This window comes from Lepidochelys kempii, chromosome 1 (genome assembly GCF_965140285.1).
Source record: "Lepidochelys kempii isolate rLepKem1 chromosome 1, rLepKem1.hap1, whole genome shotgun sequence".
NCBI lineage: Eukaryota > Metazoa > Chordata > Testudines > Cheloniidae > Lepidochelys > Lepidochelys kempii.
In genome coordinates, this window is record NC_136380.1 from 197452308 (window position 1) to 197740665 (window position 288358).

The window sequence follows — 288358 nt, forward strand, 5'->3', positions numbered from 1 at the left end:
GCTGGTAATAGCTTATCTAAAGTGATCGCTCTCCTTACAATGTGTATGATAATCAAGGTGGGCCTATTGTTGGGTGTTGTAGCTACATTGATCCCAGGATATTACAGAGACAATCTTCATATTACCTCATAGAATCTCAGGGTTGGAAGGGGCCTCAGGAGGTCATCTAGTCCAACCCCCTGCTCAAAGCAGAGCCAATCCCCAATTTTTGCCCCAGATCCCTAAATGGCCCCCTCAAGGATTGAACTCACAACTGTGGGTTTAGCAGGCCAATGCTCATCCACCTTGCCTCTCTATGAATCTGTGACGCTTGGGACAAGCTTCCCTGTCCCCACTCCGTCCAGACCCCACTGCTGGTGGCTGACCCACATATACAGTTTCATGAGCTGGCTGACAACTGAATCTTTTAGCTTAGGCAGAAGGTCCACAATCCTGAGGTCCCAGATTTAATCCCTGATGATGATGTTGTAGGGCCAGGTGAAGCATTTCTGCTTGTATATATTCTATTCCTGTTTTCATTTTTAAATGTAGAGCTAAACTAAAAGGACTATCACTTTCAAATCTAGTCAGTTTTAAGAGCTTTAAAAACTAGTTTGTGGTTCTACACTTAGCCTAATCACTCCACCAATTTTTATGGTTTTAATCTATTTTTTAAAAATGGTTTTCTTTCCTGTTACTGTATAAAAGCAAGGGAATAGATAATAGTAAAGGTGAGGTTGATTGTACATCAAGTGCTCTCCTGCACACAGTAAACTCACTGAAAACAAAATAAAGTTATTGTAAAAGATGAATCAAATAATCTTACATTATTTGTAAAAATACACTTTTAGCTACAAGTGCATTTAAGTTGATGTTTGCAGTATTGTAGCTGTGTTGATCACAGGCTATTAAAGAGACAAGGTAGGTGAGGTATCTTTTATTGGACCCACTTCTTGTTGGTGAAAGAGACAAGCTTTCAAGTTTACACATGGCTCTTCTGGAGAGGGTCGGGGTGTAAATTTGAAAGGATTTAAAAAAGGGTTTCCCATTGCTCTCTGGTCCAGTGATGTTCTCCCACTGCTTTCTGGCCCAATGACTGTTCTGCTGTGGATAAATACTTAGTTCTTGGGCCAGAGAGAAAAAGAGAATAACTGTGTAGTCCAGTGATGAAGGTACCCATGTTGGAAACCCTAGGGCATCCCCCTGCTCTAATCACTCTTTCATTATTTATTCAGAGTGCAATAGGTTCAATAGGAGAGATTGAGGGCACCCCACATCTGAATAGCCCATTGCTCAGTTATTAAGAGTACCCTCCTGTACAAATACTTTCTCCTGCTGGCAGAGGTGGGGAAATGAAGCTAGGTTTCTCACATCCCAGGTGAGTGATTTACCTACTGGGTAGACCTCCGCCAGCCCTTTTATGTGGGGCAAGTCATGTGCCTAACTCATTCCCTCAAGAAGCAGTTTAGGTGCCTCTACCAGATACCTGCAGGATTTGTTTGTGAATTGCTAAACTGACATAGGCACCTCTCTCAGAGAGGGGTGGGGCTTAGCATACATCTAGTCTGCATCTCCCACTGGCTAGATTAGGGGACACCATCACAGGGCCTAATAACATCAGCCACACTATCAGAGGCTCGTTCACCTGCACATCCACCAATGTGATATATGCCATCATGTGCCAGCAATGCCCCTCTGCCATGTACATTGGTCAAACTGGACAGTCTCTACGTAAAAGAATAAATGGACACAAATCAGATGTCAAGAATTATAACATTCATAAACCAGTCGGAGAACACTTCAATCTCTCTGGTCACGCGATCACAGACATGAAGGTCACTATCTTAAAACAAAAAAACTTCAAATCCAGACTCCAGCGAGAAACTGCTGAATTGGAATTCATTTGCAAATTGGATACTATTAATTTAGGCTTAAATAGAGACTTGGAGTGGCTAAGTCATTATGCAAGGTAGCCTGTTTCCTCTTGTTTTTTCCTACCCCCCCCCCCAGATGTTCTGGTTTAACTTGGATTTTAACTTGAAGAGTGGTCAGTTTGGATGAGCTATTACCAGCAGGAGAGTGAGTTTGTGTGTGTATGGGGGTGGGGGGGATGTGAGAACCTGGATTTATGCAGGAAATAGCCCAGCTTGATTGTCATGCACATTGTGTAAAGAGTTGTCACTTTGGATGGGCTATCACCAGCAGGAGAGTGAATTTGTGTGGGGGGGTGGAGGGTGAGAAAACCTGGATTTGTGCTGGAAATCACTTTAGATAAGCTATTACCAGCAGGACAGTGGGGTGGGAATAGGTATTGTTTCATATTCTCTGTGTATATATAAAGCCTGCTGCAGTTTCCACGATATGCATGTGAGGAAGTGAGCTGTAGCTCACGAAAGCTTATGCTCTAATAAATTGGTTAGTCTCTAAGGTGCCACAAGTCCTCCTTTTCTTTTGGCTAGATTAGGTAACACCTCCCTTAGCCTGTTGCTGAGTGCACTTTTAGGCCTCTCTCTCTCTCTCCCGCTTCATTGTATAAGGCCTAGATACTCAATTTAGCTTTGGGGATTACAGCATTATTCTTGTGATTTTCTAGATGGCTAAGATAGGCACCATGATGCTCAGTATTGCAACACTTATAACCCTTCATAGATTCCACCCCCAGTAGCTTCTCATAAGGAAGACAGATTCTCATTTGTATTTTTAAAGATGCAGGAACCAATTAACTGTTAGAGTCTTTTGATCAGCAATATTTTTTTCAGTCACATCTAGGAAGATATCCTGTTTGAAATATGAAGGTAAACAGGCTTGACATTTACTTTTCACCTTGTTCCTCTGTAAAGAGTCTAATCGGGCCTCCCTTAAAGTCATAACATTTCTGTTTAAAATTTTTGTAGGTAAGACAGGGAAATTGTCCCATTTTCACTGCTCTTGGGCAGAGGGTAATTGGAACTGTGACATGTAAAGGCTTTTTCAAAGGTAGGAAAAAACCCTAATCTGCAACTTGAACAGTCATTTTCACCTAAATCAGTGATTTAAACTTCATGCATAACTGAGAAGTGTTGTGTATTTTCAGTACAGAACTGCCACATGAAAAGAGACTCTCTGCCCCTAGGGGTATTACTAGTACCCGTGTTTATTATTTTCAAAAGCTGTAGAGGATTGGAAAACCCTACATGATAAAAGGGACAAAAATGCATATATTTCTTAAAAAGAAGTCGTTCACAGGTCCACATCGCTTTCTTCCACAAGGTGAGCGAATTTTAGAACCGCAGGTCAGATTGTTTTATGTTTACATTCACAAGGCATCACATCAGATACTAAAATACTTTGAATGAATAAATGATGCATCATCATAATGAGATCTTTCTAAAACACCATGGAGCAAACTCCCTACTCGCCTCCCGCCCCCCCAAAAAACACCAAAAACCAAAAAACACCAAAAACCAAAAAACACCCTCAGAAAACAAAACCACAACTTATTCACGGGGGTAAGAGCCAGTGGGCAAATCAGCTACATTCTAAGATCAGTATTCAAGACATTATTAGTGTTGTAAACGAATAGAAAGGCTAAGGTCTGCAAATATTTACTAAGGCATTTGTAGTACATCCACTAGATTAATAGTATCCAGCTAGCCTCTTACAGTGTCTATATTTACCATATTTCAGTCCATGAACTAATCAACCACATTACAGCATTTGGTGTTAAACAAGTAAGGGTTTAAATGAAGTTATATCCACCACAGTTTTATTCAATTTAATTACATTCTTTCTTATGGTGCAATTTGTAGATTTGATCATCACAGCTTTTCCTCATGGATTTTTTTTGGGGGGGGGATGGGGAGGGAACAAGCCTGTTAAGCTTCTGTTTAAATAACTGCAATACAAAGGTTATAAAAAACCCATATCAGACAGCAGTTCTAGTTACTCTTTTACCCTTCAGTTTTTTCCATCAAATTCCCACAGAAGTCAATGGAAATTTAAGCCTATTAACAGTATAGTTTGCCCTTAAGATTCTTCAGCTATCCACCATTTTTTCTGTGTTTGCTTCCTGAAGGAATTCTCTACAAAGGGCTTCTTTACTTTTTCCTTACTATTGCTAAATTCAAACACCTTTGTTCTTCTCCCTGTATCAGTTTTATGCTTTGAATAGAAGGATGTATCTACAAAAGCTTCATATTTTCTTTTTGGAACGAATTTCAGCGCCTCCAGCCAATTTCCAGTATCTTTTAAAGTTAATAAAATACGAATCATTTGGTCCAATGTGAGATTTTTGGCACCAGTTTCCCACTTCAAGTACCTCTCCAGTGGAAGACGTTCAGTTGTTAATTTCAAGCGTTTTGCATGTGCAAGAGAGATTCCAGTCTGTATATTCCTGTCAACCATTGATCCAACTATATAAATTTTATCATGCTCAAACTTCTTCATTACATTGGGAGAGTCAGCAGTTAAGTAGATGAGCTTGTCGCTTGGAAAGACATCTGTGTGAGACTGTTCTGTCACAGTCACAAGTAAATTGTCCCATGCCTCTCCATAGCGCTTGACAAATTCTTTATGATATGGGCCATCTACTTTGACATTACAGAAATGTAAGTGAAAAGGATCCACAGCTCTTCGATTCCAACCTTCGGTCTCCATTAGCTGATTCACTGTGTTCTCCATTTCTCTACGTGACATGTAATTTTCGTAAGCCATGTCAAATACTAGAGGCTGGCCAAAGATCATAGCCTGAGCAGTCCTCCAGTTATACATCTTATCCATAGACTTGGACCAAAACTGTAATAAGAAAGTATTCTTCAGCTCACCAGTATCATTTTTTTTAGCCTTTTCCAGCCTTTCCCTCTTTGCTTCCTTTTGCTTTTCCTGCTTTACTTTATTAGCTTTCTTCACTTTTTCTTTGACAGCTAAGTATTTTAAATACTTCTTTTTGGATGACTTAGTGGAACATTCCATAAGGGTCTTTATCTCTTCTTCACTGATATTTTCTGGAACAGTTTTGCCAGCTAGCCTCCACATCTCCACAAGTTCCCTTGTGGCAGCTAAAGTAGAATCTTCCTCACTCTCAGATGCCTCACCGACTTCCTCTTGCATTCCAGATCTCATGACATTTTTCCACCCATCCAAATCTAGCTTCTCAGTGGGGCTGGATGAAATCTGCTTCTTCAGGGCAGGAGACAAAATCAGTGTTCTACATGGAAATGACCTCTGGGGAGTTGTTAAAAACAAATCTTTTTTTGACCCATTCTGCATAGCAAATGGAAAAATCGAACGTCTCACAATGCTTCTGAGAAGCATATTAAAAAACTTCATATTTAGGAGAGTGTTGTATCCAAGCAGTTATCTGCAAAAATGGTAACAAGACAAAAGAAAAACAAAATTAGTAGTCACAGATGTGAGAAAAACTCAATCTGCTTCTAATTTTAACTCCTCAGATGAACAGGAAGTTACTTCTTAGCACTTGATATCAATATTCTAATTAGACTTTTACTTTTTTACTGTCTCTAAAAGAAAATAAAGTTGATGTTGCTACTAGAGGAAACAGCAGTTAGCATTGTTGCTTAAATCAGCTGTGTATAATTCCAGGTCAAGTCAAACAATACTTAAATATGTTTCAACCCTCCCACTTCAATCACTCTTGTATGTCATTTGTAGATAGGAAGCTTTGTGATGGAAGCATGCCACTGCACACAGATGCCATGAATGCTTTCATAGGTGCAGACCACAGAAGCACAATTCATTCTACTTGTGGTGTGACAATGTAGGTGAGGATTTCTTTTTGAGTAGTTTTTCCAGAAAATGTTCACATCACTAATGCTTATCTCTTTGAAATGTAACAGTAAAGTAGGGAAGTGCCCGTGGCAAACTCCTGCAGGCTTATGGGTTTAACTTTATGCTGCCACTGAAGCTAATGGGACTACTCACAATATGTAAAGTTATGCATGTGAATAAATCTAAGCCTAAAGTACCAATCCTGTAAACACTAAAGCACATATATAGCTTTACTCATATGAGTAGTCCCATTAATTTCAACAGGACTCATCACACAAATAAAGTTAAGCAAACAAGATTAAGTGTTTGCAGAACTGGGCCTAAAACAGAACTAACTAAGCTGTTTTTTCATATCCTTTTCTCTCCATGGCCAACCCTAAGTAGAGCCAATGAACAAATTACAGAGTTCAATTTAAAGGAGTACTTGTGGCACCTTAGAGACTAACCAATTTATTTGAGCATGAGCTTTCGTGAGCTACAGCTCACTTCATCGGATGCATACCGTGGAAACTGCAGCAGACTTTATATACACACAGAGAATATGAAACAATACCTCCTCCCACCCCACTGTCCTGCTGGTAATAGCTTATCTAAAGTGATCACCAGGGTGGGCCTGATGATCACTTTAGATAAGCTATTACCAGCAGGACAGTGGGGTGGGAGGAGGTATTGTTTCATATTCTCTGTGTGTATATAAAGCCTGCTGCAGTTTCCACGGTATGCATCCGATGAAGTGAGCTGTAGCTCACGAAAGCTCATGCTCAAATAAATTGGTTAGTCTCTAAGGTGCCACAAGTACTCCTTTTCTTTTTGCGAATACAGACTAACACGGCTGTTACTCTGAAAAGAGTTCAATTTAAAAATATGAAACAAATTAAAGGCAAAAATAAGTTACACATTAAAAAAAAACTTTGTATGCTATAATCTTAATTTACTATACCACCTGAAACTTAAAAAAAGTGTCCTTATTTGAAAAAGGACAAGTTAAATCTTTTTTTTTTAAATTAAAGAAACTAAAGTATAAACAGAAAACAGATTATTAAAACAAAATATTCTGTAAATATGCCATTGTTTTGAGATGCTATGACTGCAGTGAAAGTTGACTAATATAATGAAAGAGATAGACTGTATAAAGTTGATGGACAACTGCAATAAAATTGTTAATATGAATTATCAACATTGAAACAACAAACAGTACAATTTACAGGATAGTAAAATAAAAATGATTCATTCTGTGGAACAGGACAAAAAAACCCACTGAGACTTTAACAAATTATATACTTCAAATATGACATTAAGGTACTAAAATCAAAAATGCACATGAGAGAATGTACATAAAGGAAAAACATATGAGGCCCAGCCTCAGGTAATCTAATGTGGCATAGCTCCAATGAAGTAAATGGATCTGTGCTTATTTAAAGCAAATAAGGATTTGACCTAAGTTTTCCAATAAAGCCACGTTACCGCTAGACTTGTCCAAGACTGAGTGTATTTGCTACTGGTTCATTTTCGCTGAAAGCTCTAAAAATCCCTTTAGAAGAACCTGGGTATGGAACACAGAAAAACACGTTATTTGATATTTATAAAACACAGGAAACAACCCCTCTTTTAAACACAGTCTTAGTGCTAGGTCTCTCAGAGCTAAACTGTCTTAGTTGAACAAATAATTCTGTTATGTCTTCCATAACAGAGGTACAGAAACTCATGCTGTAAGCAGGTGATCATTTGAGTTAAAGAACTTACTTGTCCCTTCTACAGAAAGCTGCAGGAGGGGATGCTTTTGAAACGATCTTAAAATTAACCTATAATGCTTAGCCATTACAAATACATTTGACATTTCAAAGCACTTTTCACACATTATCGTTCAGTCTTTAGCGAACGATATTATCCCTACTGCACAGATGGGTGGGTGGCGTGCACGCACACGGGGCTCAGTGATCCACACAGGGGCTTCCCCCGCCCCACGCGTGACACCGGGCCCGGTATCAGGAGCAGCGGCCTTACAGGCCGCCCCGCAGCAGACGAGAGGCGTGGTCGGTGTCTGCCCTCTGCGCACTACCATGGCCCGGGGCTTCCACCCCGGCGGCGCCAGCGGACCCCAATGGAACGGGGCCTCCCGCTGCGGGACCCTGGGGAGCCAGGGCCCCCCTCTCCCCGGGGCGGCTCCGGCTGTGCTGGAAACTCGGCGCCCTGTGCCCGCCCCCGGCCACGCACCTGCAAGAGCACCAGTCCCCACGTGCCTCTCGCTCCGACCTATCCAGTCCCACCTCGAGAACCCTCCGATGCGCCACGCTTCCGCTTCCAGCCGGAGGGTTCTCGGGTATGGGACCCACCTCCCCCTCACTCGGAAGGGAAAAAAGCTCCAGCAGCCACGCCGCTGGGTTGGCCTGCTTTCCAGCTGCTCTGATTGGCTTTGGTTTGTAGCCAATCATAGGGTAGGATCTGCGCTTGCGCGCTGAGTGGTTCTGTCCGATAGACGGGCCTGGCGGTGCGATCATTGGGTCCGATGTCTCCATTTTTCTTCAGGTGCGCGGTGTCTGCCCGTCCTGGTCCTCGGGGTTCTGCAGCTGGAACTCTAGGTTCCTACCTTCCCCCAGGGTCCTACTGCGCTTCCTGCCTCCGGGGTTCTGCGGCAGGGCAGGGGGCAGCTGGAGGCCGGGGCAGGTTCCAGGGCTCATACTGGGGCGAGACGGGGGAGCCCAGTGGTAGCGGGGGAGGGGCAGCAGTTTGCAATGGCATAGAGCGGCCAGAAGAAATCAGGGTGATTGAGGGAGGCTGCAGATGAAGGGGCCTCATGTCCCAAGGTGGGGAAGGGTGTGTCAGTATCAGATCCGCTTTCTATGGCTCCCAGGAGCCCCAGGCTCCTCTCCTCAAAAGGCTTCATGCTCCACAGGACACAGTCCTTTTCTCTGCGGTGTGTGCCGCTGGGATATCAGTCCATCTGTTGCTCGGTACCACAACATTGGCAACTTGGAAGGAGTTCAGAGCAGGGTAGCAGAAATTATGTGGAAAGCCTGACATGAGGAAGAGTTTAAAGGAGCAAAATATTAGAGCTTCGACAGATGAAGACTAGGGAGGAGGTTGAAGAAGATGCAATAACAGTAAAGAAATATTGACCGGTGTAAACATCTGTGATGTTGAGGAATTACGTAGTGTGGTATATGAGGATATAATAATGGGATAAATAAAGAAAAAGAAACTTCAAGCTGATTATCTGGGGAAATAACTTCCTGAGAGTGAACTGTACCATGGTGTAGCACAGTCTCCCAAAGGAAGTGATTGCAACTCCTTTGCATAAATTATTTTAGACTAGACAAAGTGTGAGAAAATGTGCTGAAGGAGGCAGTCCTTCTTTGGCAGGGAGATGTACTGAGTGATCTAATAGGTCTCTCTTAAATCTCAAACCCATTTTATTTGGTTGCTGGTACAGCTGAGGGGTCTCAATCTGGTGAAAGTTGACAGCCTCCCATAAAGATTGGGAACCACTGATTTAGGCTATGCATGTAAAGTTCACATAGGGTGACCAGATAGCAAGGGTGAAAAATTGGGATGCTTTTTTGGGGGTGGAGGTGGTAATAGTTGTCTGTATAAGACATAGCCCCTAATATCGGGACATCTGGTCACCCTAAGTGGACATGCTGTGGCATAGAGGATTTCGTTTTGTGAGTGCATCGTATCTTATATCTACTGCCAACAATGTATATTCTTCAACAGGTCTTCTGTTATATCCTTCCAGACCTTTTTGATATAACTGAACTAACTAGATAGAACTGCAGTAGCCAGACAACCTAGTGTTTGTACAAAATGTAAATTGATAGCTCCCCCTTGTCTTTAGGGACCTGCTTTTTCTCCAGCTGCTCACAACACTATCCTTTTTCTCCTCTCACATCTTTATATCCCATATATCACCTTCTTTGCCAATAGTCCCATATTTAAATAATTCACACAGCCTTTTTTAAATGTTGTTTTTAAAACTGATTTTCTTTAAATCTGTGTGCAACTCTCTCTGAAGCCCATGATATAATAGACAGGTATGTAAGTAAGCTGGTCTTTCATTTGAAGAAAGCTGCAGTGTGTAGTAATATTTAATTTTTAGTGTTTGGAGCAGTATTTTCTCTCTTTCCCCTTAAAAAAAGAAATCCTAATAGATTAGACTGCTTTAAGCAAACACTTAAAGCCCATTGTCATTGTCTAATCAACTACTTTTTTGTGTGTGGTAGGGAGGCAGGTTTACCAATTTTGACAGTCTCTCTTTTAATAATTAGATACAGTGTTTGATGTCTGGAGCCATTTTCAATCAAGATGAGTTTCCTGCTGCCCAAACTGACCAATAAAAAGGAAGTGGATCAGGCAATAAAAAGTGTAGCGGAGAAAGTTTTGGTTCTTCGATTTGGGAAAGATGATGATCCTGTTTGTCTTCAATTGGATGATACTGTAAGAGCAATTTTTAAAAACCTTTTATTGATGCTATGCCAATCATTACATACACATTTGGTGCAATAGAATGAAATGACATGATACTATCAAATAATATAGAAGGAGCCAAATTACAATTAAGTTATTAGTGCACTGGGAATGAAATGTAAAGTGGAGTAATTAGAGAATACTTCATTCCCTTCCTAAGAGTGTGGTGAAAATTAATCATAGTTAGGGCTCCATGTCTGTCACAGAGGTCATGGATTCCATGACTTTCCACAACCTCCGTGACTTCTGCAGGGGCCAGTGTAGTTGACCCCGGGGACAGCTACTGGAGTGGCCGCAGGACAGCAACAGCAGCCACTGTTCCGCCCCCCAGGCAGCAGTTCCCAGCCACCTGGAGCAGCCACGGTCCTGGGTAGCAGTCCTTGGCTGGCCAGCTGGAGCAGCTGCAGTCCCCGGCCCTGGGCAGTGGTTCCCAGCCGGCCAGAGCAGCTGCAGTCCTGGGCAGAGGTCCCCAGCCAGCTCGCCGGAGTGTCCACGATCGCGGGCAGCAGTCCCCGGACAGCCGGCTGGAGTAGCTGCAGTCTGGCCCCTGGCAGCTGGGGCCGCTGGCCCCAGGCACCCTCTCCAGCAGCAGCAAACCCCCTCTCCCTGTCCCCCCACCACACAGTGCGCTCCTCCCCCATTTAAACACAGGTATTTTTAGTATAAGTCATGGACAGGTAACACATAGGCTGTGAATTTTTGTTTATTGCCTGTGACCTGTCCATGACTTACTAAAAATACCCGTGACTAAATCATTGCCTTAATCATTGTTTGCAAAGCACTTTGAAACTGAAAAGTGCTATATAAACTTTACTTTATAGCATTTGCATATAGTACAATTAGGGGTGCAAGGCACCTCACAGAGAGAATAAAGACATAGAGTGATATCCTTGCCCTTCTGAAGTCAGTGGGAGTTTTGCCATTGACTTCAGCGGAGCCAGGATTTCATCCGGATTCCTTCACCTAAGCAGTTAGACTACACAGTAATAAAAACAGCTGTACCCTTTCTACAATACAGCTTCCACCATTGCTGCCAATGGTGGAGATGCACTCATGGAAAATTACCGGATTGATTTTTTTCCCCCAGTGTAAATGCACACAAAGGGAAGTTAAATGACTTGCCTGTGGCCATACAGCAAGTGGTAGAAGTGGTCTTACAAATCAGGCATTTGTTTCCAGGTCTCATGATATGAACACTAGTCCATGCTACTTATGTTTGAAACAAGATGGACTAATATTTAAAATTCAGTAATGTTCAAATATCCATGATGTCTTCTCATAAGACAAACATTTCTCCGAGGATGAATTGCCATGACAGAGGTCTTTGCTTCCTTATGCTTGCACAACTGATTCTTTACAGTGACCAAAACATGATATTGGAAAAAAGCATGTGCTCAAAGCAGCAACCGGATCATGAATTAATTAAAAAATATATTTTTAAAGATAAAGATCAGTCTTTCACTAATTCTGACTCTCCCTTATTTAAAAAAACAAGGTTAGCAATTACAGCTGTGCTTTTAAACTTGGCATGTTTTGCCTGCTCATGTTAGAAACTGTTTTTATCATGTCTTTCTCAATTTCTAAAGCTTGCAAAGACATCTCATGACTTAAGTAAAATGGCAGCCATTTACTTGGTGGATGTGAACAAGGTGCCAGTGTACACCCAGTATTTTGACATCAGTTATATTCCATCTACTGTCTTTTTCTTCAATGGACAGCACATGAAAGTGGATTATGGGTATGTCAGTTTGCATGAGGTTCTCTTCTGTTTACCATAATTAGCACAGTCTCTGCCTTTGTTATCTTATGAGGTGGCTTGAGAAAACTGTACTTTCCTTTGTCAGTAGTTGCATGAATATTGAAAGAGAGCAGGCCAAGTAATGAATGGGCAGAGATGCTGAACTATGCCTTTCATTTTGAAATACCCTCTCGTTTAGTACTGTGTGAAAAAAACTCTGATACATTTCACAGATGATGTGCAGTATAATGTCACACTTCACTCTGCTCTCCATGTTAAATTCTTGGTCATACCACAGCATCTTTTTAGGTTTTTGAGGTCTGGTCACAATAATTCCTATATTGCCTTGTCTTTTTACTTCATGTATACCATACCAGAGTGGTTCAAGCCATAAGAGTGACTAAATCAAAATCCTCCTTTCTGTTGAATAAGTTTTCTTGTCTTTAAAAAGTTTGTTTCAGACCCTTTAACAGGCATTTACATTTCTACTGTCTTTATCTGCTACATAGGTCTCCAGATCACACTAAATTTGTGGGAAGCTTTAAAACAAAGCAAGATTTCATAGATTTGATTGAAGTGATTTACCGTGGAGCAATGCGTGGAAAGCTCATTGTACGGAGTCCTATTGATCCAAAAAATGTTCCCAAATATGACCTTCTCTATCAAGGAATTTAAAATATTGATTTGAGATGAGCAAAACTTGTGAATTCATCTTGAAGATCATATTGGTCACCCTTTGAAGACAGACATTCTGTCACTTTCTTATAAATAAAGGTACATGTTTACTTGTATGAGTCACACAAATTATTCTCTGAGATGCACACTATCTAATGGCTATGATATGGTGCTTTGAGAGTGAAATTATCTCGAATGTGGTATTGGTGAGTGAACAAATCACATAAAAGCATGAGCATGTACTGCTTTGTGATCACTTAATACTGTTCTCAATAGGAACAGTATGCAAACAATTGACCGGTTTTTCATTTTTGTTCTAAAATAAGCCTTCCATTTTGCATATTTCACCAATTACTGCCTTCCTATGTAAGTAAATAATTCTGTCCCTTATTGCTAGCAGCGGAGTGGGAATTCCTAGAAGCAGCAGCAGAGCATGGTTAAGTCTACCATTGAGCAAAAGGATAGAGGGAAACTGTTACTCATTCTTCAGGCAGAATCATATCCTCAAAAGATCCTGGCCAAAATGGAAACTGAGGCCACAACTAAACACTAACGTTCTGTCATCTTTTAAGGCTCAATCTTGCAAGGACTTGAGCATCCTTAACTCCCACTGATGCGAATGGGAGCCAAGAATAGCCATTTTATTTACATTTACTATACAAATAACTGAGGGTTATTTTACTTTCCAACATGCTGACATACAATCAGTTTGCACAATCTGACTATGGAGGTGCAGAGAGCTCTTTCTCTTTAAGAAATACCAACCCCAATTTGAAATGAGGCAGCCAAGGAAAGGGGAGAAATAGTAATATAATTTTTCATATATGGTCATTTTTTAATTACAGGTTGCTTTTTTATGCCAAGTTTGTATTTTATTTTTAATTCGTCCAGGTTACTACACTGCAATATTTCCACAGCAATCATTCAGTCTGAAAAGGAGTTAAATGAGGCCAAATTAATTACTAGATTAATCTCACTGGTTTCACTGGAGTAACACTGAGGATAAATTTGGTCCACTGTATATATGTTTAGACTATCTCATTTCTCTGACTGGCGGAAGGTGGTAGTGTATGGTTCAGTGAAGAATCTTTAGATGACAGACTAGTGTCCAAAAGGAAGCAGTAGAAGACTGGAAAAAATATTGGAGAATATTTAAGGAACAGCTGGGCACTGCCAAGTGAGTGGATAGGCTAATGTTAGATTTGTAGGGTCTTTAACATTAATTTCATATGCCAAATTGCCCTTTACAGTGAAATTTACGGATTTTTTGCTGACAAAATCTACTTAGCTCAGATATGCACAAACTTCACAACATAAGCTTCCAGAATCAACATAGGTAAACTCTGGCACACCTTCACACTGTTACTATGTACCATTTTAAAGTGCAGGAATAACAGAAGAGCTCAAGTTTAAAGCTCACATGAATTGTTTTTTTGAAATTGCAAGAATTAGCTTCCAAAAAGAAAAGACCAAACTTTTCTAATGTTTGGTGATAACTTTATTTGTTCTGCCAATTAGTTTTTCAACAACAATAAAAATCAGAAACCCAATACCACCTTTATGGCCATAAATCACTCTGCAATGCAAGGAAGCTAACATGGTAGCTTCAGTTTCAAGCTTCCACGGAGTGGTTTTAAAGAGGGAGAAGATTCCTGAAAAATACTTCAGCATTCTTTTTATGTATTGCCTCTCTCCTTATTTTTGCTGCTCCTTGTTACAATAGGAGAACGAGATAAAGCTACTGTCTTCCTAGCTTTCAGTGTGCTCTTCAGGTACTTGAAAATGGCCTGTAAGGTGGAGGATGGTGCTAACCTGTATTTTTCAGTCCCAGCAGAGACTGTAGGACAATCCACTTTCACAAGGGAACCTGTGGGTCTGTCTAGAGGTTTACTGTTTGTTACCCATTCACGGCAATGTTTCTGTATCCATTCTTGCACTTGTGGATTATTTTTTGCCTGGTGTAACGTGTGGTGCATGGAGTCAATAAGGGCCACAGAATACACTTTATTCATCACTTCCCATGTTCTCTGCATGAGCAGATTGATGAAAACCAAGCCTCCGTAGCCATGGGCAATAAAGGCCACATTCTTGGCTGCGCTCTTTGAAATAAAATTATCCCAAATGTAAATGGTGTGCTCTTCGGGGCTGCTGCTGCACCTCTTTGGGATCCACCAGGAGGAATTTACAGTGGAAGATTCTTCCTTGGTAGATAAACTTAACCACTCATCTTCCATCTTCAGATCAATGAAATTGTCATTGGGATTTAAAACAATCACTCCTCCATAGCATTGAAGGGCTGTTTTAATGAATGGTATTTGAGTTCCATGATCCAGGCCCTCATGGATTATGGTCTTTAGCCCCCATTGACCAGCACGAAAGACTCCATGGTCTTGTAGGAGCACAATTAGGCTTGAGGAACTAGTTAATGCTTTCTCGTTGATGAAAAAGAAACTTCTGGGTTCATCTTCTGTAGCATCTGTTGGGATGTGGACTTTCTGAAGCTTGCAGACTCTTTCCAGGAGCTCATAAACATACTGTGTAATGAGATGCCCCAGAACTTGATATCGTTTATGGTTCCTCTCAAGTGCATTTTTGTAATAATTAAAGACAAAGGGCTCATTGGTATCTAGATGCTTCAGTTCACCATTTTTGTTGAAGTCGTATTTCAGTTGCTCTGGACACTCTGAACTCTCTACTAGTTTCCTGAAGCTTAACTCCTGCTCCATTTGCAACTGCTACAAATAAAACAGATGATGCCCTTACAACTGTGGACTTGGTTTATTTGTTTAAACATCATTTCTCAGGCCACTGATTCTGAAATTGTGGCATATGGACTACACAAGGAACACAGAACACTTGCTAGTCTTCAGCAAACTGACTACTCCCTGCCTTCTAATTGCTAAATCACATTAAAAGAGGCTAAAAACACAGTAAGTACTTTCTTAACTCTATTTTGCCGCAAACAATTGCTATAGTTGCCAAAAGGAGATTATAGGATCAAGAGCGGGAGACAAAGTAATCCACACAATCATGAACGGGAGGGGAGAAGGTCCACAAGAAAATCTGTCTTTTAAGATTCATTTGATTAATCTTTTAAGGTTAAAAAAAAATGAGAAACCTCTGTTTTAGACTGTGTACTTTTATGATTGCCTTCTATTGTAACTGATCAAAACTGCAGCAGCAAGAGTTTGGTATACTTTTAGGCTTTGTGTACAGCTTAATGTTTTTAAGCTCGATATTGTTTCCCATTTTTCTGTCCGTTTCCTCTCCCCAACCCTTTAGCGTAGGTGGGAGAGTGCAAGCTAGCCCTTCATGTAGCTGCAGTACTGATTTGACAGGAGTTCGGTGCTAGCGGCAGGGAGAGCAGCTGGCAGAGAGCTCCCATGATCACTGATAATTTCTTTTAGTGTTGTCTGTCTCTCTGTACACTAATTTGAAATTTGATAAATGGTTTGAATTAAGCCACAGTACTTGAATAAAACTGTGCACGGTGGATTGATTTAAATCAAAGTGAGAGGTTTTTAAGAACCGGTTAGACAAACGCCTGTCAAGATGCTCTAGATCAGTGGTACTCAGACTGAGGATCGCCAGCTGCAAGTGGCTCTTTAATGTATCTCCTGCTGCTCTTTGCAGCACATGATATTAAAACACTATATGATTTAATTATTAACCAATCAGGATGCTTTTACTATGTTATTTACCAATTGTAGTTGATAAAATAATAATACTTGGTAAGTAATTTTTCTGAGAGTGAGTGAGTTTGTGTGTGTGTATGTGTGTGTATATATATATATATGTATATATGTGTATATATATATATATGTGTATATATATATATATATATATGTGTATATATATATATATATATGTGTGTGTATATATATGTATATATGTATATATATATATATATATATATATAAAATAAATAAAACAATGAATTCACACTACTGTGGCTCTTTTGGATAATGTTGACCGTTAATTTGGCTTCTGAACCACTGAAGTCTGAGTATCACTGGTCTCAGTATACTTGGTCCTGCGTCAACATGGAGGGATGGACTAGATGACCTCTTGAGGTCTCTTCCAGCACTTCATTTCTATGATTCTATAAATCACAAATTTTAACTATGATTTAAATCAGCAAACAAAATACCTTAATTTAAATAATTGATTTTAATTTTGTTTGCATTTGTATTTTTAAATTATTTTCCTGAAGAAAGGTTGATTCTCATTGATTGGTGACCAGTAAAACATATTGATTTGCACATAATTATAGCCTTTACACAACATTTGGTACTCCTTATTGCTAGTCAAATAGATTCACTATATCTGTACACATTTATTTAAGCAGTTATATAGCTTAACATACATTTATTAAGAGTCTTAACTTCTCCATTTTTATTATATTTTAAAATGGTAAATTATATTTATTTGCTTGATTATAATTAATTTTTTACTTTTGATTTGTGTCAACCTGCAGTTGGAGGAAACTTGGAATTCAATTACAAATGCACAAAAATAGCATTTTAATTTTTTTGTATTAAATAAAACTATCCTAATATGCTGAATACATAAGGGGGAGAAAAATAAGTTTATCAAAACATGTTTTGCATTTAAAACTAACTGGTTTATTAAACAAATGAAGTATTAGCTACCGATGGTCACCTATGATTCTCCCAATCTGTGGGGAGGTCAGTGGAGAGAAGAGAATTAATGTGTATTTCAGGAAGGGAAGTACACAAGAACCACAGTATGTTGGATGTAGCACTGAAGTGAGGACAATTCATATGGGGGAGAGAATCTTTCATATAAGAAGAGCTGCATATATGGATGTCTCTTCCTCAAAGCAACACAGTGGGAGGTGGTTGAATGCAAATGTCAGAGTAAGAGACTACACAGAGTAACAGGTTTCAGAGTGGTAGCTGTGTTAGCCCGAATCAGCAAAAACAACGAAGAGGCCTTGTGGCACCTTAGACTAACAAATTTTTGTCCTCACCCACAACTATTTCAGATTTGGGGACAATTTATACCTTCAAGTCAGCGGGACTGCTATGGGTACCCGCATGGCCCCACAATATGCCAACATTTTTATGGCTGACTTAGAACAACGCTTCCTCAGCTCTTGTCCCCTTACGCCCCTACTCTACTTGCCCTACATTGATGACATCTTCATCATCTGGACCCATGGGAAGGAGGCCCTTGAGGAATTCCACCATGATTTCTACAATTTCAATCCCACCATCAACCTCAGCCTGGACCAGTCCTCACAAGAGGTCCACTTCCTAGAGACTACAGTGCTAATAAGCGATGGTCACATAAACAACACCCTATAACAGAAACCTACTGACCGCTATACTTACCTACATGCCTCCAGCTTTCATCCAGACCACATTGCACGATCCATTGTCTACAACCAAGCTCTAAGATACAACTGCATATGCTCCAATCCCTCAGACAGAGACAAACATCTACAGGATCTCGATCAAGCATTCTTAAAACTACAACACTCACCTGGTGAAGTGAAGAAACAGATTGACAGAGCCAGAAGGGTATTCAGAAGTCACCTACTACAGGACAGGCCCAACAAAGAAAGTAACAGAACGCCACTAGCCATCACCTACAGCCCCCAACTAAAACCTCTCCAGCACATCATCAAGCATCTACAACCTATCCTGAAGGACAATCCCTCACTCTCACAGACCTTGGGAGACAGGCCAGACCTCGCTTACAAACATCCCCCCCCAACCTGAAGCAAATACTCACCAGCAACTACACACCACACAACAAAAACACCAACCCAGGAACCAAACCCTGCAACAAAACCCGGTGCCAACTCTGTTCACATATCTATTCAAGGGACACCACCAGAGGACCTAACCACATCAGCCACACCATTAGCGGCTCGGTCACTTGCATATCTACCAATGTGATATATGCCATCATGTGCCAGCAGTGCCCCTCTGCCATGTACATTGGCCAAACCGGACAGTCTCTATGCAAAACAATAAATGGACACAAATCTGACATCAGGAATGATAACATTCAAAAACCAGTAGGAGAACACTTCAATTTCCCTGGTCACTCAATAACAGACCTAAAAATTGCAATTCTTCAACAAAAAAAACTTCAAAAACAGACTGCAACGTGAAACTGCAGAACTGGAATTAATTTGCAAACTGGACCCCATCAAATTAGGCCTGAAGAAAGACTGGGAGTGGTTTGGGTCATTACAAAACCTAATTTCCCCCATACTAATTTCCCCCTACTGTTATTCACACCTTCTTGTCAACTGTTTGAAATGGGGCACTCTCATTACCACTACAAAAGTGATTTTTCCTCCCTTGGTATCCGACTGTTAATTGAATTGTCTCGTTAGACTGACCTCCGACTTGGTAAAGCAACTTCCATCTTTTCATGTGCTGTGTATTTATACCTGCTACTGTATTTTCCACTCCATGCATCTGATGAAGTGGGTTCTAGTCCATGAAAGCTTATGCCCTAATAAATTTGTTAGTTTGTAAGGTGCCACAAGGACTCCTCATTGTTTTTACACAGAGTAAGGTGATGACAGTCTGGAAAAAGGAAGAAGCTATTCACAAGCAGACTGCCATCCAACCAAAATATCCCCAAGATCATAGCCTAGTGGTACACAGCACCTCACCTCACCTATTCCAGGCTACATTATTATTCTTTAAATTTCCACAAAAAAAGAGAATATACGATACCAATTTAAATCCTGAAAATGTAACTTAGAACATATACTTACATCCATGTTTACTTTAGGGCACTGGGAAGGGCTTCTGGTGATTTCATTCAGCTCTGTCTTGGGATTCTGTTTTTATGGATGAAACAGTGACATATTAATGTAAATGTAGCAAATTACTCTTTGTTGTTGTGGCTACACATCTCCACAAGCCCTCTACCCAAAAAATAAGTACAGGCAGGTGACAACTCTGAAGTTTTGAAGCAATTTACAATCGTTTATACCTAAGACTTTTTGATTAAAAGCAAATTATAAATTATAACCCTATTAGTTGGGAAGAGGGATTTTATTGCAGCAGTATCATTTCCAGATTTAAAAAAGCAGTGACTTGAGATGGCTATTAGTACAGTCTCACTATATTAACCCCTGGGTGCTAGAATTAAACTTTAAAATGGTGAAGCACTTCAGTCTGTGTTGCATTGTTCCATAGATATAAATAACTAGCAATGCACTATTCAGAGCTGTCAATCTGGTACCTTTTACAAATTCTAAATTCATATCAAAATATATATTCAAATGAAAAATTAACTCTCCCCCTGCTGTACATAACATAAGTCTCAACTGTAAGGCCTGCTGGGCTGAGATTTTGTCGTCTTGTGTTTGTACAGCACCTAGCATGTTTGGAGCACTACTGCAAAAAAAAAAATATTGTATTTCATGAGGTTTAAAATCCAAGTTTACCTCCATCTCAACAAGACCCACTTATCTCACCGCTTCTTCTTGTAAATTTCGTTATCAAAAAAGCAAAATCTTGAATCAGAGGTTGGAGAAAACTTCACTCTTTTAAAGAAAAGAAACCTATGTTATTTCAAGCTTTCAACTTACTAATTTGTTATGTACCTCCTCTGGGGGCTGTAAAAGGTGTCAGAAACTATTGTGTCAGATCATACATCTGTGGTTCAAAAGTCTGCAAGTTATGATCTAAAGTATCATTCTCAGACTTTGACTACTCCTTGACAGTGTCAAGATTAAAGCCCTTTTTACAATACTGAGCTGAGTTGCCAACACTGGTTTTCAGCAAATACTTCCCCTGACCTGATACAAAAATGGTTTAAGTACTACTGAAGAGAGGAAAAAACTATTTTCAATACCACATCAAAGGTGCTTGTGACTTTTCTTTCTGAAACAGTACTGAAAACATTTCTATCTCTTCTGTACTAACACTTACAAAGTTCACAGCAGGAGCAATTGCTGAAAGCTATCACCAGAAATGCAATGTATTAGGTCCCAAACCTGCACACTGATCCATAAGAGGGAACACCTCTTGTGTCTCCAAACAGCCCCAGTGACTATAATAGGGCTCCACTCAGAAGCAGGCATCTGCACTTACCCATCCTACTGGAGGATCAGATAAATAAGACTTTATGAATTCAAGTACAATTAAGATCTGATCTCAACCTCATTACAACCTCTCTTGAGCTTGACCAGGATCAGGGATTCAGTCTCAGCGTGGCAAGATGTGAGAAATTTTGATAACAGTTATATACTTAGGTGTGTGTTTTCTTGATCAATTCCCCCTGTTGCTTCAATTCCCTATACTGGAGGACTTTTTCTTGATACCATATGCCTCCTCAGCCCACATTTCAGTAAAATTAAATGAGAATTATTTGGTTTTATAGGGAAACATGTATGAAAGTGGCAGGCCCAACTGTTACCCTTTAATTTTCTCTCTTTCCTCAGGTTAAGTGAGGTGTTTGTTTCAGGGTTTTTTTTGGAAATCCAGTCAAAACAAGATTTCTATTTCTTTGGTGCTTTGGTAATATTGGGGATTAAAATGAAAAGAGGGTTAGATGCTGAGGGAAATAGGGTAGTTAATTGAAGGACACAGGAACAGAGTGTGCGGGCACTGGTGTGACACTGAAAGAAAGACCAGTGTGACAGGAGTAAAGCCAAGCTTGCCGGGGGGGAAACTATGGGGTACAGAAGCAGTGTCAGGAGGTGGTATCCAGTGGCGCTCCTGGGTGGTGTGAGAGGACTTGGGGCAAAGAGCAGGATCTGGTGGGGGCCTCGGGGGCTGAGAGAGGGCAGTATTTGGTGGGGCGATAGGGTGATGGGAGGAGGTGGAATCTGGTGGAGCTATGGTATGGTGGGGGGCCTACAGGGTTGTGGGGAGCTGGGAGGAGACGGTATCCGGTGGGGCTGAGGGATTGTGGAGGTTGGTGGGAGGAGGGGTTGGGGGGCTGTGGGGCAGTGAGAGAGCAGAATCCGCTGGGGCTGGAGGGGAGTTTGGGGGTTATGTGAGGCGGGGGAGTTGGGGGCACTGGTTGGGGCAGTAGGATGGGGGTTTGTGGGGCGATGTTGCGGGGTCCCACAACCGAGGGCAGCGGGTCTCTGTGAGGACCCTGCGCGCACCGACACGGGAAAGGGCAGCAGCGGCGACGCCTGGGCCGCTGGGTGGGGGCGGTGCCCGGCGCCCCGGCCCGGAAGTAGCCGGGGAAGCTGCGCAGGCGGCGGCGGCGGCGAGCGGAGCTGGGTGGCGGCGCGGGCCCGCCCGGGTGAGCTGCGGCGGGGGGGACCCCGGACCCCGGACCCCGGTGGGGGGTGCGGGGCCGGGCCAGGCCAGGCCAGGGGCTCTGCAGGCGCAGCACAGGCCCGGTCATTCGCCCCCTGCGCCCTGCAGCCGCCCCCTGCGCCCCAGGGGCCCTGGCGCCCTTCCAGGGCCGCTCCCCCGGCTTTGGGCAGAGACGCGGTCCCTGGGGGGCGGCGGGGCGGCAGCGGGTAAGAGCCCTGTGAGCCCCTCGCACCCCCGTTTGTCTTGCCTATGGCGGGGTTTAAAGCGCACCGTGGGAGGCGGGGTCTCTGGGGCTGGGCTGGAGGCGCCCCGCCGGACACGGGCTTTCCTGTGCCGCTGGGGGAAGGGGGTGGGTGGGTTAGGCGCTTGCTTCTCAGCAGCAAAGCGACAGCCGTGTCTGCACGCCCCAGCTGCGATGCATCAACTACCCTCGCGCTGTCGGGCACGGGGCACAGCCCGCCCAGTGTGGCCGCAGTGACACGCTATAAAGGTGCTAGGGGGATGAGCCGGCCTGGTGTAAGGTGCCTTTATACCGGGATAACCGCATCTGCCCTGGGTGGGGCGTGATGCTGATAGAGGTGTGCTCGTTAAAAAACCAAATCACACCTCTAAGGGACATTGCTATGCTGGTGTAAGAGCTAGATCTCGGATTCTCATGGAATCTCTTGAATCCGGGACGAAGAGCTCAGTGTGTGGTGAGAGCTGGCAACTGCTGAGCCTTTCTGTGATGCTGAGCGACCATCCCTCCTGTCTGAGTGCCTCGCAAATGTGTACATTCATCCTTGTGACACCCCTGTGAGAGAGGGAAGTTTTATTATTCCCATTTCACAGATGGGATTGGGGAGCCAGTGGGGGGTAGCGGGGAAAGGAAGGTCAGACAGATCTGACGAGCCAGGGTATGAGGGAAGAACTTGGGAGCGGCTGGGCAAAGAGACTGGGGCAGGGGCAGCAATGAGACTGGATCAAAAGCCTGAGGAGGGAGACTGGGACTGGTAGCCAGTGGGGTGGGAGAGCATGGGTGAGGGGAGGGGGATAAACCAAGGCCAGGTGGGAAGGAGAGAGACAGATCGGATAGGGAAGGGAACTGAGCTTGGCTGGACAAAGAGACTTTCGCTGGGACTATAAACTTGAGGACTGGAGAATGAAATTGCCTAGGTTTATTTCTGCCTGTAAATCCTCTCTTGAAGATTTTATGGTTCCTTTCTTAGCACTGGGCTCAGAGTGTAAATAGGCATCCTTTGTGAACCATACAATACTCAATTTACATATAGCCAGTCAGATAAACATAATTTACCTGAAAGAAACTTGTTTGTTACCTGGTCACAAGTCACAATTCTCAAGAACATAATTTTCAGTATATATACATAACTCCTTACATGTTATCCATGCATACGTTTTGCAAGGATTATGACAACCAGTGTGACACAGGTTGTCAGTAGAGACCTTACATGATGCACATTGACAAACTAGTAGGAAGATACTAGACCTTTATGTACCCCTGTGCCCTTAGACATTTGGCACCAGGAGGTCCCTGGGTCACAGTGATTTAATGCTTAAGACAGTTGAATGCTCCCCTGGGAAACTGGATTCTATCCCTGGCTCTGCCTAAGAGTTCTAATGTGATGCTGGGAAAGTCGCTGAAACCAAGCATTTCACAAGTACTCTTGAGGGCATTCTGCACCAAAAAAATTAAAAATTCTGCGCACAGTATTTTAAAATTCTGCAAAATACCACAAATTTTATTTGTCAAATAAATGTGGAGGCTGCAATGTGGCATTAGGGAGCACAGGCCACTGGCTGCACAGAGGTGGGAGAGCGCCCTCCCCCCGGACACGGACTCAACAGTGAGGCTGCACACAACCCTGACACAGTGCAAGGACTGGGGTCTGCCCCAGAAACACTGCAGTGCCCTTCTCCTCCATGCCAGGTGCACCAGGTGTGGGCAGGCAGGCTCAGCAAGGCAGGATCCAAGTGTGGAGAGGCTTAGTGTGGGTGGATCCAGGTGTGAGTTTGAGAGGGTTTTGTGTGGGGCAGTCTGGGTGCGGATGGCTCAGTGTAAGTTTGTGTGTAGACAAAGTCTTGTGGTGAGTCTGTGTGAGAATTGGAGTTTCAGTGCAGTGCCTTAACTACAAAGCTGTGCTGCTCCTATTAGTTCTCATTTCAGCAAGGTACATAAGCATGTGCTTAACTTTAAGCATGTGTAGGCCCATTGTAGTCAATGGGAGTATTCGTGTTCTTAAAGTTCGGCATGTATCTAAGTATCTTGCTGTTCTGGGGCTTTAGGCATGGGTTTTGCCAACATGTTCATGGTCTAATTCTTCAATTTGTGCACCAGCTCAATAAAACAAGCAAAAATACTTTTATAAGTGAGGAACTCAATACCATTTAAAAACATAAAAGTCTGTTTCACATATTGCCTTTCTAGTACTTTCCATCCCCCTAAGGGTATTAGATGCACTAATCTGTGCAGTCCCTCCCATTTTGTATGTGGAGCAACTGAGGTATACAGGTTAAGTGACTTTTCCCAAGGCCAAACGTAGATATCAGAGTGGGCATTAGAGTTTTGAAGCTACTAGTCTTATTTTTAGTCTACTAGGCCACACTGTCCTTGCAAGGAAAACATGAGCAACAATAACAACAATCGATTAGAAGATTCTTAGGTTGTAATACTCTTCTGAAAGATGGAATATGAAAGGTCTCAATTGACTTAGGGTACAATTAATTTATTAAGTAGAACTGGGGCTTAAATAAACTCACTCCTCATAGAGAGGAATTCAGACTACAGTTCTAGTGAGCAGAGTAGTTTCCCCATCAATTAGAACTGCCATTTGCCAGACAAACTTTCACATAAAAAAAAGTCAGTTAGATCAGGAAAATCTTTTGGGTGGGAGGCTTCATGCTGGATATGTGTCATTAAGATGTCATATAGGAGATGTGCAGAATATGTATAAAAGAATAATGTCCCACTAAGTTCAGTGAGGTCTGACGCTATATTCTGCCCTGTGAGGAAAGAGATTTGTAGAAGTTCTTTCTGCCAGAAACTCTTGAGTTACAATCTTAGTTCTGTCACTCAGCTCCCTCATAGTCTTGGTTAGGTAGCTTTCTGTTCCTCATTTTCACAGTCTGTAAAAAGGGGATAATCAGGACTCAAAGGCTTATGAAATCTCCTCCTCTGGCTGGAGGGTATAAAACAGGGAATGCCTTGCTGTCTGGGCCCAAATGCTAGTGAGAACTCCAGTTCCCAACGAGCTGCTAGAATTCCTGCTTGGGCATGGTCCTTGGACCCTGCCTGAGTGGTGCTCTGTCTCTCGTATCGGCCTTGGTTAGTAGGTGTCTAGAAAGGAGAAAGAGCTTTCTCTCTGTTAGCGGTCCCAGAGTTTCTTTCAGCATATAGATGTCTGCAATGATTAAGTGCAGTGCCTGTTTCTCCTGTTGCTCAAAGCAATTGCAGGCAACAGCAGAATGATACACCTGATTTTGGTCAGTTTCAGAGCTGCAGAATAGCAACCATGAAAATAAAAGACTTGGAACTTGAGAAGGTTCTAAGCTGCGGCAGTGGTGAGCACTTAGGAAAACTGCACTGAATAAATTTACATTAGCAACTCTGAAGACTAGAAACTTGTATTTAATGAAATCTCAGGTTCTGGAGAAGCTATTATCATTGACTTTCCCTCCACCTAGTGGGCAGGGAAAGCTTTAAACTCATTAAAGGCAAATGGGTTATTTTAAGTCGTAGGAACGCTTTTACCTCCATCTGTCTCAAGGGTGTTGAGAAAATTAATTGGTTAATGTTTTTAAACTCTGAACAAGTAAAGTACAAATTACTAAGTTGATTTTGTATCTGTTTACAGTAGTGACAGTTATGGAAGGAAGTGGAAAAACTGCTGCATCAAGTAATCTGAAAGTAAGTTTTGTATTGTTTATAAGAAAATACTGCAGGCCTGGCATTATGTACTTGCAAAAATTCCCAGAAACTGCAAATATACTCGTGAATCCTGCAAGCTTCACTTTATTGGGTTGTCATCCCCAGGGAGCCAATTTAGTCTAGTCATAGGATCATGTTCATATGCATAAATATATTTTGCTTAATGGAGGCATATTTGGGTAGGGTTAGGTGATGTATAGCCAAGTGTTAAGTTCAAGGCTAATATAGAAGTTACTACATAGGCAAAATAATTAAGTACAGATGAAAGTAATTTTTATTTTGTATTTAATCAGTACACTGTTTTGTATAAGGTCTTTAGACTACTCATGGCTTCTTTTTAGGGCTCGGTTCTATAACCGTTATGCAAAAGAACAGCTGCGTATTTCGAAGAATGGTCCAGAAACTGCCTGTTAGCCTTTATTCCTCCTTAAATTTCCATGTTACTACCACTAGCACAATTCAACGGGTGGCAGCAATACTGGATACGCTGCTGAAGGCAAAGAACCTGTAGCAGTCAGCTTTTTAACCACCTTGTCTGGCTCTGGTCAGAGCAGGGCTAGGTAGTACAGTGGTTAAAAATTTAGCTGCTGCTACCTCTTGTTCACATTAGCTTTCCCACTCTTGCTACCATAAGTGGCAAATTTTAAGGAAATAAGGCTAGTTAGACAAAGCTAAAATGAGTCTTCTCTAACGTATATATGCACATACCCAGGCCCAATAAGCTTATGTCAGTGGGAGGCTGAAATGGGACTTAGAATTCTATTCCTGCTAAATAAAATATGTGATGATTTTAAACTTTGATTTCTCATTTGCCTTTTTCACGTTCATCTTGTCATAAGTGTAATTGTGAATATTTGGAGCTCACTTTTTTTTTTTTTAAATGAGTGTGAGGATTGGAAAAGTGTCCTACTATGAGACTTGCAGGGTGGGAGAGTGAGGTAGAGGTTCATCTTAATATCCTGTGCCCTTTTTTATCCCTGTCCCCACTTTTTCCTTTTCTTCTTTCCTTCCTTTGAAGTTAGTCATTAAAAAAAGTCCTTTCTCTCTGTTGCAGTGTTTTTTGTCATCTTTCGCTTTCCAACTGCTCCCAAGTTTGATCACACCAAACAGATGTTAAAATTTTAAATAAGATGATTACCAAATTATGGGGCAATCTTATAGAAACCTTCAGTCAAACATCACTCTGAATTTTTAAATCTGAATCTCTCTTTAGATCACTAATACCCAGACATAAAGAATTTTCAACTGTTATTAAAGCATCTGTACCAGTGTGGACTCTTCCTCAAAAAATATTTTCAAATGATGAACATCACATAATACTTCAGCACAAAAAAGTCAGAGTAGTGTCCTCCCCCCCCCCCACCCCCTGGTTAATACTGGTTAACAAGGAAAGTACATAGAGCATAAATGACTGGATTACTGCAGGTGGATTAAGTTTGCCATCTTTAATTTGATGGTATTACCTTTGAAAACATATTCTTTATTGAGAGATCCTTTGGTTATCAAAAGCAGAGTCTGATGAAGTGTGACAGTGCACAACAGACATTTGACTAGTCAAAATACAGCTACACAAGTTCAGAGACCAGGTTTTGATTCTCTGCACAGCCAGAAAGTAGAAAGAAATAGGAGTGGAAAGTAGCTGAGCCGCCTCGTATTAAGATTATTCTATAGATATACAGAGCAAAGGACTGAATTTACAGAAGTCTGCAAACAGCTCCATAGGAAAAAGCTTGGATTTGCATTGATTTTTCCCAGCAGTCCGGAATATATATCAAGTGGGTCAAACGTCACACTTTCTTTACACCAGGAGAAGCACAAAAATTGCTGAAATCAGTCCCAAAACCAAATACACATGACCAAGAAGAAATGGGAACGGATTAAAATTCAGTTTAATCAAGAGTTTTCCCAAGTATCAAAGGGAAATCTTAATGATATAATAAGATATGGGCAATATGTTGCTACTTATTGTTATACATAGCAAGACGGTGTAATTGTAATGTCTTCTCGTTAATGACCCAAAATTTCAAGTCTTTTTCCGTTAAAAACAAACAAAAGATGGGTTAAAATAATCTGATTGAAAAGGATACTTGTTTCTGTCAAAACATGCCCATAAGGATTTAATTGATCAGTTTTTGTTTTGAACTTCTGATGTCTATTGAGACCTGTGTTATTTCCTAAGTGATCTTTTTAAAACATAAGATAAGGAAATTGACACAATGTTTGCATTATGTTAAGGCTGGGAATGGTAACACATGCTAGCATGTGTTCCATGCATCCTTTTTGATATGTAGATGTTGTTTGTCAACTCAGAAATATTGTTTTGGGGTTTAATTGTTCTTGAGAGGGGATTTTTAAAACTTTTTCTTTTGAGAAAATGTAGGTTGATTTATTTGAAAGTTCTGTTCTTTCTGTTTTCTCTTTATATTTCCGTGAAACTAGCATGCTAAGATTAGAATTCGATGTAAGTGAATCAGAAAAGTACGGAGGAAGTTACAAGTGGAGGGTGGATCTATTTTTATCCTTAAGGCACATGCATGGAGTAGTTAATGAACTTAATTTAGGATTTTTTTTGTCTCCACCTCCACTCCCCAGTTTGAGATTTAAAATTAATTTTCCAGTGCCCAATGTGATAGGAAAGACAAACCAGGAATAGGGAATCATAAATACAACCTTCAAATTCAAGTTACAGTCGGTATTTCTCTTTTTCCATGTTCTTAACTTGGCCTGAGGGGTGAGAAGGGTGAGAATACATGAGTTCACAGCGCTAGGGGAGAGCTGAATCATTTAATTTTAACAGATAATGAATGTAAAAGCAACATTCTCTACTTCCAGTTTCGCATACCAAAGAAGAAACCAAACACAAAGTCAGAGGATGTCCATGTTCAGTCTCCTTTGTCAAGGCTCACAGACTCCCACCAATGGGACTGCCCTTTACAAGAGGTAAATAGAAGTTACTTAAATCTGTTTTATTTGAAATTTTTCAAAATGAAATGTCAGGAACACGTTATACATTTCTTGTTTGTTCTGAAATTGAGCGCTCTCTTCCATCTATTGAAACGAGGTCACAACTGCAGGAGTGTGGGTGGGGCTGTCATTGACTTGACAGGGGCTCAGGTCTATGCCCATACATACTGTTGCAGTATGAGGACCTGATTGCAATATTGCCAGCCTCACATGTTCAAAAATCATGAGCCTTGCCTGAAACCCCTCCTTCCCCTGTGAGATTATCTTAAAGATAATGAATTTTTTAAAAAATATGCATTTGGGGTTAATTTTGTCTTCTGGTTTCTGAGTTTTCAGGTTAAACTGATGTCATGTTTTGAAGCTTTTCTCTGCAACCATTTGGGTTAGAAACTTACTTTAAAAAAAAAAAAATAGAAAACTGAGATTCTGGACTCCCTGAGATGGGACTTAAAGAAAAACATGAAATATTGGGAGCCTTGAGATAAAATTGTGAGAGTTGGCAACATTGTAATTTGATGTTAAGACTCATGCATGCCTAGATAGTCCTCTTTTGCTGAAAAGATACCTTATTAAAGACTGTCTTAATCTTCTCAGTCATTTGTAGAAACACATAATACCAAGTTTCAGAGTAACAGCTGTGTTAGTCTGTATTCGCAAAAAGAAAAGGAGTACTTGTGGCACCTTAGAGACTAACCAATTTATTTGAGCATGAGCTTTCGTGAGCTGCAGCTCACTCCGATGAAGTGAGCTGCAGCTCACGAAAGCTCATGCTCAAATAAATTGGTTAGTCTCTAAGGTGCCACAAGTACTCCTTTTCTTTTTACATAATACCAAGTAATTTACTTTCAAAATTAATTTAATGAGATATAAAGATGCTCCATGTCATGAGTGTGTTGTGGTGCTATTAAGTAGTATTTCAACTCAGCACTGAAACTTTGTTTCTGATCATGCCCACAGTATGCTAGCTGCTGTGCAAACAGAAATGATGGCACAGGCTCTGCCCCAAAGAGCTTAGGATGAAGCTTTCAGAAGAACATAAATGACTTTTGAGCACAAGTCCCATTGAAATTCACTGCTCCTGAATCCCTTAGGTGCTTGTAAAAAACCTGCCCTTTACACTCTTAAAGACAACACAGATGGAGGGGAAGGCACAGGGGAACATACAGTTTAGGTAGTCAGGTGGTGATTGTCTATTTCCTAACGAAGTATTCTAAATTTGTTTTTGTTTTTTTTTTGGTTTGGTGAAAAATACAGATTCTCTTCAAGTGACCTACAATCTTGTAGAATCAGCTGCTTAGTTTTTTATAAGCTTCATGTCAGAAGAGTATGTTCAGGAAGGATTTGTCTATGAAGAGGGTGGTGGTCTGCGAACCAGCTCTGGAAGGATGTTTTTTAGCCCACTTGCTGAATGTATAAAGTGGGGAATAATAAACCTAACCTCCTTCTAATTGTTTACATGTTTATCTATGTAGAAGTTAAAAATAAATCTCAAAGAGCTTCTCCTCCCTCTTTGATCTGTGTTCCTGTGTATAACGGGGATCAGAGTGCTCGGAAGCAACAGGTTTTCCACTCGTAAACTGCCTTGTCACTCTGTGGTACATTCTTATGAGCGTTCTTGGCTCCTTGAGCTCTGTACTTACCATGTAATTTTGAGTGCTACTGAGTCTGAAGTTGCAGTATATATACACTTATGGACTAATTTTTAAACATCACTGATCTGTCAGCTTCTTGTTCTTGTATGTATTTACCGTTTCTGGATCCCCATTATCTTCAGCTCTGTTGCTGTAGGCATAACCTCTGCATTTAGTTGCTCCTAGGTTTTGACATCCTTGTTACCCTGTGCATAACACCATTCAGTACTTTTCCCTGGGGAGTTTCAGCACTGCTCAGAAGCTAAGTGTAAGGCATGTGGTTCTCTCCAGTTATCTCCCTCTCTCATGGCTCCACTTCCCAATACCCTCACAGTTATTGTGGGAAGTAGTTGTAGCAGGACTTGCTCTCTCATTGCAATTTGGGTGTTGGATTATCTCCTCCATGATGTCCATCTAGCTCCTCCATGATGTCCATCTAGCTCCACATTTAAGAAACACCTCAGCTTCTAATCTGGACAGCTCTTAGCTTTCTGCATCTTCCCCATGCTCCTTTCAGCCTATACGTCTGGGGCCTTGCAGTCACTTGGGTGTTTGTGCCCTTTAATAATAACACTGTTTAACCTTAAGGGAGTGCAATGCAGAAGATTACTTCAAAGTGTTTTACAAAGCTGAATAAATATCAACCCCCTTCTACAGATAGAAACTGAGACCCATTTCTAAAATGGCTTGGCCAAGGTCATATGTCAAGTCACAGTGCGGGAGCTGGGAATAGAACTCAAGTCTCTTGACCTTCGGTCCAGTGCTCCCATCCACTGGATCATGCTAAAGCACATGATTGTCAACTCAGAAATATTGTTTTGGGGTTTAATTGTTCTTGAGAGGGGATTTTTGAGAGTGTATCTGGGAGGCTGTATGACTACCATATTTTGCATTGTTAGTCATCAACTGAGTTGAACCTTAAGTTACATTCTGACTTAAGTCAGAAGCATGTCAGCTGTGGTAGCCAGCATCAACTCTCTTCCTGCTAGGGAGATTGGCAGATCAGTTCCCTACACTTTAAGAAAATAAATTGCTTGGACTGAGTGTCCTTTAAAATAATTTAAGTTTGGCTTCTTGCTGTTACAGCATCTGTTTCCACCTGCCTCATTTCTTACCTGCTACTTATTTACTGAGGGCCCTATATTTTAAGTCCTTTATTTGTGTTTGGCCCCTTCTGATCTCTCAGGGTTTTTTTTTTTTGCTTGTTTCTTATTTTTATTTTTTAAACTCAGCTCTCGTGATTAAACAGGTTTATGTTTCATCTGCATGTAGAAGCCAATATCCATCTTGGAGATGTACTTCATAGTGTTGCCTGCTAGTTTTCTTCCTTATTGCGTGAAGAGATATCGTCCTTGAAGCTTTCAGTGGAATTCCATTAGACAGATCTGTACTACACTGGCGACAAATAATGTCCCATTACTCCCTGATGGTGGTAGTGACAGAGTTACCTGCTCTGGTTGGCAGAGCCAGCCTTTCTGTTTTTGGGTGGGCATGCAGAACAATTTTTTGCCAGCAGCCTTTCACAGTTTTGGGACAGTCCACCATGATCCACACCACTATGCATAAGGCAAGCCCTCAAGATTTTGGAGTGGGGGTGGATACTTTCTTTGGGGCACAACCCAAACTTAGTTGATTCATTAGAGAGAGAGAGATAAATCTTCAGATTTCCCTTGGTCTCCTCATCCAAGCCTTCTACTGCAGAAGTGAGCAAGGCCCAGTTTGCTTGTGTGCTTTCTACCGTGTTGATCCATTGGCATCAATTTTTATGTTTCAGTCTCTCTCTGAAAGCTGATATATGCTCCTTTATATCTTCAGTTCTCCCAAAAACGGAGGGGACAGGAAGGACATAAAGACTGTCTCTGGCTTTGGAGAACTGATTGTGTTTCTATGGTTTCTCGTTACTAATTACTGGTCAAAAAGGAACTGATGATTTAGGACATTAGTAACAATTGTGTTTCACTGCTGTGTTGTGAAACAGGGCTCTGCCATGCCACCCATCATGGAGGCAGTGTAACAGTTTTCATTTTTGACATTACAGAGCATTCAGATCCCTGTCTTGCATAGAAGCATGAATACTAAAGTGGAGACCAGTGATACTCAGACTTCAGTGGTTCAGGAGCCAATTTAGTGATCAGCATTACCGAAAAGAGCCACAGTAGTTTGAATGACAGGGAAATTTTTAGTTTTTGAATATAGTATTCTCAGAGCAAATAAGTTAATAACTTGGTGAAAGTTGATAACTTCATTGGTTAATTGCATAGTAAAAAGCATCCTGATTGGTTAATAACTTAGATTGGTTAATAATTAAATCACACAGTGTTTTAATATCATGTGCTGCAAAGAGCAGCAGGAGACACATTAAAGAGCCACTTGCGGCTTGAAGGCCACAGTCTGAGTATCACTGACATATATCAAATTAAGTCACTTCTTAAGGGAATTAACCTAGGCAGGTGCCTTACTGGATCATGATAAATATTGAACAAACCCAGTACAAAAGCACATGTGGTCTTTTCTTAAGTAAAAGTTCACAATCTGGTTGTCCTGCACAAACAGTCACATTTCTTAGGGAAAGGGCAGATTTGAGACTTAGTTGGTGGTATTCATAAAAATGCTGGAAATCATACTGATTTCAATACTTTATATTCTTTGAACTGAATGTCTAGTTTTCTTTGCTGCTGGTCTTTTATACTATGTAAGCAGTTATGTTGTTTCAAGCTCTGTCCTTCTCCTCACTCTTCCATCTATCCTTACCTCTTCCCCATACGTTAACCGTCATTTAATTTTTAAAATGTCTTCATTATTAGACCTTTTTTTAAATTCCAGTGGAAATTAAGGACAAGAAATCAAGAGTCTTATCCAAAGTGGAAAAAACAAAGGGACTTTGACAGACCCAGCTTCATTGACGAAGGATCAACAATTGGGTAAGATGTCTCACATCAAAACTAGCTCATTTTACAGTATAGTGTTTTACCTATTCTGAGTGTTATAAACCTTTCTCGAAGACAGGTATCCTTATTTTCCACACAATTATTAGGGCCATACAAATGCTACTTTCATAGCTGTTTAGAAAGCCCAAATTGAGATTAATGGCTAGAATGTGTTTATATAGCAATCGTATAGTATTACAAGAAAGGCCGTCAATTAATTGTAGTTAACTCACGCAAATAACTCAAAAAAAATGAATCGCGATTAAAAAAATGAATCTCAATTAATCGCACTGTTAAACAATAGAATACCAACTGAAATTTATTAAATATTTTTTGATGTTTTTCTAAATTTTCAAGTATATTGATTTCAATTACAACACAGAATACAAATTGTACAGTGCTCACTTTATATTATTTTTTATTACAAATATTTGCCATGTAAAAATGATAAAAGAAATAGTATTTTTCAGTTCACCTCATACAAGTACTGTAGTGCAATCTCTTTATTGTGAAGGTGTAACTTATAAATGTAGATTTTTTTTTTTTTGTTCCATAACTGCACTCAAAAACAAAACAGTGTAAAACTTTAGAGCCTACAATTGCACTAAATCCTACTTCTTGTTCAGCCAATCTCTAGGACAAACAAGTTTGTTTACATTTACGGGAGATATTGCTGCCTGCTTCTTATTTACAATGTCACCTGAAAGTAAGAACAGGCATTCACATGGCACTGTTGTAGCCAGCGTTGCAAGATACTTACATGCCAGATATGCTAAGCATGTATATGCTCCTTCATGCTTCGGCCGCTATTCCAGAGGACATGCTTCCATGCTGATGATGCTCGTTTAAAAAAAAAAAAGCATTAATTATATTTGTGACTGAACTCCTTGGGGGAGAATTGTATGTCTCCTGTTCTGTTTTAACCGCATTCTGCCGTATATTTCATGTTATAGCAGTCTCAGATGATGACCCAGCACATGTTTGTTTTAAGAAATCTTTCACAGCAGATTTGAAAAAATGCAAGGTAGTAATGTGAGATTTCTAAAGATAGCTGCAGTACTCGACCCAAGGTTTAAGAATCTGAACTGCTGTCCAAAATCTGAGAGGGCTGAGGTGTGGAGCACGCTTTCAGAAGTTTTAAAAAAGCAACACTCAGATGCGGAAACTACAGAACCTGAACCACTAAAAAAGAAAATCAGCCTTCTGCTGGTGGCATCTGACTCATGATGATGATAATGAACATGTCGGTCCGCTCTGCTTTGGATCGTTATTGACCAGACCCCGTCATCAGCATGGACACATGTCCTCTGGAATGGTGGTTAAAGCATGAAGGGACATATGAATCTTTAACGCGTCTGGCACGTAAATATCTTGCGACGGCAGCTACAACAGTGCCATGCGAACGCGTGTTCTCGCTTTCAGGGGACGTGAACAAGAAGTGGGCAGCATTATCTCCTGCATATTTTAACCAAACTTGTTTGTCTGAGCGATTGGCCGAAGTAGGATTGAGTGGACTTGTAGGCTCTAAAGTTTTATGTTGTTTGTTTTTTGAATGCTGTCATTTTTTATAAATTCAGCTTTCATGATAAAGAGATTGCACTACAGTACTTGTATTACGTGAATTGAAAAATGCTATTTCTTTTGTTTTTTACGGTGCAAATATTTGTAATAAACAAATATAAAGTGAGCACTGTACACATGGTATTTTGTGGTGTAATTAAATCAATTTATTTGAAAATGTAGAAAACATCCAAAAATATTTAAATAAATGGTATTCTCTTATTGTTTAACAGCGCGATTAATTGCAATTCATTTTTTTAATTGCTTAACAGCCCTAATTACAAGCTTTACTTTGTTGTAAGATTTCTCACAAGGTTGGTTGGCAGCATCAAACTAGGAATACAAATCTAACAGGTAATTGAGGCCTTGTCTACACTATGGGGGTAAGTTGTAGCTGGAGTCAGTGTAGCTTAGGTTGACGTACTGCAGTGTCACCACTGTGCTGTGTCAATGGGGGAGACTCTCCCATCAACTTACCTTACTCTTCTCATTCTGGTGGACTACCAGAGTCAACTGAAGAGCGCTCTGCAGTCGATTTAGCGGGTCTTCACTAGACCGGCTAAATCAACCCCTACTGCACTGATTGCATCAGCGTAGATCCCAGGTAAGTGTATACATGGCCTAAGTAAGTAAGATCTATGGCCTGTGTTATGCAGGAGGTTAGACTAGATGATCAACTGGTTCTTTCTGGCTTTATCATCTGTGAATCTGTGCCAGTTAAATTATTTGAGATCCTTAGAAGAAGACTGTTATTCTTTCAGTACAAATTATTATTTCAGCGCTTGCTGCCCTTCTGGGTTTTTTTTTCCCAAATCGGTTTCCAGATCACCTTTCAAATATATACATCACTATGGGATCTCTGAAAGATCATAAATAAGTTGGTTTTGTCAGCTGTCAAAGGAAAACAAAGCCAACCAACATGATTAGCAGTACATACTGAGAAGTTAGATACAAGCATGTTCTCAGACCTCTTAAGTGAGTGAATGTGTGAGGTGGTGTGATTTACAGAATCTTTGTACTGATGACCTTTTTTGTCATTGGTATCTTTTGGCTTGCGTCAGAGGTTAGTCGTGAATTGTATAGAAAACATCTACTCTGTAGCAACTGGATAGTTATGTATGTTAAAGAACATGTTTGAGAAATCACATGCGGAAGCAATAAGAGTATTTGACAAAGCTAAATGTTAAGAGTTCTTAATTTCTGTCACGAGGACTGAATCTAAGTATTTTGATTTCATGGTGAAGTTAAATCTACATAATTTAAACAATTAGATAATTACAGTTGTTTCTAGTTTGTGAATTGCAGAATTAGGATAATTCTCTATCTCATGGTTGGTATTTAGAATAAACTCATTTATGAAGTGGTTTCTTGGAAGGAAAAGATTCTAGAAGAGCAAACTTTTGAAGGAGAAGCTACAGTTTAAGGAAATGCTTAATGTAAAGTATGTCAGATGATTTTGCACCTTGTACTCAATGTGTAAGTGACCACAAAGGTTTCTTTGATGATCAGTTAGCCCTGCATTTATGTACAGTAACTCCTCACTTAATGTTGTAGTTATGTTCCTGAAAAATGCTACTTAAGCGAAACGATGTTAAGCGAATCCAATTTCCCCATGAGAATTTATGTAAATGGGGGAGGTTAGGTTCCAGTGAAACTTTTTTCGCGAGACAAAAGACATCTCATATATATACACTCTCCCTCCCTCCCCTCCCACACAGTGTTTAAAACTTATAAACCATTTAATACTGTACACAGCAATGATGATTGTGAAGCTTGGTTGAGGTGGTGGAGTCAGAGGGTAGGATATTTCCCAGGGAATGCCTTACTGCTAAATGTTGAACTGGCACTGGGCTGAGCCTTCAAGGGTTAACACATTGTTAATGTAGCCTCACACTCTACAAGGCAGCATGAATGGAGGGAGGGGAGACAGCATGGCAGAGAGAGACAGAGACACACACCTTGTGTGAGAGAGAGAGATGCACATTGCCCTTTAAGTGACCCTACTCTAAGTACATTGCCTTTTTAAGTAGATCAGCAAGTTGAGACAGCAGCTGCTGCCAGCAAGCTCCCTCCATCCTCAACCTTGTCCCCCTTTCCCCCTCCCTCCATTCCAGCCCGCTCTGTGAAGATGGGGGTCAGGAGCCGAGGGAGGGGGACACCCTGACATTAGCACCCCCTTCCCTCCCCCCCTTGCACAGCAAGCAGGAGGCTCTGGGGAGCAGCTCGAGGGCAGGAGCAACACATGGCAGTGGGGAGAGGGACAGCTGAACTGCCCGGCAAGCCCCCACCCACTAGCTCCAATGGGCTGCTCTTCCTGCAAACAGTGGACAAATCAGGCGGCTGCCAAATAACATTATAAAGGAGCATTGCGCAACTTTAAACGAGCATGTTATCTAATTGATCAGCAACAAAACAGCATTAACCGGGAGGACTTTAAGTGAGGAGTTACAGTATTGAATGCTGCAAACTGTTGGAGGTAAGAGGTATGCTTAACAGAAATTCTGATTTAACCTTCCTGCTTCTCCAAAGGCATAAATATCTGCTCTGGCTTTGATGCCCCAGAATGCATCCTTCTTTAACATTAGATACAAGGGAGCAACTGGCAGGCAATTGAAGCTTTTCTATTCCACCCCAGCCAACTTAAAAACTGGAGTTATTGTAACCCTTGTGTTGTGACTTGGTATTCCAGTGGGGATTACTTGCTTCTCTCTGTGATGCCAGATAACATTATTGAGATGTTGCAGGAGACCTTGAACTGGCCATTGTGACTTTGGGAAACTTAAAGAAAATAGATACATTTGGAATCCATTACACAAATTACTTTCCCTTGATATTTGAAGTAGAGGTGCATAGTCGTAGAGTTAAATACTTTCCCAAAAAGACACCCTAATGTAAGAGTGGATTAGTAATATAGTGAGGCATCAAATGTTCAGAAGTTAATTTATGCTTTTCCAGAATTTCTTTTAAGGCAGAGTTTGTACAGAAAATTGAGATGTTGAGAACAAAATTAATCAAGGGATACAATAAGAAATTCTTTAATTACATATTCACCAGTGCTAGGAGGCTGGGTAATAAATGAGAGGAATTGCGTATTTAAGAGTATAATCTTGACCTAGTTGGTGGTATATAAACCTGTTGGGAAGATTCTTGTAGTTGAAATGTTAAATAAATGGAATTTAGGAAAGAAGAAGTGGGCAAAAGGGGAGGCGGAATAGCACTCTATGTCAAAAATGGTTTTATCTATTTCCTGAGTGACACATCAGACCTCTATTATGCCGGCAATACTAACATGTTCTTGGACTTTTTAAAAATTATAGAGGACAGTTTCCTAACTCAACAAATAGCTTCAACGCATGGGAATTCTGTATTAGACTTCATCCTGACAGACAGACATTGATCGTAGAACTGGTGGTTGCTTAGTGATGCAAGTGTTTTATGACTTAATTACATTTGTTGTGTGCAAACAGAATAAAGTCTAAGGTAGTAGTATATATTTAGTTCTTTAAAGGGCCAGTTTCATAAAGCTGATAACAATTATGGGCCAAATCGGCTGAAGAAGGAATTTAGATAGAAAGTTGTACATGTCAATTGGGAACTGTTTAATATGCCCAAAATGCCTAATTGAGAAAGAAGGCTATAAAAAACAAAAAACAACGACCAAAAAAACAACCTGTCTTAAAGGAAAAGTTTGGGACAGTTTCCCACCCTGGTCGGGGAGGAGGGGGGGTAAAGAGCGCCTATGGGCTCAGTTACCCCTGACCTGGCGCACCTGGCCTGTTGCACATGGAGAGAAATGGCTCCTTAAAAGGGAGGACCAAGCCCAGCCAAGTATGGCACTCAGAAGGAAGTGGAGCAAAAGAACAGAGGTCCCTAGCCCCACAGAACAGAGGCTGCTTACTCAGAAAGCTGCTAAAAATCCTCTGCTGCTTGGATCCTCTGGAGGGGTAAAGAGACAGACTTAACTTTTTATTTTCTTTACCTTTCCCTTTCCCTTGTTCTCGTTCGAGCCCAGGAAGCTCAGCCTGGGCTGCTCAGATACCCAAGAAGATAGCAACCCAGCCTCTTTCATATAGACTATTTGCTTTTTTCTTTGTGAGGAACAGCAGGGTAAGCCCAGACTGTTCTGTAGGTTGCAGGATTATTTTGTTTGCCTTTTCCTTTTTTTTGGAGTGCGGTTATACCCAGAAGGTGGGGAGCTGTCTCGTCAAGATTTACAGTTGGGAGACTGCATCCTTCATGCCAAACCGGTGCTACAGTGACATCTACAGCCAGAGAGGGATGTCTGGGATGAGAGAGATACCCACCCTCACCCATTGGGGGAGCCCTTGAGGTACAACCCATGACAGGAAGAGAAAGCAGATTTTACATAAAACAAATGGAAGAAAGGGAAAGTTGATAGCAATGAATATAAATTAGAAGCTAGAAATGTAGAAATTTGATAAGGGAAGTAACAGGACACAAGGAGAAAGCTATGGCTAGCAGAGTTAAGGATAGTAAGTAGTTTTTGAAGTATATTAGGAACAAAAGGAATCTTAACAATGGTATAGGTCCATGCTTATATGGAAATGGCAGAATTGTCAAGAATTATGCAGAAAAGGCAGAAGTGTTCAATAAATATTTCTGTATTGTATTTGGGGGAAAAAAGCCAGAAAATGTAGTCCTGTCTTACGATAATGAAATGCTTTACATTCCAGTAGTAACTCAGGAGGCTGTTAAAGAGTAGCTACTAAAGTTAAACATTTTAAAATCAGCAAATCCAGATAACTTGCATCCAAATTTTTTAAAAGCTGACCAAGGAGCTTTTGAGGCTGTTAATGTTGATTTTTCAGTAAGTCTTGGAACACTGGTGAAATTCCAGAAGACTAGAAGAAAGCTAATATTGTGCCAACGTTTAAAAAGGGTAAGCGGGATGACCTGGGTTATTATAAGCTTGTCAGCCTGACATCGATCCAAGGCAAAATAATGGAATGCTGATATGGGACCTGATTAATAAAGAATTCAGGAGGGTAATTATAAATACCAATTACCATGGGTTTATGGGAAATTGATCCTGTCAAACTAACTTGATATCTTTTTTTGGTGAGTTTACAAGATTGACTCATCTAATATAATTAGACTTATGTAGGGCATTTGACTTGGTATCACATGACATTTTGATTAAGAACTAGAACAATAAAAATCAACATGGCACACATTAAATGGATTAACAACTGGATAATTGTTAGGTCTCAAAATGTAATTGTACAGGGGGACTCATCATTAAGCAGGTGTGTATCTTGTTGGGTTCTGCTGTTATTCAGGAGGGACTCTGGTGTAGAGGTGTGAGCATCAGGATGGAACAAAGATTCCTAGCTTTTCTTCCCAGCAAACGTGTGATCTTCTTTAATTCACTTAACCTCCCTATGCCTCAGTTTATTCATCTATAAAATGGGGAAAATACTAATTTAGTAAGAGTGCTGTAGTTTAATACTTAGAATGCACCACAACCACTAAGTAATCTTCACAGTACCCCAATAAAGCAAATACATTGTATTCCTATTTTACTTATGGGTAAAATAAGACTGAATATGGTCAAGCAACTTGCCCAAGGCCACAGAGGGAGTTCTTGATTCCTAATCCCATTTTCAAACCACTTACCCCTCTTTCGTTATTAATTGTCATAAACCACTTTCAGATCCTGTAATGAAATAGCACAATTTATTATTACTGTCTGTGCTGTAAAGTTCACTTTACTATTTGTGTACCAGATCAGTTAACTTAATTTTTCCTTAAAGCATATATGAGGCTTTTTAAAATAGTTTTTTTACAGAAGGGATACAACTCTTTCAGAGGCAGGTATCAGGACCTGGAACCAGGACCTGGCATCCATTTATCAGCACTTGCTCTGGAGTACATAGGATGGGCGCTTTTATTGTTCAAGCTTTTGATTCTTGTCCGCCTAGTTCTCCTTTTGGAAAAATTTTTGTAGAAATACCTGAGTTTCTTGAAAAAGGTGTGTTATGTTTTCCTGTTAGCCTGGCATTGTAAGCATTTCATTGATAAATATGTCAGGATTGGCTGAAGTAGTGACTGCTTTATCACAAAGACTTAACTCCTGTAATCAGTTACTGACAAGCTTACTTGGGAAATGATTCCTTGCTCCCGGTCTGCAAGATTAGTGTAGATGCTTGTTTGCTGCTAAAGTTAACGAATGCAGTGTTGGTTATCTGCCTGCCACATACCTCTCACTTGCACAAAGATGTTTCTATTTATATAAAAGCAGTTCCTCCCATAGTAAGTATAATTCTTTAGTCTTCATCTTTCTCACTTTATATATACAAATCTCCATGGGAAGCAATTTCTGCTATTAAAATCAGGATGTGTATTTCACCATGTTCTCAAGATCAACCTCTTTGTACAACCCAGCTTAATTGTTATCCATTTAAAAAAAAAGGATAATTCCATCTATTCATGACAAATCATATAGCAAATATATCACTAAAGCGGCTTACGTGAAGTTGCTGTCTTGCATTCCTTGCTGCAGAACCAATTCAGTGCAAAAGAGACTTTAGTCTCATCTAGCAGAGCAAATGCAGCACATAAGAACTGCCATACTGGGTCAGACCATAGGTCCATCTAGCTCACTAGCCTGTCTTCCGACAGTGGCTGATGCCAGGTGCTCCAGAGGGAATGAACAGAACAGGTCATCATCAAGTGATCCATCCCCTGTCACCCATTCCCAGCTTCTGGCAAACAGAGGCTAGGGACATTTAGAGCATGGCATTGCATCCCTGACCACCCTGGCTAATAGCCATTGATGGACCTATCCTCTGTGAACTTACCTTGTTCTTTTTTGATCCCTGTTATAGTTTTGGCCTTCACAACATCCCTTGACAAGGAGTTCCACAGGTTGACTGTGCGTTGTGTGAAGAAGTACTTCCTTTTTTTTTTCTTTAACCTGCTGCGTATTAATTTAACTGGGTGATTCCTATTTCTTGCGTCATGTGAAGGAGTAAACAACACTTCCTTATTCACTTTCTCCACACCAGTCAAGATTTTTAGACCTCAACCATTTCCCCCGGTGTCACCTCTTTCCAAACTGAAAAATCCCAGTCTTTTTAATCTCTCTTCATACAGAAGCTGTTCCATACCCCTAATAATTTTTGTTGCCCTTCTCTGTACCTTTTCCAATTCCAATATATCTTTTTTGAGATAGGGTGACCGGCTCTGCACACAATATTCCAGATGTGAGTGTACCATGGATTTATATAGAGGCATTATGATATTGTCTGTCTCATCTATCCCTTTCCTAGCATTCTGTAAACTTTTTTTGACTGCTGCTGCACACTGAGTGGATGTTTTCAGAGAACTATCCACAATGACTCCAAGATCTCTTTCTTGAGTCATAATAGATAATTTAGACTCCCATCATTTTGTATGTATAGTTGAGATTGTTTTCCAATGTGCATTACTTTGCATTTATCAACATTGATTTTCATCTGCCATTTTGTTGCCCAGTCACCCAGTTTTGTGAGATCCCTTTGTAAGTCTTCACCATCTGCTTTGTACTTAACTATCTTGAGTAGTTTTGTATCATCTGCAAATTTTGCCACCTCACTGTTTACCCCTTTTTCCAAATCATTTATGACTATGTTGAACAGTACTGGTCCCAGTACAGACCCAGGGGGATATCACTATTTACCTCTCTTCATTGTGGAAACTGGCCATTTATTCCTACTCTTTCCTATCCTTTTCTTCCTATCATTTAAACAGTTATTGATCCATGACCTTCCCTCTTACCCCATGACTGCTTACTTTGCTTTAAGAGCCTTTGGTTAGGGACGTTGTCCAAGGCTTTCTGAAAGTCCAAGTAGGCAGTTTTCATTGGATCTCCCTTGTCCATGTGTGTGTTTGACCCCCTCAAAGATTCCAGTAGATTAGTGAGGCATGATTTCCCTTTGCAAAAGCAGTGTTGACTCTTCCCCAAAATACCATGTTCATCTACGTGTCTGGAAATTCTGTTCTTTACTATAGTTTCAACCAATTTGCCTGATACTGAACTTGGGCTTCCTTGCCTGTAATTGCGCGTGGAGTCTTTTTTTAAAAAAATTGGTGTTACATTAGCTATCCGCCAGTCATCTGGCATAGAGGTTGATTTAAGTGATAGGTTACATACCTCAGTTAGTAGTTCTGCAGTTTCATATTTGAGTTCCTTCAGAACTCTTGGGTGAATATCAACTGGTTCTGGAGACTTGTTACTGTTTAATTTATCAATTTGTTCCAAAACCTGTGGCACCTCAGTCTGGGACATTTGCTCAGATTTGTAACCTAAAAAGAATGGCTCAGGTGTGGGAATCTCTCTCACATCCTCTGCAGTGAAGACTGATACAAAGAATTCATTTAGTTTCTCCACAATGGCCTTATCTTTCTTGAGCACTCCTTTAGCACCTTGATCGTCCAGTGGCCCCAGTGATTGTTTAGCAGGCTTCCTGCTTCTGATGTACTTCAAAAAAATTTTGCTGTTACTTCTTAAGTCTTTGGCTAGTTGCTCTTCAAATTCTTTTTTGGCCGCCTAATATACTTTTACACTTGATTTTGCCAGAGTTTATGCTCCTTTCTATTTTCCTCAATAGGATTTAACTTCCAGTTTTTAAAGGATGCTTTTTTTTGCCTCTAATGGCTTCTTTTAATTTGTTTAGCCATGGTGGCACTTTTTTGGTCTTCTTACTACAGTATGTTTTTTGCTTTGGGGGTATACATTTAATTTGAGCTTCTATTATGGTGTTTTTTAAAAGTTTCCATGCAGCTTGCAGGCATTTCACTTTTGTGTCTGTACCTTTTAATTTCTGTTTAATTAGCTTCCTCATTTTTGTGTAGTTCCCCTTTCTGAAATTAAATGCTGTTGAGGTGGGCTGCTGTGGTGCACTCCCTCCCCCTCCCAGGATGTTTAAAATTAATTATATTATGGTTGCTATTACCAAGTGGTTCAGCTGTATTTACCCATATTCAGATCCTGTGCTCCACTTGGGACTAAATCAAGAATTGCCTCTCCTCTTGTGGGTTCCAGGACTAGCTGCTCCATAAACAGTCATTTATGGTGTCAAGAAACTTTGTCATGTAGCACAACTCATGTAAGCAACTTTAATAGTAACTTGAACTGACCTTGTAATTTATAATTACATACAATTTCTCAAACATAGGTGGCCAGAAACTTTTAATGTTGGGACATAAAAATCAAGGTGATAATCTGACAAAATATTTGGCTATGGTAATAGCATAATTTTCTTGCAAAACCTCATTTTGAATCTGTGCATGAGCTGCTAAATGCTTTATTGTCCTTAAAGTGTTGCCACAGTATGACCCCCTGTTTTCGCCCTTTGGTACCGTCTGTCTTGAAGATGCTCATATCTACAGTTTAAGTGCAGTTTGAGGTTCTTGTAGCACCAGTTCTGTGAACTTTAATAGAGGTGGTACAGGATGTGTGGAGATTTTGCTGCATTAAAAATTTATCCTGTACATCCATGTGTGTTCGGCTAGTCACTGATGCCAGAATGCAAATTCCTGAAAGGGATGCTGTCACGCAAGAGAATCAGTCTTGACTCTCCATCTGTGCAAAGAGTAATTTTACAAGTCATCAGCTGAGCAAATAAACCTCTAGCCGAGATGAAAACTGTTATTGCCGGGATTACAAAGTCCTTAAAGAAACTTTGTTGAATTCATGTACCTTCTCTAGACTTCAGCACTATATTTATTATGTCTTATTGTCTGTATGGCAGGCAACCCAAAGTAATGTTGACGAATGTCCTGAGGACAGAAATAGGAAGAAAATACACACAGAGCCATCTTATTACTGATGCTAATTTATCTGATGTTGACAAGTTGCAATCAGATCGACCACCCTCATCATCCGTTGCCAGCCTAGAGATATTGCAAATATTAAATCCTCCTCTCCAAAGCCTTTTTATATCCAAAAGGTATGTTGTTCAATACTGATTAAGTCTTAACGTCTGGACCTTTGCTTCATTTAACTAAAAATCATAATAATTTGCTTGCAATTGTTTTTTACGGAAAAGTATTCCTTATTACACTGTAGATGTTACCTGTTGTCTTGATCCCAAGCCTTACTCTTGTGAGTGTCGCTTTGGATCATATAATTTGAGTATGCCTGTACCAACCACAGTTTTGTGGAATTTCTGATGAGTTGGTGTCTAGAACTTGATTAATTCTGGTCCAGTTTATTGGACTCTCTGAGATGGGTGTTTTTCATCACTCCGGTGAAAAGAAAACACATTAACATCTAACTGTCCCCCTAGAAGAAGAAATCTACAGTTCTTTCCTCTTCTGATTGTTCTTCTGGATCTGATTTTGACTCTCTTCCAAGTCATACTTCTCATCACAGACCACCTGTGCGCCAGCTCTGCAAACACCAAGGCTCCCTTGAAAAGGACTTTGTACCTCTCAGCAGAACAGGAGTGGAAAGAAAGACATCAGACACCACAACATGCTATGCTGGAAAGTGACCCAGGTGGATCAGTTCACAGAGAGAGAAGACAGAGGGAGGTGTTTCCAGGGCATAGCTAGGAGACCGCATCATTCATCCAAATTCAGAAAAGGCTGTGGCTGTACATCATCATCATCTGAAAGAAATCACGATGGGAACTGCAGAGCATAAGCACCAGAGTTTGAGGGAAGAGAGCCATTAGCCAGGCAAAACAGCAAATTGACTGTGATCACACATGTACAAGATAATCAAAGTATTTGACATTTGAACCGCTGATAAAATGCATTTTGTCATCTCTTGATGGTTTTTGATTGACCTAATTTTGGTGCTCATCTCTTCTGACACATGCAGATATTCTTCTCAGCCTCACAATCTCATCTGATATATGTCAGAGTGACACCTGGGATTTGTGACAAAGGACCAGAATTAATTACAGAGTTCGTTACATGCTTTACATATATACTGTTCACCAGCTGATGGCTAGAGCCATGAGTGAATCAGACTGATTGACAATAAGATTTGCTTTATTGGAGACTTCCTGTTCCTAGGAGAATTTTTAAGATCACTCTGTAATTCTATCAGTGTTGAGATTTTGCATGGAAAAGTTATTCTGAGATAAACTTTATGTGAACAGAGAATGATAAATCCTCAGCTGAGATGTCAAAGGCAGTCTAAATGCAACAATATGCTAACATACTGTAGCTGAGCTAAAGTTACGTCGGTTTCCCCCTTGTCTCCTCTTGACTACCCAACTTCCAACCCATGGTCTGTGGTCATTGCTCTATGTGTTAGCTGCCTGACATAGATTGTAAGCTTCTTAGTGGAGAGATCTTGTCTTATGTCTGTCAAGGACCATGAACAAAATGGTACTTTGTTAGTAGTAATGATATTTGGTGTTACCAAGCCACTAAGTTACATGAATTCAACCAAAAGTTTCTTTATCTAGATTTCAGTGCAGCATTTATCATTTATTATTATATGTATGGCAGGCAACCCAAAGTTATTTTGAAGAATGTCCTGAGGATGAAAATTGGAAGAAAATACATAAAGAGACAGCTTATAACAGATGCTAATTTATCTGATCCCGACAAGTTGCTATCAGGTCAACCACGCTCATCATCTGTTGCCAACTTGCAGACATGTCACATATTAAGTCCTCCTCACCAAAGCCCTTTTATATCTAAAAGGTATGTCCTTCATTATTGCTTTTGCTAGCCGTATGCTGTCTGAAACAACGTAACTTGTCATGAAAAAGATAACTTCTGTTAAACTGTGTTTACGAGAATCTGACTTGAAGCAATAGTTGAATTTCCTGAGTGCAAACTATCATACAGTATTTTCAACAACCCATCATTTTAACATTACATTATTCTCATTCTTGCTACATCTGACATTACTTGGTCACCTTTTGTTGCTAAAAGAACTTAGATTTGGACTAGATCAATGTTTTATGTGTAGATATGATTACAAGGTTCTAATATGACTATGTTGGTTTGAAATTATGTCCAAAACTAATAATTATGTCACTTGCCTGTTGCTGTGATATTTGCTAGCTTGGTTCTAGGTTTTCTTTGACATATGCTCAAAGCACTTGTATATGCTAGTCCTGTTCCTCTTCCTAAATCCATAACTGGTCTCAACCCCATCATCAGTGTGCAGCAAGGACTGCCTCTCTCATTGGTTTAGCTCTCTGTTTTTCCTATTTCCATGTTTACATATACGTCAGTACAACAGAAATGCTTTGTGTGTGGAATTAGCTGTAGAAATGAAGCTGACTAGGATTACAGAATGTAAGTTTCATTCTGAATTTGCAAAGTGAACTATTCCATCTCTCCTCCTCCTATGCTCGTCTCTCTGCTTAAAAGAAAAACAGCATCAAGAACAAAGGAAAATAAAAGAGGAGGAGGAAATAATGAAATAAAGGTGATGACTACATAGCCGCTGGGAGGTGCGATTAGATAGACATAGATGCACTAGCTCCACAAAAGTTAGCGTCTGAAAATAGCAGCGTGGCGACGGCAGCTCAGGCTAGCCACCAGCATACATTCTTACGTGACCCCCTGAGTATGTACTTGGGTGGCTAGCTCAAGTCAAGCCACCAGTGCCACTGCAGTTAGACTAATGACTCTCCTCCCCATCCTTAAAATCCTGATGCAGACATGAGCGTTTTGCAAGTTAGCATGCAGTACAAACACTTGATTTGAGCTTACAGGGTAGATGTATTAGGCAGATGTATCCCATTATTCCTTGATCAAGGCACTTCTTTTTTTAGTCTTCACTGTCTCTTTATAGCCAGGATCATTCCAAGAAACAATGTGAAGTGCTGACTCAGATGAGGCTTGACAAGCTAGTATTAGGCTCTGAATCCACTCTGCTGCTACTTACCCCACAATGAGACTTAAGAAAACTCTGGGTGTGTTGGATATTAACCACATAGTTGAAGGTGACATACTTGGCCGTATAAATCAGCTCATGCATATTTTACAACAGCATCTGTAGGGAGTGTGACACTGAATGGAAATGGTGGGATTTGTATTCTGCTGTAACTGGATATAATTTTGGAAAGACAGTTACGTGTATTCATAGAGAGCAGACTATATGTGAAATTGGGTAGATAGTTCATTGTATTTATAACTGAGAGACGATAGGTAAGTTATACATCTGGAATAGTGAGCATGGACTCGCTCTACCCACTGATAAATATCTAAGGGGCAGCTGCTGTATAGGTTTCACTTTAAGCAGTATATTAGAAAAGGCAGTACAGACATTTTAGTTTTGAAACTGCTAATTGCATCTTTGCACTGTGTAACCCATTCTGATAAGTTTTACAGTTCACAGTGTAGGCAGAGCAACTGCACCTGTATTTCCCCCATCGTGGTCCAGCAAGGTTCCAGCTCCCCAACTGTCAAATCTCTTGGGCAAAGACATGTCTCTCTACCTCCTGACCAAGTGTTTTCCAGGCTGCACAGTTCCCTGTCTACACTGTGAATTCCCCAGCAAATCAGTCTGACTAAGCAGGGGCTGCTTTGCCTTCTCTTCAAAGATTATAAACAGTGTAGTTGCCCATACATATACGTTACCATACAGCTTTTCCTAAACATACATGTTTATTCTTAAGGTGAATGATTACAGAGAAAACACATTAAAATAATAAAAACCTATACGCATGCTAATAAGAATACCAGAGATCACCCCAACTTTACCAAGGGCTCTGGCAGGTGTACAGTTTTTAAGAATCCACCAAGGGGATTTTCTGTGTTCATAAGTTCATAATAGCTGTTAGATCAGAACAAGCACACCCATGAAAAGATTTGTCCATCCTTTATAGAGACGGGGTCTTTGATCTGGAAATAAGTAATTTGTAGACAATGTGTTTCTCCTTCATAAGTTTAGGTAGGTACTTTCATAACTAATGGAGTTACATTGGCATACACCTCTCCCTAGAGATTTCCTGGGAAACCCACTTAATTTAAAAAGTCATTTTGTTTCAAATAGCCCTCTGAAGCTCTCCTAACACTTCCCAGAATTTACTTAACCATGTCTCCTCCCTAGAGACATTACATACAATCCCACAATAATTCATCAAATTTTCATTTTTAATAGAATGAACTCTTAAGGTACTTAAACTTAATTCAGTAAGGTTTGCCTAGGGTATTGCAGGAATTTGCCATATCTGTCTCAATAAGCATGAGCAAGTGCATGCTTTGTGAAGGCAATGCAGAGTGACAGGTGAAGTGTGTTTAAACTGAGATGAAAGATCTTTAGCCTACCTCTGCTGAAGTTTTTAGATTGGAATGGAGGTGGCTCTATGTTAAAAATTAGTTTATTCAAGCCAAGTGTTAACATGTTTTTTCAATATCTTCTCCAGTTACATTCACTGAAACGAAGTGTTTCAGAAATTGGTTCTCTCAGCTTACTTTGTAGCAGGGTTTCTTTGTTGCTTGAGGGATTCATTTCTCATATTTGTTTTGTAATAATCTTCTCTGACCCCAGGCATTAAGTAAAAATGTTGGACCTGTTTAATAAGGTATGTTAATAGGAGAAACCAATTTTCAGGAATCAAATGTTACTTTTAATGGTGGTGAGTAAATGCTGATAAGACTGCTTACAAACCTGAGAAGTCTGTCTAAAATATGTGGTGTAAAAGTAGTAATGCTGAAACATCTTACTAGTGAAAAGACAGGTTTCAGAGTAGCAGCCGTGTTAGGGAAGTGACGGTTCTAGACAAGCTCTTCAAACACTGCCTGGTAGTTTTGTCCAGGATACCTTTGGGACCTGATTTTCACTAACACAGAGGCCCCTTTACACAGCTCTGGCAGAGTAATAAAGCCTGTATAGTGGATTCAAATACATGTACATCCCCATTAAGGTCCCTTGACATAACCAGAGCAGTGAATAAGGGCCTCAATATATATGAGAATCACACCTTTGGTGTAGAAAAAGTATCCAGTTTTGTACTGTGGATATAAAGGGCCAATAAATATGTATTTTAATTTATAATATTTATATAATAATGTTGGAGGCCTTAGCTGGGCTTTTCCATTCTTGCGCCTCTACAGGGCAGTCAGTTAATTATGCCTGCTATTTAACTCAAACATGTAAATAACTGATTTGTATATACTTGTCCAAGTGACTTAGAATTGTGGGTGCAGAAATTTATACCATCTTCTGAAAATCTGCCCCCCCAATGTCTGCAGTAGGGAAGCATAATTTTTTAGTGGCAGGAAAAATTTTAATCCACTGTGGGTAGAAAGGCCAGAGATGTCCATTGCAAGTGGTGATAGAGCCTGATCCTGCACCCCATGAGAAGTTCATGGGATTTCTCATGTGAGTAGGTGATGCAGGATCAGACCCCATTTATGAAAAATTCATCAGTACTTTTCAAATAATTGGTATTAGAAAATTGCTTGTAGCACTCAGGGAAAAAAAGCAGAAACCAAGGTACTTGTATTAAATCACTTCTTGCCTCTGAATACACAGCTTTTCCCACACTGATACTGTATAAATAACTTATTTTGTCTTGATACCTGTCCAGGTTGAATGCTTTAAGGTGCAAGGCAATGGAGGATTAAGCCTAGTGTATATAGTAGCCTTGTAGTTTAGTGGTTCTGGTGCTCAGATTAGTGCTGCTTTTCCCTCCAGTTCCGACATGTAATTTAAACGGCAACTTCTTGTCAATTGTATATACAAGATACTACATAAGTAGCTGAACGTGTGTGTGTATTATAGGGGGAGCTGGGAGCAACCCTTATGTTAGTTTCATAATACTATCAACTATAAAATATTCTTGCAACCCATTTTTGAGACAGAGCTGCAGCAGTTCACTCTGCTCTGGGAACCCTATGAGTGGACAGTCTCTCTGTGAAGGGGGAGGAGAGAGTTAGACTGAGCTCCTCACAACAACCCCTATGCCTAGGCCCACCACATGGCTGCAGTGGCCCATCCCCATGTGGAGAAGTATCACATGGTGATGAGCAAACCCAGAGTGCTTATTACGTAATCAGAATGCATCTGTGTGTGTGTAAAGCCTTATTCAGAGTCCTGTTTCCTATTTTTGATGTGTTGTGACCATGTGTGAATTTAACAAGGAAAATTTCGGTGTAAATTTGAATACAGAATGCCCCTCATTCTTTCCTGCATGTCTGTTTGCATTCATGATACTGTATTTTTAATTTGATTTTTCTGACTTGGTCTATCTGCCCGCCAGAATGGATGGTCTTCCTGTCTGTTTAAGGTTGTCATCTTGAATCTTTCATATCAGTAAGATGCTTTTGCAGTAACATGCATCTCAGAATTTTTATGAGGTACCTTTTTATCAGACCTCTGTCAATGTTGTAAGTAGCATTACTTCAGGTGTTGACACACACACACACACACACCTCATCATTCATTCTAAAAACAGATTTGAAACTCTGGAATGAAGAATGGGAAATCTATTCACAGAATATTTACAATAACCAAATAAGATGTTTGTTAATGTGCAGGTAACCTTAACAAGAAGATACAGATAAGAATTAAAGGGAAATAACTCAAACCTCCTGTTCTACTATACCTGAATTAATAACTAATCTATAATAGTATTACATAGACATACCCAGCACTCCACAAAAACATATGGGCAAGGAGACATCCCTTAGGGTCAGCAGGGGGGAGCACCCCTAGCCAGCAGCAATGAATGGAGAATGGGAGGACTGACGCACTTCGGGGCAGCAATGAGAGCAGATGGGGTGACACCCCTATGGGTAGAGTAGTGATTGGGGGGTGATGGGGAGACATCTCTGGGAGTTTTAAGACTCCTGCTAGATTCCATCCACTGGGGAAGTCTAAAACGAGGAATAATTTTTTTAACAAACTTGAGAGCCACTGTCTTGGCAGTGCAATTGTGACATGGAAAGGCTTCTGGCCATCCGCTGAATCTATCCACTATGACAAGGAGATACTTGATCATAGTCTGATCACAGCCGTCTGTCTTGTCTTATTCTCATTTCAGCCACCAAACAAAACTGGTTGGGATTTTAAACATAGTAAATTTAGACTTAGAAGATGAAAACATTAGTAAATAGTGCTAGATGTAGAGCCCTTTTAATTGCTTCAGAGTATGTCTACACTGCAGTCAGAGTTGTGACTGAAGTTTCTGAATACATACCCAAGCTATCTTTAATTTAGTGCGAGCACAAATAGCACGGAAGTATCATGCTTCAGCGTGGGCTGTACAAGCCTACCCCGGACCCTGAGTACTTACTGGAGCAGCTAGCCTGCACTGAAGTCAATGACTGGTATTAGTACTCAAGCTAGCTAGATCAAAGCTAGGTTGAATGTGTCTATATGGGCTTCAATCACATCTCTGAGTGCAGTGTAAACATTCCCTTGGAGACCTGATGGATGCTGCAGAGGCACCCAGAATTCATCAAATCACAGAGTTCCTTTTGTGAACCACTTGCAATATTCCCAGATCATCTGATAGCCCGGAGCTGAACAATTACCTGTTCCCTCATTGTAGCATTTGTTACACAAAATAATTTGGGAAGAGGGACAGAAGGGTTGGGAAATTTGCAAACATATTATGAAGTCTCTGGAACTCCCATAAAAGATAGATAAGGTAATTGCTAATTTATTTGTTTTTCCATGTATTAATCCCCATCCAGCAATGTGAAAATCTCATTTGTAAGTGCATTTCATACTTGGAAAATTATTACTAACTAATAGCTAATCAGATTTTACGATTAATAAACAGGAAAAAGAAGTGAGAAACTCCAGCCCCATAAATGCCCACCAATTTGCCTTGAAAGTAACTGTGTTTTATTTGTAATTCTAACACTATATTAGGAATCTCATTTATTTTCCACAGGGTATAAGAATATTTAAAAAAATATTCCTTGAGATAGCTTTGCAGTGTGTTCAAAAACAAACCCATGAGTCCTCCCCTTCGAGTTACCTTACACCTTGAGACCATCTCCAGAGGTGACCCATCACCATGGTGATCCTGTGCAGATCATAGCTGTATAGAGACCTGAGGAAAGTAAGTTGTGTGTGTGTGTTGGACCAGCCCTCTTGGCTATTTAAAGGATTCAGCACATTTTCACAGCTGTTTGATTATTCATATATCCGTGCAGGTCACCTTTTAAAGTAATATTCACTCTCTGTACTAGAGGGTGAAAATAAGATGAGCTGAGTTTATATGTATTTATGATAAGGGGAAATGTTTGTGTTTGGATATATATTTGCTGAAACATTCCTGAAGAAATGTTTGATTTTTAGAGTATGTGTCAAATGTCTGGGGAAGATTGATTAGTGGTACTAAACTAAATGCCAGAAACTCCTGATGACTTCTGTGGGGTCTCTTAAAATGGGAAACTCTGTATGATTGATACACACACACGTTAAAATAACATTATTTAAGATGAGAAAGTCAAGCACTCAAAAGCTAGGAAATGCCAGAACTAAAGTTGCCTGTGCAACCTTAATTTGGCTCCTTGGTGTGTGCGTTATGATAGTCTTCAATTATATGATCATATACTCTTCCCCCCCCCCCCTCCACAGGCCCCCTGCTTCATTCAGTGTACAGTACTTATTCAATAAGCAGCTATTCAATATTTTGTTTTATCCTGATAGTTCAATGTGTAGCCCTTGCATGCCTTACTTACTGCATGCTATTCCAATTCTACTCTGAAGACAGAATTATTTTCTCCATGGGATTTTTTATGGTAGTCATTGATACAGTATGAAAGTGCTTTACAAACATTAGTTTATCTTCACAACACACCTGTGAGATGAGGGAGTGGTATCCCCATTTTACAGATATGAAGAAGAGAGACAGCAAGATTAAGGTTAAAAGTATCCACTAACTCTCTGTGTGCCGTATTTGAGACAACTAGGATCAGAAGTTTTTAGCGTATTTAGCATTATAAAGTAATTTATATGTTCAAAGCACAGCTCCCATTTACTTCAGATGCAGCTGTGAGTGCTCAGCAGTTCTGCAGATCAGACCCCAAGATCTCTAGTCAGGCACCCAGAAAATGAGGAATGTGCAACTTATGACCACCTGTTTAAGTGACTTGACTAGAATTACATAGAGAAACTGTGGCAGAGCCAAGGATAGAATCCAGTTCCCTAGGGCAGCATTCAACTGCCTTAACCATGAGACCCTCCTCTCTTTTCTGGATATGCACTGCATCGTTCACTCCACACCTTCCAACATCTACAGCAAATAAAACAATGATCCTCCAGATTACAATCGTCTTCACTACACAACCCTGATTCATTGCCAGAGCAGGTCCATCCTGTGCACTAAAGGAGGCAGGAATCCTGTGGAAAAAACATGGTGATCATGTAATGAAAGGCTATCATAATGCATGTGCACAAGGGAGCGAATTAAGATTGCACAGGCAGCCTTAACTCTGGTATTAACCTGTGGTGTAAACAAGCCTTAAGGTATGTTGGTATAATTTATGTCGCTCGGGTGCAAATAAACCACCTGCCTGAGCAACATATGCTACACCAATCTAAGTGCCAGTGTGGACAGTGGTATATCGGTGGGAGAGCTTCTCCCACTGACATAGCTATCGCCTCTCAGGCAGGTGGTTTTATTATGCTGATGGGAAAGCTCTTTCCTGTCAACATAAAGCGTCTTAACCAGGCACGCTACAGAGACGCAGCTGCATTGGTTCAGCTGTGCCGCTGTAGCACTTCTAGTGTAGATTAGCCCTAACTTTTGAGAGTTTGACATTGTAACATCAGTGTCCTTTTAACATAGCACTTGGGCATAATTTCATTGGCTTTTAAAAAAGTTCTATCATGACATCATATTGACACCTGTATGGTTCATCAGCAGGGGTAGAACCTTTAGATCCACCATGCAGACCTCTGCCAGTTGAGGTGATGGAGCAACTGATAGCAGTAGTAAGTTATCCTCTTTGTGGCACAGCACTAGAGGGGATGAGACATACACTTTGCCTGTGGGTATCACAGATATTTGCTGTCAGCAGAGGACTGGGGAAGTTCAGGAATCTTGGGCTCCATTCTAGGCTTTGAGAGCCAGTGTTCTTCAGTGGGCACAGATTCGTCTACCCATTCCACACAAGTGACCTCTTTTGCCCCCTCTCCTCCAACCTGTCCCTGTTCCAGTCCTGTCTGTTCCTCACCTTTACACCTTGACACAGGCCCATTCTCCTCACTTTACCAGATCCAGTCTCCTTGCCCAGCAAGTACGTCTTGCTTATCTGGATTCCCCATCCCAGTTCTCTCCACTTCATGGCTCCTCATCCCATGTTTCTCTCCCCCTTCCTCTAGTCATGACCTCTGCAACCCCGATGTTTCCTATTCCCACTGGCTCCTAGGCCCAGTCACCTTCTCTGGGCTCTCATCCAGTTTGTATCTCCTCTGACTTCTTGTCCCAATCTCTTGAGCAAATCCCAATTTTCCCCTACCCCGCAGCTCCTCATCCAATGTGTTGCCCTATACCTACTGTGTCCACATAGTATGCTATCTGCATTTGAATCAGAGCTTCCTCCTCAATGCTGTCTTCCAGGAGGAAGGTCATTGAGAGCAGGGAGGGTACATCTACACTGCTCACTTCTTACAGCAGCATGTAGAGTACATACACTTCTTGCCCCCGGCCCAGGTATAAATAGAAGTGTTGATAGTGAGGCACTGCTTAGGCGATTAAAGTAAAGACATGCCTGAATCCAGTGAGTATATATCCTACACAGCTCTCTGCACACCCAAACAATGCCTCCTCCATCTCCAATGCTGTTTTTAGCAGTGTAAAGTCCCGATGTAGGGAAAGGCTCCGGCAGAGGGGAGGCAGTGAGGAAACGCTCCAGCGGCTCTTTGCTGCTTGACCCTTTTCTTGCCACAGAGGAAAAACTCCAGTAGCTAGGAGGCAGCAGAAAAAGTAACTGGCAGCTCCCCTGCCAGATCTCTTTCCCTGTTGCTTCCCCTTTGCCAGAGCCTTTCACTGATACTTCTAGCTACACATTGCCGTGAACACAGCCTGGCATATAGCTACACATACCCTACATGCTGCCGCCAGTGGTGTGCAGTGTAGACGTAGCCAGAGGTTCTCCCTGGTCTCAGTTCAGGTACCTGGACCCTGACCTGGTGCAGCTTGCAGCAGTCCAGAACTGCAATTGCGGGGACAATCCTGCTCAGCCCTGAACCGGATCCAGCATGCTCAGTGCAGTGGGAATTTGAGGTATTTAGATATTAGAATCTAAGAAGTCTCTACTGAGCATGTGCAAACTATAATTTTTCGTGGTCTTACAGCTTGGGTGGATTTTCACAAAAGGGCACTTACCTGACCCAAAGGCAACTCTTGTGCCAAATTTCAAGCCACCACTCTAAAGCAAGGGAGTGCTTTTTAAAGAAAAGGTCTCCAGAATTTTTTAACATGGACAAATGAACATATTTTCCCCTCACTTCATTTTCTGAAATGGCTAAACTATTTTGTCTGAAATTTTCCCAGAAAATTCAGGTTGAAGCAGACAACTGGTATGGAAAATATAAAATAGATTAATATTGCTTATTGTCCAAAGTGACCATTCTTTTTGCTGGTGTCGGAAATACATTTAAGCACCCACATCTGGCAGGTCCCAATCCTGCTAGGTGGTGTCTCCTTGTCTGGCACAGTACTAAGTTTTGTCAACTCCCATTAACTTCAGTAGGAGTTGAGGGCCATCAGCAGCTCACAAGATCAGACCCTCAAAACTGAAGTGTGACATCAATTTGTTATCAGTACATTTTGTACAGGAAAAAAGAGTTGTAGAGGATAGTAAAAGTCTTGGTTCTGCTATTGTTGCTTCCATTTTTAAAATAAAACCAACAGCTTGAGAAATAAGCACAGACTAAGACCCGTAGTTTTCCTTTCATCAGTTTCCAGTAATCGTCCCTATCTTCCCTCAGCCCTCTATGTGCAAAGCACATCCTTTTCAGGACCCTTTTAGCTGGAATTCTCTGTTTGAAACCTTTTCTCCGGGGAACAACTCATACTTTGGAATCTTGTGCCCATTTAAAGTCTCAAATAATATGAAATGTGCTATATTGCCCCCTATGCCCGATGTTAATGACAAAGGGAAAGAGATATGTAAGTGACTATGGCTTTCCTCTTTGCAGTCAGTGCTTCTGATCATTGTCTCAACAGTGCTTCACAGGCAGCACTGGCAGAACAATATTTAAATGACTAACCTTTACCAGTGAATCAGATTCTCATGTTGTGCACCTTCTTAGAAGCATCCTTTTCACTGGTGATCAACACTGCTAATGTCAGTACGTCTAGTAGTGTACTTCCATGGAGGAAACTAAATTTGTCTGCATCGTATTTTGCTATGCTTCACAACGCTTATTGGTGAAGCAGGAATCTGTAATCTGATCCTACTCTGATATCCATAGAGAGGGTTAGTCAGTACTCTTGCAGGATTAAGGAGAATTCATAGCTGTTGTTTTTACAGGAATGAATGGCATCAGAAGAAGACAGATAACAGTCTTCTGAAATTGTCTGAACCGTCTAAAGAAGCAGAAAGCAATAATGCTCTGTTTACTGTAAGAAGATATGACCAGCAGAAGAAAGGTTAGTGATGAAGAACAGTTCTGTTTTGCATTTAAATATTTGGATATTACAGTTGAAGAACTAGATATTTGCCTTATATTTACAAGGAGAGTGTACAAAAAAAGGGTAATACAAAGGTTTTGGTTTGTGAACATTTTGTCAAAAGTGTGTGGGGTAAAATATCCATACGCTATCAAATATCTAAAGCTAAATTTTAAATAATGTTAAGGCAATAGCTTAAATACACAAACAGAAGGAAAACAAGAGAGGAGCTTAAGGCTCTACCTTCAGTTATAAGAAGTAGGGCTGTCAAACGATTAAAAAAATAATTTATCACTACAAAAGGTTTTTTTCCACCCCCACTCTCCTGCTGGTAATAGCTCACCATACCTGATCACTCTCGTTACAGTGTGTATGGTAACACCCATTGTTTCATGTTCTCTGTGTATATAAATCTCCGCACTGTATTTTCCACTGAATGCATCCGATGAAGTGAGCTGTAGCTCTCAAAAGCTTATGCTCAAATAAATTGGTTAGTCTCTAAGGTGCCACAAGTACTCCTTTTCTTTTTGCGGATACATACTAACATGGCTGCTACTCTGAAACCTGTCAAAAAAAAAATAATTGTAATTAATTGTGAGATTTTAAAAAGTCATGATTAATTACCGTTTTAATTGCACTGTTAATGATAGAATACCAATTTAAGTTTATTATAAATATTTTGGATGATTTTCTACATTGTCAGATATATTGATTTCAGTTACAACAGAGAATACAAAGTGTACAGTGCTCACTTTATATTATTATTTTTATTACAAATATTTGCACCATAAAAAAGATAAAAGAAATAGTATTTTTCAGTTCACCTCATACAAGTACTGAAGTGCAATCTCCTTATCGTGAAAGTGCAATTTACAAATGTAGAATTTTTTGTTACATAACTGCACTCAAAACCAAAAGAATGTAAAAATTTAGACCCTACAGGTCGAAGCATGAAGGGGCATATGAATGGTTAGCATATCTGACATGTAAATACATTGCAATGCTAGTTACAACAGTGCCATGTGAAAGCCTGTTCTCACTTTCAGGTGACATTGTAAATAAGAAGCAGGCAGCATTATCTCCTGTAAATGTAAATAAACTTGTTTGTCTTAGTGATTGGCTGAACAAGAAGTAGGACTAAGTGGACTTATATGAGTTGAATTGAAAAGAAATATTTATTTTATCTTTTTTACAGTGCAAATATTTGTAATCAAAAATAATATAAAGTGAGCACAGTACACTTCATATTCTGTAACTTTGCAACTGAAATCAATATGTTTTAAAATGTAGAAAAACCTCAAAAATATTTATAATGTAAATTGGTATTCTGTTGTTTAACAGTACGATTAAAACTGCGATTAATGGCAACTATTTTTTTAATCTAGTTAATTTGTTTTGTGTTAATCGCATGCGTTAACTGCGATTAATTGACAACCCTAACAATAATATCACACCTTTATACAAAGCCTTTTGTTTCAAAGGTTGTTAAAATGTTACATGAACTTAACTGATGTACAAATGCTGCACAATGATTTCGTTCAGTACTGCAAGACAGGCAAGTGGGTGATGTAACGTGCAACGACAGACTTCAGTTGTTGGCAGGCGGGATGGAACTTTGGATCTCTGAAGCTAAAAGCATGAGCCTGTACTGCATGAGCTAAAAGCCACATGGACTTTAGCTAAGGTTGTAGCAGACTCATTAATCTATAAGTGGTCTGGGTGTCACTAGAGGGGATAGAGCACCACACCCAGGAGGTGTGTGGATTACACAAGTTTTTTAACATTTCATAGCAATATTTACATGGGGGCAGAATACTGTATCCAGCTGAAACTGCAGGAGGGATTTAGGAGGGCAGAATGTTAATTACTAAAGCTAGAATTGGCTTAGGTACTGAGGTTAACATTCCTACTCTGAGGTGGGTTATGAGTTCAGTTACATCCTTTTCTTGCTCCTGTAGATTGCAGATTTGTTCAGATTTCAGATTGCTTATGAATTTAAAATAATTTTTCACTGCGTATCGCCATTTTCACGGCAGAGAGGGGATGGAATTATCTAGTAAACACATGCAAGAAAGAGAGAGAAAAATCTTGTGTGGATGCAAATATGGTAATTGATGCACTTTTTTTATTTTTTGCCACTGTGACCACAATTTGAAAATGGTGAAGATGTTTAAGGATGACTACCAGCAATTTTAATAGAAATGTTATGGTATTGTGCCCTATTAAGTTACTCTTTTTTGTTGTTGTTTTTTATTAAAATATTTGGTATAGAAAACAAGAAAGGTGATCAACAAGATAAAGAAAGCAAAATCTTGAACTCTCTTGGTTTGAGGGAAGCAAGTTGTCTGAATTCTGAGAAGAGGAAAAGAAGATTTAGTGGCCATTTTCCTGATCAGTGTAATGCATGTTCCCGTGGAAAAGTACCATCGTCATATGTAAGTAACAATTTTGTTGTGTTAGTGTTTTTTCGCTTTAATAGCAGCAACTAAATCCAAAGATTATACCAGCAGCTAGTAAATTGTCTTTAAAAGACATTATGTACCACCTGTTGGCTAAGTAGTGCTGTATCAAATCTTGATATCTTTTCTTCCATTCCCTTATAGCAACACACAAAGACCTTGACTCCGCAACATTTACCTGAGTAACTCTACATATGTGAAAACAGCAAGGAGTCCTTGTGGTACTTTGGAGACTAATAAATTTATCTGGGCATAGGTTTTCTGGGCTAAAACCCACTTCATCAGATGCATGGAGTGGAACATACAGTAGGGAGGTATAAATACACAGCATATGAAAAGATAGGAGTTGTCTTACCAAGTGGGGGATCAGTGCTAACGAGCCAATTCAATTTAAGTTGGAAGCAGGCATTTCTCAACAGTTGACAAGAAGGAGTGGAAGTCACTTTTGTCGTGTTAATGAGGTCAGTGTAAACAAGGTGGCCCATTTCAAACAGTTGACACGAAGGTGTGAGTATTTAGCAAGGGGAAATTAGTTTTTATAATAACAATGAGGAGTACTTGTGGCACCTTAGAGATGAACAAATTGATTTAGTTTCTGTAGTGACCCATCCACTCCCAGTCTCTATTCAGGCCTAATTTGATGGTTTCCAGTTTGCAAATTAATTCCAGTTCTGCAGTTTCTCATTGGAGTTTGTTTTTGAAGTTTTTTTTGTTGAAGAATTGCCACTTTTAAGTCTGTTATTGAGTGACCAGGGAGATTGAAGTGTTCTCCGACTGGGTTTTGAATGTTATAATTCCTGATGTCAGGTTTATGTCCATTTATTCTTTTGCGTAGAGACTGTCCAGTTTGGCCAATGTACATGGCAGAGGGGCATTGCTGGCACATGATGGCATATATCACATTGGTAGATGTGCAGGTGAACTATCAGCCTGATAGTGTGGCTGATGTGGTTAGGTCATTAGATATGCGGACATTGTTGGCACCAAGTTTTGTTGTAGGGTTTGGTTCCTGGGTTAGTGTTTTTGTTGTGTGGTTTGTAGTTGCTGGTGAGTATTTGCTTCAGGTTGGGGGGCTGTCTGTAAGCGAGGACTGGTCTGTCTCCCAAGGTCTGTGAGAGTGAGGGATTGTCCTTCAGGATAGGTTGCAGATCCTTGATGATGCGTTGGAGAGGTTTTAGTTGGGGGCTGTAGGTGACGGCTAGTGGCGTTCTGTTACTTTCTTTGTTGGGCCTGTCTTGTAGTTGGTGACTTCTGGATACCCTTCTGTCTCTGTCAATCTGTTTCTTCACTTCAGCAGGTGGGTATTGTAGTTGTAAGAATGCTTGATTGAGATCCTGTAGGTGTTTGTCTCTGTCTGAGGGATTGGAGCAAATGCAGTTGTATCTTAGGTCTTGGCTGTAGACAATGGATCGTGCAATGTGGTCTGGATGAAAGCTGGAGGCATATAGGTAAAATAATGTCTGTGCTCCTACTTGAGATTCCCCTGTTTATGCATACGAGGATTTTATTAGCCCTTTTCGCCATAGCATCAGACTGCTGGGAGCTCATGTTCAGTTGATTATCCACCACACTTAAATCTTACTCACTACTTTCCAGGATAGTCACTCATCCTGTTTGTACGGCCTATATTCTTTGTTCCCACCATGTATAATTGACACTTAGACTTATTAAAATGCATATTGTTTGCTTGCACCCAGCTTACCAAGCGATTCAGATCACTCTGTCAGTGACCTGTCCTGTTCATTATTTGCCACTCCCCCCAATTTTTGTGTTGTCTGCAATTTTTATCAGTGATGAATTTTTGTTTTCTTCCACCTCACTGATAAAAAATGTTGTAGGGTAGGGCCAAGAACTAATCCCTGTGGGACCACATTAGACATACATGTGCTCAGTGATGATTGCTTGTTTACAGTCTCATTTTGAGACCTATCAGTTCGCCAGATATTAGTCCATCTAATGTGTGCCTGTAATGGGGTTCACTCACCACAAGAGTGCCTCCTTGTGACCAGGCGTGGTATACCGGTTTTCTTCCTTTTAGGCACCCCCTGCTGATGGTCACTCCATCGGTGTACTCATTCCTCTTCTCGTAATTCACAATGCTGTCTCTTCATGACCCACCACTCCAGCTAGTCACTATATAATGCCCCTTTCCAGGGTATTAAAGTTCCACCAGACCAGCTGTGTGGATGGTACCTCCAACAGTCCTCTGCCACTTTCCTGTGGCTGGTAGAGGAACCCAGGCCCTCCCTCTACACTGCGTTCCAGTCCTGGAACCCTATGAACAGCAGTCAAGGTCTACACAGTCCCCATCCTTGCTGCTGCTTTCACTGGGCTTCTTCTTACCTGGACTTCTCAAGCTATTTTTCACCACAACTTCTCTGGGACTGACCCTGCTTCCGGGGCTAGGATCCCAGGACTTAGAGCCCTGTGCGGATACAAAATTTATATCCCTGGGTATAAATCAATATCCACTGATTGAGCATGGGTGTACCACCTCCACCCCTGCCCACTGGGTCAGGCACCAGGCTCATCAACAGCTGTCCCTGGTTGCGCTAGTGTATGCAAGTGGTTCACATGCTTTCAGATATGAATCCCTTTCACACAACGTTCTGTGTCTCCTGCCCGGAGGCGTGTGAGCTGCTTGCACACACTAGCAGCACCAGGGACAGCTGCCAGTGAGCCTGGTTGTTTTCTCCATCCCCCACCCCACCCTCCGCTGGGCAGGGCTGGGGGCAGAACAGCCAAGCCAGAGGAGCTGCCAGCATGGGGTGCTATCTCCTGGGAGAGACAGCTCAATATGCTGCTGCTTTCACCATGCAATTCCTACAGCTCCGCGGATAGCAATTTGTATCCTTGGATGTCCGCATCTGTGGGTATATATTTTCTATCCGCACAAGGCTCTACTTATTCTCTACCCTGGTTTCCTCCTTCTTACCTCTGTGCTCCTAGAGAATGACTACAGACTTTCTCCCTGCAGCCTTCCTGCTACTACAAACTTCCTGTCTTTATAATTGTTTCCCAGCTTCTCCCCCAGCTGGGCTTCCATCAGCAATTACTCTTTATAAATCCCTGAACCTCCCAAGAGATGCAACTGTGTAGGTTAATTAGCCCTTTCTGGGCCACCTGAACCCCTTCAGGGCTGGTGTGGGGTGAGTACCCCATCATAGTGCCAAGCTGATTTTATATCATTCTAGTTTTTTAATCCATCATGTGTTACCAAGTCAAGTGCCTTACAAAAGTCTAACTATATTATGTCAATATTACTATCTTTATCAATCAAATGTAATCTCATCAGAAAAGCTATCAGGTTAGTTTGACAGGATCTATTTTCTGTAAACCGATGGTGATTGGTATTAATTATATTACCCTGAATTCTTTATTAATTGAGTCCCATATCAGCCACTCCATAACCTTGCCTGGGATCGATGCCAGAGTGACAGGACTGTAATTATCTGAGTGGTCCTGTTTACTTTTTTTTAAACATTGGCTCAACCTTAGTTTTTTTTCCAGTCCATTGGGACTGCCCCCGTGTTCAAGACTAATTGAAAATGAGCATTAATGGTCCAGTGAGCTCTTCAGCCAGCTCTTTCAAAACTCTTAGATGCAAGTTATTCAGACCTGCTTTTGATTTTAAAAATGTCTTACTTTTAGTAGCTGATATTTAACTCGATATTAGTGGAGTGGAAAGAGTGTTATATGATTACAGCATTTGTTTTTCCCCAAATACAGAGCAGATATATTGAACACTTTTGCCTTTTGTGCATTATTATTAATTCCCCCATTTTTGTCTCATAATGGGCCAATACTCTTAGGATTTTTTATGTTTCTGATATACTTTAAATATCACCTCCTTATTGTCCAATTTGAATTTGTGTGACTACTCAGGTGTGTAGAGTTACTTGTGTACTCCAGCATTGGTGCCTAAGTAGCAGAATGTATTGGTGTGCTAATTTTCTTCTTTCACTGTTTTTTTCATTTCCAAAATTACTTTTTTTTTCCCCCTCACTTCAGTTTTAACCCTTTTTATTGTAATCTAAAATGCTATACCATGGCTTAAAGTGTGCTTTGGAACCATTAATTATTGTTACACTGCAAAGCACTAAGCTAATTAAAGCATAAATTCAGTAACATAGCTTCCTTCACTGATAGAAGAGAATAAACCATAACCTTTAAATATATTAAAATTATGAACTGCAAGTCGGTTATTGGAGTCCTGGAGATGATAAATAGTTTATTCTGATCAGTTGTTAAGCCAGGGAAAAAAGGGGTAAAGGAATTCAAGTTTGAGAAACTGAACTTGCAGAAGGTAAGAGCAGAGTCCAATACAAGTCATCTGTGTTCAAGCACCTGCATGCTCCAATGATAGGTGCTCTGTAAGCACTTACTCCAAAGCCCCTTGCAGTCAGTGAATAGACTGTCATTGACGTCAGTGGGCTTTGGATCAGGCCCTGAACTCCCAATGGGCTGAATCTGAGAGTTGTTCAATACCCCCAACTCTGCTTTTGATAGGCAACGAGCACTTCTAACTCCCATCTGTGGCAGCCCATGGGGCAGCTGCCAAAAGGTTAGACACTGGTTTCTTGTTCAGTTTGAAAATAATCATGGTCAGAAAGGTTGTTCTCTGCTTACGATATCTTACGTAAACGTTCTGCATTGTCATAAGATGGGGGAAGAAGAATTAACCCCAGTCTGAGTCCTACACTTAGCTCTGTCTGAAATGTTCAGCAACATCTCTTTTACCTTGCTAGGTGTGTAAGTCAGTGGTCACAGAGCTCAGTCATCTCAGCAAGGTCAGGAAACAAATGTATGTTTTGGACCCCAGAAAAGATTAAATCTTTGATTTTTGTTTTCTAGAAAGAACGAAGGATAATTTCAACCCAGGGCCATAGATCTGGCCTGATTCAGGAAAATGTTTCCCTGGTTGTAGAGGCAGAATGTAAAGAAACGTCCATCCATGACCATTTGGAACCAGCTTTCAGCTGTGCAAAGGAACACTGCTCAGAGCGTCCTCCCAGGAGTTCATTACAGAAGCAGTATTCTACCACCAGTGAGGATGTGAGGATTTCCCCACTAGTTGGCACTTCTGGTAAACCAAAGGTGGACATGTCAGAGTATCTGAGCAAGTTGCGCAACAGAATCTGCAAGGGCAATCAGACATTTGTTTCAGCTGAGCCAAGTATGTAATATATCTGTTAGTGATATTTATTGATCTTTTTAGAAACTTAGAAGAGGCAGGCATGACTTACTAATGTAAATACTTGAAGTAGAATATATGGATCAGAGATCACAGTATCACTAAAGCATTGCACAAATCTCAGAACAGTGCATGATGTGTATTATTGCAATGGATGGTCTTGTAGTTATGGAACAGCATTAGGGAGACGGAATTTCTGGGTTCTGTTCCTTATTCTACAACTGACTCGTGTGACATTGGGCAAGTTACTCTGCTTGTTTCTGAGCTTTAAAATGAGAGAAATATTTAGCTACCTTAAGGAGGTGTGTTGTGGCTTAATTCGTGAATGCCTGAAAATTGCTTTGAGATCTTTTGGTAAAAGGTTCTATACAAATATAAAATAATATAAATGTAAAAGACTGGCAGGGACCTTGAGAGGTCACCTAATCTAGCTTCCTGCACAGAGGCAAGACCAAATATATCTGGACCATCCCTGAGAGGTGTTTGTCTAACCTGTTAATAAAAACCTCCAATGTTGGGTATTTCTCAGTGCTTCTTCCAATGTTTAACTATCCTTATAGTTTCAAAGATTTTCTTAATATATTAACCTTAATATCTTAGCTTCGTAATATTTTTATTTTACCTAAATCTCACTTAATGCAGATTACGCCCATTGCTTCTTGTCCTACCTTCAGTGGACATGGAGAACAACTGATCACCTTCCTTTTTAATACAGCCATTAACATATTTGAAGATTGTAATCAGGTCCCCCATCAGTCTTCCTTTCTCAAGATTAAGCATGCCCAGTTTTTTAACCTTCCTCGTAGGTCAGGTTTTCTAAAGCTCTTATCATTTTTGTAGCTCTCCTCTGGACTCTCTCCAGTTTATCCACATCTTTCCTGAAGTGTGGTGCCCAGCATTGGACACAGTACTTCAGCTATGTCATAACGAGCGCTATGTAGAGCTAGACAGTTACTTCCTGTATCTTAGCTTTGACATTTCTGTTAATACACCTCAGAATTGTATTAGATTTTTTCTAAACTACATCACATTGTTGGCTCATACTAAGTTTGTGATTCCCTATACCCAGATCCTTTTCAACAGTACTACTGCCTTACCAGTTATTCCTCATTTGATTTTTCCTTCCTAACAGTAGTATTTTGCACTTGTCTTTATTTAATTTCATCTTGTTAATTTCACACCAATTCTCCAATTTGTCAAGGTCATTTTGAATAATAATTCTTTCCTCCAGAGAGCTTGCAATGCTTCCCAGCTTGGTATTATCCACAAACTTTATAAGCGTACTCTCCACTCCATTAGCCAAATCATTAATGAAAATATTGAATAGTACCAGATGCAGAACAGACCCTTGTGAGGCCCCACTAAATAAATCCTCCCAGTTTGACAGCGAACCATTGATAACTACTCTCTGAGTGTGGTTTTTCAGCCAGTTATGCACCCACCTTATAGTACTTTTCATCTAGACCGCATTTTGCTAGTTTGCTTATGAGAATGTCACGTGGGACTGTGTCAGAAACCTTACTAAAATCAAGATATATCGCATCTACAGCTTCGCCCCATCTACTAGACCAGTAATCTTGTTGAAAGTAAGCGTGTGCGTGTGTATAAAAATCATATTGGAGTGAGTAAAGGATACAGTGTCAACCTTAATTTTGAATCTCCTTGATTTTGTGATCATTTAAGTCAGAACCATAGTGTTGCATTAAATCTAAGCTTATTTTATTCAGTGTCCTTTTTGGTGTTTCATTCTCCTGCCCTCCCTCGTATCCCTGCAGCTGTACATTAACATATTTTTAGCTGAAGACTGGGTGGAACTCTTAGGAGCTTGTAAATACCACTCTTAAATTAGCCAGTAGGGGTTGTGCAGAGCAATGGAGGTCAGTCTGCATTATAGAAGTTTCTTTGCAGTCTTCTCTGCCCCTTCCAAGCCAATGAGAGAGACATACACACACAAACATAAGTGTATGTATGAATGTATGTCACGCGGATTGCTTACATGGTAGTGCATAGTTCAACCCCAGGTCTACCAAGTCAGCGTAACTTCCTGTTTAATGGGGGTTTAATTAAACCCCCAGTGTCAATTGCAGACAGGCTTTTTTTTTCTTACCAAAAATCTGTGATTTGATAGGAGTTACAATTTATTCTTAAATCTGAGTCTTATAAAAATGGATTTTCCTCTTTAGTTGTTCTTTCCAGCGACGATGAAGGATCTTCTGAACCAAAAGACCCAGAAAAGATGGATCTGCAGCCTGTGCATGATGACACAACTGACAACAAAGAAACAGAGCAAGAGCCTGAGTTACCTTTGGCAGAAGAGCTATTGCAAGATGTAACTGAAGATGAAGAGCAGCTCTGTGTAAGCTCAAAAGCTTCTCTCTCACCAACACAAGATGATCCAAAAAAATATTACGCACCCACCTTGTTTCTCTAATGTCCAGGGACTGACACAGCTACAATAACATATGCTAAACCTGCTCATTTCCCTTTGGCCTAAAAAATGGGATTTGAATCTAAAACTCATGATAAAAGGAAGTTCAGTAACTCACTGACCAATCATATACTACTGGGTTTTGTGTTGCTGTACTCAGTCTAACTGTGGAGCATCCCTGCATGTAGTTTTGTATCGAGTTAGAAGACACATTGCTTGTCTTTTCCTATAGATGAAGTATTGCAACATGCCTTGAATGTTGGTTTTAAGTTGGATTGTGTAGGTTTGATGTGGGAAAAGGGATATTTGCTGCTGCTATACTGTATGGGTCTGCTTTTGTGTTGGATCAGTTTGCAAAGAGATGGAGCTGAAAGAGCACTGTTATATTTTGGTGAAGTGACACAAACTAGGAAGAGAGAGTTGCCTCTAACCCCTTGAGAGGATAAACTCCAGAACTAGTTCCTTAGTAATAATAACGTATGCATCTTGTAATATGGAAAACCTGTTTGAAAAATAACTCCTAGGGGGAAATTACCTTGAGGTTAGGGCTAAAACGCTCACTCCAAGCACTGTATTAAAATATTTCTAATTATATAGGTTTCAACTGAACCACTTGAAGATAACTCTTCCACAGACTTACCTTCCTGTAACACATCCAATAAACAGATGGAGCCAGCACTGGATATTAAGATTACTACGCTGTATATAGGAAACATAAAAGGAACGTCAACAGGTTGTGTTTTGGTAAGTTGACTTATTATTACTGTGATGGGACTTTTATTTTTATTTGTAAAGCCAAATAGTTCCACATTTACAAAGAGTTTTATTTGTAAAGCCAAGTTCCACATATTATGAATAGACTTCAAAGGATGAAAAGTCCTGAAAGAAGACGGATAACTCTGAAATTAAACCTGCCCCCTTCCTACCAGTTGTTTTGATCAAGAGGTGTCCATGTAAGTCATCACCTCCTATCTGTTGTACTGATATGTTCCATTCAGTGAGCTGCAAGGCTGTTGATGTTTTCCAAGAAATCCATGCTCTGAAGTTTTCAGAAAGCAAGATTTATATGAGTAGGCAGGGTACTTACATTCTCAATCATAACTCAAACTGGGACAATTTTTTAAAATCACAACGGGAAAGCAAAAACTGGCCTGGTCAGACGTACCATCTCTTGAAACCAAGAGCATTGATGTTTTACTGGAATACTGCAGATCTTACAACAAAGTAACCCTTAATGTTTGTATTCCAGATGGACAGTGTGCTCCAAACTTCTCATTTAAAGATATGTGCTCTATATCATAGTTTTAAAACAAAGAGCATTAAAACAGCACCAAAATCTTAATATGGACAGAGGGGGCAGCATACATATCATGTTATGAAAAGTATAAACCAAGAAACAGATTAAACCATAGCCCAGGTATGTTACGAAGTGTTGGGATTTGCGCAACTCCCAGACCGGACTCAGTGTACATAGTGCAATTAAAAAAAATCAGTTTTTGTTTGGACACACTTTTCAGTTCTGGTTTATAGCTTCACGCTTCAGGGTATTTCTTTGTAATAATTTCATCTGTACCCATTGCTAGTGTTCCCTGTGAAACAGATTCGCATACAGTAATAAAATGTATCATTAAAGTCTAATGAAATAAAGACTTGCCAAAATCATTTGAACCATAATTTGTGACTTCCATAGAATCAGTATCAATAGCCAGAATTTAAAATTTTTATCTTAACAGTTTAATTCTTAGCCTTTAGATTGGTAAGGAGAGGGAAAAGTGAAGACTAAGTATAGAGGATAATCTTAATTTAAAATGACCACAGGAGGAGTATTTCTTCAACTAGATTTTTTTATGTATAGTTTCCACATATTCTGTCAGTAAATTTGACTTCCTGCCCTAAGATGTATGTAAGATGCAGAACTGTACCACCATGTGATTGCTAATACAAAAGTTCTTAAATTATTTGTATAAGACAACTGCCAAAATGGTTGTTTCATTAGGCTCCTGTATTCATATTTACGGACCTACTTAAAAGTGACCAGGTTTTTAGGGGAGCTGGCCCTCTCGCTAGCTACCGTTGACTCCAGGGAGATTTGAGATGCTGAAGCATCTCTGAAAATCAGATCGGAGTTATTTAGATGCCTTAGTATGGATTTAGGAGCCTAACATTAGGCACCCTGGTCAAAAAAATTTAGGCTATGTTCTTAAATCCAATATTTTTTCTCTCAGCTTATTCAGCTGAGCAGAAAGAGGAATGTACAGAAAATAAATATGTGCTATTTAATTGTTTTGAGCAATAATGTTGAAAAATAAACTAATTTTTACTGTTTTAATTTTTCCTTTAAGTTTACTACAAGGTATATTAAGATCCCATTTCAAGGTAAGATACTATATTGCATCATGTCCACCTATTAACAAAACCATGCGCAAAACACTAACACGTTTTCTATGAAAACATTTTGTATAACTTACTGTTCTGCAAGCACTTTCCCTTTTTAATTGTTTTCAATATGGCATTTAGACCAAAGTGAGGGAGTTCTTATGTTACAGTAATTAATAGCTTAGTAACTTTTAACTAGTTCAGTAGCATCTGTGATGTTTATAATGAGTCCATCACTGTTATATCTTGGGCCTTGATCTTGCAAAGACTTAAGCAGCTACTTAATTAAGCATGTGCTTAATTTTAAAAGCAAGTAGTTTCATTGAAGTAAAAGGGACTGGACATGTACTTGAAGTTAAGCATACGCATAAATTTTTGCAGTCCAAGTGAAGTGTTACATGTTAGAGTTGAAGGAAATTCCTTAATCAACTAAAGATAAGGAAGTATAAACCAATATTTTAATGTTAAGTCAACTGTTCAGAGTATTATAACTTAATGAGTGTATAACCACTACTCATTGGGAAGTGTTACTCTGCCATTCTTAATTGATGACAGATGAATTGACTGAAAGAAGGGGAGTAGGTTTCTGACACAATTAAATTTAAACTTAATAGCTAGAGAATTAATATAACTACAATTATTCTTAGGGAAAATGAGTTAGAACTTCTATAAACAACCCCATTTTTGTGCAGTTGTGCTTTTGTATTACAATTTTGTAACTTTCTGTTTAGAGTGCAAGTCTTAGAAGAGTAGTTGTCTTCATGTACTACTCATGCTGCACAAGTTGAATACAATGGCATTTGACTTTTATTTTGTGTGTCTTAATATGCAATATATTTGTTTGTGTATCTCGGTGGTAAGTTCTGCTTATTTTAAACCCGGTTTTCTACAGTGGCTCCTAATAAGAACATAGAGTTGTCAGTGGATACCATGCACCTAAGAAAGTTTGGCCTGTGGAGGAATAACGAAGATTGTCACTCTTCAAGGACTAGCACTTTCATTTTCCTTTGGCTGTCTGCAGACTATGTAGAAAAGATCGAAACCCAATTAGAAAAGTCTGTTTTAAGCAAGCCATGTGAGTATATGATAGGGCTATTCACTGGCCCCTTTAAGACGTTATGAAAAAAATGTGATTGCTATATATAAGCATGCAATCAGGTGGCTATTTCAGATTTTAAATTTGAGAAACAGGAGACCATTAATTATTTAAAGGTAAAAAGTGGTCAGTTTTGCTTTCTCAAAATTCATCTGTTTAGTTGGCTTTCCTTAAAAGGGGAATTAAAGTTAACCTAATGTAATGCAAAAATTCAACAAATTAATGGCAGTCTAAAGCTCAGTGAAGTTGATGGGAAATTGTGTGAAAAGTACAGAAATAAATGTGCCCCTTTGAACTGTGCAACATTCTATTCTGCAAATGGCTGGTGTGATAGTGTGCTCAGAAGGCGAGGCAGCCAACTGGTTAGCAACCTGACTTTTGGCCCCTTTATTCTCTGACCAGGTGGTAGAGGTGTCACCTTAGACTGGAAAACTTCTGGCCTCCACTTGCCTCTGTGTCTCAGCCTGTAAGGGAGTATGGTAGGGGGTCCTGGGCCACGTGTGAAGCAACATCAACAGGGTCCTCCTGGCAGAGTCCAAGTCTGCTGCCTTGAGCTACTTCCTACTTATGTCTCTTCAGTTTGGGGCAAGGGCCCTATAATCCAAACAATTTCTAGTGGCTCACCTGGAGTAACACCGCCTTGTGGACCTTTTGTGGCATCAGATCCCTCTGAGTGGGGGCATATGTAAGGCTGGAGTGTCCTAGTCACACAGTGTCTTTTACATTCAAATCATAACCATTCACTCACTGCTAGATGCTCCCTAGTCTCCTCAACAGTATCTCTTGGTCAGGGACACAGTGCTTCTCCCCCAGTGGCTGTCAGGCTTGTATTGAAGCTCCCCTCATGAAGAGGCAGAGCTACCCCTTGTCTCTCTTTGCTGGTCAACCCTGAAATGAGCCAGGTTCTCTCTCTCCTTCCCCCTCTAGGCCTGTCATTGGCTGTAGGTATGTGGGGGCTAGCTGGACCTATACACTCTCTTTAACCCATTTTCTGCTGGTGGGAGGTTTCTCTGCTCTATCACAGATGGCTTTCAAAATCAGGCTGACTATAATAAGTATCTCTTTAAGAGCACGTATGGTGTTCTCCAGGGATTCTATCTTCTGATGGTGAATGTGCAAGAAGAATATCTTGGAAGACAGCAGGAGATGTATTGAATCTTCAAAAATGATGCTGTAACACTGTGGTGCAGTCTTGTTGGATTAAAATAGAAAAATCCCATGAGGTCAAATGCAGATAGATTATTTAACTTGTTTATACAGTCTTTTGGGCAGAGATTCTTTGTTTTGTAAAGCACTGAACACATCTGTAATGCCATGTAAGAAATAATGTGGGGATATAATTCTCCTTCATACATTCAGAGACCTTATAAATTAGGCAGGAATGAGGTAATAATTTGTCTGATGTACCAACTCTGACTTGGAGATGATGAACCACATTACTGTTGCTAAAAGAGAGAAAATAGGAAACAGGATGAAAATCAATAATTGAAGTGACAGAGAGAATCTCTCACGACTGGTCTGAGCCCACAGTATTTTGACTCATAAATGAGCAACCGCATGACCATTATTAAAAACTGTAGTGTCAGTATTCCTTGAGATTCAGTAGTACTTCTAACCCATAAATGTGCTTCTTTCTATTTAAAGAGAGAATTTAGGGTAAGCATTAGCTTTTACGCATGGAATAGGAGTTTTGTAAAGTGAGCGATTGAGTGAGGCCTAGTCTACTTTAGGGACTTAGGTTGGTTTAACTATGTTGCCTGGGGGTGTGAAAAATCCATACTCCTGAGTGATGCATTTTTTAAACTGACCTAATCACTGCCATAGACAGCAGTAGAATTCTCCCGTCGACCTAACTACCCTCCCTTAGGGAGGTGGATTACCTGTGCTGACTTGAGGAGTTCACTGAAGTGCTAAAGCGGCGCAGCTGCAGCGGTGCCACTGTGTCGCTGTAGTGTTTTATGTGTAGAGGTACCCAGAGGGCTCTGGGACCCTGCAAGGTGGGAGGGTCCCAGAGTTCAGGCTCCAGCCCAAGCCCAGAAGCCTACACTGCAGTTAAACAGCTCTGCGGTCCAAGTCCCCCGAGCCCGAGTCAGTTGGCACAGGCCAGCCACGGATTTTTAATTGCAGTGTAGACATACTCTTACAGAGACAAGTTGGGTGAGGTAATGTCTTTTACTGGACCAGTGTCTTGGTGAGAGACAAGCTTTCGAGCTACACAGAGCTCTTCTCGGAAACATAATGTCACAGCTAATAGAAGGTGTAACAGATTATTTAGCATAAGTCATTAACACATATTTCAAGGGACCATTCAAGGTGAAGTGGCCCGATAACATCCCTCCAGTCCTGGGGGAAGGAAGGAGGGGGGAGGGAAGCACCATGGGGGGGAAGGTTGTTAGTGGGATAGATAGTTGTAATAAGCCATAAATCTAGTTTCTCCCTTCAGTTCATGATTTTTAGTGTCCAGTAAAGTTACTAATTTAAGCTCCCAGGCTCATCTTTTGAAGGTGTTGTGCAGCTTTCCTTTGAGAATGAGGACTGAGAGGTCAGATAGAGAGTGATTGCTTTGTGAAAAGTTTCAGAGTAGCAGCCATGTTAGTCTGTATTCGCAAAAAGAAAAGGAGGACTTGTGGCACCTTAGAGACTAACCAATTTATTTGAGCGTAAGCTTTCATGAGCTACAGCTCACTTCATCGGATGCATTCAGTGGAAAATACTCCTGTGAAAATACACTTGTGAAAAGTGTTCACCTGTAGGTGAAATGGTGTTCTTGTCTCATCCTTTTGCTGTGTGAGTTCATTTGAGAGCATAGTGATTGTCTGGTTTCACCCACATAAGTGTTGTTGGGGCATTTAGTGCACTGGATGAGGTATAAACCACATCTTGTGATAGGCATGGGTAGGACTCATGGATCTTGAAGGATGTGTTATGTGGAGAGTTGATCATCATAACAGTGGAGATATGTCTGCAGGTTTTGCATTTGTTCTGGCAAGGTCTGGTGCTGCTTTGAGTTGGTGTGTCCTGGTTTGTGGGTAGCTTGTTTCTGATGAGGAGGGTTGGGGGTTGTTTGAAGGCCAGAAGAGGGGATTCAGGAAAGATTTCTTTCAGGATGTAGTCCCCATCGAGTACAGGTTGTAAATGAGTTATGCATTCATGATGACCAGCTCTAGAAATTAAGGCTAAATCCTCAGGGAATTCAGATGCATTGAAATTAGTGGTAAATATGAGCCTAATCCAGTAGGCAGTTGTGAATATCAGCCCAAATTATTTTGAGGCATTATTGTTTAATAGTAAACCTTAAGGAGGCACTATTAGGTTTTTTATGCTTGTCTGTTTTGTGCCTGTTAAATTTAATTTAAAACTTTTGAAATGTAAATTGTAACTTCTTTCAACAAATCATTGCTGTGATCTGACAATTATAGTCTATGCAACTGTTGCTGAAGTTCTGCCATGTCTCGTCAGTCTCAGTTAATGCTCTGCCTTTTTTCTTCTGACAGCCAAATCTAGCGAATTTGTTTTCCTCGAACTCTTCCAACCACTCACGGAAAGAGAACAGATTAAGCTGAATGAGGTGATTGCGGAAGTGAGGAAGAAAAACAGGTCCCCAGATCTCTCTGACTACTTGTCTTGGAAGCAGGCATTACCTTTGTTTAAGGACTTGTCACCTGAGGAAAGCTCCTTTATGAATTATTGCCAGGCTTCATTTCAGCAGCAGATGCAGAAGAGCAGCACTCCAGTTCTTGTGAACCCCCTACCTCAGGTTAATAAATGACTCTCAAATGATTCATTGGAGTCAAGTCACTTACTGCCAGTAGAGAAATCAAGCCATTTTCAATTACTCACAGAAAATAAAAGTATCTGTATCCATAGTTAAGAATCGATAACGTTTGTTAGTGTATCCTTCATAATGAGGCAATAGTTACATTCTGCATTAAATGCTGGATTGTCCCCTGTAAGGGTGCACAGGAGGAGGGTTCAAGGGGCCCTCTGCCATTGTACAAAACCTGTGCAAGAGCCAGCCAGAACCATGGTTCTTGCATTCAGAGAAGCACAAGGATCCCATTCCCGCCTTCTGCTTCTAGGTGTGCAAGCCATTGTAGGGCACTGGATGTATTGCACAGTCTGGTCCTGATATGCGTCCCTTTGAGGGGAAAATTGGAAGCTGAAAGTATGAAACTGACCAATTCCCCAAATGTCAAAAATCAGACACATTTGTTCTATTCAGTAACAGTATTGGTATAGGAAAGGTGGGTTGGTCTGAGTACAAAACTAGAAGCCAAGAATTCATCTGTTTTGCTCCCTGCTTTTGTGATAGCTCTGTAGTCTTTGCCAAGTCACTAAAGGCTTGATGTGCCCAATAACTGCAGCTCCCATTGAAACCAATGGGGTACTCGGCGCCTCTGACATTCCAGCCTTATCTTTTCTGCTTCTCTTTCCTTTTCAAAAAGGTGAGGATAATACTCCCCAATTCACATGGCTGACTAATGTTTGTAAACCATTTTGAAGAGAAAAATGCTGTGTAGGTGTTACCTGTCGTTGTTTATATATGTGCTTGGGCTCACAGGTACATTTACCATTGAACTGCTTAATGTTGCATGTAAATGTTAAGTTCTGTTTTTGCTAGCCAGCAGGTAGGTTTTGGCAGGAGGAGAAAGGGGACAAAATATGAAGATTTAATGAATAATGAATGAATTGAATAATAAATGAAGATTTATTGTAGATAGCAAGATGTACTTAGGTTTGTTTTACTTCTAGCCTTTGCTGTGTTTTCACTTGTGTATAAAGATGATTTTTTTGTTTAGGTTTTTTTTTTTTCTTTTCACCAGCAGGAACCAAAAGCAAATGTCACCAAGCCAAGTTATGCTCTGTTGCAGAAGCAAAATGGTGGTTGTTATTCCATTTCTATGTCATCTAAGTCAGATGATGAGTGGAAAGAAATAAGGGAAACTGGACCAGTTAAGAAGTATGTATGCTTTATTTATATGAGCAGTTAAGAAAAAAGCCCATGATTGCAAATTACATAAGTAAATAGCTGGAATAAATTAATGACTTAATTAATATTTGTAAATCACTTTTGAGATTTTTGGGTGAAAGGTGCATGTGGTACCCAATTAACAGTATTTTATTTTGATTTATTTAGTCCAAACTTTAAATAAGATATTTCAAACTGTAAGTCTTAATACAACATCTCTTCTTTTTCACAATTTCATCCTTTTTCTTCACAGGCTTTCAGCCTGTGACTCATGCTAATATCCCAACTCAATTTAAAACCATAGTTCACCAACATCTAACGTGGGCCAGTATTCCTACACACACTTAATTTTAGCTGAAAATTTTACACTGTTTTGTTTTTGTATGAGAGATTAAAAGTGGAAATACTCAGTACACCGTTCAAATCAGGTAGCATGAGTATTGGCCTGGAAACGAGTTTTTACATTGTAAATGTTAACTGCAGAGCTGAACCTTCAGCTCGTGTAAATAATGATGTAAATGACGTCAGTGCTGATTTAAATCACCTGAGAATCTGTCTTGTATCTTTCCCCACTTAACACAGTCAAATATTATCAAATATTTAACAAATATTTATTTAAAAATAACGTCCTTAGATTATCAGTGTACCATGTCCGTAGGTGGAAGACATGTAGATCCTCTTATTATTATTTGAGAGAGTAATGGCGAAATGTTTCAAGTTCAGAACTGTGCTGAGTTACTGACCAATGAGAAACTGCTGAGCTTGAATTAATATGCAAACTAGATATCATTAACTTGGGTTTGAATAGAGACTGGGAGTGGCTGGGTCATTACACATATTGAATCTATTTCCTTAAGTTAAGGATCCTCACACCTTCTTGTCAGCTGTCCAAATGGGCCATCTTGATTATCACTACAAAAGTTTTTTTCTCCTGCTGATGATAGCTCATCTTAATTAATTAGCCTCTTACAGTTTGTATGGCAACTTCACCTTCTCTGTATGTGTATATATATCTTCATATATATCTTCTTACTATATGTTCCATTCTATGCATCGGATGAAGTGAGCTGTAGCCCACGAAAGCTTATGCCCTAATAAATTTGTTAGTCTCTAAGGTGCCACAAGTGCTCCTGTTCTTTTTGATCGTACACTGTACATCTGGGTTAATGGCGAGTTTAGAAAGCCACTGTTTTAACAGCTTTTATAGAAAGCTGCTGAAATCTGAGACACGCCTGCCATATGCTTTTTATATAAGGGACAAGATTTTATAGATGGCTTTAGTTACATACAAAACCAGAATACCGATACTTCTTTTCCCCTGATTTTTTTGAAACGGTCAGTTTCAGTCATTTCTGTGTATTATTGACTCAGGTTTTGCAGTGTTACATTATGTGCAATATTACTGTAGTAATGCAAATACTCAATTTTGCACATGTATGATAGTGTTAGGAATAGAGTACCAATATAATTCCAAGTGTTTAATTAGAGTCACTGTGAAAGTACATAGGTTGAGCAAAAGTGCTCTCATTCTTCCATGAATGTGGTCATTCTAATTTCCTATTATTTCATCATTCCCTTTCAAAACATGTATTAGTTTAAGTTCTTGATAATTTTCTGCCAAATGCTGCACACTTTGAGTTGATCACAAAGATCTTGGATGCATATATTGGAATCCATAGCAATGGTTAATGTGTCAGGCTCAAACAATGAAGAAAAGGTGGAGGTTTGTCAGGTTTTCATGAAGTGGGAACTTCATAGAAGCTGTGTGAAGAGATGGGAGCGAGGATAACTAGACAAGTAGAATCATTTATATCTTAGTAGCCCGTCAATACATCTGCTTGAACTAGCATAAAACACAGTCCATAAAGATTTTTGCTTAGATAATGTACATCTATGAATCTCCGTAGTATTGTTTCACCACCTTCTGAAGCATAATTTCATGGGCATTAGGAATATTTTGTAAGTGACTTGTTAAACTATAGCTCATCTTGTTATAATATCACTTTTGCTTTCTAGTTTGATTGTTTATCCTGCCCCACCCACAAAAGGAGGACTGGGTGTCACAAGAGAGGATCTAGAGTGTCTAGAGTATGGAGAATTCCTCAATGATGTCATCATTGACTTCTATCTTAAGTAAGTAATAAAAGGGACGAATAAGAATCATTTTGATGTTAATTTATTTTTGACTGAAACCTAAAATGGTGATCTCTAAACAGTCTGTGGTGATTACAATAGAGCAAAGACTTGGCCTAGTTCCAATTTTGGCTGTTATTTTTAGCCTATCTATATTCCCCTGCAGTTAAAGTTGGCTGGATTTTATTCTTCACTTCTCCCAAAAGATACTGTTGTATACTCTAGATAGAGCAGAATAGCTGCAGTGTTTCCACTCCAGAAATGAATGTACTTTCATTGTGAGTGAAGTAGGGTTGTCAGGTGCATGATTTGCTACCAGAAAGTCTGGTCGAAAAGGGGACCTGGCGACTCCGGTCCGCACTGCTGACCAGGCCATTAAAAGTCCAGTCAGCGGCGCAGCAGGGCTAAGGCAGGCTCCCTGCCTGCCTTGGCTCCTCGTGACTCTTGGAAGCAGCGGCATGTCCCCCCGCTTCGGCTCCTAGACATACGGGCAGCCAGGGGTCTCCACATGCTGCAGCCGCCCCAAGCGTCAGCTCTGCAGCTCTCATTGGCTGGGAACTGCGCCTCACCCCAGCCCTGATCTCTCTCTCACCCTCCAAACCTTCGGCCCCAGCCCGGAGCACCCTCCTGCACCCCATACACTTCATCCCCAGCCCCACCCCAGAGTCTGCACCCCCCAGCCGGAGGTTCCAGCTTCCAGGAATTTTAGTGGGAGTGTGGGCTTTTATGCATCCTGCCACCTTTCAGGAGCTATCTGAAATGGAGCAATGCTTTACAAAGCCCACATTGCCTTCTGCCATTTTTTTCTGGAGTATCCTGAAGTGCTGACTCAAACCTGAGCAGAATCCTGGTCATCTGCAGAGCATGTTCAAGGCTCACCTTTGTTTGTTTTACGAAAGTTTTGCCACAGTAACTGTAAGCGAGAGCATTGCAATCAAAAATTTCTAACCCGTGGGGAAGCAAAGCATAGCACCATGTGAATCTTTTGATACACAGGGCTTTGCTGAAGAATAGTATTCTCTGATAAACTAAAAATAAATTCTGCAGCAGGGTACCTGGATTCTGCAATTTTAAAAATTGAAGGGTTTTACTTAATGAATTAACTATGAAATTAAATAATACAATTGTAATGACAATACACACCTGTAACCTGTTGTTTCATAGTCTTTGCAGGCTTGTTTGACAGTTGGTTCATGTTTTCAAGCTCATTTTAGTAGAAACTTAATTATTTAAATATGAAAGGATTGATTCTGGTGTACAGATCTCAGACAGAGGGTGGATTCAGTGGGGCTGTGCTCTTAATAACTGTGTTTGGCACTTAGATACTAAAGTGATAACCATCCATACACAATTAAAATAAGTTAGATAGAAAATTTTGACTTGGCTAGCAGCTATAAAGATAACTGATTACAAAATGTAAGATAACCCTGATGTATTTTAATATTTTTGTGAAGATTATGTTGTCGAGGGGGGAAGGTAATTTCCACATAAAGAGTAAAAAGCTGCAATTGTTGTTTTTTCGGTAGATATCTCTTGTTGGAGAAAGCACCAAAGCAGCTTGCTGAGCGTTCGCATATTTTTAGCAGCTTCTTCTATAAGTGCCTGACCAGGACAGGAAAAAACTCTGAAGAAGATCCCAAACTGTCGTAAGTTCACTTCCAGATGCCATAATGTCACTGTTTACAAGTAAAGGATTTGTTACATTAACAGACAAGTACTGACAGTCATGGTTTTAATTAGAAGGGGGAAGAAACAAATTAGTAATATACATTGTTCTCCAGTAATGAATGTTCTCCATGGATCACGCATAATCTTCAGTAAAGTGTCCTTTGGCATGTAGTATTCTTAGTGTTCTCAGATCTTCCAGATATGCCTCAAGTCACAGTTTAGGTTTGCAGTCATAGAATGGTAATGGTGGATTTTATTAAAGTTTGTCTGTGATGGACATTTGATTGTAAATACAAACAATGCTTTCGCTTTCCTCCAGATTCTTTTTCTGGGTCTAGAATTTAATATGTCTTCACTTAGTTTGATTACCTCTCTGTTGAAGATTCATGCAATTTTGCAAGAAGGACCTCCGTTTTTTTTTACTGTTCTTTTTAAGCATAGCACATATAGCTGCTCCCTTTATTTATTAAGTTCACGTGGTAATCACATGTTTTTTTGCGAGAGAAGATTTCATATTGTGTAAGGGCAGTTCTCTGATATGGAGTCAGATTCTTTCCTGAGAAGTCAAGGTCTCTGAAATTTGCTGTACCTTTTTCGTTGAGGATGAAATTAATCTCTCCTAACACACAGCAACTTGACTATTTTGTGTGTAGGTGTAACTTCCTTCCTCCCCAGATCCTAGGCTGACTGGAAGGCTGCAGTGTAGTCTCTTCACAGGTACTGTTCCTGCCTATGGATTTTAATAGGACCCCTTCCCACTGCATGTTTCCTGTGCTCGTTTTGAGCTGCACAGTAGTGGATCCTATAGCCCCTCCCCTAACCTGCCCCCAAACCTTCTCTTTATGTTGGTCTATGCAGAGCCAGCACAGAAACATGCAGGGGGTGCAGAGTTGTTCCATCCTCTTCCTCAGCACTTTGTCCGTACCTTTGCCCAGACACTGCCACAGTTCAGGTTGTAATAATACAGATGGCTTCTGGAACAGGGTGTATTTCACTCAAAGTTGACTAATGTGTAGCACTTTACAAATCACTCAGTAGTTTTCACATCATCCTATGCTAAATTAGAAAATGTGAAAACTAAGTTTTGATTTCCTGAAGATTTTTTGACAGTCTCCCTTAAAAATGGAACTATATTTTTTCACTGTAAATTGGAGAGGAAATATGGTCTAGTAGTTCAAACACAGAACCAGGAGAGATCTGCATTCTATTCCTAGCTCTTTCACAATGTGTGATCTTGTGCAAAGCCCTTAAATTCGGTTCCTTAGATTTTTGTCTCTGTAAGATAGGATTAGTCAATAATACTGGTCTTCAAAAGGGGTGTTGTGAGGTTTAGTTCATGAATGTTTGTTTGTAAATCATTGAAGACCCTTGGTTAGAAATAGTTACAGAAGCCTAATATCACCATCTTCCATGGCCAGTTGCTTGGTGCAGGAGTTAGTGGATATGGGTCTATTGCCTGTGTTATGCAGGATGTCAGATTAGAAGATCATAATGGTCCTTTCTGGCCTTAAAATCTATGGATAAGCTAGCTCAAATAAGTTTAACTGAAAAGACTCAGAAAATTACTCAGTATACAGATCAGTCCACCTGTTCTGTAAGTGACTTCTCATAGATTCTTGATGAGGTGTTTTGCCAGCCTCTGCATCTCCCCTCTCGAAGTGCTCTTGAGATTTTTTAAAAAAGGACTTGTTTAGGGTGGGAAGCAGTAGAGTTTATCGGGGAGCTAATTTCCAGCCTGACACTTTTGTGAGCACATGAATGTTAAGTACATTTAAAATACATTCCCTTTAAAGATGTTTAAATTGGCAGAGCCCTTCTTTTCGGACACAGAAGAAGAAATTATTCCCAAATATTTGCTTTGATTTTAAGTTAACACAGCTGTATTGCCAGCCCTAAGCATTCAGAAATCATGAGTTTGGTCCCAAAATCATGACACTTAAAAAGATATTCAGAGTTCATTTTACTTACGTTCTGGTTTTTGGCCTTGAGCATACAGTGAGGGTGGGGAGTCACATGGTACAAAATTTTCTCTGCAACTGGGAAGTCTGGGAACCTTTTTTCAATGTCAGCTGAGAGTCTCACATAATTGCATGACTCTGGTACCTGCGACTTTAAGAGGAACACCACATATTGCAAGACTTGCAGTAAGTTAATGAACGTTGGCAACACTGAAGTTCTTCAGCAGAAAAACCCAAAGAAACAAACCAATGGTAATTGTTGTTTTTGTATTCACAGAGTGGCACAAAGAAGACATAAAAGAGTAAGAACATGGACTCGACATATAAACATCTTTAATAAAGATTATATCTTTGTGCCTGTTAATGAGGAGTAAGTATGACACACATACTTTTGAAACAGTTTTTTGTGGGGCCATTTTCTGAATCTTAAAATTTCAAACATTTTAAATTTACTCTCAAAGGGAGCAGAGAAATTTCCAGGGTCCAATATTTTATGATCCACCAGCAATCGAAATAAATGCCACTAGAAAGCTCGGGATTCCTGATAGATTTTAAAGCACTAAACACCATGCTGTCTGTCTAGATCAGGGGTGGTCAAACTTTTTGGCCTGAGGGCCACATCGGGGAATAGAAATTTTATGGTGGAACGTGAATGCCCACAAAATTGGGGTTGGAGTGTGGGAGGGGATACGGGCTCTGAGGTGGGGCTGGGGATGAGGGGTTTGGAGTGTAGGAGGGTGCTCTGGGCTGGGACCGAGGGGTTCAGAGGTTGGGGGGGATCAGGGCTGGGGCAGGGATGCAGGAAGGGATGCAGTTTCCGGCTGGAGGTGTGGGCTCTGGGGTGGAGCTGGGGATGAGAGGTTTGGGGTGCGGGAGGGTGCTCCGGGCTGGAATGAGGGGTTTGGAGAGCTGGAGGGGGAATCAGAGCTAGGGCTGGGGCAGAGGGTTAGGGTGTAGGGAGAGGCTCAGGGGTGCAGGCTCTGAGCAGCGCTTCCCTCAAGCGGCTCCCGGAAGCAGCAGCATGTCCCTTCTCCTGCTCCTACGCAAGGGGTGCGGCCAGGCGGCTTTGCACACTGTCACATCCACAGGCACCGCCCCTGCAGCTCCCACTGGAGTGCCAGAGGGAGCCATTGGAGCGTGTAGGAGCTGAAGGAGGCCATGCTGCGGCTTCCAGGAGCCGTGTGGAGTGGCCCCTGACCCTGGGTTCCAGCTAGAGCACTGGAACGGGGCTGAGCCGCGTGGTGCAGCCCCCGACCCGGCATCCCAGCTGGAGCGCCAGAGCAGGGCAAGTCCCAGATCCCACTCCCCAGCTGGAGCTCGTGGGCCAGCTTAAAACGGCTCCGGCCCACAGGCCGTAGTTTTCCCACCCCTAACCTAGATGAAGAGCCCGCATTTCCAGTGGTGTAACAGATTAGTCTCTAACTTTAGCAATTTAGGAGATTGGCTAAAATGTCAGAATTGAAGTGGGGGAGTAATCTAAATAGTTTTAGGGTGTGCTCTCATTATGTACCAGGGTTAGAAATGCTTTGGTTGATCAGTACAAACACTCCCAGGACTGTTAAGCTTTTCCGAGTGTGGATACTCTCTCGTTGGTCAGCAAGAAAATAATTACATAGACTCTGAGTTTAAAAGTAAAATAAAGAGCAATCCTGTTCGTTGTGCGGAAAATATAATTAGTTTAAAATAAAGTTCCTCCAAATGTTAGCATTTCATATGCGTCTGGTTTGAAGAAAGCTATTTCCTTGCCTCCAGTAAACTTTTCTTTGTGGGTCTTTATTCCAGAAAGGCTTGGTTGTATTTTTAGGGTGTTTTTGTTTAGTTGTCATCATATACCCTATGAACTTGGGTACTTTCCTGTAAGCAGCTCCCTGTAGAACAAGCCATAGTACTGCAGTACTAGTACCAATATATGGGCCTGATTCTACACTGCCCCACACGTGGAAGTCCCGTTGAGGTTGATAAGTGATGTCAGTGGAAGTTGTGTATACAAAAGAGCAGCTGTAGAGTGAGGTCATGTAAATGTGTTCAGGTTGGCGGAATATATTGTGGACTATATCCATGTTCTCATACCTGGCACTGATCATTCGATTAGGGTATCCTGAGGTTTTTGTTTTGTTTGTTTGCAGGGAGTGTGTGTTGAGAACCAGATAGGAGAAGTACTTGAGAACCAGGAAAGTGAGAATTGTCTTTACAACAGTGTCCTGCTGCAGAAGTGAAATGAGTAGGAGTATATGTGTATCATTGTGTTCTTCTAAATGAACATCGTAAAGGTCAGAACTGATAGACATACAGTGGAGCAACAATGCATTAGTTCCATTAGCTCACTAGTACCAGAGGCTTTCCACAGCATTTAAAGGACTCTTGAATACTGAATTGCTGACATTTTATTTTTTTTATTTTTCCTCTCATCCCCATGGTAGATCTCACTGGTACATTGCAGTTATTTGCTTTCCTTGGTTAGAAGAAGCGGTATATGAGGACTGTCCAAATCAGGGGTCACTGCAGTCCCAGACTCAGCAATCTCCACTTCAGTCAGAAAAGAAGAGAGAAACAGGTAGAACCAACACAGTGCTGGTCTTCAGTGATAACTGGAAGAATAAAGAAGACCTGGATGTAAAGAGCAATCTGCACTCAGACGGTAGTGATTTTTTAAAAAGAAAATGATGAAAAACTGTTAGCTTCATGCTTTAATGAGGCACTTATCAAAGAAAACTTAATTCTTTGCAAGACTGATTTAGTGGATTTTTTAGGTTACCATAGGTAATAAAATTCCCTGATATATTAGGGGCTGTATTATGTTCTTGATGCCTGTGTGCAACTTTCTTAGACATGAATGGAAGCGGCATGTGCAGATACAGCGCATGATTTAGTCCTAAGTGAGGTTTCCATACTAGGATCCTGGCCGAACTCGCATCAAAGTCAATGAAAAAAATCTCATTGATTTCAGTGCGAGTTGGATCAGGACCCTAGTGAGGTTCTTCAGCAATATTCAGCCATTCAGACATGCTTGTACCAAAGGGAACTAAAGCTAGCTTATGTTCATGCCATCTTCTTTACAATGCGGATAGAGCCATTGATCAAGAAATGCGAATATTTCAGCCAAAAAATAGAAAATAATTGTTCTTATTTTAAATTTACTGTCTCACACTAGGTAAAGATCATCATGCTTCATCTCCAAATTTGGAGTCAAATCATTATGAAGTAAGTACTTTTCTGTACTGACAAGGGAGAAACAGTGAAGTCTTTAGTGGCAATCTGACACTGTCAGATTAAAAATTACATTTAAAAATAAAATTTAGGACAAAAATATCTGCTAATGTCCTTTTAGGTAAACAATAACAAGTAGTAGTGTATATTTGGATGTATTGGACAAGGACATGCTTGGGTTTTATTTTTGCTTGGCATAACTAGACTACTTGAATGTCACTGCTTTACTATCTGCATCCAAACCAGTATTGTTTTTAGGCTGGGTTATTGCTTTCATAGTATCTGAAACATGTTTCCCTATAGCTTCTTGATTCTGCATCTTCTGAGCCCAATCTTGAGCTGATGGGCTCTGCTTGTTCTTTTAAAGACTGAGAGAGGCTAATGGAAGATCTGATTCATAAAGAAGCTCAAGTGTCTTTAGGATGGTTGGATTCTACAGAACTCTCACCTCTGGGACTGGCAGGGAGAGCAAACTCTAAGGGGAAAAAAATGCAGGCAGGCAGATGTTTGTTGATTTTAAGAAAGGGTATGGGCTAGATTGTGGCTCAGTCTAATGCAGCTGCAGAAAGAACTGAAAGGGTGTGAACTCCTCCCATCCGCCCCATGTGACTGCATAGGACTTGGTCAGATTCTGGGCACAAGATGGAAAGCAGAGGCTGAGCATCTGGTACTCCCTCTTTGAAAGTAAGTGGATGAGAAAGGGGAAGGGAGTAGGAGTCATGTCTGTGCACCTCCCCCAGGCACCAGCTAATAAAGTTGGTTGGATGCAAGGGACAGGAATATGATGTATGGCTAGTAATGAGCTGATGCAGTATATTCCCCCAAACCTGAAACAGGAGCTCAGGAGAAATTGACCCAGAGAGGTGCATCTGAGTCACAGTTCCTTTCCGCAGCTTCTTCTGGGCCATTCACTCCCTCTTTGAGAGTAAACTCTCCATCTCGTCCTTAGTGCTGCTTCGAGTGATGGTCCGTGTGTGTATTCCACACATGGGATGTACATGTGCACCATGAATCTGAGTCCGGAAAATTTTAGTAAGCAGTGTCCGTTGGTCTGCACACATCCAGTGGAATTCCTTGTGCTTTGAATCAAGGGCGTAAAGGGCAGCGAGGACTGGTGCCTCTCCAGTTCCTTCTTACTGCTACATGGCTTGAGTCAGAATCCCATGTTTGCTTCAACCTTCCTGTTCTGTAAACCTATGAATACGATTTGTAAATTGTTTAATGGCGTAATATTTTAGTGTTTTTATAGTTAGTTTAGTTACTCCCCACCCCGGTGAGCTTCTTCCTCCAAAGAGGGACTATGCCAAGAGTTTCTGGGTTCAAGAACTGTGTCTCCTACCCACAGCCACCAGCTCTGCCTCATATCACCATCAAGTGCAGCATCTGCCTCTCTGCCCCTCCCTGAACTCGGGACGAATGAATTTGCCATCTGCAGAGGTACTTACCTGTAGCTGAAGGTTCTTTGAGATGTGTATTTGTATTCCACTACTGCCCTTCATCCCCACTGTTGCAGATCACCTCTAGATTCATGGTAAGAAAAGGAGCTGGAGATGCTTCGGTCCACACTGCCCTTTGTGCCCTCGGTTCAGAACATGAGTTCCACTACATAGGTGCAGATAAAAGGACACTGCTTACTAAAAATGTCCAGAGTCAGGCCCATGGTGCGCATGTGTAACCATATGTAGAATACAGATAGGGACCACGTATCTCGAAGAACCTCCAGTTACAGGTAAGTAACCTCCATTTCTTGTTGGTGGCAGTTAGAATAGAGAATATTTAAAAGGGATGTAGTTACCTTGAAAATCTCACTTATTTTAACAAGATTTCCCTATTATAGTACCTAAGATTAGCAGAAAAGAAGTTAGTGGAAAACAAGTTTCTATAAAGTTTCCCTATTTTTTCAGTGTTTACTTTGTGCATTTGACAGCATTTTTTGGGGTTTCATTGATTCCCCGCTATGCTACTTAGCTAGTCAATTTTCTCCCTTTATGAAATGATCGCAATAAACATCAAACGGGGAGCAGCAAAAACTATTTTTAAAGGATTTTTTAAAAACAAGAAATATTATTTAATGAGTCCTCTGTTAGAATTTTATCATTTCAGAGTTCATGTTGAAGTCCCTTTTTTGTTTACCTCTCAATGAAATACATTCATATTTGATTGTTTTGAATATATCATAGGTATTTCAGTTTCTTGATCACTTTGTTACATATTAACTTATCAGGTGTCACCTCATAAAAATATGGAGTCATTTTGTGCTTTTTCTGGTTACAACTTGTAAAATTTATTTTATGTTTTTCAGAGCTCTTTAAATAATTCCAAATTAAAGAAGGTTTGTAAAAGGTAGGTTTATGCTTTCATAATAATGTAACAACACGTAAGTGTCCATATTCAACAATTTGGCAGCAACATTGAGCACTTGATTCAACTTTACACATAATAAGGGTTACCTTTAAGGGGTGCATTGTTCAGGTTTCCCCACTGATTCCTTGACCTTTCTACTCATATTACCACTGAAATTAAGTCACAAAATAAAAACCTCTTTTTGCCACTCAACTAATATGCCTAATGAAAGATTAAGCTGATTTTTGTTTTTGCTATCAACAGGCCTTGTATACTCATCCTGGATTCTTTGAAAGCAGGTTCTCTGCAGAACACAGTTCAGATCTTGAGAGAGTAAGTAACAGTTTTATTCTTGTGTTAGACAGGGACATTGTCAAAGCAGATTTTAGACCCAAAATATCTGATTTACATTCTTTCAAAAAATTGTACAAAACCTAAGAGCAGTAGAAAAGTTTCCATGATTTATTTAAAAACAAAACAGCAGCCTGCAACGCAAACTTCTGTTGTTCAGTTGTAAACATCTCCCTACAGGATTGACACGATTACAGGCCTGCTTCAATATCCAAACTAAATATAGTGCAAAAAAAGAAAAAAAAGTGACAGGTATGCTAGACTTTTTGAAAAAAAAAAAAAATCTTCATTTCGATTATCTAAGGTGTTGTGATAATGCAGGTCAGGAATGTTGTTGTGTAATTCTTTTAAACCTGAAAGTGTTCTTTTAAAATGGCCAATTTTTCAAAGAGTATCCTTCAGTTTTGTGAGTGTACAATTACAACATTTCAGTAGAATGCAGTTACTGCATTTTTGCACACAGATGAAATATGATGCCTGGTTGAGGGTGGCTAAATATTTGGTATTACTGATTTAGTCAGATTAAAATATTAGTAGCTGTCTTAGAAGGCAAGAATAAGAACTGCCCTGAAATGTTGTGTGCAAACTCAGTGCCCTTACAGAAAAGTACTTAGGGGAAATATAAACGTATATAATTTTTAAATGATCATATTCTCAAGTTGTTATCATGAGTTGGAGTAGTAACTTGAGCTAAATGAGAACAAAAGCACTACTGTAAGTATATGGATGGAAGACAACTCGATGACGAATCCTTGGTGTCACCCTTTCAACACCAAGCGTTACAACATCATTCTTTGAGTGGTGTTGCACAGAGCAAATGACTTTAACATAGCATACACAAAATCATTTTTGAATCGGTGCCCTACTGACAACATAAAGTATTTGGGGCCGAACTGGGATGTTGTTCTTGTTCTTTATTGTGTTTAATGAAAAGAGTAAAATGCAGCAGACCTAATAAAAATGGTCAGTGATGGAGACTCCACCAGGACCCTTGGTAAATTGTTGGGTGGTTAAAAACAGTAATTAACTGTTGCAACAATTTACGAAGGGTTGTGGTGGATTCTCCATCACTGACCCTTTATAAATCAAGATTGGATGTTTTCTAAAATCTGCTTTAGGCATTATTTTGGGGTAGTTTTAGGCCCTGCCTTTTCTGTGGGTTTTCTCATAGGAGAGGGCAGTCATGCCAATGGTAAATTAGCTCTCAACTGGATGAAAATATGAGCGCACAGATCTTTGTATTAACTAGGGAGTGGGCTTCATTTGAACTCTGAAGCTCTTACATTCAATTGGGTGTGTACCTTCCACTTTTCAGTGGCCTGTCTACCTTTTCAGGAGTGGTGTGGGTTTTGGGTGCTCGTTTCTGAGAGGCCTCAGAAGCACTGAATGCTTGCAGCTCTAGCTGAAGTCCAGCAAAAGCTGTGGGTGGTTGAAAATCAGACCCAGCATGTCTCAAGGAATCCAAAATTAATATCAAGTATCAGAGGGGTAGCCATGTTAGTCTGGATCTGTAAAAGCGGCAACGAGTCCTGTAGCACCTTATAGACTAACAGTCGTACTGGAGCATAAGCTTTTCTGGGTGAATACCCACTTCTTCAGATGCATGTAGTAGAAATTTCCAGAAGCAGGTATAAATATGCAAGCAAGAATCAGGCTAGGGATAACGAGGTTAGTTCAATCAGGGAAGATGAGGCCCTCTTCTAGCAGTTGAGGTGTGAACACCGAGGGAGGAGAAACTGCTTTTGTAGTTGCCTAGCCATTCACAGTCTTTGTTTAATCCTGAGCTGATGGTGTCAAAGTTGCAAATGAACTGAAGCTCAGCAGTTTCTTTTTGAAGTCTGGTCCTGAAGTTTTTTTGCTGTAGGATGGCTACCTTTAAATCTGCTATTGTGTGTCCAGGGAGGTTGAAGTGTTCTTCTACAGGTTTTTGTATATTGCCATTCCTAATATCTGATTTGTGTCCATTTATCCTTTTATATAGGGATTAGTGGGCACTTTTGAACATTTGGTTCAATGTGTAGCTGTTGCCAGCATCATGTTACAAAAATGGTTCCTAAAGGCTGTCATTTAATCTTTACCATAGATAGGGTATACTGTCAAATTGAAATTGCTGTAATCTAACTGCAAGTAGTTCAGTTTGTTCCTAATTTAAATTCTGATGTTATATTTTTGGTTTGCTTAACATGAACAACATGCTTTTTATTAATTTTTGTGTGTGTGAAATGTTTGACAACATGAACCTAATTCACAAATTTTACACTCTGCATAATAATCATGCAGGATAACTATAGCTCCTTCAAGTGTTTAAGAAGTACCATTGTGTCTTTCTGATGGCTTAAGGAAACCCTGCACAGATGGCTGGTCAGAATTACCTTCCCATTTAAACTCTACCTTGGCTATCTCATGCATGATATAAATTATTTGGTACGGCCCCAAAACTGAACCATGGAATTATCTGTAACTGTTCAAGTGAGTTTTTGTGAGGGGTTGTAGAAGCAAGTTGATTAGAAAATTGTGGTGTTTGCCTGTTCTAGGACAGTACTGAGTAATACCCAAAAAAGGTCAGAGTTTAGCAGGCCCATCTTGCGTATTTAACTTACTCTGTTTTATTTCAGGTACCTGGAAATAGAGTGGGAAACTAAACGAAAAACACACCGGGAATTCAGCAAATCAACGATGCTGGATTTCTGTCCCAGAGTCCCGAAACAGGATAACAGCAGTGATTGTGGGGTATATTTACTGCAGTATGTGGAAACCTTCTTCCAGGTACAATATAGAAATATTACAAATGTCTGCCTATAACCTTCTTCTGGGTGAAATCCTCAAATCTCTCTGAACGCCTAATGGTGAGGCATAATGTATTGTTCCACTTGAAGAAGGGGAGAGAAGATCTACCCTCGACCTGGAGGCAGGGCTGCCCCTCTGTTTTCTTTTGCAGCTGGAGTATAGGCAACTTGTGTGTAGTTTTCTGGCCACTTGATCCAGGGTGGCTTCTACCCTCAGACTCCCAACCCTGCTGGTGTATTTGAAGTCTGTGGAGAGCATGTGGGGCGGGGGAAGAGGGAACCCCTGCATGTTTGTACTGCCCCTTTCCTACATCCCTGAACCAAAGTCCTCTGCATGGAGAGTTCTGTTTGGGTCCTCAGCCCATGAGCAAATTTCTCTGTGCAGAAGAGCATGATACGCTCCTATGTAGGTGTGAGCCAGAGTTCAGCGCTGATCTTTTTGAACAGCTCACTTTCTAGTCACCTGGTGCAGTGCTTTTCTATACTCTGATTGTTACCTTTTTCTCTTCATTATAACTTTAATGTTTAGATTTCACATTTTTCTTCCTCTGAATGATTAAATGTGTGATCGTTTAAATAAGTAATAAGTAAGTTGGTTTAAAAAAAATCTCGTCATATCTGCCCACAGGCTGGGCTTGTGGAAGCTGATTTGTGGCATCCAAGCATCTGGTTTAGTTAGGACAAGCACATTCTCTGCCCCTATTCTCCTCCTTCACCAGCATAATGTGGTATAGAGGTCCCAGTGCCAGAGCAAGCATTCTGTCCCAGCCACAGGGCAAGAGGTCCTGGCTTAACCTGCAATCTCCCCCTCTGGTGTCCTGCTGAACCCCATAGAGGCATTCTTCACGCTTGTCATTTCTTCATCAGCAGACAATCTGGCAGGAGAGACAGGTGGGACTGTTGTGCTGTTAGAAAACTTCATCCTGCAACATACAATTTTCAGTGCCATGTGAGACTAATTCGCTAGCGGGCATAATGTGCACAGGTGTGCGCTCTCTTGCCCCTCAGTGTCACCCTTTTTTCCCTCCTATCCTGCTGTCTTCCCTCTCCTTGCTAATTGCAGAATGTTGTTTCCTCCCTCACCATGAATTAAGATACATTCCCAAAGGGCCATGGTTCTACAGATGCTGTCCTTTCAGATGGGACTTCCTCCCTTTCTCTGCCTATGTGAGTGCTGGGCACAGGAGATGTCAGAATGTATCTCTCAAAACTGACCCTTTAAAAGGGTCTTATCCAGTTTCCTGAGGCAAACTGCTATGTTGTGTAGCTTATGCCTTATTGTACATTTCCAATCTTTAACACTGTATGGAGTGTAAACTCAGATAGTGCTGTCCAGTGTCAGCAATAGTGTGCATGGAAGTCTAGTGAAAAAACTACAAGTGCAAAGATATCTTTTAAAAGCGACCTTTTTTTTGCCACCAGGATCCTGTTGTTAACTTTGAGCTGCCAATGCACTTGGAGCGGTGGTTCCCTCGTCGGGTGGTGAGGAGCAAACGGGAAGAAATTCGAGACCTGATCTTGCAACTGCACTTGCAACAGCAAAGCGGCAGCAGCAGCTAATGAATCTGTTCAGCCAAACCTGGCACAAACATTTACTGAATAAAATTGCTGGAAAGCTGCTTAGGACCATTTAGACTTTCCCTTATGAGAAAGAAAAAATGCTACATAGTATTATTGTTGGTTTGTTGTAAATTTATTCTGAGGCTTTATATTTGAATTGTATGTTTAGAGGATGCAGGGAGGGATGAGGGTGTGGGTAGGGTATAGATAAAGTATAAATATGTAATTTAAAGCTAATATTTGTTGGCTAACTGAATTTTCACTTGGAATCTGGAAGCAGCATACAGGTATGTGCCGCAAAGATGTGAAAATATTTTAATTCTAAGGAGTGTGTTCCTCACCATTTGTTACATTCATGTAACTCTGGGAGCTGAGTAAGCGTATAGGTGTCATATGTGATGCCTCCTTGTTTAACTTGGCAACTGATAATATGATCTCAGACCTCATGTTGTAAGTTTCCCCATTTTGCAATTCTCGTGTATAGTATGAATACTATGTATTTTTTAGTTTGAGAATATAGTACTGAATCTCTTTAGAGATGCCTTTTGTGGTATATTTTGTAATAAACTGAATCAGGAGTAACTTGCACCCAACAGGAGATCAGCCTGCTGAGAGTAGAAATTGCTGTTTAAGTGTTTCCATCATAAAACTTATTTTTGAAGGAGCTGAAAACATTTGCTCCAGGGTGAAGCTTGGAGCCTTGCAAGGTGAAAAGTGGACTTTTTTCTATATTTTTAGATCCTTTTTTCCTTAACCAAATTTTTAGAAAATGGTCTTGATTTTAAAATATAAATACATGCTTGTTGCAAAGACAGTAAATTAAATCCTACTCATCTTACTCTTGTGGGTTGTCCTATTCACTCTGATAGGATAACTTGTATGTGTATAAGACAAGCAAGGTTTGACCCAGTATGTTCGTTTTAGGGGCTCTAATGTGAAATATATGCACCTGCCTTCACTCAAAAAAAGCCCATTATATGCATATATGTAATATGTCTTAAGAGACTGCATACATATTCAGTGTCCATTCCTGCAAACAATTAGGTCTGTACATAACTTTACTGATGGGAGTTAGTCCTATTGAGTAAAGATACTCGGATGTTTGTGTTTGGACTGGGCCTTTATTTGATAAGCTAGAACAAATGAGTGTATATATATTTAGCCAGTTTTTCAGAGATGTTAGTCACAGAAAGGTTTAATGACCTTTCAATATATGTGTATTTCTCCCAAGGTCACTAATGGGAGTTAGGTGGCTGTGTTGAAAAGGAGCTTTCTTCTGTTCTCTGTGGTAAGTCAGTGCATGTTTCAGAGCTGCCTTTGAAATAATTGTATTTCAGTTAATCAACAGCACTCCCTCCCCCGGGCCGATGTTTTAGAGCAGCATTGCTGCTGACAACCAGAAAAAGTTGGAGCCTTCAAAGCTGAAAGCGGATTGCAGAACTAAAATGAAAATGGAGGGAAGGCCAGAAATGTGTTGCATGCCCCTAGAACTGAGGCTCTGGGCCAGATCCTCCGCTGGTGTAAACCAGTGCAACTCCGTTGACTTAATTTATGTCATTGGGAGGATCTGGCCTTCACTGTAGGAGCGCACTCAGCACAGAAATGCATTCTGTCTCAAACCAGGAAGTGCTGGATGATTTTACGGGGCGAGGAAAAATATTTTTAAACCAAGTTTCTTTGCTGAGTGCCATTACCTTCTGCCTCTCTTCGGCCAGCTTACTGGGGGCAGTCGTCATGCATTTCTGGGCTTAACATCATTTCCTTTTTCGTTTTTCAGTTGACCTTTTCAGGCTTAAACTGTAGCAACTTCATTTCATATTTGCATGGGTTAAGAGCATCAGTCTCAGCCTCCATGAACATGTGTTGCTTTCCTTACCTTAACCACACCATCAGAATTATTATAGACGTAAGTTTTTGTATTTATTGTAGACATGGATAAAAGAATAAGTAAATAAATGTGTATGGTCACACTAAGCTTTTTCAGTTGATGGGTATTTTTTCTCGTGAGCCTGTTAAGGTTGTATTATAAATTTTTTTTTACAACTCTTTTAGATGGGCTTGTTTGTACATTTTAAACAATAAAAGAAGGGGCAATCTTTTAAAATCACTTTTATGACATTGAGACCTTTCTTACAAATTGATGATGGAAATGTGTTTTGAGAATGCCAGTGTTTGATATTAAAAATCTTTAGAAGTTGTTGGACTTGATTGTTCCAGTTCTTTATAACCAATGAGTTAAATATAAATCGGAGTATTTTATCAACTTGTCACTTACCTACTATATCTGTTGTTAACCCAAGTGGGGTTGTTTGTTTTTGTTTTTTTGAATACTGTAACTTATCTAATTAATTTTGAACACGGCTATTCTAGTTGTTGCTATTCAGCCCTTAAAAAGACATTTTAATAGTTCACAACTCCTTGAGTGAAAAGCATTCAATTCTTTTTGAACCAGATTGTTGACCGCCAACAAGGCTATTTTCTGCCTGGCTCAACCAACCATATTGCCTTCCCCTTTCAGTCTTCCCTGCGTGATGGATGTGCTGTGAGTGAGAGGGGGTGTGGCCAGAAAGCATTGAGCTCTGGAGATCCCTGCTTTCTGCAGTGGCACTTTGGGGGCCATTGAAGGCAACATAAGGCCACCCTGAGACTGCTCTGACTTGCATCAGGGGCCAAACCAGTACAAACAACTTTGCCCACATGTTCCCGACCTCTCCAGGTCAAGCACAGTATAGTGGACTAGGGGATTGAGGGCATAGAGTTTAACACTAGTTCAAAAGCTACAGTTCATAGCAAAGATTTATACTCTGCAAGCATAACTTTGGCATCAGGGTGCTTTACTCTATTTAAAAACCTATAGTTTACAAAATATTGGTCTATTTAAAATGAAGGTTGCCAGACTTTGGCAGTGCCAGGCCAGCAGTGAAAGCAGGTTTCAGAAGATTGGTCCGTACAGAGAATGCTTTGGTACCAAGACACAGAAAGATCAATTCGAGAAACTCACTGCAAGAGCAACCCAGCAGAAACAAAGATGAAGATATGAAAGGCTGTAGGAAGTAAATCCTTGATTAAAATGTGTAAATAACAAGTCATCAGCAGGCATCAAAGGATTGTGGTAGTCATACATCAAGTGTATATTTTAAAAAGTGTTTGTGGGCTGCTGGATTTGTCCATTGGAATGGAAGGCATAGACCTCTTGTAATTCACCTATCTTATCTGAGACTAAACTTCTGAGTCTTGAACCTGAAATTAATTCATTTTAGTAGACACATGCTACACCCCACAAGTGAAAAAGATGGGGGGAAATCAGACACAGCACTCCTACCTTGATAATGGCAGAGGCAGAGGATGCTTCATTAGGTAACCAGGGATCCAAATCCTCCTGTTTCCAGATTTAAGCTCAGCAACCTAGAGTCAGAAGAAAGGCCTCACGGGGATGTTCTTAAAGCAACTATACAATCATGCTGATGCTGAAAATATTGTGAAAGGATAACTGCAGGCATCCTGTCGTCATGATTTCACTCAAATTGCTGAGCAAGGTAAAATGTGTACTCCAGATCAACAGCTCCAAAGAGGAGGAAGACTAAGACTACTACACTGGAGAGCTTGTGAGCAGATTAAATTTAGAAGTGTTAGATTAATTTAGTTGACTATTTCATTTCCAAGTTGCTGCTGCTTACTCAAATAATGCACAATAATATGTTGCTGAGGAGATTGTCGTATGATTAAGATGTTGCTTAAAGTGTAATCGCGCTCTTAGCAATCCAATCACAAGAGACAATTTAGAAGCTTGATATTTGAACCATGGAAGAGGGGAAAAGACAGGAGGATTCTACAGACACCTATGTCTTTCTTAGAACTGTTAATTGGTGACGTTGCCTTGGACATATCTTTATTTTGCATTGTTTTCTGATAAATTATCTTCCCTTTTACGCTCATAAGAAATTGTGGTTGAAACTTTTCTATGTTTCTATGGTCTGTTTAATTTGGAAAATATATTTGTTTTTCTGTATGCACAACAAATACCAATAAAGAAATTATTTTAACACTGTGTTTGCACAATAAAATTATGCATTCAACAGGTTTCTGTTGCCCTCCAGAAAAGTTGTAACACAAGTAATATACTTGCTTCTTAGCAGTGACACAAAGATAGTTAAAAGGAAAATAAAAATCGTGTTAGAGCTAAGGTCAAGGTGATACATTCGCGTGTATAATGCTTCATACAGAGTTCTGATACACATCAGAAAGTTAAAATTTAATGAAAAGAAAGATTTTTTTAAAATTGGAAATGCCATTTGAATCTTCGCCTCTAATTCCTTTTGGGCTGAAATTTGGCATGTGTGTTTCAGCTATTAGCTGTTGGAGTTCTAAAGTTGCTTGTTTTAAAATATGGAATGCTGCTTGAGAGGTTTTAGATATTGGAGGCATGCATTCATTTGACTCAAGCGTCTGCAGGTTTTATTATCACAGAGGAGGTTTTTTTGGCAACTCAGTTGCTTTGCGTGTTTTAAGATATTTAAATGTTAAAACAATAAATGGTACATTCTAAGTAATGCATTTTGCTATCATAACCTTTTAGGGGCAGATCCTCAGCTGGTAGCATTGCAATATTGAAGTCAGTATTGCTACATTGACTTATGCCAGATGAAGATCTGACCCTTCAAATATAAAGTTACTGGCATGAGCTAGTGTCATAAATATAAAGGGAAGGGTAAACCCCTTTAAAATCCCTCCTGGCCAGAGGAAAAATCCTCTCACCTGTAAAGGGTTAAGAAGCTAAAGGTAACCTCGCTGGCACCTGACCAAAATGACCAATGAGGAGAAAAGATACTTTCAAAAGCTGGGAGGAGGGAGAGAAACAAAGGGCCTGTGTCTGTCGGTACGCTGCTTTTGCCGGGGATAGAACAGGAATGGAGTCTTAGAACTTTTAGTAAGTAAACTAGCTAGGTATGCGTTAGATTATGATTTCTTTAAATGGCTGAGAAAAGAACTGTGCGGAATAGAATGACTATTCCTGTCTGTGTGTCTTTTTTGTAACTTAAGGTTTTGCCTAGAGGGGTTCTCTATGTTTTGAATCTAATTACCCTGTAAGGTACCTACCATCCTGATTTTACAGGGGTGATTCCTTTACTCTTATTTACTTCTATTTCTATTAAGAAAACTTTCTTGTAAGAAAACTGAATGCTTTTTCATTGTTCTCAGATCCAAGGATTTGAGTCTGTGGTCACCTATGCAAATTGGTGAGGATTTTTACCAAACCTTTCCTAGGAAGTGGGGTGCAAGGGTTGGGAGGATTTTTGGGGGAAAGACGTGTCCAAACTACGTTTCCCAGTAAACCCAGTTAGAGTTTGGTGGTGGCAGTGGATATTCCAAGGACAAAGGATAAAATTAATTTGTACTTTGGGGAAGTTTTAACCTAAGCTGGTAAAAGTAAGCTTAGGAGGTTTTCCTGCAGGTCCCCACATCTGTACCCGAGAGTTCAGAGTGGGGGAGGAACTTTAACAGCTACTGTTACTACAACCACATTTAAATGTTTGAAAGGCCTTTGTCTTTCTCAGAAAATCTTAAATGGCCATCAGAAATGCTAAGGCAGGCTGTGTTGAAAGGTAGTCAAGCTTCATACTATCCAAATTCTGAATGGGGCTGAGTACCTGGTGCTCCTCAACACCACTCAGAATTTGCCCCTCTGCCGTTGTATCTATGCAAGAAAACTTTGTACTTTTGTGCAAGCTCTAAGACGTAGACAGGGCTCACGCATTTTTACCACTGTGTCATAAAAATGTGCTCAGACTAGGTTTTGTTGAGTAGTCATAGTGGCGGTAGTACCTGAGCCGTTGTCTGCATTAGCGTTTGTAGCATTGATAGTCTAGGACCAACTGCACAGTGGTGGATAATGGGAACAACATTTTCATGTCTAGTTTGAAAATTTTAAATCAGTGCACTTTTAAAGAAAGATGTGAGGAAAATCTCACTGCTTTGTAATATCATGACTTCTGTTACTTAGCCCATGGAGCAGACAAAAGCAAAAGTGACTTATTTGACCTGTAAAAACTTACTACAATATCCTAACATTGATTTGGGTCAAAAATCAATCTGCCCTGATAAAAATAAGGATTGAAGGGTTAACCAACCTACTTTTTTGTTTTCTGGTGTCATTTGGTGTGTGTCGGCCACATATTCCTAGTAGGAGCCATCTGTTCCCCTCCCCACATGCTGTTCTTGGTCCCTTTCTGCCTGTATAATATGTTCTTAGGACAGGGTTTCTTAAATTTGTTCATAATGTGGATGATGTTGTAACAATGAGATTGTTTTATGGGCAACTCCCTTCCAATTTGCGATTATGCAGATGATGTTCCATTCAGGATTGTATGACATCCTTGTGATGATCACAGAAATTTCCTTATATTAAAAAATAACATTTGGAACCTATGTAATATCTTTTTAGCGGCTTTCATGCAGTGTAGAAGCTGTAAACAAGGAGAACCAGCACAGTGGGACCAGCCAGCTCTCACAGACCACAGTTTGGGAGCTTCTGTGTTAGGAGCAATTGATATTGTGATCAGGATACTTGGATTGGTGGTGATGTCTTGCCCATTTTGTAAGTCCTCACAGTGAACCTTGCCACTCCATGACAAATTTCTCCTGGAAAGCAATCTGAGACGGCTTCTGTTGCTGGGTCTCTCTCATTGTACCATGCTACGGCAGCATCCCAATTTGCTCTCCTCTATTTCCTTATTACATTTAAAGTTGCTCACTTGTTAACCAAACAGCTGTTTAGACTTGATGTCTATACAGATGACTTGTTTATAATATTCATAGGTTAGTTAATGTTTAAAAAGAGATGAGAGAATCTGGGAGTGAGCTGCCATTCTGCCATGCTAAGGACAGGGGTATTACAGAGTAAGGTCTGTGCATTGCTATAATCTGATGTAGCAATACTTTGCTAGCTCTGTCACCTGAAGAAAGATGTGAATAGAGACTCATTGCTACCTATGTGGGGGGTGAGGATCTAAGTCAATCAGCACATTATTTTAAAGCTTCACAAATATATGTAACTAATACAAGTGGAGGAGGAGCAAAGATGTTAATGACAAAGACCTTCCACTGTGGACCAGATCTTAACATGGATTGATGTTGTTTGGCTAGTGTGTGTAAAATAGAAGGAAGTTGAAGAGCCAATGAAAAACATGCTTAATTAAGTGTGAAAGGTACTGTCCTTGTTAACGACATGACAAGATCCGGTAAAGAGCTTAGCTGGCCAGATTAAAACTAAAAAATTGTCTCCTCAATCCATCTGCTAACTCCAAGGAGCTTGCTTTCAGCACCTTTTGTTATTTCTGAAATGAAGTGGAATACTGTACTTCCTTTGCGAAGAAAATAATCTCTGAAGCATTTTGGCTGGCTTTTGTTGTGGTTTAATAATAATAATCCTTTTGTCAAAGACAATTACATGTGACGTCAGTAAATTTTCGAGAAGGGAAGGCAACTGACTGTGTTAAAAAGGGATTTCTTTTCCCCCTTATATTTGTTTTTTAGCCAAAATAAATATGCTGAACTTTCCTTGGAAAATCCATCTGGGTGTCTTGATTTTTGTGTTGATTGAAGGGGATCTTCAAGTATTTACAGGTAACACAACTCTTATCTTCATTCTCATGTCCTGTTTTCAATGGTTTAATGATAGCACTATATGAACATGAAAACAGCTCTTTAGTTTAACTAAAGTATGATAATATGGAGAACTACGTCACCAGGTTCTGCTCTGTAATACCAGTGTAAATTGGAAGTAATTTCATTGTCTTCCATGGAGTTACTCTAGATTTACATTGTGGTAACTGAGTAGATGTAGCTATAGGCTGTTAAATTTTGATATGTGACCTTTTCCAGGTTTTCACTTGCATGAAATACCAATGAAAGTGTTTTTTATTTGTTGCTTTTTCTTAATAACTTACAAAGAAAGGTCTTAATATCAGAGATCCTGCAGCTTTGCATAGGTGTTTAAGATGTTGTTGTAGCTTAAAAGAATAAGGGTTTACCACAGTGAACCTAGCCAACATTTTCTTTTCTTTCTGATGGTTATGCACAATCTGGCTGTGGCTTTCCACCCCAGAGGAGGCTGAATTTTGGTGGTGGGTATGTAGAGCATATGGGGCTTACATCTACATTCATTGAAATAAAAAGCAAAGTTCCTGTTAATTTTAATGGTGCAAAGTTAGGGCTATGGTTTTAACAGCACTTTGGATTGAAAGTACAATATCAATCTATCATCACTGTTCCTGTAGTGAATGTTTCTGATACCTTATTATTCTTCCTCTACCTCACTTTGTCTGCTAACAATATTCCCCTGGATGTGTAGAATTGGATAGTTTTGGGTCATCTGATGAAATAATAGAGAATTTTGCTGACTATGGTTACCACTAGACAGGTCTTTTCCACCCCCACACCCACTGTGAAGTTGTGGGCTTTTTGTGTTTGGGGGCTAATTAAAGATAAAGGTAAAACAAGTTAAAGCCTTTAGGATAATCTTTTTCTTTCAGAGTAGCAGCCATGTTAGTCTGTATTCGCAAAAGGAAAAAGAGTACTTGTGGCACCTTAGAGACTAATAAATTTATTTGAGCATAAGCTTTTGTGAGCTACAGCTCACTTCATTGGATGCATACCGTGGAAACATCTTCTGTATTTTCGACAGTATGCATCCGATGAAGTGAGCTGTAGCTCATGAAAGCTTACGCTCAAATAAATCTGTTAGTCTCTAAGGTGCCACAGGTACTCCTTTTTCTTTCGTTACTGTGCCATGTGATGAATTACATGGGGGAAGGAGATATAATCGCTGATTGTTGACAGGCTTCACAATTCAATCCAGAGATATGAAGATCAAACAAGATTTGTGTAGAAAGGGAGCGTGCAATAGAGAGCTCATTTCCACCCCTTAGCTTAATTGTTCTCTTTCCTTATTTAGACTCTCAGTCAGCAAGCCCTTAAGCACACGTCAGTTTTCTCAGAGGGGTAGTTCCCCTGACTTCAATGGGCCAACTGGTATATGTGTAAATATAAGGTTAAACATGTGCATTGGTGTTTGCAGGATCAAGGAGATAGTGCTGATAGTTCATTATCAAGATGCTGCAAAGAAGTTAAAATGATTTAAAATAAAGACAGGGCCAGCCAGCCATCGTCAGGACAGAATACTTGGGGTAGATTACTTGTAGTGCGTCAGAAAACCACTGGGCGTAAAAAGTTGCCAGCTCTAGTGGTAGCTTTGTTGAGGACACCTACCCATTTGAAACTCGATTTAGACCTTTATTGGCAACATGAGAGAGGCCAAGGACTGAATGGGCCATAAAGGCAGAACTCGCCACACCTGGTGAGGAGTGAAGTATGTTGGAGCAGCAATGTGGGGGGAGGCTTTTGCTGCCATGGCCTATGCTGTTGCCTGTGTTGCATGTAAATGGAGCACTTGAGTCTCCATGGTGGTCAATACAGCACTTTCCACCATGCCAGCACTAAATTCACATTTAAATACAAATTCGTAAGCAGTTTTTCTGTTGAGACCACTCAGGAGGTAAAACCCTGGGCTTATCTTGATTTAAACTTTTGCCAAGTGAGCGTGTGAAACTTAATTGCTCGATGAACCAGACAAATGAAAATTCAGCTGGAAGGCATACATTTCCTTGATAACATGGTAAATTCAGAGGAGCCAGGGAAGTCACAAACACCTCTCCTATGATAAATGCAGCTCCTTCTCTGCTACCCTGCCCTCTTGCACCAGTACATCTGAGGGGAGAATTGGGCCCATTTAAAATGACTAATGAAAAAACAAATCCCTGTTCGCCAAATTTTATGGTGGTTAGTCAAAACTCCCACGGAAGTCAACTAGAGGTTTGCCCAAGTTAAGGACTGCAGGATATCAACTATAACTGTACTGCCCAGAAATCCAGGGCAGTGGTGTTGTGATATATAGAATGGTGTAAGTCTGTCAGCTGAGTCTTGCATATGGTTTAATTTTACAGCAGAAACTTACTCAGCTGCAGAGGAAATTGAGGGTAAGGATGCTACACCAACAACTCAACCCAATGGCGGGCAATTAGTAAACCCTTCGCTGTCTCCTGAGTCAAGACACCATACTGAATTCATGGGAAAGGAACAACTCAACAGGCATGTGTTGTTTCGAAGGAAGAGGTCCATCCTGTTTCCTAGTGGAGTTAAAATTTGTCCAGATGAGACTGGTGAGCAGGCCATTGCCAACCATCTGAAATACTTCAAACTCCGAGGTAAGTGAGTGCAGGGAAGCTGACACACTGCTCTGTAGCAGTGTTAGGTAAGTAAGGATGCAACCATTGCATGCTTAATAGATAATTGATTTTAAAAATTTATTTATAAAAAGTTGTATTTGTTATAAATAATACTTATCATACAAAGAGGCCCTAGGTTAAGTACATTACCTGAGAAATTTTGCTTTTGTTCCTTGATAATTCATAGTTATTATGTATGAGCTAACAACCCCGGCTAGCCACATTTGTGTTGGAGATATCTCAGTCCCCGCAATCAAAGCTCCTCCATAATAACCAATACAACTATACCAGTATGACTTCCTATATGAACATTCTTATTCCAGAATAGGAGGGGCTTTTCCAAGTGAATTAATGTTGCTTTGAAAGGGGTTTAAACTTAACTGGAAGAAAACAGACACTTTTTTTCTGGATAGGGTCTATATGAGAAGTTATAACAGTATAACTGGTATAACTTACCCATGTAGGTAGGGAAAGTTAGGCTCCTAAGTTACGTAGGCCTGGTCTACACTCTGGGAAATGAGGTTAGTATATCTATATATCACTCAGGGTGTGAAAAATCCATTCCCTTGAGTGACGCAGTTAAACCGAGCTAACCCCCAGCAAACTCCCCCAGCGACCTAGCTCCTGCTTCTCAGGAAGTGAAAAACTCAAGCTGACGGGAGAATCCCTCCTGTCTGTGTAAATAGTGTCTTGACTTAAAATGCTACAGTGGTGCAGCTGCAGCACTTCACTGTAGACAAGGCCTTAGGACAGAATTTCCAGAAATGTCTGAGTGACTTGCCTAAGTCATACACAGTCTGTGGCAGAAGAGGCGTTGGATCCTGGGTCTCCCAAATCCCAGGCTAGTTCTCTAACCACTGGACCATTCTTTTTTCTATGCTCAACAGGCTCACATCCCCACCCCCTCTCAATTTTTGAAGTAGTAGCCAGATGAGGGACTTCCTGTAGTGTTTCTATTGGAATCAGAATCCCTTTCACACAGAGTCATGAGTGGTGCTAGTCTGTAATGTAAACTCTCTCTCAATAAAATTCCTGAGGCCTAAATGTGTGCCAAACTTCCAGCACGAAAAAACCAGCACTGGAAGCACCGAACAATGATGAGATGACTTTGACAGCATAAATGAAATACTCTATCCATTCAGATTCATGATACAACATTGCCAACATAAGCAAATTAGGCTGGATCATGTCAGGTGCGTGTTATTTAAATCTGGGTCTAAAATGACAGTTGTTCCCCTTTCAGAAGGGTTCGTCGAGAGGTATGTGGAAGCTCTCTGAGAAGCTATCTCTCTTCATTCTTAGCTCCCTCTCCTCTTGCATTGCTGCCATCTGATCCATTGACTTTCTCTGTTTCTGCACAGCACTCTCTCTCCAGTTGCTTTGTATACAACTGGGAAATTTACTAATTTGTTATCAATTCACAGAGACCAGGTCAGAGGTCATAGCCATGGAATACTTCCTGTTTTCTTTTATAGCTAAGCTCATCTGAACCCAACACAAGGCTCACAAGTCAACTAAAGACAGGACCCTGATTTTTAAAGAGACCTGGATCCTGATCTAAAGCCCATCAAGAGAGTATGAGAGTATCTCCTCTGACTTCAAATGGGTTTGGATCAGGCCCATTGTGCACAACAGGCATGCTCTTGCTTCCTTCAAGTCAATGTTAAAGCTCCTATTGATTTCACTTGTCAACAGGCCTTTCTATTGGAAGGTATGTTGAAAGAGTAAATTCAGAGAACACAATGAAATCATTTATGCTCTGTAGAGCCAGAGCCTTATTTTAATGTTAAACTGTAACCTAGTGTGAAAGAGGAATTTTAAAGATCATGTAGCAGTGTGCCAAACTTCATGAACTTTCCATTTACATCCCTCTAGAAGCATTTTACTGGTTTTCTGAAAAATATTCATATCTGTAAAAACAACGTGGAGTTCGGTGACACCTTAAAGACTAACAGATTAATTTGTACATAAGCTTTCGTGGATAAAAAAACCCACTTCTTCAGATGCATGGATCTGAAGAAGTGGGGTTTTGTTTTTTTACCCACGAAAGCTTATGCCCAAATAAATCTTAGTCTTTAAGGTGCCACCAGACTCCTCGTTGTTTTTGTGGATACAGACTAACATGGCTACCCCTCTGATTCATATCTTTGTTTTAACCATTGTTATTTTGTCAGTCCTGTAAAGTGCCTTCTTTCTCAACATATCAGTCCCCTGAGTATTGGGCGTGACCATAGTCATCAAGATATTCTTTCCTCCTATATTTTTTTTTATCTAAAGGGGTATTCCAATAAAGGTAATTCTTTAGTTGCACATGGACCACCATAAAAGTCAATACTGCTACAATGGAGGAAGAAGTCAATTGTCACTTTAACATCAATTTTTTTTTTTAAACCATACTCAAAGAATTAGTGCTGATGTGACTGTTTTCCAGGTCGTACTCATTCTATCTGTATCTACTTTAGAAGGGAACATACTTAGGAATATATTTAGCTATTTCTTTTAATTTTATAAAAGCATCTTCCAACCAGGATTCCTTATTTGTTTGCCTAATGCAGTCTTAAGGCTTCCAGTTTTACTGGCTTCTGTAAATTTGTGAGGGCTGCTGAGGTTGCCTATGCTTGAAGTAGAGACTGCCTCTTAGGTGTTTTTGTTATAGGCTACAAGCTGAATGATCATTTCTTGTGACTAGATCACTCCATGGAGATTTTTAAATAGAACTTCCCCGTTACTTTTTATGGGAAAATTCTACTTTCAGATCAAATGCATGATGTGACACCTGGTGTTAGACCTCCTGTAGTTCACATAGAGAACAACACAAGGTGCTAAAAATATAGCATGAAACATGAAAAATTCACAGTGAAACTGAATGGGGCATATAGAAAATCAGTATTCTCTAAACTTAATTATGTCTGCATTTTCAAATCCATTATTATTAGCAGTCTAGGAATACCAAGCGGTCCATCTAAGATTACAGGCATCATTGTACTGTGCTGTACTTCTCCATAGTAAGAGTGTCTGAGGAGCTGACAGTCTAAAAGGGAAGGATGCACAGCGTGGGAGAAGCAAGCTAGGTTCAGGGAGGAAGTGACTTGTTCAAGGTCATCAAAGCAGGTTAGTGACAGAGCCAGAAATACATGCCAGGTCTTCTGTGTTTCAGTCCAGTGCTGTAGTCACTCTAATCTCACACCTAAATCTCAAAACAACCCACTACTTGCAATAGCATTTAGCATTAGCATTTAGCAGCATTTAGCAGTTAGCATTTTTTTTACTTTCATTAGCCGCACCGCCTGACCAATCTAGGGTTCTTACTGCCTCTACACCCCTTAGTGCTTTATACCCCTCTGTGCTCTTTGTAGTGATAGTCATAAAGAGCCTTTTTAAAAAAAGAGTATTTCCAGATGGAAGCAAGTCTATCTAGAGATTTCTATCATGTTTATCACTGTGATATCTGAACATGTAACAGAAGAGTTAAGTTCAAGGTCTAGTAGATACTTATGAATACTTGGAGAGTTGATATGGATACACAGTTTGGGTTTGATCCTGCCAACTGCTGAGCTTCTAGACATGGATAAAGGGGTGTTTGTGAAATCAAAATGCAACAGGTGCTGACATGGGAGTTAAAGGCACTTGACATATCACAGAATCAGGCCCTCTATGAGTATATGGGTGGGATTATTAACTCGTGCTCTTTTAAGATTAATTTCTTTGCTGCTGGAAGGTTCATGTGATCTGGCAGTAGTTTGCAATCAAATTAATGTTTAAAGGAACAGAAGATCAGTGTCCACTGGGCAGCACTGGGATGCACATTGACAAGACTGACTTGGTGGAAGCCTAAGAGTGTAAAGTTCAAATCATGAATGTACCATGAAACATAATGAAAATAATGTTAGTGCTTATAGGTCAGGGGATTGGTAATGAGATATAGCCCAGGTGTAGTGTTAACTGAAAATTGTTGCCATCTGTTGGATGTTGCATGGTCTCTCTCCACTTCCTCACAAAACTCACCACAACCAGCACAAATGGGCAGCGTTGTTTGCCAGTCTCAGTAGAGAGGCCAAGCATTGGATCAGCCAATTGAACTGGTGGTGTAAATGGAATTAGGGTTAAGGCAGCACGGGGAAGCTTTCACTGCTATGCCCTGTGCTGTACCTGCACAGTGGGTAAATATAAGATTCTGGTTGCCAGCACTGTCAGCCTGGCACCATTCACCAGTACCAAATTCTTTCTCTCTCTTTGGGATGTCTGAGCTTAAGCACTGTGGTGGTGGCTGCCTTTCCTGTGCAGGCTCCAAAGTTCCTTGTGTATTCTTCTCCCACGGAGGGCCATACGCAATCTGGTTCTGTATGCTCATATACATTTCAGAGTTTATTCCTTAGGACAAAAGCACTTCTCCTAATGTGAACTTTCAGATGGCCAGAGTGGTGTACGGTCTTCCTATCAGGTCTGTGCTTGCCAGCCTGGGCTTAAGATACATTATCTAAAAGTACTGATCACAGAAGAAGGAATTAGTCAATATATTGGGCATAACAGTTGTTAATGAAGGAGTTGGAGGTGATTTTCAATGCTGTACTTGAGAAAGAAAAGTGTTCCTTAGAGGAATGAATCCTAGGGATTTTATCCATATTTATGGCCAGTGGCTTTGGTTATTCCAGAGGTAGGACTGAACCATCAACATTTAGATGTGGATCGAGATTATGACCCTCTTCTTCCCAAGTTTGAGTAGGTTCAGATCCAAAGTTATTTGGGATTGGTGCTATAAATTTGGATCATGGTTTGGATTTTGAAAAACCTTCCCCCCTCAAAGTTCGGGATGGTCAAGTTTTGATTCAGGACTATCTCTTATTAAAATAAAAGGATTTTAATGATTAAATGATTTCAGTAATAATTATTAGTATTGAACTACAAAAATAAAACTAAGAGTCTGTTTGATTGAAATACCCTAACAGAGAGGCTGAAGTTTCAACTTGTTACTCAAACCTTAACTAAAGGTGAACAGAAGTAGCTTTAAATACAAAACTAATGAACCTTACTGAGTGGCCAAAGATGATAAAAGGCATTTTAATTAAACAAAGGGGCTAATTTAGTACATCAGTGCATCATTCATTCCCTGCTTAGCCCTTTTCTGCATTGTTTCCAGCCAAGCAAATTTTCATGGCTGATTTAAGAGAACATATTCTGGGGTTTGTGATGGAAGCACTGGTTCAGCCTCTCCTTCATCTGAGATCTTAGGTATTAGCAAGTGCAGCTAAAAAGCTCCTTTTTCTCCAGAGAGATTTTTCTCTTTGCACTGAAATGCTGTATGGAGGTGGGGTGTGTGCTCTTTAAAGACTTAGTGCTGCTATTATTGTGAATTCTATCTTTAATTGTTGCTGTGTGCTGTTTAAAGGTTGCCATGTCCAACCCCGTACACATTTCAACAGCAGAGGAAGGGATCTGTGTGTGTATGCATATATACATATTATAATCTGTTTGGCAAGTGTTAATGAAACCTTTGGATGAGACGTACCTTAGAAGTGTCAGTCATTCTTTTTATTACTATGACCCTCAGTCTCACACAGGGGCTGCTCTACCAATTTTGCTGCCCCAAGCAGCTGCCACCGAAAGCCGCCATGGCGGGAAGAGCGGCAGAGCTGCTGCCGCCGAATTGCCGCTGCGGGACTCGGATTGCCGCCCCCTTCTAAATGCCTCCCCAAGCACCTGCTTGGAAAGCTGGTGCCTGGAGCCGGCCCTGGTCTCACATCATCACAGCAGGAGCCATGCAGTTCCGCAGAAGCAAAAAGAGAAGATATTGGCATCCTGCTGCTTCAGAATAGACTATCCTGCCTGATTCAGAATTCCTAGCCAACCGTACACGATTCGACTCTTAAGAGGCACTAATGGGATTAAATGGGGATAAAACTCCAGCACTGCCCACTTACACAAATGACCAGCAAGCTACCCCACCCCCAACTAGGTGTTCAATACTGTCATATGTTGTTCCTCCTGTTAACCTAACAAATCCCTGCATATCAAGTGAGATGTAATAGGCTAAGTGACTCTTTCTCTTCTGAAAGATAAATGCTAAAAGCAGAGCCAAAGACACAGTTCCTTGGGAATTAGTGCGTCCCATACGGATGGGCGAGGGGCATGTTATGGGCAAAGTTTCAACACAGGATTTCATACAGAGGGTCACATGGAAGTCTTAAATGGTTATTTTCAAAAGAACAGTGCAGCCTGCCGGGAAGGGAATTTTAAACAAAGACTTTTTTCCCCCTCCAAAAGATTTGGCTGTGTCCATGCCCTCTTAAACTGGATGTAAAACTTCTCAGGAGAAATATTTTCCATCAGAGAAATTGAGGGGAGGAAGATTAGGAAGTCGCTTGATCTTTGTTAGTTGTAAATTTATTTTTTCTTGTGACTACTGATAGGCAGCAATGCAGCCTGATGTATTGACATGCGATATGTCTCAACGAATAGGGCAGTGGCTGAAAGCCAGGGTTTCTGGTTCTACCATTGACGTACTGTGTCACCTCTATGCCTCGGTTTTCCCTGTGAAATGGAGATAGTAACATTTAACTGCCTTTGTTAGGGGCTTTGAGTTCTACAGGTGAAATGTATCGTAAAAATGCTAAGTATTTACGTACGCATACTGGTGTAAGCATCAGGTTTGAAACATCTGGACTTCTTCACCCCAGGTTAGAATCCTGGCAGTTTGAGCTTCCTCCTTCCACACTAGATCTGTTGAGTTTCACGTGGTTTTCTGATGCAGCCTTTAAAACCAAGGCCCTGTCGGCTCTGTGTGGACATTAAGAGCCCCTGGAACTTTTATTCATTGGCGTGCGAGTTTGCACCAGTGTCCTGAGCAAAAATTCCTGCTTTTTCCCTCAGTACAGTGAACTGGTTGTTCCCCTTCTAGCTGGGCTGTAGTTCAGTGGTGCATTAAATGATTTTTGAAGCACTCCTTGTGGATAAAAGATGCTATATAAATGTAAGACCTCCATTTTGAGAGAGAGGCTAGGACAGGCTATCTGATTGCCATTCCTGGCTCTGCCACTGATTTGCTGTGTGATTTACTAGAGTCACACAGCCGCTCATTGCCTCAGTTTCCCTTCTCATTGCCTCCCTGTAAAATAGGGAGAGTAATACTTCCTTAGCAGAAATGCTGTATAAGGCTTTAGTCATTAAGGTTTGTAAAGTGCTTTGAGTTCTTTGGATGAAGGGAGCTATAGAAGGGCAAAGTATTATTATTTTAATATTTTCTCTCTCTTTCAAGAGTTCTGAATTACCATCACCAGGTATGGATGGAAGCCATTTCCCGTAGAAGCTTCCCTTTCCACCCACATACAACTTCTAGCCTCTTTTTTTAACTGCCTTGAAAGACTAGTCTTGATTTAGTGATGGTTTTAATCAGTATCATCTGCTAGGGATTAAGGGGGGTGGATCAGAAATCCTGTCTCCTCCCGGAGCTGATCCTGCAAACACCACCAGGCATGGAGCTAACTACTGTGACTTGTCCCACACAAGTCTAGTGAATGTTTTTCCAGGGCAAGGACTAATGAAGACTGCAGGAACTAGCCAGATGGGTGAGCTATTTCCATTTGTGCTGAGGGGTAGCATTTGTACTCGAATGCTTTCTGGCAGTGTCACTACATCTGAAGTGGTGTCAGCATTTCTGTTGATACCCTGGTGTCAAGGTTCCTTCCCCACTCTGAACTCTAGGGTACAGATGTGGGGACCTGCATGAAAAAACCCCTAAGCCTATTTTTACCAGCTTAAGTTAAAACTTCCCCAAGGTACAAACTATTTTACCTTTTGCCCCTGGACTTTATTGCTGCCACCACCAAGCATCTAACAAATATATAACCCGCTTGGAAACGTCTTTCCCTCCAAAATCCTCCCAAACCCTACACCCCCTTTCCTGGGGAAGGCTTGATAAAAATCCTCACCAATTTGCTTAGGTGAACACAGACCCAAACCCTTGGATCTTAAGAACAATGAAAAAGCAGGTTCTTAAAAGAAGAATTTTAATTGAAGAAAAAGTAAAAGAATCACCTCTGAAAAATCAGGATGGTAGATACCTTACAGGGTAATCAGATTCAAAACATAGAAAATCCCTCTAGGCAAAACCTTAAGTTACAAAAAGACACAAAAACAGGAATATCCATTCCATTCAGCACAGCTTGTTTTCTCAGCCATTTAAACAAAACAGAATCTAACACATATCTAGCTAGATTACTTACTGACTTTTTACAGGAGTTCTGACCTGCATTCCTGCTCTGGTCCTGCCAAAGGCAACACCAAAGAGAGAGCCTTTGTTTCTCCCCCCCCACCTCCAGCTTTGAAAGTATCTTGTCTCCTCATTGGTCATTTTGGTCAGGTACCAGCGAGGTTACCTTTAGCTTCTTAACCCTTTACAGGTGAAAGGGTTTTTCCTCTAGCCAGGAGGGATTTAAAGGTGTTTACCCTTCCCTTTATATTTATGACACCTGGTTTTTCAGGGATTCACAACTCATTTGTAGAACTTCATTCCTGACTAAGCTTTTCATTCACGGCCTTGGTGTATGAGCAGACTTCTCTTTCTTTATTTTACTTCACATTTTAAAAGGTGGCTTGGCAACTGGTGTTGGCAACAACTAAGAAGTTCAGCCATCTGAGCTGCTTTTTGCATTCAAATCTCTAAATGGCTTTGATTTCAACAATGAACTTTGATATGAATGTTGGCATAATATTGTCCCAGAAAGTCTTGAAAATGTGGATGGAAAGGAGGAAGCTTGAGGTTAAGGCACAGGACTGGGATTTGCAGTATGTTCAGTACATGGCCCTGCCACAGACTTCTGGTGGGACCTGGGGCAAGTCACTGAATCTCTGTGAGCCTCAATTTCCCTTCTGTAAAATGGGGATGATAGCACTTCCCTAGCTCACAGTGGTGTTGTGAGGATAAATACATTAATGTTTGAGGTACTCAGATACTCGAATTCTCATTCATAGTATTAGATGCAACATACAGGAAGAGGACAATATCAAATGGTTGTGATGCTGCATTTTGCAGAGTGATTGCAATGCATGAGTGGTGGCTGCTTTTCATAAAGGATTAAATTCGGAGAGATGCTCAGCGTATGCAGCTTCCATTGATTTCACTGGGAATTTGCAGATGCTTGGCACCTCTTAGGATTTGGTTCAAGATTTGTACAGGGTAAGCAGTGTCCAGAGCGGGTGGGAGGGGGAGGGAATCCTTTTGTAAACTTAAAAAAATGAAAACAGAATGCTCTGCTAATGGGTACTAGATTGATACCTTTTCTAACCATTTGGGTTCACCCCACCTCAGATCTTGTCTCTGTTTGGCCCCAAGTGAACAAGAAGGGAAGGCTTCCTCATTAAGTGTCAGTTTAAACACTTAATGAGGAAAGCTTCCATTCGTTATGGTCCTCTGATTGAGTAAGCGAATTTCTGCTTGGAATCTTTTAACTTAGAGCAGTATTTCTCAATGACTGGACCGTGGAGTAGCGCATGTTCCTGAGATCTCCCTGACACAGTTTAGGAAGGCAGCAAGCTGGTCCCTGGTATCAAAAAGATTAAGAAGCACTGACTGCTGTTGCCTTCTTTCATTGTGTTCCTCCATTCAGTTTACAGTTTAATCAGTGGTGTTTGAGTGGCAGTTAACATCTCCCTGTTGAAGTCCTGAATTAATTCAATTGCTTGATCACTGCCCTTGTTTGCTTTGTGCCTATTTTTTCCCTACAATATGCATGGGCAACTCCCACTGAAGCCATCTGGAGTTGGGCTTGCACATGTGAGGGCAGAATGTGGCCCTCGGTAAAGAGCAATAAGTGAGACAAAACCTTTGGTAAGGCTATGTCAAAAGGCTCAGCAGTGGAGGCTGAGTTTGAACAGCCAGAGACCAGGGCTATTAGAGGGGCACAGCGCGGGGCCATAACGATCAGGGATGCTTTGAGGCAGCAATTTGAAGCTGAAAGCCACAAATATTTGTTGCTATGCTCGGCAGTGCAGTGCTTGTAATGCTAGGAGGTGACTGGTGCAGACGATGCAGTATGTTGGTTTAACAGAATTGTATGTTGCTTTGCAGGGCTCTTTTTGCTTTCAATTCATAGAATAAAGATTGCTTTCAAACCAACACAATTTTTATTAAAAGACAACAACCGGAGGAGAGAGTCAAATAAAAAAAAATAGCATCAGCAGTGAGGGAGATGGAGGAAGGGAAGGTCCCAGGAGGAGGTGGGGTCCCGGAACGGCTAAAGATTTACATATGTCCAGGGATCATACCCAACCTTTTCCTTTGGAGTACAGTGCAGCGGGTACTGTACTTCAGCAGGGCCAAACTGCAGAGGGACGGGTGTGGAGTGCAGTGGGTAGTGCAGAGCTGCACTGTGAGAGGGGAGGAGTGGAATGCCGCAGGTATAGACTGGAGCCAGAATGTTGATATCCGTGTGGTGTTGGTGTCTGGGGGGAGCATGGGGAAGAGTTTTGTGACAGCGGCCGCAAGGGACGGTGGGCACGGAGCTGCTCAGTTTGAAGAGTTAGTATCGCCTGGAGCATGTCTGCTTGGTGCTCCATAATGTTTAAGAGCCACTCCGTGGCTTCATTCTGGCATGCTGCGTTCTCCTTTTGGTCCCTCTTCTCGCTATCCCGCCACTCCTTCAATTCCTGTTTCTCGGTGGTGGAGTGCATCATAACCTCACACATAAAGTCCACCTTAGTTCTTGGCTGCTTTCTCATTCTGCACAGCCATTCAACCTCTGATAACAAAGAGGGAGGTTGGGCTCCCAAGGTCATCTCTGTGAAGTTTAAATGCAACATTTTACAGAAGCAGTATTGTTTGCAACACAAACACCACAGATTCAGTGCTTTAAAACACAGCCAGTACTCGCACAAGACCCCCAAAATGGTGAGTAGCTGCAGGGGCAGGGTAAATAGCTCTTCCCGGACCCTGCTGTACACTGGGAACGTGGCTCTTGGGGAGAGCCAGCACTGTAATCAATCCTGTCCCCACACTTTCCACAGGATGTGATCATTATAGAAGATATCTCGCTGTTGAGTGTGAGCAGGGAATCAATGGAGGGTCTTCTCCAAGACTACGGCTTCCGCCCTGGACCTTATGCGGCTCGCCTGTGTGCAGCAATGGTGTGTCCCGTCCCACACCCCCCCCCGCCTCGTGATGGCACAGTGATGTGGGAAAGTTACTGTTAATGGGGCAAGAAACAAAGCAGCTCTACCGAGGAATCTGTGGAAGCGGATTGCCCAGTATCTCCACAAGAGTTTCCTGGAGATCTCTGTGGGAGATTCCTGTGAAGTGAGGGAGTCAATCAATAGCCTGTTTTGCCACTCAGACTAGGCATGCGGTGCGAGACAAGTCTGCTTTCTGCAACCCTCCTGCCCCCAACAACTTGCTTCAGCGATTTCCAAAATCAAATCCACTTACCAGGGGCCTCCTCTCCTGTTTGCGCTTCACCGACATCCGGCAGCCGTGACTGGCTAGGCTTCTCTGGGGTAGAGAAGAGCTCCTGTCTGCATGCATCTCTGACCGAGTCATCCTCTGCCTCTGGGTCCCCCTCCACATTCTCGTCCAAGATTTCCTCCTCCTGTCTCAGTCCACTCTCGACTGGCATGTGAGCCCCCGAAGTATCCACAGAAGTCTTCGCAGTGGAGGTGGGGTCACCACTGGGTATTGCATCCAGCTCTTTGTAGAACCGGCAGCTTGTGGGTGCAGCACCGGAGCAGCAGTTTGCCTTCCGTGCCCTGTGGTAGGCCTTACACAGCTCCTTCACTTTGATCCTGCGCTGCAATGTGTCCTGGTCATGGCCCCTTTCTGTCATGCATCGTGAAATCTGTCCTTAGGTATCGTAATTCCTATGGCTGGAGCGCAGCTGGGACTGGACAGCCTCCTCTCCCCAAGTGCTGATGAGGTCCAGCAGCTCGGCATTGCTCCAAGTGGGGGATCGCCCGGTGCGTGCAGCAGGCTTGGTCACCTGGAAAGATGCGCTGAGACCACTGCACACGTCACCGAGCAAACAGGAAGGGGGCTTTCAAAATTTGCAAGGAATTTACGGGGTGGGGCTGACGGTCACCTGAGGGCAGGGCAAGAGTGTTCCAACCGATGACCAGAGAGGTGAGAACAGGCATTGTGGGACACCTCCCGGAGGCCAGTCACAGCGCTGTAATCTACCTGGGTGTCTACATTGGCACTGCAGCGCTGTAGCCCCAGCGTAGAAAGCTGTACGCCTCTCGTCGGGGTGGTTTTTTTATAGCACTGCAACTGCACAGTTTCTGCGCACTAAGTGGCGTGGCAGCGTGTGCACCTCGGGAGTTACACCGCAGGAAGCCGCTTTACTGTGCAGAAACTTGCCAATGTAGACAGGGCTCAAGTCTTTTGCTTTAAAGGTGGGTTTTTAATTATGAAGACTGTTGGCCATGTCTTTATCTTTTCCTAAACTCCTATTTTCCATTTTTGGTCTCCTACCTCATTTGCTTTTATCTCCTTTGAATTTGAAAAGGGTAGTTTTTTAGGTTTTATTATATTTTAATTTTTTTCATTAAGTTGTGCAGTGTACAGAATACTTAGGGCGAGGGAAAGGCAGACAGGAGGGATTCTTATACATAAAAATGCTTCTGTACTTTTTGGGGAGTCTTGGGGGGAGGGGCAAGGGGCATGGCCTTTGGGGAGGGGTGAGACGGGGCGGCGCCTCAGGGGTCCAGTTATCCGGAATTAGAAAGTAGCCCCTTACTTTGCAATTTGACCCATTTAAGTAAATAGGGTAATTTGCAGAATAAATTACTACTCAGTGGGAACATGCGTGGCAGAATGACTAGTTTGTTTAGGTTGGCGGTCAGCACATACAGCTGTAGTGTTGGAATGAACACCAATGGAAATCGCAGTATAAGTTTGTCCAAGATTTTTATCCCTCCCCAAATCCACAGGGTCACATGAGTGAATTCTCATCAGACTATTTAGGAGCCAGAAATAATTTCTTGTCAACAGACCTACGGATTCTAAATAGTGTCAGTAGTGTCAGCAAAGTGAGGGTCTTCTCTGCTTTGTTAGATAAGTATTAGTTAATGTATAACAAATCAAGATATGCAATAGTGTTTTTTCAACAACAGGCCAAATTCCCTCTCCTGCCCAGTTACCCCCATATATCATTGATTTCGTTGGAGGTGACTTGGTATAAATGAGGGGAGAATTTGACTCCCCATCCCTTTCCCTCCTCCACAAAAAAATGTGACCATATTTTCCGGCTAAATTTGGTTAATGGCATCAGAACCCACAGATGGCACAGCACCTGTGAGATTGGGATTCAGGGTTGGTGGGGGAGTGACTAATTCTAATTGAAAGGACACACAACAAATCCCTAATCTAACAGGAGCTGATTGGGAGCAAATGTGCATGCTGCAGCAGCTTGTAATCAGGGGAAATGCTGTTGATCAAATTAATTTTAAAAATGAGATTAGACATATTTAAGACTGTAAAAAAAAACTGCCTGGGATTATTACTGCTAGTTATTACTTGCATCTGGGCAGCCAGTACTTGGTCTGTTGCTGTTTGAAAACCTTGTGGGGTCAGACAGAGTCTCTGCAAAGATTTGCAAGAGATGTGTTGTTGCACTTCAGCTTGCATCTGTTTCATGTCACAATTACAGCCTGTTTGAAAACTCATCCCAGTTATTTGGAATCGGAGTAGGCTAGGTACTACACTGCACTGGATACCTAGGAGGGCCCTATGCACCTCCATAAGATACGAATAACTCCCAGTGAAATCAAGTAGAGTTACTTCTATCCTGTGGTATTAAAATAGTGTTCTGGATTTGAGGCTGATCTCAGGCCTTTCCTAAACCCTCACATCTAGAGGAGAGTGGGAGGAAACATTGCAGAGGTTAGTGGTGATGGTTTGAACTGTGATAGTGCCCAGAGGTCCCAGTCAGGATCCTGGCCCTATGGTGGTCTCTGCCCACCAAAGAGTTTGCTATCTAAGAAGACAAGTGACATGCAAAATCAAATATATACAATTTTCAAAATATATATGTACATTTGCCATTTTTACTTATGAATAGATAAAATTAAGTGCCACTTCTCTCAATTTGCCCTTCAACCTAAGCAAAAATTGACTGATTTTTGCATAGGCATGACAACAGATATGAGGCAGTCTTCACTAGAAGACATAACATACATATAAAAATTTACCAGCAATATCTCTGAAAGACGACATACCTTATAAATTCTTAGTTAAACAAGTGCAATGTGTTTAACCCAAAGAGCATCTGACACCCGGAGGTAATCGTCATCAAGTTTTGGAGCTTGGCAGCACAGAGAGGTTTTTTTTAAGCTGCTTGAAGAAAATGACTTAAGAAAGATTCAAGGTCAGTTCCCTATAGGTCCTGGCTGAGTATGTCAGACTTTCCCTGAAAGCGAAGCATTTCTCTGCCAAACTACTGTATATAGCTAGTGGAGGAAAATCCCATAAATCTCTCTCCTCCATTTATCCTGGGTCAAAGAGGGGTCCTTGCATGAGCATTATGTGACCAACTGCTCTGACTGGAAAACAGAGAGAGATTAGAGCACGTACAGTACTGGAAGAGACTTTACCCTTGTGGTCACAAACCTTCTCAGCTTACAGCTCAGAGTCAGCCCTTTGGAAGTACATACATACAGTAATGTTAAAATAGCTCTTTACTTTTTTAAGCACATCACATTTTCATCTCATGATTCTAGCCCTGCTTTTCAGTAGCCATTAACACAATGATAACTTCCGATATTTATTTTAAGTCAGTCACACAATTGACGTGAGTCTTTCACAACTTCACAATGACAAGAGACATGAGTCTTTCACAACTTCAAGTGACCTGAACCTCTGTTGAACTAGTACTTAAATGACTTACATTACCAAAGTATGTGAGTTTCTCACAACCTCTATGTATGATACTCACAATACACCTGTGAAGTAGGGAAGTGCCGTCATGTCCATTTCACAGATGGGGAACTGAGGACTAGAGAGACTAAGTAAGTTGCTCAAGTCGCACAGGAAGACACTGGAGATCAGGAAAATGAGTCTGGGTCCCCTGAGTCCCAAATTAGTGCCCAAACCACTGGCTCATCCTTCCTTCCCTCTCTTGTCCAGTACGCACTGCCTCCAGCAACAAAGTGCCACCCACTAACACTATGCCTGCTGCACCTGGAGCTGCAGCTAGCAAGAGATGTTAAGAGTAACAGGAAGGGTTTCTTCAGGTATGTTGGCACCAAGAAGAAAGCCAAGGAAAGTGTGGGCCCCTTACTGAATGAGGGAGGCAACCTTGTGACAGAGGATGTGGAAAAAGCTAATGTACTCAATGCTTTTTTTGCCTCTGTCTTCACGAACAAGGTCAGCTCCCAGACTGCTGCGCTGGGCATCACAGCATGGGGAGTAGGTGGCCAGCCCTCTGTGGAGAAAGAAGTGGTTAGGGACTATTTAGAAAAGCATGGGGCTGGATGCGTTGCATCCGAGAGCGCTAAAGGAATTGGCAGCTGTGATTGCAGAGCCATTGGCCATTATCTTTGAAAACTCGTGGCGAACAGGGGAAGTCCCGGATGACTGGAAAAAGGCTAATGTAGTGCCCATCTTTAAAAAAGGGAAGAAGGAGGATCCTGGGAACTACAGGCCAGTCAGCCTCACCTCAGTCCCCGGAAAAATCATGGAGCAGGTCCTCAAGGAATCAATCCTGAAGCACTTACACGAAAGGAAAGTGATCAGGAACAGCCAGCATGGATTCACCAAGGGAAGGTCATGCCTGACTAATCTAATCACCTTCTATGATGAGATTACTGGTTCTGTGGATGAAGGGAAAGCAGTGGATGTATTGTTTCTTGACTTTAGCAAAGCTTTTGACACGGTCTCCCACAGTATTCTTGTCAGCAAGTTAAAGAAGTATGGGCTGGATGAATGCACTATAAGGTGGATAGAAAGTTGGCTAGACTGTCGGGCTCAATGGGTAGTGATCAATTGCTCCATGTCTAGTTGGCAGCCGGTATCAAGTGGAGTGCCCCAAGGGTCAGTCCTGGGGCCGGTTTTGTTCAATATCTTCATAAATGATCTGGAGGATGGTGTGGATTGCACTCTCAGCAAATTTGCGGATGATACTAAACTAGGAGGAATGGTAGATACGCTGGAGGGCAGGGATAGGATACAGAGGGACCTAGACAAATTGGAGGATTGGGCCAAAAGAAATCCGAGGTTCAACAAGGATAAGTGCAGGGTCCTGCACTTAGGACGGAAGAACCCAGTGCACCGCTACAGACTAGGGACCGAATGGCTAGGCAGCAGTTCTGCGGAAAAGGACCTAGGGGTGACAGTGGACGAGAAGCTGGATATGAGTCAACAGTGTGCCCTTGTTGCCAAGAAGGCCAATGGCATTTTGGGATGTATAAGTAGGGGCATAGCGAGCAGATCGAGGGACGTGATCGTTCCCCTCTGTTCAACATTGGTGAGTACTGTGTCCAGTTTTGGGCCCCGCACTTCAAGAAGGATGTGGATAAATTGGAGAGAGTCCAGCGAAGGGCAACAAAAATGATTAGGGGTCTGGAACACATGATTTATGAGGAGAGGCTGAGGGAACTGGGATTGTTTAGTCTGCAGAAGAGAAGAATGAGGGGGGATTTGATAGCTGCTTTCAACTACCTGAGAGGTGGTTCCAAAGAGGATGGTTCTAGACTATTCTCAGTGGTAGAAGAGGACAGGACAAGGAGTAATGGTCTCAAGTTGCAGTGCGGGAGGTTTAGGTTGGATATTAGGAAAAACTTTTTCACTAGGAGGGTGGTGAAACACTGGAATGCATTACCTAGGGAGGTGGTAGAATCTCCTTCCTTAGAAGTTTTTAAGGTCAGGGTTGACAAAGCCCTGGCTGGGATGATTTAATTGGGGATTGGTCCTGCTTTGAGCAGGGGGTTGGACTAGATGACCTCCTGAGGTCCCTTCCAACCCTGATATTCTATGATTCTGTTAGAAATGGACCAAATTTTAATTTTCTGCAGAATTTTTTCTATTGAAAGTTTTTTCCATTTTGAAACCTTCAATTGTTATTGAAATCTCAATTTTGGGGGTGTGAGGGGGGGAATTCTGCCATGACACTAAACTGTCAATCAAAATTGGTGATGCAAAAACTGAAAGGCAAAAATGCAAAATAATTAACCAAGCTAACTTTTTCATCAATAATTTGCACTGAATTATTTTTTTTTTACAAAATGTGCAAATATTCATTTTTGATAGGGCTTGTTTTCAATGGAAAATGTCCTCCAGCTTTTCTGAAAAGGTATAATTCTTTCTGGAACTTTGGAATGGAAAATATATCATGGGAGTGACTGCCTGTTTTGGGAATATGACAATTTGCTTCACTTCACTTTACTAAAGAGGCCCTGAAGTGTGAGAGATGCAATGTTGCCTATTCTTGAGAAACTTGGTGTTTTTCTTAAAGCGCCTGCCTCTGAAGTCATGTGAATACATGCAAACCTCAGCTTTAATTTAAGTCTCTAGCTCTCTTGGTTGCAGTGAAAGCTTGCAAATGTGAACCTTAGTGTTTCAAAAACCAGAAGGCAAATCAATTATTTTTTAAGCCAATTTCATGGTTTCTACGGTCTTACTCTTAATTTTTGAATACTTGGAGTTGGCAATACTGGAGATGTTTATATTTTCCAGAACACAGCATGTCAATGTGACTTTTATTTTAGATTAAGGAGAACAGCAAGCAAAGTAAGAACAAATATAAAGTCTCTATTAGGGATGCAACAATGTGTGTCTTTTAATACATAAGATCTTCCATTCTGAATCCCCCTCAAAACCCTGCTCACTCACATACAGGCAGGCAGAATTCATACATATTAAAGTGTGTAGTACTCAGAAAATAGAACTATAGCTATCCACACCCACAGAGACCCTTCACCTTGTATTTATATTGTGTATTTCTGCTTTTCTAGTGTGCCAGGAAGCAGTCTGGGAGGTCTTCAAGACATTCTGGGATAGACTTCCAGCACGTGAAGAATATCAGTACTGGATGAGTTTGTGTGAGGAAGGAACTATGAGCATATTTGAAATGGGCACAAACTTCAGTCAGTCCGAAGAGCACCAGAGCCTGATTAAGAAGGTAAGTGCAGTAGGATGGGGTCTGGTTACCAAATCTTTTTCAGGAAACCAGCATGCATTGTTATGCTCCAATGTGCGACTTCAAATGACAATGAAAAAAAAGTACATGTCTGAGTTTTGTGGTGCCTGGATTATTAATTTAGAGGTACTGTGTTATGAAAATAAGGCACTGTGCTCATTTGAGGGAGAGCAAAACATTATGATGCAGAGGATTTTGCTTTAATGAGTACCTCAGTGCCATTCACTGCAATGACCTGTCTAGTGCGTATGTGGGACCATTGCCTTCTACTGGATGGAATCAGACTTGTTCAGCTGATTATCATAGGCCTGAGGGCCACATCTGGGTGGGGAAATTGTATGTACGGCCATGAATGTAGGGCTGGGGCAGGGGGTTGGGGTGTGGGAGGGGGTGCAGTGTGCAGGAAGGGGCTCAGGGCAAGGGGTTGGGGTGCAGGAGGGATTTGGGGTGTGGGCTCCAGCCCAGCACCGCTTACCTTGAGCGGCTCTGGGGTGGCAGCAATGCACAGCAGGACTAAGGCAGGATCCCTGCCTGCCCTAGCCCCATGCCATTCCGGCACCACGTCCCTGCGGCCCCCCGCAGCTCCCATTGGCCACGGGTGCCTGCAGGCGAGGGCAGTGAGTGGAGCCCTCTGCCCCCTGCCTCCCCAGGGGCTGCAGGGACATGGTGCCGGCCACTTCTGGGAGCGGCGCAGGGTTCGCGGAGCCATGGGGGTGGCAATCCTGCAGGCTGGATCCAAAGCCCTCAGGCCCGCGGGCTGTAGTTTGCCCGCCCCTGTCATCGGCTGTCTACAGCTAATAGAGGTTTTCTTTCAGCTCAAGTGGTAGGCACCTGGGACTTCAGAGCAGGAGCCTCAGTTGCATTCTTGCTCTTACTAAGCTGAACAGCACAATGACAATACTGCCATTCCGGTCACCACGTATTTGCTACTCAGACATGCACGTGCACATGATTTGCAAATGTGTGTGTTTGTAGACATTAGACTCGATATCCTGCCTAGAGAGTCTGTGGCCTTGTCTACATGGAGAGTTTGCACAGATTTAACTAAGGGTGGGACTATAAACCACTGTAGCCAAACTGGTGCAAACCCCTGTGTGAACACTGATTATTTTGGTTTAAACCAGGCTTAATTTTATCTTAAATCAGTTTGGCACTGCTTTAAACTAACCTGAAACAAGCCACTCTTAAACCAAATCGGCATGTCATCCCAAGGGTTTGCACGGGTTTAACTAAACCCGTGCAAGTTTGTATGTGTACAATGTCTGGCTCTATAACAGTGTTTGCTTAAAATGGTTTTTGCAGTCCAGGCATATATTTCTTCTTTGAAGGGAGTTGATGGTGGAATATAAGAGGCCATTTTTCTTTCATACAGAGCAGTTGTTCATTAAGGATGAAGGCTGTTCTAAGATGTATGGTGGATTCTATGATCTTTTTAAAGCCAAAAATCTCCATTGCTTTTGAAGATTGGAGATTTGTGTGTGCTAATGAGTAAGTTAACGCTTGGGTAGGCTTTGAGGACTCTTAGGAACACAAGCCTATAAGATGCGTAACGTGTTGGTTAGTGTGTATGTGTTCCGCTGCTGGTCAGAATATGAGACCGGCTCAAGTATTTGTCATGGTCACTTGCTAGTGACTGACCCACAGGGGATATAAACCTGAACAGCACTACAGCTAATGGTGCCTCTGTCTGTGCTCATGTGTTGGTTTTTGTAGATGGATGCTGGCAGAGTCCTGTTGTTAACCTTCATAAACATGTAAGAAATTTGGTAGTGTTGCAGTTATCCTTGGAAAAGTTTGCAGCTAGATAATGAATGAAGTTCTAATGGAAAATTTTAAGGGAGTTAGTTTTTTATTTACATTTTGAGTGTATTGTTGAACTACCTGAAGTATTATAGTGGTATGGGTGGTATAGAGTTGAAGGTTTCAGAGTAGCAGCCGTGTTAGTCTGTATTCGCAAAAAGAAAAGGAGTACTTGTGGCACCTTAGAGACAAACCAATTTATTTGAGCATAAGCTTTCGTGAGCTCATAAAGGGAGGCACATTCTGATGCATCTTAGTCCCCACTGTTGCTTCAATGTTTTGGATAGAGTATTTAATATTACATATGAAATCATTAAAGAATGAATTGCTTTAAGTCCAGCAATTAATTTAGGTTGAATTGTTTGTTGTCCATTCTCCTACACAAGGGTGATTCTCTCTCTCTCATACATGCACTCACTCACATAGTGTTTCTGTTTCCATTGCTGCCATCTACCACTTACTTCTAAGCTCTTGGACTACTTTGCTCCACCCTGAAATTTCCACATGGCTCCCCACTGCCTCCTACCTTCCCAGTACATCCAAATGGCTCCCCCTGAGCATTTGATCTAGAAATCATTGTGATAAAATAAACATGGAACCCTACCCTACCATTTTCAATCAGTTTTCAGAGAATGCATGTGTTTTAAGGTGGCTCTGAGGACTTTAGTCTGCATAGACATACGCCTTATAATTCTCTTTACTTTCAAGAACATTTTCCCTCCTAATTGTTGCTGCTTCATCCCTGAATGGATAGTGTGGCTTTCATGAGTCATTGGCCAACTAAGTCTACGTGACTCCTAGATGACTTTCTACAGCTCTGGGTTGTGTCCTGTTTCTCTTGTCCTTTTCTCCAGCTGAGATGATGTTGGAGGTTGTGTATGAAACCCTTAGGATATTTGTGTAAATCTGCTTTCTTTTGCTGCGCTTGTCCATTATTTGCTCTCCTTTGTCTTTCATCTTTTATGTTCATAGGGCTTGTGTGACAAAGCCAGGCTACAATCTGGACTGATAAACAGCTGTATCCCTCGAGTTCTCTAACCTGGGGTGCCTTTTACACTGCCTTGTTGTGAGAACAGCCACTCCTGATCTGCTCTCACACAGCGTCCAGCATGTAGATTACTCCCAGTTCCACTGTATGAGTGCTGTAGCCAGTTACTCTTGAATTACACTACAGAGCGACACCAGCAAACTCCCAGTCCAAGACTTTCCCACAGAAATGTGTGTCTTGTACTGCCCAGCTCTCTCCTGGACAATATAACCTCATAAAAAGTCCATCATTTTATTAAGAAAATGATATGCACAAATCCTGTTATCCCAAATGGAGTTTCCCAAACACTTCAATCCAAATACTCTGGTTTAGATAAAACAATAAAACAAGCTTATTAACTACAAAAGGATAGATTTTAATTGACTACAAGTAATGAGGCATGAAAGTCAGAATTGGTTACAAGAAAAACAAAAGTAAAATGGAACTAATGTCTAACTTAACAACCTAGAGTGAATTCAAAGCAAAGGTCTCTCTCACCACATGCTTCAGCAGTCTTACTGGCTGAACGTCTTTCAGTCAGGATCCTTCTCCCAGTCCAATGCCACTTCCTTTGTTCTTTAGCTGTTGTGGATGCCGTGGGCAAAGAGAAAGGGAGGAATAATTTGGAGCTTTTGCTCTCCCTTCTTATAGTTCTTTCTCTTCTTTGAGAAGTCTCTCCAGCTGGGCTTCAGGTGACAGACAATCTGTGTGGATGGGAACCACAAGTTGTTTCTTTGTCAAAATGTAGATTTTTTTGGTCACACCTTCTTTCTTGCTGACGTTTAACCAGGTGATGGTCCATTTGATTTCGTTGACACCTGGCTGAGGCATCAGCTAGCCTTTTGTCTCTGGGGAACTGGTTTATGGCTGCTTCCCAGACTTGGAATATGTCCTCCTAATACCATACAGAGAAATCTTATGACTTTACATACAATGTTACCACACATATTTTACGAGGACAATAATGATCAGTCAGTCATGAGTTTTGAAATGATATCTCACCAGGCATACTTGGTACAAAAGTTATCATAATCCTGTGAAAGGGATGAACACAGGGGTACAGACTGTCACAGCTTGTTCATGCAAGATGCTGAGCACCTTAATACCCACCCTTGACTTCTTCTGATGGTGGTCAGCATCTCACAGGAGCTCAGCAGCTCGCAGGATGAAGTGTGTGAATGGTCCACATACTCAGTTGCTTAACAGAAAGAATCTCTTCTGTTTTGCACTGTAGTAAACAGCAAAGCAGCATACACTCTGTTGGTAATTCTGCGGTCTATCAGTTTGTATTTTGACCACTTAGCCCAGGCTCTGAAATTTCCTTTGATCTGTTATCCTACTATTTTTCAGGTTCATGGACCTCGGTTTTTCCAGGTTCCAGCTAGGACTGGAACTGGAAATTCTGCAACACTGGTCAGATATCCAACCAAAGTTCACATATTTAAGAGATGTGGAGGGTTCAGATAAGCAATATGAATAGGCTTTTGTGATGCTTTTCTGAACTGAAATCCATACATTTTGCGACTCCCCCATCTCTAGCATATACAATAACCCTAACCTTATACAATATTGTGTCATGGGGTTTTTCGTACAAATTGTATCCTAAGATGTTTTGCAGAAGTGTTAAGTATATAGTTACAGAGTTAAAAGAACAGAGGGAGAGAAATGTAATAAAATACAGGCAAGGGAAAAAAACATTTCCAGATGAGATTCAAAATAGACGTAGAGTCAATTATATCCACAGTTTTACTTTACAATGCTTTGACAACAACAAGACAAGACCATGTAAAAACTATGGAATAAACACTAGAAATCTGTGCAAAAATTCTAGTGTCATGACTCCAGTATAGTATCAGTTTTTCAAACCATCACCTAAGTCTAATATTTGGTGGCACTTTAGGATTGCATATTCCAGACTCAGACATTGAATGAATAGTGGTATATTACATCCGTGATCATATCATAAATAACATGACTGGCTCTGGTCATAAGAATACAGATTATCCATATATGGTGGCTAGATTAAAAAAAAATTGGCCTTCCAGAAGAAGAAATCATTTGTTTTAAATAATGTATCTAAAACATTTTGTGACCTTCAGTTCTTCGAGTGTCCTCTGCATATTCCCACTCGTGGGATATACCAACTGGTGTAGCTTGGACAGTGAAACCTTCTGGTAGCAGTGCCTGTTAAAGCATTCACATACCCCTTCTTCCCCTTCCTTAGTGTTTGAGCTTGTGCTGAGGGTGTGTCTATAAAAGAGCATGGTGTTGGTTGCCACCTCAGATCCTTCCACCGCTAATGCAGGGTCTAGTGTGTTTGTCATTTACTATTCTGTAAAAGGAAGGGAAGTGTATTGGGAGTGTGAATATGCAGAGCGCATCTCAAAGAACTCCAGCTACCAGTAAGTAACCTTCTTCATTTTTTTTTTCCATTGGTCCAACATTGTGTCATGGCAAGTGTGGAAAGGCGTAGATGTGTGACTGCTGTGGAGAAATGCAGGAGTAACAAAATGGGCACCAGACTTGTTGCGGTTATGTTGCTGTAACATCCAGACGATGTTCACTTATCTGAAATTGGAAGTGGCATTTGGATAGTGCGGTGCAGATTTTGTTGCCTGTACACTTTGGGCAGTTAACCAATCTGTCTTTCTCCTGCCCCTCTCATCTGTAATTCACTCATCGTCCCACCCCCAAGCCAGACCTGCGATTACACACAATAGGCTTGATCCTGCAAGGCACAGATGTGGAGTGTTGCATGTATAAACCTAGGATAGAGCAGATTGATGAGCAGGGCACAGAGGAGACTGATCCTGCATTAATGAGAGCACTTCTGTGCAGCTGCCAGGTTACTGCTGCCCAGTGGCAGGAAGCAGGCCAAAAAGGGTATTTGCAAGAAGAGATTTGCAAGGGAGACGGGATGGGGTAGAGTAGCTGGATAGGGTATGCCTCATTAGCAGATTGAGACTCTCTTAAGCCCTTGACTTCTCAGACATGATCATTAACTGTCTATGCCCGGCCCTGATCTTCTCAGAATAAGAAACCTGGAGGGACAGGAGGCGTGAGTCGGATTTCCATGCAGTGCGGAGCCTGGCACTTAACTGTACCTTGTGTCTGTGTGGAGCCTCTACTCACACTCATGATGAAGCACAACAATTTAGGAATGTGGACAATTTTAATATCCAATTACAAATAAATAAATAGTACACTCTGTTAGTTACCACAATATAGGTAGCTGACAGGAATTTTAAAATAGTATGGCATGGGCTGTCATGGCATGTGTGAGTGGTGGCCCCACAGACTTGTAAGGGCCAGGAAAATTGCATTATGTACATTTCAGAACATTTGTTACTAATCAGCAGCCATGGGAATCATAGAAATGTAGGACTGGAAGGGACCTTGCCAGGTCATCTAGTCCAGTCCCCTGCACTGAGGCAGGGCTAAGTATTAAGTTCTGTTAGTACTTAAGACTTGTTAATGTTAAATCTTGACTGAGAGAGTCCTAATTTTTGGGACTGTCATCTGGGCTGTCGGCATCTCTTGTTTAGAACCCTCCACTGGGCTTTTGATCAGGCCCACTGCAAGTGTATATAATATCAGTACACAAAAACACTGTACTGTGTATCGGTGATCTCTGTGGAATGTACCTGAAAAAGGAAGGCAATGAAAAATTAAATCTACCACAGTATACACCCTTTATTACCCCCCACCCCCAGAGATGAACATCTCACAACTAGTACAACCACCATCCACCACAAAAAAATGCACCACAACCTTAACTATGCCCCAGTAAGGACACCAGCCTTCCAGCATCCCCTTCCCCAAATTCCACCCATCCACCTCCATCACAAACAGACCAAAACGGCCCCCTCTGTTGTCCCTTCACGTCACAGTTTTGTCAAGTGATGCAGGTTTGGGAAGATTCATGCAGTTCCTGGTCTCTGTCAAAAGCTAACAGCTACTTCATAGAAGATCCTGGTTGTTGTAAACCTCCTGCTCTCCCAGCACATATGATTCAGATATGACGAACAGTCAGTGCTGACCATTTTTGTATTCTTTTACAAACAAAACAAGTTACGGTCTTTCTTCAGTTTGTAGTTTTGGGGCTAGAGGGGGCCAAAATATCATGGGACTCAGAATGTGAATTTAGTTGTGGCCAGTTTAAATTTAAACTGAAACTAACCAATGGATTTTTTTTTTAAAACTCCTCAGAAAATTCAAGCATATTTTTCACTCCATTATCCAAGTTGTTAATGAAAATATTGAACAGTATTGAAACCAAGAAAGATCCCTATGGGACCCCACTAGACATGTCCTTCCAGTCTGATAGCAAACCATTAATAACTACTCTTTGAGTACATTTTTTCAACCAGTTGTGCACCCATAGTAGTTTCATGTAGTTTACATTTTCCTAGTTTACTTATGAGACTGTCATTGGGGATTGTCAAAATCCTTTCTAAAATCAAGATATAACATGTCTGCTGCTTCCTCTCGATCTACAGGGCCTACAACCTTGTCAAAGAAGGAAATTAGGTTGTTTTTGACAAATCCATGCTATCTATTACTTATCACCTGTTTCTCCTTTAGGTACTTACAGGTTGATTGTTTAAATTTTTTTCCAGTGTCTTTCCAGGAATCGAAGTTAGGCTGACTGGTCTATAATTCCCTGGCCCCCTTTGTTCCCCTTTTTAAAGATAGGTACTATGACTGCTCTTCTCCAGTTCTCTGGTACCGCACTTGTCTTCCATGAGTTCTCAAAGATAATCACTAATGGTTCTGAGATTGCTTTAGTTAGTTCCTTAAGTATCTGAGGGCAGTTTCCATCAGGCCATGACAACTTGAAAGCATCTAACTTACTGAATTTCATCTTGTTGATTTCAGACCAATTCTCCAGTTTATCAAGGTCATTTTAAATTCCAATCCTGCCCTCCAAAGTGCTTGCAATCCCACTCAACTTGGTCTCATCTGCAACTTTTATAAGCATATTCTTAAAAATTCAAGCTTTATCCAGAGATTGTGATGAACATTTTGGATAGATAAACTCTGTTTTTTATGTAAAACAGAGGTTTAAGTCCCACTTTGAGTTCAGAATATAATGCAAATGTAACTGGCATTGCAATAGCTCCATCTTAATATTTATTTGTGGGCACAGTTTTCAAATGTAGATGTGTGTAACATGGTGTGCTAGCCTCGTAAAACAGGCAACAGGCCTGGCACAATCTTCCTACAGATTTCGTTCCCGGAAGATGGCATTCTGGGATTTGTAGTTTCAGGGAGTCAGGTAACTGTAGGAAGGCATGCCAGGAAAGGAGGCAGGACTGTATAAGTTTGAGGGAGACATGTGAACAGACCCAAGAGGCAGTAAGGAAAACAAGGAATCCCAGACTGGGAAGAGTTGTTTATCTGGTAAAGGACTCCTTCTGTGAGCCTCTGGACCACAAGGTGAAGGCTTAAACTTGTTGAAAGGGCTGTTCATTTTGTTGGTTTTTGGCTTCCCTTACCCCCAGAAGTGACAGCTTTGTTGGTTTGGTCAGAGGGTTAAACTACCCTGACAATGAGGGAAACTGAGGAGGCAGTTGGTGAAGTAAGCAACATGCCAAAGGATGCTTTAATAGGGTGACCGAGTCCCCATTAGCATGCTAAAATAGACACTTAGACATGTTAAATGTACATTTATGTTGCCTAAATTCTGAACTGAGTGTTCAAACGTAGGATTTAGTATCCCATGAAGGTGATATCTAACAGCTTTTCTTTTCTGACCCTCTCCCAAACATTAATGAATTTATTTTCACAACCCTGGCGAGAGTCAGGGAAGTACTATTCTCTCTCCTTCAGTGCTGCCATCTTCCTAGATAAACAACTCAACTCCAACTCAATTGAATCTCTTGCCAGCAATCCCAGCCACCTTTCACTTACTCCTCAAACCCTCCCCTTCTCCTGCCTCCATATCTCTCTGTGCACAGGATCTTGGTGATTTCTTTATTTAAAAAAAACAAAACAAAAAAGTGACCTTCCATTCCCCTCCTACAACTCTCTCCTTCTCCACTGTCACAGATTCTTGTCTGCGCTCCTTCACTAACTCCTCTGCTTGCTCCAGTTACCCTCTCCCATCCCCTCTTCTGGTCTCCCTTACTCCTTTACTCATTCGTATCCCCTCCCTTATTAAACGTCTCTCCTCTGGCTCTTTCCCATCACAATATAAGCATGCTTTAATCTTTCCCATCTTAAAAAACCCACCCTTGACCTCACTTGCCTTTCCAACTACCACCCCCATCCCTCCTCCCTTTTGTCTTTAAGGTCATTGAACATGCAATCTGGGATTGCTGCCTGAAATTCCTCTTCTCCATTTCCATTCTTAGACCCTTTCCAATCTGGCTTCCATCCCTGGCACTCCACTGAAACAGCTCTTGCTAAGGTATCTAATGACCTCTTCTGAGCTTGGGCTGGGATGCATACTCCATCCTCGTTCTCCTTGACCAGTCAGCTGCATTTGACACAGTTAACCATACTCTTTTTCTTGAAATCTTGTCCTCTGTTAGCTTCCATGACTCTGTCCTCTCCACGTTTCCCTCCCACTTCTCTAATTGCTCCTTCAGCGTGTCCTCTAGAGGATCCTCCTCATCTGCCCTGCAACTTTCTGTGGGGGTTCCACAGGGCTCTGTCCTTGGTCCCCTTCTCTTCTGCCTCTACCCCTTATCTCTGGGCAATCTCATCTGCAAGCACAAATTCAACTACCATCTCTATGCTGATGACTCACAGATCTACCTTCGTACTCCATATCTGTCTCCTTCTGCCCAAACTACAATCTTGGCCTATATCTCTAGCATCTCCTTGTGGATGTCTAGCCATGAGCTCAAGCTCAACATGGCTAAAACAGTGTTCCTAATCCGTCTCCCAAGCCCTGCCCCCACCCACCTCTTCTCTAGATCACTTGTGGACACTACCACCATCCTACCTGTCACTCAGGTCCTGGGCGTCATCTTCAACTCGGACCTCTTTCTAGGTTCCAGCATCCAGACTGTCTAAATCTTGCCGATTCTTTGTGCATAACATCTCTAAGATATGGCCTTTCCTGGCTCTATCATCTCACATCTTGGTTACTGCAAATTCCTTCTCTCTGGCCTTGACAAATGCCATCTTGCCCTGCTTCTATCCATTCACAGTGCTGCTGCAAAGATCATTTCCCTAGCCGATCGCTTTGACCATGTCACCCCTCTTGCTGCATCCCTTCACTGGCTCCCCCTTCGCTAATGCATGAAATATAAGCTTCTTCATTTAAGCTGTCTTCATTTTCAAGGCCCTTTACAGCCTATCTCCACCCTAGCTATCATCTCTCATTGACTCTCAAAATGTCAACTCATGCCTCCAATTGGCCAGTGATGTCAGCCTCCATTGCCCACTTGTTAAAATTTTAAAACAAGCACCTTTGTGCTTTCTCCCAGGCTGCCCTTCCTGGTTAGAAGGAGCACCCCATAAACATCTGAAAAGCTACTTTCCTGCAAATCTATCTTTACAACTCTCCTTTGTCAGGTTGCCTACAACAACATTGACAGTGGTAAGACTGATAGTGTGCTGATACCACTCCCTATTATGCTGAATGTTTCCTCTTGCTGTCTGGTTCAGCTCAGTATCTCTGTCTGTCTCTTGTCTTATTCTTAGATTGCAAGCTCCTTGGGGCAGGAACTGTGTTTTTATTCTGTTTATACAGCATATAGCACCATGGGTTTTTCTTCAAGTGCTTGCTCATGTCCATTCTATTGTAGGTGTGTCATAAAGATAAAGGGAGGGGTAAACATGTTTAAATCCCTCCTGGTCAGAGGAAAAACCCTTTCACCTGTAAAGGGTTAAGAAGCTAAAGATAACCTCGCTGGCACCTGACCAAAATGACCAATGAGGAGACAAGATACTTTCAAAGCTGGAGGAGGGGGAAACAAAGGGTTCTCTCTGTCTGTGTGTTGCTTTTGCCGGGACCAGAGCAGGAATGCAGGTCAGAACTCCTGTAAAAAGTCAGTAAGTAATCTAGCTAGATATGTGTTAGATTCTGTTTTGTTTAAATGGCTGATAAAATAAGTTGTGTTGAATGTAATGTAGATTCCTGTTTTTGTGTCTTTTTGTAACTTAAGGTTTTGCCTAGAGGGATTCTCTGTTATGAATCTGATTACCCTGTAAGGTATTTACCATCCTGATTTTACAGAGGTGATTCTTTTACTTTTTCTTCAATTAAAATTCTTCTTTTAAGAACCTGATTGCTTTTTCCTTGTTCTTAAGATCCAAGGGTTTGGGTCTGTGTTCACCTATGCAAATTGGTGAGGATTTTTATCAAGCCTTCCCCAGGAAAGGGGGTGTAGGGGTTGGGGGAATTTTGGGGGGAAAGACGTTTCCAAGTGGGATCTTTCCCTGTTATACTTGTTAGACGCTTGGTGGTGGCAGCAATAAAGTGCAGGGACAAAAGATAAAATAGTTTGTACCTTGGGGAAGTTTTAACCTAAACTGGTCAAAATAAGCTTAGGGGGTTTTTCATGCAGGTCCCCACATCTGTACCCTAGAGTTCAGAGTGGGGAAGGAACCTTGACAAGGTGTGTGTGCTCGCCACATGCACCAGTGCCAGAAGTTTTTCCCTTAGTGATATTCATAGGGGACCGACTCTGCCACCCTCTGGAGTGGCACCCGTATGGCGCAGTATGAGGGGTGCTGCTGGGCCCCCCCCACCCACAGTTCCTTCTTACCGCCAGTGATGATGCTGTAACATCTCCTTGCCTCAGCAAGCTTTCTCCTCTCAATTGCTTGTTGGGAACTTTGTTGTATATAGTCATTGAAAAGTTAATAGTTTTAGTTCCCTTTTAGTGTAGTTTAATGTTAGTTGTAGTCCCGGGTGGGACTTAGCCTAGGCATGCCCTAGTCCCTGGGCTTCAAACCCTGTGACTGTTGCAGAAAACCTATGCCAGTCAATGACCCCCACAGTAGCTGTTTGAGGTGCTCGGGGGAAATCCACCTCAGCGACAAGTGTCACATTTGTACAAGTTTTAAACCTCAGACCGAAAAGGAGCAGGATATTCGCCTCCAAGCGTTCCTTATGGAGTCCGCTCCTAGCACTGTGGCCTCGGTGTAGAGCGCGCCACCGGCGCCGACTGTGGACTGGCACTGATCCCCCTCCCCGGTACTGTCTAGAAAGCAAAGAAAGACTGGGAGGGGACGTTCTCCTGCGTCCCGTAAAGGGAAGGAGAGGGCCGGAGGAGAGCAAAGACCCACAAGGGGCAGCGCTTCACCTCTGGATGGAGGTCGGGCCCAATCTCCCGCTGAGCGGGCTAGCCCACTCCAGGACCCACCATGGGAAGCAGCAGAGGCATTCGGCACCTGGCAATACGGTCCACACCAGAGGCCTTTCAGGCTGCAAAGAACATTTTGTCCCTACATTTTGTCCATGCTGGCCACGGAGGTGCCCAGCTCCAGGGGAAAACCTGCTTTGGGACCCTTCCAATGGTCCCCATCAGTGCAGCACCACTCTTCACTGCAGGGAGTGTCCCACCAGCGCTCGCCTGCACAGAGCCACCACACCCTGGACAGGGCTCGGCCCACCTGTCAGAGTCTTTGGCGTCAGTCCCCGGACTCTGGGCAGCACTCCGCAGGCTGGGGGGAGATGATTGCCAGTGGAATGGCACAGACCCGCAGAGGTGTGGAACCTGTCCCCCCGCCTTGGTGCCAGGAACACCCAAGGCACTCTCCTGATGTCTGGCGCTGCTCTGGCGGTTCAACCTGCCGGTCCAGAGAGCCCTGTTACTGGTCGCCGGTACGGTTCACCACGGGCGTGCTGACGATCCCCAGTGTGGCAGACTATTTGCTCCTGTTCCAACGTGACAGACAGCTCGCTAAGTGTCAGGCATAGAGCACTGGATTACTGTTGCTGATCCGCCAAACACCACTATCAGTCACTGGGATTGCGGTGCCGAGCGTCACTGCTCTCATGGAAATCTTCAGCGGAGCTCCAGGGTCAGCACCGACAGCATTGTCCTGGTCCTGAACATGGACCTTCCTCCAATAGCGAGGAAGAGTCCCTACCAGTGGGTCAGGGCCACCCGTCAGAGTCACCGTTTTTCCCCGCAGCACCTCCTGGTGCAGTGTGGCCTCAGGGCCTGTGGCCTGCCCCCAGCTCCTCTGTTAAATGCCCTGGGGTTTCTACAGCCTTCACAGGGGCATGGGTCGGTCTCAGGGGAATCAGACAAGCGGGTTGGCGATGGTCTCCTGCCTGCCTCCCCCCCCCCCCCCGACACAGATGTAACCCTAGAGAGGACTCCACTGGGTACCCGGCTGCAGTGGAGTTACCCATGCAGGAGACGACATAGGTGGCAGAACCACCGGCACCCGCCTCCTCTTCATGCTCGCCTGATGAGTGGATTATGGGGCCCTCTCACCCAGTGCCTCAGGATGACACCCAGGCTCATCAAGAGCTCTTAAAAAGTGTTGCCTCAACCTGGGGCTTGAAGCCGAGGAGTTGGTGGAACCCCAAGACTCCCTCTTCGACGTGCTGAGTTTGGCAGCCCCTGCCAGGGTGGCATTGCCCATGCACGAGGGAGTGGTAAAAAGACTCTGTGGCAGAAGCCTTCATCACTGCCCCCCATTTCCAGAGGGCAAATACTATGTCCTGGTAAAGGGGTACAAATATTTGTATGTTCATCCTGCCCCAAGCTCTCCAGTTGTGCCCACAGTCAATGAATGTGACAGACAGGGCCAACCCCAAAACACATAAATACAAAGAGGCTCGATCTCTTTGGAAGAAAAGTTTATTCGACTTCCAGCCTCCAACTGCGAGTGGCCAATCTCCAGGCCTTACTTGGCTGCTATGATTTTAACATCTGGAAGTCTTTGGCCAAGTTCTCGGACTTGCTGCCAGAGGAACCCAGGAAGGAATTCCTGGCTATTCTCGAGGAGGGCAAAGTGGTGACAAGGACAGCCCTTCAAGCATCCTCAGATGCAGCAGACTCTGCAGCCTGAACCATGGCCTCAGCCATCTCCATGAGGCAGGCATCCTGGTTACAGTCATCGGCCCTTTCAATGGAGGTTCAGCAGTCCATCCAGGACCTTCCGTTTGATGGCCTGGCATTGTTCTCTGAGCAAACAGACACAAAACTACATGGTCTGAAAGACCCAAGGCAACCCTGCGCACCCTTGGCCTGTACACCCCAGGGCTGGCTAGGAAGCGGTTCAAGCTGCAACAGAGCCAGAGGTTTGGAAGTCATCCTTGGTTGCAGCCCTACCATAAGAAGGGCAAGACCTAAAAGTGCCGGCAAGGCCACCAGCCAGCATCCTCCACTCAGTCGAGCTACACATGTAGCCAACAGGGTGGTAAGCAGGCGTTTTGAGGGAATGCTTGAGGGTGACCTTCCAGCCTGTGTCCTGGATCCTGCTTCACGGCTTTTCTCCAACTGCCTGGCCCCTTTCCTCCCTGCCTGGGCCTCCATAACGTCGGACCGATGGGTCCTCAGCACTGTGGCTTGGTATACCCTTCAATTTATTTCTGTCCCCCCTTTCCTACCCTCCTCCCCATCCCTCTTCAGGGACCCCTCTCACGAGAGCCTACTCACTCAGGAGGTGCAGGGCCTTCTGCAGGTGGGAGCTGTGGAGGAAGTCCCCCAAAATTTCAGGTGCAAGGGTTTTACTCCTGTTGTTTTTTTTAATCCCACAGGCCAAGGGGGGTCTAAGACCCACCCTGGACCTGCAAGACCTCAACAAATATCTCAAGAAGCTGAAATTTTGCATGATCTCCCTGGTCTCCGTCATCCCTTGGATCCGGAGAGACTGGTACGCCACCCTTGATTTGAAGGACAAATATTTCCATGTATCGATATCCACGGACACGGACGTTTCCTGCGCTTCATGGTGGGGACCACCCACTACCAATTTCCAGTGCTCCCTTTTGGCCTGGTAACAGCCCCGAGGGTGCTTACCAAGTGCATGTCGGTAGTGGCGGCTTACCTCAGACATCACGGTATCCAAATTTACCCATACCTCGATGACTGGCTCATCAAAGGCGGCTCCAGGACCCAAGTCCAGCGCAGTATCAATGTGCTACAAGTCACATGCCATGCTCTGGGCCTGTTGATAAACGAGCAAAAATCAGCGTTAATCCTGGTCCAAAGAATTGAGTTTATCAGAGCGGGACTCGACTCTACCCGAGCCAGGGCATTTCTACCGCAGGACAGGTTCAGGACAGTGTCAGATCTCATTGCCAGCACACCCACTCACCACAGCCTTAGGCAAAACAAACATCTGACTGACACACTATAATTAACTAATTTATGTACAAATTAAATTATATCAGATTTCAGATCAAATGTAGCTTCTATGTCATCTTCTGTATTTTTGGTTATTCTCTGAGTGGATAAGTAATATATCCAAGTGAGGTATGTGCATCCAAACCCTTTGAAATTAGAGGTATAGATTCTCTAAAGTCCTTGGTACTGATAATATACATTAAAATAAATATATAGCAGTTGTGTTAACTATAGCTTCTAAATTATAAAAAATGTTGAATCATAGGGTTTAAGGCCAGAAGGGACCCTCCAGATCATCTAGTCTGACCTTCTGTATATCACAGGCCCCCGATACCACCCAGTACCCCCATACTAAACTGGATATGTGGGTTGACTAAACTAAACACATTCAGTCAGTCTTATCTGGACAGAATTAGATTAATGTGGGATCAGGAAGGAATTCCTCAAGCCCCTCAGTGTTTATTGGCAGGGAGCATGTTTTTTCCACTGCTCCTCTCTGTAGCATTGCATAGGGATCATCTGTTAGGATCAGGCAGGTCTATCCCACATAACTGATTTGCTGCAGAAATTGGTGGAACTTGGTCCATGTGGTCAATGTCTTTTGTGCTTCTGTGTATGTGATTTATACTTTATTATTGCTGTAATCTTTGTGTTCATCTTAAACTACGGGTTTCTTTTACTTGCATTATATTACATTGTATAAGATTAATTGCAGTTGGTAAGAGAGGAAGGTGTTGGAGCAAGGGAGCTAAAATCCAGTCCATGCTTCAAAAGGAATGGTGTAATAACATGATGTGAGCATCTTTTCATCAGGTTAACCTAGAAAATATAAATTACATTTGCCAAAAATAATCCCACTGGGTGAAAGTCACCCTCTGTTACCCTGATGTTACTATTACTACTTGTGTAGTACTGCACCACTTGGGTAACGCTTTAGGTATTCAAAGGGCTGTATGGACATTAACTACTTAATCCTCACAACATCCCAGTGAAGTAGGTAGATATATGGTGTTATCTCCATTTTGGAAATGGAGACATCTAGGCAGAGAGGTGAAGTGACTTGCCAAAGGCTACACAGCCAGCCAAGAGAAAGGCCAAAATTAGAGCCCGAGAACCCCTAAAGCCGAGTGAAATTTGGAATTTTTGTCCTGCAGGAGAGTCTGATATTTCAATATTTGTTTTCATCCCAAATAGAGCTGAAAATTGGAGATATATGTTCTTTGCAGAGCTAAATAGTCTAAAAAATTTGATTCAGAAATGTTGCAATATTTTGTTTCAATGTATTCAGCTGAAAGAAACCATTGACATTCTGAAATAGGTAGCTTGGTCAGAAGGGAGTCTGCATCACACGATGGGAGATGTAGTCCTACCGGGAGCCCAGTCCACAGGAGAGAATGGGAGCCAGAATTAAAACTGCCATGAGGCAATGTGTACAATAGGAAATGCAGTTGAATATTGAACTGACTCGAAATGCTTAGGTTAGTTCAACAAAATGAAATACTCTGATTTGGGCTGAACTGACCCAAAGCAAAATATTTTTTTAAATTTTTTCGTGACAGAAAATCAAAATTTGGGGGTAAAATTGAAACTTTCCCGGGGGGGGGGGAGGGAAAGGAGTGGATTTCAATTTTGTGGAAAAATGCGTTTTTATCAACAAATCATTCTGACAGAAAATTCCCAACTAGCTCTACGCCCAACTCTGTGCTTGTTCCTCATTAAAATTGGGCTTTATTAGGTTTTCTTCTGATAATGGGCATGCCTTTTTAATTGACTGGGAGCCCAGTACTGCAGTCTTCATTGAGGCAAAACTCTTGAAGTCAAATCAGGTAAATGCTGCAGAACTGGTCCTTAGAATTGTAAGATGCTCATTATTTTATACACCAGGGTGGGCAAACTTTTTGGCCTGAGGGCCACATCTGGGAATAGAAATTGTATGGCTGGCCATGAATGCTCACAAAATTGGGATTGAGGTGCAGGAGGGGTTGAGGGCTCTGGTTGTGGGTGCAGTTTCTGGGGTGGGGCCAAAAATGAGGAGTTCAGGGTGTGAGAGGGGGCTCCAGGCTGGGGTGGGGGAGTGAGGTGTGTGTTGGGGGGGGGGGAGTGACAGCTCCAGCTGGGGGTGCGGGCTCTGGGATGAGGCTGGGGATGAGGAGTTTGGGGTCTAGAAGCATGCTCCAGGCTGGGACCAAGGGGTTCAGAGGGCGGGAGAGGGATCAGGGCTGGGGCAGGGGGTTGGGGTGCGTGAAGGGGTGCAGGCTCCAGCTGGGGGTGTGGGCTCTGGGGTGGGGCTGGGGATGAGGGTTTGGGGTGCAGGACGGTGCTCTGGGCTGGGATTGATGGATTTGGGGAGCAGAAGGGGGATCAGGGCTGTGGTAAATGAGGAATGGGGAGAGGCTCAGGGTTGTAGGCTCCCGGTGGCACTTACCTCAAATGGCTCCTGGAAGCAGCAGCATGTCCCTTCTGCGTGCTAACCCGTCCACAGGCAACACCACCGGAGGGGGCCATTGGAGCGCGCAGGAGCCGGGGAGGGGCATGCCACTGCTTCCAGGAGCCATGTGGGGCGGCCCCCGACCCTGCTCCCCGGCTGGAGCGGGGCAAGCCCCAGACCCCGCTCCTCAGTGGGAGGTCGAGGGCTGGCTGAAAATGGCTGGTGAGCCGGATCCGGCCCACAAGCCATAGTTTGCCCACCCCTGTTATATACTGTAAAACCTGTATGAAGAGATCACTCTTCTTTGTCAATCTCTGTTTTAAAAGACTACCCCTCCCCAAAGTATTCTCTACATCCTAAGTGTTCTGCTTGCCCTTAAGTCGACAATAATCTCTGTTAAACAACCAACTTTTCTAGGCCCTTTGTGACGCTTTACTTTCTGGACATAATGTGTGGACCTCCAAAGTGACTCTGTAAAGTAATGCACTTGAACTTTTCATGGGTCTTTAGGAGCTGAAGGATGGGCCATGTATCATTTAGAGGGTCATTTCTTCTTAGGATTTACAATCAAATCTCAGATTTTATCTATCTCCTTAATGTCGCACGGTATCAATGATCTCCACTCAGGCAATATATAGGCTCTTTTTTTTTTTTTTGGTAGATGTGCTAGAAATGTAGTAATAAACTCCATGAGTAGAACTTATTTTGAAATTTATGTATAATGAATATATTCATTCATTGACTGGGTTAATCTATTATTTTTACAGTAACCATCCACAGCATATTGCAGCCTAATTTAAGGCCATCAATCTACAATCCTAACTCAGGCAAACCTCTCACTAAAGCTAATGGAGGGTTTGCCCGAATAAGGACTGCAAGATCTAATCCTAAATAATTATTTAATGCCTGTATTCCATAATAAAAAATGTGGATATGCAGATGTCTTTGTAATGACACGATGATAGTCTCATATGTATTACTGTGGGTCTCCTAACCAAGGGTGGATCAAGGGATAATCTAGCTGCTCCATATTGAGACTCCAGTTTAAAGCCAATCATGCAGTATTAGGCTCCACAAGTTTGCTACAAAATTGAATGAGAGGTTGATGGTTTTAAATTGCATTTTAAAATGTAAACATGAAGATAGGCTATGGCAGTGTATGCTTCTAATTTTAGATTTTGACATTAATGAGCCGTGAGTGATGATTATATTTTGTAAGGAAGCAAAGATTTTTGAAATGGCTAGCCCAGGAAAACTACTGAGAGATTACTATTAAAAAGTCATCATTTGCCAGTAGTTACTACACAGTGGTGTCTGGTATGCTGCAGTTATTTACTGTTCTAAATTTAGAAAACATACATAGTGACTTAAACAGCATGTTAGCTGCATAATTGGGTTGGGTGTTGACCATGCTGGCAGTGGTTTTCTGAAATGCTTTGCCTTGTTAGCATGTGTTGATCCTGCTGGGAAAGAGTTAAGTGGGTTCTGCTGACTCACTGAGATGGGGCTTGTTTTCCCACCTGGATATAAGGGGAGTGTGAGTGGCTTTCTAGAGAAATTTCTAGAGAAAAGGAGCAAGGATATAGGATGGGGCTGGGCAGTCTCTCTATGCCAGTGGTTTTCAACCTTTTCATTTGCAGACCCCTAAAAATTTTCAAGTGGAAGTGTGGACCCCTTTGGAAATCTTAGACCTAAGCTGTGGACCCTCAGAGGTCTGCAGACCACAGGTTGAAAACCACTGTTCTATGGTAATGACAATCTTTTGTGGACCCCTTAGACTATAGACCGCGGTTGAAAAACACTGCTCTAAGCAGCTAAGTTTTGGGCTTGCACTAAACTTCATTATCTTATTCCTAAATTTTTTGTTCATAAAGCCATATCACAGGAAAGGGTTGAGTTTTTGACTCTATGCAATATGTTTTAGAGCAGTTTGGGAAAGCCACCTGCTCACAGTCCTGTATTAGAAAGTGTGTGTGTGTGCGTGCATAATCTGCCCTATCCAGAGTGACAGCATATAGTGCATGTGCCATCAAATCAAAATACAGCTGGTAGGTGTTATTTTAAGCCTGCTGGCCTTGACCAGGCCAGCTGTTCAAGTGATCTAAAGAGAGAAGCATTTTGGTAAAATACATTTTTGCAATACAGCATTCATGTGTCACGTTATAATAACCGATTAAATCAGAGAATGGGGAGAGGGATTATTAATAGGCTACTGAAAATGATTTGTTCTGTGAATTTATGAAATATTAATGTTCAGAGTCTTCTTATCTGATCTGAGACCATCTCCCCACATCACAGTGTGCGCAAATGGTCCCTGTAGGAATGGGAAGTTAGCATTAGTTATGTAGGTGTGATGGGGAGGCATGTGTGCAGAGTATAAGCTGTCCTTGCTAGCAGCTGCTGTGCTTCTTCTGTGTACTACTTCCTGACTGTACACCTGCCATTCCAGGGTGCTACCAAAGGTACAGGAAGTGAAGGTGGGAGCTGTGACCCTGCTTCTCCCTTGGCACTAGCTCAAAGAATTAAAGGAATGGTCCCATTCGAGGGCTTCTGAACCCTAGGAAGAAGTGGAGGAGGAGAGCAAAATAGCTGCAATGGCCTAGTGCAGCTTGACTTTTTAAACAGCTAGCTAACCCTTCTCTAACTTAGCTGTTTCTAGAGATGTCACTTCTTTGTGGCCGAACTATAGTTCTTCTTTTTCAAAACCTGGCTCTTTTTAAACACATGAAATGTACTGGATCAATACATAGTGACATTAGTAAAAACGCAATTTTCTTTGCACAAGGTTCCTAATGTGCTGCACCACCAGCAGAATGGCAAGTTCTGCATCTTTAAAATGTTCTCTGTACCTTTAAAATACTACTAATGTTCATGTTTGCATGGCAGAAGGTGGCAAAGATACTTTAAAAGATGCCATAAACATAATTTAAATACAAAAAATGGCTCAGGCTGTGAAACAAACTGACAAAGACCAGAAAAGATTTGGTCTGCCCTACTATTTTTTTAAATAAGTAATTTAGTAAAAAGATCCTACAAATGTAAAGCTAACACCTAGAAAATGGTATTTCTGGTATGCAACATGTTACTCGGTACCATGTTAAGCTCTGCTTATTCGGGATAGAGCTAGGACTGGATTGCTTAGAGTTGGGATTGGATCTGTTCTGGATAGTCATGCTGTAGCATTGGTGAAGCCATATTAAGTCCATTGCTGGGAAACCTCAGTCCTTTGCGTGGAAGGTGCACAGTATTTTGTTTGGATGCTATATCATTTTTATTTGTAATAAATGTACTTTATTGTATTTCATATTTTAATACTTCCATTGCCCCTGCAGTGATGCTGCCATTCATTAATATTCCATTAGAATCAATAGAACATCATCATTATTGATGTGAGCATGGCTGAAACCAAATACAATTTGCTAGACATTTCTAAACACGAAATAAGACACAGTCCCCCTCCTAAAAGACAAATCAAAAAATGACCCCACACTAAGTAAAATGGCCATGGTGGTAGTTGGCCATGTTCGGTAATACATATGAATAATAAAATGAGCTATTTTTTATCATATAAAATCTCCAAGTACTCACAACCTACCTATTATCAAACTAGAAAACCCTTGCACATCCTAGTACATTGTACAGTGTAACCTGCACTGAGTACCATCTCCTCTAGGCCAGCCCTTTCTCCTAAGGAACCATCTTAGAGTCCCTAAGGTTTCTAGTATGTTTTTTTTTTTTTTTTAACCTGAAGTTAGATCGGCTTGTACTAGGCTACCTATTTTTGTTGGTCTCTTGGATGGTTGCTTAAGACAGGTTTCATGCTATCCTAAGACTGCACAGTAAAGAATATCATAGTTTTTTAACTGAAAAGTGTAATTGTTCATATTTACACTGATAATGAAAGAGGAATCTCCACATTTCTAGGTGATGCTCTCATGTAGATAATTACATTATTATCTGCCCAGCTAAATACCATAGCAAGACGGTCCACTGGGATACAGCATTGCTCCAAAACTGCTGTCTGGTGGTGCTTGTGTGGACTTCTACATGGACAGCTTGTCCTACCACGCTGCTATGTGAGGGTCCCTCCATGCTAGCAGCATGGTTTGCTCTCCATTTCTACAAACCTGCAGAGTTGAGCGAGGAGACTCCTGTGACTATATCATAGAAGTGAATGTTGCTAATGCCATGTTGTTTTCCACTCAAAAATCTGAAGAATACTCAGGGGAGCTGCTTGTGGGGTGCAGATACTCCCTTGCTTCCAATATGATATAAGTAGAAGATTCCTCCCCCCGCCCCATCGGTCACTCATACGAACCAGCTAAGAATTTCAATCTAATCAGTACCAAGTGAATTTAACCTTTAGTTGTGTTTAAAAGACACATGCATTTTTGAATTCACAAACTCAGCAGAGTTAACGCTTATTTCCTGAGATGTGAGAGTGAAAAGGAAAAGGTTAATTAGAACCCGCATCTGATCTCTAGCATGGACTCTGTAGGATAGTGGAGATTGAATCTAATGTGTGTTTTTTGGATTCACTTTTGTCGTATTCTCTGTGTGTGTGTGTGTGTATATGTATGTACATAATAAATCTCAAAGATTGTTGAAAAGATACCAGTCAAAAGTGCCTAGTAATTTGGGGTCCTTGAGACCCCTTAAAAGGTCCTGATTTTCAGAAAACGCTGAGCATCTATCTGAAAATCAATGCCCTTCAAGGTGATTCAAGTTGAGCATCCAAAATCACTATTCACTCTCGAAAATTTTGGCCAGTTTATTTTCATCAGTTGCTTTAATAATAAATATACTACTTTCTGCCTATGTTATCAATGTTAAAATATTTCTGGGAGAAAAATTTTGGATATTAATTAAATTCCATTTTAATTCTCCCCTCAACTTACTTGGAATATTCTTATCTTTTCAGAAACTCTCCTATATGAAAGAAGAAATGGATGGGTGAGTATTTACACTGCCCTATACTTTATACTGTAAGGTAACAGCTATAAAGCTGAGTCGTGACATTTTGTAAATCTTTCTCTCGTTCTGGTTTCTCGCCAGCGCCTGCAGTGATTGGTCCTGTGGGTAAGTCATTTTTACTTTTTAAAGCTTGTGGCCAGACCCTGCTTAATTTAGTTTACACATTGCAGATTTTGTTTTTAGTCTTAAGTGATAAATGATGAAATTCACCCTGGTGCAGAGGACTCAGGACTTAAGTAGTGTGGAGATCGCTTGTGCAAGCAACAGGCAGAGTGTCCCAGCATGGTTGGCATGTTCAGAGCATCTCAGCCTGCCTAGTAAAGCACCTGTATTTTTGCCTCACTGAGCACAATACTGTACTTAGTTGTGTCCAGCCAGGCAAATACACAATCTTTACCGGAGCGGTGAAGAGATTAGTGCAGGATCTGAACTGGGGAAAGAGCCATGTCACTGTGGCCTGTGTTTGTAGCGGAGTACTCTGGGCTGTGACCCAGCAAGTTTGTACTTGGTGAGCCCTTCATGCCTGGAGACTTGAAACTCTAGAGATGGCTCTGGGCACCCTTGAAAATTGGACCCATTAATGTTCTGTTTGTTAATATTTTTATATATGTTTAAAATGCCATAAGAGGTGTACTCTAAACATGTTATCACAGGGAAATTAGCTGCACAGCTCCTGTTGATTTTAATAGGGAGATCTCTCACTTAAAACTCTGTGTAATGCTAATGAAATTTTTATGGTAAATATAAATAGTGCACCTGCTGGGGAAATGAGTCACTGAAAAGACTTTTTAAAAAACAAAGGTAATTGTTCTCATAACGACAGCATATAACCACAGTATCACATATAAAAACGTAATAACACAGAGGTGAAGAAAATGGCAGGACTTAAACTAAAAACAAAAGTCTCTACATTCAAAGAAAAGTTCTCCCTATCCCCCGCCCCACACTTGGCTGCTATGACATACACCCCACAAAAGCCGACTGACTTCAGTGATGTTTCAGGAGCTGTAAATCTGTTCAGAATTTGTTTGCCATCCTGCTTCCCCCATGCCATTGAGGATTTCATTTCTGTAAAACAAATATTCTGGCCAATTTAATTCATTCTACGCATCTTAAACTTTGTGGGCCTGATTCTTCTCTCACTGACATCAGTTTTATCCCAGTGTAGCTCTTACATTAATGGAGTTGCTTCTGATTTACACTTGGGTGAAAGAGTTCAGAATCAGGTAATGGGATTTGTCTCAATTTGAAGGTTGGAAGTTTTAGGGGAAAAATAAAATCTGCATGGGAAGGTTTGATTTAAAAGAAATTAAATATCTCTTCATAATAATTGCTTTACAAAACTGTACTAAATGCAGAGAAATGTGACAGGACTAGAAATAACTTACTAATGAAATAGGGTTAAATGCTGCACTGGGATGCATGGATCCATGCACAGTGATGACTTCTGCCTCACACTGCATGTTTCTGAGGACAGAAAGGGGTGCATAATGTTTTGTTTAATGTGAACTTTACATTAATAGCTGCCTTAAGTAGTATTCTTTGACACAGGCATTGTAAAGGAGACTGATAACCAGCTGGCTAGCTAATACAATTGAATGCATCAGATGGATTTACTGTCTCTCATTTAAAGTAGGTGTACTAAACATGTTGTAGTCAACCCAGTGTAAATTACTCTGAGGCTGTTCACAGCAGAAAATTAGAGTTGGCTTTCTCATGTTTCTTATTGGAATCAATGGAGTGTTCTCCTTTTGCACTTTTGCTTTTTTCATTTAACTTTTTTTTAACATTTTAACTCTATAACATCCCACACCTCCCTCAAATTGATAGTTTACTTTGCATTTGGAGATGAGGCAATGTATTGAAACGTAGTCTGGCGGAACAAAAATATGATGTAAGAATTAAGTCAACTAACTACTAGGTGATAACGTAAAGGGGAACATATACATTTGAATTTGCATTTGGAATTTGTCTTAGACAGATTTGCTGTGGACCAGGTGTCAGCAGGAAGAGATTCACTATCATGTACGTCAGTATATTCAAAATACACAAAATCTTTATTAAGCATTAGAGAACCAAGTCCAGAATGTGGCACCTGAAGCCTTCATTGAACTTTGGATCAGAACTTTGATGTGGCCTTACTTTTGTAAGGGCCAGAACCAGAAGACCAATTCTAAATACCCCTAAATTAGGAATGGGGTTTGTGGTTCAATCCCATCTCAAACACACACTTTCTCTTCACATTCTCCATATGTTTATTTTATTGTATTGTATTAATCATGTAGATATTTTCAACCAATGTTGGTTGGCTTTCAGTTGGTCACAAGACAAAAAATGGCTTTTGCTGTTGACCTCTGAAGTGGGCCATGATTTAGCCTGGACACTCACTGACATTGGATGTGGACACGCCGATGAAGAGGCAGGATAGCATGGTATCCAGCTCCCATAAGCATCTAACAAGAAGAGCTGATCACCTCGCACTGCGGAGACAAATGGGATGCCTCCACTGATGTCTCCTACTGAAGGCACAAGCTGGCTGGCTCTCCTCTTGACTTTTGCACATAAGGAGCTAAGTGGTTATCTTGGGCATCCTGAGTGGTCCTTTAGGAAGAGCAGATGCCCCAACCCTCTCCAGCCTTCGGAAGGAGTCAGCAGGCAGACTCAATCTTGCCTGCTGAGGGGAACTGTTGTTCTATGCTCAAGTCCTTTATGCACATGAGGACTTTGGTGCATAACTAGGGTCCTACCAAATTCACGGCCATGAAAAATGTGTCATGGACTGTGAAATCTGGTCTTTTGTTGCTTTCAGATTTCACAGGGGAGACCAGCGTTTCTCAAATTGGGAGTCCTGAGCCAAAAGAGAGTTGCGGGGGGATGTCACAAGTTTATTTTAGGAGGGGTCACAGTGTTGCCACCCTTACTTCTGCACTGCCTTCAGAGCTGGGTGGCTGGAGAGTGGTGGCTCTTGGCCAGGCACCCAGCTCTGAAGGCGGCTCCCCACCAGCAGCAGCGCAGAAGTAAGGGTGGCAATACCATACCAGGCCGCCCTTACTTCTGTGCTGCTGCCTTCAGAGCTGGGCAGCCAGAGAGTGGCGGCTGCTGACTGAGGGCCCAGCTTTGCAGGCAGCGGTGCAGAAGTAAGGGTGGCCACACCATACCGTGCCATCCTTACTTCTGCGCTGCTGGTGGCGGTGGCTCTGCCTTCAGCGCTCGGCTCCCGGCCAGCAGCCGCCGCTCTCCAGCTGCCCAGCTCGGAAGGCAGTGCCGCCACCAGCGGCAAGGCAGAGGTAAGGGTAACAGCACCGCAACCTCCCCTGCAATAACTTGCAACCCCCGCCCGCCCCTCCCGACCCCACACATACAGAGGACCTTTTTGGGTCAGGACTCTTACCGTAACAATACCATGAAATTTCAGATTTAAATAGTCTGTGCTGACTTTTGGATGCAGCTTCCTGCCAAAGATACACTTGTATATATTATGACATAAGAAGCACCTCGTTTTGTGTGAAGCTTTGGGAAAAATAAGTGGTGGTATTATCTCTATTGACTTTTTACAGGACTTTGTTCTTGGCTGGGGGGAGAAGGGAAGCAGACAGGCTGACATCCTCCGTAACCTGTATGACTGTGTCCCCCCCTATGTACATCATCTTTGGTACAGGAATAGGCTGTGCACTTCCTTTATCAACCTGGGTAGTCTAGGTTGAAGGTCTGTGGTGTAACAAGTATCCTGTATTTTAGTAAACAGTTCAGCGTGCTTGGCTCTATTTTACTCCAGGATCTCATAGCCTCATAGACTTTAAGGCCAGAAGGGACCATCATGATCATCTAGTCTGACCTCCTGCATATAGCAGGTCACAGAACCTCACCCACCCACTCCTGTAATAGACCCCTAATCTCTGGCTGAGTTACTCAAGTCCTCAAATCACAGTTTAAAGACTCCAAGGTACAGAGAAGGAAGATGAGGAAAGGGGGGACCTTCTGCAGAGACAAGCAGAGAGGGAAGTATTCTGTGGCCCTGGACAGTGGCGACTCCCTCTTGCTTCCCTGGGATTTGGATTTTCCCATCAGGTGAAGGCCTTGGACTGTGGTGACCCTGCGGGGGGGAAGAGAGGAAGAGGCCCAGGGAGGACAACCTTAAGTGGTCTTGGTGGCCAGGTTACTGGTAGCTAAAAGGGCCCCGGGTCAGAGCTTGGTTGGGAGGAGCAGGGGTTGTGGCTGTGACCCGCTAGGCCACGCTTCCCAACCAGACCCTGAGTGGAGACTATTACTATTGGGATCATTTTCTTTCATATTAGAGAGCTGGGGACATGGGACACATAATTATTCTTAAATTAAACAAGCCAAAAAAAATCCAGAGAAAAATCTTAACTACTAATTTATTTTTAAAATGACCTAAAAGACATCAATGGTATCACAGATGCACCATCATATGATAGATCTAAAGTGTTGCTTTGCTGTTAACTGGAGGCCTTGATCCAGCAAAGCACTTAAGTATGTGCATCTTATGACTTCAGTGGGTCTATTCATGTTTAAGTGCTTTGCTGGTTTGGGACCTATAAATACACAGAAGACCGCTTCAGATCCTCTCAGAAGGCAGGGGAAAATCTGTGGCATGACTGATGTATCATAAAGAAAAGATAAAGAGCCTATCTTGGGGTACACTCTTCATGAGAACTGCTTGCTTAAAAGGGCTTTCTTTCGTCCCAGTTCAGCTTGTGGGTGCCCCCTAGGGCTGTGCCTTTGGACCTTACTATTGCTGCCTAGGATCAAGTAGTTAACAGAACTAGATGGTCTGAAACCAATTATTTCTGCCAAGGCACCATAGTGCAGCATTGCTCATCCTTCTTTCTTTTGTGTGCTCCTTCCTGCCTCTGCAAACATACATGATATATTTGTATATTTTGCTGAATGCTCAGCCATGCTGGTCCAGGTCTTCACTTGTGCAGGTAGGACAAGAGAAATTACATTTTTGTCGAGTATTCTTTTCTCAAGTTCACAGTGGCCCAACAAATGCCTAAATTCTTCTCACTGAAGTCACAGGGTTGCATGAATATAACAAAGGGTAGAATTTGTCCCAGTGATTTCATGTTTGGGTGAACTTCAACATGTATTGATCCAATGATTGAAAAAGGATAAAGGAGAATTTGCATCTGTATTTACCGTGAAGGGCAATATATATTTGATGGTCACTAAAACATTGAGTCAATATATGTATTATGTACATTCTGAATGTCTTCATCAGAAGCATCTGGAAATATCTCCACTGTAGCCAGGAGTTTCTCAAGTACCTATTTTTATTAAATTAACATTTTAAGCTAGGAGTCCAGAAATAAGTATTGAGTACTGGCAAATCAATCAGGAAACACAGATTTGCACATGCAATGTGGTTGGTTAACATTGTTCCTAAAACCAGTGTTGTAGGCCTCTGATGTGGAAAACCACTTTAGTTAACTGGGCAAAATCTATCCCTAGTGTTACTTCATTGATTTCAGTAGGGTCAAACCTGAGATATAGTTGGACCCTGACTTGTGTTTTCAGCCAGTTGTGAGTGAAAATTGTGTGTGTAACAATACCATTTATTTCTTATTATAATAATCAAATCTCTCTGCTTGTCAATATGCATGTCTGGATGCATGCATGGGCACTTGAATTCAAAAATTTAGCATAAACTAGGTTGTTGTTGCTGTAGAAGTTGCTCTTGACATTACAGAGGCTGTTTGGTCCTCATTTTATCAGTTGTCCAGTCTTGGAAAGAGTTGTTCAGTTAGTGTTTAATGAGATTTAATTGGCTATATTTTAACAGAGAAAGGCCTTTTCTGCACTGGTGGAGCTGCCTGAGCGCATGCACCTTGTGTAGATGTGCTGCTCCATTATAAACCATGGCTTGCACCAACCTGATTCCTAACCAAGGGGACAAAGGTCAGAGTTACAATTGGGGGAACTTCTCTAGTTGAAAATAGCAGGCTCTGTACCTAGATGTCATTAGAAAATTTCTGCCAGCGACCATTTTATAAATGAGAGCTACGGCCATCCTCCCCATCTCCTGCCATCATCATGGCTGCTTCCAACATTCTTCCTGTTTTCTCCCCTCATGGTTGCTTCCCTGTGCCTGCAAACCAGGGACTTCCCCCTCTGACCGTGTCGTTCCCTCTTCCACTCCCTGCCAACTGCTTTTTTCTCTCAGCAGCAGCTGGCTCCATCTGCCCACACACTCCTTGGAGTTGAGAGGAGGTGGCAGCGAGAGCTGGAACAAGCTGCTGCTGAGAGGAAGAACAGGCCACTTTTATTGAGGTCCCTGTGTAAGCATTTAGAAGCCTAATTTTAGGCAATTGGAATTTTGGAAATGTTGGCCAGGGAAAAATAAAAGTAGAGTTTATACTGTAGCATTATCTGCGTGTTTTTGGTCTCCCTTGAGGAAAAAAGTCTTCAAAAACTCCAGCAAATTAGCTAAAAATGATCTTCCAGTAAATCAGGGGGATTAAAGTAATAAAATAGTCTTCTTTCCTCGCTCTGCCACTGACTTGCCTTGTCACGATATGCAAGTCACTTTTCCTTTTTGTGCTCCTGTTTCCTTTATGTAAAAGGAGGTTCATGTGAGGCTTAATTCGTAAAGGGCTTAGAGCAGGGCTTCTCAAACTTCATTGCACTGTGACCCACTTCTGACAACAAAAATTACTACATGATCCTACAAGGGGGGCCCTGAAGCCTGAGCCTGCCTGAGCCCCGCTGCCGCGGGTGGGGTGGCAAAGCTGAAGCCCAAGGTCTTCAGCCCCAGGCAGGGGGCCTGTAACCTGAGCCCAGGCAGTGGGGCTTGGGCTTCAGCCTCGGGCCCCAGCAAGTCTACTCTTGGGGGAATTCTGTGCCACTGCACATGCACAGAGTTTGTCTCCCACAGATTTCATTGCTTCCCCGCAGAAAAATGACTTTCTGATGGGGAACCAAAGGGAAGTCACAAGAGCAGCCATGCAACCCTCACCAGCAGTATGTTTCGGGTGCCCAGGGCAGCTGGCAGAGAGGTAAATCCCTGTGGAGCAGAGGGTGGGACTGGGGAAGACCCAGCTGGTGGCTCCGACCCTGCACTAGGCACAGCTGCTAGTCCTGGCTGGGCTGGGGAGGACAGGACTTCCTCTTCCCCTGCACGGCATTTGGAGCTGGGTCAGACCCACCCCCAGATTTCTCCCTCAGTTGCAGGAAGCTCTGCAAACTCTGTTCCCCACCCACTTCCTGCACCCATCACTCCTCAGCTGCAGGGGGAGGGAGCTACAGGGAGCTGCTCCCGTATCTGCCCAACCCCCGTGCATCCAGACTCCCTCAAACCCAGACCCTCCTGCTGAGCCTCGACCCCCTCCCCCGTACTCAGAAACCCCACCTGATAAGCTCAACTTCCCCTGCACCTGGACCACCCCACCTAGCCCCAACCAGCTGCACCTGGATCCACGCCCCACTCCCCCAGCATCTGGACTCCCCAGTGAGCCCCTCCACACACCCAGACTCCCCTGCCAGGTTCTATCCCCACACACACAGACCCTCTCCCTCCGCTGAGCCCCAGCCACCTTCACCTGGACTCCCCTGCAGAGTCCCATTACCATTGCACCCAAAACCCCACAACAAGCCCCTATGTATCCAGATCCCCCACTGAGCCACTCGCACCCAGATTGCCCCACACAGAACCCTCTCAACCCACACCTGGATCCCCCCCACACTAAGTCCTCCGCACTTGGATCCTGCCTTGCTGAACCTGCCTGCCCACACCTCGTGCACCTGGCACTGAGGGGCAGGACCCTGGGGTGTTCTGGGGCAAGCCTGGTCCTTGCGCTGTGTCAGGATTGGGTATAGCCTCACTGCTGAGTCCGTGTCCTGGGGGAAAGCTGCACAGTGATCTACCATCTCTGTGCAGCCAGTGGCCTGTGCTCCCCAATGCCATACTGGAGCCTCCAAATTTATTTGACAAATAAAATTTTCAGAATTTTAAAATTTTGTGAGCAGAATTTTTATTTTTTTGGGTGCAGAATGCCCTCAAGAGTACAAGTCTAAGCCAGCCCTGGCGACCCCATTAAAATGGGGTGGTGACCCACTTTGGGATCCTGACCCACAGTTTGAGAACTGCTGGCTTAGAGCATCTTGAGTGGAAAGCATTATAGATGAGCAGAGTATTATTTTAAATCTATGCTGGCATGATTGTGCTTCAGTGGGAAATGTACATCTTTTGTCTTTGCTTTCTATGAATTTTTGTGTATGAGTTTCACTATCTTGAACACTTGTGGGAAGTGAATTTTTGGTTTGCACATTCCATCCAATACTTTGGGAAAGTTAATTTCAAATTTGCTTTCTGTGAACATTGCATCAGAAATATGACATTTAGATGCTATAGTGACAGGTACCTTAGAAAGAAACCTGATTGTGGACTTGATCTAATGCCCTTTGAAGTCATTGGGAGTCAGAACCTGAATAGATTGGAAGTATTTGATCAGGAAACAAGATAGCTCTGACTTCAGATTTAGAATAGGAAGCAACTAAATAAACAAAATTGATTCAAATTTATTAATTACAATTAAGAAAGTCACAAATTGTTCATTGACATTGCATGAACAGAAAAAGAAGCAAACTTTGTTGACTAACTTACGTTATATATTATTCTTTCAGCTCTAATCATCACTTATAGCCTTTGTTTGAATAGTTTTGGTATGCTAACAAGGTGCATCTTTCCAGATGTCAGGAATCTTGCCACTTATTTTCTTGAGATTCTAAATGTACCAAAAAGAAGTTGCAAATTATCTGACCTGAAGTCCTTTAAAATCCATAGATTATGTAGACCTGGACTGTTGTCCACGTTAAGAACAAGAGCATTTGGTCTTTAATCATTGCCTGTGTTACCGGCAGGGTATTTTTAGTAACACCTCTTCTACACTACCAGGAAATGTTCTCTAGTCTGGGCATCTGTCCAACTCTTCCTTTTGTAAAGACCAGTCAAAATCAACAGATACACAAATCACTGTACTTACTGCTCTCATCACCAGACTATACTACTTTCAACAAACTTCATCTCTTTGTTAGATCACTTTGTGGGCTGGTGTCCACAGCTCTGGGCTGTGCATTGATTTGATCCTTTTAAACATTTCACAATATTTCTGTAATATGATTGATGATCATTTCAGTGATAACGTCTACTATATTTGTAGCTAGTGGGGATGGTCCTGCTGCTGAAAACAGGTGACAGATACCAGGACTTGGAAGCAAATATAAACAGCTGTATCTCATGTCTGTAACCTGCACTTTTGAGGGTTTTTCTGAGACGCATTGGCTTACTGCTCACGAAAATATTTTGAAGTCTTGTTTAATCAATATTTTCTGCTTTTCTAAGCAGGATTTTTTAAGAAGTGCCATCCAAAGACAGCCTGGATGTTACTGAACAGGCATGAGAAACCATTCTTTTGCCACTCCCCAAACTTAATGTTTTCTGGGCTAACACTGTCACAACAACTGTACAGAGCTGGCCTAAGGATACTGGGAAGCTTTAGCGAGATAAGTCCTTGGGATAAACAGCAAACTCAACATACTCATTTTACATCATTGCGTGTGTGTTTTTGTGTGCGTGCGCATGTATCTTTAGGTAATTCCAGTCTCCTGCTGCAGAGGTGAAGCCCAGCTGCTTGTATTTTTTTAACATTAGCAACCTGTTCACATCAGTTTTATGTTTTTAAGGTTATCTTCTCCAGGAAAAGGATTAGACACATTAAAAATTAAAGGAAGAAAGCCAAGGATTTTTCACTTTCTAGTTCCTCCATTATTAGTGTGAGTGGACCCAGGGGCTTCTCAGGACTCAAAGGTCAGCGGTGTTGGAACAAAGACATGTTTGATCTTGCTAAAGTTCAACTTAGGGTATAGCTGCATAATTTGAAGCATTTAGTCAGGCTCCATTTTGTGTGTGTGTGTGTGTAGGAGGATTTTCAGCATTGTCTCCAAAGTCACAGGACGATTCCCAGTTCAGTGGCAGCAGATGGCCCAGCCACGGAAATGGTATTAAATAGAACAAATGGGAAATGGTGTTCCAGGCAGGCTGCTGCAAAGAAGACCAATTCTTTTTCAAGTACTTGAACCCCACTATTGTTCTGATTCCCCTAAATTTAGAGAGTATATTATAGTTCTGATTTTTTAAAAAACCTTATCGGAACTCAATGTTTTTCTTGTCAAATGTTTGAAAGATGGATGAACAATGAAGAGGGTTGGCACAGAGAAAAACCACAGGTTTTACAATTGTCCATTATGACCTCAAGTTAGCAAAATACTTCAATATACATATTTAACATAAACTTAAAGGATGTGAGGAATCTTAATGACTTCACTGGGACTACTCATGTTCTTAAGAACCTTGCTGAATAAGGGCCTATATGGAATAATGACTTAGTGTAGAGTTCTGCCATTCTTTGAGGGGTGATCTAAGGTCCAATTTTTTGTTTTATTTGGGAAAAACAGCCACTAACTTCAGGGGGAATTTTGGAGTAAAGACTGCAGGATAAAGCCCCAAGTAAGTCATAGAATCTTTGGGATTAAAAGCAATATGGGGGGGAAAAAGGATGTTCTCAAAATAAACATTAAAATGCATTAAAATTCACAATTTTGAACTTTAGCATGTTCTTGTTGAAGGGAATTTTCTTGATTGAAAATTGTAAACAGCAAGACAATAAAGAAAAAATGTCTCTGGTACCATCTTATGTCTTAGAAGCATATCAGGATGAACTCTTCCTGCTGCAATGTTCATTTTATGGTAGAGATATTACAACCGATGAAATAAGATTTTTCCCTTCAATTGAAAGAAATATTTCAATCCAATAAACACTCATTTTCCTAAACTGATCACTGAATTAGGTCTCTTCAGAGCTTAAAGCCCAATCTTAAAGATTTGCTGAATTTATCCAAAAAAGTACCTTCCTGCAAATCAAGTATTGTCGTATTCACTAAGGGGCTGGTCCTGTGAGATGCTAAGCATACCCTAAACTCTCATTAGTTTCAGTACAGATTCAGCAGCTTGCAGGGTTGGACCCAAAATCGCTCAGGCTTACAACCAGAGCCAAGCAAAACTTGCTGGTTCCCTTTCACATTGAGAAATTTTCATCTCATTTTGTTTGGGGTGGTTTTGTTTTTCATGTTTGGCCAAAGTTTTGGGTTTGAACCCCCCTAGTAATTTGAATATGAAACTCAGCTGAAGCTGCTGAATTTTACATAATTTTGACCGCAAACCACTGGGATGGAAGACGTATGAGCAACTTCCTTTTCGTTCCATGACTTTAATCCAGTTCTGATCTTTGTTATAAACTTCAGTGTGTTTTAAATGGTCTTTCCCTCAGAATTGCTTTGTTTTTGGCTGATTTGTATAAGTTATCTGTTCATTAAATAAACCAAACCCTCATCCCCCCCCGCCCCTCCCAGGTCCCTTACTGCAATGGATTACCTAAAGTTTGCTCTTTTGCCAGTCTTAGGTAGAACGGATGTATGAAATGGAGCAAAACTGGAGAGGTGCTGAGTGCCTTGTACTTGTACTTGTTCCCATTGACTTTAGTGGGAGTGGCTAGTGCTCAGCACCTCTTGGGTTTTGGCCTCTCTTTGGGCTCTAACGTCTATACCAGAAAATTTTTGAGTACCCTCAAATCCCCCTGACATCTATGGTGCATTCTTCACCTTGCAAGCTGAGACCTTAGATTTTAAGATCTGTGGGCATGGATTACATCTTCATTTTTGTACTTTACAGCACTCAACATACAGTAAACGTGCAATGTTATTTCAATTATCTATTTATTTCCTCAGCTGTGGTAGAAAAGAGAAGACTGACCCCTTTTCCCGAGTCTCACTATGTTAGCTTCCTTGTGAGAGGCATTTTTTTAAATCTGCAGATCCTCACAGGCTGTCGCTGGTGTCTTCACGTTGTCTCTGTGTGCTGTTCTCATTTGTTTCTCCTGCAAAGACATTAAAAGGCTAGATGCAATTAATTTTGTAAATCAGGTCAGTTGGAAGTAAGGGAATTTAGCTTCTCTCCGGAGGCACTTTGCATCTTGCAGGATCAGGTTCAAAGTCTGAATAACATAAGACTTGATTTTCAGGACTCCTAAGGACCCATAGCTCCATTTCAAATCAATGGAAACTTTGGGTGTTCTGCTCTTTTGAAAGTTAGAACAGTTGTATTCTGGTCATTGCTGAGGCTGCAACTCAACATCATCACTGTATGAGCACAGTTTGACTCCTGCAACCAAAACTGACTGTAGTGAGGTTGCGCGGGTGCAACTGAGGCCAGAATTTGATTTCTGATATATTTATTCACTCATCTCTGGCTAAATTCAGCGTTAAAGTCAATGGGTACATCTGCAGTGCAGTTGGGAGGTGTGATTCCCAGTGCAGGTAGACAGACTTGAACTAGCTCTGCTTGAGCTAGCACGTTAAAAATAGCCATGTGGGTGGCAGCTCAGACTAGCTGCCTAATTCCAAGCCTTCCTGACCCCCAGTTTGGGTGGCTAGTCTAAGCTACCACCTATGCCACAATATTTTCACTGCTGTCTTCAGCATGCTAGCTGGAGTGCTGGGACTCACCCCTCCCAGCTGAGTAAACATACCCAAGGAGACTGAGTAAGGCAAGGAGGACTGGCCCATAATATAAAGCAAGCTTTGTGTTGCTAAGCTTTCTAAAATGTGTGATAACTGTTGTGCAGATGCAAGTGACTCATTACCAAATTGCTGCTGATCGTTAAAATGTAAAATCTGCTTTTTATGAGGTTGTCAGCAAAGTAATGTTTGGAGAATTTATTCTGAAAATGTGCCTTTTGATTTGGTAATAGATACTCAGGTAAAACTGGGTGATAGAACCTTAACTAGATTTTTAAAAAAAAAACCCTCTCACATTCTTACCCTTAATTTCATATTTTTATTCCAGTTTCTGTTTTTGTTTTTCAGCTCTGGAATTCCAACACCTTCTCCAGCTGCTGATGCTACCACATTAAGAGGTCTTGTTCTCATCTGCTTATATTTATCTCTATCCATCTAGGTGCTTGTATAAACTGATGTTTTAAATGTATTGCAACATTCACCTTGGGGAGCTTGATGGCTTGGGATTGGTAATTAGACATGGATCCTTTAACCTTGAGGTCACTGCTGATCCTGATAGGGTCCTGTAGATGCTACTGTAATACAAATAATGATGCTGTCAATGCCTAACGTGCAATTGCATGCACCTTGAAAGATCCTAATTTTAAAATTGGCTTGGGATGCTTTTTAATATCTGTGATTTTACACTTTCAAAAGTATCACATCCTTGTTAGGCAGATCAGATTTTTGTGTAGTCCTGAATAATATCTTTGATTTATTTTTTTCTATACCCTATCAAATGATTCATCTGCTTTGTTCTTCTCAGGATGGTGGGAGCAGGAATAATTGCAAACATATTTTAGTGTGTTGAACTGTCTAGCAGGAAGTGTGCACAGGTGTTTTGTATTATATTTTTTTTAAAAAGTTTCTTCTCGTTCTCAGATGCAGCTGCCAATGTCCCACACCCTCATGAGGTCTCCATTGAGAGTCCATCAGATTATACCTTCAACAAGAATGAAGATTCAGATGCTAGCGTAAGTAGTTCTTCATTTGCCCTTCGTAACTGCTATTACTTGGGTTTGCATTGCTTCTTAATCCAGCTTGTCTCTCTTTCACCTCTTTTTTCTGATCCTGCCACAGGATTTCTAATAGTTTCAAACAAAAGACAGTAATTACTGAGGGTCGGCAGGATTTAAGAAATTTACTGGCGAGACTTGATAAAGCAATGCCTTGATGAGGTAATGTCTGAACCAATGGGATGAATTACGTAAAGTTAGTTCACTGCAGAAAGAGATTCTCCCAGTCACACAGGGTTCATAGTGAAGCTTCCACACATTACTAAACATGGACTCCACCCAGAAGTCAATGTATGTTTTGCTAGTACTGCAGGACTGGACACTGGGTGAGGTTTTCAAAAGTACCTGTGTGACTTAGGAGCACAATTCCTATTGGAAGACAACGTGACTTGTGCTCCAGAGTCATTCTGGTACTTTTGAAAATCCTATCTAATAGAAGGATTTCATTGAGATGGTAGTATTTATAAGCATCCGTCACCTTGGTATCTATCTAAGGCAAAACTCTCCAAACTTGAATACCTAAAGTTAGATACCCAAATTCCTTTTTAAGCACCCAATGTAAAAGTGAACTGGCTTTCAGAGATGCTGAACACCTACAACTCCCAATGAAGTCATTGGGAGCTGTGGTTGCCTCAGATCTTCTGGAAAACAGACCACTGGTTAATTAGGTGCCTAAAAATGGATTAGGGCCAAACTTTAGGCACCTACTTCTGAAATTGTTGGCTTGCATGACTAGAGAAGAAAATTGTGCAAATCTGTGAGGTGAAATTGCCTGTTTTGGGTTTTGTTATAAGCTTCAAACTCTCATTAGATTAACTGAAAGGTTCCTGAAACTGGGCTAATTTATGGTACTGGGCTAAAATCATGCAAAGCTCAGTAGTTTAGCATGATTGTGATCCAAACCAAGCCAAACTCTATAGCTTCTCTTGGAGTTTTCAGGTCTGTTCGAATATGAAACTCTCTGAACTACCAAGAACAAACACTGAATATGAAGTTTACGTGACCCCTTGTAACGTGGTTCCTGAGTTTATCATGGCTCTGGTTCTAAATCACTGACTGACAGTGCCTCTGGTTTGGTCCCACCTACACCATTGTTCTTTTTATAAAAGAATTGCATGGATTGTGTTAGAAGTGTAGCTGAGCAGAGATGGGGACTACTCAGTAATTCAGAGGGCAATGTAAAATTAGATTACTGCTGCTACAGTGCTTTCTCTTTTTATAAAGTAACACTACTCAGTGCACCCAAACTGTATTGTAAATTACAAGAACAAAAGCCAGCATTTCTCATCTTATATATTTACACGCTGCCTTTACCTTTATTTTTGGGTGACTGGCCAGCGGTTCACACCACACAGAAACACAAACAATCAGGTAGTAATAGCTGTCCACTACATGTAAATTTGCCGTCGGATGCCAGCTAGTTTTAGGTTTATTACCAATGAGCCTGACCACTGATGGTTACCCAGTGACACACGAACCCTTCTTACCAGGAGAAGTCCAAGATCAGACTTCAGAACTCTGAGCCTCAGGGGAATGGAAATCCTCTCCTAAAGGTGTAAACACTGATATCTGCAAAATTGAGACGGGGGGAGGACACTGTAGAGCACTAAGGAGCCACAAGCCCCAAGACAGTTTACAAGATCTCTCTTTTTTTTTTTTTTTCCTTTAACCATCAGCAGCCTGTGAATGGGGGGTTTGGAGGGAGAGAATTACATTTAAAAATCATTACAAGCTCTAAACAGTATAGAAGGCACTTGCTGATGGCAGTGAATCTTTTGGAGAAGGAGGTGTGACGGGGAAGGTTTCCGTCCCTCATGTCAGATACAGCAAAGGCTGCTCTTTAGTTTAAACAAAATCGCTCTCTTTTATTTTGTTTTTTTTTATTATTTTAATCTGCCTTGCGGGAAAAATTAATTTAAATAAAAGGAAAAAGATCTTCAAGTTATACAAACCTAAAAAAAGTAATCCTAGAGGTTTGTAAATAAAAAACAAAAATGCCTCCAAATCAACTGGTTTCCGCCCCCCCATCATTAACACTTAGTATAGGGCAATATTCTCCATTCTGTTTCCGTCAGCAGAGGGGAGCCACAGCAGGCTAATGCAATCTTAGAATGCATCAGGCAAGGTATTTCCAGTAGAGACAGGGAAGTGTTAGTACCATTATTCACGACATTGGTGAGACCTCATCTGGGTGCAGTTCTGTTCTCCTGGGAGTAAGAAGGATGAATTGAAGCTGTAACAGGTGCAGAGAAGGGCTATGAGGATGATCAGAGGAATGGAAAACCTTCTGTAGGAGAGGAGACTCAAAGAGCTTGACTGGTTTAGCCTAACCAAATGAAGGCTGAGGGGAGATATGCCTGCTCTCTATAAATACATCAGAGGGATAACTACCAGGGAGGGAGAGGAGTTATTTAAGTTAAGCACCAACGTGGACACAAGAACAAATGGATAGCAACTGGTCATCAGCAAGTTTAGGCTTGAAATTAGAGGAAGGTTTCTAACTATCTGAGGAGTGAAGTTCTGGAACAGCCTTTCAAGGGGAGCACTAGGGGCAAAAAACCTAACTGGCTTCAAGACTGAGCTTAATAAGCTTATGGAGGGGATGGTATGATGAGACTGCCTACAATGGTATGTCACTGATCTGCGACTGCTAGCAGCAAAGATCCCCAACGGCTGGTAATGGGACACCTGCTGGGGAGGGCTCTGAGTTACTATAGAGAATTCTTTCCCAGGTGTCTGGCTGGCTGGGTCTTGCCCACATGCCCAGGTCTAACTGATCCCCATATTTGGGGCTGGTAAGGAATTTTCCCTGAGTCAAATTGGCAAAGACCCTGGGGGGTGAGAGGGGAGTTTCATCTTCTGCAGCCTGGGACATGGGTCACTTGCAGGTTTAAATTAGAATAACCTGTGCATTCTCTGTAACTTGATATCTTAAACCATGATTTGAGGACGTCAATAACTGAGCCAGAGGTTAGGGGTTTGTTACAGGAGTGGGTGGGTGAAGTCTTGTAGCCTACAGTGGGCAGGTCAGTCTAGGTGATCATGATGGTCCCTTCTGGCCTTACAGTCTAAGTTGACCTTGGCTGGGGCACATGAAGGGAGGAGGGACTGATTCTGTGGCATGTTCCCCCTGGGGCCCTGTGGGAAGCCTGACCTTACAATAACAAAAAATTGCGGGCTGGGGCTGATAGGTAGGGTCACAGTGAAGCAGAACTAAGAAGCAACTGTTCTTCACGGCACACTGCCCTGCTAACCCTGCATATTTTAGGTGAAGTTTGATTGGATATTGCTTGCTTCCTGAATCAGCAGTAATGCCCGCGAATTCCCTGGCAGCACAGCCTTCTGAGGCATCAGCCATTGGCACCAGGGTTGCTTCAAAAATTACAGTGCAGCTCTCCAGATCAAATGGGATACAATTGGGTATCTGCAGATCACCCAATATCCACGCATATCTCATGAGATCCTTTGGTTACAGAAGCTGAATCCCATCCTATTTCACTGAGGGAAAAGGGGGGATACTTGCCCGCAAAATGACGCCATAAACAAATAGGTAACTTGTGTGTGTCCTGCCCTCTGCATGGATAAAACCCACAAAGCGTAGAATGGCCCAAGGATTGAGCTTCATATAAAAAATAACCAAGAGCAAATCATACAGGTCACTAAATCCCATTGTTTTCTTTTGTCCTAGATCAACAATGAGATCAAGAAGGAGGATGGGAAGCTGATGAAACCTGTTCCTGACCAGATGGTTGAGTTCAGAATCCTTATTTTGGGAGAGAAATACACTGAGGAATTGAGTGACCCATCCACCATGCAGCATCAGCTACTCTCAGAACAATTTATTTCCCAGGTAATTTACCTTCTCTGATCTTTTTCCCACAAGCTCCCGGTAGCAATGATAGAATGTCTAGTTGGCAGCCGGTGTCAAGTGGAGTGCCCCAGGGGTCGGTCCTGGGGCCGGTTTTGTTCAATATCTTCATAAATGATCTGGAGAATGGTGTGGATTGCACTCTCCGCAAATTTGCGGATGATACTAAACTGGGAGGAGTGGTTGATACGCTGGAGGGCAGGGATAGGATACAGAGGGACCTAGACAAATTGGAGGATTGGGCCAAAAGAAATCTGATGAGGTTCAATAAGGATAAGTGCAGGGTCCTGCACTTAGGACGGAAGAACCCAATGCACAGCTACAGACTAGGGACCGAATGGCTAGGCAGCAGTTCTGCGGAAAAGGACCTAGGGGTGACAGTGGACGAAAAGCTGGATATGAGTCAGCAGTGTGCCCTTGTTGCCAAAAAGGCCAATGGCATTTTGGGATGTATAAGTAGGGGCATAGCGAGCAGATCGAGGGACGTGATCGTTCCCCTCTATTCAACATTGGTGAGGACTCATCTGGAGTACTGTGTCCAGTTTTGGGCCCCGCACTACAAGAAGGATGTGGATAAATTGGAGAGAGTCCAGCGAAGGGCAACAAAAATGATTAGGGGTCTGGAACACATGACTTATGAGGAGAGGCTGAGGGAACTGGGATTGTTTAGTCTGCAGAAGAGAAGAGTGAGAGGGGATTTGATAGCTGCTTTCAACTACCTGAGAGGTGGTTCCAGAGAGGATGGTTCTAGACTATTCTCAGTGGTAGAAGAGGACAGGACAAGGAGTAATGGTCTCAAGTTGCAGTGCGGGAGGTTTAGGTTGGATATTAGGAAAAACTTTTTCACTAGGAGGGTGGTGAAACACTGGAATGCATTACCTAGGGAGGTGGTAGAATCTCCTTCCTTAGAAGTTTTTAAGGTCAGGGTTGACAAAGCCCTGGCTGGGATGATTTAATTGGGGATTGGTCCTGCTTTGAGCAGGGGGTTGGACTAGATGACCTCCTGAGGTCCCTTCCAACCCTGATATTCTATGATTCTATGTGGCAGCCGTGTTAGGGACAGCTTTTCCTTACGTGGTTCTCCTGAGCTAGCTAGGGATTTTGCTGCCTGAGGCATGCTGGGAAATGCCTATCACCTCACTCTCCAGTCATTAAAAATGTGATGCCTCAAATATCCTTGCTGTCCTGATCTACGACAGCCTGCTCTGCTTTGAATGGTAAACCAGTGCTGCTGCTCTGAGATCCAGACTCTAACTCAGTGAGAATGCTGGGGCATACACTCACCATATGTTGTCAGCACAGCACTGTGGGATTTTCCCTTTATGCTAGAACTCCCCAAAATTATGCTTTATGAAATGCCTGAGAGAGTGCCAGCCCAACAGCTCCTGCAGTCGTGGAGTTGTGTCCTATGGACAGTGTACAGGGGCACAGCCTGGTTCTTGTTGACTAGGGATTAATCTAGTTGAGCTTCTCCATCTCTTCGTACAGGACTATAATTTGGCTTTTTTGCAGGTAGAGATGGGAAGGTGCTTTTGTGAAGGATGGGCTCCATACAGTGGGGCAGAGGGACTCAGTTGAAGCCTGAGTTGGGAAGTTCTCGGTTTCCTTTTCTGCTTTTACTAATGCATTTTGCTTTATTATTATAAAAACATTATTGCTTGGTGGAAAAGGCTTGGCTGATAGCAACTGCCTTTTGTTCTGTTGCATCACTCTGCCAGTTTACACAGCTGCTTATCCAGGACTAAGTTTGGCCCTATTCTTTCTGAATATTTCAGTGACTCACCAATAGGGTTGTGAGACAGGGCTTCAAGAAGTGTCAAGATTCTCATTGTCTCATGATGGGATTCCATCTGATCTTAATAAAACTTCAGGGCTTGGAAAGGCTGTTTAAAATTTTAATGCTTCCTTGTTACTGAATGGCCTACCTAAATTCACCCCAGAGCTCTCTAAATTTTTGGCCAGTTTTAAGATCCAGAATACGTGAGAATATTGAGTCCCAACTGCTAAAGCAGAAAGGCTTCCCAGCTTAATTTCAATAATCTTAACAAGTGGAGTGAACCTTCAGATGACGGTAAAAGCAACTACCTTCACAGCAGTGAATTCTTTTAAAGAGAGTGAATGATGGTCACAAAACAACAGAGCACTACTCAGTACTGTCTGGGAGCAGCAACATTTCCTGAATGGGTGGACACCCCTTACATGTAATACACCATTTGTAACCTGAGCCACCAAGCCCATACTCACTGCTCACTTAGGCCCTCACTCAGCAGAGCATTTAAGAACCTGTCTAAATCTATTCCTCTTCATCAAAGTACTCGAGCACATGTTTAAATCCCATTGAAGTAAATGGAAATTAAGCTCAAAAGTGTTTTGCTGAATAAGGAAGGGCTGCTGAATCAGGGTCTTAAATCCTTCTGAAAATGCACCTCTTCTGCAATTCCCACAACTCGTGGGTCCATAATATTTGCTGTCCTAGAGCTGTTTTTTTAAAAAAAATAAAAAATCGTTATTGGGCCACTGATATATGTGTGTGCACCAAAACTGAGCGTCTGTGTGATCATATCACTGTAACTCTGGACCTTCCTCGCCCCATCTCCCTGTTTCTCACCCATACTCATTGACATGTCCACATTTTGACCATAAGCCCTTTGGAGCAGGGACCTTGTCTGTCTTTTGTATTAGGTAAGACACCCAGCACAACTTTGTGTGCTATAAAATAACCAACAATAATGGCATTCTTTTCTCTAGCTTTATTCCCTTTTCAGTCTTATTAGTTGGAGCTCTTCTTGGCAAAGTCTGTTGAATCCATTATACTGGGGCTAACTCTATGCCAGATTCTGAGTTAGGTGGGAAATAGATGGACTCTGTCCTTAAGCCAAAGGGTGTCACCACAACTGTCATGTATGGCCAGTTTAGGTCAGACGTCTTAATTTTCCTAGCTGTGTGGCCAAATAGTAGTGCCCTAGTGTATGTGGAAGAAATGTCAGATGGAATAGGGGCCACCTGGCATCTGGATGTTCCGTTCCTTTGATCCCCTGCCTATTTCTCTCTGTGCTTGGACACAGAAGCCTTTGAAAATCAGCAGCACTTGGGATAGTTTAAGTCTCACCAGAGACTGTTTAAAAACAGGTCTGGGGGGTGGAATCTGGGGAGTAAAAAATCTTGTGATGACAGATCACAGGGATTTTCTGTTCCAACATGAACCCAATTACTGGTGGTTTCTCCTATTTGTGGCCCACTATTGCAGCACAGTTCCCTCTTTAATTAGGCCTGGACACACCAGCACTTTACCACCCGCATGTTTCCCCTCCTAGCTTCACCCTCACCCGGTGGATTGTTATCTTTCTTCCCCTCCCGAACCCTAGATAATTCCACTCAGTTAAAGCAGCCTAGCTAGCCCAGTAGCAATTGGTTGTGTTCTGCACTAGCACCTGGTTCGCTGACTCATTGCTGTGTCTTGGGATCTGCTATAATGTGTCCTAGATCCTAAGACTTTTGTCTTAATCCGTCCTACATTTAATCCGAAGAATTTTAGAGGCAGTCATAACCTTTGGTTGGGGGGAAAGATTTGAGTTGGCTAAGCAGGATAGTAGTGTATGGGTGCATTGCTGTCAGGAGCTGTGGAGACCGTCAGTTAAATGGGCTCATATAAAATCTGATTGTGTTTTAACCTCATGCATATCTGTTGAAAGGCCACTACAGAATTAAGATGCCAGAGAGCTCTATTGTGATCATTCAGATTTGTAGTTCCCTTCTCTCTGTGTACAGTCATATGTCTGTAGATTTCCTATAGGTGCTGGGTATACTCACAATTTCCTTCTGTTTTTGTAACAAGAAAGAGATGCCATCTCAGCTCATTTTATATACAGATAAAAAGTTCGATGATATCCTATGCCCTTTTCTATTATAAATAGATAACTCATCATTTTATACAATGCTGCAAATATTTCATAAAACACATTTATCTCTCTGGCTTTTTTTTCAAATAGGTAAAAAATGCATTTGAAGGATTACCTGGATACAATAATATCCATGTGCTGGAATTCAGGTAAATAGATTTATAAAGGCATACAAACCTAACATCAGTGTTCTCATAACTGACCTACACAACTTTTATTGATCACTGCTGCAGAGGACAAATTTGATCAGCTGTTTCTTTCTTCTGCCCATGAAGTCAGTCAAAGCCTCTCTCATGATGTCTGCCCCTGTTTCTTTGTCCTAGGATTTAAATACAATAAACATGTCTTTTGCCATTTGATAATTCTCCAAGATTCTCAAATGTTCATAATTTGATACAGGTTAGTATTAAATGCAGAGGAATCCAAACACTCTTGGGAAAACTTTGAGTGTACTTAACTTTTTATCCAGTCTGTTAGGGAAGACTGGATGGCTCAGAAGGTTAATGATGAAATATATAACATTTCACTTCTAAGTCACAAAGAGACATAGATGAATAATTTGTAACAAATTGTTTATTTGACGTATTTTGCATGTCTTTCTGTTCATGAATATTCTGTGAAAAGACTGAGTTTCTCCAATTTATTTGTTTTTCAGAATGATTCGAGTCCATTTGTTTTGTAAATATTGTTTCCAAGAGATTTGTAGCAAGTACTTGAAATTGAGATTTGAGCTGGTTTGATTGGATGCACAGGTCACGTGACATGTTTCTGTTTCCTGATTGGCTTGAGTATAACTTTTAGGATTAGGTTTCTGATGTGAATACACAGGAGTATGAATCTGAAATTTATCTGCCTTAACATTTTGCACTAGTTGATTTATAAGTCAGTATTTCTCTGAATATTCCTGCCAATAAACTCAGCTGCTACAATACTCACCGGAAGCAAAAATGGCAAGGGACAAAGGATACTTTTGTGGTTGGAGCACCAGACTGGGAATCAGGAAATCTGGATTCAGTTCTCAGCTCTGCACAGATTTGTTGTGATTATCTTGAGCCAAGTCACGCACCCTCTCTGTGCCTCAGTTCCCCGTGTGCAAGGATAACACTTCTTTACCTTAGCGGGAGGGGGTTTGTGATGGTGTTCAAATGCTGTGGTTATGAGTGCCACAGAAAAGCTGATACAGAATGAAATAATAAAACATTTAAAAGGTTATCTGTGGGCCTGGTTTTGGTAGGATTTGCCTGTTTGTGTAGTGACAAATTCCAATCTAGCCCAGTGTGCAGTGGTTTGTTAATAATTGGCAACTATTAGTTGATCTTTAGGTGTGCAAAATGAAGTGGTGGTCTCATAAAATGGTTCGTAGTTCATAAATGGCCACATCATATTCTCCCTAATATTTATCCTTGTTCGCAGTCTCTGCAAGGGAAACTTAAGCTTTGCAGGAGCATGGAAACAGCCCTTTCAGTTCTCACTTTTAGCAGAAGTCAGAATCAAAACACACAGGTGTGGCAGCGTAGAAAAGCCTGCACGGTCTCAGCATATGTAACACCAGTTCCGTAGAGAAATGGCTTCCATCTCCATTAATGCCATTCCAATACCTCCTATCAGTCCCAGCAGCGTGCAGAGTACGTACACTGCACACACCCCTAGCACGGGTATAAGCAGCCATGTGTGCACTGCTTAGGCATGTAGAGTAAAAACATGCCAGAAGCCTAGAGTATACGCCCTGCCTACACAGCTGTCTCTTTACATGCCCAAGCAGCGCTTCCCCTGTCTACACTGCCTCCCTGCTGCTGGAGCCTTTCCCCATCACAGCAAAAGACTCTGGCACTGGGGAGGCAGCAGGGAAAGGCTCGGGGAGCTGCCAGACTTTCACTGCTGCATGTAGCTAATGCCGCACCGTAGACACAGTTTGCCTTTCACGGCGACGTGTAGCACTACATGCTGCTGCACCTGTGGAGAAGGCCGAAAAGGCTGCTTGTTCTGGCAAGGATATCCTACTACTTTCTGATAAGTAAATATGTTTGTAAACTAGCCGTAAGTAACGTTATTGTGCCTGTTTTCCCCCCTGATATATGCTAGCACAACTGCACTGACTTAGAACAACTTTTAGTCCCATTGAAGCCAGTAGTGAATCTCCCATTGAGTTGAGTGAAACCAGAATTTGGTCCCTTGTATAGCAGAATAACATTTTTTACTTGTAAGCTATTTAATTTGATTTATTTTCAAATTTGTCTGTTCTATAGCATGTCAGAGCTGTCACTATAAGGAATAAACTAGAACATAGGTTCTGAAACTTCCTTGCACCGCGATCCCCTTCTGACAACAAAAATTACTACATGGCCCCAAGAGGGGGGACCGAAACCTACGCCTGCCCGGGCACCGCTGCCCCAGGTGTGGGGGCCAAAACCAAAACCCAGGGGCTTCAACCCCAGGCTGAGGGCCTGTAACCTGAGCCCCCCCCACCCAGGGCTGAAGCCCTTGCGCTTTGGCTTTGGCCCTGGGCGGTGAGGCTTGGGCTTCAGCCCCAGACATAAGCATGTCTAACTCTAGCCTTGGTGACCCCATTAAAACGGGGTCACAACCCACAGTTTGAGAACCGCTGAACTAGAAGACTTAAATGGAATGACAAAACTGTTTCTCATTTAACATATTTATTTCTTTTTTTAATGTTTAGCTCTCCTGACGATGACAGGTAAAGGCAACATATGTAAATTGTCGTAGTGTAAATTTAGACAGGCTTGCTAATTGCATGAGACTACCAGTTATTATGGCAGTGTGGTTATGAATTAAGGATACATCCAGTAAAAATATTATCCCTTGCTGTAGATTTACTTAAAACTACAAGTAGCTGACCTGTTTTAGGCTACAGATAGTCTAATCCAATTTTCTTATTTAACTAGTAATCAGAAAGAGTTACATAGCAAACTCTGCCTAAACATGAATCAGTTAGTGAGTTAAAATTTTTTTGTAGGAATCTCTAGTTTAAAGCAAATAAAATTGCTTAACTGCTGTTTACTGGTTTTTCATTGCAATTTGTGGTAGGGCACCTAGAGCCATTGATAGGTATCTCTTTTTTATGACCGTATAAAGCCAAATAAATTAAGACAATGGTACATCTCAAGCAAACCCCATTTAAGTGTTTGAAGGCCAATGTGGATGTGAACCTCAGTGGAAGTTGTAATCAACCTTCTTCAGCTGGAAGGAGAGATCAGACTGGGGCTGTTTGGGGAATGTTTCTGTGTATTTAGTGTGTGTTTGTGTGTCAAGGTATCAAAGAGCGCTCTTTGAAGCCCGTATTAAGTACCTCAAAATCTGTTGAGGTGCTGTGTGTGTGTCTGTGTGTATATACACACACACACATTTTAGAGGGAATTAATACTTGACCTTTGATGGATTAGGAGCCCACAGTTTATTGACCTTTTGTTAGAGATTTCCTAAAATGCAATCAAAGAGAGAGCACTCTTTGAAGCCCTTATTTATTTGAAGAATTTTGAAGTAATTGCCAATTAATACGGACTTCAAATAACGCTCTCTTTGATACCTTTTTGGGAACTTACCTGACAAAAAGTCAATGAACTGTGGGCTCCTAATCCATTAAAGATCAAATATAAATTCCCTCTAATACACATCTTAACATAAAAGCTGGTTTCCATAAACAATCTTATAGAGAAGCAGTATTTGATTTTAGAAGAAGGGATTGAAAAGAAAAAACTCTGTCGAAACAGCAGAGTATTAAAGCCATCCCCTTACTTCCATGCACTTCTGCAAGAAAGGATGCACAAGAATCTATTCAGAGACACTCTGCTCCAAGGAACAGATGTTGGGGCCCGTTTCAGGTGGATGACCGTAGTTATTAATTGCATTTAATAGCTGCAACTGACAGCATGGCTTTATTAAATCCAGATATTATTGTTGTCCAGCATATTGGGTTCTGATTTTTGCCCTGTCTTTTCATTGTTGTGCTCTGTTTCCATTCCCCAGAGTGATACTTATGCCCAGAATGTGCCTACAGTGGGTGAAATTCAGCCAAGGTGGCAACAGCAAAACTCCAGCAGAGTTGTGGTTTTAGTGCAGCCGCATTTGCTGCTTACATCTGAACTGAGCTTAGCTCTGTAGGCCTCACTAAGCCCAGCCATTGATTAGGGATGCATTCCAGCTCTACGGCAGGAGGAAAACCTATCTTTGGAGCAGGGTTTCCTGGTGCTTCATAGACCACCTCATTTTCTGATTATGCACTTTGTACAGTCAAAGTGTGAAACACTAACTAAAGCTCCCTAGTGCTTACGCTCTGTGTATGGTAACTCTGATTACTGCACTGTCTTGTGGGGAGGTAAATCCAAGTGTGCTCATGAGAAGAAAATTCAGAAAATAGGGTAGGACTGGTACAAATAATTCAGCTGTACAAATTTACAAAACAAAAACTTCTTAATAAAAATAAATGAGAGCAACTACATTCTTATAAATAGGCACTCTTCTGGGCATATAATATAAACACATCTTTAGATCTATCAAGAGCACCATTTAAAACAGGTTTAAATTGCAAAACTTGTCCACTAGGGATGATCAAGGACACTCAAATTTTTATATTTTGTGCTTGTTTACATTTTCCCAGGCTGATTCCATGTCTCAAAACCATTCATGGGGTTGACAAGGTCTTGTAAAAACCTGGTCTCTTCACACATGGTATTTCCACTTCTGGATATTGGTTGGCCCTATTAATGACTATGATATAAAGCCAAATATTTGGGCTTGTCATGATGTTGGAAATATGAGATTTTGAATTTGGGTGGTGCACTCTCTGAAGATTTTGCTCCATCTGTGGTACATTTTACAGAGATAGACAAACATAAAAACAATTAAATATATTTTTACTAAAGACCCCCTTTAAACTGTTGTATCTTTTCTAAGTGTGAGACCTGGCTCCTCAAACAACCAGAATGCATGATATAGCTGGCCAACTGTTTAGCTCTGATCTATATTTTCTTTTTTCTTTATAAAACCACAGTGGTGTGGAGGTTCACTACGCTGTCACGTTTGTTGGGGAAGCCATCAGCAATGCCACCTGGGACCTTATTAACCTTCAGTCCAACAAAGTGGAGGACAACTCCCTCGTAGAACTTGAGGATAACCCAACTGTTGTTTACACAATCAGTGACTTCAGAACTTATATTGCTGAAATCCTTCAAAAGAACTCTTTCCTTGAAAATGTCTCTTTGACCTTGGACCCTGACTCTCTCCAGCTCATTAATGGTGTGTATTACTTAAGAAATGCTGTGGTCTGTTAATCAGAATTTATGTTTAAAAAAGATGAAGGATGTGGTGTGGGGGATTAGGAGCTCCTCTCTCAAAAGGAGGAAGTTGTATGCAGTGGTATGGTCCTCAGGGCTCCTCCTTTTCTCCTGATTTTATCAAAATCAAAGCAGATCAGCAGTGGTAGCATCCTATCCCTAACCCACCAGATTAGCCCCTCTCAAATTAATTTAACATTGCGATGTATAATTTTTAAGGTATGTATTGATGGGTTCAATCATATGTCAGTAACTAAAATGAAATACAAATTCCACCCAAAATATATACTTTGTATATTATTGTATATCCTCTTACAGCAGGATGATGCTGATGACATTCTGTAAGAGTGAAATTCAGCTCAGTGCAGAAGGCCTGCAGAAGGCCCTATGTGCCACTTAAATGGGGCTCAAATGATGCATAGGGCCCTCTGTACTAGGATGAATTTCAGCCTAGTAGTGCTGAGTTGGACCCTGGCAGCACAGACCAGCGCCTGGTAAGTGCTGTCTTCTCGATGTCCTCCCTGTTGCCAGTGGAAATTATCTATCTCCAGTCGTTATCCTTCCTCTATCTTTGCTTCAGGTGTGACTGATAAAAGGCATTCCAGACGCTCAATCATTCTGGTGAGCACTTTGAGAAGATCCTGGAAGCAAATATGAGATGGAAAGAGGACAAATGAGTGAGGGTTTTAGTCCAGAGTACCCTGTTGCTTCTACAAACAACTTCCTTCCAGTGCTAGTGCAGCTTTTCACAGTAATTCTCTAAGGGCAAATTGGGATGATAAATTGGACAGTGTACACCTTCAAATTCTGAATGTTTTCCTATCCTCTGCTTTTAATTATTTTCAGGCACCCGCAGCTGTGACAGCATTTGGGGAAAAAAGAGACAATAAAACACAGTTGGCATCATATAAACTACAATAAACATTCCATATGAACTGTGATTTTACAACTCATTTTTTATTTTCACAGTGAAAGAAGTTCTCTCCCCTGCACCTGAAGACACATCCAGGATTACTGAAAATCCAGTTGTTCTTGAGTCTCCAGAAGTTGATGACGTAAGTACATTTCTGCACTGCATTCTCATTCTAGTGAGACTAATTTGTCCTCCAGCTGCCTACTTACAAACACAACCAAATAGTTTAACTCTACACGGTGGAAGTATGGTCAGAATCCAAAAACACAGTTCCCTGCCATGTTTGAAATATAGAATGAATGCTCAGAAATACACACAATATGGAGCTATACAGTCTGATGAGAGAGCTCTGTTTTGCAAGTCTTCCTTTTGGGAAATATTTGGTCTTAGGAGAGTGACACGCCTCCTGCAATGGAACCTGATCTGTTCTTTTCCGTACAAGCCAGTACTGTGTTCTTGTTATAGCCTGTCTAACCACTTCTTCATTTTAGGATTCCCTTTTGGTTTCTTGTAATGTTTTGATTGTGTGGCTTCATAGGGAAATGATGGCCCTCACAACTGAAGAGAATCATTTGGGCCTTTTCTTGGAACAAAAGAGGTAGATGTGAGGGGAAATTTTGCCCATGGAAGAGATTAGATTAAAATAGAACTCCTGTTCCTCCTTTGCAGCTGTACTGCTATCACTGAGAAGTGCAGTGCTCAGTTCTTTCTAAAAACAAACCTACATCTCAGTAACAGCAAAGGAAATCTAGACAAATATTGGCCAATAGTTTCATTTTTATACATCCAAGCTTGCTCCAAAGTTGAAGGCGTTTAAGGCAACACCTGACTATATACATATTGAGAGAAGCTGAAATTAAGCTACAAAATTCAGACCCAGCTTCTGAACATCCCTGAATTTGGTGGTGATACAATCTAGGTTTTTATCTGGCCCATTATGCAGATAGTTTTGTGAGCCTGGACACACTTAAATTTCAGGCCAAGTCCCTGAAGTCCTCACTCAAGTAGAACTCCCATTGGCTTCATATGAGTGTATCTTATGATGTACATTATATTAATATACAGTATATTAACATGTGTAGTATCCCTGTTAGTGGGAATCTTTGGCTGAATAAAAACTTCAAAAATATCCCTATGTAACCTAGACATTTACATGGGAATTGCCATAACAGATTGATTATGGTGAACAGCATGAATATATTGATTAATTTATATAGACTGGTTTTCTATATTGTATATTTACTAGAGATGAGTGAGTAGCTTAAAAATGTTCCATACTACATTAATAAAAGAAATAACTTTAGCTATGCTTACATCCCTTCTATGTTCACTTTCTGCAGATATTCTAGCAAATGAATTTATTGATAGGAAAGTTTGTGGCAATTCACTTTAACTGGATTTTTGAGAATATTTTCTGGAAGTCAATTATGAACTTGTAAAAGCAAGTATTTGCACCCAGAAACCTGATTCCAATAGCTTTGTTTATCCTTTCAAGGAATAGAAACAATAGTATGTGACCTACATTTCCAGTCAAGAGCTTCAATTTTAGATGTTGAATACTTGCAGCGAGCTGCTATGTGCAATCAACAATACAGAAATTATTTAGGAAACCATTTCAATAACAAATCAAACTGCTTATGGACAGATTACAAACAGAAAACAAGGCTGAATTTTTTTTAATGGCTCAGTTGCAATATCTGTTCTTCACAGCTAAAGCAATATGGGAGAAATTAAGTGCCAGTGATAAAATGAGTCCTGCTATATTTTGTATTAGCCCTTCTGTAGAAATGGTTAAAATTTTAAGGACTGTATTTTAATTCATCATATTTGTGTGGGACTATCCTGACTTCACAAACTGATCAGTAGCAGATATCAATTAACTCTAGATCCACCTCTTTAAATTTTACAAATCCTCGTCGCTGTATCTCTCTCAAATCCTGCAGATAGGATTTAAACCAGACTTTGTTGTTGTTGTAACAGGCTGGATTATTGAAGGTAATGTCTTTCTGGCAGAGAGAAATGGGAAATTGGGATTTTTTTCTTTTTGCAGTGATCTGTCATATTAGTAAGCCATTCAAATGATATTGGCAAAAACAGAACTTGCCACTCTAATATTAAACTTGTTAATAAAACATTGCACCATAACAAGAATCTTTGAAATGCATTAGTTGTCATAGGAACACCTCTCCACATTACATAAATGATGAAGTGCAATTCCTGGCACTGGTGCGCTAACATTTAAAAATTTTGCATTGAAAAGTTATTGACACCAGTTCTTATGTTTGTTCTTTTTAATACTTATTTCGCTAATCTTGCAAAAAAACAAAACAAACCCTGATAGTTTTACACGCATTGGTGATTTTTGCTCCTGAAGCACATAACTCATATATATTAATTTCAATTCATTGGTCGCTTGTAATTGCTAAAATGAAAACCGCCTACAAAGATATCAGGAGTGGAATAACGGCTAGTCATAAAAGAGCACCGCAAATAATCCACAAGAAAAGAGCTTATTCTGTGAGATTCGCATTTTTTTTGCCTTGTTCACAAATTGTTCAAACACAGGTAATTAAATTCTCAGATTTATTCATCATTTGCAAATTACTTCAGAATAATTCTTTGGTGTAGACTGTGAAGAGTCCATTGTGAGTGTTCACAATTCACACTCCTATAGGTTCATTACATAAATCATACGGTATTGTTTCTATTTCCTTATTGGACGAATTCTGTAACTAACGTGTCCTGCAGTGTAATTTGCAAGCATGGACCCCTCTCCTTGGTGGAATCCAAGGGCCTGCACTAGTGAATCACAGTGCAGGATAGAGGCTCACACTTTGCAGACTGCAAGTTTTACAACCAAAGATGCAATTTGAATTTGACAATTTGAGCTTAAATGAGTCTTTGATGAGTATTCATGCTAGGGGAATGAGCACTGGTGTGCCCATTGCCCACTTGGTTTATTTTTCTGTGCCAAGGACTGGAAGCCAGGCTCCTCAGTTCTAGTCATAGTTATGACATGCTGACCCCCCTCTATGGTCTTGGTGAAGTTAATCTCTCTGCATTGGTTTCTCTATGTGCAAAATGGAGACAATACCTACCCTATCTCTCAGGAGGTACTGTGTGGATAGATTAACGTTTGAGGATGAAAAGTGCTAAGGACTATGATGGTTATGATGCCCACACACTAGTAGAATGTAGGAAAGAAAGAGAGAAGCTTTGAAATCAAATTTGCTTTTCATGTGTATGTTCTTTGTTTACTTTCTGCATTTCACTCAGCTTGCAGATGAAAAGGACTATGTAAGTTCTAAGCATTCTTCCTCTTACTATAGATTCCACTGGTTTAACAGGCTTTTTAAAAAAGTTTGTGGTGTTACCCAGATATGCCTATGAACTCCAAGGGGACGGATGGGTTTCTGTACTAGAGTCAGGGGTGCTTGAGGCAGCTGATGGGTAGCTTATAACATTGTTCTTTAATTGGTGGCCCGTGGCCCACATCCAACCCATGGGGCCCGCCCGCCCACCCGCCACTGAGCGTCAGCTGATCCTTCGTGGCTGCTGGGAAGCAGCAGCCGAGCTTCCTTCCCCACCTCTCAGGAGCCGAGCCTATTCTTGTAGGAAGGGTTGGGGGAATAGGAGGGGAGCCTTCCCAGCGCACAAGAGGGGCAGGGGAAGGAGGGAGCAGAAAGAGCCTTGCAGCTCAGGGCGGCTCCACTCCCTGTTCCCTCCCTGTAATACCCAATGTGAGAAAGGGGAGGGAAGGAGGTGAAGAAGCAGTGGAGCCTTCCCCTCACACCTCAGAAGGGGGAGGGGTACCCTGCTGCAGCCTCCCCCCAGCCTGGGCTGTGAGGGTTGGTGAAGAATCCCAGTAAGAGCAGAGATGAGGCTGGGAAGGCCACAGATAATTGGGGGGGGGGGAGGGCTAGAGGCAAGAACTTAATGGGGGGATTAGGGTGCTGGGCAGATGGAAGAGCTAGAGGGCAGAACTGATGGGGGCTGGGCAGATGCACCTCCATTTATTTTCCCTCTATTATCACGCCGTGTATTTAATTTATAAACTTTTAATTTATATTTAAACACACTGAAGCTAGATTTTGGTGCTCCATTTTGATTTACAGGGGTACACTTTTAAGCAGGTGCCTACGTAACGTAAAGCAATCAGTAATTGATGTGCTTTCATCAGTTAACTTGATTGCGTCCTGCACAGTAGTTTTTCAGGAAAAAAAACAAAAAAAAATAAAACCCCACAGAGCAGCTATCAAAATATCAGGCTATAAGGAAGGGAAATAAGATGTCCATTCACTGAATATCTTGTGAGTTTAATTTCCAGTTTTAAATTAATAGTTTTAATAGAATTAATATGAATAGCATGCTGTTTTAATAGCATTGCAATGTATTTGTATAATTATTTCTTTGCAAGTTTTCACTGGAATATTGTCTACTGGCATGCTTAGCCTGTTGTTATGAGATTAATAAATACAATCCGGCACACCACTTTTGAACGACTGCAATCCTTGGCAGGCTCCCTAGAGAGCAAACGCCTGGAGAGCCCTGTGACCCTAGAGAGAGCCTTTTAGCTTACCAAGATACGGAAGTTGCTTTATCTGACCTGTGAAAAATTTTAATTGAATATTACTGGTTTATAACTAAGGATTAGATTATGTCATGGAATTCATTAATTCAGAGACTTCTGTGACATTTTCCACTTCAGCCTCGGGGCAGCGGGATTGGAGCTCCCATCTGCCACGGGGCTCCTATAGGTCCCATCTGCCACAAGTGGCAGGGAGCCCGGCACCCCTCACGCAGCAGAGCTTGGGCTCTTATCCCCTGTCTGGCCCATTTTGTCACAGTAATTTTTAGTAAAAGTCAGGGAGCGGTCCTGGGCTTCCGTGAATTTTTGTTTATTGCCCATGACCTGTCCCTGACTTTTACTAAAAATTACTGTGACAAAATTGTAACCTTATTTATAACACATCAGTAAATTCTTTCAGTTGGTAAAAGGAAAACAGATGGGCATAAGTGGTGCACATTCTAATCCATAGTATCCCACTGCTATTGAATATCATTTTTAAAGGAATGCTGCTGTTCTCCTCTAAAGAATCTGTATATGATCCTATCCTTTGGAATGAACGTGGGCTGACTTAAAATGTAGGTCATCCTTACAGTTTGGAACCTCTTGATAGTGCATGTTATCCTCTAATCAGAGAAACAGAAGCCCACCAGGCAGAAGCTGCTACTAGTTAACAATTACTGTACTACTTAGCATATTGTGTGCAGTCCATATGCAGACACAAGTCACACAATAATAGGTTATTATGGATTTGTCTTTCAGGATAATGCCCTTTTAGCTGAGTGGCCCTCTGCAGAAGCAACAACTGCAAGCAATATCTTGCCACTTGATTTCACCAAATCAGGTTTCACCTTTGATAGTGAACAGTCCAATAGCAATGAAATGTGGTTAAGATCAGAAAACCTGGACTTTGAGAACAACATGAATTCAACACCAAAGGCTGTCCTCACTTCTTCTCCTGGTGGGATGAGTCTAGAGGAAGGGAGCCAGACTCTTCCTTCTGTCACCCCATCAATATTAGAAAATGGCTCTCCTGTGGACTCTCAGGAATGGCTGTCTATCCCTGCTTCTTTCAAAGATGGTAAGTTACTTCACTTCATTAACTAAAGTTTAAGTCTAGGTAACAATGTTACCTTGTGCTCAGGAGCCAGAGCCCTCCAAAACAACTTCCTAGAAACTCCTGTGTATTCAGTCAGGTGTGACTAAAAAGAACCAACTTCTAAGTTTAAATGTTTATAGCAACTAATAAGGCCTATTTGTCCCTAAAGAGATTAATGGTATATGCATGATCCCTGTTATTCCATTTCACAGAAACACTGCCAAGTAGTTTTAGCTGGATACAGCAGTAGATAAATCTGCAATAGATACTTCTAACTTTGGCATGTAAGCAGATCAAGGTATTTAATGGGGAAAAACAGAGTTACTGATCCTTGGGGATATAAGAGAAATAGAGTCTGGCAAGCTAAAATTACATAAGTCACAACACAACTAAATGAAAATTGTTGACTTTGTGTTTGAAGATGCTGGAGTGTCGGAAGGCTTTCTTCTGCCTTCCAGTCTATACCCTCATCTTGCACCAAAAGAAATGCCATCCACAGTCATTTCTGTGGTTCCTCCGACTTCTATACCAACAATGGCCTCTACATCAGAAACAGAGCCTAATAATGAGGGAGTGATCTCTGCAGAGAAGGCAAGAGAAGCCATGCCCATTGACATAGACTCTATATCCCGTGACAGCCTGGAGGACGGAGAAGTTTATCTAGAGGTGAACCCTCTGCAACCCGATCTGTATCCAGGAGGAGAAATTATTTATGAGGATGGATCTGGATCAGCATTTGATGCTTCAGGTCAAGAGGCATGGCCATGGGGCATAGCAACATTAGAGCCAGTTTTCTACAGTCTTCCTGAAAGCTGGCTGAAAGATAAAAATGATTCTCTGTTAATCAGAGCACAGGATACTCCTGAGGGACAGACCCTGGATTATATAATTGATTCTATAGAGAAATTAAATGGTAATCCTGAGGATGGAGGCATGACCAATGCAAGAGGGGATTTCACTGATGACTCTGAATCAAATGTACCTGGACTTTCAGAAACTGCAACTCAGCAGGTGCCTATGTTATGGACACAAGAAACCTTGAATGTGGAACTGTCCATGCAAACATTAGAGGCATCAGGCATGTCTGATTATTCTTCATCCTTTACATATGAGCCCTCAGTGGACTATTCTTCTTTAGATATGGCAGATGAACAGACCTCCATCTCACCACATGAAAAAGATATCTCTATAGAAGGTCATCTCCTTACATCTACAGAGACATTCAATGTTAAACAAGCTGAAGAGTCCAGTGAGGATCATCAAATCATTTATGAAGCAGTAGGAAACCAAAACAAGGAAGGGACAAAGCCAGAAGAACTATCCACAATAGTCCAATCAGGTGTAGCTGTTACAATAGGACACCAAGACATGGATTCCTCATGGACTGGGCTCCTCAAGCCAGAAACAGTCCTGACGGCAACTCCTGTGATGGAAAATATAGTCACTGACATTTTCATGGAGGAGCAGCAAATTCCAGATTTGCACTTGACAACTCAAGAAGCTTCTGGATCGCTTGCTGTGAAACCAATAAATATTTGGCCTACTCACAACACTGAAAGGGCATCTGAGAAACCTGCAGAACAAGATATGCAATCTGAAGCACCGAGTAAGGTTGAAGTTTCAACGATAGCTCCTTATTTACTGGAGCTGCCGACTGGTTCAGAGGATTTCACTGGACAGTCTAGTACAGACCATGAAACTAGTTCCCCTAGTAGCTTAAATATGGCAGTGGGTTCTTTTGCAACAGTGACTATAACAAAGAATCCTATTGGTTCCCTGTCCAGTTTCCCTACTACACAATATACAGTTAGCTCAATAAAACTGGGGGAGGACATGACTACAAGAGTGCTGGATCATGTGGGCACAATGTTGTATCCTCATGAGATGAACCTGGAAGAAAGAAGTATGACTGATAGTCGCATGGAGGTATCTACCAATGTTCACTCCACAGAGATGGCCAGCATAGCTTGGCCCACGCATGCAAATCGCAACACTACCACGTCCTCACGAGCTTTAGTGGTATTCTTTAGCCTCCGTGTTACCAACATGATGTTTTCAGAGGACCTATTCAATAAAAATTCCCCAGAATATAAGGCACTGGAGCAACGATTCTTAGAACTGGTAAGATTCACTTTATAATGAATATGTTACTAGCAGCTACTATAAGCCCTAAGTTAAAACCTTTTCTTACCATGCATGTGAGCAAAAGGGGGGGAGAGAGAGAGAGAGAAATTGTTTGCAACAAAATTACAGCAGCCTAGTACATCCCACAAGTTGTGAGTAACTCATATTTATGATAGTGGGAGAATTTGTCTGGAAAATGTAACGCTTTTATTTGAATATTTGTGTCTCAAATTTTGACGTTTCACTTGTGTGGGACAGATTTACCAAGGCAAAAATAAGTCTCTTAAATACTTAGTAACACTGAGACAGACGCTTGGCTGCTGTAAATCATGTATTTTAATTGGCTCTACTGGCCCTTTGTGTTCACACATTTCCAAACAGTGTCTTCATTTGCTCTATCAATGGGTGAAAAGAAAAATAATTGGGAGTGCAGAGTGATATGTTACTGGATGCTCTCACCTGTTTTAAGATGCTTTTTATTTAAAGCAACTATTTTATTAAATCTGTAGCTCAGTGAGTTAAACTGCCTGTGGATCTACTGATCTCTTAAATAGCCAATGGGTGGCAGAATGCCACAGGAGTAATTATCAGTTTTTAAGCTGAAAATCAATAGTTTGGCTGGAGTAGCCAAATGTATGAAGGGTGATACCCAACGCGTTAAGTCCTGTTATGCAGTATGAGCAGGGAGCCTGCAGTGATTTGCTCTATATTATGGAAATTCTGTGAATCTCTCAGGCTCCTGATAAGCTGCCAGTAGGGCCTCAGCTGGGTACAGTTTTGATACCTTTCTTTGAATGTGATTGGGACAAAATATCTAGTCTCTGTGTGTGATGTAATAGCATTACAATTGGCCTGGAACTAGATTCAGAAATAGATCTTCTATCGCATTTATACAGCAGTACAGATATTGTGTTTCCTACATTGCAGCTGGTTCCCTACCTCCAGTCCAATCTAACAGGTTTCCAGAATCTCGAAATCCTGAACTTCAGGAATGGCAGTATTGTGGTGAACAGCCGCATGAAGTTTGAAAAACCTGTGCCTCGTAATGTCACGAATGCGGTCTACGTAATTCTGGAAGACTTCTGCAACACTGCTTACCAGACCATGAACCTGGCCATTGACAAGTACTCCTTGGACGTGGAATCAGGTAATGACAGTGTGGGAGTGCTGCCAATGCAGTGAGTAGCGTCTGCCGAGTCAAATATGCTTGGGGCTCAAAACCTGAGCAGACTTTCTCAGTGTCTCAGAGCCTTAGAGAAGAGCACCATCACTCTTCTCAGTCTTGGTGTCAGCAGAGTTTTTAAAACTTTGAAAACCAATCTGTTTAGCAGGACAGATTAAGGTAAAATGGGACCAACATCCACCAAAACTTTACGGCCTCCTAGAGAAATTTGGGGCCGTGTTTGGTGCTGACTTACATCCTATGCGACTCCACCAACTTCACTGTGGTTGCAAGCAGAGGGAAAGTTAGAAGATAGAATTTGGTCCCTGTTTTTCCCAGTCTCCCCTCCCTCCCTCTAGCATGCTGGTGTTCCCGGCTCCCCCATTTGGCTGGACTCTTCCATGCAGCTCTTCGTAGGCAGAAAGATCCATCCCCCCAGAAATAACTCATTCAAGGGTGTATGTATACTGGGAAATTGCTTCCTGTTGGAACACAACATTGAGTCATGGCATCAACACACTGTGTAGATGGGGTTAATGTCCTGGCAGCTGCTCCTGGTTCACTATAACAAACATTAATGATCATGACTCCTCAGGTCACTTTCTAATATTACATAACTTACACTGTAGACTGACTCCAAGTTGGACTTCTATCTTCTGGCCATTCTTGAGTCTTTAATCTAATTCCCAAAAGAGGGTGAATCTTTACTCTGGAATTCTGGGTCTGATCTCAGTAACAGTGAAAAAGACCCTCTGTTAATCAATTCCTCTGGTTAAGGGGGGAAAAAAGTCTGTTTTCTATATTTCTCTTCCTCTATTTCCAGAGATATTTGTACAAAAACAAGATCTCCAGGAGATACCTTACAATGCTTGCAATTAAAGAGTCAGCATTTGCCAACAGTTAGCATAGATTAGTAACAGAGAAATATTTTCCCCTATACTAAAAACAGGAAATAACTGCGATATGTATTGGCAAATGGTGACTACTGCGTTGAAGTAGCTGGTCTCCCAACAGAGAAGGGGAGAGATCTAATTTGGTTAGAAAATCTTCAATATTGATTTTTAAATTGTCCTTAACAATTAGTTTCATTGTATGGGTCAGATTTCAGTGGGATGTGGTGATAGATGAGGCATCAAAGAAAGTGCAGGCTCTTCTAGTACACTGTGCGTACTGCAAGGATACATACAAACCTCAGTACGCTCTCCTCAGGGCTGTAATACAGCTCTTCTATAATGGATAGTGCTGGAGTTCAGCTGTATTTTAAGCAGAGAGTAACTTTGAGAAATGGCAAAAGTGCCAATGATGGAAAGCATGAAACAGGCAGCATAGTCCAGTGGCTAGGGAACTAAAATGGGGGGCAGGAGACCTAAGTTGTATGCTCAGCTCTTCCACTGACTCACTGTCTAGCCTTGGGCAAGTCACTTATCCCTATATTATAGATGGGAAAGTGGGGTACAAAGAGGTTAACACTACATATGCTCTTTGGCAAAGCTCTTTCAGATCAATGCTATATTTGTACTAAGAATGACCAGGAGTCTTGAATTATCTCCTTGGTTGATTTCAGTGTGGTAGGTTACAATGCTCATTGACACAGAGCAGACCAGGTAGCTAAAAACTATCCAATCTGTTGTCTGCATTCTCTGTCCTCAGGAGATCAAGCTGATCCTTGCAAGTTCCAGGCTTGCAATGAGTTCTCCGAATGCTTAGTAAATCGCTGGAGTGGTGAGGCAGAGTGTGTTTGTTATCCTGGCTATCTAAGCATTGAAGGATTGCCCTGTAATAGCATCTGTGACCTACAACCAGACTTTTGCCAAAATGATGGGAAGTGCGACATAATCCCAGGACAAGGGGCCATATGTAGGTATGTTATCCTTTGTCTTAGTGGCTTCCAGAAACAGGAAGTACCAACCTTGTTTCCCTATTCTATATCCCTGTCCCCCCAAAAAGCCAAAACAACAAAACACAACAAGGCATAATGTTGAGTGTAATGACAGAGGACCCTAATGATTAACACTCAATCCACTGTTGGATATTTTCATGTGGTAAAATGCTACAAATCATCATAAAACGTCACTTTGTTGATGGTTTTATAAAATTCAAATTTGTAAGGCAAATCCAATATACCTGAGTTAAAAATGGTACTCCCAATAGAGGAGAAACCAATATGAACAAATATCAAAATGGGGGGAAACACCCTGTACAAGTTATCAAAGACCAGAACAAACAGAGCCGTTTGTGGTTCAAGCATTTATTTTCAGTTTTTGAAAGACACTGGCCTCCTCTGACAGGCAGTCTATGCTGGTATGATAACCTACACCATTATCCAGGCAATTGAGAGTGACTAGAAAAATGAACAATAGGATGATGAAGGCTAGATATTTAGTACATTTTTGGTACCAGAGGCTTTTGAGGGGTGATTCTGGTGTAAGTCTAAGTACTTTAGTGGAATTACTCTGATTTATTCAAACTGTATGAGGAGAACTAGGCCCATCATAATTTTTGCTCCTCAACCAAATTCCAGTGTTCTTGCTACATATTAAAAATATGTAATTTTCTTCTAGGAAACCATGACAATATTTAAAAAAAAAATAAACACGAATTTCAAAGCAGGGGGTTGGGTAGGAAGAGCTGATGCAATAAAAAGGAAATTAACATACTAATTATTATTTGACTAGAAAAAAAATCACTTGCAATAAGTATTAAGGTCTCAGCAATTAGGATCCATACTTTACTTACATAAGAGTTACAACCAACATCAGAGAAATTAAATACACATTTTAAAAAACTATCTTTTAACCATAATGTGTGTTATAGATTTAATGAGATCATCTGTAATATACACACATACCACACTTTTGTCAACTAATAATTAACATTTAAAATTCCCTACAAAAGATATCCCACTATAATTGCTAAATGGCGCTCCCGTAAAATTCTTAAACAACCTTAATTAGCATGTCAGCAACTGGAAGTTTAATGCTTAGGAAATATTGAAGAAGGCTATAGTAGTAAAGTGTCTGATTTTTTCCATTGATCTCTTAGTATCAGTAGTTAACTTTCTTGTTTCCTTGTTTTTTTGCTGGTGTGGGGGATTACAGATGTCGTGTAGGTGAGAACTGGTGGTACAGAGGAGAGCACTGTGAAGAGTATGTCTCAGAGCCATTGGTTGTGGGTATCGCAATTGCTTCAGTGGCTGGCTTCCTTCTTGTGGCATCTGCTGTAATTTTCTTCCTGGCCAGGACCCTTCGAGACCAGTACTCAAAAAGTGACACTGAGGACTCATTAGGGTATGTAGAGCATCTAAAGTTCTAGAGCACTATTGACCAGAAGCTACAGGTCTAACACGAACCCCAAATTACAAACCTGAGTAACAAAAGGTGGATGCACTCAAGGGTTGCAGGTATAATCTCCCCCAGATTTTCTAACCTGCCAACATTGCTACAAGTGAGGATTTAACTTTAGCCTGCTAGCTTTCCTCCAAGCCCAATTTGCATACAAACACTGGGTAAGTGTGTCCTAAGCACCAATGAGGTAAGATGAGGCAGAAGATATGGAGCTGATGTCATCAGTTTATTGCAGAACCCAAAGCCTCTATGCCTCACTTACCCTTCTAACTGCTTCATCTGCACAAGAGGGATGGGTTTGCCCTGAACTTGTATGAGCAAACCCAAAGATCCTGTGAGCAACTGTCCAAAAACCACTTTGTGGGATTTCTTGTAGAGAAGAAAATGTAACCACGCAGGGCCATCCACCCCATCTGCTCCTGATAGGGACTGCAGATGTGTCAACAACATCAAAGACAGCATGAAAAGCTGATCCTCATCCATTCCTAGGATGAGATAAACCATCATCACCTCCTGCGTAAGTCAAAGTCCTCCTTTGACTTTCAGGCCTGAAACTAGATTGACTGAGGTCAAAGAAATCATTGGACTTCCAAGTTACCTCACCACAGACTTCTGAAGCTCCCTTCACAAAGGGAAATTGGATGCAGGTCATTAGCTGACAAGTTTGTCAAAACAATGTTTTTTTGAGCAGAGGCCTTACAATAGCTTTGTTAAGGATGCTAGCAGCCTACCCCCAAAAGGAGTCAGTGGCAGTCTACACAGACAGCAAGCCCACTTCTCCCATGGCCTCACTAATCCAGAAGGACATGAGTTGAACTCCACAGCTGTTGCCTAGAATACCCTGAAGATCTATTGATCTATGTTTTGAAGAGCACTCTGAAAGACCTCAATACTTGACCTCTGTATTTTGTTTTTCTCTCTCACAGGCAGGGTGATAGCCTCTCCTCCATTGAGAATGCAGTGAAGTACAACCCTATGTATGAGAGTGATACCACTGGGTACAGCCACTACTATCGGAGATACCCACAGCTCACCTCATACAGCTCTACCAGTGCAGAGACGTCCACAGACTACAGCAGTGAAGAGATAAGGCACATTTATGAGCATAGTGAGCTCACAAAGGAGGTGGGTGACTTTGTAGCTTTGCTTCCCGCAGTGCCAGGTGGTGGAATTATGACCGAGCCTTGTGAGGTATTTTAAAACTGCTGGTAACTCCCCCCAGCCCTTGTGCTCAGAATACAAGTACTAGACTTGTGGCTGCACCCTGTGCAGATGTTTGAGAGGGAGATGGCTTCTTGCCTCCTTTGTGTACACACAGGTAGAGCTAGATTCTGGCCTGTAAAGAGTTTCCCCATGGTTGAACAGCTGCACTTTTAAATAGTTTGATATTCTTATGGAGCTTCAGTTAAAGCTATTCCTGTCCTAGCAGAGGCACCCAACTTGACAATTTTTTTTAAGTTGGTGTCCTCTCAAAAAGCCACTTGTCTTGGCTGCCAGCTCCATCCCTGGAGGAAGCAGTGCCTTCTTTCAGAGCTGTCAAATAGCTAGAATCTCTCTTCCAAGGATGCGCACATGCTTTTAAGTGTTCAGTTCTTAATAGAATCTTCTGCAAAGTTTGGGAGTGTTGGCCCATTTCCACATTTATATGTAGACAGACAAAGTGGAGCTAGCAGCTAGGATGCTGCTCTGGGAGTCTGCAGATGAGGGTTCTAGTCTCAGTTGTGCCAGCAATCTGGCCCTGAAGCCTTGAGCAAGTTACATTATTGGTATTGTACAGATGGGGAAATGGGGTCTATGATGGAAATGCTACTAATGTCCCTCTGTACAGTATTCATCTGTAGATCTCAAAAGGTGCTCTGTAACAGTAATAGTTATAATTAAATGTGGGAGAGAGCAGGTCCCAGGATGGAGGCTGATTTTATTGTTGAGGCCTTGAGCTGAAATACTTACTTTTCTATGTTTGTTTGAGTAAAATTAATTTTACTTTAATTTCCCCCCGTTTTTAAATCTGTATGGAACGTTCAGAAGTCTAAAATTATAAAGCTACAGCCATTTTTAACATCATCTTGGATTACCAATAGTGTTGACCAATTTAAGCATATATATACACACCATAGAAGGAGCTGTTTTTGTCATGTCTAAAAGAACATACCGAATGGAATATACTTTCAGTGACCCACGGCGGTGAGGGGTTTTTTTAAAGCTGTATTTTTCAGTAGTATAAGTGGTTTGTAGGTCAGTCATAAGTATTGTATAAACTACAGCTGTCATTCCTATAGTCTCTATCAACGTAGGGCATAATATTCTCTCACTTTCACTGCTGTGAATTATGAATAATTACACTGAAGTCTACATAGTTACTGATAAAGATGAGTCAGACCCGCATTATTGGACATTCTGTTTGTGTACACACACAACGGTACCCTCTTTTGAGGGTAACAGATTTTGCGGTGTCATTTTCTCCATTAATAATCTCTTGACTTTTACTAAATTGTATTAATAGCTTCTATCTATAGTAGCAGACGTACACTAATTTTGAAGAGTTGCTCCCATTTTAATGAGAAAAGAATGACTAGAATCCCCTTTTAAAGTGTTCTGCAAATGATTTATGATGAAAGCTTTACATGCTCAATAATTTATAAACTGTGCCCCATTCCAGTGTTTGTTCCTTGACTAGGAAAGTATACTAGTCAGCTGTAATGCGAAGTAAAACTGGTCCAACTTTTCAGTGTTATTTTTTAGTATTTAGAGCTGTGCACTTTATTTTGGTTCTTGTAATAATATTGTGTGTCTTGTACTACAGGAAATCCAGGACAGAATACGGATTATAGAGCTTTATGCCAAAGATCGGCAGTTTGCAGAGTTTGTTAAACAACATCAAATGTAAGTGAAATGTGTTCTCTGAATAACATTCTGGCCGTTCATAATGTTTCACCTAAATACCTTTCAGTAACCAGCAATCTATTAATTGTATTACTGTAAATAGAGCTTGCTTTATTACTTGGCCCTTGAACTAACAATATGCTCAAAACAGATAAACATTGGCCTCTTCCCCCCTGCAAGTAGCCATGGGTATGTGAGACCTTATATCTAAGGTTTCAGAGTAACAGCCGTGTTAGTCTGCATTCGCAAAAAGAAAAGGAGGACTTGTGGCACCTTAGAGACTAACCAGTTTATTTGAGCATAAGCTTTCGTGAGAAGAAATTGGTTAGTCTCTAAGGTGCCACAAGTCCTCCTTTTCTTTTTGCTTATATCTAAGGTGAGTAAAACAATGTACTAATGGGGGAATAGTCCTTGACAAACACAAACAGCTTTAAAAGTTTGTTTTTATTCCTAAGAAGAAATGATTAAATCAATAATATACTTGCTGTCCCAGTGTAAAATACTAGTTATCGAACCACACTGCAGAACATATTGTGCATAATGCCCATTGAACTGGTTTGTTGCAAATGTACATTTAATCTGCATATATGGATCAGAGGAAGAATTTCCCTCTAGTTCAGCTGTTTACTCTGACCATTGCAATTTCCTGAGATGACTCAAAGAATGAGGCTCCCAGAAAAACAACTGTTAGAGGCAGAGATCCTTCATGGAAAGGGAATGGTGAAGCCAGGCCTCTTGCCTGTATCTGCACAAAAGCCTAAATTTTCAGGACTGGCTAGTGATTTTGGGAGCGCAGCATCCAAGATTTAAGTCTCTCCGAGGTGTCAAGTTGCGCATCCAAAAACATTAGTCATTTCTGAAAAAAGTAGATCAGGCAACAGCAGCACATGGGTACCAGAGAGACATTTGACATGAAATAATAGTCTGTTTCATAAAACACAGGCAAACAGAGCCTTTCCAGTATCTCTGTTTAATAGTCAGTAGTTTCTCTTCAAAACTGGAGTTGGAAAACTGTCAGACAAGCAAATGTTACCAGTTTGTCCTCCTCTAGTTCATTACAGTGTTGAATCTGAAGAACTCAACACTTGTAAAAAGAAAAGGAGTACTTGTGGCATCTTAGAGACTAACCAATTTATTTGAGCATGAGCTTTCATGAGCTACAGCTCACTTCATCGGATGCATACCGTGGAAACTGCAGAAGACATTATATACACAGAGACCATGAAACAATACCTCCTCCCGCCCCACTCTCCTGCTGTCTTTGCTGGGGATAGACCAGGAATGGAGTCTTAGAACTTTTAGTAAGTAATCTAGCTAGGTATGTGTTAAATTATGATTTCTTTAAATGGCTGAGAAAAGAACTGTGCTGAATAGAATAACTATTTCTGTCTGTGTATCTTTTTTGTAACTTAAGGTTTTGCCTAGAGGGGTTCTCTATGTTTTGAATCTAATTACCCTGTAAGGTATCTACCATCCTGATTTTACAGGGGGGATTTCTTTATTTCTATTTACTTCTATTTTTATTAAAAGTCTTCTTGTAAGAAAACTCAATGCTTTTTCATTGTTCTCAGATCCAAGGATTTGGGTCTGTGGTCACCTATGCAAATTGGTGAGGCTTTTAATCCAACATTTCCCAGGAAAGGGGGGGTGCAAGTGTTGGGAGGATTTTTCATTGTTCTTAAGATCCAAGGGTCTGGGTCTGTAGTCACCTAGGCAAATTGGTGAGGCTTTTTACCAAACCTTGTCCAGGAAGTGGGGTGCAAGGTTTTGGGAAGTATTTTGGGGGGAAAGACATGTCCAAACAGTTCTTCCCCAGTAACCAGTATTAGTTTGGTGGTGGTAGTAGCGGCCAATCCAAGGACAAAGGGTGGAATATTTTGTACCTTGGGGAAGTTTTGATAAGCTATTACCAGCAGGAGAGTGGGGTGGGAGGAGGTATTGTTTCATGGTCTCTGTGTATATAATGTCTTCTGCAGTTTCCACGGCATGCATCCAATGAAGTGAGCTGTAGCTCACGAAAGCTCATGCTCAAATAAATTGGTTAGTCTCTAAGGTGCCACAAGTACTCCTTTTCTTTTTGCGAATACAGACTAACACGGCTGTTACTCCTCAACACTTGTAGTCACTGGTAGAGAGTATTATCTGGAATCATGGGTGCCATAAAATTATAAACCTGTCATGTTAACCTATGAACTCAGTCTCCACAGCTTAGAGGACTCAAGGCCTGCTACTCAAAATTCTATTAGATTACTTTCAGCCGCTTCTAGTATAGAGCGACCTACTGATTCCTATCTGTAACTCACGCTAAATTTATTTTAATAATCATATTTTAGGGTTTCTATAAATGTGTTCTAAATAGTACTTTCTGGTCCACAACAAAAACTAGTAGATAACAGACCCACAAAAGCTGCTACAACTATGGAAATTCCAGGAAAGCAAGTACTACACTGATAATCTACTACTACCCTAAAACTTGCAATTCAACTTATTACTGCAGGAGTTTTTAATCTTCATAAAGGTACAATAGATTTCTAATCAGTATAGTTAAACAAATAAGAGGGCTTACAATGATTGAGAACTGATGCAAGCAGTTAATAGATAATGAATTTCTACCAGTTACATTAGTGCTATTTTAGCTATCTGAATGTTTAAAACAGCTGTAATTCAAGAATATTGGGAGTAAAATATTTCAGGGGAATAGATTAAAAGTAAAAATCTGTCAGCTCCAGAAGCAAAATGTTGTGGGACCAACAAGTCAGGCATTTCAAACGCTGAAATTCCTTTAATTTGTAATAACTATGGCCTGTATTTAAAATGAACATCTTCTAAATTTTCCACAGCTGGAAAGTAAGAAGGGTTGCCCTATTTTGAGCTTTGAAACAAAGTCTAGAGAAAAACGTAATCACTATTTGTCTGTTTTTTTTTCATTTCAGGAAGCTGCTTTAAAAAAAAATTGAAGCCAGTAGAAGTGGAAGATGACCTTGTTGCCCTAGTAACAGGGCACACACAAAACTGCAAAGTTACATATAGTCTTTATGTTGTATGGATATTAAACACTGCTGGTTGGATGCAGATGTTTTCTAAATGAATGATTAACTATAAGAATGTTTGTGGCTTTTCTGAGTACAGTTATGATGGTAACCAGAGGTCATGAAAATTCACTTTTTTACTCATTTTAATTGGGGAAAAAGCATTTCCTGAACTGGACAGTGAAAGTTTGTACATGTATTTTCTCATCTCGAAGATTTTTAGCTTGGTGTGCAAAGAAAAAATTAAAATGAAATACAAGTTTTTCATGTTACTTTGGTGTTTTCCTGTTTCAAAGGTAAAGTATTAGTGGGGGGAAATATTTGGGTTGCAGGTGAGAGGTTTATTTGGAGGATACTGGTTCTGCTCAAGTGATACTAGCATTATTTTGATATGGCCCAATAATAATCCCAGACAAAATGTATTTTATCTTGCTAGAGAATTTATGTTTTGTACGGCTGGCTGATTTACCCTTGTTTGTTGCTCACCAACAAAAATAAATAGTCATGTACTTAATAAGATTCAGCTTGCCGCTCTCATGACACTTTAATTGCTTTTAAAACAAAAGAATTCAATGTTGTTGGCTTTCAACTGCCACATGTCAGCTTGGGGAGATGGTGCACTACTTAGTGGTTGCCACCAAAAGAAATACTAGAATGCGTATGTGTTCTGCTTCTCTCCCTGCTAGACCCCCTCCCTGCCTTTACAGAACATTTCTACAATATTACATTACTAACTCTATCATCCTAAATTATTTTAAATGTAGAGAATTTTTATTTTTGCTTCTATAGTTTAGTTATTTTGTTCCCTATGATTGGTTATTTTCATAATGGCTTAATTGTGCTACGAGACTACTTATGACACCATTCTTGTTTTTTATTCCTTTGGCACTGAATTTCTCGTCTTAGAATTGTATGCATCCATCATTCAAACTAAAGCCAACTGAATACCAGATAAAATTCAGCTGACATATTTGAATAATACATTAGTCAACCACTAGCTCTGAGTCAGATAGTGTAGTATTTACTAGTCAATATATTTTATAGTTTTGCCTCCTCAGATGTCAGTGACCTCACTTCTGGCTTAGGGGAAACCTAATGTTAAGTCTTTAAATCTGGAAAGTAGTTTAGTTACTTAAAAAAAGTTGTTTTTCAGGGCAGATATTATATAAAGATGTGCTTCCAATAAAAATTTGGACCTGTATTTTGAACCCTCAAAAGTTCCTATGGGTTTTGTATAGCTTATTAAAGAAGGTACCAGCATGAAATTTGGATCTGGATCCAGGTTTGAACTCCAAGCTCAGGGATGTTCACATCTTTAGTATTTAATACTAAACAGTAACATCTTCCCACCTGATTTAATACCCACTGAACAATGAAGTTAGTTTTTTTAATCAAGGTGGTAGTCCAGAGGCCCACAAGTGCCAACAGACCCCTCCTCGCCACTTTTCCAATGCATATTACAGTTTAGTCATGGTGAGAGCTACTTACCTTCCTAACTTAGACAGCTGGGTGAGACTCCTGTGAAGAAAAACACTTCTTCCAAATGTTTTTAGTGCTCCACAGCTGCTGTGGAAGAACATTTCACCAGATTGTTGGGTTATCCTCAATTTCAATGCCAGGGGTAAGGACTCATGGCTTAAATGTCAAGCTGGAAATCAACTTTTAACAGCCCATGAACAGTTGGTGGGTGCTTCGTAATGCCATAGTCAATGAGCCAGATCTTGTGGAGTAGTGTGATCACTGGATGCTGCACAATCTGTCTTTAAAGATGACTTTGGTGGCCCTCAGGCACTGTAAAGTTGCACCACTTTCCCTCCCTGCTGGAGCAGGGAAAGGGGGCATAGCTGGGATATTGCTCTGTTACACCAATCCTCCCCTTCTGTTTTGGGCCCCCGTAATCTAGTCTAGTTGAGAAGAATAGCAGAATCAGCGTGGATGCAAAATTAAACTTTAAGATAACTGCAGGAGTGCTATGCAAAGGTATGTTTCTTTGCGGTTGGGTTATAACTAAGAATGAGACGCTAAAACTTATTGTGATATAAAAAGGTGCATTTTCAATATGGTGCCCAGGGAACAAACCACTCCCCTCAACCTTGACGCTTCATGCCTTCTGGTGTGCTGTACTGACAATTTACTTCACAATCCAGATGCATGTTCAGGTTAAATGAGCGACATACCTGAATCCTGGATCTGAACAGTACTGAAATTTAGGATTGGGGGGTTGAAATTTGAACCTAAAGCTGGATCTAAATTTCATGGTTGTTAATCCCTTCCCTTTAATGATCTGAAACAAAATTGCATTGGTGAGGGTTGAGATTAGAAAATGCATCTTGGGCCCATCTCTAGTTAAAGCTAAACCCTAGTCCAGTGGTCCCATCCATAAGCAGTAGCCTAGAAGAGGTCCTGCTCACACTGAACATGTGGTATTTCATTGTACATACAGGGAATGTTTTTCTTTTTGTATATAATGTCTTATTTTCACTGCAATAAATGTTTTTGTTTCAAGAAGGTGTCTGTATTCTCCTCCTCCCCCCCCCCCCTTAAAATCTTGACCAGTTTTTAAAATTGATGTGGAGACTATGAAAACATAATGGAATGGCAAAGGCATTTATTTTATAAAGTTGTAAGTGAACATTTGCACTACTTGGAACAAGTTTTTAATAAATCTGGTAGAACTGTTAAACTCATTTGTTAATAAAAATGCCAAGTAAAGTTCTCAATGATTTGTGGCACCATATTAGCCTGAAGATTTATACTGGGTAGCGCACAACTTCTTTGCTATTCTTCTGTTTTAAACAAAAACTTTTGGGGATTTCTGGTTTGTGAGAAATCAGAGCAAAAGTGTTTCTTAGGTGACCACAGACAAACAAATAGTCTGATAATTATTCATTCAGTTTGACAAGTGAGTCATTAAAATAGGTCAGGATGAGTTCATGCATTTGTTATCCTGTAAAAAGGCATAATGAACAGTTTGACTAGCTTTTGTCTGTCCTATCATTTAAACAGTCAGCCGCTATAGTACTGAGGTATTATTAAATAAAAACTCACAGATTTCAGTCCACAGGGAAGCCAGAGCCTGCTCTTCAGCCTCCTGCTGCTATGTCCAAACAAGAGGAGAGGGTAGAGACCAAGAACTTCAAAGCAATCCACCAGAAGAAAGCTGCCAGTGTCCCTGTTGCTCCTGCAGCTGTGGGCCGTAAGCACCTTAATAGGGAGTAGGGGGGGAGAGAGAAAACAAAAACACAAGTAGAGCTGAGGGACTTGTGATTTCCAATTTATGGGAAATTTAAAAGTTAGTCAGAATGAAACATTTTTTTTGAAACTCCCCAAAAGGTTTTGTTTCAGTAATACCAACACATGGTGTTTCTGCAAGAAAATATGCTCCCCAGGACAAGCTGGGGCTGTCTGCAATTGACATTCTTGTAGATTTCATATAGCTATTCAGTAGTATTCAATAGCAGCAATGACAGTAACAGGAATGTCTATTTCAGTCAGCAGCTGCTGGAGCTCTTAAGGTCTGCAACTCTGGGGCAGCTCTTCCATGCACTGTGTCTAGGGACTTCTGGGTTCCCTTGTTTAGAAGTCAGGCAATACGAATGGCTAATTGGTTCAGGAGCCTGGAAGCCCTGGAGTCTCCTAGCCAGGGTAGTATGTATGAGGAGCCTGCCCCCAAGCCATGCACCCTAGAAGCACATCCCAGGACATCCATGCTCCCAGCTGACAGCCCTTCTGTTTACTGGCTCAGCACCAGGGAGCCTGTATCCCTAAGAGCCCTGGCTCAAACTGGAGATTCTACATTTCTGTAGAGCAGAGAGCCTGAAAACCTGAGCTTGGCAAGACTACTACAGGCCCTAGCAGCCAGGTTTCCATCTGAATGCTTTGGGATTTAATTAAATCACATCAAAACCAGACCCATTTTCACAGACAATTCAGCTTTGAAAACCTGTTTGCTGACAAAACTGTTGCATTGGAAAATTTCCATCCAGCTTATCTAGGCCCAAGTCTCCAGGGCTTCTGCCATCAGCAGGAAGTTCACATAACACAAGTGGTTTGTTCCTTTTTTAACGCAACCGTTTAATTAGCAGTCACAAAAGAAAGGGTTAGGAGGCTGTGACTCTGAAATCCAGTAAACAGAAAAATAAATAAAAACCTTCTCATAATGGTAAACACTCAGAGGAGTATGCAACTGAGTTTAAATTTGCAAGAATATAGAAATTTAGGAGCAAAATATGTAGTTTACATACTAAAGCCTCAAATCCCTGGCCTAAGTAAAGTTTTAGAAACCTCACTGGTATATTATGGATCACATATATAAAATATTGTGACAATATGAATATTGTCACACACAACTAGCTTATTTTTTCCAGTCTGAATGACCATTTTAATAACCAAAAAAGCAGCTGGCTCATTCGGTCTCACAGTGGCGTAAATCAAGAGTAGCTGTTTATACTGGTAATTCCAGACACTTTTGTGGACATACACTAGCAAAAGTCAAATCAGAATCAGGCAGTCTATGAACGATCAGTGTGTGCTAAATCGTATAATGCTGCCTTACAAAATGTCAACGTCTCCTGCAAACATCAGACTAATAGAAATTTTCAGACAAGTTGTATGGCTATGCTGCAATCACGCGGTGTGGCTGCAGCCATGTAAACACGCTTGAGCTCAATGGATCAAAGCTAGCTCGAGTAGGGACCCAGGGTCCTAGGTAGGCACAGCTAGCTCATGCAGCCACAGCTTTACTGCCACTTGCGTTAGCACCGTAGATATACCCAAAGAATCCTGTAACATAGCTACAAACCCAACAAACCGAAGGGTGTGGACTAAGCTGACCGAGACCTTAGTTTGGGGTCACCAAAGGCCTCAGCCGATCCCCACTATTACGTCTCAGGCTGACAGCGTTCATAGGATCTCTACAATCAGTCGTGGATGCACACTCAAATGGGCCCGTCTCTCCCTGCCCCCACACTTAAAATTTCAGAGATAGACCTGGGATTGCAGGAATTGCATCAAGCTATATACTTCGGCCCACTCACTGATGGCAGAATCTTTGCCTAACAAATCGGACTGCAGAAAACTCATTCATCTACATCTTGGGACTGTAGAGAATGTCTAAAAGCTCTCTGTGGCAAACTTCAGAAGGAAGGGCTTCTTCATCCCAGTCTTTTGATTCTAAGATTCTCCTTATTGGGCAATGATGCATCCCATGTTTTCCAGTCAGTAGGGGCCCAATTCAGTGCTGTCAACATGCTGGTCAGAGTAGAACTTCCTGACTCCTTCTATTTATACTAAGATCAGAACACAAAGAATCTAAACAAACCACCCTCTTGACCTCAAGAGTCCTCAAGCATCCTAGCGGAGGCTGATGAAAAACAATGTTTCATCTCCCAACTTTAGGAAACGTAGGTAAAGCCTGGGCTGTAGTAATCAGTTTATAAATCAATTGCTAAATTAATTGTAAAAAAAGCAACTGGGAAAAAATACCAAAGGATGAACAGAAAGGACAACACGCGTAAGCTCAAGATCGTTCTTCAACTTGTATTCCTTTTCAGGTCAACTATAAATTTCTTGCATAATGACAGGTTTCAGAGTAGCAGCCGTGTTAGTCTGCATTCGCAAAAAGAAAAGGAGTATTTGTGGCACCTTAGAGACTAACAAATTTATTTGAGCATAAGCTCACGAAAGCTTATGCTCAAATAAATGCGTTAGTCTCTAAGGTGCCACAAGTACTCCTTTTCTTTTTATAAATTTGTTGTCTGGTATGGGCCAAAATGCAGCTTCAGTAAGCAGCTCCCCTGCCAATGCCATGATCATTATAACCAAGAAGTCATAAGTAGGCTGAAGTGGCTCACCATCTACACAGGTTCTGTGCCCCCTTGCCACAGTATGGAGGAACTTTGTCCACTCATCCAATCAAAAACCCAGCAAACATGCAACAAGAGTGCCAGTCATCACCACGTTCATAAGCTCCCATGAGGCACTGTGGTAGCTCAAGTAGACACAGTTTAATTTTAGACTGAGCCAAAACAAAATTTCCATGTATCCAAATTGAATTTTTTCTAGATTTTTCTTTCAGCAAAAAAATTGGTATTTCATCTTTGTGTTGTGATTTGAGACAACGACAAACTGAGATATTCCAATTTCCTGATGTTTGACCAACTCCATTGTGAAAAAACACTGGCATAACAGACTGTGGACAATGCTCCTATGTCTCATCCTGCACTGGATTCACAGGGCAATCTGCAGGAAAACCTGTCCTGCTGTGGTATTTATCTGGGTCTTATTTATACAAGCGAAGTCAGAGGTTTTATCAGATCATGAATGGATGGACGGATGAAGTTTTTTATCCAGATACCTTGCATTAAACATGAACCAAAGACTGTTGCTCTCAGTGAATACAATCCTCCTGAGATATTAGATACAAGCCAAGGTGACATTTTTCACTAGGTTTCCATTTGACATTGGTTTTCCTACCTGTTTTCCATTGCCCATAGCCACAGGAGTCAAGGACCTCAATCTCTCACAACTAACACCCACCTCAGCTTTTACAGCTCCAGCACAAGCCTCCATTTTTTTACACTCTTGGCAACCCTAACATAGCTACATTGCTATTATGGCCACCAAAGGTGGCCACCTGAAAAAGCACTTCTCAGCCAAGCCACAAAGTATGTATGTCCTCTGCACTAGTTCATTCTCCTCAACCCCAAAGAATCCAAACCAGATTCCCCTGCTTCCCACCCTCAGTCAAAAATTGACCTCCCACACTCACTCCAGGATTCTTCTTCAACCACCTGCCCTTCCTAGTTAAGAGATACCTCCCCCAACATGCTCTCAGCCTCTAAGGTAGAGAGACCTCACCTTCTGCTAAGGTCAAGGGGAAAATGAACATTCTAAAAAAAAAAAACAGCTGCCTTTTGCGGAACCCAAACCGCGCCCAACCACAACAGTGCATAAGAATGGCCACACTGGGTCAGACCAAACGTCCACCTAGCCCAGTATCCTGTCTTCTGACAGTGGCCAATGCCAGGTGCCCCAGAGGGAATGAACAGAACAGGTCATCATCAAGTGATCCATTTCCTGTCGCCCATTCCCAGCTTCTGGCAAACAGAGGCTAGGGACACCATCTCTGTCCATCCTGGCTAATAGCCATTGAGGGCCGTATCCTGCCTGAATTTATCTAGTTATTTTTTTAAACCTGTTATAATCTTGGCCTTCACAACATCCTCTGGCCGAGTTTCAAAGACTGACTGTGTGTTGTGTGAAGAACTACTTCCTTGTGTTTGTTTTAAACCTGCTGCCTATAAATTTCATTTGGTGACCCCTACCTTCTTGTATTATGAAAAAGAGTAAATAAACTTCCCTATTTACTTTCTCCACACCAGTTATGATTTTGTAGACCTCTATCATACCCCCCTTTAGTGGCCTCTTTTCCCAATCTTATTAATATCTCCTCATACAGAAGCTGTTCCATACCCCTAATAATTTTTGTTGCCCTTTTCTGAAACTTTTCTAATTCCAATATATCTTTTTTGAGATAGGGCAACAACAATTGCACGCAGTATTCAAGATATGGGCGTACCATGGATTTAGAAAATGTCATATCGCCTCTGTATGTCTTATTATCTATCCCTTTCTTAATGATTCTCAACATTGTTAGCTTTTTTGACTGCTGCTGCACGTACAGTGGATGTTTTCAGAGAAGTATCCATAGTTACTCCAAGATGTCTTTCCCGAGTGGTAACAGCTAATTTAGAACCCCATCATGTTATGTGTATAGTTGGGATTATGTTTTCCAATGTGCATTACTTTGCATTTATCAACACTGAATTTTATCTGCCATTTTGTTGTCCGGTCACCCAGTTTTGCGAAGTCCCTTTGGAGCTCAGGCTGTTAACCACACAGGCTAGTACGCTTTCTGTATGGTCTAGGGCCAGCCCATCTCTGGAATAACGGCAATGATCCACACAGTGCTAGTAATTAGGATAGGTGAATCTTTCAGCAGCAGGTTATGCTTTTGATGTCTGCAGGACACAATAGACAGTTGATATTTAAAACAGGGTCACCTCTGCTTCAATTAAATGAACTGACTTTAAATTCGATCTTTAATCATCAGCAACTAGTCACCCCAAGCACAGAAGGGGAAACACCGTCCCTCTGGCAAGCTTGTCAGTTCTGAACTGAGGCAGCAGCAGCAGGAGTATTAAATGGATTTAGAATCAGGTCCAACATTTTAAACAGTGATGAAAAGATCAAGTAGAAAAGCGAGGACAAGGATTGGTGAAAGAGGATAAGGGAAGAGGGAGTCATCCAGGAATGATCATACATCCCATCCAGTAAAAGGGACATACATCTCTCAGTGCAGTCTTAGAGAAACAGCTACAAGGAAACTCACTCGACTTTGCTTAAAGAGGATTACAGAAAAGCATATTGCAGATGATTAATGGCCTCTCACAGAGAAGGAGGGGGCTTGAGCCCTATAAAGGGCTAATGGATGAGTTCCCTAGCATGACTGGCAGGTAACCATTTGCTGTGATGTATTTTTTACATTTCTAATAGTTTGTTCAATAAGTGAGCAGCTCCATTATTCCCTTCTATTCCTGTCAGAAGGGAAGATGGATATAAATATAAGAGGTTTATTATTAACGGGAATGTTTTCTATAGTTTAAAAAAAAATTCAGCCCTCTGTCTCTCTACAGCAGCTTTAAAAACCAAAGGCCTGTTTGGGGGTTGGTTAAGGTTCCATAAAACTCCCAGTAAAACTTAGCTGCAGATTACTTGTTTTTGACTTCATCTTCCATGTGTTCCTTTAAGTAATTTGCCATAAGCACCTGCTGCAGAACAGTGGATTATGGTGTTCCTACAGGGTTCCTATGATTTTCTCTTCACCTTATGAATATTGCTAGGAAGTACAATCTCCTGCTTACCATCCACATTTTCTGCCCCCATAACATGCTCATCATGTTCGCAATGACATCAACGAACCTCATCTGTACATCCAAGGGCAGAATTTGGCCTTTGGAGAGTCTGGCCTCATGTCCTTACATCATGGATAGAGGTAGTTAATGGACAGACACTAGGTTTAATATTCGATACACACAACTAAATGAGAGCAGACTCAACAGATAATTTCAGTTCCACCAGGAGGAGTCTAAGTGTTCAGGCCTACTCCCAGAGCTTCCCCAGGATCCTACTGACTTTGAAGGGTGAACTGCATAACATCTTTGCATGCTTCCAAAGAACAGAAACAGTAGCTGCTGATATGGCTGTCAGAGTAGAGAACCGGTCCACAGTTTGAAGGCAGAATAATCCACTTTCTAAAGAGGGATTATTTAGCTTGGAAAGGGGAAGAGTAAACTTAAATGAAGGAAGACAAGATTTATGAAGTGCACAGTATTCACTGGTCAGTCATTCCCCTTTACTCTGCCTCACAGGATGAGAAAGGGAGCACTCCAGACAATTCTTTACAAGTCTGCTAGTTCTATGTGTATTTAAGCCCAATGCCCTGCTCAATTCAAAGTACCTCTCAAGGCAGGCCCTTAGTGACCACATTGCACACCTGCATATTGCAAAAGGGAAGGCATGACTTGAGGGTCTAGTTCAGGTGAATATTAAGAAGGTGGTTAGGTCAAATTCTGACTCCTTTGATATTAGTGATAAGGAACACGCTAGACTTGAATCCTGCCTGGGTTTTGCAGCTTCTCCAGTTAGCACTTGTTGCTCAGTAAATTGATGAATAGCCTATGTCAAGGGTTCTCAATTTATTTCACGTGTTGACCATTAACCACTCCCAATTAATCCTCAAAAACCTCACAGGAATAACTTATGTCTATGCCCACTGCGAATATTCCTGCAGCTCCTCCTCCTGAACGCAATGTTTAACGGGCCATTCTTGGCATCTGAGGAGGACCTGCTTAGAGGTGTCTGACCACTTAAGCCCAATGCCTCAGACCGAGAACTGGATACAAGAATCTGATGACCTACTAAATCGTTCCAGATGTCTCCACTGAGGCTACAACCAACATGTGGTCAACTAACGTCCTTTATCTTATTTCCTGTATTATTAAGCAATCAGTCTGACTGGGTCTTGAAATACTAGGGACCAATTTGTAATTACATAGCCCACTCTAGGAACAGCACTGAATTACACAAAAAGTTCCCTAATGGAGGAAAGCAATGTTCCATACAGCTTTTGCCATGAAACACAAACTGCTCAGCTGTGCTGGATGACATGGTCCAGGAATGGGCAGCAAAATCCCTCTCTGGGCTGACGGAACTCCCAACATGGATAATTTAATAACGCGAAAAGCTAGAGTTCAATGGCACTCAATGTGAAAAACTAAAGCAATATTTAACACTGTAATTCATAGATATTTAGGTCAGAAGGGACCATTATGATCATCTAGTCTGACCTCCTGCACAACGCAGGCCACAGAATTTCACCCACCACTCCTGCGAAAAATCTCTCACCTATGTCTGAGCTACTGAAGTCCTCAAATCGTGGTTTAAAGACTTCAAGGAGCAGAGAATCCTCCAGCAAGTGACCCGTGCCCCATGCTACAGAGGAAGGCGAAAAACCTCCAGGGCCTCTTCCAATCTGCCCTGGAGGAAAATTCCTTCCCGACCCCAAATATGGCGATCAGCTAGACCCTGAGCATATGGGCAAGATTCACCAGCCAGATGAATGCTAAGTCAAAGAAAATTCCCATAATAAAATAATTTGCATTTACACATCCTCTTTCACATTGAGTTTTCAGAGCTTCTGATAAACGATAAATTAACCAATTAACTAAGCCTCACTACACTGGTCAGGTATGCATGTAGACTACCCATGGTGCAGATGGGTAAACAAAGGCACAGAAGACTTGTCCAAAGTCACACAGCAAGTAAGCGACACAGGCAGGGATAGAATTCAGGAGTCCTGCTTACCTGTCCAATTTTCAATACTAGACCGTACTGTTGCCTCCATGGAAAATATGTAACTCCTTCTAAAGAAATACAGTTAGTGTGCAAGCAATGCTTACTTTTACTTTTCTAAAGGATTGCTTCAGTTCTTAGACTTTCTCACCTTACTAGGGTCACTTAGGAGACACATAGCATCAGTTCTTATCTCATAACCCCACCACTGTGAACTTTCTTCCTTCTTATTAGGGAAACCATATTAAGAGGGGTTTAACTTTAAAGCTCCTAATGTAGAACAATTCAATTTAAAAAAGGCTCATCCCTCTCTGCTGGCAGTCATACAAGGAGAGAGAGGACGGGGCTAACTTGTCTGCTAGGATCTGTCCCACTTTGGTAAAAATCTCTATATGGAGGTGGGGGAACTTTGTTAGAGAGGGAAACTGACAACAGCCAGAAACTTGGCTGGAGTTTTGGTCAGTGATAGCAACCAGAAACTTAGTATTGCGTTAGATTGGCCAGAAGTCACTGTTCTCAGAAATTGAGTTGCCCATTTCAGAACAGATGGAGCCTAGATTAGTTTGCTGACCTAAATCCAACCCTACTTTCCCAGTCCTTGCTGTGTGAAGGGCAAAAAGGAAATGTATTCCTAAAACAGAAATACCAGACCCAAAATGCCTCTGAACTTTGGGGGAAGTTCAGATCCATATCTAAATTGCATGACTGGAGCTGCTCTCTAGAATGTGCCAATCTGGTTCTGAGGAAGAGCAGTTTCAGATCTAGATTAGCAAACATGTGCTTTAAAAACATCTATTCTGTTACAATGAATTATGCATGGAGGAAAATAGAAGTTAAAACCAAACATCTCTGTAAAGAGCTGAACCAGAGTAGAGTCAGATCTTGGGGATGTGTGGGAAAGAGAAAAGGAGGAGATCAGGTTCAGATTGGTTTCAAAATTCAAAACTTTGGAAAATCTGTTTTTTCACCACTTGGGCTCACTGCTACCAAAAAATAAAGAAAGAGCATAAATTCCTTCAGTTTTAATAATCTTAGGTGTCTACCTTCTTAACCCCCTCTAATAATTAAGCATTTTTATATATAATCGCACCACTGACGAACAAGACTATACAGAGCATTGCATTAACATGTAAAATCCTGCCTCTTGAAATATAAACACAAAATCAAGTCACTCTGACAAATCCTTGGTCATGAGAAACTTTCCAGCTACTGCTGTTTCTATGCTTTCTTTACTCGAAGACTGAGAAAACAGCTCTTTGTGTGGGTGTCTCTCTGTCATCTGTCCAATCACATCTTATCTATTTTTCCTTTCATAAAATGTCATGAGAGCTTGCTTGAGAGTTTTGTTCAAAGTTGCACTGTATCAGAAACACAGCTAAGGACCTCTACAATACAAGATTGCTTTCTTGATGATTTTTATGGCAATCTAAGACAAATGGACGTGCACTGGGGGAAGGCTTTTGGGGGAGCGGGAGCAATGAATATATTCTAACTAAACAGAACTAACTTCTGTTCTTCTAGGCTGACAGTCTTAGAGTTTATTGATGTTTATCTCCAGATGCAGCACAGGACAGTGATACTTCAAGTTTCTCCCCCTTACATAGTTCAATTAGGGTTGCCACATTCCTAATTGCTGGTAACTGGACCTGAGGTCCCACCCCTGCTCCCCTTCTTCCCCCAAGGCCCTGCCCCCGTAAGCTCACTGGATTGTGTCAACGAGCCTGCCTGCAGGTAGGAGGCAGCCCTGGCTGAGCAGGGATTGGTGCAGGATAATGACCTGGTGCCTCCTCCCATCCATGGTGACTGGACTTTTGGGTCAGGTGCCATTTATGGATGCTAGGTCCCCTTTTCGACCAGACTTTTCAGTTGAAAACTGGGCACCTGGCAACTCTAAATGGCACATGGACACAGACACCAAAAACTGGACTGTCTGGGTAAAATCCAGACAGGTGGCAACCCTAGGTTCAACTATTTTTTGAAGGGACCCCTCTCTGTGGGTGAAAGAATAGCTCAATTTCTAGGCTGAGTCACTCATTGGTTCTCCTGAGCACCAACAAGGAGCCAACTATGATGGCAGCCTGTGGAGTAGATATTCCAGTTTAGAGTGGAGCAAGACCAAAAATAAACGCCAGTCGCTATCAACGTAGGCTGAATTCATGCCATTTGGTCTAGAGGTATTATAAAAATCCCCTGACCCATCCAATTATCACCAATACAAACATATCTGAAGCTCTTCCCAGGCTCCACACACTGGAATTCTGAACATGACCCAAGAGATTGAGTCCTTATTCTGGTATAACTCCCTTGGAGTTTTGTCTGGTAAGAACTGTGCAGGGACTTTAGGTTTAGGGGCAATGCATCTTAGTCTAAATATGAAGAACTATTACAATTCCTTATCTAGCTCATGCAGAATTTTCTAATGCATGGGTGAGCATCTGCCTTATGTTCCTTCTGTTGTAAGGTGTTTTAGCTTCCACATTGCAATAAATGACAAACTCCTGATAAAGGTGCCTGTTAAATAGGTAAGTGACTGCTAAGACTGGAGTTCAAAGGGGCTCTGTGCTGTATTTCCCACCTTTGTTAACCTGGGTTTAGCTCCACCAGTGTTTGGCTTAGGTGCCCTAGTGTAGATGGGCTGCTGTTTTGAACACCTGCTCGGAGCAAAGTGGTGATGATGATGCTTAGAACAGTGGTGGCTGCCACCGGTGTGCGGCATGCTGTAGGGCTCCCCAGGTTGACAGTACTAGTGGAGCTGAACCAGTGCTTGGAATGCTGTGAAATGTACCCAGAGTGTCCCTTATGCGGACAGCACCATAAAACACAAACTCAGTGATAAAGACAAACGAATGCTCTGTTAAATGTCTCTTTCATTTTAGAAGTCTGAAGATAGCTTTCCTTAAATGTTTTCTATAGACAACAGTTTCAGGGCCTGAGCCAGCTTCACAAGATGTTAACCGCTCGTATAATCTTTTCCTCATAAAAGAGAGATTTAAAACAAAAACCACCACCACCTATGGTCATGATTATAAATGCCTCCTGTTCATCAGTAAGGCTTGGGAGGTTTTTCCATCGCTTACATTTTTCTTGCTTTTACTCTAAATTCTTTTCTTTGACTGCTAATTTGAAAATCTTAAACTTAGATTTCTGAGCCTACCAATTTAAAGGACCATGCTGCTAATTAGAATACTGGCGTCTTTCCATGAGAAGGATAGTCACAAAAATGTTTTTGGAGATACAAATACATCTATTTTGCTTTTCTTTCAAAACAGTCTTTTGTTGACTGATGGGTTTCTTTAAAAAAATTATTTCTACGGATCAATGGAAGACTTCAGCCAGCAGCACTGAATTCAGTACTAAGAGTCATGCAAGAACAAATACAGTACAGGCAGCTTCAATGTAACATTCCCTCACACTGTCACACTAACATGACTCAGTCCTATTTATGGCCTATGTAAAATAGATTGGTCTTGGAAGCACCACTTCTGGACTGGTATGCCTACCCAAACATTTTTCTCTGTGTTGAGATTGCCACTCAGGGTACCAGTTGTGGCGGTGGACACCTATCCACTGGAAACTGGCCTGAGGCCACCAGTTCATTTCCATAGGCTGCCAATCCACCATTAGATGGTAAGGACTTCTAATATTAGGCAGTGGTGACCAGGTTTTAAACAGGTGCCCCAGAGATGAAAAGCAGTGTTCTCATAGAGCCTCGCTTGATTTGAACATTGTCTATATGAATAAAGAAACATAGGTATTAGTAATAGAAAGATGGTAGCATTAAAGGCTTTTTGAAAAATAATTATTTTAGGGGTACTGAATGTTTCAGGGGATTAACAATAGCATATGGTGCCTTTCACCTCCTGATTACTGGCTCAAATCCAGCTAGAGCAGCATGACTGAAAGTCTTTGCCATCTGGTGATTTACTAGTTTATACGAAATGAACCAGTGGTCCAAGCCCAGTTTACTGTGAACACCTGTTCACATCACAAAAAACACCCAAAATCATCATAATTGGAAATCTTGCTGGTACTCTCAGCAGAGAGTTCAAGGACCAAATGGGCCCCAGAGGCTGAAATCCTGCTTACTCCTCCCACCCCCAAATTCTCAGTCAGAAATGAGAAAAATTGAACTTAGCATAGTACTAACCATGCTGTAACCCCTGAACACTGAAAACTACAGGAAGACCTTTATATAGCCTCAGTATCTTTTCATTAATGACAAGATTTTACCTTAAAGTTCTTCTAACCTAGAAGATTTCACAATTGTCATCCTTTGGACTGTGGTTGTCAAGAAACCCTAGAGTGGTTAAGTGCCCAAATGCCACCGAATTTCACTTCACGTATCAGTTAAATGTTTTACATGCAACAGTACTGTTCAAGTTTGGTTTCAGTGGTTCATTTTAAAACTTACTCTTCCAGGGGCATAACAAACTAATTTATTACAAAAAATGTAATATTTTTAGGTTTTAGTTTAAGTACAGCTGTGTGAATAACTGATTTTCTGGGTTTACTGGTAGGTCAGAATTTTTTAAAAAAATTGTTTTTGATCAAAGTTTCATTCAACCCAAAATGAAAAGTCTCATTTAGAGTCTGAGCTCTTTTAAACTTCTGTTAAAAATAAAATTGAAGAAAATTTTAAAATGAAAAGTCATTTCAAATCAAAATGTTTTTTAAATGTTTGAACAAAATGTTTAGACTTTTCAGAGTTTTGGGGTTTTTTGGACACTAACTGGTTGGTGAAACTGACATGAATAGGCAAAACATTCTGATATTGCCAAATGTGCATTTCTTGCCCAACAAAGTTTCAGCCAAAAAATGTGTGCAGCTCATCTCACAAGTTGCTACAGCTGCCCGCTAATCGCTAGTTTAAAAAAAACCAAACTGTTGAAGAAAAATTTGTGGCTGATGTATAAATATCCTAGGTTCTCTCCCTTCATTTTCTCTCCAAATCTAGCTGGCCTGACAATAGAATTCCAGCTTATACGTACCATGGTGTGGGTACTTGTGTCTTCCCCTCGGTTAGGTTGGCATATTGAGTAAGAAGAGATTCCGGACCACTCCCTTGCTAGATAACTTGTTTGGTCTCTTTAAAATTATATATGTGTCTTTTGCAAGCCTATTGGTGTAGGTGTAGGTGCAAGCTGTAGGTGTTCTTGTTTCACCACACCCACCCACACTTCGGAGAGAGACTTATAAAAGTTTGACAATGTAATCCAGAGTCTAAAAAGTCTCACTGTCCATTTGCACTTCCATTGGCTCCTTGGTCAGTGTCACTAACATGGGTATGAATAAGGAGATGCTAGATAACACCAAGATAGATTTTGTTAAAGTAAAAACTTTCCAGAAATAATATGTTATGGATCCCATTTCTTGTTGTCATAGACCAGCCACACTAGTTCCCCAGACTAACCACTTTGGTTTCCTACAAACAGTGTCTAATGTAATCCCAGTAGATATCTTTCATGTTCCTTTGCGTTCATGTCCTGGACTTTTGCAGCTCCTGCTGAAAAGTCATCCAGCACCAAACATACATCAGGTGCAGCATTCCTGCAGTTAATAGTCGTTAAACACCCTGGGTCATTTTCATCCCTGGTGTAATTCCATTAATTTCAGCAAAGAACAGCTCGTGAAATTTCAGCATGATCAAAACTGACTTTTAACCATTGCTTTGATTTGGCCTCAACCTTGAACCCCAAGATTTGGACTAAACTTAATATGCATCCAGATCTGAACACCAATTCCTCCGCTTGCTTCTAATTCCAGTACGCTCCTGATATTACAGCATTTGAACTACAAAGCAAGTATTCAGTGATTTCTCATCTATCATTTCAAAAGGAGTTACGCACCATAGAAAGTACAATGCAGAACCAATACCACTCAAGTGTTTCCTAATGGACAGCAGCACAAAGGTTCAGATGCCATCATGTCTGTCTGTTAGAAACGATTAACACATTTTAAGGTTTGCTTGGCACTTATCCATCTTTAAGGTCTTAATCTCCAATCTTCGTCCTTGAGAGGCTACTGTGCATTTGCTTTACAAACAGCAAGACCCCCTCCTTCACTTTGAGATTCCCAATTTGTAATGCATGTCCAGTCTCCTGTTGAAAGGAATGGCTCCTCTCCATTCATTGGTTTGCTTATTACACGGCTCTACTTTTATCACATTCCTAGTGAAAAGGAAAAACAAGTTCTTAATCATCAGAGAGGATTAAAAATAAAATAAAAAAAAAAAGCTGAGCTGGCTGAAGCAATAATAAACTCCTGAAACCAGCTACTAAGGGCCAGATTCTCCTTTCATGGTTACACTATGGGGTTGCACTGGTGTAACCAAGAGTATGTCTTCACTGCAGAGCTAATCTGGGCTCTTATTCGAGTACTCTTAACCCCTCTCCAATGCACGTACAATTCATCGGCGCTTTCAATACAGACTAGTTGATTTGTCTAGAACTGTAGACTAAAGCCCAAATGAGGCCTCTATTGGGTTGGTGACCCACTGTGCAATGAGGGCACAGCTAAACAACTCAACTGCTGATAGCAGTTCAAAGTCTTCCCACAACTCCCATGTGTGCCAAGGAGGACAGAAATGCTCTCAAAAGTCACTGGGAACGAATCAGAGTGGCTCCGTTTACTGCAGCACAAAGAACAATGGGATACGTCTCATAAAGCCATAACACATGGGGGAGTGCAACTCTGTCTACACTGCAGCCGGAAGCACACCTCCCAGCCTGCACTGGCAGATTCACATTGGCTGGGCTCCAGCTAACACCCTAAAAATAACAGTGTGGACATTGCGGCTCTGGTGGAGACTTGGGCTAACCTTCTGAGCTCAGACCCGTTGGCCCCTCAAGAGCCCATGGGGTCACCCAAGCGGCAACATCCCCACTGCTATTTTTAGAGCACTAGCATGAGCCCAGCTAGTGTGAATCTACCCACCCAGGCAGGGAGGCTCGCTCCCAGCTGCACTGTAGACATACCCAGTGAGGACACATGGCAAAATTCTACCAGAGTTGTGTGGCTGCTCACACCCAGGCTCCAATCACCCAAGTTACCTCTGGAGTGTAGATATCCCCTAAGAGAAATTGGCCCTATGTACTTCATAACATAGAACAAACAGAAAAACAAATCGTATTTTATAAAAGCATGACAATAGCTTTTCCTTTAGTGAAAGCTTTAATTAAGGTTACACTCAGACTTCCATTAGAACCCCCTTATAAAATACTCATAATTAGGAGGCAAATAAAAAGTTATGTATATAAAAGCTGGGTGAATAATCTGTTATTTAATTTCACTTTTTGTTGTCATCATACTTGCTTACTGTTCAAAGTGTTCAGATGTTGAAGGTGGGGTGTGTGTGTGTAAAATAATTTCTGTAAAAAGTTCTTAGTCTGTGGCTTCCCTATAAGAAATTTTGCCACCCTGATTCACATTATTTTTGGACTCAGGTACTCCCCAGTTATATTGATTTTTATGGGACTAATAATGGACTAAAATACACCTCAGCACGAGTAAGGGTGGCAGAGTCTGGCCTTCCGCAAGCAGTTCACTGCAAGTGTCCAATGTTTGTAATCCCAAGTGTTGTGGACATTACATATTATGGTATCTTTGTTCCTCAAAGATAAACTAAGAATCAGGTTTCTGGTATGAACACTTAACTTTACAGGTTTGCAGTCATATTTTGTCACAGTCACTTAAAACCATCTGGCTTTGGTAAAGATTCCTGACAGCAAATACATTTGCTAGAATCTTCAAGGAAAGCAGTCTCCCAGCTCCACTCCTCACTTTTTAGGGGGAGGGGAGAAGGAGGAATCTGTCTGCTATGCTATGTCTCAGACTTGGAAGTACTCGCACAGTTCCGAGGACAATGCACTCAGTTATTTAGTTACGGGATAATGAAAGTAATTTTAAGTCAAAAGAATATATAGTTTTGCTCACTAATAGTTTTGCTCACTAGTGACTCCAGAGTAGCTGAATAAGAACTTCCAGATTTGACATAAATAGCTATCCCAATCCTCCCCAAAAAAGAGAATGCCAAGTATGAAAAGACAAATTAACTTATACAGATAACTAAGACTTTGTACATCAGGTGTTTAAACCCCTTCTGCCAGCCTACTGGACACCCCCTGTAGGGCCAAGAGCTTATTGAGCCCCCACAAGATGCATACACAAAGAGGGCCTAGCAGTTGAAAAGGCCACAGTGCTGGCCTCTGACCTGCACTTATGAACATTTATGTAGTAGTTTACCACACCACTCATTGTGACCGATCAAAAGGGATAGGGTGGACTGCGCAAGGCTGATGCTTAGTCCCTCCCCCCCCCCCAACGTACAACATGAGGTTTTCCCCCACTGTATTCCACCTTCTCCCCTTCCCCACTGGAATAGATTGACTACTTGCATGAATAAGAATTACAAGATCAGGCATTAATTGCTCCAACACTGCAGTCAGGGAAAGAGTGGCGGCAGGTAACTTGAGCTAGTTTCATATAAACATGCACAGTTGTGAAGTGCATTACTGTATGCACTAGCTAGCAATTACTATGCTTGAGTTTCTGAGCTGCTGAATTTACGAAGGCAGTCTTACAAAACACTTGGGAGCTATTTTGGCTTGACAATTTTGTGTGACCTCAGAGCATCCATGCCCTGTGTTGGAATAGTTATGCTCACGAAAAAGCATTCCAGACAGCACCCCCCCCCCATCCCACTTCATCTCTATCCTGTGCCAAGAAATTACTCATTAGAAAAAAACCTTCTTCGCACACTGCTTGGAGTGAGAATTTCTGAAAACTTGCTACTAATTACTTCTGGTTGCAATTGTTAATCCGTTCTTAAACAGACGGTTGAACATAAATCGGTAAGATAATTAACACTAACAAGGATCTGAGCCTTACTGGAAAGATGTTTGGGTTATACTCAAAAGCTGATTTCCAAGACTAAAAGCAGCTGGATACCAGGTGTTGGGAATTCAGGTTGTTTAAAAAAAAATACGTCTAGCATTCTTTGTTTATGGTGATAGAGGACGATCAAGTAAGTCAAGCCAACCTTAACATCATTTTGGATCATCAGTTTAAGTAACTGTTCCCTCAGTTATAAAATTAAAGAGGTCATAGCCTTTCCTCCATCCGCTTTGCTGACATATCACGATAAAAACACATTGGAGACAAACTAAGTTTTATATTTCAAGTTTTCCTTATTATCTTATGTGTGCAAAAGAACAATTCATATATGATAAAGAGCACCAAAAAGTCAGTCCTTAAATAAGCAAGAGTCTAGTTTGGCAGTGATTGGGATGGTAAATAAGACACAGAAACAAATCTTTATCTAAAGACAAACATTGCTTAATTGGCTGGAAACTTTGTTTAGAGGAAGAAAATTTGGTGGCTTTACAGCTGTACAGTTTATATTAGGAAACACACACATATATTTCCCAGTGAAGTCAATGGGACTAATTGAGTGAGGACTACAGAAAATGTATGGGTTTGATTCCTCCTGTTCCATCTTCCTCTGACTCCCTCCCCTCATCACAATCCCTCATCCTCTTCTTTAGAGACATCACCTTCCATGTCAGTGACCTTCACACACTTTCTGTCCTTTCCCTGGTATCTTTGTTTGACCTTATTAAGCTCCAGATTGCACATTTCCCACTTACCATGATGGTCACTCACTCATCCTCATCTACGCTGAACTCCCCTCTGGTACCTCAATTTCAGATCTCCCCCTCTCTGACCACTATCTTCTTTTTCAGTGTTGCCCACATGCCCACATTCTCACCCCACCACAAAGTCCTCCAATGACTGCCAATTCATTAATAGTCAACACTCTTCAGCCATGCAGGCCCACAAACCCCTCAACTCTTCTGCCCACTCAGCTGATGACTCTTCACTCTGTGCTCTCTAAAACTTCTGCCCCTCTTCTACCTCAAGGTTCAGCCAACCTCCAATCCTCCCTCACCTCAGCACTCACTTCCTCTGTTTATGCTCTCACACTGTTGGAGTGCCCAAGGAGAAAAAAAAAGTCAGTGACTACACACGCTTCCTTCACTGCAAGTTTGCACTATCCTCTCAGTTTTGCTGTCTTCCAAACCAATCTGCACTTCTTCTACATCCAAACTGAATCCCACACCCTCCGTCCTCGCCTGATTATCCACTACATTTAACTCTTTCCTATAACCCTCACTGCTTCCTATTCTCTCCATTCCTTTTCATACAGGATCTTAATGACTTTTTCAAATAAAGTTTGACAGAAGGACAATGGGACCTCTTTTTCCACAGCACTCACTTTGCCTGCCCCAGTGACCCCACCCCACCTTTTGATCCCCTTTGCCCTTCCCCCCAACCACCCCTCCTTTACCTTTCTCAAACTACCACTCTCCTCAGGGTTTCTCTCCCTCACAGGGGCAAGCATGCTCTCATTTTCCCTTCATAAAAATGGAACTCGATGTCACCTGCCAATACAGCCCAGTCTCCCTTCTGCTTTGAAGTTAATTGGAGGCCACATGCACACCTGCTGTCTTGAGTTCCTCTCCTCTACCACCACCCTAGATCCTCTCCTCAACACAACTTGCTCTCACTAAAGTCTAATGACCTTTTCTTGGCTAAATTCCAGGGCCTGTTCTCCATCCTCAAGCTTCTTGGCTACTTTTGATGCAGCTGACCAGCTTCTGGTCCTCCCTTGGCTTTCACAAATTTGTCCTCTCCAACCTCAGACAGTTTTATTGTAACTTTGCTCTTTACACAGCAACTGAACCACAGGCACAGAGGTATTCAAATAACCATGTTTACTAACTGTAGACAACATGCACGGCTTACCCACACATACACACAGCTGCTCTGATGGAGTTCTGGTGACTTCTTAAACACAGAAGGAAGTCAGGGGTCTCCAGAGGGCTCACAAACAATTAAAAAAGGAATATTAGCCCATACATATACTGCAAGTTCCTTCAGCAGCTCAAAAGTCATCCTCTCTCCCTTTTAGGCCTGGTCTACACTGGGAGGGTGTGTGTGTGTGTGTGTGTGTGAAATCGATTTAAGATACGCAACTTCAGCTACGAGAATAGCGTAGCTGAAGTCGACTTATCTTAGATCAACTTAGAATCACTTACTTTGCATCTTCGCGGTGTGGGATCGACGGCTGCCACTCCCCTGTTGACTCCACTTCCACCTCTAGCCATGGTGGAGTTCCGGAGTCGACGGCAGAGTGATCGGGGATTGATTTATCGCGTCTACACTAGACGCGATAAATGGATCTCCGATAGATCTATCACTACCCACCGATCCGGCGGGTAGTGTAGACGTGGCCTTAGTAGGAGTCTTACAGAGCTCCCTCCTCACCTCCATCCTCCCCACCACCTTTGTCCACTTCCATAGTTTTAAATACCTTTATGCCCTTGACTCACAAATTTACTTATGTACTTCTGCTCCGTCTCCCTCCATCCAATCCTGTAAACTGGCTTTGCTTTGCCATCTCCTCATTTATGTCCTGCCATGGAGTAAATTCAATATGGCCAAAATTCAGCTCTTATTCTTTTATCTCCTCTTCTCCACTAACACCATCCTCCCAGACGCTCAGGCTTGTAACCATGGTGACATCGGACTCTCTTTACTAGACCTTGCATAAATCTTGCATTTACTTATTCCACAATATTTCCAAGACCCAGCCTTCCCTATCCTCCTAGCCAAAAACTCATCGAGGCCCTTAATGCTCATCTTGACCGCTCCAAGCTGCTCATCATTGGCCTCCTGACACTCATCTTACCCCCTCAGGTAAGTTCTACTAAGTTCTACTAAGACAATTTTTCTGGCCTGTAGCTTTGACCACATCACTCAGAGTTCCATCAAGGCTAAAGTTAGCACACCCCACTCCCCTGAGAATACGCTCATCTGCTTCTGCATCTTACTTCATCACCCCAGCCCCCTGTAGTCCATTAAAAATGCCAGTCTCCACTGCTCAGTTGTCTGATTCACCTTTGTACCACTCCCATGCAAAGAATGCCCTTAGTTGAGGCAATCTGTGAAGAGGCTACCGTGTACTCCTTCAAATCAGTTGTCAAGATGCATTTCTTCTACAAGGCCAACTGATAATGGCTAAGGCGTTATGGTGGGCAACATGGGAACTTTCCACAAATAAGAACGGAGAAAATTTGTGGCTATTCACTTAAGAATCCAGCTTTCCTGAAACATTCTGATTTTTGATTGAGCATTGCTAGCTCCTGAAAAATACAAGAGGGAAAATGGAAATCAATTTAAAAAGTTTCCCGTGAAAGTACTGAGAAATACAACTATTCCTAATTTTTAGCATATTCTGAAGTTGTTCTTGGTGTTCAACAATTTGTTTTGCAACCCAGTGTAAATCCTTGTATTTCAAAAAGGGAATACAGGACATTTTTGCTGTTAAGATCAAAAGATCTGGGCCTATTCCCAGTTCTGCCACAGGTTTCTTGTGTTATCTTGGACAAGTTAGTCAGTTTCTGATTTTCAGGAATTCTGAGCACGTGCAACTCCAAATGAAATCACTGGGAACCCACCATTCCTAAAAAAACAAAATCAGACTTACCATGTGTGTCCTTCAGTTTCTCCATCTATAATATGGGGATAATAATGATGGTTGAAAAACAATTAAAATTTGAGAAATGCTTATACAAGTGCTTTAAAATGCCTATAAAATAAAATACATTTAGTCATAAAAGGCTTAAAACGTGGAGAGGCAGGGAATATATGAAAGATCTTGTCAGTCCTAGAACATGCATGATCTTTACTCTTATGTAACATTACCTAAAAAAATACTACAGTTCATGCTTTTCACCTTTGCTGTTCTCCTTTCTGCCCAGACATTTAACCTTGTAATTCTACCTTTTTAGCTGTGCTCTCAGCACCTAGTGTCCTGGAGAGTGGGGTGAATAAAGATCTTTGGTTTAAACCTGCAACCTGAAGCTCCACTTACACATCTGCTAGCACTGGAGAGTAGGCACATGAGTGGGACTAGATGGAATACAGGAGAAAATTGGCAAAACTTCACTTCAATTTTTATGTACTTTTAAAGGTAGACAGGAGAACAGATGGTATGATGTGACATTCCCATATAACTGCTGAGTAAACAAAATAATCCATTAATCTAAGAGCCTTATTTCTCCTCCTCGTCTCTGCCTTGTGATTGGCAAACAGTCTATTGCAAGGTTTCCCCTTCTTACAGGAACACTTCCCCAAGAGCGCTGGAAAAGTTTAAGCTTTCCCATCAGATGAGCCTCTTTATCCCATTTGGCGTACAAGCCTTCGTTAAATATAGACTGCCTCCCTTCAGACTGCCATCTGACAAAGCAAGTGTGAGACTGAAAGACGTGTCAGAAAGAACTGATCTCAATTCTAGTTAATCAGCGGATGACTTTTCAGCAGGACAAGAGGAAGAGACAGGAGTATACTTTCAAACAGCATAGAAAATAAATTGGAGATTTGTCTTTACCCCCAGCTTCTTTAAAAAGAAAAAACAAACAACCCATCCCACTTATATTACAAGCATCCCTTCTGTCAAGGAAATATTTTAACCCCCCACCCCTTTTCACATGCTTCTGACTTTCCGAAAAATTTAAAATTTCTCTCTCTCTCTCTTTTTTGACCACCAAGACATTGACATAAGCAACACCCACCCTGCCACCCTATATTTGACAGATGGGTCTTCGCCAGTTATCACAAAGGTACCAAAGCAGATATTTTTTATCACTGAAGGCAAGTTCCTTTCCTAGAGAGGGTCACCAGTTTAACATCAGGAACACGTTACTCATAGCAGAGGGAAGCTGGCAAATCAGCAGATACAACTCAGACTGAGTGGGCACTAGGCACCTTGTGTAACTTGGTAACTGACCTGAGGGACAGGTAAAAAGCTTGTAGTCAGGTACTCAGGGAGTGTCACACAGGCACTGTTACAAGGACTGGAGAAGTTTTTTTGCCACAGCAGAAAATGGATAATATTTTTGGTTTGGGGATTTGTTGCCAGGTCTTGGTTTGCTTGTTTAAAACAACTCCTTGCCTTAGCACGCGAACATTTATTAAACACACAAACCTGGTTAAAAAAATTAAAAAAAAAAGTGTAAAATGTTTGTAATATTAGTTTTCTTTATTTCCTCTCCTGGCTGGTTAAGCTGGGCTCTTGTTAGGCAAAGAGAAGAAGTAAGGAATGGAGAAGAAAGTGAATGGGAATGACAAGTGGTGGAGATGTAGCAAGAGCTTCACATCTCATTCTTGCCATTTGGTTTCCCCTTGTCTGGTGATCTTTGAGGATGAGAAAAGGGAAGGCCCAATGGCACAAATGCAAATCCCTGAGTTCTAACATGGGCAGTTGACTTTTTTTTTAAAATATAAAAATAAATAGGTGGCACTTGGCAACTGCTTATGTTTGGCAAAGTGCCTAGCCATATAACTATCATTGCAGTGTCCAAAAAGGGTAGACACCTTGTCCCATCAAAGGAAGCATCTGGTGAACCGTACACATATTCTTACTCATCTGAGCAAAGTCAATTCCACAGCTGCTTTTGGTCTGGTACTCACAATTCTGTAGTCTCAGCAAGACCCTTGAAAACCCCTAGTAAACAGTTTTTAGTTCAGAAAGAGCTCAGTTTACATCATTCCTTTGGCTTTGCCCTGTGTTTTCTTTCAGCTATTTTACATAATATACTTATGGGTCAGGGTGACCTTTCTACCACCTTATCCCCACTTTGGACAATTTAGGGCAGGGGTCTCAAAGTCACACGCCCGCGGGCCATCTGCGGCCCGAGAACCTCCCCACTGTGGTCCGCGGAGGAGAGATGCATGCAGCCACACTGCTGGCTCTGTCTGCTGCAGGCGCTGCCCCCCGCAGCTCCCATTGGCTGGGGGAGAGGGCTAGAGATACCATCACTAGTCGCCGGGCAGAGTCAGCCATGGAGGCAGCATCACTTTTCCCCACAATTAATATAAACAAGTCAAAATATGGAACACAACTATCTGTTGCGCACCTTGCTTCAATCCTGAAGGTTTCAACTGCTCAGACACTGAGGCCAAACATCAACAAACTGACAGAACTGAAGTGTTGCCAGGTGTCTGGCAAACACTAAAAACTCTCTGGCAGGCAAAGAATTGTATAAAGTTGAATGACAGTTTTATTATTTCTAACAGTATGTCTACACTACCCGCCGGATCGGTGGGCAGCGATCGATCCAGCGGGGGTCAATTTATCGCGTCTAGAATAGACGCGATAAATCGATCCCCGAGCGCTCTCCCGTCGACTCCTGTACTCCACTGCCACGAGAGGCGCAGGCAGAGTCGATGAGGGAGCGGCAGCGGTCAACTCACCGTAGCGAAGACACCACAGTGAGTAGATCTAAGTACGTAGCTGAAGTTGTATAACTTAGATCGCTTTCTCCCCGTTGCCCCCCAGGTCTATGAAATTCAAAATAAAAAATACAATATAAACATTTTCTTTTCTGAACACCATCTTCAGTGACATTATGGCCCACTGGAAAGATTTGAGGACTGGCACTGACCCTAAGGTAAATTGAGTTTGAGACCCCTGATTTAGGGGTTCAAGTCAATATTAGGTTCAGCACAGCTCCACACTTCCCTCCATTGTAAGAAGGGTAGATAACTCTTCAGTCAGGCATATGTGGGGGACCAGAGATGAAAGTTAGGTTAGGTCTGTTTTCACTGAAGGAGCAAAAGGAAATTCAGAACAGAAAGTTATAAAGGTGTCACATTATGGTTGCATGAATATATAGACTCGAAGTCAGCAAATTCAGAATTGCCGCACCAATCATAATGCAGGTCACGTAGCGCATCTATAAAGTAAGTTAAGTTAAAACATATGCTCTACTGTAATGCATGAGTGCAACTAGGCCAGTTTATGGACCCAATTCTGAGGAACAGACTGAGCATGGAGAACAGCAGCGTAAACAGCAGTCACAAAATGGAAGCAACATAGCTTAGTTTGCACTTATCTGGCATTCAGTGGACGTGCCAAATGAGCGACTTTATGCCAAAGGGGCAGAAGGGAAGATTTAGTAAGGATAGCTATTAACTGAGTAGGTCCAAGTTCTCTGACCAACGTACAGGTATTACCCTTTTGTCATCTTTGAATTGGCCAGATTTGTGAGAAGTAGTTTAAATGGCTGCAATTCCACAGTCTCAGAAGTTGGAATCCAGTCTGCTCACTCTAGGCTGCATTCAACCTTTCTGAAACAGTTTTATATAAAACATGAGTGTTCACAGACCTGTTTCAGTGTTTTTAAAGCATAATCTCTGTGAAAGTTTTAGTGTATATACAGACAGGAACCGGGCCTACTCCTACAGTTTTGTCTGCAGGTATGTCTACCCTGCCATTAAAAACCTGCGGCTAGCCTGTGCCAGCTGAATCTGCTTGCAGGGCTTGGTCTAAGGGACTGTGTAATTGGAGTGTAGATGTTTGGGCTTGGACAGCAGCCCAGGTTGTAGGACTCTACAAGGTTGGAGAGTCCCAGCGGTCACAAACCAGCCATAGGTTTTCAATTGCAGTGTTCACATACCCTGAGTAGGATCTGTTTAAGGACCACAGGATTTGGCCCATAGAAACAGACCTCAACCCTTGGTCATATTTACATAGGCAGGTAACCTACAGTATATGGAAGTCTCTACTATAACTTATGCTTTGAGCATCTATGTTACACTTCTCAATTATCTAATGCCCTTGATTCTCAAAGAAGTTCACTCTACCTTTTTAATGGACACAAGGTTTTATTAGTGTTGCTTTTACTGCTAAGTGCTGAAAGTGTGACAGAATCGCCTCCCAAACGGGAATGCAGTGCCTTCAAAGAACCTGTAATTTAATTAAATATGGACAGTATGGTTTGGACACATCTTGCACAAGCTGAGGGTATAAGTTCAGGGAGCTGTAGGTATCTCTGTTTCTCCACCCCATTAACTGTCTGGATTGCGGTGTCCAGATTATCATGGAAAAACTTCATCAAGGAAAGAATTTTCAAGAGGGATTTGAATGCGCGTTATAACTTCCCAGAGGAAAAAGCCAGTCTTCCCAGAGTGAGCCTGAGAAACGGTGCCTGTTTAGTTCATTTACACCACTTAATGCCACAGTGGCTTTGAGAAAGTATTCCTGTGGATAGTTAAGGTCCCAGCCTTTACCAAAGACATCATAGCACCCGCTTACTATTATACTATCCTGTTCAGGAACCTTTTGAGGTCATCAGAATTTTGGAGCTATCAGGGAAATAACTGACCCCAGAGAATCCACCCTAGTTTTACACTAAGTCCAGTGCATGCTGAGATATAAAGCAGAATCATCAAAGCAAGTTACATCCTTGGGTCCTCTGGATGTCCTGAACAATTCAAAATTACTTGGAATTTATTCTCTCTCTCTCTCTCTCTCTCTCTCTCTCTCTCTCATCAGTAATTTACCAACTCGGATACATTAAGGGCCAGATTTTCATCTCATATGAGTGTAAATTGGGAGTAACTCCACGGAAGCTAATGGCATTTCACAAGCAGAAGACACATGGGAGGAGAATCTGGCCCTAGTACTCTGAACAGAGTATTCTCTGCTGTCAAAGTATAGACTATGCAGCCAGTCTGCGAGAGTGCAACAAAGTCTTTAGACCCCACCCTCTTCAGAGGCAAAGGAAAGTCCCCAGGTGTCTGCCTCAATCCTTTACTACAGTCTCTGAAGGGATGGTAGACTACAGGTGACAATGGCTGCTGAAAGGAATAACTGCTGAGAGTTTTTGCCAAGTTGCTTTTTCACCAAAATACCAGGTAAGAGGACCTAGGAGTGGAGAACAGAGACACACCAGGTGAGTTTTCAGCTGCTTATGGAGGGGAAACTGGATGTTCTTCCATTATGCCCTGGAGAGGAGCTGCACTGCTTTATATTTCCTCTTTGCTACCATGTAGAAAGGTACTTGTTTTGTTAATTAACCAGAATATCCTCCCAGTTGTCTGTTGGCCTATGGAATTGATTAAATCCCTGATGTGGCAATGACCCCCTTGCAGAAAGCTGCAGATGCACAATTTATGACAGTGCATTCCCTGTCCTGCTTTATGCAACAGAGAAATATAAAACCCAAAACCCAGGTTTTGGCAGCTAGGTGAAGGAGAAACATACTTTACTTTTAAAATTGCTAAGCAGTGCATTGTCCAAACATGTATTTTGCTAACTGGGATCTTCAACAATATTTAGGGGTCTCCTTTTTTTAAAATCATTTTCCTCCTAAAATATAAATTTTACTGCTTCTGGGAGATTTTTAATGACAAATGTGAACAAGTAAAAAACAGATCTGTAGCTGAAAGATGATCAAGTGAAAACAGGAGCTGCCTGCTTCCTGGTCTGATGATATAATTCACACACGTTAGGAACAAGAACAGTTTAGGGCATGGGTAGTACATACTTTCCGCTAGTCTGAGACCTGCTGTTTGTCCATATGCTGTTCCTTCTATTAAGTGCAATGAGGATCTGCTGATCCTATTTGCGGAGCTGCGTGCAATCAAACTAGATTACTATATCTGTGCTGATGAGGCTCAAATGAACATGTAGCCTAATCATGGCCAGACAATTGTAGAACACAAGAGCCTTTAAGGTAGAGGAGAAAAAGTAAAGCTGACATACAGACCCTGCTACGCATCTCAAATGCCACTGATATTGCTGCTGGTTATATGAGCTCCACAGGGATAGCCCAATGTGGCAATGTAATGCTGGGATCAGAAGTCCTATCATCCTGGGCTAGGAGAGGGGCGGATCAGCTGCTAAGACACTGCCCTGTCCCAAGCAGCAAGGGGAAGAGCATCTCACATTGTTTTTGAGTAACCTCACTCTACCTTCTGACCAACTATTGGAGCGGCATTACTGGGCTTTGGGGCAATCATATTCAGACCCGTGTGCGTGTGTGTGTGTGTGGGGGGGGAGCACTTAATCAGTCTACACTACCAAGTGGTGACAAATGAGAGCGTTTTATCTGACCCTGCCTACACTGAACACTTTGGAGAAGCCTCCCAATGGTTCTAGCAAAGGTAGACCCCTAGTCTAGACTGACCACTGACACTGTTGCCATCATGCTATTTAAACCATTGTTCTTAGAACCAGTGTAGCCACACTAATGCTAGAACACTACTTGGAGATTTTCCAACAATTCCTAATGTAGGGAAGGCCTCTGATTGACAACGAGACTTTTGTATCCCAACTTCCATATTCATTTTGTGATTAGTGATGGACGATAGTAGTTTTGACAGTGGAGGTTCTGGGCAAGGAACTGAAGTCATCTAGATCATTAATTTGGATAAAAATGCCCAACAATGATGAGATAATGGCCCCATTATTCTAGGCACTATACAAACACTATATGAAACACAACTTTTCATTTAAATGATGTGGCTAGGTTAAAAAAAATCCCAAAACTTACTATTACTTCAAGTGTTTTGCTGGCAGGGCAGTGTGGTTCGTTAAAATTAACTGAAGGTGTGTCTAAATCTCCTGCACCATTAAAATTAACTGAAGGTGTGTCTAAATCCCCAGCACCCTTATGATTGTATTACAATTATGGGTTGAGATTTTCATTTTTTCCATTTTGCTCTAAAATCAGTTTCCAATGCTTCCATCTCAATGATGGGGACAAGATAACAGTTTTTGCAAAAAGACTTGTCCTAATTATTTGGAACATTGTTGTAGCCCTGTTGGTCCCAGGATATGAGACACACAAGGGAGGTGAGGTAATGTCATTTATTGGATCAACTTATGCTGGTGAAAGGGACAAGTTTTCGAGCTTCACAGAATCTTGTCACTTCCACCAATATAAGTTGACCCAATAAAAGATATTACCTCACCTATCTTATCTCTATTATTTGGGACAAAGCTAAGAATTTTAACCATATTCCTAGGGTAATTGTTTAAGCCCTGGTCTACACTAGGACTTTAGGTCGAATTTAGCAGTGTTAAATCTATGTAAACCTGCACCCGTCCACACGATGAAGCCCCTTATTTTGACTTAAAGGGATCTTAAAATCAATTTCCTTACTCCACCCCTGACAAGTGGATTAGCGCTTAAATCGGCCTTCCCGGCTCGAATTTGGGGTACTGTGGACACAATTTGATGGTATTGGCCTCCGGGAGCTATCCCAGAGTGCTCCATTGTGACCGCTCTGGACCGCACTCTCAACTCAGATGCACTGGCCAGGTAGACAGGAAAAGAACTGCGAACTTTTGAATCTCATTTCCTGTTTGGGCAGCGTGGCAAGCTGCAGGTGACCATGCAGAGCTCATCAGCACAGGTGACCATGATGGAGTCCCAGAATCGCAAAAGAGCTCCAGCATGGACTGAACGGGAGGTACGGGATCTGATCACTGTATGGGGAGAGGAATCCGTGCTATCAGAACTCCGTTCCAGTTTTCGAAATGCCAAAACCTTTGTCAAAATCTCCCAGGGCATGAAGGACAGAGACCATAACAGGGATCCAAAGCAGTGCCGCGTCAAACTTAAGGAGCTGAGGCAAGCGTAACAGAAAACCAGAGGGGCGAACGGCCGCTCCGGGTCAGAGCCCCAAACATGCCGCTTCTATGATGAGCTGCATGCCATTTTAGGGGGTTCAGCCACCACTACCCCAGCCGTGTTGTTTGACTCCTTCAATGGAGATGGAGGCAACACGGAAACAGGTTTTGGGGACAAAGAAGATGATGATGAGGAGGAGGTTGTAGATAACTCACAGCAAGCAAGCGGATAAACCGGTTTTCCTGACAGCCAGGAACTGTTTCTCACCCTGGACCTGGAGCCAGTACCCCCCGAACCCACCCAAGGCTGCCTCCTGGACCCAGCAGGCGGAGAAGGGACCTCCGGTGAGTGTACCTTTTAAAATACTATACATGGTTTAAAAGCAAGCATGTGAAAGGATTAATTTGCTCTGGCATTCGCGACTCTCCGGGATGTACTCCCAAAGCCTTTGCAAAAGGTTTCTGGGGAGGGCAGACTTATTGTGTCCTTCATGGTAGGACACTTTACCACTCCAGGCCAGTAACACGTACTCGGGAATCATTGTACAACAAAGCATTGCAGTGTATGTTTGCTGGCGTTCAAACAACATCCGTTCTTTATCTCTCTGTGTTATCCTCAGGAGAGTGAGATATCATTCATGGTCTCCTGGTTGAAATAGGGTGCTTTTCTTCAGGGGACATTCAGAGGAGCCCATTCCTGTGGAGCTGTTTGCCTGCGGCTGAACAGAAATGGTCCCCGCTGTTAGCCACGGGGAGGGTTGAGGGGCTAGCCATGTGGTGGGGGGAGGCAAAATGCGACCTTGTAACGAAAGCACATGTGCTATGTATGTAATGTTAACAGCAAGGTTTACCCTGAAAGACTGTAGCCACTGTTTTATAAAATGTGTCTTTTTAAATACCACTGTCCCTTTTTTTTTCCTCCACCAGCTGCATGTGTTTCAATGATCACAGGATCTTCTCCTTCCCAGAGGCTAGTGAAGCTTAGAAAGAAAAAAAAACGCACTCGCGATGAAATGTTTTCCGAGCTCATGCTGTCCTCCCACACTGACAGAGCACAGACGAATGCGTGGAGGCAAATAATGTCAGAGTGCAGGAAAGCACAAAATGACCGGGAGGAGAGGTGGCGGGCTGAAGAGAGTAAGTGGCGGGCTGAAGACAGGGCTGAAGCTCAAATGTGGTGGCAGCGTGATGAGAGGAGGCAGGATTCAATGCTGAGGCTGCTGGAGGACCAAACCAGTATGCTCCAGTGTATGGTTGAGCTGCAGCAAAGGCAGCTGGAGCACAGACTGCCACTACAGCCCCTGTGTAACCAACCTTCCTCCTCCCCAAGTCCCATAGCCTCCACACCCAGACGCCCAAGAACGCGGTGGGGGGGCCACCAGCCACTCCGCCACAGAGGATTGCCCCAAAAAAAAGATAAATAAATTTTAAAGTTGTAAACTTTTAAAGTGCTGTGTGGTATTTTCCTTCCCTCCTCCACCACCCCTCCTGGGCTACCTTGGTAGTCGTCCCCCTATTTGTGTGATGAATGAATAAAGAATGCATGAATGTGAAGCAACAATGACTTTATTGCCTCTGCAAGCAATGATTAAAGGGAGGACGGCAGGGTGGTTAGCTTGCAGGGAAGTAGAGTGAACCAAGGGGCGGGGGGTTTCATCAAGGAGAAACAAAGAGAACTTTCACACTGTAGCCTGGCCAGTCATGAAACTGGTTTTCAAAGCTTCTCTGATGCGTACCGCACCCTCCTGTGCTCTTCTAACCGCCCTGGTGTCCGGCTGTGCGGAACCAGCAGCCAGGCGATTTGCCTCAACCTCCCACCCCGCCATAAATATCTCCCCCTTACTCTCACAGATATTGTGGCGCACACAGCAAGCAGTAATAACAGTGGAAATATTGGTTTCGCTGAGGTCTAAGCGAGTCAGTAAACTGCGCCAGCGCGCCTTTAAACGTCCAAATGCACATTCTACCACCATTCTGCACTTGCTCAGCCTGTAGTTGAACAGCTCCTGACTACTGTCCAGGCTGCCTGTGTACGGCTTCATGAGACATGGCATTAAGGGGTAGGCTGGGTCCCCAAGGATACATATAGGCATTTCAACATCCCCAACAGTTATTTTCTGGTCTGGGAATAAAGTCCCTTCCTGCAGCTTTTGAAACAGACCAGAGTTCCTGAAGATGCGAGCGTCATGTACCTTTCCCGGCCATCCCACATTGATGTTGGTGAAACGTCCCTTGTGATCCACCAGAGCTTGCAGCACTATTGAAAAGTACCCCTTGCGGTTTATGTACTCGGTGGCTCGGTGCTCCGGTGCCAAGATAGGGATATGGGTTCCGTCTATGGCCCCACCACAGTTAGGGAATCCCATTGCAGCAAAGCCATCCACTATGACCTGCACATTATCAAGGGTCACTACCCTTGATATCAGCAGATCTTTGATTGCATGGGCTACTTGCATCACAGCAGCCCCCACAGTAGATTTGCCCACTCCAAATTGATTCCCAACTGACCGGTAGCTGTCTGGCGTTGCAAGCTTCCACAGGGCTATCGCCACTCGCTTCTCAACTGTGAGGGCTGCTCTCATCTTGGTATTCATGTGCTTCAGGGCAGGGGAAAGCAAGTCACAAAGTTCCATGAAAGTGCCCTTACGCATGTGAAAGTTTCGCAGCCACTGGGAATTGTCCCAGACCTGGAACACTATGCGGTCCCACAAGTTTGTGCTTGTTTCCCGAGCCCAGAATCGGCGTTCCACAGCATGAACCTGCCCCATTAGCACCATGATGCATGCATTGGCAGGGTCCATGCTCTCAGAGAAATCTGTGTCCATGTCCTGATCACTCACGTGACCGCGCTGACGTTGCCTCCTCGCCCGGTATCGCTCTGCCAGGTTCTGGTGCTGCATATACTGCTGGATAATGTGTGTGGTGTTTAATGTGCTCCTAATTGCCAAAGTGAGCTGAGCGGCCTCCATGCTTGCCTTGGTATGGCGTCCTCACAGAAAAAAGGCGCGGAATGATTGTCTGCTGTTGCTCTGATGGAGGGAGGGGCGACTGACGACATGGCTTACAGGGTTGGCTTCAGGGAGCTAAAATCAACAAACGGGGTGGCTTTACATCAAGGAGTATTTCAGGCAGGACTTCACAGAGGGTTCCAATAAGAAATGGTGCACCTAAGTTACTGTTCTTATTGGAACAAGGAGGTTAGTCTGGCCTCTGATTGATACATGGCTAGATTTACCTCGTTGCACCTTCTCTGTGAGTGACTGCAGTGTGACCTAGAGGAATGAGTCCCCTAGACAGGGGACGGGGGGAAGCAAATGAGTACAAAACAAATCTGGTCTATTTCTTGTTTTGATCCACTCCATCTATCTTTTACATCTTTGGCTGGCAGCAGACGGTGCAATACGACTGCTAGCCATCCTCATCTCTTGCCTGCCCGGCAGAAGATGGTACAGTACGACTGCTAGCAATCTGTATCGCCTGCCTGCTCACCATAAGACAGTTCAATAGGACTGACTACAGGACTAAAGAGAATGACCTGGTCAAGTCACTCCAAATTTAGTCCCTGCGCCCATGTCTGCCCAGGAGCTCCTGGCTGACGTGGCCAGGAGCACCTCAGACATGACGATGACGGCTACCAGTCGTATTGCACCGTCTGCTGCCAGAAGGCAATGGGTTGCTGTACTGTGTAGCAATGCAGTACCGCGTCTGCCAGCACCCAAGAGACATAGGGTGACGGTTACCTGAGCGGGCTCCATGCTTGCCGTGGTATGGCGTCTGCACAGGTAACTCAGGAAAAAAGGCACGAAACAATTGTCTGCCCTTGCTTTCACAGAGGGAGGGAGGGAACAGGGGCCTGATGATATGTACCTAGAACCACCAGCGACAATGTTTTAGCCCCATCAGGCATTGGGATCTCAACCCAGAATTCCAATGGGCAGCAGAGACTGCGGGAACTGTGGGATAGCTACCCACAGTGCAACACTCTGGAAGTCGATGCTTGCCTCGGTACTATGGAAGCACTCCACCGAGTTAATGCACTTAATGCTCTTAGAACATTTTCTGTGGGGACACACACACTCGAATATATAAAACCGATTTCTAAAAAACCGACTTCTATAAATTCGACCTAATTCCGTAGTGTAGACATACCCTAAGACAAGCAAAGCATCAATGCTAGTGAACACGTTCACTTCTAAACCAGTTCATGACTGGCTTATTTAGCTAAATGCTCACCTACCACTCATGGTCTTGAAGTCATTCTACTGGTAGTAACTCTGCCTCATAGGTACATGGGGTAGGCCATCTTGCAGTGTTCTAAAGAAGCAACTGAGCTTAGATGGGCACTTGAGATGAGTCTCTAGAGTAGTCTAGGGCAGGGCATTTTAATTGAATGCCTCTACTGTGGCATTTTCTCACCACACCTCCAACTCCCACCTCCTTGGTCCAACATAGCAGAGCTGATTATCGGACAACTGGTCAAGTCTTTGCTGCATCAGCAATGTAAAGCAGTCTTAACTGGCCTAAGTGGCCAGCTGAAGATTCCCCTTGCCTAAGGTAATTCTCCAGGGATATATAGAGCCTGCATAGCCAGCCCTCTTTATAATCCCCAGCTCAAGGGTCAGTTGGGACATGGCTGGAGTATACTGTTCTCCATCAGTGCTCAGATGCCAAATCGCCCCCAGGGCTGTTGCATGTGGGTACTAATTAGAGCAGTCTCAGGATACTAGAAGTAGCACCAGGAGCCAAACAGAGTCCCAGCTATCCCCAGGATCACCTTGGGTCCTGCAGAGCTCAGCCATACCTAAAGACCTAGGTCAGTGTGTTGAGTTTCAGGGTGTGTTTCAAGTATGATCAGTTTATGTAAGGGGAAGGAGCTGTTCTATTTTTTCCTTCTCTACACACACACACACACACACACACACACACACACACACACACACGTGGGTTGAATGTGGGGAGGGATGTCCTCTGTGGAGGGAGTTCTTTCGTGGGGTTGTGGCTGTCACTTTAGTTTACTATATTTCTTTAATGTGAGAGTTTAGAGGCACTATATAAACCTCAAACACGTTTGCTAGATTCTAGCCAACTGGCCATGTTGGCGTTACAACCCACCTTCATTAATCTTAAAGTGTGTGTCAGTCTGTCTTTGGGGAGAAGGCTCTCTAACTCATTCTGACATTAAACATAATTGGTTACCAGAAACTACCCAGGAGGTGACTTGGTGCAGTTCTAGTCTAAAAACCTACACTGTAAAGATGATACCCTATTACATCCACAGATCTGCTCTCTGACAGTATCTGCAAGCTTACCAGTTTGTTTTAGTTGCAAAGAAGTTTTTATTATATGTGAGTGCAGAACCAACACAGTGATAGGATTAGAATCTAGTTCACCCTCTCTCATGCAACAGGTATTGATAACAAAGCTCCAACTGCAACACCAGATTCTGAGCTCAGTTACACCTATGCTACCTCACTAAACATTCTGCAGACCAGATTCCTGCACTTATTGATGCGAGAATCAGAAGGGAGGGTTTTCAGTTAGATTTAAAACCTATTGGTCAGCAAAACTGACAGCAACAAATACAGGATACCAAAATACCATCGTTAGTCTGTTTGAAGTATAACCCACTTTAAACATATCATAGCCTCACAGTAGCAACAGTGGATGGAGTTAAGTTAGGTTAATATTTTAAGCTTACTATCCAGTTTTCAGGATTGTAGAACAGCTATATAACTATACCAGAACTTGTATATTTATTGTATCTAAACTGCAAGTTATAAAGGATGTTATATAAATCAATAATATACCCTCATCTAGAATAGTGTGTGCAGTATCGGTCACCCCATTTCAAAATGGACATTGCAGACTTAGAGAGGATTCAGAGAATGATTAGGGTATGGAAAAACCTCACATGAAGAACGGGATTGTTTATTTTAGAAAGGAAATGATTAAGAGAAGACATGATAAAAGCATATAAAATAATGAATGGTTTAGAGAAGGTACAGCAACCGCTTTTGTTCTCATCTTGCAACACAAAACGGGACATTTGATGAAATTTAAAAGGCAGCAAATTAAAAAATTGATAAATGAGTAATTAGACTGTGGAACTCCATGCCATACAATTATCACTAAGGCCCAGAAATTTGGTAAGATTCAAAGAGGGTCTGGAGTTAACTCTGAATGTCTTCATTCATATTCAAACAGGTTATTGGGGGCGGGGTGGAAGCACTGGATAGGATAAAAGCCTCATGTTTCAGGTTTTAACCCAACCCCCAACTATTAGGGATTAGAATGCAGCCTTTGGAGGAAGGGCAGATTACCCCCCCACTTCTGCTCACTGTGGATTTCTTGCATCTTCCTCTGAAGCATCTGGTTCTGGTATCAGAGACAGGACACTGGACTAGATGAACCACAGAGCTAATCCAGTCTGGTAATCTCTGCATTCTCTCTCTTTAAAGATGGAGCCCAATTGAACATTGATGTATTTCCAGCTATTTTACTAGGTAACATAAGGAATTCAGAGCAAATGCTTTTGAAAGATCTATGCTTTTGTATGGAGAAGGCTTGCACAACAGGTAAGGAAACTCATTCTCAATCCTTCCACCTGCTCCAGTGATCTTATTTTCTCCGTTGCCCTCTGCAGCCCCACCCACAATATCGCTCTCCTCACATTACAACACAACCATGTCTCCACATCCTCAAAAGCCATCCTTGACCCCACTTTTCTTCTCTTAACTTGCGAGTTCACTGGGTGAGCAGGTCAAACCTTCTGCCCTCTCCACTCAACCCGCTATCACCCTAGTCTATCATCATCTTTCTGCATCTATCTCATAGTCTTCACTCAATCCTCATTCTCCTTGATCTCTCCACTGTTTTAGACAATTTTTCTCATGCCCTGTAGCATGATCTCGTGTGCTCCCTTAGCTTTTAGCAATACATTCACTGCTGGCCTGCCTTAACCTTTTTGACAGGCTATGCAACATTTTGCCACCAGACATACCATAAAACGTCCCCCCCAAAAGTTTACTTACTCACTCCTCTCTTCCCCCAAACTCTGCATATCTTGTGTGTTTTACTACAAATATTTCATTAAAACTTGAGCTACACATCTGAGAAAAAGGAATATGAGCTACTCTACGTGGAGTGCAGAAATATTCCTTGGGGTCAGGTCACACACGAGCGTGTGCGTGCGCACACACACACGCACACAGTGCAGAGTTGCAGTTTGCTGAAGCTTTCTGCAGCTGCCTGCTTTAATGCAATACATCTTGACAGGGGCATATCACACGAGTGAGTTATGATCTGCACTTGCTGCCTATTGCTTTTGACTGAAAAAACAGTTACCTACCTTTTCGTAACTGTTGTTCTTTGAGATGTGTTGCTCATGTCCATTCCATTTTATGCACAGTTGTTGGAGATTTCTGCCTTAGAGGTATCCATAGGGCTGCCTGTGGCGCCCCCTGGCCCTGCGTCAGTATATCATGCATTGGTATATCAGGCACCACTGGCCCTGCGCCCTCTTGGTTCCTTCTTGCCAGCAACTCTGACAGAGGGGCAGGAAGGTGGCTAATGGAATGGACATGAGCAACACATCTCAAAGAACAACAGTTACAAAAAGGTAGGTAACCGTTTTTTCTTCGAGAGCTTGCTCATGTTGATTCCATTTTAGGTGACTCACAAGCAGTATCCACAGAGATGGGCTCAGAGTTCACAGCTTAGCGGCTTGCAGTACTGCTCTACCGAAGCCAGCATCGTCCCGGGCCTGCTGACTCGGTGCACAGTGGGACGTAAAGGTATGGACAGGCAACCAGGTGGCCACTTTACAGATGTCCTGGATAGGCACATGGGACAGAAAGGCTTCCAAAGAGGCCTGTACCCTGTAGAGTACAGAGTGTGCGGCGATGATCACTGGGCATGGCACCTTTGCTTGGTCATAGGAGAAGTGAATGCAGGCAGTGATCCAAGAAGAAATTCTTGGAGTCGATACAGGACAACCTTTCATCCTGTCAGCCACAGCGACGAATAATTGCATCGACTTCTAGAACGGTTTGGTCCTGTCAATGTAGAAGGCCAGAGCCCGCCTGTGCTCCTCCGACTTATGTGGCTTCAGAAAGAAGACCGGTACGTAAATGTCCTGGCTTGAATGAAACCAAGAGACTACCTTGGGAAGAAAAGCCAGATGCAGTCTTAGTTGGACCTTGTCCTTGTAGAAGACCATGTACAGCGGCTCCGAGGTGAGCATCCAAATCTTGGATACTCAGATGGCCAACATCACTGCAACCAGGAACGTGACCTTAGAGGAAAGGAGAAGGAGAGAGCAGGAAGCCAAAAGGCTCAAAGGGAGAACCCATGAGTTGCGACAGCACCAGATTCAAATCCCATGGTGGGATGGGGTCGGTCCCTGACTTGCGTGTAGAAGCGCTCTAGGCCCTTACGGAATCTGGCCGTTATATCCTGAGCAAACACTGACCTGCCCTCGAACTGAGATAGTCACTAGATATATCTTGATCGATGAGAGGGAAAAGCCCTGGATCTTAAGATGCAGGAGATAGTCCAGAATAAGCTGCAGCAAAGTCCACTTGGGACGAACACCTTTGTCCGCAATCCAGCAGGTGAACCATTTCTACTTGTCCAGGTAGGTCACTCTGGTGGAGGGCTTCCTAATTCTCAACAGGATGCACTGAACCTCAGCCGAACACTGCTGCTCCTGCGCGTTTAGCCATGCAGCAGCCAGGCCGTCAGATTTAATACTGACAGGTTGAGATGAAAAAGACTGCTGTGATACTGAGACAACGGGTCCGACCTGAGTGGTAGCTGGAATGGGGTTGCCACTGAGAAAGGTCCAGCAGAGTGCTGAACCAGGGTTGGTGCGGCCACGCCAGCACTATGAGGATGACTCTCGCCCTGTTCTGTTTGATTTTCGTGAGGACCCTGGGTAGCAACGGCACCGGAGGAAAGGTGTACATCAAAGCTCCTGACCACGGGAGCAGAAAGGCATCTGACAGGGATCCTCTGTCCATGTCTCCAATCAAGCAGAAAACATGGCATTTCCTGTTCTGCCGGGATGTGAACAGGTCCGCCTAGGTAGATCTCCAGTTGCGGAAGATGGAACTGACCACCTCCGGATGAAGGGACCATTTGTGGTGAGACACCCTGCTGAGGTGATCTGCTAAAGCGTTCTTGGTCCCTGGAAGGTGAGCGGCTATGAGATGGATATTGTGCTGCAGACAGAAGTCCCAGAGCCAGAGGGCTTCCTGGGAGAGGGCAAATGACCTGGCTCCGCTCTGCCTATTGATACAGAAGACTGTAGCTGTGTTGTCTGTCAGGACCTGAACCACCCTGTCTTGAATCTGAAGTAGAAAGGCTTGGCAGGCTAGTCAAATTGCTCTGAGTTCCCCGACATTGATATGCAGGGAGTGGATGCTGCTGGACCAACAACCTTGAGTGCTAAGAGCACCCAGGTGGGCTCCCCATCCCAGGTCAGAGGCATCAGAGACAAGGGTCACGAACAAGACCAGGGCGACGAAGGGAACTCTTTCCACCACAAATGTGGGATCCTGCCACCAGAGGAGGGATGACAGTACGCGGTCTGGGATCCTGACCACCCAGTCCATGCTGTGATGGTTGGGGACATAGAACAACACCAGCCACACCTGAAGGGGTTTGAGGCAGAGTTGCGTGTGCTGGACCACGAAATACATGCTGCCATGTGGCTCAGCAGCCTCAGGCATCTGTGGGCGATGGTGAGCAAGTGGGCCCGTGATGAGGTCTGCCATGGCTGGGAACTGAGTCTCGGGAAGGAAGGCCCTGGCCTGAGCTGAGTCGAGGATCACTCCAATGAATTCTATGCATTGTACTGGATTAAGGTTAACTTTTTCTCAATTATCATCAACCACAGGTCTCGACAGATAGAACATTCCAGGTCAATATGCCTCCACACCTGATCCGTGGAATGGCCCCTTATCAACCAGTTGTTGAGGTACAGGTATATTTGGACTCCCCGATGTTGCAGGAAAGCAGCCACTGGTGCTACACTTTGTGAACCTTCTCAGGGCTGATGAGAAACCAAACAGCATCGCCGTGAACTGGACATGGCACTGGCCCAACAGAGGAAGTGCCAGTGCCCTGGGAAAATGGAAATATGGAAGTATGCATTCTTCAAAATCGAGGGCGGTGTACCAGTCTCCCAGATGCAGGAAGGGGATGATGGAGGCCAGGGAGACCACACGCAACTTCAACTTCTGGAGGGAACTGTTGAGGCGACGCAGGTTCAGGATGGGTCTGAGACCCCCGCCTTTGCCTTTGGGATTAGGAATTAGCAGGAGTAAAATCCTCTTACTTCCATGTTCCGAGGAACCTTTTCCACTGCCCCCATGTGTAGGAGGTTTTCGACCTCCTGAACGAGGAGTTGCTCGTGAGAAGGGTCCCTGAAGAGCGACGGGGAAGAGGGATGGTCATCTATAAAATGCAGAGTGTAGCCCAACAAAACTGAACTGAGCACCCAGGTGACTCAGGGACCAAGCTGACCGGAAGTGGTTGAGGAAAGGGCGGGTTGGATCCAATATTTTGATTGGTACGCCGTCCTTGAGTGCACCCTCAAAATGACTGTTTCTGGTCTCCTTGACTATAGGAGGGTCAGGTTGGGCAGTCAAGCAGGAAGAGGAGGGGTAACATCTCTTAGGCCCCTTTACCTTCCTCTTGTAGGAACCAGACCTGGGAGCCCCCCAAGACCTAGACTGTGATGGAAGAGGTGATGATGGCAAAGGCCAGAATGCCTTCCTCGACTGCTGAGGGATGTGCAAACCCAGGGAGTGGAGGCTGGCTCGGGAATCCTTGAGCCCATGGAGCCTAGAGTCAGTCAGCTCAGAAAAGAGCCCCGAACCCTCAAATGGGAGGTCCTGTATCAGGCCTGCACCTCCTGGGATGGCCCAGAAGCCTGCAACCAGGAGCTGCGTCTCATGGCTACTGCTGATGCAACCACCCTCACAGCCGAGTCTGTTGCATTCCAGGCTATCTGGAGGGCTCCCCGGGACACCGCCATGCCTTCACTCACCAATGCAGTGAACTCTTGGGCATGGTCCCATGGGAGGGATCCTCCATGAACTTATTAAGGAGCTCCACGGGTTAAAGTTATAACATCCCAGCAGGGCCTGGTGGTTAGAGACTTTAAACTGTAAGCTGGCCATGGAATAAACTTTCCAGCCAAACAAGTCTAGTCTTTTGGCCTCTTTATTTTTCCCTGGGGTAGCCATGTCTGTCCCTCTCGTTCACTGTGGACACGACCAGTGAAACTGCAGGGGGATGAGCATACATATACTTGAAGCCCTGGGACTCTAACTAAACACTATAACTAACTGCTATGAACTATATACATCAACCAACAGAACAAAGTCTATGAGGAAAACCACTACTGCTCTTGTGATGCAAAACAAGGCGCTCCAACCAACCGTCACGGGCAGCAAGAAGGAACTGAGAGAGCTAAGGGCTGGCGGCACCTGATACACTGCCGTATTGGAGCACCATTCCAGAGGGCGCCACAGCCGGCCCTACAGACACCACTAAGGCAGAAATCTCCAACAACTGCATGTGGGCGCGCACACACCCAAAATGAAATCAACATGAAGAAAGCACTAGAAGAAGAATAAGTCTTATATAGTCTGTGACTACCTGACCTCTCTCCCTGCGAGACCACCTCTCACCCTGCGATACTGTAGTAGAACAAAAGAGCCTGAAGCATGGGCCTGGTGCAAGGCCTGAATCAAAGTCAGCAAAAGTTATGCTATGAGCCACAGTCAGGCCCTGGCAAAAGCAGATGCTCGCCTGCAAGTTCACTGTTCGGTACATGAACTCAGCATCAGTACTGCTAGCATTGCTAAAACACACTGAATATGTAAACACATTCCAGCAGGCCAGCACAAGAACACCCCAACCTAGCACACAATAAAATGGTTTGACACAAGTGATAAATAGTGATATTTTGTCTGAAACCTTGAGTGAAAGTACAAAGAAATGTAACAAACATATTATGAAATGTGTAAGGTGATACATAAGCTGTTTATCCTAGATGGTTTGTCTCAGTCTATAAATGTTGGAATACCTCACCTTAACCCTTCGCCCAGCCTAGGGGGCAGCAGAAAGTCCCTCCACTGCCTGAGCTGCGTCTATTGTCAGGGGCATACATGTGCTAGTGTAACTATAGACATTGATCTGGGGAGCGAGGACCATGATTCATCAGCAATAAACCTGGCTGGACGCCTTCGCTACTAAACCAGGTCTTGTGGTCATTGGGCCGTTCAATCGAAGCCTGCTGTGTGGGCTATCTGGCTGAGCCAGTGCGGCACGTGGCCAAACATCTGACGACAAATACTACCACAGTTGAGAGCACCATAGAAACTAGAGCAGGAACCCCTTGAGTTAAATGGGAAGCTCCTGCTGGCTTGATGTCTTCTGTGAGGATCCCAAGATTTTGGATAGTCTTCCATATCTTGAGGTAAAATAGCCTGGAATTGCTGCTTGCCTCAAAGTTCTGCTTATCCCTCATAGCATTTGTGGAGAATGGAACTTTGGGGAAAACTAGGATTAGTTTGCCCCATTGCTCTGGTGGCTTGATTCTTTTCTATTGGGTCAGCACAGCTGGACTAGCTTTTAATTTGTAGAATTGTACACTTCATATGATGTCCTATATCGATGGACATACATGCATGCCTAGGGCTAATGGACAAAGGCTTTTGTTGGTTAGATTACATGTACACCTGTGTGAAACGGTCTGCTTTGTAATTTGACTGTAACATTCTGTACATCCATTTATATATCATGCTGAATATTTATCCAAAACTGACACTAATTCAGTTTTGCTCTAGTTAGGTTTGTTATATTGCTCATTCTGACACTGCTATAAAAGGGAGAAAAATATTTGATTTGTAGTATGAATAAATATATTGTGTGCTGGAGAGATTATAAATACACCTAATCTCACTGACCTTCCAACAGAAACATCATATACTCAGAAAGACAATTGAATATTGGCATGTTTGAAACACAGATCCAAACTTTGTCCTGAGCACCTATTCAGTAAAGGTACTCCCTTCTGAGAATCCTCACTTTGTATAACCTACTTTGCTTCATACCACCAGAGAGCAGCAGAGGTTCACAACTGCTAGGCATGTTGTAGAACCTCCTCAAATTAACAGACAGTCAGTAAAAGGATTAAATACTGTGATCATCAATTTAAAGTGAAGGAATGAAATAGATCAACTGGAGCACTTGCCCAGCAACTAACACCACTGTTTTACTCTGAATCCCCCACCTGCACACTTAGGCTATTATCTACGTGCTTAGCATTAATACCTCTTTGCATTTTAAAGAATTTTAAAGTGGATTTGTGCATCATGCCTTGACAGTTGAAGAGTCAGAAACACTTATCTATCCACAGACCAGGGTAGGTATGGCAATTCCTATCAAAGTTTGTGCTGCCACTGTCCATATCAGACCAGTGATCCATCGAGTTCTGTATCCCATATGACAGTGGCCAGTGCCATCTCTTTGAGAGGAGGATTCAAGAAACCCTAAAGCGAACAATACTATTTCGTCCTAACCCCAGTTAGAGGCTGGGGTTTGATCTTTTCTTTCCAGTTAATTGGAAGTTCCCATGCATTCAAGCGTTCAGATCTTCTAGGAATTCCATAAAGCTTTTGGCCTTAAATGTTAGCAGTGAGTTCCACAGGTTAGCTGGGGTGGGCAAAAACACAAACAGTATAAAAAATTGCTACCTTTGTTGGATTGAAAGGGCTTTTGTTTGCACATACAGGGGCAGGCAAGCCCACTCCTTACTCTTCATTAATGGTGTGTCCATCTATCCTATCCCTTCTTATTTGTCTCCTCTCAAAACAGGCTTAATTTCCCTCATTCTTCATATGGAAATTTTTCATGCTTCCAATCATTTTTCATTCCTCTTAAACACTGCAGAAATGCAAAGAGGTAAGGTAGGGGCAGAGCACAGAAGGGAGATAAATTAAAATAGGTAAGCCTTTAAAACACATGGTAAGCTTGCAACCAGTTCTAATTTTCCTGAAGGGGAGGCGGAGGGTACTCAGCTTTCAGAAGTTTGGCAAACTCTGCTCTAGACATCCTAACTCTGGTTGTGCCCACCGCTGTATGCTGAATAGAGGTTTTTCTTGAGTAGTCCACTATATGGATTGATTGGCATTCCCCCTTCCTTACTCTCCTTCTGTCTTGCCACTCTGGCTCTTCTCCTTAGGGCTGAGGCAATGGTTCTAGGAGTAAGGAGAAAAATCAATCTTCATCCTTCAAGAAGGTAATCAAGAAGAGTGGCAGTTATGACTGTATTTGCCACACAGATACTTGACAAGAATGTATACTGCCTGTTTCAAACTATAGCAGAAAAAGCAGGAGGTGGACAAGGAAAGCTATAGGCAGAGTCACTGTAGTCCAGAAGAGATAGAATGACTTAAGGATGCTATTTTCCTTACTCAACTCGCTTCTAACATTGAACAAAGAGTTAATGATTTATTATTGTCACATGACATGTTTGCTGGGAAAATCGACATACCACCAAATCCGCTTACATTTGCCACCAGAGAGCCAAACAGGCTGTTAATCCAATCCAGCCCATATCTGCAGCAGAGTTGGTAGGCTCCTATTGAGCTAGCCCACTGCAAGTTCTAGTCACACATTGTAGCTCCCAAGATTTGAGAAAGGCCAGCAAAAGCACTTTGAGTCTTTATCATACCATCCCAGTCAGAGCTTTGCAGTAGCGTTTTAGGTCACTTTACGTCAGATGTGTAGCCTGTCACTATAGGTATTTGCTAGGGAAGCATACGTATAACTGAAGGTAGTAACACAGTGAGCCTACAGACCTCTAGCTTGTAAGACAACTGTTTAGCGAAATTAAAGCATAAGGCCTAGCCAGCCTTAATATTACTAGGTAAACACAAGTAACCTTAGATCATAGAAGACAGAATATTGTAAGAAGTGGTTTACCTATCAGCTGTTTAGTCATACAGAATACCAGTCGACGCTAGCTTTGGATATTTTAAGATATAAATATATCTAATGATGTATGTACAATTGGTTAGCATAGCATTCTTGATTTTATAATATATATACATACACACACGCTAATAAGTTTGCGGTAAATGGCTTAATAACCTATAAGAGGAGAAGCACTGGAGGAAGTTTAGGACAGAAGAAGCCAAACATCCTTATGAATATTTGTGGTGGCCCTCTAACCCTATAAAAAGGTTGACCACAGTTTAAGCCATTGGGATCTTTTTGGCATGCCAGCAATAGGACTACTTGTGGACCACTTGTCTGGACATTTTGACCATTCTATTTAATCTCTTTCTACTTTGCTAGGTTGGAATGTTTGTGATTTTGCTAATTGTGCTAATAAAAATATTACAAGGTCAGAAGGCCTTTCCTAAGTGCGTCTCTGTCCCTCGCACACCAGTGAAAACTCTAATAAAGTCTGGGTCTGATCTTGAGGTAGAACCCTGCCGGATCATAAAATGTTAACTGGGAAATCTAATTAATTCATAACCAATAGATCAGGCAACAGATGTTGCTTCTGCAGTAGCAAAGCAAGTGTACTGCAGTCTTGTGCATGCTGAGGCTTATTTTTCCCTTTGTGATAATGAAGTTGAGAAAAACATATTTAATGTCAAGCCATTTAACCAGATGAAATTTCAAGCTGGGGCAAATTTAGGGAAATAACTGCTTTGCAGCGCTAAATCCCACTACATAGAAATAGGATAACAAAGAAACTAACCTCTCTTCTGTCTCCAAGCTATGGGAAGAGAAAATCTTTTAAGGTAACTTAGAATTGGAACATCTGAGTTCTATTCTCCACCACTGAGCTGTGATGTGGCACTCAACAATTTACAACTCCCGTGTCTTCAGTTTTCTTCTCTGTAATATGGAGAGAATACTTGTCTGCCTCATATGATATTGTGCAGTTAGTAAAATGTTTTGTACAGCACCAGTAGTGAAGCATTTCAGACAGATGTTTGAAACAGCTTGCCATCCAAAACAAGGTATGGGCAGCAATAGGAATGAAGTGAAGGTTGCATTTGGTTAATTGCCATAGTTAGTTCTCTCCAATCTGAGTTTAATGTTTAAGATGATCATTCATTTATTAGCTAAGGTTAAAGGGAGGATTTATAGGCCTTTTGTAAATTTAAGGAGGAGCAGGTGGAAACACATTAATCCACGTAAAAAAAAATACAGGGTTTCATGCTGGCCACTGAACCCATGCCTCCCTGGCGTTGCAGAAAAACTTCAAGATCTTCAGCTTCCAAGCCAGAGGTTTCTGCCACTTGAACAGGCAGATTCTCCAGTAGGGTAGTGGAGCATACAACACTGTGGGGTTAGATTTGCAAGTGCTCTCCACACCCAAGGGGCTGAGCTGTTTTGAAGGTCTTGCGCCAGCTGCGAGTGCTGAGCATTTTTGAAAATTCTGACCTTAGAAGGCAGCACCACTTGAATGTTTGCTAGTAAATCCAGCAGAAGGCAACTGTATGCACGCACTAACCCGCACGTTATACATTGCAATCCTGGGATGAAAAGCACTGCACAGTACAAAAAGCACTGCGCACTATGACAGAATAGTTATGTAACAAACCATACCGATTTTTTTTATTACGAACATATATTAAGCTTACAAAAGATTGCCAGACACGACACTTAAGTTGAATTGGACTCAAATGCTGACAGACTTGAAGGGATCACAGATAAGAGTACATGGTTTATTACTAGATCTTGGGTGATTTTAAGGAAGATTTATAAAAACTCAGCACCAAACTCCTATTAAAGTGATGCATAACCTTTACACAAACTACCCAGGGGCAGCGGTGGCTGACCAACTTTTACAAGTTTGGATGTTTAAGCAATGAATAATGGTGTTTGAGAGCTAATTAAAGCAATGTATTTGTGTAACAACCTGGCAGATGTCTGGAATTTGGCTGGCATATTATACACTATGGAACATCTCAATTTCACCACTGTGCATCTAGCTAAGCTTCAGATGTAAACACTCATTTCATTGGTTGCATACCATCTAAGAGTAGGAGATAAAACTCAATTGCTGTAGAATTCAGTTTAACATACTGCATTTCACTAATCTATATATTACTAACCCCTAAAGTTTCTAATTGGTGCACACGATGTTAACCTGAACTGCACTGAAGACAGATTATATACTTCATAACTCCTTTCAGCTAAGGCCTTGCAATACTTGGCAAGAGCACCCCATTTAAGTCAGGCAACTCATTTAACCTCAGTGTCTCCATTTCCTTAATGTTACACAGCAAGCCTGTAACAGAACTGGAAATTGAATGCAGGTCTTCAAATTCTTTTTATAGAGGATGAAAGCAATAACAAAAGGTAGGAGAGGGAAGCAGTTTTATCCAGACTGGACAGCATTTTTGGGTTGATTTGAGGAACCAGTGAAGGTTCAGGCTGAATCTTCTATATTGTACTTTTCTCAGATGGTTCTCTCTTTCTTATCCCTCAACTCTTTCTTCTCCCTATGTGCCCTAAGACTTGGCCAACACAGAGGTTTTGTTCTGGCTTAGCTATATTAGTTTAAAAACAAAAAACCCACACCCCTAATATAAATATATTGGTATTATCCCGAGCATGGACACATTTATACCAGCAGGAGGGTGCTGCAAAGCTGCTGAGTTGTCTCACCGGCCCAGGAGAGAGCAATGCCACACCAGAGACTGTTTCACGGCACAATTTACTGCAAAAACTCATGAAATAATTAAAAACTAAGTTATTCTCCTGATCAAAGTGGGTTGCAGTCCCCGAAGCCTCTCTCCTCTCAGCCTCTCCTGGGCCTTGCCCTAACCCAGGGACTCCTGCAGGGGCCATCCTGCACTTCTCCAGTTTAAACTGAACTCTTGTTGGCCTCTATTCAGATCAAGTGCTCTTCAGACTATCGCCTGACCCTTCACCTCATACCCTCAGCTGAGAGGCAACTGATCAGTCACAGGTGGGGCTGGGCCAGTCACTGTCCGACAGGTGCCTTCTACTGTTATAGCTTATTCCCCTTCCTGTACAGAAATAAGCTATAGTGGTATAAGGCAGTGGTTCTCAACTGGGGCAGGGGGCTGCGGACAGGTTTCCGGGGTTCTGCCAAGCATGGCTGGTGTTAGACTTGCTAGTACCCAGGACAGAAAGCCAAAGCCCCGCTGCGCAGAACTTCAGCCAGGGGCCCCGAGCCTTACCACGCAGGGCTGAAGCCAAAGCCTGAGCAACTTAGGTGTGGGGTCCAGGGCAATTGCCCGGCTTGCTACCCCTTAATGCTGGCCCTGGTTTTTATATGCAGAAAAACAGCTGCGGCAGCATGGGGCCATGGAGTTTTCATAGCATGTTGGGAGGGGCCTCAGAAAGAAAAAAGGTTGCGAACTCCTGGTATAAGGTACCCTTATAACAGTATAATTGCATCCACACATGGGTTTGGTAGGGCTGGTGTGTGTACCAATTTAAATTATACCAATATAATTAAAGTGGCACAACTTTTGTGTTTAGACAAGGCCTAGGTCAGTCAGGGGAGGAATAAATACTCAATATCAAGTACTAAATGCCTTCACTGCAGGAATATACTGTATACCATCCAGAACACTAAAAACCACATGCATGAAACAATACCAATTCATGTGAAAGTGAACAGAAGGCGGTAGTAAGAGTTTTCTTGCATACCCCAAATGACACACAGAAGGACCACCAAGTAATCTTCAATCCTTCTCATTTCTGCTTGAGAGCCAGAGTGACTGGGCATGAGGTTGCCTATTTATACATTTCTCTCAGTGGCATATCCTGGACAACAGATCTTTGTTACCATAATATTTATTACTTACCATTTTTGTAAGTGCTCTAAGATCTCCATTTTACACATAGGCAAATGGGAATAAAGGTGAAGTGATTTAGCAAAGGTCAAACAGCAACTGTTTCTTGGTAATCTCAGAAGTATCATTAGCAACTCAAAATGATAAGCCTCATGTAGCTACACAAACTAGGAAGAGTTCACAATGCCTGCATCAATACTGTTGTGGATAAAGTGTTCTGATATTGGCCACCATGAGAAGCTTTTTTTCATCCATCCATCCATCCTTCTTAGCCTGGAAAAATTGAGACAGCAGGTACACAGTACAAAACTGAAATTCACTGTCCGCCATATGGCAGCAGCCAGGTCCTTAATTTGAATTAGTTTTTTTTGTCTTCCCACACATCCCCCACTGTCATGAAACCTCTGTAAATATTTTAGGCCACCCTTTTCTATTATGATTAGAATTTGCGACACTCATGAATTTGCCAAGTCCCTATTTAGTGAGTTTGATTGTTGCTCTTGTGCAATAGTAGTGTTTGTATATATTTGGAAAGGGCAAATCAGGACATTGTATATTTTATCTAAACTTATTAAAAAGAATAGTCTGGTTATTTATATTGCACACATCACAGTGGTATCTGAATGCTATTTAGGAGACAAGCTTTAAAAGCAAAGAAGCAGAAAGGCTGATCTACATTCCTCCCTTGCATGTGCCGTTTGGATACACTGCTTCCTTACCCATCCGCCCCCACAGACACAGAAAGCTATTGCAGCGAGATTTTCTTAATCTCACTCTGAACATGCCAAAATCCAGAGTAATTCTGATGCCTTGTGAGGTACATACCAGGTTCCCTGCAAAATCTCATTCTCTGTCCTGGGCCCCAAATTAAGTGGTCATAGTCATAGTGAGGAGACCCCTGATATACAAATAACTGCAAGCGTCTGTCCCAAGAACCATAGGTGCTGGAACTTGGGACGCTGGGGGTGCAGCAGCCCCCTCTGGCTTGAGGCGGTTTCCATCATATACAGGATTTACAATTTGGTTCAGTGGCTCTCTGGACCCCCACTATACAAACTGGTCCAGCAGCCCTGCCGAGAACTGAGATAAGATTGAAATCTCTGGCATCAATATTTAATGGCCTAGTTTTTTTCCCCCCTCTAGGTATGAAGTCACTTTTGTAAATGTAGAATGGCACAATCTGGAATTTAATTCACGTGAAAGTTCTTGAGGTGGTGACTTTGGTAGAGAGCTGCTGTATCTTAAAGAATAATGTTGCCAACAAAAAGAGAAAAATTAGATCAAATTTTGTCTGGGTGTTATTTAAAAAATCCTGTCTGCTCTCAATTGGAGCAACTTCTCTTCTAAACCAGAACAATGCTACCGAAGCCAAACCGCCCTCTGATCCACACACACTACCACTGAAGTCAAAGAAAGACAGGAATGATCAAACCCTCAGACCCATGGTCCATCTATCTTGTTTGACAGCAACCAGCACCAGATGCTTCAGAGAAAGATGCAAGAAACCCCGATTAGGCAGATGTGGGGTCATCTACTCACAGCACATGTAAAAAGAATTTGGCTCTTGGTTTAAAACAAAAAACAAACAAAGTAAGGAGGAAAAACATTTAGATCACTAGTAACTCTGCCTCTGGGGCACCATCACCACTCTGAGAATAAATGATAAGGAAAAGGTTTACCTTCATTCAATTCACAGCTCTGTAAGAGTGAGGTAAGCTGCTCAGTACAATAAAACTCTACTGCTTTATTTCTCAGGAAAATAAAGTAGAAATGACTAACCAGAAAAAACTTCTACTTAGGTCAGACAGTATGTCTGAAAAATAAACACTGTTGTACCAAAGTGGCTTATCACGAATGGTAAATCAGTAAAATTACTACAAGTGTTGCATTTTTTTAAAAAGGACGCCAGGAACATGCTTGTTTAAGATTATCACATGGCCAGTGTCTCCGCATCATTGGTTTTGTTTACGTTATTTGCAAGTGTCAACCAATGTGGTTGTCTTTGGAAACTGCACAAGGCAAAACATCTGCTAGTGTTGCTGTTCCAAGAAGAGACTTGTCCAATCCAGTTTAGATGTATAAAAGCAATTTCAGATCCAGCTCATGTCTTTTATATAAGCTTGCTGGAGTTATCAAGCCAGTTTTCAATACTGTGAAAATAAAGCTAACATCTAGGAAGGTTTCTTTTAAAAAAGAGGTATCACCTGTGCATCAGTACCTAACAACGCCTAAACAAACACTTTTGATGTGACAGGTATTCAAGGTTGCTAACAAATCCAAATGCCTTCTGAAGTTCTTTGCTATGATGCCAACAAAAAACCTAAACCCATACTACACACCGTAAGGCAGGCAGCTAGCATGCTGAGATCACCGCATATCATGCTGACCAATATTGTCTAATGGTTTCCTTGTGCTCCCTGTCAGCCCAGACCTGCATGTTGTCTCCTGTCCTGAGCCTGATCTACATTGAAAAGTTTTACTAGCATAGCTATCTCAGTAAGGGGCGTGATTTTTACTGATGTAGCTATGCCATTAAAAGCGCTAGCATATAGAAGGTATAGCAGTAGAACTATGCTTGTTCGGATATGGCTTATGCCGGTTGCTTGTACCAATATAAGAACGTTTATACCAGTATAAGTGCATCCATGCAAGAGGGTTTTGCTGGTATAAGCCTGGTCTACACACTAGGAGGGGCCTGCCAGTGGGTGCTGAGCACCCACTATTTTTTCCCCTCGCGGGTGCTCCAGTAGTTGGCACCGATGCTAACAGGAACCTAGATAGGCCACTTATTCTTAAGCAAAAAAAGCAGCATAAAGCTCCCTAACATCTTTAGGTTTTTCCTTAATTCAGCCAAATCTGGTTAACTATGTGGTTTCAGCACAGGCATTTAAACCAAAGAATTGAAGTACTAGAAGGTGAGCTCAGGAAAACAAATGGTGGTAAGGAAGGAAAAAGTATGGAAGACAGAAATCGGTCTGTTCCTATGTAATAATTCAGGACAGAGATGTTTAGGAGAGGAATGAGATGATAGGAAATTTCTGCATCAAAAAATTGGTGTACTTCCATATTCTGTTCACACTGTAATGGGCCAAGAAGTGCACAAGGAAAATGTTATAACTTTCTGTAATGATTCCCAAGTGTCACTTATAAGGTTAAGGCATTATGGTGCACAAACCAATTGGGAATCTAAAAATTAAAAACACAAGGTAACACTGGCAGATAACAGAAGATGTTAATGCCTTTGTGGTAAGATTTAAGGGAATATTGGGCTTCCATTGGAACAAAGAAAATCTTCAGGAAAAAAACAGAAAAGAAAAAAATTGAAACTGCTGAATAAGTATTGTGAAGAAAAATTTAAGCTAGTCCCAAATCTCCCTGAATAGGATTTAAGTACTCTTAGCTGCTTAATGCATTAAATGCCACTTTGATAATCAGATTCAGAATATGTCCTTTAAGCCAGTGGTTCTCAAACTTTTTGTTTCGCGGACCACTTAAAAATTGCTGAGGGTCTCAGCAGACCACTTAATGATCTTTCCAAATGTTGTTTGTACCGTTAACTAACTATTGTAAAATGCATTGGATAAAAATGCTATATTTAAAAAAAAATGTTTTTTGTTCTACAAATAAAAGCACACATCTCATATTTTAATATCAGTAGTCTTATCTTTCTAATGCGATGGATGTACCCTCTCTCCCCCGCTGCAGCAGCCCCTAAGCTGGGGCTGGGAAGGAAGGGAGTCTCTCCCTCTCTCCCCTGCCACAGCAGCCCCCGAGCTGGGGCTGGGAAGGAGGGCCATCTCTCCCCAGCAGCCGCAGCCCTGGAGCTTGGGAAAGTCACCTCTTTCTCTGGCCACTGAGGTCCTGCATGTCCCAAATTCTCCCCATCCCCTCTTCTTACCCCACTGCCCCCTCCCACCTACTTCCTATTTCCACCCCCCAAGGCCACCACCTCACCTTACATGTGTGCCTTCACTAGGGTCCAAGCACCTAATTAGTGGAGCCACGCCTGCATGGCTCCACTAATCAGGTGGGTGGCCCTTCAGTCTCTCGTGTGTGACCACCCAGGCGCGCACATTAGAGGGAACTATCCGTGGACCACCTGAATGGAGCTCGTGGACCCCAGTTTGAGAACCTCTGCTTTAAGCCATATACATACCTATGGACAATAAAATTTTATAGCTGCATTGTTCTGTATTCTTTAAATAAAATTATACTTATATTGCCTAAAGTTCCAAATGAGATCCCAGGTCCCACTGCAGTAGGCACTGCACAAAAATAGTAAGGGGGAAGACCATAAACACTTCAGAGCAGAGTGTAACTAGAACAGATGGATAGAGAGTGGGGGAAAAGATGTAACAAATGCAGAGACATCATGACAACGAATGGGCAGCAAGTCATGAGAACGGGTTAATAAGAGCATGGGAACGGCAAAGAAAGGCCAATACTTGAGGGACGTGACTGAGTGATATGCAATTCTATATTCTACTTAGTGCCCTTTTTATATATATATAAAAAAGGGACAATATCAACATTGGCCTATATAGAAATACAAATATGGATTTAATGATATTATACTAAGTTTACTGAAAGATGCAGACATTGATTATCGATAATATCATTACTCATGAATTTACCAGCCCTATATTGTAATTTTTTATTTTTATTTTTTGTATTCTCATGTTAGGTTTGATACCATGAGAAAAATACATGCTGGTACAAAATGTAAACAAGTTTTGTTCTGTTTTTGAACAAGTGGCAGTGAATGAAATGAATTATGAAGACAATTCCAAACAAGCGTCAACAGCAACTCAATAGACCACCACTCCCATGTAACCTCAATATGTATGTTCTAGAGGAGCAGCTTCAGGAATGACGCCATTTTTAATTCAGTCACATAAATTAAATTAAGGGAGACATGAGATTAGGAAGGAAAAGTCTCGAGCAATCTTGTGTGTATATGTACTGACGTACTGAAACAAGGATAAAAGGTTGGATTCTGTAACCAGAGTGGATTCCACACTTGCCTTCCTGCAGTACAGTTATTAACCCTTGGAAATAGACATATTTTAATTCATTGGTGTCTTTATACTCAAAGGATTTCAGAAACCCAGCTTCGTAGACATACCTCCACATGAGGATCCCTTCTTGGCCCTCTCCATAACTCTCTCACATCAAGGTCCTAACGCTCCTGAGGAGGCAGTGACGGGAGCCACCTACAAAATAGTCACCTGCTGAGCTGATGGCCTCCCCTCTCACTCTTTGGACCGTGTTAGCAACACCCTCCTGAGCATCTCATTTCAGCATTAACCCACTAACATGAGACAATTCACCCCTCTCAGGGTGATAGCCTAAAACAATCTGCAGACTCAGATGCACAAATTTGAATTAGTTATGCTTGCATCATGTTTTCAATCTTTACTTTGTAGCTATGGCACGTAAAAACTTTAAAAAAAAAAATCAATCCTAGATTCTGATGCCATCATGGGAGACTCCGAAAGCCAGGGCCCAAGGCCTGTACCTAGACGTGCCTAGGTCTTAAACCAACCATACTCATTTTACTTTCGACATGCAGAAATGCCCCCAAAGTGCAAAGGTCAGTGAATTTACCCTGAAGCTCAAGGATGTGGAAGTGGATCCACTATGATTTGGTATCACATCTTCTCTAAATATTTGTGTTTGTTTATCAAACCTGCACCTTCAAGATTATAGGTGACCTACAAACTCCTAAAACAGGAAGAGATTCAAATTGTATTGGAGATGGGAAGCTGGGTATAGTAGCATATTTAAAATATATATTAGACAAGTGACTGAAGGTAGGCCACCAAGCTTCTCTTCCTTTTCTACAAGTGTGCACAGAGAGATTCCACAAAATTGTCACAATTTATGAATTCTGTTTGAGATTATGAACTCATATAGCTAAGCAGCATTTCTGCAGAAAAGGACCTCGGGATTACAGTGGATGAGAAGCTGGATATGAGTCAGCAGTGTGCCCTTGTTGCAAGAAGGCTAACGATATATTGGGCTGCATTAGTAGAAGCATTGCCAGCAGATCGAGAGAAGTGATTATTCCCCTCTATTCGGCACTGGTGAGGTGACATCTGGAGCATTGTGTCCAGTTTTGGGCCCCCCACTACAGAAAGGATGTGGACAAATTGGAGAGAGTCCAGCAACGAAAATGATCAGGGAGCTGAAGCACATGACTTACGAGGAGAGGCTGAGGAAACTCGGCTTGTTTAGTCTGCAGAAAAGAAGAGTCAGGCGGGATATGATAGCAGCCTTCAACTACCTGAAGGGGGCGTCCAAAGAGGTTGGAGCTTGGCTGTTCTCAGTGGTGGCAGATGACAGAACAAGGAGCTATGGTCTCAAGTTGAAGTGGGGGAGGTCTAGGTTGGATATTAGGAAACATTATTTCACTAGGAAGGTGGTGAAGCACTGGAATCGGTTACCTAGGGAGGTGATGGAATCTCCATCCTTAGAGGTTTTTAAGGCCTGGCTTGACAAAGCCCTGGTTGGGATGATTTAGTTGGTGTTGGTCCTGTTTGAGCAGGGGATTGGACTAGACGACCTCCTGAGGTCTCTTCCAACCCTAATCTTCTATGATAACTGTTTGTATGCTTAACCCAGTGTGACTATCTGTACTGTGTTCTTGCTTTGTATCCCTTGTGTTAAGGACAGATCTGCATGTCTGGGTTGTGTAAACATTCTATCAAGACTCACTGACATTTGAATACATCTGTCTGGATACGCTAAAGAAGGTGGTCAAGCCAAGAAAACTGGTTCTGCTTATGTGGGCTGGTAACTAAGCAAGAGACCACCTGGTGGGGGACTTTAGTTATCTGACAAGGTTGATTATAGAGTGAGTGGGGGCAAAGGAGGCTTGAAGATACAAAAGAAAAGGTCTCTCACTGGCCATTTGTGGGGTGGAGAGGTATGAGGACAATGACCATGACAGAAAGAAACTGGCTGCAGGACACACACACTATGCTATGATTAGGAGGAGAAGCAATGAGATGGGAGGGGAATCCTGGACTCCCTAGAGTTCTCTGGACAGATCCCAAAGAACACTCAAGTGAGGAGAGGAAGCTGATTGCAGGGAATGGTGTATAGGTGTTTTATTGTTTCTGTCTAAATTTGTATATCCCTTGTGCTGCTGAAGATAAAGAGATGTTTTGTTAGGAAACTTCCAAAGCTGGTGTCCGATTGCTTCATCTTCCACATGTCCCTGGAGAGGTAAATGATAACCCAGAGTCCCCACAAGGTTCGAGTTTTGGGAAGGGATGTGCTTAAGGAGCTAGGGTAGGGTGGGGTGTCCCAGTTCCATGAAGTGGTGACAAACAGAATCTATCCCCAAAAAGTGTGCCCAAGACACCCAGTGGTGGAGCCTATCCATAGTAAGGGAAGCTTAAGAATACACAACTCCAGCATGGCGAGAACCAAACACAACAGCCTTGTGAGTGTCCAGAAGGGGAGCTCCACAAGGGCTGTGACAATAATATTAGAAGGTTAGCGATTTTTAGATTGAAGGCAGGATTTGAACAAAATGTCTGGCTTCTATAGTGAGTGCCTGCAGAGAAATATGCAAGTTTAATTGGATCAGTTGCTATTAGCCATTCACTGTACTGCTTGCACACACCCTCTTAGGACTGGTAGAAAGGTTCTGTTCTGTGTCAGTTTTGAACCCAAACTGTTTTCAGCTGGCATAGGAACAAAACTTGAATCCATGGAGGGCAGGGAATGACACTTCCCCCCCTATTGCTGGGTAAATGGATACAACTATTTATCTACCTTCAGATATTTCAGGTTCAACTGCAAAGGCAGCTAACAGATTAATGATGCATGGATTTTGCAAAGAGGTTTAGTTTTTGGCTTCTTATTTTTACCCCCTCACACTCTGGAACCTGGGGAATTGCTTCTTTGGAAGTCTTATGCATAGAGAGGGTTTTATTTCCCATCCACATGGTCACTTCCTTTCCTACCTAAGGGATGTGTTAGCACACTGACAGTTTGAAGGGATTTAAAAGAAACAATTGTTGTTAATTTTATTCATGACAGTTTGTCTCATTTTATAGCAATGAAAGTTAAACACTATTTATTCTACAACTCCTGTAGATCCCTTTCCTTTTTTTACTGCTCATAACATTTGCATGGAAAAAGCATCTTTATTATTTAAGATCTGAGCTGCTCTTGCTACTTCACCCCCATCTGTCTGTGATCTCGCAACTTGGCTTTCTAGAAATGATTAGGATTTCCTGAAAAACACAAAGTAAGGATTCAGGAATAGTAGCTCAAGGACAAAATTCTGTTCTGATACTGGATGCCCTAGCAGTTTTGATATTTTGCTTTTGGCGGATATAAAGGGGAACTGCATGTATATATGCAAGAGCAGGACTGCCCCTTAAGTGCAGCTGTAGTCCAAAAAATCAAGCCACCGGTATCCATATTTTTATGGATTACAAAGGCACCTTAAACAATCCATGTAACCAAAAGTCTAGTTCACAAAAGCAAGTGAGTGCATGTAACTGTGATGGCCACCATCTTGGCCTACATAGTTGTGGAATGAACTGGAAACCTCCAGAGCTACTAATGTGATTTGCTATAACCTAAGCTAGAGCCAAGGCTGCATAGCTGGGGCTGTAACAGACTCGTATTCTTCACTTAACTAGGCACAGAAGGAGATTTATAAACATACTTGACAGTGAGTTACATAACTGCACAAATTTGCATGTGCAAAAAACTTATTAATTAATGCTAATTGTGACTGAACTGGCTACATGCCCATACTCAGCTAACATAATCCATTATGCACAAGTTTCCACAAAGCTATGTACATTACCTTCAAAAACCTGTGTGCCGAGGTCTTATGTTTACTAAGCTGACAAAAAATAAAATTTCCTATTACTCTTTGCCAATACAGTTACTCCTTCCCTGGAGACTGCTCCTTGATTCGATAGAAAGGCTTGTGTGCTCCAGTGACCCTGTGAGTTATGTCAGTGGGAGACTAAACTTCTGGTAGGGCCACCCAAGCTGAACAGATTAAATGAAAGGGACCAGACAAAAAGCAGTCTACTGATTCTCCAGGTTGGAGGTTGAGTGCTAGGCCAACAACCTATCCTTGTAACAGAAAGAAAAGGAGTAGTTGTGGCACCTTAGAGACTAACAAATTTATTTGAGCATAAGCTCACGAAAGCTTATGCTCAAATAAATTTGTTAGTCTCTAAGGTGCCACAAGTACTCCTTTTCTTTTTGCAGATACAGACTAACACGGCTGCTACTCTGACCCTTGTAACAGAGTTACATAAACACAATAAGGTAGCCATTCTGGCAAACAGCATGATAGGCCAGCATGGCAAAGCCTTGTTTGTTTCCTATGTGACATCTGTCAGCACAGGATGGATTCAGAATCAGAATACAGTTACTGGAGATTGATTTTATTCTAGCATTTGATTAATATTAAAACCCTGTGAAATAAGTTTCAGTTGCTGAATTGTTAACAAGTCACTGCACATGAGTCAGAAAGAACACAGCTTGATTTTTAAGGTTCTAGGCTGTAGTATTTAGAGGTTGGCTTTTAAAAAAAACCCTTGTAAACTGATCTAGTTTATAATAAAAGCCATTAGGAAGGGGAATGCAATCAATTCCAGGGCGTCGCTAAGTATTTTAACAAAAATCCCTCACATTTCATAAAACAACTTAATGATAAAAGAAGAGAGAAATAGCAGAATGTTTTCCAAAGATTCACAGAACGTGCCAGCTCTGACTAACAAGTCAGGCACTTGTATTTCCCTCACGCACAGGATCACCACCACAAGAAATGGACTGTTTCATTCTGTTGCCATTTCACTGTATCCATTTACTCCTGAGACCATAATCAGTCAGGAAATACACTACTCTATAAACTTTCAGAAGCAGAAACTGCAGAGTACAGGGGCTTGGGGTTGCAATATGGAGCACCACCAACCCAGATTAATAGCAACCAGGTTACCAGACTGGCTGTTTAGTCCCTGGACTGAGACCACGTAATTCGGACCAAAGCAGAAAGTGATCCACTTAAGAAACTGCCAACACTAATTGCACGTTCTGAAACTCTTTCAGAGTGGCTAAGGAAAGTATGGTCATGGAAACAGAGGTGGTAGTTTTAGAAGTGAAAAAATAGTTGTTAAGACTGTAGTCATTAGCTGGGCAATGTAAGTACGTTTGCATTGACATTGCTCTATTTTGTAGCTAATGGAATTCAGTTTTCAGAGCTGTCACTCCAACATTTTTGCCAGTACTTGATCTGAAAATTTTAATAAGGATTCAATCAGTAATGGAGCTGTTGTCCTCAAAAATCAGGCCAAGATGATGAACCAACATGGGAAGAGAATCTGTTCTGACAACGGTATTAGCTTAGTACATTCAGGTGCAGTATCATGTACTTGTAACTTGCTTATCTGCTTTCAGGCTTTATCTAATTCCATTGAAAAGTAATATCGGAGTTGAATTAATTGTATAGTTATCCAGAAGAGTAAGATTATGTCTCAGGAAATTAAAAATAAATTTCCTCTCTCAGTTTGACTGCCTGCTTGCTTACTAAAGAATCTTACTGAAACCATATTGGGAGCGCAAGATGACACGGATATCAAGATTTCCTCTGCTACGAGAGATAGTTTTAAAACTGCTAATATATGAACTACAATAAAAACTTGGTATTTAGAAAGTGAACTGATCCATCAAGGTTCAATTCTAAGCTATCAACATGGTTGGAAGAGTTATTCTTTTATATCAGTAAGTTTCCATAAAGTTTCTTTGGCATCTAAAAAAAAAAGCTCAGCATTGTATATGTTGATAGCATTTATACACACAGCCTGGTTTAATATCTACGCAGTTTGCACAAACAAGGACTTGTGCATCCCAAAGGGTAGGTGCAAATACAAAGGTATTTTAAACAGAGTGATTCCAAGAACACGTTAAACCAGCAAAATGAAGAGCCTCCCAAAATTTCAAATGTTCATGTTCTTCAATACATTTATACAGAACAGCACTTACAAAGAAAGTATGCCTGAGACCCCAGCTCTCCTTCCAAGTTAGAGGGAGACAGGATCCTTTGAAGTGCCGAAGCAAATGGTGCCCCTCCTGCTATAAAGAGAAAGGGGTGTGTGAGAATGTGTGTGAGACAGAGAGTGTTGAGAGTGTGTGTGAGACAAACAGGTCATTCCTGAAGAGGTCTGAGACTCAGAAACTCACTACTTGCTTTTTACATTTAGTAATAGAATATTTCCTACACACTTTGTAGTTTTTTAAAGGTCTAGTCCTTATCAGCTCATAAAGAACATTGATAACAAACATGCAAGAGTTACCTTTTCAGATAGCTTGTCAGGGACCACTTATTCTTTTTTGTTTGAACTTGGTAACATTGGTCATTAGAAGTCTGCATCTGAAAAAAGCAAAGATCCAAAATTTTAGCCATAAGACAGTTATTACAATTTTACTTTCTACAATGTACATCTGTGCACATGTAAAATAAAGATTCCAACAAGTTTATTGATAACAAGCCTCAATATTTTTCATCTATATAATCAGATTCCAGGACTTTCACTCTCTTTCACTCTGAAGCCTAGAATGTCTGTTGGATCAACATAAAGAAATAGAAACAGCTGCAAGCATGGTTGAGGGCTCTTTTTGTTTAGAATATCACCAGGTTGAATAAATCTCTGGGATTCATAGTCTTTTGAACTTCTCCACCATTTTTGGCTTTAAAACACACACAACTTCATGAATCACACCCATGCTAGTAGCAGTTTATAATACCCATTTAAAAAGATTGTGTTTTCTCAACCTGAGCAGCAGCTGATTCCTTTATCGTGCATCACCTTCCCATTAGAAATGTGACAAAACCTAGAACTCTTATCTACCAAAAGCTTTTGATCCTATGAATTCTGGTAGGTTGGACAAAATGCAACCTGCATATATATCCATCTTGCTCTTGCAAAGCCTAAGCCTGCCCATGTCTGCTCATTTCTAATCCAACAGCTACCAAGAACTTGTTTGGAAAGCTTCAAGACTGTATAACTTACAGGCTACTCCAAACTTGAAAGCTTCCATTGAATCCCCAACCCATATACATAGCAGTTATCATATGTTAGATATTGGTAAATTAACTCCCAAATTAAATAAAAGGTCTGTCAGGTGCAACCTCTCAAGTGGAACTGGGAAGATTTACAAGTAGTATAAAGGCCCTACCATCAATCAAACCCTAACCCCGCCCCTTGACCCCTTAGCCCCGCCCACCAGAAGTCCCGCCCCCATGAATTATTGCTTCCAGGGTCAAGGCTGCCACATGACCGGAAGAAAGGTGTGTCATGTGACACCCACCCCACCCCTTGACCTCTGCCCCCCCACCGGGAGTCCCGCCCCATGGGGTATTACTTCCAGGGTCAAGGCTGCCATGTGGCCAGAAGCAAGGTATGTCATCTGACCCCCTCTAACAACTCCTCCCACTGCCCTCTACCAATCAGGATGGGTTTCGCCCCTGTAGGACTTCCCCCAAGAGGAGCTTTGACCAATCAGGGTGAGTTCCGGGGCGGGGTGTCCTCTCCGGAAGTGGGTCTTGTGACCCCTCTAACAACTCCTCCCCACCACCACCCTCTACCAATCAGGATGGGTTTCGCCCCTGTAGTACCGCCCAGAGAGGAGCTTTGACCAATCAGGGCGAGTTCCGGGGTGGGGGTGTCCTCTCTGGAAGTGGGTCCAGAGTGGACAAAGCACTCTGAAGTCAAAGCAGGGGTTGTGGAGCGGTTTAACAGAACTTTAAAAAGTTCTTGCCACTGATGGTTCTGTAGAGGAACCCCCAAGTAACCCTGAAAATGCAGAGGTGTATATGGAGAGAGTGAGAAATTGGCAACGTGAATTACCCAGATTTGGGGGGTCGGTGTATTGTGAGGAGTTTCGTTTTGTCCATCTTGAGCAAATAAATTCAGCTCAACAGGCTGTTGAAGCCATACACAGAGGGATATAGCTAGTTCTTGATGACGTTAATGGTAGGGTAGGCCCTGATGATTACGTACAGTTACGTTTAGAGAGCCGTCGTTTAACTAACCCTTTGTTTTCAGTCAGAATAACTAGGGATGAGCTGTCCGCTGAGGATTTCTTAAACCAGGCCTCAAAGCTGCTTCAGAGCAATAGAGAATTGCATCTCGATGGGACTTTTACTGCCTTGTTGTGACAGTCGTAAAAAATAGGGGTGGGGGTGCTCGAAGAGTTTTAAATTCTATCCTTAGTACTCATATTATTCATAAAAAGAGACAATGTTTAGTAGACCTGACTTACACCGGTACCAATCTATGTTTTGCGGCCGGTCATAAACCTACGGATGCAGAATTGTTAGCAGAGTCGAGAAAGTTGCACGAGAAACTGGGGTGGTCAGATCTAAAAGAGATCTTTTGGAAGGCCTCAAGGCCTCGATTGCCGACACCGGTGTGGACCAAGAAACAGTGACCCCTTTTTTGCCATCTAAAAAAAGAAAATTGGCTAAAAGAGCCGAATGGCTCAGTTTGTGATCTTTTTCACATTCTATTTTTTTTAAAACTGGTAATGTTTTGCTTTAAATAAAACATTTCTGAATTGGGTCATTGTGTTTTGTTTTGTTTTTTTAAAAACCACGCCAAACATCGATTGTCTTTAAACCCCTCACCTGGGGTGCTTTATTGGGTAACATGACTATGAAAATTGTTGCAAGATATGCATGTCTGGGCTTGTTGAAACATGCTTTGAGCAAGGCTAGGCATGGCCAAGTATTTAAATTTATTTTTTACAAAATTCATCACCATCTGGTCGTTTTGCACTAAGTCATTAGAATACAATTTTAAAATCCGGTCACAAGATAAACTCTTGCTACGATGGTGTAAGAAAAACACGAAGTGATAGCCACAGGCAACGGAGCTGGGGTCTTGTAATTGTCTGTTGTGAAACACAATGTCTGTGGCATTTTTGTTTAAAAATTTCATAATGCTTTTAGGAAAGAACACACTGTTCGGGGGATGCCCATATGAGTCAAAAAACTCTCCAAGGTTACGCTCCACCAGATACACGGCAAGCCAGTGTTCACCCGGTTGGCTGTGTGGATGCGTGTTGACCACCAAACCTAGGGGTCTCTGAGACAGCTTGCCGCCAGGGAGCCAATCGCAGGGAAACACGTCTAAGAAATTCTTTTTCGTGTAAGGGTCCGTTGATATGACACGTGAGAGCTGCACGGTGTCCATGTTCACATGTAGTCAAACAGAACATTTCTCCTCTGATTTATCTCTATGACGTTGTCAAAAACCCCATACACAATCATATTGACGGTAATGGTTAAAGCCTTCCCAAAACGAATTTCTGCTCTCAGGTTCCCAGTTTTAATCAGGGAATAGTGATCGGCGCATTCCTGGTCGGGGGACAGGTCAAAGGCAAACATGGTGTAACCCTGTGCAAACTCCTCACGGTCGATTAACAGAGAATGATCTTTCATGTGTTTACCGGCTGTCTGTACCAGATTCATGTATTCTCTCACGCAGCGTCCTGCCTCGAAGTCTGGTTGCAGAGGCTTGGTTGGTATCTGCTCACCATCCACATACAAGGCCACAAAATTAATATCGTAATGCTTAAAATGAAAGGGATTTTTAGCGTAACTTCCGCTAAAGGCATCCATGAACCCCAGGACAAGCATTTTGGGCAACTGTCCCAAGAACAGGTTCTCCTGGTTACTGACCCTGCTGCCCGCAGGGATGCTAAACACTTTCATTCCCACATGGTCCACGGGGTATTTGGCATTAGCGGTAAGCAGGGCCTCGGCGTGCCCCAGACGAACGCTCGGGGCCACCCGTACTTTCTTCACAAAAAGGGATGCTGATAGAATGCGCAGTTTAAAGCCTTCGGTTCCGCTGCCCATTAAACAGAAAGGATCTTTACTGCGCGTCAGTTTAATTTTCACATCCACTCCGTTCAACAATAGTTTTTCTTGAAAAAACAGGTCGCTGTGTAGATGACCCAGAAGCTCTACTGTTCTGCTTTGAGCGGTCAGCTTTGCACGCCTCACAAACCCTAGATTCTCGTCATCCAAGTCTGTGTCTTCCTGTGGTCCGGCAGTGTCTTTGTAAAAGAGGCCAGCGGAAAATTGTGTGGCGAGGGTGTTGTTGCTGTAATTGAGCACCGATTCTATAAAGGCCCTGTAAGGGTAACAGTTGTTGCTTTGGCTTACAAGACGGTCTCCGAGCGTGACATCCAGCTGACTAAAAATAGAGGCCACTGGGTAATTCACCAGGCCCACCTCGGGTGTCCGCTTCGAGTTCAGTTCCATCTCCTTTTACAATCTTGCAACACAGGTACAGCAGTGTGTTGTTTAAATCCATATAATCTATGCCATTCCCCGCTATAAAAAAGTCAATGGGGGCAGACTCCGTAATGGCTGACGGAGGTGGCACCTCGATGTAGATGCTTTTCTCAATGCTGGTCTGCATAGGGGCTATTTGGAACAAGTCCAGTTCGGATTTGGTGCATTCTTCAGACCCGCAGTGAACGAAAGCCATGTTGATTAAAATATATCTCTCGTATCAGCCGGCGAGTGTTTCCTCTTTCGCCCAGGCTTCCTCTTGGACTTTCGCTTATGGCCGACCCTGCGGGTCAAAGCCCTTCTTTTAAAGGGTTTCGGGGGACCTGCGCATCGTGGGTATGACGCATTTCTCTTTCTCTTCTTCCTCCTTTTAACGTACATCAGCCCCGATCCTTCCTGTGAAGCTGTGTTCCCCATCTTCTCCAGAACAGCGTGGGAGACGTGACCTACCACATCTTTAGCTATGTTTTGAGCGGCGGTTTTTACGTGGGGTTTAATAATCTCTAGCCCCCTCCTCAAAAGCGGTACGGCTTTTCGAAAGAGGCTACGGAATATTCCACCCACGCCTGCCCCATACATCACGGGGGCCCCATGATATCCGGGAAGGGCGTATCCTACCTGGGCTTTGTAATAGCTTCTGTAGACATTGGGGTCGCCGTAATTTTTTAGGATCGCCATAATACTGTTTTGCTTTTTTAGAAAACACGCTCTCTCCGGGGGTGCAGGTGTAGCTTGATGATCACCTTGCCAAAGCGAAATGAGACGCTTTTGTTCTGATCTGTCTTTATTTCAATGGTAATAGTATCGATGTGGTGTTTACTGATCGGGACGTAATGAGGTTTATCGTAGGTGATGGTGACAAACTCATTGTTCCTTCCTTGGACAGGGACACAACGTAACAGGGGAACAGAAAAGTCCCCCACAAACTGATGTTCTATGATATCCGTGTACAGATACAATGAATTAAAACCCCCTGTAATGTCTGCTGAGAAAGGGAAATTTTGGACGCTGTGTTTGGGGCCCAAGCCCAGAATGTTAGCTAGCTCCCCAAGGGCTTAATTAGCCGTATTGTAAAGTTCGAGCTGGTGTTTTGGGGAAAAACTGCAGAGCTGGCGTTGCTGGGCAAAGTAATGTAAAACCCGCCGTCGCTCATCTTCTCCGACTTTGCGGGGAGGAATAACTTGTTTGTTTGTTGTTTGCGTCTAAATATCACAGAGTTGAGAAGCTTTCACCCAGCTGTTAAACTTATCCGGCCACCCCAACCATTTTACCAGTAGTTGCTTTTTTCTCCCTTTTCCTTTCTCCGCTAGAACTTTTTCAACCCTGTAAATCCTGTCTCGTTTGGGGTTTACTTTTTGTAATTCTTCAGGGTAAAAAGATCCACTAACTGTCTCACCCTTGTAGTCTTTTAATCGGTATACAGGTCTCTGACCCCTGGTTAAGGCTTCATCCACTATGAATATCTCATCGGTAAATGTATGTTCATAACCTTTTTCAAAAGCTCCTTTGGTTTTAGATAGTCTCACATGGTCGCCTTTCCGAAAAGGGGCAACAACCGGTTTTATTTAAAAATCATCTCCATAAACCATTTTCCATACCTTCAGAGAATTTGAAGGGTTAACATCAGCGGGTCTGGTATGTATAGTTCTGTGAAAGCTCTGGTTGTAACTCTTTATAAAGTCAGGTAACACATCGATGTAGCGAAAGGTGTTATGGGCTGTAAAATATCTCCACATCCTAGTTTTTAAAGTTCTGTTAAACCGCTCCACAACCCCTGCTTTGACTTCATTATTAGTAACAAAATGGTGAATGCCATGCCGTTTTAACAATCTGCTTAAGGGTTTGTTTAAAAATTCTTTCCCTCGATTGGCTTGTAATTTTTGAGGCACACGCCCTTCGCTAAAAATAGCTTTAAAGGCCTTGGATACCTCACCACTCGTCTTGTCTCTTAGGCCTAAGGCCCAGGCATATTTGGATAGAATGTCTACCACTGTCAAGATGTACTTAAAATTGCTGTTCTGTTTGGAGAACTGGTGCATATCCACCAAATCTGCCTGCAATTGCGCATCCACATCTGAAACAATGGTCTTGTTTCTTTTAAAACATATTCGAGCCGGTTTGTGTAAAGTTTAAGCATCCTGGTCTGAAAGCCAAGCTGTTACTTGTCTTCTATTCAAAGTTTTACTATGCTTTTTAGCCACTTGAAAAAGAGGGTTCACCCCGCCAAAGATCCCAACTTCCCCGGGGGTGTAATATATTTTCTTTAACAGAGCCGCCTGTAGAGACATGACTGTTACTGGTACCATCTTTTACTAACACAAGTGTGGGTGGGGGACAACATTCATATTAACACTTTTAAATAAGTTTTATTAATCGCCTGGTTTAACACAACCTTTTACAACCGCCTGTAAAAATGGACGCCATGACTCCTAATATGAGGGTGTCTGTGCTGGTTCATTCTTCCATTTTGTCCTTTTCCTCTTGAGATCTGTGTCTCAGACATGAGCAAAAACAGCTGATGCATGATACATTTACTCCCACAGGGCTACCGATGTGTAAGTTCTCAAAGGCCTTCAGAAAGGCATCATCGAGCTGTTGAGAGGTTTTTTTCAAAAAAGAAACAGCGTAAGCACCCCACTGCCTGGTTTTTTATTTACACAATCCCTGGTTCCTAGCCCTCCCCTCCCCCATTACACACCCCCACCCCGACCATCACTTCTTAAACATTCATTTACCTGAGCCACGTCTTTTTCATTCATCTTGTCTACCCGTAACTCCCCTAAGCCATGATCACCTTCCACCTCTCGGGGGGGTGGACAACAAGAGGCCATCACGCTCATCGCGGTGCCTCACAAGCAGCCGGGTTTCGGAGTCGGTTTCCGGTGTGTCCATCAACGGCTGGGCCAAAGGGTCCTCCTCGGAACTGTCGCTGATGTAGCGCTTTCTCCGTGGTTTGTCGAAGGCCCTCGGGGCTAAAACAAAGTCTGAAGTTCTCACGGGGGGTGGTGAAGGAGTCCATGTTTCCACGATTTCTAAAACACGCGCTCTTGGTAAAAGAGAGCCTCTTCTGCCCGACGCTGGGCCTTATGGGGTGATGGTGCTGTGCTCTGATTGGCAGAGGGGTCATACGCCCCTCTTCTGGGCAGTTCACCCCATCCCAGAACCTGCCCTATTTTGGCCGGCCTGATTGGTAGAGGTTGGTGGGAGGAGTTGTTAGAGGGGTCACACGAATCATTTCCGGACGGGTCACCCCGCCCCCGGAACTCATCCTAATTGGTTAACTCTCCTCTTGGTCCTATTGGAACAAACCCCCTCCTGATTGGTAGCGGGGTGGGGGGAGGAGTTGTTAGAGGAGTCACAAGACCCACTTCCAGAGAGGACACCCCCACCCCAGAACTCACCCTGATTGGTCAAAGCTCCTCTCTGGGCGGTCCTACAGGGGCGAAACCCATCCTGATTGGTAGAGGGTGGTGGGGGGGAGGAGTTGTTAGAGGGGTCACAAGACCCACTTCTGGAGAGGACACCCCACCCCAGAACTCACCCTGATTGGTCAAAGCTCCTCTTGGGGGAAGTCCTACAGGGGCGAAACCCATCCTGATTGGTAGAGGGCAGTGGGAGGAGTTGTTAGAGGGGGTCACATGACATACCCTGCTTCCGGCCACGTGGCAGCCTTGACCCTGGAAGTAATACCCCATGGGGCGGGACTTCCGGTGGGGGGCAGAGGTCAAGGGGTGGGGTGGGTGTCACATGACACACCTTTCTTCCGGTCATGTGGCAGCCTTGACCCTGGAAGCAATAATTCATGGGGGCGGGACTTCCGGTGGGTGGGGCTATGAGGCCAAGGGGCGGGACTAAGGGTTCAAGGGGCGGGGTTAGGGTTTGATTGATGGTAGGGCCCTTATACTACTTTTACAGTTTTGAATTGAAATCTTGCCAAATTTGTATTGTTTTGTTTTTATGTAAAAATCAGTTGAAATGTGAGTTTTAAATAAGATCTACTTTGAGTTTCTGCATTTGTTCAAACTGCAAAGTAGAGCCACATTTTAGAGTATGTGTGAGGGGGTCGTCTACTGACAACTTTCTTTCATCAAACAGTTCCACTTCTGGGGTAAATATTTGAATTGTGGCAGGAAAATATTCAAAGACGATACAGTCCTTTCCCAGAACACTTAAGTCTCAATAGGACTGAGTAATCCTTTTGAGCACCATGCAATGCATAAGTAATAAGGCTTTATTTTTATTAGTTTTCTCATAAAGATTGTAATGTGTAAGTAAGGAATTCTGTCTTGGATATTGTTGGGAGCAAAGGCATATTTAGACCTGACAGAAGCCTGCTGTGAATTTTAAGAGTGTGGTCTGATTATGTTTAACAGCATAAGCAGAACTGTGTATGTATAAGAAGTTGTAGAGTAATCATGTTTGATTAGATTTAAAATGCACTCGCCCTCAGAGGTGGGCAGATGTTGGGGAACTATTCAGGGGAAGGAGGGTTTTGACATTTACAGACACCCTCTGGAGTGTCTGAAGAAGCTAGGAGGCCTTCCCACCCCCGCACCCTCACCCTGTAGAAGGCTTTAGGTTAAAGAAGAGTGCAGACAATTTTAAAAATCAGCTTTCCTGCTGTGAAGCACAGCCCCTGTAGCAGTGCCAGCTTCTTCCCGGTGGGTGGCTGAGGTGGGCCTTAGCCCCTGCTCACCATGGGACCCTGCCCCGCCCTCCTCCCCTCTCTTTCCCCCTGTCCAGGACAGAAGCCAGAGCCGGGCTGTGGTAAGAGCCACGCAGGGAGCACAGGCCTTTGTGGGGAGCCCTGGACCTGCCCCCTGCTCTTGGTGGTGCACCTCCAGGGGGCGGGGACATGGGCCGGGGGCTGTTCTTGGGCACCCTGGCCCCCCACCCAGGACAGGTGGAGGCTTCAGGTCTCCCCACAGCAGCCCGGGCTCCCTGGGTGGATCTGACCACTGCCTGGCTCAGTCTTCCGGCTTGGCCAGGGGGGTGGAGGGGAAGAGTAGGAGCAGGGGGCAGGCCCAAGGTCCCGGCGCCAGTATCCCCACTTCTACACAGGTTCTGGTGCTCCTGGGTCACTATATTAATTTCTGGTTGCTAGATCCCAAAAGGACGAATGGTAGGTACTTGAACCCAGTTGGACCTGTTGGGGGTAAGCATGGTTGATCCACAGTATCCTGGGACTGGCTAAGAGTGGGGGAATCATAAGATTCCACTCTGAGAAAGGTGAAAGCATGAGGTCAAACACGTGAGGGGGTGCACTCAGAGAGAAGGGGTCAAAGGTGCAGCTAGCTCTGCAACCATGACAAAAATAATGAGGAGATAATACCTTTTCTTGGACCAACTTCTGTTGGTGAAAGAGACAAGCATCAGAGCTTTTCTTCAGATCTGGGAAACTAACTCGAAGTATCACTGCTAAATACAAGATTTGAACAGATTGTTTAGCATAAGTAGCTAACATATTTCAAGGGACCATTCCAGGTGAAGTGGCCTGTTAACACTTCTCCAGTCATAGGGAGGAAAGGAAGGAGAGGAAAAAGCATCTGTGGGGGGTTGTTAGAGGCCTACAGATGATTTTTAGTGTCTAGCAATTTTCTTACTAACAGAATTTGGTCCAACAAAAAGATATTACCTCACCCACCTTCTCTCTCTAATATCCTGGGACCGACACAGCTATACCACCACTGCATACAAAAGTAATGGTGAACGCTTATGGCATGTATTTGCAGCTACCATAAATTAGGCATATAGTTAACTGCCTCATCCCCTCAACTGCACTCTAGAAAAAAAAAACGTACTTCAAGCTCAAAACATGATGGCTGATAAAGCAGACTGTACTCCCATGCACACAAAAGTTACAAGACGACAATATTATTTGAGAAATATTTGACCATGTAATTGAAGGCCGTTGTAATAAGTCTACTCCCTTGCAGATGTACGTTTGTGTGTAATTCAACTTAATCATTTGCTGACTTTTTTCCATTACCATATAAGGTCACCTTTTAACAGCACAGGCAAGCATAAGGCTCTTAAGCCCGAACAGGGACGTATTATTCATTTAGAAAATTACACCTGCACTTGATACTGCATTCCATACATACTCAAAACTGTCACAGGTTTCAAATAAAGACTTGAATGTTTGCGTATGCAGGATTTGGCCTCTACAAATTGTTGAGAATTATACAGGCATTATATGCAGCGAATGTTTAGTCTTCAAGAATGATCTTATCTGCTATTATCATCATCACCACCAGAATGGCTTTCAAAGAAAGCTGTAAAGTTTTACCATTGTGTACGCTTTACTGGTTTAGTCATTCACAGCCACAGAGGAAAAAGAGTTGGAATTACCATGTTCCTATTTGCATAGTACCCAGGTACAGAAGTCTCTGATACAGAACATAATTTAATGGGAGGAGAAAAATGGAGGAACAGCAACATAGCTGTATAAATTCCAGAATCTACGAAGATATCCCCGATAGTTAAAATAAATCCAACATATTTTGTACCCCAAAAATATTGCCATAACTGCAAACCTTCACTAGCTTGCACTTGTTTTTGTTTTGCCTGACATTTAGTATTAAGTAGTACAACTGAGCAGGGGGAAAAAAATCCCACCACAGCGCACTGCTTTTGTTTAGTATGATACCAGCTGGGATGCTCATTTACTGATTTTGTCCATGATAATGACATTTACTGTAAGACAGTTTTCCAAATAGTATTGTGATGCCAATTTTTTCCTCTCTTCTTCTTTCTAAAAGTCTTTTAGTCCAGTTTTATATAAGCTGTTGATTGCTAAACAATTTTGGGATACAGACATGGGGAATTTGTCAACTGACTGCAAGGCATTTAGTTCAGCTTTCGTTTCCTTATAAACTAATTATGTGTCATTGTGGAGAATTACAAACCTAGGTACTATAGAGTTCACCACACGACCAATGTGCAATTATCCATGAGACATATTACAATTATTCTGTTAAACATTTACTTAGGGTGAGGATTCCATGCTTGGTAGACCCAAAATATTTTTCATGTCTTTTCCTCAACTATTTGCAAAATACATGCAATCCTTTGCCAGGGTTCGGTGCACTCGTCTCATAATAGCTTTGGTTCATTTTTGTACTTAAGTCTAGTATTTACCGAAAGAACATTTGGGGGTTTAGTCAGAGGGCATCAGATTGGCATCCCGTAATTGATCTGTGACCTCCATACATGCATATACCAATAGTGTCTGTTAAGTTTCACATAAGCAGAATAGTACTAAAATCCTTCAGCTCCATGACCAGACTTCTGCTACTGGAGCTAAAGTACAATATTTATTAGTTATAAATCTGTGTGTCAGCCACTAGTGGGAGAGCTAAACTTTTGAGCAAATCTAATTCAGTCTTGTAGAGGGCTGTGGTATGTATAAACACAAGGATAAAAAAAAAGACAACAGTGAACATCAGAGCCGCTACAATAGAATCCAACAGAATCACAACTCACGCAAAATAAAAATTTTAATTATAAACAGAGTAGACAATTAAAACACTCCTTTTCTTGAACTTTCAGCTCAGATCACTAGATAACTTCGATATTTCCTTTTTGGTTGGAAACATACAAACTGAGAAACCACTAACTGCATACAATCAAATATCTTGAGCGACTTAGAAGTGCTTCAACAAGTTTCAGTGGCAATCAGTTATTACTATTGTTAATAATGTGACCAGTTCTATAGGGAACAACCATCCTCCTTGGGCAATTAGACCATCCTCAGACATGATCCTCTCCATCTCCCTTCTCGACTTGTGCTGACCATTTGTCTCCACTCTATTCCTAGTATCATTAATGCAGTCTCTCCTCCTCACATTTACCTTTTGCATTATAATTTCTGCAACAGGGCCTGTACATGCCATTTCCTTGACTCAATGTTTGCTGTAATTCATGCCTTAATTTCCTTTCATCTAGGTAACTGCAATTCGTTATCCTCCACATTCCAAACTTTGAGGTGCAGAATGCATCTGCTACCTTACTGCTCACAGGTAAGAGAGTTGAACCACACCACATGAACTCTGGTAACTGCACTGGCTCCCCAATCTTTTCAGATCCCATTCCAAATTGCCTTGTTAAAACCCTTCATGGCTTTATTCTTGTCTACCTCAGACCTTGTTTGCAACCCTCTACAATCTTTCCATTCCTTAATAGTGCCTGCCATCTGCAACAGCCTTCCTTGTATTCTTCTGCCTCACAGCTCTGTGTCTGCGGATTACATTTCCTACCATTTTTGTTTACTTCACTGAAGGACTGGACCTGATACTTCAGAGGCTGGAACCTGTCACTCTTGTGCACCTGCTCTTACCTTGAGGCCTGTATTTGGGAGAACACATAATGCACCTTTCAATGTTACCAGAGCGACACACAGTGTCCCCAGGAGGCATTCTGTCCATCGCTCCCCTATGCAGGGGCAATGCATCTAGGCACTGCTACCTGAGTGTGTCACCTCCACACCCCAGTTGAAGCTGTCATAACCAGGCCCTCAAAATATTATGTTTAAATTATTTACACTACTACAACCACCAAGAGCCCACTGCTTTGTGTGGAAGCCACACATTGGATAGTCTCTTAATAAAACTTTACGTGCTACAGAGTTCCCTGTTCTCTACTTCCCAGCTGTGAATCCTTTTACTGCCAGTTCTTTCCCTTCCCACCTACCTGCCATTAGTCTCCTTCCTAGAAGACAATTCCTAGTCCATAAATATACATTCCATATATAAAGATGACAACACTTGATTTGAGTGGGGTATATCAGGATTTTCCAGTAGTATTTGGCAACTACAAAGAAGGCTGCTTGTGGGCAGGATTAAGTTATCTTCACAGGCTGTTCTGCCGTTTCCAATTTCGGTGCCTGACCTCCTTAGAAAAGGCATATGTTGAATGCAATAGGTACCGTGGAACAATGGTTAAATCAAGAGATTAATTAATGCACTGGCATGATTTTTACATAAATGTTTCAAGATGCACTAGCTTGTTTGCTTGAATTTGCAGCGAGCTGTTTTGAAGATTACATGCTTTCAACTCACTTGAGTTTCTGACTGAAATCTACTGGGGCTCTGACAAGCGTTAAGAATGTTTTTAAAAACTGTCTGATTTGATTTTTTGTTACCATCTAAGCATTTACAATTCTAGTGACATACAAAGCAATATAACATATTGGCTCATGTGTACAGTCCTGGCACCCTATTTCATTAAAAAATTAATGAAATACAATTTTCATGACATGTTTTTCTCATAACCACTGCTTTTGTTTCACCTTGGTATTCTGGAAATTAAAAACAATACTCTTGATACACCCAGCAACACTCCAAATGACTCTCTGAGAGCAGCTAAGGAAAACATAATATGTCTAATGAAGACTGGAGTCAGTGTTGTTCTTTTTTCCTTGTATTAAGGTCTCACTCTAAGGTCAAATGAAAAGTCCAATTTTGGATAAACATCCAAGAGTAGAGATGCTTTCTTGAACCTTATCTGAATTAGTCAAGTCTCCTGAGTCTCTAAGGCTGGGCTGGAAGGTAGATAACAGATTTTTCTGAGAGATCCAATACTACCAGCTTTCAGATAGCTCAGAAACTGGAGACCAGCCTCTTTTTGGAATCACAACATCTTCCCAGCTTGGAGCAGCCTATTGTGCTTCAGTCATTGGTAAACAAGTTAATTGTGATCAGATGCTTAACACAATTAAATGTTAACAACAAGGGGGAAGGAATGCAAGCCAAAATAGGGAAAGAACAAGGTTAAAGAATATTTAGGTAAGTTAGGCTGCACCTACTTGAATGCATCCAATAGCATTCACCCGAGGGTACTTAAGGAACAAGCTGAAGCAATGTCAGAACCATTAGCAATTAACTTTGAGAACTCATGGAAGGTGAGCGAGGTCCCAGAGAAGAGAACAAAAATAGTACCTATTTTTAAAAAAGGGAACAAAGAGGACATGGAAAATTGTAAACCAGGCACCCTAACTTCAATACCTAGGAAGATACTGGAACCTATTATTAAACAATCAATTTGTGAGCATCAAGAGGTAACAGGGCGATAAGTAAGAGCCAACATGGATCTGTCAAGAACAAATCATGCCAAATCAACCTAATTCCCTTCTTTGATAGAAGAAAAGGAGTACTTGTGGCACCTTAGAGACTAACAAATTTATCTGAGCATAAGCTTTCATGAGCTACAGCTCGCTTCATCGGATGCATGCGTGCCGTGGAAAAAAAATTGATAGAGTTACTGCTGTAGTGGATGGGGGTATGGGGCAGCAGTAGGCATGATAAAGCTTGAAATCCCCAATATTGGAGGTTGTTAAGAATAGGTTAGACAAACACCTGTCAGAGGTGGTCTAGGTATACTTGGCCCTGTCTCGGCCAGATGGACTACATGACCTCTTGAGGTCCCTATCAGCCCTACATTTCTATGATTATATGATGCTATAATATCTCATGTGAGGAGAAGACACAGAAAATATGGAAATAATAAGGTTATATATATCCACACACAGGCCAGAATCCTTGGCATAATTTAGGCCTAAGCCTTTAAAACACATCAAATAGCAGATCCTGCTTTTGAGTTTCACATAAAAAAAGTGACATATGTTGAGTAACAAGAACAGCTAATTGGTTAGGCTTAACCACAAACTGCCTATAAATTCATAATAGAGTTGATCAAGTTATTAAAAGAGACAAAGTGGGTGAGGTACTATCTTTTATTGGACCAACTTCTATTGGTGAGAGAGACAAGCTTTCAAGCTTACACAGAGCTCTTCTTCAGTTATAACATACCTTATCTAAAAGGTTATGCCTTGTAATATTATTAGATATCTAAAAACTTGCAAGTGAGATTTAAGAAACTATATAAAAAATTAAAGCCATCTAGAACATTTTGCAACAAATCCCTTCAAGTTGTCCTGACAGAAAACTTCAGTCAAACCAAACTGACCACAAAGAGTGCTGTAAATAGTTTGGAGCAAGTGTTATTTTTATATAGAACTGTGATAAAAAAGAAATACATCCAACTAATCTTTAAGAAGAGTTAAATGTTACATTCATATATGTTGAGAGGCCAATGTGAGATGAAAATCTTGAAGATGAAACCAACTAAAATGTTACAAAACTTGCTCCACCATAAGGGTTGATTAACTGTAGTATTAGCATTTGCACAGAGTTTAAGGTATGAAGCAATCATACTCGCTTTTTCACTGAAAATAGGGAATAATCAACTACTAGTGATACAGAGCTGTATAAAACCATTTTTATTTTATATGATTGGTGAAGGACCAAGTAAATGAGTCAAAAGACTTTGTATTTGTTTAATAGTACATCTTGTAGCCACATAGAGCCACCAAGGAACATGAAGAGACTTTATAAAAAACTGTTCTAACTTCATAATGGATGTTTCTGTAGACAGCTAAAAGTGATGACAGAAAGAGCACGGAATTGTACAAAACTTGTCCAAAGGACCACACTGCAGATGGGCACCATAAAAAGTAAAAGTAGATTGTTGACCGGAGCTAAATCAGCAAGTGTTTATGTATGTCCTAAGTTGTTTTGTATAAACTGGTAAGGCACAAGGTATTTTGCACAAAGGAACTAGAATTTTCCAATGACAAAGGTGAAAGAAGTCACAAAGTAAACACCCTGTTTCCCCCAACTGTGTGAAGAGAAGGGATAACTTGTGTTCTGATTGATATTTCAAATCTTTGCCAGAGGAATGGGCTACTTTCTGACTCATTGACATCAGTTTCACCAAGAAGAGAAATGCATACTTGAATTTCACGAACAAGTTTCATCTTTGTTGTCCAGAAACTATTGTTAAGTCAGCAAGGAGTTGAGAGCACTGAGGCTGTAAAAACTATTGCCGGTAAGCCTAGTACTGTTGGTAAAAGGAAAAATGGTTCTTACCAACAGCATAAATTGACTAATAGTAATCCACAGTATTTCAACAAGAGTTCAGCCTAGAAATCACACGGATTATGTGGTCAAGAAAACCAACAGTTTCTCAGACAAAAAGAGGAAGTAGCTTTGAATTGGCTTGTAAGCTACCACTATTTGAACCTTTGGTTAAAATGGCATAAGAACCTATAGTGGTGGTGAAAAGAGAAATTATAGATATTTCAAAATCATTACCAGCATATTCTATCTGGAGCTTAATTTGTGATAGTCTTGAGACCGTATAAGTGGCAATGCTTGGCTCTGAGTATCACCTGGGCAAGGTAATTTTGAACTGAACTGACAATCTCTGATAAGTAACATGTCTAGATTCTAAAATTTAGAATTGCCTGGTTCAACTGCCACATGGTAGTTATGCCACATGGTAATTATGGTAGTCCCATAATTCCATTGGGATACAAAGTTGATGGGAAATGAAAAAGTCTATATTTTAAGAATCCCATGTTGGTACAAAAATCATCATTAATTTTTAATTTAATTAAATTATTTTAGTAGATTAAAGTTTAGGCCTTAACATAGCTTTATTTTTAAAAACACCATGTATATAATGTAAATTAAAAAAATCCCATTTTTAAATTGATATTTATCCACCTTGCACACATGCCTTAACCATGATGCAGAGGTACTTCTTCTAGAATCAGAAAGTAGTTCAGTCTCCATGGCCACTTATTCTTTGACCTCTTTGCTGACATTGCCAACAAAGATGCCAGTTGTGGCAGTGAGTAGTTTTGTGCTGCGGACATTGTGACCCTAAGAGCCTACTGGCAAAGGGTTCACTGTCATGTAACAGCAACTCCTATCAGACCCAACAAACTCATTGCACCTAACATATTGCTGTCATAGTATTTATCTATAAAGAGTGTCTTGTAAGGTATCAAATTAAAGTTGGTAATGCATTAGTCATTAACACCATTGTTAAAGTTATGTATTAACACCGTATGAGGAATTGTGGATACTTTCTGATATTAAGCTTTAAAGTCTGTGACCAAACAAAGGGAAAAACAGGTTATCTCCCTGTCTCTACTGTAAATTGAGCACGATGAAGACAAAGCACAATGGGAATGCAATTTGCATTTTAAGTCAACAGGAAAAGCAAGTTAGCAAAATGATGGGAAAGAACAGCACGGACAACCTGGTAGAGAAGAACTTTGGAGGTACACTTTACAAGAATACATTTCAAAGAAGAAGGGGTAAGAGAATCCCTGAGTTATCTATTTCACTGAGGAACACTCCTGATGGAGGTGAGTGATTAATGAAAAATGAAATAACTGAAAATAAGCAAACCCTGCAAAAGGGCTTGAGGGTGAGAAAATTGCTTTAGCCAAAGGATTGTAGCTTGCTAAAGTTAAGTTTAGTCTCTTAGGAAGGTGTTCTACTTCTGTTTTGTTTTAATTTGTAACCATTCTATTTCTAATATCCTTGCTTAGTATCACTTTGTAATGAGGCTGGTTCTGGCAGGACCCAAATGAGAGTGCCAATTCAGGACAAATTGCTTAAAGCAGGGCAGTTACAGCCCAAGGCTGGGATTTCTATGCACACCAAGGCAAACCAAACCAGCCAAACAGAGAAGACTTTGGTTTTACCCCACTGGCTAACCACAAGTCACACAAGCAATTCCCTTAGACACTCCAGTTTCCCAGTATCCCCACCTGTGCCACTCGTTATGGGGACAAATGGTTATGAAAACCAAGACCCCAGTAAAAGAAAAAAGGTTCTCTCGATCCCAAAAGGACCAAGCCCCAGACCCAGGTCAATATACAAATCAGATCTTTCCCACAAATCATGCTGCTTCCAATCCTTTAGAATCTAAAATCTAAAGGTTTATTCATAAAAGGAAAAAGATATAGATGAGAGCTAGAACTGGTTAAATGGAATCAATTACATACAGTAATGGCAAAGCTCTTGGTTCAGGCTTGCAGCAGTGATAGAATAAACTGCAGGTTCAAATCAAGTCTCTGGAGTACATCCACAGCTGGGATGGGTCATTCAGTCCTTCGTTCAAAGCTTCAGTGTAGCAAAGTTCCTCCAAAGATAAGAAGCAGGACTGAAGACAAGATGGAGGAGCTGCAGCAGCTTTTTATAGTCTCTTGCCATGTGGTCTTTCTTTCTTTGTCCCAAAGACAAGCTGTCCATCACATGGCCTGGAAAAACCTCAGAGTTCTGTCCATAGGCAGGTCCCTGCATACCTTGCTGAGTCACAAGGCATGTCTGCCTTCTCTCAATGGGTCAGTTGTATAGCTGATGGTCCTTAATGGGCCATCCAGCAGGCTAGGCAGAGCTGACACCAACTTGTCTGGAGTGTCACTGAGAAGCATAGCATAAGTTTGAAATACAGACCGTATAGAACCAATATTAATAACTTTAACTACAAAAGTGACAAACACATATAGACAGCATAATCATAACCATCAAACCATGACCTTGTCTTAGACACCCTATTTGACTCCCTTTATACAAGATTTGGTGCCACTACAGGACTTTGGTTGCAACAATGATCTATACGGTCCCAACTTATGTCAATAACGTCACAAACTACATGTCTGTTCTTTGTTAATAAAAACTTATTCTTGGTTTTTACTATAAATTCATCTAAGTGATATAATATTAAAGTGTGTATCCTCAACTGAGACAGTAGGCTGGTATGTATAGTGTCTCTTTGGAGACAGCTGACTTGGTTATTTTTGTGAGCATCCAATGATGGGCTGGACACAGAGGAACGCTGTTGTAGGTGGGGGTTGGGAACTGGGGGCACCGAGTGTTAACTGCAAGGCAAAGGGCTGGCAGAGTTCTGAAGAGTTTGTTTGGATAGCTAACAAACTGGGATGACAGGGATCTGTCATTCAGTTTAACACAGACAAATCTCTTTTCCAAAGCAGAGCGGTAACAAGGTGACACACAGTTCTGTACGCCCCAAGAAAGCACCAAAGACACCTATCCACCGGTAAATGGATTGAGACCACCAACACATCTTCCTTTTTAAAGGTAAACGTGATTTCACATGACATATGGTATGTTTACAGTCAACAAATATCCTAGAGCAGGGGCTCTCAAACTTCATTGCACCAAGACCCCTGGAAGTTGGGACCGAAGCCTGAACCTGCCCAAGTCCTGCTGCCTCAGGCGGGGGGACCAAAGCCGAAGCCCAGCCTGAGCCTCGCTGCCCAGGGCTGAAGTCCTTGGGCTTTGGCCCTGGGCCCCAGCAAGTCTAAACCAGCCTCAGTGACCCCATTAAAATGGGTCCCAACCCACAGTTTGAGAACCGCTGTCCTAGAGCAACGAGCCGAGTAACAGGAATTCCCATCTCTGGTTAGTACACCTGAGCCTGTCTCTTAGATCCCTTCTTGTAATACAATAGAACATCTCGAAATATAAATCAAACTTATATATGCATGTGTTTTTTACTTCAGCCCCACAGGATTATAGAAAAATAGTTGTAAAATGTTATGAGAGCTGCAGATCTTTCCTAAGACATTTTGAAGGGAATCCTTGATGGCTTCAGTATATGGAAAGGTGGCCAAATCCTATAATTACTTCACTATCCAAAGAAGAATCCAACATTTCAGTATCTTTCAAATCAACTGCAATATTTTACTGTTTATTAGTACAACCCTGAATGAAAACTAAATTGCGCAGATTTAAGCAATCACCTGAGCTATTGGGGCCATCTTAAAATGTATTGTATTGGGAGGTATAAGCTTTATTCCATGTAAAACTTTAAATATTTCATGAAACAAACATTTCAGAAACTGAGATGAAGTCAAATACTGTCGCTTCCATAATGAAACAGGGGAAGAACCGTAACATTTATTTAGCAGTAAACTATGAAATCACTTTTACAAAGTATATAGTATTAATATTCCCATTTTACACACAGATGGAAGAACTGAGGAACAGCAAGGTTAAGTGACATGCCAGAAGCCACAGCAAGGAGAGACAAGAATCCAGGTCTCCCACTGCCCTCTCGGGTGCTTTGTCCACAAGATGAAAAAATAATTGACCAAATTCCATTACCTGAATTGTATTTAGATATCTTGTGTCTGAAAGCCTATGCCATTTATGCAAGGTAGGTGTGCCATCTGTCTACCATTCAGCCACACAAAACCTGTTCTGAATCTGCTAGCTTGATCAAAAATGAGGTTTTAGCAGAGTTCATTTGGTGTCTTGCTGTGTTCCTAGAAGTCTTAAATCTACCTTATTATGTTTTGGCATGGTTTTTAGAACAATGTGCACACATTTGGGCATTCAGTTTGCTCTGTGCAGGTAGTAGTAGATCCAAATGGACAGATGCAAAGCTGGCTATTTGTGCATATAATTTATCTGTTTGCATATGAATTTGCTATGTGTGTGTTTGCAAGTAAAGGACATAATTGCACATAGCTTTTTTTAAAACTGTGAATCAAAAATGTAACAGACCCAGTATGTCCAACTCTGCAACTGATCCTAGTTCATTTATGCACAAAACCACAATATTGATTTTACTAGCTGTAGCATTCAATAAGTCATTCCACTCATGAATGATGAATAAACTGTTTGCAGTCTGTAGATTTATATGTGTTTTTAGCATTGCCACTTCTTAAATTCTGTAATGAGAATTGGCAGACTGAAGACAACTTTGAAGCCTCCACTAAAACTTTTTCAAGGTATCACCATCAGGATTGGTTTAAAAAAAGGCTACGCTATACAGATCTCCTCAGATAGCAACAGCCTCTTTGCTATGACAACATGATAAAAACAGTTTTAGAAAAAGCAGCACTTTACTGCTGCTATGTGTAACCATGTCTAAAATTAAAATGCTTGGTAGGCAAACCAAACAGAGTCCTGCTCAAATAAATAGCTTTATGCTACCCTGAAGACAGTCTATGAAACTGAGTTCCACTCTTCCAAATGGGAAGAAGGTAACTTATTCATGTAGTTCACATTTTGGTTTGTATAAAGCCAAATGTAATGGTGGTGCTGTGCTTGAAAAATAGACCACATCTAGGGAGAGTGAAAGAGGAGCAGACAGAAGAATTAAAATGTTTTAAGAATTAACTGAGATACAGTTGAGAAAATACAAGCACTATGCTTAAAATTCGAACCACAACTTTTAAGGGAGAAAGAGAGTTATCTTTTATTTAAACTTCTTGAAGAGAATGGACAGTTTTCAAGAATTCTGGTTGGAATTCTTCCCAACTCCAGCATTAATCTCTTCAGCATGGCAACTTTCACATTCCTTTTTGAAGATTACAGTACAATAAGGTTGTGAGGAAAGTCAGGAAATTCAGAGCTTCAATTTTATACTGGCTATTACAAAACTTTCTGTACAAACACCGAACCCACTGATCCGAGGCCTTTGAAATAACCTGGCATCAGAGAAGAGGGTCCCCGATTTGCGTCTGCATGTATTCTGACAAAAATAATTCCCGATGAGGTTCTGAGGAGGATCACCAGTGGGCCTGCCAACCTTCACCATCACAACTATTTATAGCTTTAACTTAAGAGGCCCTTGCTTTGTACTGTAGCTTGCAACTTTAACTTAACAACAGGATTGGATTATCTTCACAGGCTGTCAGTGGTGTTTATAAATTGCAAACAACAACCGCTACAGAGTAATATAAGATTTCTATCTTCCCTCCCGAGCAGCCAAGTAAAACCTTGACAGGACCATAAGACTGGTTACAGCAATATTTTAGTTTCCTTCTGATTTTTGATCTTTTGTCTAGTAACAATAATTCAGTTGAAAAGAAGATGATATGTTTCCCCTCAAAGGAAATGATATCAAAATAATTTCTATAATATCATTACATATACAATGCATAACAACTGAAAGAATTTACTGTGTTGTGGCATTTACCTTTGCCACAGTATATGTATTATCCCCACTAATCAGAATAAAAACCAAATTCTGTGATACTGTCCAGATTTAAAATGGTCTCTACCTTTAGAGAATTTTCAAACAAAATATTGATTCAAAAAGTCTTAAGCATCCTAGAACTCCTTACATCAACAATAAATCAATATGTAAAAATACTGAACTTGTGGTCATTCTATTAACTTATTACAGGGCATAAAATAAAAATCTTTGTGTTGTACATTTAATTTTTTTTTAAAAGAGTCCACTTTTATGTGTTTAAGGGACTTGTTTCCTTTCTAGTAGGAGCTGTTACAATCTATTGAATAAATAGCCGGTACTATTTACATAGGGATAGTTATTTTCAGTGAGTCCCCTAGGAGTTATTTACTGCATTTCCATTTTAATATCATAAAAACATGTTTGAGCTGGGTGTATTAGCTTTTTAGGGTTAGAAGCTGAAAAACCCTGAAGTGTATTGCTCAAAATGCAACCTGAAATGCACATGCAAAAACATAGATACTAGATACTAGAAAGACACAAACACTAGATACTCAGAAAGACACAACTTTTATCATCTGGGGTCCGAGAGCTCCCCATCTATTTATCGCTATCCCCCACTACTTTGCCTAGTCTCCTATTACACTCACATTCTCCCTCTATACTCTTCCTACAACCCATTCCCTAAAAATATTCACAATCTATTCCTTTTCCAGTACCCTATAGCTTCCATTTGCTCCATGCACTCACCTCCTTCTACCACTTCCTTTCCACATTCTTCAGTTTCCCCCACACTCCACAGGCTCCTGTCCAGCCCCTTAGACACCAAGCAATAAACACCATCTCAACCACCACCTGGCTTCAATCACAGTGAAAATAATGGGAGTTTGTGGTTATCTTTAGTAGAGGTAGGCAAAGACCCCAGAAAATAGCAACCATTTAGCCCTGGGAAATGGCAGCCATTTAGCATAAGAGAAAATTCAAAAATTTGAAGACATGAATCAAGAAACCATAAGAAGCAAAACACCACAAGAGTTGGCAACATAGCTAAAATCTTCCTTATTTTTCCTACATAGACTTAAAATACTCTGTGCCATTTCCCTTAACAGTTTCCCCATCCCCAGTATTCATGGAGAGGGAAAAAAATTACTTTCCTTATACCCCTATTTTGCCAGATAAGGTACAAAAGTAGATTACCACCCCTAGCTTCCCCCAATAGGTGAATTTCACTTCAGTCCACGATTACATAAGGCACATGCAGATTCCAAAATACTTTGGCATCTTTCAGGACAAATAGAACAATAAAAGTTACTTACTGAGTTATCACAAACAACAGCAACACCTTCCCCTTGAAAGCTACCAACTCTCTCTACTGTATGGGTGCTACTGTTTCTTCAGATAATTTTGTTCCCCCAGCATGCCCTTCAGCAGCTGGTCCCTTAACTCTGGTAGAGCCGACCGGCAGCTTCCATCGTACAGCAGCCATGTTGTAAGTACTTAGTGTAGCTTGCTCTGTTCTAGCTGGTGAGTAGTCCACACTCTGGGGTTTGCTACTAGTTCTTCTTTTCTTGTTCTTGAAGGGAATGACATATTTTCACCTTTAATGTGTGTGTATTGAGTAGCTCACAAAGCAAGGGGTGCAAATGCTGATTACTGTAGTTTATTTCAAAGATGCGTTTCTAATTTGGGGGGTTGTTGTTAAGCCCAAAGCAGTTTTTCAGCTGAATGCTCAGTAATAAAGATGCACAAGGGTTTATTCTGGTAGCTGGGAATTGCCAGGGTGCTAATGTAACCCACTGTTTGGCAAAGGAGGTGCTGCTGAAGTGGTGCCCAGAGGATGCAGGGCTATGTATTTTATTTCAGTAAGTTTAGTTTCTGGAAATACAGCAGTAGTTTCTCCACTTTGCCACAGCTCCTCTGTGTCAGATATGTGTGTCACTTTAAAAAAAAAGTTTCTAAAGTGGTGCAACATTTTGGGGATTTGGTAGAGACCTAAGGACTAAAGAGGAAGCTTCTAGAGAATGAGGGGCACCAGGGAGGGAGACTCCGGACATTGGGAAGAGGGACTGATTTGGGGCTCCAAGCAGAGGCAGTCCTGAAGTGTTGCTGTAAAGCCCTGGCCCCTGTTTCATGCGGGGAAGTGATAGGGGTAGGGAGTTGGCTGCAGTTGGGAGAGGAGGCTTCCTAGTGTGGACTCCAGCAGTGGCTCCTTGCTATAAAGCAGGGAGAGCTCTCATTTAAGTAAGGGAGGGGAGAAGAGCATGAAGAGAGGTTGGGGCTGGGGGTAAAAGCTGAGGGAGGGTACGAACCCTCTGCTGTGGAAAGGCCATCTGTAGCGACACAGCTGCTTCCCCTTGAGGGAGCCTGCTTCTGTTGATGTTCTTGTGGAGAAATGCTTTTTTTCCTTGGCTGTCCTTTCTAGTCGCACCCACTTGTGAGTGTTGAGGCTTTTGCTTTTGTTTAGTTATTTTGTCTGATAGTTTTTAGTAACTTTCTGCCTTCTGTCTTGCCCTTGTCCAAAATGGCTGTGGTCTCCCATTGCTGTCAATGGGACTGAAGCACCACACAGCCTTAAGCAACATGTCTGCTGCATCCCTGCAGACATTGGAGGTAACAGTGAGGGAGCCCCCAGCAAAGATAACTGCTGTGTCTTATTATTTGTAATGGGGCTGAAGTCAGGCTGCCCCCCTGGAAATGGTGGTGCCTTAGTCATCATAGCAGGCTGCTGTGACCCTGCTACCTCAGATCAGCTTGAGAAAGAGGAGCCTCTCCCCACAACTTCCCATAGCAAACCAGACACTGCAGAGGCTAGGGCTCCCCACCTTACTGGAAAATGCTTAACTTCCTAAACTCAATGCTGAAAGTGAAAAGCAGCATAACCCCCAAGCTGCTTGGGGAGGGGACCTCCTACCCTGGCAGAGCCAGGAAGTCCTTACCCTGTTACCTTAATTAGTGGCAATAGCTAGCACTCACACCCAAGCAACTGTAGGGTGCCCTTCCAGAGGCCTGGTAGGGGCTGGAGCCCCTTAGGACAGTGGGGTGTTAGTTTGCTGTAGTGAGGGTGCAGCAGGGGTGGGCAGCTTTCTCCCTCCCCTGGAGGCAGTCTGCCAACCCAGGTAGACATCAACATTGATGATATTTGGGGGCCACATTTTCAAGCTTCTCCTTGCAACCATTAAACTTTTTCTTGTTTTTTAAAAAACTTGATATTCTGTTATCACCATGTGACTCCAAGAGCAGGTACCTGAGCATGTGCTTCTAGTGCTTATGTCGGCATACAGCCCCATTCCTCTCTTTTCCTTATGATCCTTATGCTTGTGTGCCACGTGTCATCAGCCACTAAATGGGACTATCGAATTATTCCCATAAAAATGTCAAAATAATAGAAGGCTAATGCTGGGCAGTGGTCTGGGGCCTAGACTGTTCCTTCGCTGGAAATGCTGGCCTGAGTATAAAGCACTTGAGTCTCCAGGGCTCGCAATCTGCCTTCTCTCTCTCTCCCACTCACACATACACATACATTAAACAAAGATTTAAACAAAAAAACTTGTAAATGTAATGTAAATGTAAAATGTGGAAAGATATTCAAATGAGCCCTTCTAAAGAAACTACTTTCTTTGCCCCTTACTACCAGAGCTCCAGGATTATCTCGAAACTGCCATTGGCAACATTTCAGAATATTCCTGTGGCACTGAAGAAGCAGCTGTTTGTATCATTATAGGCTGAAGGGTTTGGGGCAGCAGTGATTCTAAACTAGAAAGTGGTACAATCCCATGTGTTAAAATGAAAGTGGCAGCATTACTGTTAATACAAGATCAGCTGTTCAAGTAAACTCAAGTTAAATCTGTATCAGATGCCTCCCGTCTGTCTTGCAGAGCAGCGTGACTGTTTCTCATGGCTGGCAAATATAAAAATAATATTTTTTGCCAGTTCAATTGAAGTCAAATCACTTTGGGATTCCCTGAACATCCCTCAACTTTTTTTCACACACACCAAAATTTAAATCAGTTCAAATTTGAGGTTTAAACTAAAACAAATGCTCTGTTTGGTTAATGCTACACAGCTTCTAATGGCTATTAAATAGAATGTATTAAACTAGTAGGTGTACTCAGACTTGTACCTAAAACCAGCACAACTGATATTGTTTGTCAATCTCAGCAGCAAAGCCAAAAACAAACCACTTCCATATTTTCTTTTTCATCCAAGACCTCTGCCAGCCTCTAACTCTAATCCAATGGGTAAGTGGAAGGTTTGGCTCAGAATTAAACAATATTTTTAATTACAAACTTATTTGTGACGTTATTGTCATTGTTCAGATCTTTTTCTATTGAAAACCCTGGTGTTTCATAGATGTGTTTTCACTTCACTTGCTGTAGTCCCCAAATTTCCACAGAGAACCAGATTTATGTTACTATAATTTATTATTCTCTTAAAATATCTTAGAACAGAAACTTAAATGTTTTAATTAACCTATTTATGCAAGCATTACCATGTTATAAACAGATTAACATTTATGTGACTTCTCTGGACATTAACAGCCTGGTATAAGTCTTGTTTGAAAGCAATGGAATATAAAGGGAGCCATTTTATTAGGGAGCTGGTTTCTTCATATCCTCCCACATACTTTAATTTGCAGTTGCTTGGTCTTTGGATGGCTAGGAAAGCACTAAATAAGAATGCTGCATCTCTGTACACAGGGCAGAAGGACAGCAAGGAAAATTTATTTTAACTGCATAAGTTCAGATTCTCAAATCATTTTTTTTAAGCAAACCCGAGTTTTACGTGGTGATAGAGTTGTGTTATCCAATCAGTCTTGTACACTACAATAGTCTTTATCAGGGTTGCCAAACTCATCTGGTGCAGACAGACAAATTCCATGTTAAATTACAAGCTGTGGCCTGGTGTATAAATTTAAGACTCCACACTCTCCACAATACATAGTGATTTCCCACAGATGTCACTGGAAGATGAATAGAATTCCTGTTAGTGATCCAGACCTCCTGCATTCTGGACAATTTCCACAATGGATTGTGGGATACCTCCTGAAGAACAAGGGACTTGTGGGAAGAGGGGTCAAACTCCCATAATTCGCTATGCTCCAACCCATAACTTACTTAATGTTAGCCTTAACTAAGAACTAATGTCAATCAGAATGAACCAGACCCAGAGAGATACTGTGCTTTTGTCTGTTCCTGAGTGCAAAGTACTTTCTGGTATTTTAGGAAGATACGTGCTTTTTTGGAAATGAATGCTACCTCATCTGTTCACTGATTGTACTGTTGTTGGATGTTTTTCTTGTACAGTTGGAGTGATGTTTTTGTGCTTTGGGCTCTTCCATTTGGTGCTTTACCTGTATGAGTAGAGTTGAGAATCGCAGACTGTCTTATGAGCCAGGTTTTACTTTGATTTGCTTATTGCTGTTCAAAAAACCTTGTTTTAAAACCAAGAATCCCCCTCACCATACTGTACCAAACATAGCCAGTTAAAATGAACTTCAACAAGCATGCATCAAAGGCAACAAATAACAGGGTATAATTTAATCCTGAAAGCCTTAAACACACATTTGAGGTTTGAATCCTGCTTGGCAAAGCTCTCCTTGTCCTGGGGAGTAGGAGTCCATTGTCTTGCACAGGGAGGGATGTGTTTTCTAGTATAGGACACTAGACAGGAGGTGGGCATGGTTTGCCAGAGCTGCCTCTGTATTAAGAGAGCAGATTCTTTGGCATTTACTTGTTCTACTCTGTTTTTTGATTAGGCTGTAAAGAACATGCATCTCCCTTTCTATCCCACTCTCTCCTACTGTGCCTCCTCACTTGCCATCTTTGTGGCCAATGCTGCTCCTGCCACATATCCACATATTACAGGGTCTCTTTGTGCCCCTCTGACTCTCCCCCATCAATGAGTTAAACAACCTCCTTGGTCTTTCTTTTTCTTGACATCAGATATGTGAGGCGCTGTGCAGATGTCAGGGGCTTCTCTTTCTAATTGGCTGTTCTTCGGCCGCTGTCAAAAGAGAGAGACAAGTAACAAATCTTGGGGAATGAGATAGCTTTCGCAAGCCAACCTTCCCTAGCCCAGCAGCAACAGAGGAAATGTTACCAGGAGGGTTTACCAAACTCAACCTAAGACACCAGGAGGTTGACATTAAACTTAAAATTGCCTTGTTGGGACTGGTAAATGTAATGACCTCCTGGATGTGCACAGTTGCCTTGATGTTTATGCACTTAAAACTGGGTTCTCCAGTCCTGGTCACAACATGCCCTGTGGAGCCCTTTGTGGTGATGTAATGGATCCATTACACATATGCCAGCACTATGAGGGCATATGCCCTTCATGCATCCTCAGCCCAAGAATAGCAGATAGGAGTCCTGGCCTATCTACACACCATGGTGCTCTGGAGATGATGTAATGGTGCCTAGATACCTGGGATGCCCAGAAAATGACAGAAAACAGTTCCCACCTGCACTTGCCCTGAAGCACTCCAAAGATGGAATGGTCAGCACTCACCTGGGAAACCCCTTCCTTCTCCTCCTTACCTGATTCCAGTGGCTGTTCCTACCCATGGACTATGAGGTCAGTGTAGAATTTGAAATAGTCCCTCCTGGGACTTTGAAACATTCAAATGCCATCATTTGGAGAATTGTCTGTCAGTTAACAAAAAGAAGTCGGGAGTCAGTGAATGCCAAGATAGGGTTGAAAAATCAACTTTGTCTCTGCCCTCTCATGGTTGTGCCTTCAAATTAGAATGATTCCTATATAGAAAGATCTTACATTATTTCTCAATAATTAAGTTCTAATGCTTTACCAACTGGATGAGGACCTTTCACCTCATGGGTTCCAGCATCCCACACATACTCAGCAAGGGGAAGATTTTCACAGCTTCAGCGTGTGACTCTCTGCATCTTGCAGCTATGTCTCTCCAAATGAGGGGATTAATTGAGATGGTTGGCAAACTCAGTGGGAGCTGTATTTTTTTGTCATCACAGAGCAGTTGGACAAAGGTCCCCAGAGGAGGATTGAGCCTGGAAACATTTGAGATCACACACTGACTGCCACCTTGAATGTGGATTTGCTTCCCTGACTCTCTTCCCCTTTCGCTCCTCTTCAACTCAGTGCATTAAGTCAAGGTGCCCTTTGAGACAAAGAGCTAGCATTTGTCCCCCTACTGTGACCTGGACATCACAGGAAAAGATCCTTTGTAGGGCACAGCATGGCCACTCCATGGCTGCTTGCTCTGAGTGTTTATGCTCCCTAAAGGGGTATGTCTTGTTTCCCGCTTACAGTTGACCTGTTGGTACAGATTGGACAGCCACCAGAGGGTCAAATGTCAGCAACTAATCCCAGAGAGAAGTCCCCACTTGTTATACCTGGGGACGAGGAGGGTTTTATCCCACAGAGATCAGCCCTTACCCCACTCATCTAATATGCAATCTCTTGTTTTAGGTTTGAGAGAATAAGGATTGTTCTGTTAAATGCACCTGTGGGCGTGGACTTTACAGGGTCAATCCCTCCATCCCCAATTCTCTCCATCTGAGGGCTTAGGAAGGACAGAATTCAGGTTTCTTCAGATGGAAGATGATTTCCTTTCATGTCTGTTTCCAAGGGATAAGGAGTACTGTCCAGTCCTCTGTGAGATGCAAAGGGCTGGCAGAAAAATATCAGACTTGGCCAAGTCAAGGAAATTATTAGTAAGGTTGAAAGCCCTTCCTCAGTGGGAAAGAGAGCGAAAGCTGACCCATGACCCAAGCTTCAGGAAGCAAATTCCCATCGCTTCTGGAATCACTTTTTCTGATCTCCCAATTTAATTGGAAAATACACAATCCGAGCCCCAGGGTATAACTGTAACCTGGCACCATGTTCTGAGCTCTGAGAAATGGAATACATCTTCATAGCTACACTGACGTAGGGATTTCTCTGAATTTGTTCCTCTCTTTTCACCCAGTCTTCTTTACACACAGACCTTTATATGTATCACCACCTCATTCTGCACTAAAAGAATTTATTTGTTCATAAGCCATGAGGTGGTGCACCCAGACACTCTGCTCCTGCTGTGCTGAAGTCTCCAGTCCCTTCTGAGAAGGGAGGCCAACCTTCATCTTTCACTCAGGTGTTGTGCTGACCTCACAGGATTGGGCTTTGTGCTGGTAGGGTGATATTGCCATGGAGAGTTGTGATGCTGTCTCTGCCATCTCTTTCATTGTCCCAGATTTGGGCAGGAGTCTTACTTCCTCATGTTTGGATGGAAAGTATTTTGGTAACTGACACTGCACAGTCTCTTTCTTCACTCCTGGTTGGCTGGAACAGTGGAGCAGAAAAAGTCTGAGTTTCCCTCTCTCATGTTAGCTGCACAGTTGTTCATTTCTGTTTTTTCCTATGCTTTGTGTCTCCTGTTTTCTTTCCCTTTGCTATCACTGAATCTGGATTTTGTGGAGCTTTTTATTTTTTCTTTCCCATTTTTGGTGAGGGAGGTGCTGGCATGTAGGTCCTGTCCCAGCTTCTGCCACATCCCATCCCACTGTCTGTCCCAGCAACCATCCCAGGGTCTGGTCCACCATTTTATGGTCAGTCTCCTTTCTTTTCTGATTTTTATGACACCTATGTGATCACTCCATGACCCTCCTCCGTAATTGGTTCCCATCCAGCCTGGGCTGTTATATTTATGTCCAGGGGCTGCTTTTGCTCATGATGCCTTGTAAGCTGTGAGAACCAGGCTTCGGACATTACTGAAACGGGCCCTGAGGGCTATGTACACATTGGCTCAGTCTGATTCCACAGTAGAGTGGATGAAATCCATGTATTGGTTAAGGAGATTTTGAAAGGCTCCTTTTCCTGCTCCAACCTTACCTCCCCAATAGAAAGCATGAAAATCAGGGTTGATTTTCCTTTCCCCAGTCTCTTGCTGAGAATTGTCCTAATATCTGTCTAACAATTGTCCTAACACTCATGACTAAATCAGTGGGCTGCCTTTTCCACCCCTCACTCCATACTCTTGAACCAATTATCCAGACTCCGCTGCTCCCAGTTTACCCAATAGCAGATGCAGACCTCACAATCCCACAATACAGCACAGTTTGAAGAGCAGAAAAGTGCAAGGCCAGGTTGAAGGCATGGACACTGTATTCATGTGTCTGCTCCCCAGGCTCAAATGATACTCAGCTTTCTTAAAAAAAAAAAAGGTTTCTAGTCCTCATGGGTACAAAAGACTGCTTGAAAATGTGACCCAGTGTCTTAGATGCAGAGTGACTCCAGCATGTGGAGAAGTTTTCTGACCTCACTCACTACTAAAACAAGGTGGGCTTCTGTAGCTATATGGGCTTTTTGTGACTGTTGGGTACTAATCTTTTGGTGCTTGAGGGAAGAGAGGGCTACCATAACTGGTCCAAGGAAGTGAAATTGAAGTAGAATAGTTTCAAGTCCAAATTGTTTAAGATACAAAGCTCTTTGTTAGATGGAAATTGATGACTAAGTTAAATATTTATTAGAAGATTAATACTGGCATATGCTGAGATGGTACCCTTTTAGAGGGAATTTATCTGAAAAGGAACATGAAAAACAGGAAGATGGGAGAGAAGTAGTAGGATAAATTATTCTAATATGGAATTTGAGAGAATGGAAATAATCATTGACCTGCCATAGTGTGCGCTAGAAAGGTGTGTGCTTTTTTCCATCCTGACCACTGTGCTCTGATGTTTTGCCTTTTTCCTGTCCTTCATATGTCTGTTTAGATTAAAAGTTCTTTGAGGTTGGGACTGTCTGCCTGTATGTTTGCACAGAGCCTTTCAATGGTCTTGTAATTGTAGCCCTTGGGATCTATCTCAGCACACGTAATAAAATAATTAAATAGCTATTTTTCCCCCTGTTCCTGATTATTATATGGTGTATGGTATTTTTTCCCTCAGTATGTAGGAAACATTTTTCTCTTAAGGTTCTCTTAAGGTGTTTTTATATGTAGATATTTTGGGGCTTTTGTACTATAGTCAGTGGAAACTTTTGTCATTAAATATGAATATATGTTTGAAATATTGATGGCTGTGCCTCTGCAGTAGCCTGGCTCATACTTTAGCAGTGTATTTATTACGAATATTATTCTTCGTTTTTAAACTGAGGGCCTTGTGGGCTGGTGTGTTGGTGAAATGGGGCCCCCTCTAGCCATGAGGAGTGTTGCACCTGAGTTTTCTCAGTGTGGTGGGGCTGTCAATCAATTTATGGTTCCCAGGCAGTCTGAAAACCTCTGTCTGTTCTTAAGTCTCTCAGGAGATTGGTAAGTGAACTGCCCACTCCGCTAGGTTCCAGCTAATCATCTTTCTGGCTAGATTTGGTTGAAGGAAAAACTACTGAGTGGGAAAAGTCCCCACAACACAGGTTATAATAACCTGTGGGTTATATATAACCAGAGGGTTAATATAGAAGCCAGGCCCAGGAAATATTACTGGAGCAGCTTTAATGTACTACCTAAATTCTAACCAATAATGACCCTGCAAGAGGGAAAATTTTTTGAATTTACGTACTGTGATTTGAAGTGGAGAATATGTCTGTTTCAAACACCAGCAGACAGCACTAAAAAACAAAGTTAGGTCCAATATCAATGATGTTTTCCTGTTGTCTTAATTTCTTTTACAGAACAGTTGTATGATTTATTCATTGCTAAGAAGAAACCAAATCCATTAAAAAAATTTAAACTGAAATAAATAATATCCAGTAATATCAAGGCAGTTTTTGGGTGATTTTGTTGTGCATATATTGGCAGAATATAGGGGGTTGTATAGTATATAGGAGGTTCCATTCACACCAAGATATTCAAGATATTGCCATGATATATTAGGGACATGGTGATTCTTAGTGAACACAACATGCTAAATGACTGACTGACTCTGAGGACCTTAGTTCATTTCTATAATTAATTTTAAATTACATAGTCTTATAAGGGGAAAGATGAAGGACCCCAAACATTTCCCAAGTTAATTTCCTTCCCTACTGGAGAAGGATGGAGGGAGAAATCCTCTTTCTTCGATGGAGTATTTAGAACCTTGTCATTATTCCTCCATTTGCTTCAACTTTCACATTACAAAATTACTAATTTCTTAAAAATTATTTACAAAAATATACAATTGCTGCATGTTGTGTTTGCTAAGCAGTACTTAAAATTAATACATTAAGGGCCCAATCCTGAAAGATATGGACCCTCAGCATCTTGTGGGATGAGGCCTTTATAGAAATGTAAGATCATCTAGTCCGGTCCCCTGCACTGAGGCAGGGCTAAATTATCTAGACTATCCCTAACAGGTGTTTGACTAACCTGTTTTTAAAAACCTCCAATGACAGAGATGCCACAACCTCCCTAGATAATTTGTTCCAGTGTTTAATTACCCTTATAATTAGTTTATTCCCCACGTCTAATCTAAATCTCCTTTGCTGCAATTTAAGCCCATTGCTTCTTGTCCTGTCCCCAGTGGTTAGAGAGAACAACCACTTTGAATTCTAATCCTGTCCTCCAAACCACTTGCAATCCCTCCCAGCTTGGTATCATCCACAAAGTTTATATGTGTACTCTCTATACCATTATCCAAATCACTTATGAAGATATTGAATAAAACAGAACCTGTCCTTGTGGAACCCCACTTGTTATGCCTTTCCAGCTCAATTGTGAACCTCTGATAACTACTCTCTGGATATGGTTTTCCGACCAGTTATGTACCTACCTTATAGTAGGTTCTTCCTGGCTATATTTCTCTAGTTTGCTTATGAGATGATCATGTGAGACTGTATCAAAAGTCTTATTAAAGTCAAGATACCACATTTACCACTTTCTCCTCTATTCACAAGGCTTGTTACCCTGTCAAAGAAGAATATTAGGTTGGTTTGACATGATTTGTTCTTGACAAATCCACGTTGACTGTTACTTATGACCTTTCTTTCTTCTAGGTGCTTACAAATTGTTTGATTACTTTCTCTGTTATCTTTCTGAGCACTGAAGTTGAGCTGGCTAACCTATAATTCCATGGGTTATCCTTATTTCCCTTTTCATAGATAATTACGGTATTTGCTCTTTTCCAGTCTTTGGGTATTTCTCCTGTCCTCTAAGAGTTCTCAAAATGGCTCAGAGATCTCTTCAGTCAGTTCCTTAAGTATTCTAGGATGTATTTCATCAGGCCCTGCCAACTTGTAAGAATTACTTAGGCAACTTAGATGTTAACTTGTTCTTTCCCTATTTTAGCCTCAGATCCTATCCCATTTACGCTGCTGTTCTCTGTGTTAGTTGTCCAATCACTGCTAACTTTTTGGTGAAAACTGAAACAAAAAAGGCATTTAATACTTTAGCCATTGCTGCATTTTCGGTTATTGTCTTTCCTGCCTCATTGAGTAGTGGGTCTTCCCTGTTCTTGGTCTTCCTCTGGCTTCTCGTGTATTTGTAAAATGTTTTCTTGTTATGTTTTATGTACCTAGCTAGTTAAATATAATTTTTTGCCTGGAGCTTCCTAATTTTGTCCCTTCATGTTCCTGGTGTGTTTTTTAATATTCATCCTTCATAATTTGACTTTGTTTCCACTTCTCTTTTGAGCTTCAAGCAATCTCCTGGTTAGGCCTTTCTCTCTCTCATTGGGATAGTTTGCTCTTGTGCTCTTAATTTTTTTTTTTAATGGTCAACTCTCCTAAACTCTTTTTTCCCTTAGACTTGCTTCCCATGGGATCTTACCTGCCAAATCTCTGAGTTCACTAAAGTCTGCCTACTTGAAGTCCATTTTATTCTGCTCTTTTCTCTCTTCCCGTTCCTTAGAATCATGAACTCTGTCCTTTCATGATCACTTTCACCCCAAACTGCCTCCTTCCTTTAAATTCTCAGCTAGTTACTCCCTATTTATCAGAATCCACTCTAGAATTGCCTCTCCCCTAATTGCTTTCCCCACCTTCTGTAATAGAAAATTGGTCTCTAGTGCATTCCAAGAACTTTTTGGATAACCTGTTCCCTGCTGCATTATTTTCCCAACAGATGTCTGAGTAGTTGAAATCCCCCACCACTACCAAGTCATGTGTTTTGGATGATTGTGTTAGTTGTTTAAAAAAAGGCTTATCCACCTCTTCTTCCTGGTTAGGTTCTCTATAGTGGACACCTGCCATGACATCACCCTTGTTGTTTTTTTCTTTTATCCTTTCCTAGAGACTTTCAACAGGTCTGCCTCCTTATAATCTTTAAGGTCATTAAAGCAAAATTAAGGTCCCTGTCTATACTATGAAGCAGCAGAGTCGGGGAACCAGTTAGAATATGATTGTTCCCAGTTGGTGCCTAGTTTAAAATTTGGGGATATTGAATGTGTGCCCTTAGTCTGAAGCCAAGCAAAACTCATCTGATCTGAGGTGCACCCATGACACTGTCAGTAGAGGAAGGGAGTTGTCATTTACAGCATAATAGGATGGAGGTGGATGTGTTTCTGTGTGTGTGTCTCTATAATGGAAAGGGAGGTTTATTGTTCATAAAATTACACAGTTATGTATCACTTAACATCTGTAGGCTTGAGAGAGTTTATCTGAACAGTTGGTGGCTCTTCCAAGAAAACAATTTTATGTGAAGATAGTTTTCATTGTCTGCCAGGCAAGTCTTAGTATTAAATGGGACGAGACAGGAACCAGAGAGATTGTGCAGCATGATTTCATCATAATTAATAGCTGTGCTAATAGCCAGGACATAGACTAATGCTGGAATTGTGGAATTGGCATTTCCCTATTGTGTAAAAGGAGACAGAGACTTCATTTTTACGTACAATAGCCAGATGTTTAGCATTTTGATCAATCTTCCATAGAAGGTGAAATGTTGTCTCTCCTAGTTAACTGTATTCTGTATTTAATCTATTTTTGAGTCTCTTCTGTTTTCCCTTTCTCCACTCGAGTGGCTGTCTTTCACGCTCCTTTTTTGTGCATTGGCAGCTTAGCTACTTTGATCAAGTATCTGTATTTATTTTCTGTTGCGTTAAACCAAATTGGCTCAAACCTATGCTGTATTGATTTAGTTGTTTATAATTGCCTAAAATCCACAAAATATGCATTATGAACTGTTCCAAAATTGTAGTTACTTTCCAAGTGTGTTACTGTTATCTACAGCCTTTCAAAATAAGATATCACTCAATCTTTTTTAAAGTTAAAATTAAAATTGCTTGTCTGCCTAGCAGCATAATTTTAACCTGTGCTTTATAGAAAAAAAGAAGACGAAAGGTGCATCTGTAGAACCATATTAAGAACTTTAATATTGTTTGACTACTCTAGTTTTCAAGGCTACTTATAATATTAAGTAGTCCAGTTAACTACAGTGATCGTAAAACAAAAACTGATGCCATATTATTGATATTAATCAACACATCACAGGAAGAAAAACAGACAATTACAGAATCATAGGACTGGAAAGACCTCCAGAGGTCTTCTAGTCCAGTGCCCTGCACTCATGGCAGGATTAAGTATTATCTAGACCAGTGGCTCTCAACCTTTCTAGACTACCGTACTCCTTTCAGGAGTCTGATTTCTCTTACATACCCCCAACTTTCACCTCACTTAAAATTTATTACTTACAAAATCAGACATAAAAATACAAGTGTGTCACAGCACACTATCACTAATTTTTTTCCTCATTTTTACCATATAATTATAAAATAAATCAATTGGAATATACATATTGTACTTACATTTCAGTGTACAGTATATAGAGCAGGATAAAAAAATCATTGTATGAAACTGTAGTTTGTACTGACTTCACTAGTGATTTTATGCAGCCTGTTGTAAAACTAGACAAATATCTAGATTATTTGATGTACCCCTTGGAAGACCTCTATGTACCCCTGGTTGAGAACTACTGATCTAGACCATCCCTGACAAGAGTTTGTCTAAACTGCTTTTAAAAATCTCTAATCATGGCGATTCCACAACCTCCCTAAGCAATTTATTCCAGTGCTTAACCACCCTGACAGTTAGGATTTTTTTTTTCTAATGTCCAACCTAAACCGCCCTATGTACTAACAATATAGCTTAATGTATTGTAGCCTGCTGCCAACAGAGGGTGGCACTTTACTATGGGTGCACACACTTGAATGTTCCATCCAGGAAAGTGTAGCGATGCAACATGCTGTACGAGCCAGTACAGTACTCTAAAATCAGAATTGATTGTGCTTTGCTCCCAAAATATTAATTCTAGGAGCTGTAATTCATGAATTGTATACGCTGTGTGCATATGCGGTCGTGGAATTAACAAGACTTGCACTAAACTTCACAGATCAATCTCACTACTATTTTTTCCATCTCATTTTCCTTTCTTCATTTGCATATTGTCTACTTAGATTGTAAAGTCTTTGGGACAGAGATTATTTTCTTCTTGCTTGTCTAAAACACTGTACATTGAGGCTGTACAACAATAGTAATTAAAAAAGTCCCTCCTTACTCAGCTATGAATTTTCCCACAAATAGGACACTTAAAGAATGAAAATCATTTTTATAATTTAATTTTCTGTATGAGGGTCACTAGCTTTGTGGAAAACCAGAAACACCGTGTGGTTCTGCTGCTTGGTATTGTTTGGGCAATACTTCATATGCCCCTATTATATTTTTCTTCCCACATAGCTAGTAATGATTGTGCTCTTCCAAGTTGGCTTTAGGTTCTACCCCAACTGTTAATATAATACAATACACTGATGGCCCATTTCATTTTTTTTTTCAAGTGAAATTTAAGTGGATATTTATGATTCTAAGCAGCAAGCAGGTTGGTGTAATTAATCTTTGTCATCAACTTGAATCCATACAGTGTCTGGTTAGTGTCTGTCTGAATGTATGCATAAACCATTCCACTGGCACACTCTTGTGAGAGCTAGCTGAAGCTGTAGGAATTGGCAGTGCAGGGCTCTGATGTTTGTGTAACTGAGTTTTCATGAACACTTTTTTTAAATTATTTATGTCTCTTTTAAGTTTACAATAAACACTGTAAGTCAAAAGCTGTGGTATTAATGAATAATGGAATTCTGTTTCTGCTCAGGCACTTTAAAGCTTTTCTTCTAATCTCTAAGGCAATATCTGCCTAGGCTAAGCCTTCCAGCAGGTTTGAGAATACAGCTGTATAGTAAGAAGAACTAGTATTAAGGCCCGGCCATATATCTACATAAGTCCATTGGAGCAAGGAGTGTTTTCCTGTGTTTGTGTATGGATTTAGGACACCAGAGCCCCTGATCTTGATTGGTATCAAAGGGTACTAGCATAAT

The 288358-nt window shown here is 41.8% G+C and overlaps 5 protein-coding genes across 27 annotated transcripts; 3 read left to right on the forward strand and 2 right to left on the reverse strand.

Moving 5' to 3' along the window:
• Positions 1 to 3547: 3547 nt before the first annotated feature.
• On the reverse strand, positions 3548 to 8106 carry TRMT10C (tRNA methyltransferase 10C, mitochondrial RNase P subunit). 8 transcript variants are annotated; one of them, XM_073307041.2, is made up of 3 exons: positions 7960 to 8106; positions 7210 to 7288; positions 3548 to 5317 (listed from the first exon to the last, which is right to left on the reverse strand). In XM_073307041.2, exon 3 carries the CDS (start codon positions 5284 to 5286, stop codon positions 3985 to 3987), a length of 1302 nt encoding a protein of 433 aa, XP_073163142.2. In that variant the 5' UTR covers positions 5287 to 5317; positions 7210 to 7288; positions 7960 to 8106; the 3' UTR covers positions 3548 to 3984. The 8 variants fall into 8 exon arrangements, with proteins under 8 accessions (XP_073163142.2, XP_073163145.2, XP_073163144.2 ...); XM_073307044.2 differs by lacking the exon at positions 7960 to 8106 and adding an exon at positions 7805 to 7950; XM_073307043.2 differs by lacking the exon at positions 7960 to 8106 and adding an exon at positions 7750 to 7950.
• TXNL4B (thioredoxin like 4B) lies at positions 8078 to 12738 on the forward strand. 2 transcript variants are annotated; one of them, XM_073307071.2, is made up of 4 exons: positions 8078 to 8271; positions 10011 to 10179; positions 11796 to 11947; positions 12457 to 12738. In XM_073307071.2, the coding sequence occupies exons 2-4, from the start codon at positions 10048 to 10050 to the stop codon at positions 12620 to 12622; spliced, it is 450 nt and encodes a 149-aa protein (XP_073163172.1). In that variant the 5' UTR covers positions 8078 to 8271; positions 10011 to 10047; the 3' UTR covers positions 12623 to 12738. The 2 variants fall into 2 exon arrangements, with proteins under 2 accessions (XP_073163172.1, XP_073163177.1); XM_073307076.2 differs by lacking the exon at positions 8078 to 8271 and adding an exon at positions 8456 to 8549.
• Positions 12739 to 14112: 1374 nt separating this feature from the next.
• Positions 14113 to 21793, reverse strand: LOC140896052 (putative protein ARB2BP). Its single transcript, XM_073307056.2, has 4 exons — positions 21038 to 21793; positions 20064 to 20162; positions 19386 to 19451; positions 14113 to 15357 (listed from the first exon to the last, which is right to left on the reverse strand). The coding sequence occupies exons 2-4, from the start codon at positions 20067 to 20069 to the stop codon at positions 14299 to 14301; spliced, it is 1131 nt and encodes a 376-aa protein (XP_073163157.1). The 5' UTR covers positions 20070 to 20162; positions 21038 to 21793; the 3' UTR covers positions 14113 to 14298.
• SENP7 (SUMO specific peptidase 7) lies at positions 21753 to 94191 on the forward strand. 11 transcript variants are annotated; one of them, XM_073306930.2, is made up of 24 exons: positions 21753 to 22100; positions 25746 to 25798; positions 28652 to 28759; positions 33238 to 33335; positions 44657 to 44854; positions 46371 to 46568; positions 57327 to 57445; positions 59738 to 59901; positions 64780 to 65101; positions 67303 to 67475; positions 68145 to 68291; positions 69890 to 69923; positions 70816 to 70998; positions 74514 to 74776; positions 75846 to 75979; positions 78005 to 78121; positions 79648 to 79767; positions 82025 to 82117; positions 84168 to 84385; positions 84899 to 84948; positions 87257 to 87297; positions 87562 to 87630; positions 90264 to 90414; positions 91857 to 94191. In XM_073306930.2, exons 2-24 carry the CDS (start codon positions 25757 to 25759, stop codon positions 91992 to 91994), a joined length of 3180 nt encoding a protein of 1059 aa, XP_073163031.1. In that variant the 5' UTR covers positions 21753 to 22100; positions 25746 to 25756; the 3' UTR covers positions 91995 to 94191. The 11 variants fall into 11 exon arrangements, with proteins under 11 accessions (XP_073163031.1, XP_073163078.1, XP_073163105.1 ...); XM_073306922.2 differs by having other exon boundaries at positions 21789 to 21877; positions 75843 to 75979; XM_073306912.2 differs by having other exon boundaries at positions 21798 to 22100; positions 75843 to 75979.
• A 2340-nt stretch (positions 94192 to 96531) lies between these two features.
• On the forward strand, positions 96532 to 191221 carry IMPG2 (interphotoreceptor matrix proteoglycan 2). 5 transcript variants are annotated; one of them, XM_073306870.2, is made up of 21 exons: positions 96532 to 99617; positions 101996 to 102256; positions 120209 to 120375; positions 142836 to 142867; positions 142970 to 142993; positions 155828 to 155877; positions 156401 to 156492; positions 160223 to 160384; positions 164392 to 164450; positions 166979 to 166996; positions 169310 to 169554; positions 170562 to 170647; positions 173782 to 173802; positions 175835 to 176153; positions 176593 to 178292; positions 179223 to 179442; positions 181108 to 181318; positions 182556 to 182744; positions 183728 to 183926; positions 185605 to 185684; positions 188618 to 191221. In XM_073306870.2, the coding sequence occupies exons 1-21, from the start codon at positions 99539 to 99541 to the stop codon at positions 188628 to 188630; spliced, it is 4227 nt and encodes a 1408-aa protein (XP_073162971.1). In that variant the 5' UTR covers positions 96532 to 99538; the 3' UTR covers positions 188631 to 191221. The 5 variants fall into 5 exon arrangements, with proteins under 5 accessions (XP_073162971.1, XP_073162987.1, XP_073162981.1 ...); XM_073306886.2 differs by lacking the exon at positions 173782 to 173802; XM_073306880.2 differs by lacking the exon at positions 166979 to 166996.
• Positions 191222 to 288358: the final 97137 nt, after the last annotated feature.

What these genes read in the sequence shown, in the direction of transcription:
- TRMT10C (XM_073307045.2), bottom strand. Translation starts at nt 5,286, where the DNA reads ATGAAGTTTTTTAATATGCTTCTCAGAAGCATTGTGAGACGTTCGATT.
- TXNL4B (XM_073307071.2), top strand. Translation starts at nt 10,048, where the DNA reads ATGAGTTTCCTGCTGCCCAAACTGACCAATAAAAAGGAAGTGGATCAG. An exon ending in GTCTTCAATTGGATGATACT is followed by an intron (nt 10,180 to 11,795) that starts GTAAGAGCAATT and finishes CAATTTCTAAAG; the next exon opens with CTTGCAAAGACATCTCATGA. An exon ending in CACATGAAAGTGGATTATGG is followed by an intron (nt 11,948 to 12,456) that starts GTATGTCAGTTT and finishes TCTGCTACATAG; the next exon opens with GTCTCCAGATCACACTAAAT.
- LOC140896052 (XM_073307056.2), bottom strand. An exon ending in GCCCTAAAGTAAACATGGAT is followed by an intron (nt 15,358 to 19,385) that starts GTAAGTATATGT and finishes TTTTATTTGTAG; the next exon opens with CAGTTGCAAATGGAGCAGGA.
- SENP7 (XM_073306922.2), top strand. Translation starts at nt 25,757, where the DNA reads ATGGAAGGAAGTGGAAAAACTGCTGCATCAAGTAATCTGAAA. An exon ending in ATCATTGACTTCTATCTTAA is followed by an intron (nt 78,122 to 79,647) that starts GTAAGTAATAAA and finishes TTTTTTCGGTAG; the next exon opens with ATATCTCTTGTTGGAGAAAG. An exon ending in ATGTGGAAACCTTCTTCCAG is followed by an intron (nt 90,415 to 91,856) that starts GTACAATATAGA and finishes TTTTGCCACCAG; the next exon opens with GATCCTGTTGTTAACTTTGA.
- IMPG2 (XM_073306870.2), top strand. Translation starts at nt 99,539, where the DNA reads ATGCTGAACTTTCCTTGGAAAATCCATCTGGGTGTCTTGATTTTTGTG. An exon ending in TGCAGTGATTGGTCCTGTGG is followed by an intron (nt 142,994 to 155,827) that starts GTAAGTCATTTT and finishes TTTGTTTTTCAG; the next exon opens with CTCTGGAATTCCAACACCTT. An exon ending in GGACAAGGGGCCATATGTAG is followed by an intron (nt 181,319 to 182,555) that starts GTATGTTATCCT and finishes GGGGGATTACAG; the next exon opens with ATGTCGTGTAGGTGAGAACT.